General features: G+C 43.5%; 29 protein-coding genes, 4 long non-coding RNA genes and 1 other non-coding gene across 48 annotated transcripts; 16 read left to right on the top strand and 18 right to left on the bottom strand.

The window, feature by feature from the left end:
* Window positions 4,205-6,964, top strand: LOC8083954 (L-type lectin-domain containing receptor kinase IX.1). The gene is made up of 2 exons (XM_021448049.1): window positions 4,205-5,875; window positions 5,970-6,964. The coding sequence occupies exons 1-2, from the start codon at window positions 4,368-4,370 to the stop codon at window positions 6,739-6,741; spliced, it is 2,280 nt and encodes a 759-aa protein (XP_021303724.1). The 5' UTR covers window positions 4,205-4,367; the 3' UTR covers window positions 6,742-6,964.
* On the bottom strand, window positions 9,739-10,777 carry LOC8083953. The gene is made up of 2 exons (XM_002463769.1): window positions 10,319-10,777; window positions 9,739-10,236 (listed from the first exon to the last, which is right to left on the bottom strand). The coding sequence occupies exons 1-2, from the start codon at window positions 10,775-10,777 to the stop codon at window positions 9,739-9,741; spliced, it is 957 nt and encodes a 318-aa protein (XP_002463814.1).
* LOC110434895 (protein ALP1-like) lies at window positions 11,102-15,505 on the bottom strand. The gene is made up of 5 exons (XM_021459801.1): window positions 15,469-15,505; window positions 12,885-12,914; window positions 12,741-12,796; window positions 11,625-11,850; window positions 11,102-11,544 (listed from the first exon to the last, which is right to left on the bottom strand). The coding sequence occupies exons 1-5, from the start codon at window positions 15,503-15,505 to the stop codon at window positions 11,102-11,104; spliced, it is 792 nt and encodes a 263-aa protein (XP_021315476.1).
* LOC8083952 (tubulin alpha-3 chain) lies at window positions 18,099-21,109 on the top strand. Its single transcript, XM_002466331.2, has 4 exons — window positions 18,099-18,357; window positions 19,456-19,690; window positions 19,793-20,163; window positions 20,287-21,109. Exons 1-4 carry the CDS (start codon window positions 18,265-18,267, stop codon window positions 20,938-20,940), a joined length of 1,353 nt encoding a protein of 450 aa, XP_002466376.1. The 5' UTR covers window positions 18,099-18,264; the 3' UTR covers window positions 20,941-21,109.
* Window positions 23,068-23,141, bottom strand: TRNAT-AGU. Its single transcript has one exon. It is a non-coding gene; the product is annotated as a tRNA-Thr (tRNA).
* On the bottom strand, window positions 23,509-26,547 carry LOC110432016 (NADH-ubiquinone oxidoreductase subunit 8-like). Its single transcript, XM_021451941.1, has 8 exons — window positions 26,330-26,547; window positions 26,095-26,176; window positions 25,420-25,473; window positions 25,209-25,300; window positions 25,012-25,125; window positions 24,214-24,281; window positions 23,988-24,099; window positions 23,509-23,907 (listed from the first exon to the last, which is right to left on the bottom strand). The coding sequence occupies exons 1-8, from the start codon at window positions 26,381-26,383 to the stop codon at window positions 23,812-23,814; spliced, it is 672 nt and encodes a 223-aa protein (XP_021307616.1). The 5' UTR covers window positions 26,384-26,547; the 3' UTR covers window positions 23,509-23,811.
* Window positions 28,713-54,764, bottom strand: LOC8084177 (5'-nucleotidase domain-containing protein 4). Of its 4 annotated transcripts, XM_021451065.1 has the most exons (18): window positions 45,744-46,350; window positions 45,501-45,572; window positions 44,897-45,159; window positions 44,117-44,194; window positions 42,927-43,147; window positions 41,201-41,293; window positions 40,768-40,851; window positions 40,446-40,562; window positions 40,246-40,336; window positions 40,115-40,171; window positions 39,982-40,035; window positions 39,535-39,592; window positions 31,355-31,431; window positions 30,835-30,905; window positions 30,414-30,474; window positions 29,358-29,417; window positions 29,219-29,281; window positions 28,802-29,127 (listed from the first exon to the last, which is right to left on the bottom strand). In XM_021451065.1, the coding sequence occupies exons 1-18, from the start codon at window positions 45,874-45,876 to the stop codon at window positions 29,005-29,007; spliced, it is 1,776 nt and encodes a 591-aa protein (XP_021306740.1). In that variant the 5' UTR covers window positions 45,877-46,350; the 3' UTR covers window positions 28,802-29,004. The 4 variants fall into 4 exon arrangements, with proteins under 4 accessions (XP_021306739.1, XP_021306740.1, XP_002463812.1 ...); XM_021451064.1 differs by lacking the exons at window positions 45,501-45,572; window positions 45,744-46,350 and adding an exon at window positions 54,052-54,746 and having other exon boundaries at window positions 28,713-29,127; XM_002463767.2 differs by lacking the exon at window positions 45,501-45,572 and having other exon boundaries at window positions 45,744-46,349.
* Window positions 49,876-51,938, top strand: LOC8083951. Its single transcript, XM_002466330.2, has 6 exons — window positions 49,876-50,172; window positions 50,281-50,388; window positions 50,489-50,613; window positions 50,726-50,826; window positions 50,920-50,979; window positions 51,479-51,938. The coding sequence occupies exons 1-6, from the start codon at window positions 49,953-49,955 to the stop codon at window positions 51,561-51,563; spliced, it is 699 nt and encodes a 232-aa protein (XP_002466375.1). The 5' UTR covers window positions 49,876-49,952; the 3' UTR covers window positions 51,564-51,938.
* LOC8083950 lies at window positions 60,690-70,927 on the top strand. Its single transcript, XM_002466328.2, has 16 exons — window positions 60,690-61,710; window positions 61,827-61,976; window positions 62,538-62,808; window positions 62,898-62,990; window positions 63,153-63,327; window positions 63,447-63,692; window positions 63,846-64,040; window positions 64,314-64,509; window positions 65,683-66,693; window positions 67,343-67,458; window positions 67,738-67,913; window positions 69,452-69,642; window positions 69,743-69,829; window positions 69,926-70,083; window positions 70,177-70,387; window positions 70,467-70,927. The coding sequence occupies exons 1-16, from the start codon at window positions 60,835-60,837 to the stop codon at window positions 70,620-70,622; spliced, it is 4,308 nt and encodes a 1,435-aa protein (XP_002466373.2). The 5' UTR covers window positions 60,690-60,834; the 3' UTR covers window positions 70,623-70,927.
* Window positions 77,589-78,968, top strand: LOC8083949 (dolichol-phosphate mannosyltransferase subunit 3). The gene is made up of 4 exons (XM_002466327.2): window positions 77,589-77,751; window positions 77,968-78,089; window positions 78,185-78,292; window positions 78,511-78,968. The coding sequence occupies exons 2-4, from the start codon at window positions 77,988-77,990 to the stop codon at window positions 78,568-78,570; spliced, it is 270 nt and encodes an 89-aa protein (XP_002466372.1). The 5' UTR covers window positions 77,589-77,751; window positions 77,968-77,987; the 3' UTR covers window positions 78,571-78,968.
* LOC8084173 (pentatricopeptide repeat-containing protein At2g22070) lies at window positions 80,821-86,144 on the bottom strand. 3 transcript variants are annotated; one of them, XM_021455012.1, is made up of 3 exons: window positions 83,586-86,144; window positions 82,378-82,553; window positions 80,870-81,500 (listed from the first exon to the last, which is right to left on the bottom strand). In XM_021455012.1, the coding sequence occupies exon 1, from the start codon at window positions 86,112-86,114 to the stop codon at window positions 83,703-83,705; it is 2,412 nt and encodes an 803-aa protein (XP_021310687.1). In that variant the 5' UTR covers window positions 86,115-86,144; the 3' UTR covers window positions 80,870-81,500; window positions 82,378-82,553; window positions 83,586-83,702. The 3 variants fall into 3 exon arrangements, with proteins under 3 accessions (XP_002463808.2, XP_021310687.1, XP_021310686.1); XM_002463763.2 differs by lacking the exon at window positions 82,378-82,553 and having other exon boundaries at window positions 80,821-81,500; window positions 83,707-86,144; XM_021455011.1 differs by lacking the exon at window positions 82,378-82,553.
* LOC8084172 (protein AE7-like 1) lies at window positions 86,294-88,812 on the top strand. Its single transcript, XM_002466326.2, has 5 exons — window positions 86,294-86,522; window positions 86,630-86,735; window positions 87,445-87,544; window positions 87,854-87,899; window positions 88,386-88,812. Exons 1-5 carry the CDS (start codon window positions 86,420-86,422, stop codon window positions 88,493-88,495), a joined length of 465 nt encoding a protein of 154 aa, XP_002466371.1. The 5' UTR covers window positions 86,294-86,419; the 3' UTR covers window positions 88,496-88,812.
* LOC8084171 (uncharacterized protein At1g01500) lies at window positions 90,021-93,764 on the top strand. The gene is made up of 3 exons (XM_002466325.2): window positions 90,021-90,293; window positions 90,818-91,613; window positions 93,256-93,764. The coding sequence occupies exons 2-3, from the start codon at window positions 90,939-90,941 to the stop codon at window positions 93,490-93,492; spliced, it is 912 nt and encodes a 303-aa protein (XP_002466370.1). The 5' UTR covers window positions 90,021-90,293; window positions 90,818-90,938; the 3' UTR covers window positions 93,493-93,764.
* LOC8083947 lies at window positions 94,891-99,031 on the top strand. Its single transcript, XM_002466324.2, has 5 exons — window positions 94,891-95,443; window positions 95,744-95,841; window positions 95,947-97,848; window positions 97,946-98,066; window positions 98,256-99,031. Exons 1-5 carry the CDS (start codon window positions 95,329-95,331, stop codon window positions 98,891-98,893), a joined length of 2,874 nt encoding a protein of 957 aa, XP_002466369.1. The 5' UTR covers window positions 94,891-95,328; the 3' UTR covers window positions 98,894-99,031.
* On the top strand, window positions 103,192-123,090 carry LOC8084169 (THO complex subunit 2). Of its 4 annotated transcripts, none has more exons than XR_002451034.1 (34): window positions 103,194-103,476; window positions 103,568-103,696; window positions 104,813-104,854; window positions 104,976-105,035; window positions 105,117-105,179; window positions 105,448-105,528; window positions 106,788-106,862; window positions 106,952-106,999; window positions 107,087-107,155; window positions 107,306-107,439; window positions 107,884-107,959; window positions 108,739-108,929; window positions 109,211-109,291; window positions 109,383-109,578; window positions 109,953-110,141; window positions 110,218-110,298; window positions 110,384-110,503; window positions 111,495-111,554; window positions 111,703-111,830; window positions 112,041-112,137; window positions 112,218-112,346; window positions 112,426-112,529; window positions 112,868-113,045; window positions 113,181-113,332; window positions 114,256-114,862; window positions 114,979-115,083; window positions 115,970-116,125; window positions 116,194-116,274; window positions 116,373-116,448; window positions 116,526-116,794; window positions 117,523-118,527; window positions 118,821-119,113; window positions 121,432-122,336; window positions 122,484-123,090. XR_002451034.1 is itself a non-coding variant. In XM_021455922.1 (33 exons), the coding sequence occupies exons 1-33, from the start codon at window positions 103,333-103,335 to the stop codon at window positions 121,499-121,501; spliced, it is 5,289 nt and encodes a 1,762-aa protein (XP_021311597.1). In that variant the 5' UTR covers window positions 103,194-103,332; the 3' UTR covers window positions 121,502-123,090. The 4 variants fall into 4 exon arrangements, 2 of the variants coding, with proteins under 2 accessions (XP_021311605.1, XP_021311597.1); XR_002451033.1 differs by having other exon boundaries at window positions 122,459-123,090; XM_021455922.1 differs by having other exon boundaries at window positions 121,432-123,090.
* On the top strand, window positions 126,625-129,980 carry LOC8084168. Its single transcript, XM_002466322.2, has 4 exons — window positions 126,625-127,031; window positions 128,595-128,676; window positions 128,751-128,928; window positions 129,403-129,980. Exons 1-4 carry the CDS (start codon window positions 126,781-126,783, stop codon window positions 129,597-129,599), a joined length of 708 nt encoding a protein of 235 aa, XP_002466367.1. The 5' UTR covers window positions 126,625-126,780; the 3' UTR covers window positions 129,600-129,980.
* LOC110431873 lies at window positions 131,348-132,997 on the bottom strand. The gene is made up of 3 exons (XR_002449357.1): window positions 132,317-132,997; window positions 132,053-132,161; window positions 131,348-131,634 (listed from the first exon to the last, which is right to left on the bottom strand). It is a non-coding gene; the product is annotated as an uncharacterized LOC110431873 (long non-coding RNA).
* Window positions 133,628-138,540, bottom strand: LOC8155388. Its single transcript, XR_002452278.1, has 4 exons — window positions 137,784-138,540; window positions 135,620-135,758; window positions 135,334-135,521; window positions 133,628-134,015 (listed from the first exon to the last, which is right to left on the bottom strand). It is a non-coding gene; the product is annotated as an uncharacterized LOC8155388 (long non-coding RNA).
* Window positions 142,622-148,399, bottom strand: LOC8083945 (succinate dehydrogenase [ubiquinone] flavoprotein subunit, mitochondrial). Its single transcript, XM_002463761.2, has 16 exons — window positions 148,189-148,399; window positions 147,657-147,809; window positions 146,240-146,327; window positions 145,904-146,050; window positions 145,664-145,804; window positions 145,025-145,110; window positions 144,839-144,931; window positions 144,693-144,756; window positions 144,422-144,565; window positions 144,149-144,336; window positions 143,878-144,052; window positions 143,625-143,795; window positions 143,436-143,505; window positions 143,230-143,350; window positions 143,102-143,139; window positions 142,622-142,993 (listed from the first exon to the last, which is right to left on the bottom strand). Exons 1-16 carry the CDS (start codon window positions 148,267-148,269, stop codon window positions 142,891-142,893), a joined length of 1,863 nt encoding a protein of 620 aa, XP_002463806.1. The 5' UTR covers window positions 148,270-148,399; the 3' UTR covers window positions 142,622-142,890.
* LOC110430830 lies at window positions 151,252-153,528 on the bottom strand. The gene is made up of 2 exons (XR_002448217.1): window positions 153,271-153,528; window positions 151,252-153,162 (listed from the first exon to the last, which is right to left on the bottom strand). It is a non-coding gene; the product is annotated as an uncharacterized LOC110430830 (long non-coding RNA).
* On the top strand, window positions 154,246-156,869 carry LOC110430829. Its single transcript, XR_002448215.1, has 2 exons — window positions 154,246-156,042; window positions 156,512-156,869. It is a non-coding gene; the product is annotated as an uncharacterized LOC110430829 (long non-coding RNA).
* LOC110430827 (glucose-6-phosphate isomerase, cytosolic) lies at window positions 156,982-163,934 on the top strand. Of its 2 annotated transcripts, none has more exons than XM_021448861.1 (24): window positions 156,982-157,671; window positions 157,893-157,959; window positions 158,057-158,133; window positions 158,223-158,304; window positions 158,388-158,435; window positions 158,698-158,853; window positions 158,934-159,030; window positions 159,120-159,162; window positions 159,587-159,654; window positions 159,750-159,834; window positions 159,915-159,963; window positions 160,171-160,243; window positions 160,320-160,380; window positions 161,171-161,237; window positions 161,318-161,374; window positions 161,476-161,529; window positions 161,622-161,750; window positions 162,415-162,478; window positions 162,583-162,656; window positions 162,752-162,805; window positions 162,992-163,060; window positions 163,160-163,249; window positions 163,409-163,516; window positions 163,621-163,934. In XM_021448861.1, exons 2-24 carry the CDS (start codon window positions 157,909-157,911, stop codon window positions 163,666-163,668), a joined length of 1,704 nt encoding a protein of 567 aa, XP_021304536.1. In that variant the 5' UTR covers window positions 156,982-157,671; window positions 157,893-157,908; the 3' UTR covers window positions 163,669-163,934. The 2 variants fall into 2 exon arrangements, with proteins under 2 accessions (XP_021304536.1, XP_021304543.1); XM_021448868.1 differs by lacking the exon at window positions 156,982-157,671 and adding an exon at window positions 157,679-157,796.
* On the bottom strand, window positions 164,053-167,368 carry LOC8084167 (proline-rich receptor-like protein kinase PERK4). The gene is made up of 5 exons (XM_002463760.2): window positions 166,116-167,368; window positions 165,447-165,962; window positions 165,265-165,351; window positions 164,646-165,136; window positions 164,053-164,548 (listed from the first exon to the last, which is right to left on the bottom strand). Exons 1-5 carry the CDS (start codon window positions 166,555-166,557, stop codon window positions 164,273-164,275), a joined length of 1,812 nt encoding a protein of 603 aa, XP_002463805.1. The 5' UTR covers window positions 166,558-167,368; the 3' UTR covers window positions 164,053-164,272.
* LOC8083944 lies at window positions 170,151-178,465 on the top strand. Of its 2 annotated transcripts, XM_021454936.1 has the most exons (9): window positions 170,151-170,406; window positions 171,655-171,725; window positions 172,205-173,119; window positions 173,211-173,328; window positions 173,410-173,475; window positions 174,093-174,665; window positions 174,778-176,452; window positions 177,860-178,055; window positions 178,170-178,465. In XM_021454936.1, the coding sequence occupies exons 1-8, from the start codon at window positions 170,310-170,312 to the stop codon at window positions 178,035-178,037; spliced, it is 3,693 nt and encodes a 1,230-aa protein (XP_021310611.1). In that variant the 5' UTR covers window positions 170,151-170,309; the 3' UTR covers window positions 178,038-178,055; window positions 178,170-178,465. The 2 variants fall into 2 exon arrangements, with proteins under 2 accessions (XP_021310611.1, XP_002466365.2); XM_002466320.2 differs by having other exon boundaries at window positions 177,860-178,465.
* Window positions 178,809-181,901, bottom strand: LOC8083943 (serine-aspartate repeat-containing protein F). The gene has a single exon (XM_002463759.1). The coding sequence runs from the start codon at window positions 181,899-181,901 to the stop codon at window positions 178,809-178,811; it is 3,093 nt and encodes a 1,030-aa protein (XP_002463804.1).
* Window positions 183,369-193,114, bottom strand: LOC8083942 (protein HIRA). Of its 4 annotated transcripts, none has more exons than XM_021447193.1 (11): window positions 192,846-193,112; window positions 192,519-192,767; window positions 191,220-191,495; window positions 190,804-191,055; window positions 190,321-190,718; window positions 189,257-190,235; window positions 188,906-189,116; window positions 188,583-188,817; window positions 184,295-184,417; window positions 184,036-184,156; window positions 183,369-183,879 (listed from the first exon to the last, which is right to left on the bottom strand). In XM_021447193.1, the coding sequence occupies exons 2-11, from the start codon at window positions 192,624-192,626 to the stop codon at window positions 183,703-183,705; spliced, it is 2,880 nt and encodes a 959-aa protein (XP_021302868.1). In that variant the 5' UTR covers window positions 192,627-192,767; window positions 192,846-193,112; the 3' UTR covers window positions 183,369-183,702. The 4 variants fall into 4 exon arrangements, 3 of the variants coding, with proteins under 3 accessions (XP_021302868.1, XP_021302866.1, XP_002463803.1); XM_021447191.1 differs by having other exon boundaries at window positions 192,519-192,736; XR_002447408.1 differs by having other exon boundaries at window positions 184,295-184,409; window positions 192,519-193,114.
* Window positions 197,892-200,208, bottom strand: LOC8084166. The gene has a single exon (XM_002463757.2). The coding sequence runs from the start codon at window positions 199,452-199,454 to the stop codon at window positions 198,099-198,101; it is 1,356 nt and encodes a 451-aa protein (XP_002463802.1). The 5' UTR covers window positions 199,455-200,208; the 3' UTR covers window positions 197,892-198,098.
* Window positions 203,773-205,425, top strand: LOC8084164 (mitochondrial import inner membrane translocase subunit TIM14-3). Its single transcript, XM_002466318.2, has 3 exons — window positions 203,773-204,041; window positions 204,648-204,826; window positions 204,950-205,425. Exons 1-3 carry the CDS (start codon window positions 203,979-203,981, stop codon window positions 205,104-205,106), a joined length of 399 nt encoding a protein of 132 aa, XP_002466363.1. The 5' UTR covers window positions 203,773-203,978; the 3' UTR covers window positions 205,107-205,425.
* On the top strand, window positions 215,771-217,788 carry LOC8083941 (transcription factor JUNGBRUNNEN 1). Its single transcript, XM_002466317.2, has 3 exons — window positions 215,771-216,173; window positions 216,401-216,720; window positions 216,965-217,788. The coding sequence occupies exons 1-3, from the start codon at window positions 215,921-215,923 to the stop codon at window positions 217,502-217,504; spliced, it is 1,113 nt and encodes a 370-aa protein (XP_002466362.1). The 5' UTR covers window positions 215,771-215,920; the 3' UTR covers window positions 217,505-217,788.
* On the bottom strand, window positions 218,685-221,688 carry LOC8083940 (protein JASON). Its single transcript, XM_021458145.1, has 7 exons — window positions 221,369-221,688; window positions 221,165-221,231; window positions 220,929-221,017; window positions 220,235-220,449; window positions 219,452-220,067; window positions 219,292-219,374; window positions 218,685-219,191 (listed from the first exon to the last, which is right to left on the bottom strand). Exons 1-7 carry the CDS (start codon window positions 221,489-221,491, stop codon window positions 219,092-219,094), a joined length of 1,293 nt encoding a protein of 430 aa, XP_021313820.1. The 5' UTR covers window positions 221,492-221,688; the 3' UTR covers window positions 218,685-219,091.
* Window positions 222,815-225,543, bottom strand: LOC8084163. The gene is made up of 2 exons (XM_002463755.2): window positions 225,175-225,543; window positions 222,815-223,494 (listed from the first exon to the last, which is right to left on the bottom strand). The coding sequence occupies exons 1-2, from the start codon at window positions 225,377-225,379 to the stop codon at window positions 223,160-223,162; spliced, it is 540 nt and encodes a 179-aa protein (XP_002463800.1). The 5' UTR covers window positions 225,380-225,543; the 3' UTR covers window positions 222,815-223,159.
* Window positions 236,291-240,694, top strand: LOC8083939. The gene is made up of 6 exons (XM_002466315.2): window positions 236,291-236,669; window positions 237,502-237,605; window positions 238,175-238,285; window positions 238,357-238,507; window positions 239,776-240,053; window positions 240,189-240,694. The coding sequence occupies exons 1-6, from the start codon at window positions 236,382-236,384 to the stop codon at window positions 240,403-240,405; spliced, it is 1,149 nt and encodes a 382-aa protein (XP_002466360.1). The 5' UTR covers window positions 236,291-236,381; the 3' UTR covers window positions 240,406-240,694.
* Window positions 240,855-246,899, bottom strand: LOC8083938 (protein FAR-RED IMPAIRED RESPONSE 1). Of its 2 annotated transcripts, XM_021462575.1 has the most exons (8): window positions 245,617-246,894; window positions 245,391-245,468; window positions 244,613-244,678; window positions 242,119-244,171; window positions 241,920-242,044; window positions 241,764-241,835; window positions 241,605-241,679; window positions 240,855-241,317 (listed from the first exon to the last, which is right to left on the bottom strand). In XM_021462575.1, exons 1-8 carry the CDS (start codon window positions 246,688-246,690, stop codon window positions 241,207-241,209), a joined length of 3,654 nt encoding a protein of 1,217 aa, XP_021318250.1. In that variant the 5' UTR covers window positions 246,691-246,894; the 3' UTR covers window positions 240,855-241,206. The 2 variants fall into 2 exon arrangements, with proteins under 2 accessions (XP_021318250.1, XP_002463799.1); XM_002463754.2 differs by lacking the exon at window positions 241,605-241,679 and having other exon boundaries at window positions 241,081-241,317; window positions 245,617-246,899.
* Window positions 249,241-250,404, bottom strand: LOC8084161 (photosystem I reaction center subunit III, chloroplastic). The gene is made up of 2 exons (XM_002463753.2): window positions 249,550-250,404; window positions 249,241-249,446 (listed from the first exon to the last, which is right to left on the bottom strand). Exon 1 carries the CDS (start codon window positions 250,275-250,277, stop codon window positions 249,588-249,590), a length of 690 nt encoding a protein of 229 aa, XP_002463798.1. The 5' UTR covers window positions 250,278-250,404; the 3' UTR covers window positions 249,241-249,446; window positions 249,550-249,587.

The raw sequence follows: 276,108 nt of genomic DNA, 5'->3' as shown, positions 1-276,108 counted from the left end.
TGTCCGTGACGGGGACTCTAGGTTTTGGGGGTTCGGACAGCTCACCGGTGCCGTGAAGGATAGGGATGTTGGAGCGGCGTTCTCGCTTCGCGTGGTGGTTGTGGCCGTGGAGGGCGGCTCGATGATGACACAAATGGAGCAGCAGGGTGTGGTGGCCGCGGATGGTTGGCGGCGCAGAGCCCAAAGTTACGTCTGATTCAACATGGTGGTCGTGGCCGTGGAAGCTGGCTCGAGGACGAGGCAGTGCCGGACCGCAGGGTGGCTCAGGGCGGTGCGATTGCTAAGGGCGAGGAGGGAGGGAGCACTATGGCCTATGGGCGCTGCATATGTGGCCAGCAGCCACCGCATCTACTGCCTCCGAAAATCTGGATGCGCACAACCCTGACGAGGGCCGCAATGGCACAACCCTGCTCCTACTCGACCATGTGCAGAGCACCTCTCTCGGGGCGGCGTTCTTGGCCTGGGATTGGGAGAAAAAAGCAGCAGAGTTCGCCCCGGCGGCGGCAGCCGCGTTCTCCACATCTGCGATGTGAGCAGGGGATGGAGGATGAGGGAGAAAGAAAGAATGGCGTGTACCTTGGATTTTCCACGCACGGCACAAATCGGATCCGCCGGAAGCGTCGGCTTTGCACACGCGGCGTCCGGCGTCCGGCAACCAGCGGCGAAGTCTTCTACGGCGTCGAGGCAGGAGTGGAGTCGCGTCCGTCTGGCGGCAGCGGAGGAGGAGGGTTCAGGGCGGCGCTTCCGTCTGGCGGTGGCGGAGGAGGAGGGTCCGTGGCGGCGCATCCGTGTGGTGACGGATGGTAGGCAGGACCACGGTAGGGTGAGGAGTGGATGACGGGCCTTGATTTCTGGTTGGATTTTGACCACTGTGGGCGACAAAATTTGTTCAGGCTGAGTTTCTGCGGTCGCGTGTGTTGAAGAAGCCAGGCGACGCTATCTGGCAGGACGATGGTGAAGCCGGACGCGCGTGTGTTGTACAGATTACATTATGAAGTATGCTTTCAATGATAGTTTCTATACAATAATTGTTATCCAATCATATTCATTCTCTCTTCATTCTCAACCAATTATATCACTTTATGTCTTGGATTTCGCGTAGACATGGTTTCTAAGTTAGACCTAGTTTTTATGATTTTTGCTTTCTCTCTTCAATAACTACCTTGCCACATCAACAAAATGCTTAGGTAGCACCATAATTAATGTCTATAGAAACTATGGTGGTTTCTGCATTGGGAGTACCCTTAGTTCACCGTGAAAACCAAAAAGTTTTCAAGATTCCCTGTCACATCGAATCTTGTGACGCATGCATGAAACATTAAATATAAACGAAAACAAAAACTAATTACACCGTTTAGCTGTAAATCACGAGACGAATCTTTTGATCCTCGTTAGTCCATGATTGGATAATATTTGTCACAAACAAACGAAAGTGCTACAGTACCGAAAATTTTTCACTTTTCGCAACTAAACAAGGCCCTGGTTTGGACTGTGGTGAGATGGGTCGGCCCGCGGGGAGCTCTTCAATTTGTCGTGTTGTGACGAACCACTATAGTTTTTTTTATAAGAAAAAACTATAAAGTGGAGCTTGCCTTGGGCTCCGCCATTGATGGAGCTAAAAAAATCATAATAGAAAGTATTGTTCGTTAATTTATTATAAGAACAAAATACTGAATGACTGACATACATATAGGACCTACAAGCTCCCCACTCCATGGTGATCAAGTATGGTGGCACACAAAAGATGACCTTGCTTGCTACTCTCCATAAAGAATATAAAGACGTTTTTAGCTTTTCTAGGTACATAACTTTTTGTTATAAACATAGATACATGCTATGCTAGATACATAGTAAAAGTAATGTATCTAGAAAATCCAAAATATCTTATAATTTATAACATAGTGAGTAAAACATATTATACCACTCAGACCTTCTCCATGATAGCAAGCCAATAAAAGGCTCTTCCTTAGGAAGGAACATGAAAAGCTATTGGTAAGAAATATTTAACTCCTCATGTTGAAAGTTACAACGGTAAGGTGTATGGCGATGTTTCCTTTTTGATTTATTTAGAGCATAGTTTTGTTCAAGATGTGCTTTAATTAATCAAATGCATTGTTTCCCCCCTAACACGATGTCATTTCGTACAATTAAAGGAGCCATTAGATGAAATATTTATGGGATCTAATGGTCCAAAACTTGAGAGTTATAAGAGAAAAATATAAATACCTAGGTAACATGATGCAATTTCCCTAACATGTATGTTGTAGGAGCTTGGGTGCTGTGGATGCTGCTACAGTCGTCAGACATGAACAAAGGCAATGCAGACAAAGGAACGCGCAGTGCAGAGGTAATTACCTCATTCATTCTGGGCGAATCACCATCCTATAGATCGACGTTCCCCCTGAATTAAAACGATTGATTGAAGCCTCGCGGTGCTAATCTTTTGGACGATTCAGTGCGGGGTTGAGCTGGAAAGCTCTCGGCAAGCTCTTCTTCTTCGACCAATGATCATGCATGATGGCATCTGAAATGGTTAAAGCCAGTTACTAGCTCTAAGTCAACTTCTTTAATAATGTTAACTTTTAGCACATAATAGCTTTTAACATGGACAGTTTTATATAACATTCTTAAATCAATTTAAAACATGTACAAGAGTTTAGCTCTTGATTAAAAATGAGTTTTTCTCTCTCCTATTAAAATATAAGAACATATTTATAGAGTGTTTGGTTGAGGTTGTTAAAGTTTAACAGTTATTGTAACATTTTTGTTTTATTTAATAACTACTGTCTAATCATAAACTAATTAGGCTTAAAAATGTTATTTTGTAAATTATTCTCTAACCATATTTTTAGTTCTATAAATAGTCAATATTTAATACTTTATACATATGTCTAAATATTTAATATAACTAACGATAAACTTTAGCGTTCTTAACCAAAATATGCCCGTAGAGCTATTTTAAAAGACAATTGTTTGAGCTACCCGAGAACAACGAAAAAAATGTGTATGGATTTTACTAGCAGTGGGTGTTGGGGGCTGTTGGCCTTTCGGGCCTTGTTTAGTTCTCAAAAAAAAACTTTAGATTCTACGTCACATTAATTTTTTAGACGCATATAAAAAGTATTAAATATAGACAAAAATAAAAACTAATTGTACAGTTTGGTCGAAATTGACGAGACGAATCTTTTGAGCCTAGTTAGTTTAGGATTAGATAATATTTGTCAAATACAAACGAAAGTGCTACTATTCCTATTTTGTAAAAAATTTTGGAACTAAGATTTTGTTTAGATTGGAGATGAAAATTTTTTTTGTGTCACATCGGACATGTCGAAAGAATGTCGGGAGGAGTTTTTAGAAATTAATAAAAAAATAAAATACATAGCTCGTCTGGAAATTACAAGACAAATCTATTAAGTATAATTAATATATCATTAGCACATGTGGGTTACTGTAGCACTTAAGGCTAATCATGGATTAATTAAACTTAAAAGATTCGTCTCGTGATTTTCAATTAAACTGTGTAATTAGTTTATTTTTATCGACATTTAATGTTACATGCACGTGTCCAAAGATTCGATGGGATGGATCGGAAACTAAACAGGGCCTAAGGCCTTGTTTAGTTCAAAAAAATTTCAGATTTCGGCACTGTAGTATTTTCGTTTTTATTTAACAAATATTATCTAATCATAGATTAATTAGGCTCAAAAGATTCATCTCGTGATTTACAGACAAACTGTGTAATTAGTTTTCATTTTTTTTATATCTAATGCTTTATGTATGTGCTCAAAGATTTGATGTGACGTGAAATCTTAAAAAGTTTTTGGGTTAACGGTGAACTAAACAACGCCTAAACAATGGCTAGCCCGTGTCCCCATGTCACTGTAGAGTGGGCCTTGGGACCGTGCCGAGTACCGATTCCAAGACTCACAGGGCCTTGTTTAGTTCCGAAAAGTGAAAAGTTTTCGGTACTGTAGCACTTTCGTTTGTTTGTGACAAATATTATCCAATCATAGACTAACTAGGATTAAAAAATTCGTCTCATGATTTACAGCTAAACTGTGTAATTAGTTTTTATTTTCGTCTATATTTAATGTTTCATATATGTGCCATAAGATTCGATGTGACGGAAAATCTTAAAAACTTTTTGGTTTTCAGGGTGAACTAAACAAAGCCTAGCAGTGGTTTTGGTCCTTTTGAGAGGCGCAGTGGTTTTCGTCCTTTTGGAGAGGCAGCCTTCCTGCTTGAACGTGTGGCCCGCAGTAGACTCGCTGTTGCAGTCAAGCCGACGACGACGCCCTTGTTTTCAGACAGTGCACCTCCTCTAGAGTTCTGCGGAATTTGTTGGGCGGCGGTTTGGCCGGGGCGCGATGGCTGGCATCTCGACGATCACGTCGGCATCCGCTTGCACCGCCGTCGGTATCATCATCAACTTCTTCTTGTCCTCCGTGTGCTGCTGCTACTACCTCGCCGCAGCTCCAGTGGCCGCCTTGTCCTTCAACTACGACAGCTTCGGCCCTGAAGACCTCAAGGACATCAGGGTGGAAGGCGACGCCTACATCAGCAGCGGGTGGATCGAGGTGACGGCGAACAGGCTGTCCGGCATCGGCCACAGCACGGGCCGCGCGTCGTACAACGCCCAGCCGATGCGCCTCTGGGACAAGGACACCGGCGAGGTGGCCAGCTTCACCACGCGCTTCGCCTTCGTCATCGACCCGCCGGGGGAGCACGGCATCGACAACAAGGGCACCGGCATGGCCTTCTTCCTCGCCGCCGCCTACCCGTCGAGCCTGCCGTCCGGCTCCTACGCCTACAACATCGGGCTCACCAACCAGAGCGCCGACGCCGTGGCCGCCGGCGACGCCCGGTTCGTGGCCGTGGAGTTCGACACCTTCAACGACACCGTCGCGCACGACCCCAACGACACCTACGACCACGTCGGCATCGACGTCAACTCTATCAGGTCCGTGGCCACCCAGACCCTGCCCAGCTTCACCCTCATCGGGAACATGTCCGCCGAGATCAGGTACCACAACGTGTCCAGCGTCCTGGAAATGACGCTGTGGCTGGGCGATGGAAGGGACACGCCGCCGTCTTACAACATCAGCCAGAAGGTTGACCTCAAGAGCGCGTTGCCGGAGGACGTCTCTGTTGGCTTCTCTGCCTCGACGTCCACATCCATCGAGCTGCACCAGCTGCATTCTTGGTACTTCAGCTCGTCCTTGGAACCCAAGGCCGCCGCGCCAATACTACTAGCTCCGCCGCCACCGGCAGCGCAGCAGCGGCCGCCGCCGCCGCCACCAGCACCCATGGATGTGTCCGGCTCTGGACGACGTGCTGGAGTGATAGCAGGAGCCAGCGTCGGCGCTGCACTGCTGCTTGTGCTTCTCGTTGCTGTTGCTTTGGCGGCTCTACTACTCCAACGACGACGACGACGGAGGGAGCAGGCACAAGAGTTGGAGGATATATTCGGCGGCTCGGATGACGACGAGCCGATCATGGAGATTGAATTGGGGACGGGGCCGAGGCGCTTCCCGTACCACGAGCTCGCTGCTGCGACCAAGGGTTTCGCGCCGGAGGAGAAGCTCGGGCAAGGTGGCTTCGGCTCCGTGTACCGAGGACACCTGGGTGATCAGAACGGCAGCGGCATCGCTGCCGTGGCCATCAAGAGATTCGCCAAAGGATCCTCCACGCAGGGGAGGAAGGAGTACAAGTCGGAGATCAAGGTGATAAGCAGGCTCCGCCACCGGAACCTCGTGCAGCTCGTCGGCTGGTGCCATGGCCGGGACGAGCTGCTGCTCGTCTACGAGCTGGTGCCCAACCGCAGCCTCGACGTCCATCTCCACGGCAACGGCACCTTCTTGACATGGCCGATGAGGTTCCTATCCGCAGTATTTAATAACTCAATCCTGTTTTATATATGAAATTGTTAAAGAGAGCAAAAGCATGACCACGTTGGCAACAACGTACAGGATCAAGATTGTTCTTGGGCTTGGCTCCGCGCTGCTCTACCTCCACGAGGAGTGGGAGCAGTGCGTCGTGCACCGCGACGTGAAGCCCAGCAACGTCATGCTCGACGAGACCTTCAACGCCAAGCTGGGCGACTTCGGGCTCGCCAGGTTCATCGACCACGCCGTCGGGATGCAGACCATGACGGCCGTCTCGGGCACGCCAGGCTACGTCGATCCGGAATGCTTCATCACCGGCGCCGCGAGCGCCGAGTCGGACGTCTTCAGCTTCGGCGTCGTCGTGCTGGAGGTCGCCTGCGGGAGGAGGCCGATGAGCTTGATGCTGGACGGCCAGAAGCAGAACGCCGTCTTCCGGCTCGTCGAGTGGGTATGGGACCTGTACGGCAGAGGAGCCGCTCTCGCGGCGGCCGACGAGCGGCTGAAAGGGGAGTACGACGCGGCGGAGGTGGAGCGCGTCGTGGCCGTCGGGCTCTGGTGCGCGCACCCTGACCCACGCGCACGGCCGTCCATCAGAGTAGCCATGGCCGCTCTCCAGTCCAATCACGGCCCGCTGCCGGCGCTGCCTGCCAAGATGCCCGTGGCGACATACGCGGTGCCACTTGCGTCGCCGGAGAGCGGGGGGCTTTTCTCGTACAACGCTTCCTCGTCAGGGTTGACGTCTTCCAGTTTAACTCAGTCGTCGTCAACGACGGTGACCTCTCAGACATCCTGCTCCTCCGACACGCCCGCTGCAACCGGTTTCAAGGACTCGTCCTCGCTGCTCAAACATCAGTGATGATACCTTACCAGTTGCTCCGCTCAATTGACCCTACAGTGACAGAGCTGGAACCGGCCGGAGCCCTTTCCAAATGCGCTGTTTGTTTCTACTCTCTACTCCATTTGTATGCTTTGTCCTAGACCAACCTTTGATCACCAATTCTAAGAAGGCCTTGTTTAGTTCCAAAAAATTTTGCAAAATAGGTCCTGTAGCACTTTCGTTTGTTTGTGACAAATATTATCCAATTATGTACTAACTAGGCTCAAAAGATTCATCTCATCAATTCCGACCAAACTATGCAATTGGTTTTTATTTTCGTCTATATTTAATACTCCATGCATGTGTCTAAAGATTCGATGTGACGGGGAATCTGAAAAATTTTGCAAAATTTTTTGGGAACTAAACAAGGCCGAAATCGATGTTGTTTCACATGTACATTATATATAATGAAAGTATTTGTCCTAGTGAACCTTAAAATATAAATCTCATATTGTCAACAAGTATAGATTTGATGGTTAAAGTTAGAAAAAATTTCGACGCTGGTTTTTCTTTTGAGTCGGCGGTCAAAATGATTGTCACCATTGGTTTTGGTATAAGGGCCTGTTTAGATTGTAGATAAAATTTTTTTTGATGTCACATCAGATATGTCGGAAGGATGTTGGGAAGGGTTTTTAGAAAAAAATAAAAAAATAAATTACTCCCTCCGTCCACGAAAGAATCAATTCCTAGGATCCGTGTCAGTAAAGTTTGACTAACTTTATAGAAAAGAATAACAACATCTATAATATAAAATGCACATTATATGAAAATATATTCTATGATGAATCTAATAATACTAATTTGATACTATAAATCTTAGCATTTTTTTTAGAAATTTGGTCAAAGTTAAAAAAATCTGACTTAGGACAACTCTAGAAATTGACTCTTTCGTGGACGGAGGGAGTACATAGTTTATCTGGAAACTGCACGACAAATCTATTAAGCATAATTAATCTATCATTAGCACATGTAGGTTAATGTAGCACTTAAGGCTAATCATGGACTAACTAGGCGTAAAAGATTCATCTCGCGATTTTCAGCCAAACTGTATAATTAGTTTATTTTTTTATCTATATTTAATATTTCATACATGTGTCTAAAGATTCGATGGGATGGATAAAAATTTTTTTTGGTAGGAAAGGGCGTGTTTGGTTCACTTCCCAGCGGATCCTGGGTAGCACTAGCCAGCATGGCTAGGATTGGCCAGGATGAACACATGCAACAGGCACTTGTTTGGTTACCTGCATCAGCTCAGCGTGGCCAGCATTAGCCGCTGTTTGGTTACCTGCGTCCGCATGGAAATCAAATCCTGGACATACAAGGTGGTGTTTGGTTGCTTGCATACAAGGTGGTGTTGTCACCAGTTTGCACCTTTGGTAAGGTTACCACTACCCACACACAGAAGCTGTTACAACAGCTTCCAAATTAGAAAGCCTGTTAGCAAAACTACAACTAGCAGTATTACAATTTTAAAAACTGCAAGCCACAAGGCGAGGCTCCCATCGTTTCCATCATTGTAGACATGAGGTGGATTGACAGGTTGTAGAAGAGGAGGATTGTCAAGGGAATGTCCATAGAAGGCTTGCACAGCTTGGTTTTGGTTTCTGCTGTTGTACTTCTTATAGCAGTTACCCTTGAAGCCATTCACCTGCTCATGTGCTTCTTTCTAGGTAGAATACACACCCGGTTTCTTGCCAACGTGAACCACATACCAAGCCATAGCTGTTCAAGAAAAGAGTAGCAAGAAAAATAGACAGAATCTGCTGAGTTATAAATATTATCATAAAAGTAACATCAGTGTCAAATAATAGGGGCCTCAGATATTATTTTTTCTGCACAAATTTTGTTTAAGACAATCATCCCTGGTGGCCACTTTCATGATCCCAAATAACTGTTTCATGTGTACCATGGGGCCATGAGACACTCCATCCTCAGCCATCAGGTGGTAAGTCCAAACCTGTTGCATTGGGGATGGATGTATCTCATGTCCTGATGATACCCATGAATGAAAGGTAGCCATACAATACAACACCAACTAAACATGTAAAGCCACCTCAGATTGTCATGTGCACAGATAAGGTAGTAATCATTGGTAGCTCTAATAGAAAATGCAAATAATTGTGGCACTCATGGCATCTGGAGGACCATAAACTTCTTGCCATCACCTTGAGTCATGGATCCAATTGTTGCTAAGTAAAGTTTATGGTTCCTTCAGATGTGATGAATGACACAAGAAAAACAGTATAGCCACCTCATACTTTTTTTGTCATCATAGGCCACAACAAAACCTCAGAGTATGTAATGAAACTCATACATGACATGGAAGTATGTGAAGTGAGCTGGCCACACAACAAAGTCAGAAACAACCTTGTGTAGGCCAACTCACTATCACATTCTTTGATGACAGGCATGACATAATATAACTTAGTCATACTCATCATTGGCAAACAAACAAAAAATAGACAGAAAAGTTACATCACTGGCAAGATTAGGCATGTGCTCAGACCAAATAAGAAAACATCACTGGCAAGATTAGGCATGTGCTCAGACCTAATAAGAAAACATCACAGGCAAAGATTAGGCATGTGCTCAGATCAGGGCATAATAAAAACATGCATGCATCCTGCTCAGATTAATGCATGAGCATAATAATAGTTTAAAATCTGCATGCATAGGCACATGCTCAGATCATGTTCAGAACCATCTTGGTTCTCATCAAGTACATCCAACAACTTGGTTGATCTAGGATGGAAGGGCAGGGTTACACTAGAATATGTAAGACACTAACTATAAGTTAGTGTTAGTAGGAAGAATGCAGGATCAGATCAACTGCACAAAAGAGTAGGTCAGCCCACTACACAACCACCAACTGCAGTAAGCTATGCACAAAAGAAACCACCACTGCACACCATCAAGCAGTCACCTAAAGAGGGGCATGCACTGCACAAAAGGATCAACCACCAGCTTCCAAGCACCTCAAACATAGTAGTGCTTGGCCAAGAAAGTCCTCAGCCACAAGACATGGTGGGAGTCAACCATCTTGACAAAAGCTGTGCCCAGGGCCTTGTTGTCCAACAGGTGACCATAAGCACACATCAGGGCTTCGTCAGTGAAGCCTGGCACATACATCACAGCTGCATACAACTCTGGATGAGAATCCTCCACCTTAGTAGACCTAATAGCATCTGCCATTCCAGTGAACAACACCACATCCTCATCAGCAAGCACAGATCTCTTCCTCTTGTTCCCAACAACCACCTCAGTTTTTGTAGCATCAACGGTGTCAGTTTTCCCACTAAGAAGCTCTGTTGGGTCAGGCTTGACGGAGCTCTCAGCAAAGTCAGATGGAGTACCCAGTGGTTCATTTGATCCCATGGCATACTTACCAGTTGCCTCACCATTTCCAAAGATGATCATCATCTGCTTGTAGTGTTGGATGGGTTTGTTCAGGAGCTCAGCATCTTTGGGATGTGCCTACACAAACAATGAGAAGTGGCAGTTAGCATTGAAATAAGTTTGAAGTCAGAAGTGGACACTCTGTGCTCAGATTGCTTACTTGGGTACGGCCATTGTAGTGCTCCTCCTCTAGCACAATCATGCATGCATCCTCATCCCACAAAGCACCACTTAGCTCTCTCAGTTTGGTCACTCTCACCCACCTCTGCCTCCACTTTCTCAGGTGGTTGTACACCTGGGTACCAGTGACCTCTTGCCCACTGAACTCATGCAGCGCTTTGGCTACCTGATTAAGGTGAACTTCCTTGAAACCCTTATCAGTCCTAACTCCAGTGGTTATGAGCTGGCACATGTGGCGCGGCACAAACCCAGACGTAGGGTCAGTCCACCTCAGATTTGCCCTCTGCTGAGCTAGAACCTGTGATGCAGTTGTGAAACCAGCACCAACATCCCCATGACCAACATCCCCAGCCCCAATCTCCCCAGGAACAACATCCCCAGCAACATCCTCAACTCCAGGAAACACAAGGTGGTCAGCAGGCATGCCCCCCTCAGCCATGGCCTATTTGCAGAGCCAGATGGCACTTAGAAACAGAAATAACAGAAATCATCATAGCACATGCCTACTTGCCTCAGTTTATCAGTAGTACTAACAGAAATCATCATAGCACATGCCTACTTGCCTCAGTTCATAAGAAGTAATAACAAAAAATGAAGTAATCATCATTGCATATGTACAAAGCCTCAGATGGAGTGCAGTATCTCGAGAAATAAAGAGTCATCACAACATTTGTCCATAGTCTCAGATCAAGTGCATTATCTCAAGAAATAAATAGTCATCACAACATATGTCCATAGTCTGAGCAAAACTTACAATACAGGTCTAGATGCGAGAGGAACCCTTATTAGCCCACATGTGGGTTGCCCATTCATCCCTTTTAAGAGCCCAAGCAGCATTGTCATCCATATGGACATGGGGTAAAGGGGGGTTATTATTTGGCACCCAGGAGAACTCAGCAGGAACTACTTCATCAACCCCATGAGCAAGGATCCAATTATGTAATATACAACATGCAAGTACTAACTTCACTTGTGTCTTATAGGGATGGAAGGGTTTGTTGTCAATCATGCGAAAACGATTCTTTAAAGCACCAAAGGCACGTTCAACGGTCACTCTCAAGCTAGAGTGTCTCAAATTAAATAATTCCTTATAGTTTGTTGGGTTGTTCCTAGGACCAAATTCTTTGAGATGATACCTAGTCCCTCGATAAGGAGGAAGAAACCCTGGCCGACATGCATACCCAGCATCAACTAAGTAGAACTTGCCTAAAAGAAGAATGGGCAGACATTAGGTTCATGTGTATGTAACTATATGTTTTAAAAATGTTAATAAGGGCCTTAGTTACCTGGTGCAACCCTTAACCCATCATGTCTCTCTAGTGCATCAGCTAGAATGGTTGCATCATGTGCTGATCCCTCCCAGCCAGCCAGAACATAGGTGAATTTCAAGTCAAAGTCGACTGCAGCAAGGACATTTTGTGTTGGGTGGTTCTTCCTACCCCTAAATGCAGCTTGGATCTTGGCTGGCACTTTAGCATAGATATGTGTACCATCTATTGCCCCAACACAGTCCTACATGGCATGCAAAAGCGCATAGTGAATTGACATGAACCCATGCAGCAACAACCTAAATTCTAAATGACAGATTATTTACCTTCAAATATGGATACCACCTTGGGCTGTTGCTAACCTTAAGGGGTGTCTCATTGGATGGAGGTCTAATCATATCTTGCCTAAGTTCACCAATTGCATACAACACCTCTTTGAAATGGCGATGGACAGTCTCTATAGACCGTCTCCAGTTTTGCCTAATCACTCTAAAACGTTGGTTATGCCCCACAATATGTAGAAACATAGCAACTTGCTCTTCTACACAACAATTAATGCTGTCTGCTAGCAATTTTCTCTCCCTAAGCAAGTTACACAACCTAAAGAAGGGTGCCCTTCTCATGCGAAGCATGTTCACACACTCAACATCATTGTAGTTGTAAATTAAGTCTAGATTCTTTTGCCTTTCCTCATCCCACTTACTCAAAGGACCATAACTGATCTGAGGCCTTGAGGACTGAATCATTCTAATCCTAGCAAAAAGTAGGGCATACATAGCAGCAACAAGAGCTGCAGCACAAGCAAAAAGCATGTGCCTCTTCTCTTGCAAATCCATCTAGAAGATAAAACATGGAATAAATGCTTAGACTAGGACATAAGCTCAGACTAACTAAAAATCATCATAGACTTGGACAAATGCTCAGACATAATGAACAATCATCATAGACTTCAACATATGCTCAGACATAACAATGTAATCATCGACTTGAGCAATAGCTTAGCAAAAAAGGGATCTTCATATAGCTCTTAATATTAAAAGTACTACATGCATCCAAATCAAAGAAGGCAAAACTCTGTATCACACAGTGCAGATTAGAGGGAGGGGGGGTAGGGGGAGGAGATGAACAAATTACCCACGTCAACGCACAAGACCCAGCAAAGCACAGCAGCAGTTCAGGGGACGTCGGATCTGCACGCACAGATCCACAACAAACATTTACACAAGTTAGGGTTTACAAATCGGTAACAAAAAGAGGAGAAAATGAGGGAGAACTCACCGGCTACGAAAATCGTCAGATCCACTTGCCCTGCAACAAATCCAGTGAGAAAGAAATCAATAGCATGAAACAAATCAAACCAAGAACAAAGGGGGAGAGGGAGAAGACCACGAACCCTAGGAACCAGCGGCGCAGACGCGGAGCGACGAGAAGATAGGGAGGAAGCGGGAAAGGAGATATATATAGGCGGTGAATGGCGGGAAAGAGGGAGGTAACCCTAGAAACTTCGCGCCATCTCCCCGCGCACGGAATCGCCGAGCGCGCGAGCACGCGAGAGCACGGAGCGAGCCAGGCTGAAGAAAAACGGCCGATTCGAGCGTAGCTTCGGAGCCTGGCTCTGGGGGTCCTTTTGCACGGGATAAGCCAGGCTAGAGAGAAGAAAAGGGAACCAAACACCGAAACGCTGCATCCAAAAGAGTCTGGTTCGCCCATATGCAGGCAACCAAACACGCCCAAACTAAACAGGGCCTAAGACTCGCCGATGAAAACCAGCAGTGTCACCTTGAACCCTGTGTATCTCTGTCTCTTGCGCGACCTAGCTACCCATCATTGTGTTGTGTCTTTTTTTGTTTAATGACCGGCAACCAGCACGTGGAGGCATGGAGCAACCAGCACGTGGAGGCATGGAGCAACCAGCACGTGGAGGCATGGAGCAACCAGCAAGTGGGAGGCATGGAACACGCGTGCCCACGTGACGTACTAGAATTGAGACTATTTAGGCCTTGTTTAGTTCGCAAAAATTTTGGTTTTTGCCTACTGTAGCACTTTTATTTTTATTTGATAAACATTGTCCAATCACGGAGTAACCCTAAACCCTAGGGCACAGTGGCAGACTTAGAATTCTCTCCTTGTCGGTCACCGGTGCATAGCACGACAACCCTAGGGCACAGTGGCGGACTTAGAATTTTCAGTGTATGCCGTATAAAAAAATTACGCAATTCGATAAAAATCATTTCCAATTTGATAAAACAATGTACACTAAATAACATGGTAAGCCTTCAATTGTAAGATTAGCTAAAAACTATACCAAATTATGATATAAAGAAAAGAAATATAAACAATTTGAAATAATAGCTATGAAAGAGACTTACAACAAGATGGGATGAAAAAATAGCAAAAGAAATAATGAAATATATTATTTATAGTTATAATACCTAGAGGGGATAAAAAAATAAAAATAAAGACACATAAGGTGTTATGGGATACAACAGGAGGGGATAAAAAGAATAGAAAAACTAATCCATAGTTAATTTTAAAAGCTACAAAAGAAAATAAAAAAAATTAAAATGTCATTGTACATAGCTATTGATAAGTGATAATGAAACAAGAGTAAAGTCCATCAGCGGTCCCTAAACTTATTCGGATGTGTCATCCCGGTCCTTAAACTCGCAAAATGTCCGTTTCGGTAACTAAACTTGTTCGGTTGTGTCATCCTGGTCCCTAAACTTAAAAATCTCCCATATAGGTCATCAAACTTGTTCAGTTGTGTCAACCCGGTCCCTAAACTTGTTTTTAAGTCTTATCTAGGTCAAAACAGGACGAATCTAAAAACTCTATATTGAAAAATAATTCATAACTTTTTCATATGAACTCAAATGAAGATAAACTTTATATCAAAATTGTAGGCAGCAACATGATCTACAACTTTGCAGTTGAAAAGTTTTTAAATTAAAATTGTTTAGGTTCCCAAAATATTTTTTATAAGTTTATAGATTTTAAAATTTAAAATTTAAAATTAAATTTTATAACACTAAACGACTTCAAATAAAAAACTTTTCAACTACAAAGTTGTAGATTGTGCTGAGGACTATAACTTTGGTATAAAATTTGTCTTCATTTGAGTTCATATGAAAAAGTTATGAATTATTTTTTGATATAGAGTTATTAGATCGTTTTGTTTTGACCCAGATGAGATTTAAAACCAAGCTTAGGGACCGAGATGACACAAGTGAACAACATTGAGGATCTAAACGGATAATTTCTAAGTTTAGGGACCGGGATGACACAATTGAACAAGTTTAGGGACCGAGATGACACAGATGAAAAAGTTTGAGGACCTAAACAATCGATTTGTGAGTTTAGGGACCGGGATGACACGACAGCACAAGTTTAGGGACCGGTGGTGGACTTTACTCATGAAACAATGCCGAAGTTATATTACTTTTATTCATTATTTCGTTTTCATGATGTGTCTCGTGAGAAACAATAACTTGGGATAAATAAAACTAGCAAGTAAAGGACAAAACATATTATATTAGTTATTAATATCGAGAGGGGATAAAAGACTACAAATTTTAAACTATTCGCAGATGAGGTTTTATGGGACACAATAAGATGGGTAAATATTAAAACTAAAAGAAAAAATATATTATATACAGTTAACTTTTAAAGGGGCAAAAAACAGAGAATAAAGAAATGCAAAACGGAAAAATGAAAACAAAATTGCAGTTGCAAGGGTTTGAACTAGCGACCTCTTGGTTAAAGAGCAAAAGTCTTACCATTGGGTTAGCAAGCCATGTAGATAATTAAAGTTGCAAATTCTTATATGTAGATTAATACATTGTTAATTAAGTAAAAGGCTTACCCACAGGGTATGCCGTGGCCCACCTGACATACCCCATGGGTCCGCCCCTGCTAGGGCAAGTAGGCACCTAGCGGCGCATAGGCACCGACATGTGATCCTTGCCTTGTCGTCGCTTGATGCATGATGCTCCAGCAATGGCTGCCCCCATGCGCGACCCGTTGGCGTATGACGCACGGGCTGCCACCACGTGTGTGGAGGTGAGCCCATCCTCATCCTCTTTGTTCCTTTCCCCTTTTTATTTGCATCTCTCTCTCTCTCTCACACACACATGAATCTAGTAGCGGTGTCAAGGGGGTCAAGTAGATGGCGATGGGTTGGAGAGAGGAGTCAACACCACTACTACAAAATAACCTAACCACGACCTTTTTGAAACCCCCTCGAAGGCGGGCACAATTTGGAACTGCCTTAGTTAATAACCTAAAATCCATTATCCGAGGCGTGATGTAATATAACCGCCTTGGTTAATGCCTATTAACCAAGGCGGACATTATAACGCAACCGCCTTAGTAAATCATTAACTGAGGCGGTTATATTACATTGCCCGCCTCCTAAAATCTAGCCCAACCCACTACAAATTCTCAGCCCAATATCAGAGACGAGGCCCGATATGAGCGAGTAGTACATAAACATAAGTTAGGGTTTCCTAGCTAACCGATCCCTTCACTCCCTCCCTCCCCAGCCACCTCACTCCCCAACCGAGAGCGGTTGCTCTCCTAGCCATCCTTTGGTGGCGTCGTGGGGGGTGTGGCCCTCCCCACTCCGGCGGCAGCGCATGGGAACACGACCCCCTCCTCTAGCGGTGACGTGGCGCGGGTGGTGCGGCCTCTCCTCCGATGGCGTCCTGAGACCCTACTTCGGCTCCTCACCAGCCCCATAGCCCTGGCCACCCCGACACTCTCCAGCAGCGGCGTTGCACGAGAACCGACGTGAGGCTATGAGGATGGCGGCGTCGGAGCCCGTGCGTCAGCAGCAGGGTGGCGACAATGGTGGACTGGGCTTGGTGGGCCCGTCGATGATTTAAATGGGCTCGTCGATGGGCTTTTTTTAATTATTTTTTTTCTGATTTATTTATCGAGACGGGTAAGCAATCGCCTCCGTTAATGCTTGATTAACCGTGACCTTTTGTTGGAGACATTTATCTTGCCCGTATCGGAAAATCCTTTTTGCCCGCTTCAGATAAGGATGGAGATGACCTTACGAGTGGCCCGTGGTTTTTCTCTAGTATAACTAAATGAACTAAATAAAAAAATAAGGGAAGAAGTTGTTTATTTAGTTCATTAAATTAGACTAGAGAAAAACCACACGTACTGGAGCAGCGTCCCCATAGCTTCAGAAAAAGAATTTTGTAGTAGTGCACAATGCAGATTCAAATAGCGATGGCATGAGCAACACAGATTCTCGACAAATAGCAAGAAGCACCGACACACGACTCTCTAGCATCACTCTCTGGATGTTTGATCGAATGAGAAAATAGGATCAAGATCAATGTGGTTGCAAAAGATATTCGATTTCTCACCGGTCTATAGCGGAAACAACCATCAACGATTGCAGACCTAACTTATGAGCTGTCTTGCATGGACTATCAGAAATCGAACAAAAAGAATGGAGCTGCGTGTGAGAAAGACAAGCGGAATTTAGTTATTTCACTTTGTTTTCTTTTTATCATGTCACATATGGGCAGCTAGTGATGCCTTCGCATCACAGCACTTGAAGTGAGATTCTATTTTGTTTTTGTTACCATGGGACCTGATTTTCTTTTGGCTCCCACACTCTAGGGGCTTGTTTAGTTCCTAAAATATTTTGCAAATTTTTTCACATTTCTCGTCACATCGAATCTTGTGACACATGCATGAAGCACTAAATATAGATAAAAGAAATAACTAATTACACAGTTTACTTGTAATTTGCGAGACGAATCTTTAAGCCTAGTTAGTCTATGATTAAATAGTATTTGTTAAATACAAACGAAAGTAACACTATTTATATTTTGTAATTTTTTTTAAAGTAAACAAGGCCTAGAATCAGACACTTGGCCGTTACGGTTGCAACTGACCGGCCATTCCATAGGGGCCGAGTCAGCAGGTCCAAGCGCCCAAGGGTAACCCTGTACTTTCCCGCGACGGTACGATACAAAGTTTCAAATTTCAAAATTTGAAACGGCTGGCCAACAGAACCCGCCGGCGGCCGCTCCCCTCCATTCCCCTGACGTCGTCCCATAGGCTCCCCAGCCTCACACATACTACAAATCTCACCCGCATCAATGCTCCAGGGGGCTCAAATATTTGTGCCCATCAGTTGGTCCCACATGTCCGTGTCACAACATCCACGACCGGGTAAATGTCGCCGAGACCCCGAGCGCGCCGGCTCCGCGGGACCCGCCCGCCACAGCTCATTCCCACCGTTGCCGGCCGCCGATCACGCAAGCCTCAGAGCCGTTCGAATCCAAACGGTCGTTAACCCCTCGTTGCCTCCGCCCCGCCCACCACCCAGAGACTGATCCGTGGGCCACACCATCACACCGTCAGTCCCGAACCAGACGGCGGCTAGGTCTACCGCGCCGCGCCACACCATCACGGGCCGGCCGCGGCCGCCTCTCCACTCTGCCTATAAAAGCCGCCGCGGGGCTGGGCGGCATTTATCGTTCACCTCGGCGTCTTCACAAACGCCGGCGCTTCCACTCTCGATCGATCGATCCTCGACCATTCCCCATTCCGTCCTCCCCCGATCGATCCTCGACCATTCCCCTTCCCGTCCTCCCCCGATCGACGAGCGGTTGTCTGAGAGAAGAGGAGGAAGATGAGGGAGTGCATCTCCGTCCACATCGGGCAGGCCGGCATCCAAGTCGGCAACGCGTGCTGGGAACTTTACTGCCTCGAGCACGGCATCCAGGTTCGATCGCGTCATGTTGTCCTCCTCGCTATGCATTCCCATCATCGTCTTCGATTGATTTCTGATATGTTGTCGAGGAGCTCTACGATTTGCAGTTGCAGGGCGTTAGTACTCGAATCGGGGTGAAGTGGTTAGGTTATTTTTTCGTCAGATCTGTTGGTAGTACTGGTAGCTCTAGGGTTTGAAATTTCCTGCGCGATTTAAACTGCGATCATCATGTGTTTGGGTGTATTGTGGATTTTGTTTGCGATTAATACTTTGCGGCGGAAATAACATGCTGTTCCGATCGAATTTTATATCTCGTATTCTCCCGTTTGTTGGTGGTCACGCCTATTCTCAGTCGGATTGCGATGTCGTAATTAGTCATCGGCCGTTCCGTGGTCGGTTTGGATCTGTTTTGTGCGTGGATGAACTGCACTATCTCTGTATCTGTTATTGTCGACTAGGAGTTGATTGAATTCTCATTATCATTTCGTGAATCAAGCTTTGATTCTGTAAGTTTTACTCATGTTGTTTTCATTTCTTCGATCTGATTCCAAATTGGTCTAGGGGAATGATGCTTTAGTTTGTGCTGTTTAATTGTAATAAAATAAAATTTCTCTCTGAACTGCGCGATTTCTGTATCTGTTATTGTCGATTTCTGATTCTGTAAATTTTAGTCATATTGTTTTCATTTCTGCGATCTGATTGCAAATTGGTCTAAGGGAGTGATGCTTTAGTTTGTTATGTGCAACTGTAATTTAACTGTAATGAAATTTCTTTTTCCTATGAACTGCGAAATCTCTGTTTGTCGTCTAGGAGTTGATTGAATTGTACTTTTATTTCGTGAATCAAGCTCTGATTCTGTAAAATTGCCTACGTTCTTTCCATTTCTTAGATCTGATCCCAAATGAGAATATAGGAATGCCGCTTTAGGTTGTGCTGTGCAACTATGGCGGAATTGAAATTTCCATTTCCTATTAATTTGAGTTGCCACTTTGTTCCTCTGAACTGAATCTAATACTAATTAAATCGATGGTATGCTGGACCCTTGCAACGCAACTTTGATCCTTCACGATATGATCTGAATTGCATTTAATACCTTTCTGATCTTCGCAGCCTGATGGCCAAGTGCCTGGAGACAAGACTGCGGGACACCACGATGATGCCTTCAGCACCTTCTTCAGCCAGACTGGTGCAGGGAAGCATGTGCCCCGTGCAATCTTCGTTGATCTTGAGCCCACTGTGATCGACGAGGTGCGCACTGGCACTTACCGTCAGCTCTTCCACCCTGAGCAGCTCATCAGCGGCAAGGAGGATGCTGCTAACAACTTTGCCCGTGGCCACTACACAAGTAATTGACCATCTAAAAACTTTGCCTGTTCCACAGAATTAGCTCATCTCAACTCATTTATGGTTGATTGATTACTGATGCATCATGCTCTTTTTCCTGCAGTTGGAAAGGAAATTGTTGATCTGTGCCTTGACCGCATCCGCAAGCTCGCTGACAACTGCACTGGCCTTCAGGGCTTCCTAGTCTTCAATGCTGTTGGTGGTGGCACCGGCTCTGGACTTGGTTCACTCCTCCTTGAGCGCCTGTCTGTGGAGTACGGCAAGAAATCCAAGCTGGGCTTCACTGTGTACCCATCTCCCCAGGTGTCAACCTCTGTTGTGGAGCCCTACAACAGCGTGCTCTCCACCCACTCCCTCCTGGAGCACACTGATGTCTCCATCCTGCTCGACAACGAGGCCATCTACGACATCTGTAGGCGCTCCCTGGACATTGAGAGGCCCAACTACTCCAACCTGAATCGCCTTGTGTCTCAGGTAGAACAATTGCTTTATACTGGGGGATGTGCTGGTTTTGTTCATACATATGTGCTCTGATTTTGTTCATACATCCTTGAAACCGATGCTAAAATGTATGCCTTAAACTGTTTTGGTGTGCAGGTGATCTCATCACTTACTGCTTCCCTGAGGTTCGATGGTGCCCTCAATGTGGATGTGAATGAGTTCCAGACCAACCTGGTTCCTTACCCGAGGATCCACTTCATGCTCTCCTCATACGCGCCGGTGATCTCTTCGGCGAAGGCCTTCCACGAGCAGCTGTCGGTGGCGGAGATCACAAGCAGCGCGTTCGAGCCGGCTTCCATGATGGTCAAGTGTGACCCACGGCACGGGAAGTACATGGCGTGCTGCCTGATGTACCGTGGCGACGTGGTGCCCAAGGACGTGAATGCTGCGGTGGCCATCATCAAGACGAAGCGCACCATCCAGTTCGTGGACTGGTGCCCGACGGGGTTCAAGTGCGGCATCAACTACCAGGCGCCGACGGTGGTGCCGGGGGCTGACCTCGCCAAGGTGCAGCGCGCCGTGTGCATGATCTCCAACTCCACCAGCGTCGTCGAGGTGTTCTCCCGCATCAACAGCAAGTTCGACCTCATGTATGCCAAGCGCGCGTTCGTCCACTGGTACGTCGGCGAGGGTATGGAGGAGGGGGAGTTCTCCGAGGCACGCGAGGACCTGGCTGCCCTGGAGAAGGACTACGAGGAGGTTGCTGCAGAGGGCGGTGGTGATGACGGTGAGGAAGACGAGGAGTACTGATCTGCTTGCATGAATCTCTTTGGCTGTCGAGCGAGGTTGCGGTGTCGAAAAACTTTTTCCGTTTGCGTCCTGGGTAGTGTTGTTTTTTGCTTTCATGTCACTTGCTGAACTGCTGTAGTAGTTGCATGTCATAATTGAAGTATGTCGCTTAAGCACTGTTGGTTCCGAAGATATGTGTGTACTTTTGGGGTGTGCTTGTTCGTGGTCGTGGACGGGATGGGACGATCTCCTCTTTCATGAGTTGAACTCAACAAATGGAAACGAGCGGACCTGCGACGCCCGTCGCCGCGCTGCCCTACTACTACAAGCGCACCACCAAAATCCCGCAACTCTGTCATGGGCTCATCGGAGCGAAGCGCGCGGCGACTGTACGTGCGCGGGCGCTTCGTCGAGCGGAGGAGACACCCGTGCGAGCGGAGGCTGTGGGGTTGGAGAAGCATGTGATTAAAGAGAGAGGTGGTCACCAGGACAGATGGGGCCAAAAGCTGATTTATCTTAGTTTTTCCAAAAAAAAAATGTTACCTAAAATATGGTTTATTTTAAGACCTGTTCGATACAAGAGCTAATTGCTAATAGCTAGCTAAGAATTTGCTTAAATTCTAGCGCATCTTGAAAGGAGGGCTTATAGACGGATTAATTTTTTAGATAAGTCTTCAACTAGGTGTTAGCCAAGCGTAACTAATTTAGATTAATTTTTAGCTCTAATTAGGAACTAGCCATGTGTATCAAACAAGCTTTAGTCATAATCAATGTGATTAATTAATATAAGCATAAGTGAGAGATTTACGTGAGGAGGTAACCTTAATAATTTTATGAGGTAATCACATCTAGCTATACCGTCTTCATCCTTTTATCCAAACAAAGACGGATCAATCATTCCATTCATCCCCAACCAAGCAGAAAAAAAAAGAATAATGCCATCTACCTTTGTCTCTAAAAGAATGCAACTATAGGTTGCGTGCTAGTTAGAGTGCCTCATGGCTGACCAAATTTCTAGTAAATAGTATTTATATTTATGACTCTAAGTCGATTTATTATAAGAATACATTTTGTAAAAAAAAGCAACATAGTATTGTTTGATATTATAAGTATATATATTTTTTTATCTATAATTGGTCAAACTTGATATAGTAAAACACGACACTATTTTAGATTGCATTCTTTTATGGATAGAGGGAGTACCAAATAAGAACTAAACCATCCCATTCCATGAAACTAGAGACATGATCACATCTCACGTTGTCTCCGAACCAAACACAACAATACGATGTTGCTTTTCCTTGTGAAAGGAGAATTGATGCTCGACGTATAGAACGTACTAGATTGCCGCTTGCCGGTCTGTCTTGTTAAATACCTTTTCCCTTCCGAAAACTAGCTCTATGCTTAGCGCGTAGATATCTCCCAAAATTGAATTTAAACTTAGGACTTGTTTGGTTGTAGGCAATCTAAGATTTAGCCATGCCTAAACAGGGGCACAGACAAGTGTTGTTTGATTCATAATCATGCCAAATTTTGTCCAGTATCAGCTAAAATATTTATCGCAACCATGTGTAGAGTTTGTCATTTTTTTTGTCTTCATTAGAATATAGACATGTATGGTCTTGTTTTGTAGATTAAAATCTTAATGAGAATACAATGGTGAAATCAAATTGAAAAAGAATAAGATATTTAGTTTAAATAGATATTTCTATTTAAAGTCTCATATACAATGCATATGCAACCAACTATCAACCTCAGCTTGACAAAAAGAAGAGCAATAAAGCAAAACTATTCGGCCGCACTGTTAAAAAAAGAGGGAAAAAAAATCTGAACTGAAAAAAAAAAAACAAAGTTGCAAAAACAAAGAAATTTGCTTGAGCAATAAAAAAACCCTTCTGCTGAACTGAAAAAAAGTTGCAAAGCCTGAGCAATAAAGAAAAAACCTTCTGCTAAACTAAAAAACAAAGTTGCAAAATTACTAAGTAATAAATAAACACCCTTCTGCCCATCTGAAAAAAGACAAATTTGCAAAACAAAAGCCTTTGCTGAACTAAGAAAAAACAAAGTTGCAAAAAAAAAAATGCAAAACAAAAAACTGAATTGAAAAAACAAAAAAACAGCTGGAATACAAAAAAACTAAATTGAAATTGCTTTCGTTGAGAGTCGAACTCAAGACCTCCCGCTTACTAAACGGGTGCTCTAACCAACTGAGCTACGAAAGCTTTTGTTTAAAAATTTTAAACTATATATATGTTAGACATACCTTCACTACAGTCTTTAAAAAAATACACAATGCATATACCGGTCAAAATTTGAAGGACTGAAGGACAGATAGGAAGACACGCTAGTACACAATGGATATTATAAGAGACACCACCTCTCAGATATAAAACCATACAAAAGTTCCTCACCGCTTCATGATCTGCAAGGTCATAGATACGAAGACACGTACATAGACTACCCTCCAGGACCCAACGGTATCCTGCAACATCCCAAGTTCAAAATTTTGGTACCACCTCCGTTTGTTTTTAAATAAACGACATTTACAGCAAGATAATTAGTTCAAACGTTGTTTGTTTAAAAACAGAGTGAGAAACACGCATGTGAACATTCACCAAATCACTGAGCCCTGAGCACAGTATCCTGTTTCATTGTATACAAAATAAGGTCTGACTGAAAACAGCTCAGTGCTACAGAAGGAATTTTCCCATTAAAGAACATTCGGTGCCACCTTTAGCAAGGCAATGAACAAAACAGACGGATGGTGCCGAGGTACATAAACATGGTACCTGGTATCTAAGTTATGATATATCGTTTGCTTATTCATCAGCTAGTTGACCAAAATATGGAAAATGGAAGAACCCAGTTTATCAACCACAATGGAAGACAGATTCAGCGATAAAGGCTCTCAGATCTCAAGTTCTCAGCAATCTCAGTCTCCCAGCGATCACCATTCTCAAGCAGTTTCTCCTTGTCATACAGTAGTTCCTGCATCGTTGCATGTCAAGGCTTAGCAACAAGACATCAAAAACTTGAGTTAAAACCTAAAGTGGAATCAAGCAGTTTACCTCGTGTGTCTCAGTAGCAAACTCAAAGTTAGGCCCCTCAACAATAGCATCGACTGGGCAAGCCTCTTGGCAGAACCCACAGTAAATGCATTTGGTCATGTCAATATCATATCTGTGATGAGATAAAAGCAACACAAGTTCAGATTAAAGTTTAATTGCAGAACACAGTGAATAAATCATAGTTCTATATTGGACAAAAAAGAGAGAAAGCTTTCATTTTGATTACCTTGTGGTTCGGCGACTGCCGTCTTCACGTTCTTCAGCCTCAATTGTAATTGCCTGTGCTGGGCATATCTGGACATCGTTCGTACCATGTGAGCAATGGTTTTTTTTTCTCAAATAGCCAGAGTTATGTATCAATAACTGCCACCTTAGTAACTACGAGAACCATAAAAAATCCAACAATCATAAACCAAACCTACCCCACTACACTAGTATAACAAAGGCCATTTCACTATACTAAATTAGTCAGAAACACCATATGTTGAAACAAACATATACCAAAGTGTTTGGTAAATCTAGTATGAGTTAGTGGAGACAAGGAGCCTTTCAAATTTTATTTTTATATCATGAATTGTTGGTATTCGTAACTGAATGAATAATACTGGTATTTCACAATTGAATGTAAAACACTCCCTCCAAAATTTTCACGGCCACCTTATATGAGCTTGCTCCATATACAACTGGAAGATGATAAGGAGCACCTAAAACATTGGGCAGCAATATGACAAAAATGATTTTGCTTTCAAGTGACTTGCGTTTCAAATATATTTTCATGACAATATACATTAAAATATTAAAATCACAGTAACTCTTATGAACTCAAAAGGACCCACAATCAGGGTTTGCGTTCCAGTTTAGCTAAAAATCTCAGACCCTGGCAGCACAGATACCAGTAGGTAACTGGTATTTTTGGGATTTGATTTGACAACTACTAAGGTAAGACAGGAAAACAACTGGTTCCTAGCTGTATTTGATGTTCATCATGTAAAGTAAGAAAACTTTAAACATAAGTACAACTTACAGCTTCGCATAGTTTACAAGCAATGCAACGCTCTTCCCCAGATTCGTAACGTCTGAGAGCATGCTCACCACGGAAGCGGGGACTCAGAGGACCCTTCTCAAATGGATAGTTAATCTGAGATGTGGTGAGATAAACACAGTCAATGGAACCATGCAACTACAATACAGATAACGTCATATGTCAAATTCACCACTTACTGTAACATTTCTGTCAAAGAAGTACTTGAGAGTTAGCATCAAGCCACGGACCATTTCAGTCAAAAACAATGTATTGATGCTCCTTTCAAAGACTGAAACAAGAAAGTCATAATGAGAGAGGGGGTAACAACAATATCCTGGCAGCAATAAACAAAATTGCCAATGATCATACTCTTGTCCAGTGCATAGAAAAACGTCATCAGAAACTCACCAGCATTCCAATCTTTTGCGACATCTTTTGCAAGCTGTTCTTTCTCCTCATCCTCTGGCCATTAAATAAGATTAAACACTCAGAGAACGGTAACACTGAGCAAACCCGAATTGTGTATGTAAACACATAGGAGGACATGGAGTGTGAAGAAATACAGCTCATGTAGTAATCTGCCTAATCACTCATCAACTTCAAATGAGAAGTTCAACAGACCATCCTAAAAGTAAACCAAGACAGCAAGGCACAACTTCAAATTTGAGAATTTCATGTTGCTGAAACTTGAAAGTCAAATTTAACTGGTAGCCCAAAACTCCTGAAATGTTTCATATACTGCTCTTTTCACACTGCCAGAGGTACCATAACTCATCAACAGACAACTAATTCCAAACCAGACACTCATATAGAACTGCACCGAATTATCCTCATCAATTTCTGATTTCAAGTTCAGCAGTCTGTCCTATTTGAGCATGTCATGTTGATCGAAACTTGAAAGACATACAATCAATCAATAACCTGAGACCAAACAGTTTCATACATCCCTTAATTCAGTGCTCTTGCACACTACTCTTAACATACAGGTAACCAGCGCAACACGAATCGCATTGTTTTTTGTGGTACAGATACTGGCAAACAGCCCAGCAGAAGGGGGGGGGGGGGGGGGGGGAGAGCAGTGACCTTTGAACCGCTTGGGAATCCCCGCGTTCATGTAGGTGCGGAGGTGCCCCTGCATCGCCGACGCGGCCGGCAAGAGCTGCGCCTGCAACAAACAGCAGCACCAGAGTCACACACGCATCCGCAACGGCAGCACCCAGGAATGACGAGGCTCTCGATCTGAGAATCCGCGAGCGGATAGAGGGGATCTGGACTCTGGAAGCGCCGGGCACGGGCGGAAAGGGCTAGGGATTCGTACCGTCTGCCTCGCGCGGAGCGCCTGCGCTGCCTGCCGGGCTAGCAGCGCCGCCATGGTGGTGCGACCTCGACGGCGACGAAGCGGCGGAGGCGATGGGCTCGTCGGACCGAAACGAGGGAGGTGGAGGCGTGGAGCGGCCGGTGCTGGGCTGCGGGTTAGTGGCTGCGGAGATGGCCGGATGGACGAGGAAAGGAGGAGACGCGCTGCGGGTTGCGAGTGGCCTGGGCTGGGCTGTGCTGTGGGCTGAGCTGTGTCGGAGAGAGCGGCAGGGGCCCAACGGAACGGATCAAGGCGGTCCGTTGCTGAGGTCGGTTCGGAGTGTGGACCCCGTACCCGTAGACCGTAGCCGTAGCTGATTTCTCTTTTTGGTAGGACTGACACTGGGGCCGTGTTTAGTTACTCAACCAAAACATTTCGTTACACTGTAACTTTTTCGTTTGTTTGTGGTAATTATTACCATGGACTAACTAGGCTCAAAAGATTCGTCTTGTCAATTTCGACCAAACTGTGTAATTAGTCTTTATTTTTATCTATATTTAATACTTCATGCATACGTCTAAAGATTCGATGTGACGGAGAATCTTGAAAATTTTTAGATTTTTGGGAGGAAGTAAACAAGGCCTACAGCAAGAATTCCGATTCCACGTGGGGATTTCACTGGTCATTCTAAGTTTCAGCTAGAAACTATATGATTTATATTCCATCGATTAATGTATTTTTAACTAACTAAATTGTTGATGTACATTACAGGGCTTGTTTAGCTGCAATCCCTACTTGCAACACATAAGGTCCCTTTGGTTGGATTTTTAGGAGTTGCTTTTGCTTTTATTTTTTTAAAAAAAGAAAAGCCAGCTAGAAAGAGTGCGATCGATAGGAGCTTCGAGGCAAAAGTAGGTTTTCCTCTGGTACAGAACACGCAACAGCTCTCTCCTGCTTTCTCTAGCTACGAAAACAATAACTTCAATATATATATATATATATATATATATATATATATATACCCACCACGAGTTACGAAGGTATCCATTCGTTTTTCTCTCTTTTCTTTATATCATTTGTGTGAACTGTGTTAAGAAGCATTGCAAGACGTAAAGAGAATGTTGGTGCTAGGGTTCCTCTGGCCACCGCGCTCCCCACCGGCTAGGCGATCCGTTGTAGGGCCGGTCCACCGTGGCCATGGCGCTCCACAGTCAGGCGCTCGGCCGCTCCAGGCCACTGGCCATAGTTTGGCACGCCCAGGCTGGTAGCCCTATAATCTGCCCCAGGTGGAAGAGGCCCTGCGCCTCTCTCCCTCGCCGTCGCGCTCTGCAAGACACACAATGCCTCCTCCGTGAAAACTGGCACACAATACCGTTTGGATAAATATGAGACACAAACAAGGTTTAAGAAAAATTGAATTGACATGCTTTCTGAGTTCGAAGACCAAGATAACAGACCCCCACAAATTTGAGGACCGGATATGACGAATGTTACTCTATATTTATTGGCCTATGGAGAGTAGCAGTGACCGTGACACATCATAATATACACAATTAAGCCCCTAACATTGTATCAAGCACTAAAATTCTCTCTTTTGACATTCAGTTGCAACATTTTCTCTTTTTCGTGCCCATCCATTAAGCTTCCCACGCTACTTACTGTGACTTCGTCAATCTCAAGATCAGTCGGCTTCGTTTCTTAGAAATAGTTATAAAGTAAGTTTTGTGTTCATGTAGATGAGCGTATGTGCACATGTGAGCGTATGTGCTGTTTCAAAAAAAAAACTCACATGATCGAGACATACACGGATATGCACTAGTGTGTGGAACAAACTTCTTTTTGTACAAATGTGTGAGACACACTTGTATAGTGTGTGTGTGTGCGCGTGCGCCCTTTTCTCTTCTCCGTGGCTTGGCCTTTTTTTCGATTACAAGGATACGCACACGTTTGAACACCATCACGAACACACAACACACTCCCAACCGCAGATGTCTACTACTTATCGCGCGCTTGCAAATAATATGTAGTTTACGCATCGTGTTCATGAAAATAGGCTTCCGCTCTGGACCGTTGCGCGCCTCTCCCTTTTACGTGGCTTGGTCTGTTTTCGATTACAAGGATGACGTGCACATTTGCACATGATGCCATAAGCCAACTACTTATCACGTGCCCACAAATATATGCATCACTTGAGTTTATATCAGTTACGGGGGTGAAGATTTAAATCAGTGTCTTCTCAAGCACACCAAGATCGTCGGGACAAGCACACAAGGAGGGGGTCCATTGCGTCGGGTTGAAACGCTGCCGACTTTGCATCGCTAACCTTTGAAGCTGAAAGATTAAGTCAGACGAAACAAACTGTTTTCAGAGAGACGTCAGCCTGACTTGAGCATGCTAACCATGGTTGTGGTTGGGACACTTAACAAAATGCTGAATTCTCAATGTTCAATCCAGGCATGATCGGCACTGCTTTCCTTTGCATCCTAAAACTAGTTATTATGCACATATTTATATACAGGTAATGTTACGGTTATAATGTAGAACTGTGGTTACTATAGTTATACCTTGCTCCTTCACAATGGGCGAAGCTTTCTGTCTATAAATACAGAAACTATAATGTCACAACTAAAATCACCCTCCTATCCTGCTGTAGGTCAATTACAACGGGGAACTCCGAGCAGCAGCAGAGACTGCTCCTACAGCCCAAGCACATCAAACTCATGGGGCATGTAATCTTCGCTCGGACGATAGTACTTGTTGGGGGAATACAAACCGAAGTTTGTAACCTGGCTGCTGTACAAGCATGCAAATCTCTCAACCTGCGGAAACAAGTGAAAACAAAATCTTGTGTCAGTCACACATTGCAACCCGTAACATTCTAAGCACTAAGTGTGGTTGAACATTCTGCACCTGATGAGCAAATCTGGAATTTTGGTACCCAGTCTTCATGAGCTGTCCCCACACCTTATGAAACTGAACTCGAACAGAAACCAAACAATTAGAAAAATAAAAAAAGCAAATTCTGCAGTCGTGTAACTAAGAACATTACCTTCTGATGATGTTGCCTCTGAGCCTCTTGATGAAGGCGGCGAACATGCTCTCTCTGTTTCTGCAATGAAAATAAAGTGTCCCCATCAAAGAAAAACAAACTTTTACCAACATGTACCAATTGTTTCAAGGACCATGAATCATTTTTTTAATCTAGTGTATATGTGAATGCTTTAACATTATGGAGCACACCTTTGTGTTTGTTACTTCCACTTGTTGAAACATCCAATGTTATTTGTTCAATTCGACCCTAACTTTCCCATAATGACTCCCACCAGCCCATTTGAATACAATTGCTTCTTGCATTTATCTCTTTTGGTAATCTTTGCTTTCACCTATGATTCCTTCTACACATACCCTTCACTTTCATATTGTGTTGCAGACATCTATGCCGACAATATACATAGACATTTACAAACACACACGCACACGCATAACCAATCCATGACCATCATACCTTTGAAACACATAGAGCACGTTTACTATGTTATTCGTGCACAAAGGCTTATTTTATCCTGATTGCTATGTTATTTTTCTATCTTCCGAATTCTTTGCTATTTAGCTCAAGTGAAAAAATAGCCTCCATGTTATATTCTTGACTATCCCCCGTTTGTGACATTTTTGTTGTTCTGCTAGTATAGCTTAATTGTTCCCGTCTTTGTTTGTACTAAAAAGCAGAAGCTAGATCAAAACAACTTATCATAATCGTACTTTTCCTCTGCTTGTGATTGCCCTACCAAACAGGGCCATGGTGAACCAATTATAAGCGAAAACAAACAGGCCTATAAATATTAAATTAATAGAAGATAAAAGAAATTAGACACTCTAACCGGACCTAAATCCTATTAAGATTCAAGTCAACCGCACTCTCTCAGTTTGGGCCTGAAAGCTGAGAACTCTCCTCTCTCCCTGACACACCCTCCTCCCAACTCTCTGTGGGTGGCTGGGATGTTGCCCATCAGGTAATCAAAGCCTAGAGCAGCTGGGTTATAACTTGTAATTCGACACTTTGGAATGGAGGGAATTGACAACAAAATGGATCGAAATAAGGACTAACCAGCAGATTGTCATGTTCAGAGAACAACTTCTCCTTCTGATTTTCTGTGACATCATCAAGTCTGAACAAAGAGGAGAGGACAAATAAATTAGAAAACTACAGCCATCAAGGAAAACAACACTTGTTTTATATACCACATGGCGAATAGTAGTGGATGGAACACAAAACCAAAGCATAAGAATGTGTTTGATCAGCAGCATTTTGCAGGACCATTGGAATCACAGCAAATGTGGCTGAGCAAATTTATTAGTATAAAATCTTCCTGGAAACTCTCTTTAGAAAGATCCAAGGCTACTTTGATACAAAAGTACAATTATGTTAGGAGATTCAAGTTAGTTCTTGGAAGCTAAAGAAATAGAATGTGGAGTAACTGCATAACAGTAAAAATAGAATTTAACTTAAATAAACTTTCTCAACTTACTTAAGAGACCATTCAAGATGATGGATTCTGTCTTCAATTGAATCACGCTTCATTCTAAGATGTCTAAGCTCCTGAAATAGATAGCACATAAAAAAAAGTCCACGAGCATGTTAGTGACTATTCACTATAGACTGCACATGAAGTTGGCTACATCGGGATGTCCAAGTCTGAGAACAATAGCACAAAATGAAAGGGATATGAACAAGCCGCTGATACTTTTTTGGTCAGGATAGTTTCTACTTGCATGGCCTCAAGTTGAGTAGAGGTGTGTGTGTGTCTTCTGCTACAACATTGCTATGAAATGAAAATGTAAGAGGGGTTTACCTTCAGTATAACTAATCCTAGAGAACAAATCTCAATAGAAAACAACCATGAAAATTATTGGTTCTAGGGAAGTGCAGATCATGCACAGGGCTATGTGGTAACATAGGATGCGAACCTCAAAGCCTGAGCCCAGTTGATAAATAATATCGAACTGTTAGGAATCAATTTGTTACAAGCAACTGAGCGTCATTCATACCTTCCTTGTAGACTTTGATTCTGAGAGAAGCTTCACCTCTTGTTCTAGTTCTGGAATTACTAGCATAGTCCGCCAACCTTTAAGAAATGGATGAAATATAGTGGACAAATGCAATAAGGGAAGTGCCCCACAGGAAATATAGATAATTTGTAAAACTATAACAAAAACATAACTAGTAAAAAGTGTGTGTGTGTGTTACGTTTTGATGTTTTTTTGTCTGTCTGTTACATTACATGCTTTACATGTCACGCAGTGCATGGCGTCAATGCATGCATTTGGATGGATCGGCACCGCACTAGTTGGAGGTGGTTTGGACGCGCAAAAGGAGAGGGACGCCAGCAGCAGCAGCAGCACATCAAATCCCGTGCCCGTAAAAACGAGCTTTACTATTTGTCTGTATCATATACTAGTACTGTATTGTATAAGGTGTCTTGTTGTTTATGAACTCAATTGCAATATCTGAGGATGAAGTTTGGACATGTGTTATGCAATGTATGATGGATCAAATCCTATTAAGATTCGAGCCTAACACTCACTCTCTTGGTTTGGGCCTGAAAGCTGAGAACGCTACTCTCGGAAACGTCTCTCTGGGGCTGTCCATCAGAGCCAGCTGGGGCTGCGCCGCTGTGGGGTTACACTTGTAACGGCCGCCGAACAATTCCCCATTCCCAAACCGACATTCCTTCACTAGCTCAGTCTCTCTATCCCTCACATCACAGATGGAGCAGCCCACCAGTCTGGGGCAGTCACCAGTGCCCTGGTTGTATAGCGAGACGGCCGGTGCGCTCCGTAAGGGAAAGGGAGCTGAGAAGCAAGAGGAGCTTCGGAGCAGCAGCGATCGATCCAGGTAAGCCAGCATGGTGATTGTCATCATCTAGATGGCTTGGTAGATTGCGGCACTAGGAAATCTTTGTGATTTGGGGATTTCTTATTACTCTTGGTGATTGCCATCATCTAGATGGCTTGGTGGATTGTGGTCAACTCCGCACAGTGATTGTGCGTGGCTTCGGAGAAGGATTTGTGAGGGGTGTTGTGCTCGCACTGCGGGAGACGCGAAGAACAACTCTAGTTGAGCAAGGCGTGAAGAGCGTCAAGTGGTCCGGCCAGATCGAGTGCTAGAGCTCATGGTGAGCACTCCAGGTGGGAGAGTATGACCAGTGGGTCACCACTAGCAAGAGGATCGGTGACAACCTTGACTTGCCTCAACGGGGATTACGTGGTTGGCAAACCACCAAACCTTGGGAAAAAAAATTGACCGTATCAACTTGTCTCCATCTTCCCGTTGGTTTGCAATCTCCATACACAAGAAAATGAGTGGGGTGCTGCCTATAGGATCCATATCTACCACTTGCCTCCACCCATTCACTGAAGTAGGCAGCAACTACTGCCCCACCTATGGTGGGTCGCCGCGATCACATGCTCTGCTACACCCAGCAAGAGGGACCCTACTCATTCGTTGACAAAGACTTGATCATCCTTGCCCTAGACACCAAATCAGCACATGCTACTATCATAGAACAACCACAAGAGTTGTTGGGGAGCCTTAAATCAAGGTCATCAAACCTTGCAGAGACCCTCATCGTGGCTACCACTGCTACCACAATGCAAGGGAAAAGGTGGCTAAGCTTATGGTTGCGGAGGCACTTATGATATCGATGTGGATGCTTGTGCCGACAGTTGGTGTCAACAGGAGGTGAGCCGAAGGAGGGACATTGACAGGCAGTCAATCCAGTTATGTTTATTTGGGGAGAGTGGAACTTCTGGATGGAGAGGATTGGGCTCGTCCAACTCAACCTTGGGACTGAGAAGGCCTTGGTGCTCTTAAGGAACAATGGACAACAACGTACATCACAAGCACTATTGTATGAGATTAATTTGATATATGTTCCTAGATACATATTTCAAAAAAGGGTAGTGGGAGTGTGATTGTGTGTGTGTGACACACGTTCACCTTTTGTGTTTGTGTTATTTTACATCTGACACAGTGCAATGGCATCCATGTGTGTGGATGGATCGACGCCAATCTAAGGTTTCTTTAATGATTATTTCACAAGCATCGTGATTAGACACGCCAATGCAGACACGACGGAAGCGAAAACTGTGGACAAGAAGCAAACACTCAAGGATAGGGCAGCTAGCAAGAACGCTATTCAGAAGCATTGTGGAGTGTCTAGACGGTGCTATTCGGAAGGCTGCAGTCGGTGAGAGGCGACGCCGAGGCTGGGCACGAAGCAAAAAATGGGCCTTGGCAACGTTCGAGCTAACAGGAACCATGGTCCATCCATTAGGTAGGCTGAGATGCCTCCTTGAGATTATCGAGGGAAAGCGACTGGAGCCAAGCCAGGCTAGAGAGGATCTAGGCAATGGCGGAGGCGAGAGTGTTGTTGTCTGTGAGGAAGCTAGGGAGGTCATGGAAGTCGAGGTTGAGTGAGGCAGAGCACCGATGGTGCTTCCATCATTTGGCTAGGGTCGGGACGTGACTGGCGTCCTTGGTGTGCAGGAAGGAGGTGATGTAACCGACATCGCTTAGCTAGGGTTGGGACTGCTATTACAACGCAAGGGGAAAGAAGGGTAAGCTTAGTTGTTGCAGAGGCACTTGTGATATCGACGTGGATGCTTGTGGTGATAGTTGGTGTGGAGGGACATTGACAGGCGACTTGCCAGTTTTCTCGACACATACCAGCCAATTCGGTTCTGTTTGTTTGGAGAGAGGATTAGAACTTCTGGATGGAGAGGATCGGGCTCGTCTAGCTCAACATTGGGACTAAGGACTTGGTGCTCTTGAGAAACAGTGAGCACAACAACATACATCATGGGCACTCTCCTATGAGATTAACCTGATATCTGTTCTTAGATGTATCCGATCTTCCTAAATTTGCTTGTTCCTTTTCTCATGATATCTCACTTGAGGTTTTTTTTTTGCTTGTGCTTACCTGGTTAGTTGCTATGACGATGAACCTGTTAAAGAACTTGTTGGCACATGCACCGCGTTGTGCCAGTCTTTGCAGACGCCCACAACGCTTGTGAGGTCAACGAAGCACTACAAGTACATGAAGATGAGGACGAGGATCTCTATAGGGACGCTGGACAAGGAGGCCATGGCAGAGCAAGCGCGCGGGCAATTGAGCGTGAGGTGGGTAGGGATCAGTTTCCATTTCTCCCATCCTCAGTGTGGGCAGTGGGGCTATAGATAGAGACTTGAAAAAGGGTAGTGTGAGTGTGAGTGTGATTGTGTGTGACACACATTCACCTTTTGTGTTATATCATAGATACAGACATGAACAAGGGTAGTGTGAGTGTCATTATGTGTGTGTGTGACACACTTTCACCTTTTGTGTTTGTGTTATTAGCTCAGGATCGCTCAAGGAGACCATGTTCAGGGTCATGCATGTTCCTGTTATGGATGTCATGCCACATCGTCACAACGTCCAAGCAGCCGAGCTCAACAAATTCAGGCTGCAATTCAGTGGGAATCGTGACTTGATCACATCGTTTGAGGCGCCCATGGTCGATTCGCTCAAGTTCTCGTATTTCTCCACATTGTCTCGTTTCATTGGATCTGGCTTCGATTTGCACCTTCTAAGTTTGTCCACCTCCATAGAGCAGCAAATACACATAGCTCAATAATCCTGTCGGCTTACGCATCCGTGCGCTATGCATGGTGATACTTGGCAACGGCTGTGCTGATCTACTACACAATTTAATTTCCCAACCTTAAATAATTTTGTCATGAACTTGTTAAAGTACTTGTTGGCACATGCACGCGTTGCACCAGTCTTTGTAGACGCCTGCAACGCTCGTGAGGTCAGCGAAGCACTAGAGGTAGATAAAGATGAGGACGAGGATCTCTATCGAAACGCTGGCCAACGAGGCTATGGTGGAGGGAGCGCGCAGGCAATGGAGCGTGAGGTGGGTGAGGATGAGTTTCTGGTTCTCCCTTCCTCGGTGTGGGCGGGTGCGAGTATAAATAAACTTGAAAATGGGTAGTGTGAGTGTGATTGTGTGTGTGTGTGACATGTTCACCTTTTGTGTTTTGTTATGTTACATGCTTTACATATGACACAGTGAAATGACGTCCAAGTGTCCATTTAGATGGATCGGCGCCAGAAACAGGCAGCGGCTATTGATCCAGCGCCTGAAAGAGGCAGCGACTACTGCCCAGCTATGGTGGGCCGCTACGATCACTGGCTCTGCTACACCTAGCACGAGGGGCCCTACACATTCATCGACAAAGACCAGATCATCCTTGCTCTAGACACCGAATCAGCACATGCTATTGTCATAGAACTGCCACAAGAGTTGTTGGGGAGACTTAGATCAAAGTCATCAAACTCTGCAGAGAGCCTCATCGTGGCAACCACTGCCACCACAACGCAAAGGGAAAGGCGACTAAGCTTATTGTTGCGGAGGCACTTGTGATATCGACGTGGACGCTTGTGTCGATACTTGGTGTCAAGAGGTGATCCAAAGGAGGGACGTTGACAAGTCGCTTGACAGTGTTCTCGACACATACTAGTCAATCCGATGGGGAGACAAATGGAACTTCTAGATGGAGAGGATTGCGCTCATCCAACTCAACCTTGGGACTAAGAAGGCCTTGGTGCTCTTGAGGAACAGTGAACAACAACATACATCACAGGCACTCTTGTATGAGATGAACCTAATATATGTTCTTAGATATAGACATCCAAAAGGGTAGTGTGAGTGTGATTATGTGTGTGTGACACACGTTCACCTTTTGTGTTTGTGTTATTAGCTCGGGGTCACTCAAGGAGATAATGTTGAGGGTCGTGGTTGTTCCTGTTGTGGATGTCACACCATAGTGTCTCAACGTCCTAGCAGCTGAGCTCAACAAATTTAGGCCGCAATCCAGTGGGAACCGTGATTTGATCACGTCATTTTTATTTGCACAACATATGCTAATCACATGTTTTAAGGTAAGTCTGTAGAAGCAAGATGGAGCTTTCCAAAAGAAATAATACGCCTTCTAGAAAACAATTTTTCTTTTTTTCTTCTTCATCTCCGAGTGGAGGACCGGTGTGCTTTAGCTTTTGGAACACTTTTGTTGGAGCTGCTCAAGACTGTGAATGACATATAAAAGCTCCGGCTCTTCCTTGCTCAAGTCAGTGTATATAACTTCACTTCATACACCTTAGCTAAGTTCTCTAGCTAGCTATTATTAAGTATCAGGAGCTAATGCGTTGTACTTTATTGACTCTTTTGTTGGAGCGTGGCATTGCTTGTTCCTTTTCTTTTTTTTTTTTGCGAATGCTTGTTCCTTTTCTCATGATATGTCACTTGAGTTTTTTTGCTTGTGCTTAACTGGTTAGTTGCTATGATCATGAACTTGTTAAAGTACTTGTTGGCACATGCACGACGTTGCACCAGTCTTTGCAGACGCCTCCAACGCTCGTGAGGTCAGCGAAGCACTACAAGTAGATGAAGATGAGGACGAGGATCTCTATAGGGATGCTGACCAAGGAGGCCATGGTGGAGGGAGCACGCGAGCAATGGAGCGTGAGCAGTGGCGGAACCAATGATTTTAATTAAGGGGGGGCCAAACAAATATGATTGTATTTTTAGTGTGATAAAATATACGTAATTATATGTTTGAAGAACTTTTTCAAAAAATATTACACTATTTCTTACCAAAATCATCATATTTTAACAAAAAAAGGTGAAATTCGTATTTTTTGTGCTATAAATTGGTACTTTAAGTAAATCACTGTGCTTGGGGGGGGCACTGCCCCTGCTAGCCCCCTCCCACCCCGGTTCCGGCAGTGAGCATGAGCTGGGTGGGTATTAGTTTCTAGTTTTCCCTTCCTCGGAGTGGGTGGTGCGGGTATAGATAGACTTGAAAATGGGTAGTGTGAGTGTGATTGTGTGTGTGACATGTTCACCTTTCGTGTTTGTGTTATGTTACATGCTTTACGTATGACACGGTGCAATGGCGTCCATGTGTGCATTTGGATGGATCGGTGCCTAAAACAAGCAAGTACTACTGATCTAGCGCCTGAAAGAGGTAGAGACTACTGCGCAGCTATGGTTGGCCGCCGCGATCATTGGCTCTGCTACACCCAACATGAGGGACCCTAATCATTCAACGACAGACCAGATCATCCTTGCTCTTAACACCGAATCAGTACATGCTACTATCATAGAACTGTCACAAGAATTGTTGTGAAGCCTTAGATCGAGGTCATCAAACTCTGTGGAGAGCCTCATCGTGGCTGCCACTGCTGCGGAGGCACTTGTGATATCGACGTGGACGCTTGTGCCGACAGTTGGTGTTGACAGGGGGTGTTCCGAAAGAGGGATATTGACAGGCCGTTGGCCAGTGTTCTCGACGCATATCAGCCAATCTGATTCAGTTTGTTTTGGAAGAGGAGTGGAACTTCTGGATGGAAAGGATTGGGCTCGTCCAGCTCAACCTTGGGACTAAGGAAGCCTTGCTGCTCTTGAGGAACAGTGGACAACAACATATGTCATAGTCACTCTTGTATGAGATTAACCTGATACATATGTTCTTAGATACCGACTTCAAAAAGGGTAGTGCAAGTGTGATTATGTGTGTGTGTGACACACATTCACCTTTTGTGTTTGTGTTATGTTACATGCTTTACATCTGACACAGTGCAATGGCGTCCATGTGTGTGTTTGGATGGATCAGCGCCAATCTAGGGTTTCCTTAATGATTACTCCTTCCATCCCAAATTATAAGACATTTCAAGAATCTTGGAGTCAAAGCATCTCAAATTTGACCAAAATTATATAATAAGATAATAATATTTATTATACCAACTAAGTATCATTAGATTCTTCATTGATATATTTTCATAGTGTATTTAATTAATGTCATAAATCTTTGTGATTCTCTCTATAATTTTGGTCAAACTTGAGATGCTTTGACTCTCCAAGGTTCTTGAAATGTCTTATAATTTGGAATGGAAGGAGTATTTCATAAGCATCGTGATTAGACACGCCAATGCTTCTGAGTCTAGAAGATTTGATGCAGACACGACAAAAGCCGAAATTGTGGACAAGCAGCAAGCACTCGACGATAGGGTAGCTAGCAACCACCCTGTGCAACTAGCCCTTCAAAATGCTGACAAGTTCAAGTGTGAGCTTCTTTAGCTTGGGGGAGTGGAGTGTCTGGACAGCTGTTGTCGATGAGAGAGGCGATGCCGAGGCTAGGCGCGACGCAAAAAATTGGCGCCGGCAGCGTTGTAAGTGGAAGGAACCATGGTCCATCCATTAGGTAGGCTAAGATGCCTCCTCGAGATTGTCGAGGGCAGGTGACTGGAGCCAAGCTTCCCCGGTGCCGGTGCCGGTGTCAGGATGAGAATTTAGGAGACTCGTGCTGACGAAGAAGCAACGGACGAACTAGAGAGGATTTGGGAGATGGCGGAGGCGAGAGCGTCGTCGTCTGCGAGGAGTCTGCAAGGAAGCCAGAGAGGTCATGGCAATCGAGTTGAGCGAGGCAGAGCACCATCAGTGCTTCTATCATTTGGCTAGGATTAGGACACGACTAGCGTCCTTGGTTGACAGGAGGGAGATGACGTCACCGAGAACACAGTCGGGGAGTAATCAGCGCCCTTTCCTTGTTATCGTCTCCTAGCTCCTTTACCTCCATATGGTGGTGCTTCTTGGCGACTCCAGGATTTGTGCCCTCTAAGGCCCCGAAAGGTTTGGGATCAAGCACATCTGTCGTCGCCAAGAGTGGCAAGATGCTTCCAAATCTCCTCCGATTGCTAGCCATCGGTGTCGGGTGCCTCTGACCTCCTCTTTCTGCTGGCACGAGGAGCTGCCTCCACCTCAAGCTTCATGGCCGGCAGCGAGCAGCATTAGTGGAGCTAGAGCTGCTGAACGGGCTCAGCGTCCCCGCTGCAATCGCTCGAATAGGTCAACTGCGAAGGCTGCTGCGCCGCTCTGTCTGCTCAGACAGTAGTGCCCTAACTGAGGCCAGAGGATTATTTTTTCCGGCCCTAAAGCCTCCATACAATCATCCGGCGTCCATATATGTCATATTATATGTATCTACTATTAGGTGCGGGCTCGTATGAACTTAATGAAATGGGGACACATTAAAAGTTGTCTGCACAATTAAAACTGTCATTCTTAATCACAGATTTATATCAGATCACAATACAACTAATGAGTTGAAGATAAATAAAACATACCCAGAACTTTCTTGCTCCGCAGAATATCTCCATATATGTGATCACCAACATAGAGAATCTACAAAATTGTAAGGTACGGAAATATTATGTGTGATTCATACGCTCAGATACATTCAGTGTAGAGTATTGGATTGGGTTTAGTCCAATATCCGATGGGATTTCGGCACTTCTATATGGATCCAATAGCTTTGGATTCTGTAGGATAAAAAAATGGACAATTCAAATTCTATTGGACTCATAATTGGTAGCAGGAAACTGGTCACAGTGGAGGTGGCAGCAACGGCGGTGGTGCAGCCGTGCAGGTCTTGCGGCCGGCTCTGCTAGTCCTGCGCTGTATTGGACTAAAGCCATTGTATCCAATAGCCTCTAACTGGATTTGGATGTCCGTCCATTCACATGTGCAATTTAGTGCTAGTGAATCTCTGCTAAGTGTATGTAGCCCATTACCTGTGAACTAGAAGCAACAGAAAGTAATCTGTGGAGATGACCAACATTGCCTCCCTGGAAAAGATATAGCAATAAATGGGATATAGCAATGGTAGAAAGTTGCATTTACATTATATATCAGGAAAACAAGTACCTGGTAAACTTTCTGAACTGGTGTTGAGTGTTGATGACTTGATCTTGGGCTTCCAATCTTCACGAAGGATTGCATATATTAGGGAAAAACATATGCCATTAAGATAGATTAGAATTGACAAATTTACTAGCCTGAATATCAGCATTCAGAAGCTTTCCAGAATCAGGCTCAACTTCAAAGAGGCCTGCACGGTTATCATCATGGAAGAAACTTGGCTTCGAACTGAAAGAAAGTTCATTAAGGACTGGCTACTAAGTTGAGGGAGCTGATACTTTCACTAATAATAAATAGCAACAAAAGAATCAGGAACCAGGGAACATAAGACACTAACCTGCCTGTTATTACAATATCAAAATATTGAAGCCATTTGTGGTTGAGACCAGAGCCTACATCCGAAGTGTATGGCCCACAAAGGTAGTTCATGACAACATCAGTGTAGTCCCACAAACTGCATGAAGAGTACTTGTCCAAATAGTAAATAGATTGTAACAAGAAGCTCAAAAATGCAGAATGCATCAAGATGAAAAACCTTAGTTTTAACATTGGGTTCATTTTAGGAGAAACTACAAAGGACACATTACAGAAATTGAGAAATATGTCCTCACACAAGTCTCAAGAAGCCTAAAATTATAAAGGCACCACCAACCACATACCTATTCGTCACTAAGAATGTTGAGCGTCCAGATTTCCTGATCATTTCAAGCATTGGTACAATTGCCAAGTCCTCATTGATGTACCTGCAATTTCAAATTACACAAATTAGCAGGATTTTCTATAACATAATTATAAGCACAAGTATATAGCACTGTAAAAGTGGAAATGGTAGCAGGATCCTCTAGAACGTAGAAGTGGAAATAACACAAGGCTGCCAATTTGCATGTAGACCCCAAAGTAAAAACCAAGGTCTCTATAGCAAAAGTAAGTATGTCTTTATGAATAGTACCTAGCACTGAATCGTGTCAGGTGACTGGTATTAAATAGTTAACCATGAAATAGGAAGTATGTCTTTATGAATAGTATCTAGCACTGAATCATGTCAGGTGACTGGTATTAAATAGTTAACCATGAAATATGAAACTGAGTTACCTGGCAGGATCCTTCGCCACCATGCGCTTTAAAGTTCCATCACGATGACACAAATCAACCGCAGACCTCACATCTCTGTACATAAGTGGATAGCTGTACCAACATAGTAAAGCAAGCTCAAAAAAACTCCAGTAAACTCCAGAAGTCCAGGTGGAACAATGAAAGAAAAAACTAGAGAGCAACAAGTAAACAACAAATTTGTTTTCTCTTTGTAATAGTAAGGCTCTACTGTCATGCTGCTAAAAAAAGATAGTGCTCATTTACATGCTTATGCTTTTATTGTGTAATGACACACGGTCATGTGCAGACAGGTGTGATTTTGTTGGCCATATGAGAGCAAAAATGGAAAAGTTAACCTGGCCATCCATAATAGTGTCAGCGTGCATCAAAAGATCGCAGGCAACTTAATATGAAATAATTACAACTGGAACTTACAAAAAGTCCTGGCATTTTATTGAACAATTCATTAATTGACACAAGTAAAGTTTGGTGGGACTATATGCACGAGGCGTGTGGATTTATGAAAACAGCCAGCACAACAACCTCAAATTGTCCAAATTGTATGCAAGTCCTAGTGCAAAAAAAGAGAAAAATTTAACGAGTGCCCAGAAAAACGTAAACTAAATTATCATGATTGGTGTCAAAAGACAAGGGATATATGCCATGGTACAGCGCAGAAAGGATACCAACAAGGCATGGCATAATAATAATATAGTATGACTCATTCAATCATCCCAACATATAGGTAACTTTGAACCTCACTTTTGGCAGGAACACAGGAACTGTAACCAACATGGGCGTGGGTGTCAGAATATAGCTCAGGTTTGGATGCCTGATTTAACCCAAAAAAAAATGCCTACCACTAGAACTTACAAAAAGTCCTGGCATTTTTATTGAACAATTCACTCATTGACGCAATTAAATTTGATGGGGCCTATATGCATGAGACCTGTTGATTTATGAGAACAAACACAATAACCTCAAAATTTCCAAATTGTGTGCAAGTCCTAGTTCAAAATAAGGGAAAAACATAAAACTTAACGAGTTCCCACAAAAACCTAGAATTTAAATTACCATAATTGGTGTCAAAAGTCAAGAGATAGTATATCATGGTACAGTACAGAGGGTATCAATAAGGCATGTCATGATAATTAATAACATCCAATCATCCCAACATCTGCGTGCCCTTGAACCTTATTTTTGGCAGGAACATAGGAACTGTGACTCGAACATGAACATGGTGTCAGAATCTAGACCAAGTTTGAATGTCTGATTTGACAAAGAATCGACATGGGTGTCCAAACTACAGTGAGTTAATGAATATACAAGCATGGTCCAGCGATAAAAGGTCGAAGAGGTATTGACATGGATCAAATTGCATGTAGACTAAATGTAATACTGATGAAAAACAGGCCGACATGAAATGAACAAAGGAAAAGGTGATTGCTTAGGTGATTCAAGATAGTAAATTTAAATTTATGAAGGAATAAAGAAACGAAAGAAATTTGGATTATTGTGGACTTGTGGTGATAGACAGTTGTGTAGTGTTGGCTACATATTGGTTAATTATCAAAAATAAGAATCAAGAATCATTCAGAATGGATATGCTCTTCAAAACGTAAAATAATTTCTAATAATTTGTCTCAATCAACTTATATTTAAATGATGTCCAAAAAATTTCAAGCCCCATCTGTATGGTACACATGTAAGATGGGAATAATCATACTCTGTGCCTGCAGGTACTTTTCCAGGATTCTTGTCCATGAAATCAACAAGCTGAGCAAATAGATAAGCTTCACCCAGTGAGAAAAGCGTATCTATAAGGGCATAATCAGGTTCATCAAATGAATCTCTTATCAATGTACTCCCATAAGCAGCAACTTTTTCTTCTTTCGACAGTTCCTTAAAACCATGGTATGCAACTTTTACATACTTGTGTCGATCCATCTGATAATTCAAAACCAAAATAGTTAAAAGGAGTTAATTTAGTTCAAAATTACTCCCTCCATCCACAAAAAAGGTTGCAACTATGGGGTTTGTGCAAGTCAAACTAGCTTAACTTTGACCAAGTTTATAGTGAACAATATTAACATTTATGTCTACAACTAGGTTTACTACAAAAATATATTTCTTCATTAATTTAATGTTACTTATTTTGTATCATAGATGTTTTTATATAACTTTGGTCAAACTTCAATTGTTTGACTCCTCAAAAAATGAGAATTGCATCCTTTTGTGGACAGAAGGAGTACAAGTATTGAAAATCCAGCACAAAAGTGCAATGAAACAATGAGCTATAAAACAAATTGAGAACAGGACCAAATATTTCATTTAAATTTTACAATACAGATCACATCAAAATTTATGATGAGGCCTAGACCTGTTTTTGCCATTCCCACTAACCAGTAAAACTTTTCACGTTGAAAACAAACACTTGATACTTCCAAAATGATGAAGATGCTCAGCGAGCAATTAATATTAATATTGAGGAAGTACAAATGCTAGCTCAAAAAGAGTGATTATGGTTCAAACTATAATATATAATAAATAAGAATAGGTAGAGTAATTAACAAAAAAAATGCATCAATTAGTTTGACAAGACACCTCCTACTGATTCACAATCATGTAACCACCAACATCACGTTTCAAATATGAATATGAAAAAATGTGGAGATCTGATTATTGTAAAAATATTGTGGCTAGGCACTTTGCTGATAATACTCCTACAAAAGAGCCTTTTGTTTCCAAGCAGGTTGGGCCCTTCATTGATAACAAGATAAATTCTTTTATGTTTTGGACAATTACAACAGAAAACTTCCAGCAACTTGGTCTTGTTTACTAAGTGACAGTGTAATAGTAATATATTATTTTTATTTCCAAAAAAACGAGGGGCAAATTTAAGAAATAATAACTTACCTTCAAGATATTTCCTCTCTTCTTATCAAGAACTAGTCCTCTGACCATATATTTCCAATCAAACTCCCAAGTCAGCAACTGCATGAGCAAAGAATAGTAAAATCGAAATCTGAACCTAAACAAGCCAACATGGAATATGTTTTGTTGCTTTCATAAAGGTTCAGTACATAAAGGTGAATTCTGAAATCAAGGCAAATGCACTCCAACAGAAAATATTTCTGCTCAATAAGTGGATAGCAAATTTCATTCTCCAATGTGTTTGACTTTATGAGTGCAACACTCAGTGAGGCCCCACTAAGATAAATAGCAATAACTCCAACAAGGAATTTAGTCAAGAACAGCACCAACATTATGCAGCCAAACTCCATAAAAGTAAAAACAAGTATAGAGTGTACTAATTCATCTATGCTGTCATAACCAGAAGCCAATGTGCTTCCTTGCCATCGGTATAGAAATGTTGCCACACACTATCAAATCGCATGCTAAACTCAATAAGTAGAAGCCCAGCCTCTAAAAGCATAGTATATGATAGACTAAAAGTATAAAAATGAAGCATAAGGGCTACCCTAACTTCTGGGACATCCAAACGGTACAATCATAGACACATTGGAAAACAGTTAAAGCAACTATATGGAATTTATGTCCATTAACTCTCTTTCCTGCATGCATTGAAAGGTCAATGTACAAGTAGATTCAAAACCAACACATCTAGTATGAAAGTAATCAACATGGATATTTTATCTTGGTGTATTAAGCAAATTTGCATTCCTTAGCACTAACCTCTTCAGGGTAGCGCAGATCCTTCACAAGCTTCTCTATTGTACCATAGTAAGCAAGGGCCTCGAAGGTCTCAGGCTTGTACTGTGCCAGAGTGTAGTCCATATCAAATCCCACTGCTGTAATGTTCCTCATGTTGAGTGACCTATTGCAGAATACCTCCTTCCCGACAGAAATGCTTCTCGGTTCTGCCGAAGGTGTTGACCATACTGCCCCAGTGGACGCTGTCTCCACCGCGCCACTGTCCATCCTTACAGCAGTGCAACCTGATAGGAGACCAACACATCTGTATTGTAAGAGCATACAAGCTAATAAACTTAAAAATGCTAACCGTACTTCACGATAGGTGGAGAAGCACGTCGTTTCAATCAGGAATTATGTCAGAGTTGGTTAAAACGTTAGATGATCAACGTATTACAAGGACATATGAGCAAAGTTCCAGAAGTAGAACAAGTAAAACCGAAATTCCTGCATCTCATGAGAATAAATAAAACACACTTAAGGCTGAATCACAGAACGATGATACAAAATGCAGAATCCATCAAATTCCAACAAAAATCCACAATCTCTGCATGCCATCACGACTCGCCAAAGTGATCCGAGCAACCTGATGAAATCCACAAACTCTGCTCGGGAAAGGAGTGGAGCCACGAAATCCCTTGGAAACAACCATCGAAGTCTGAGTGAAATCGGAGATATACAAGACAGTTAGATAGAACATCTCGCGACAGTCAAACCGGTCAAATAGCACAGGAACCGCACGGCGCACAAAACAGCACTAGAAGAACGGGCAAAATTCTCATCCCACCGAGAAAATCTTCACGAATGCACGGAAGAAGCGCGTACGTACCTCTGGAGCCGGAGGCCGAAGCGGCGGCGGCGGGCGAGCAGGAGGAGGACGCGGACGCGAAGAGGAGCAGCAGCGGAGGCGAGAGGGGCGCGAGGTGGAGAGCGGCGGCGAGAGGCCTCCTGGAGAAGAGCATTATCGCTGGCTCCCAGCCGGGCGCGCTTTAAATAGGCGGCGAGGAGGAGCGCCGGATGCGACGAGGGAGAGAAGACCGCGCGACGGAAGCGTGACCGCTGTCGTGCGGGGGAGGGAATAAATGCGGCGCTAGGTGGGAGGATGGGAGGAGGAATCCCGATGGGGCCGGGTGGTGGTGGTGGTGGTGGTGCGCGTGAGGGACGGGAGGCCGGGCACCGCCGCGCGGCGGCGTCATCTCATCTCATCGCGCTGGCCTGCGCCGAGCAGCGGGCATTGGCCGACGAGCGGGCGGAGGCGCGGGCCGCGATGGGGTGACGAGGCAAGTGGCGCGGGGATCGTGTGCGGATTCGGATGCGGATGCTGCGGAGCGGAACGGAGCTCGCGTGCGTTGGAAGCAGCAGCGGGCGCGGGCGCGGGCGCGGGCGGCCGGACAGGGGAGGGCTGGGCTGGTGGTGGAGGAACTCCTGCTCGCTCTGGCTGGATGCGTTTGAGTTGGCGCTTGTGGTGATGTTGCCCCGCTGGCCGCTGGTAACGGATGACGCGGCGCCGCTTTCCCTCCCGCGGCTTGGCTCCGGCCACACGCGCCCGTACCCAAAACGAAAAGTAGGGCAGGAGAGGGCATGCTACCATGGTTTGACGCAAATCGGAAAGAAAATGGAGGATGGATTTTTGCTAAGTGAATCTTTGAGCTAGTTATATATGAAAATCTTGATAAAATAGGAAATTGTGTAGTGGTATAACACATAGGGTTAGTGTGGAGAGTTTATCTCTACAAGCGATAAAGAAGACAATCATGACCATACAATATACGGAGTAGTAGCTAAAGCTTGAATAGGATAAAGACAGAAGGGGTGCCGGCGATGAAGAAGAATGAGGGAGCGCCATGCATGGTAAATTTGGAGGTGGAAGAAAGTGTCTTACATAAACCCTATGAGCTAGTTTATCAGCTAAATGATGTTGTTTTCTGACCTGCAATGCGTGAAAGATGCCAAACTACGGATATGTATTAATAGCAAAAAGATCGGTACAAACCAATGGGCAGATGGAAGAAGATGCCAAGAAATAATTAAGATGGGCATTGTCGTTGTTATCTTCAGTTTTTAGCGTGCTTTTGTACGTCTACCGCTAAAATCAATTGGTTGACAATAAATACAAAAAGGCGACAAGAGTGCATAGTCGATACAAAGGGCACTTGTTTAATTAAGCTCCGATGATAAGATGAAAAAATTGCAAGTTGAAGCCTAGACAGTGACGAAGCCAGGATTTGAATATAGAGGGATTGTTCACACCGATAACAATCACACATGACAAATACATATACAGTCAATGTATACATAACAACCAAGTACATGTTTTGTGTTATAAACTTATTATAATACAAAATAAAACAAAAAACTCAAAATATTTTAGAGAAAAAAAGAATAAAGTTAATCAGCCCAAGGTCTCTAACGCTCATATGACGAATAATCTAATTATTGGGCTAGAAAAAAGAATCAGAATAATAACAGAAAGACCAATCCCAAATAATATAGGTATTAATGGAGATCAATTGAAAAGGAGAGTAAACAATAAAGCACCAATTAAATTTAACTAGCTAATTAGATGGTTATTGTGGGAACAAAAGAGATGGACATGAATATTAGAAAAAGACTACTTGTCAATTATAGAAGCTACTATAAGAGATTAATATAGTAGAGGACAAGAAATCATAGTACAACTAACATTATTAACTAATTGATTAAAGTATCATATAGCCAAGAAATATATATGGTAAGAATTTTTATTATATATTTATTAGTATAAATATTGAGTAAAAAAATATGTTGTGCTGTTAGGAGGGCCATGGGCCGTGCTAGTGCCCCCTTGGCTCTGCCCGTAAGCCCAAACCCTATTGTTGGGCACCAAAAATTGTTGATGCTTCAAACTAACAGATGACAAATATACTCACTAATTGTCAGGTTTTTGTCTCACCAGTTGAAGCTTATCATATCGTTACAGTCACAGCCCGGGTCGTTGGTCTCTTAGATCAACCACTGCTGACATTGAAGCAATTATTAGACACGGGCAGTTTACTGTTATGAGTCTTAGCACATCGTCCACAAATGTAATTGGGGGATACTCCATCCAATCTCTATACTTTGCTTATAACGAATAAAATCCCTCCCATTTGTCAGAAAAAAATACCTGGCTACTATTGTAGTTGATTTGAAAACAATGTTTTGTCATAACACGTGGTAGTAGAAAAAAAAGTTAGGTTGCTCATATTTCAAAATGTTGTGTACCTTTTAGGTGGGCGAGTAGCAAAAATTAGTTGTTCTCAAGGCGGATAACGGGCGATAGCATGGCACGCATCTTGGCCGTGGATCTAATCCTCCCATTGCCATCCTGGGCCCCGCAGGATTCCACGTTGGCAACCGATTCGATCGATTAGGATGACGAAGAACTCATGGAGCGGAGGGCGGAGCGCTCTTAGACCTTTGGCATCCTATTGCTTTTCTCTCCTGCTCTCCCTGTCTTCCTCCTTTTGGGCCCATCAACAAGCGTGCAGTCCACAGCAGGTAGGCACAGTAGCACGACGCAGAGATCCCAGATCCCACGTTTCCATTCCGATCTGAACAGCTAGCCAAAAGACCCAAGAGTGGCAAGTGATATAACGCAGCGATCAGTTTCGTTACGCCAAACTACACCAAATGATGTGTAAAGCCGTTGCTTTCCTATACGACGACGATAGCTTTGCTTACTTAGGCCTTGTTTAGTTGGCAAAATTATGGTTTTTTGGCTACTGTAGCACTTTCGTTTTTAGTTGACAAACATTGTCCAATCACGGAGTAACTAGGCTCAAAAGATTCATCTCACAAATTTCAGATAAACTGTGTAATTGGTTTTTATTTTTATCTTTATTTAATGCTCCAAGCATATGACCAAAAGATTCGATGTGACGGAAAATCTTGAAAATTTTTGCGAACTAAACAAGGCCTTACACGTATACGTTTTCGCGTGGCCTTTGTAGTTTTGTCAATGTTCCACACGTTCGATCTTGCCCCTCGGCACAGGGTACGATGCATGCTTCTTCTTTTTTTAGTTTGATGGAAACCTGATTTTACTTGTATTGCTTGCTAGATCGAGTGACAGTAGCAACAAGAGGCAAAAGTTAACAAGCTGGGGATCGGAAGCCAAGCAAGCCTACATGCTAATGGTAGCTAGTGCTCCAGAGATCTGATCTAGAACTAGCTGTTTTGTTGCGCTTTTGTTTATGTATGCCGGGATCGATCATGACACAGCATGATTATACTAATCTATTAAGCTATTATATTAGTCAGTAATCTGATTATTGAAAGTTAGCTCGAATCTGATTCATGGCGATAACACCAGAATACGTGGAGGGAACCCAGTGTATTCGGCTTCGTGGCACACGCTCATCTCTACCGGTTAGTTCGAATTGAAAGATCGATGTTGCCATTTGGAAAAACAAGTCTTCCAACATCATCGTCACATCAGTGCAAAAGGGGAATGAATGCGATTCTATAGCTTTTTCAGTCCTAACGAGCAAGTTGGGGGTGTTATGTTTGCGAATGTGCGATATTTAAAATGCCGCTGCAAGTGTAGCTAAAGGAAGCTAAAAAGAACACCGTGCCAGTGCCATGCGGTGAGCGGTGCGATCCACGCATCGTCTGGGCTGGTTGTTGCTGCTTGTTGGCCGGTATCGTGGATTCCTATGCACAAGGCACAAGGTGCACGTAGCCACGTACCTATCGTTCTTACTTTGCATGCTTCTACCAACTCGACTAGTGGAGCGTCCTAGTGCCGGATGTCCGGCTTTCATCTTTGCATGGATTCCGCGGCGTGCTCCGATTCGGTGTCGCCGGCGACGGCTTTGTGAAGGCGCGGAACCATCACGGCACCCGTTCATCCTACTGGAAGACGTAGCACTCAAAATACGTAATCTTCTCGGTAACACGGGATGCTTCGTGTCATTGTGTGGATTTGGATTTTGGACAGCTGGACGCCCCCGTAAAGTTTGGAGGCCCACGCGCAGAGGAAGCGCAATCCCCTCGCTGTCCCCACGCGCGCCTAGCAATGAGGACCACCCACTCGCCCGCCGCGCCGCCGGCGAGGCCGCCTCTCCGGCGCAGCACGATGGCAGCAGCGTCTCCCCTCCGGAGACCCTCACAGCCGCAGCCGACGCCACCGGCGCCTCCGAGCATCGCCTCCCGTCGCGCCGCGCTCGTCGCACTCGTCCTGGCCGCAGCAGCGCCGGCACGCTCCGGCGCCGCCGCCGCCTTCTCCCTCGGCATCCGTACGTCCGCATCCCTCGCCTCGCCTACCAGCTTTCTCGGCTCCGCAGTGACTGACCGGGCCTCTCACTTGTCTTCTGTAATGTTCCTCTTCGTGTTGGCGCGCGCAGCTGGGCCCAAGGAGCTGCTGCGGGAGCAGAAGAAGAAGTCGGCGTCGTACCTCCTCGCGCCCATCGCCGCCTCCCGGGACACCCTCGTCAAATCCCAGGCTCTTCTCGGTAATTCCGTGTCCTCGGCAGCCCTCAACCTTCCCTAATCTGGTCGGATATGTATGTCCAGGAAATTCTTAGCAAACCGTGGCTGTGCAATGCAATGTAGCTTCGCCGAGTGCGTCTGCTGAGGACGCCGAGGAGGTTAGGGGGCGGATCGGTGCGGCAGGGAGGGACTGCGTGCCACGGCAGAGGAACTCGATTGTCGCGTTCCAGTCGCGGACTGGCGTTGAGGTTGGGGCTTTTCACTTTCACCTTTTTTTTTTGTGGAAAGATGCTTTTCACTTTCACTTGCATGGCTACTTTGTTTTTGATGCTCCAGGTGTTTGATGGAATTACCCTGTAGGTGTGCACATTCAGCTTGATACTGAAGAACGCCGCGTCGCTGCTCGCCAATAAGGACCCCCTCAAGGTTGAAGCTGACGCTAGGCTTGGAGAACTCATACAGTATGTTTAGAGCTAGCTAGCATCACGTGAGACTCACAGAATTATTGTTTATTGTATCGAGTAAACTTGGCTCATGGACCGTGTCTTGTGCAGGTCATTCTCTGACCTGGGAACTCTGGCGGACAACAGTAATTTTGAGCTCGCAGATGATAGGTGAGTAATGTCAATGCACGTATTTTTTTTCTTTCGTTAAACCCTGGATCTGAGAAACATGTGTGACCTATTAATATTCTGGACTCTTAATAGTAGCAACTTGATGTTTCCTGTGGCAACATTATATATGTTCATCTTTTTATTTTTGTAATGTTGTTTTGTACCTTCTGTTCTTTTGTTAGGATACCTAAAATTTCTTGAACGTACAGCCAATTCTTCTTCTGTTGTTGATTTGGTAAATAAAGAAGATATATATCTTATATCATCATCTCACCATAGGATTTTTGTTTATAACTATCATAGGAGAGTGCTACTGTACTAGCAACAAAATGCTGCAATATTGTCAGACCTCCCAGTCTGGAATGTCTTCTAAAATGAATGGATTTGTACAACTTTTATTTTGAATACTTTGTACGAAGAAACCATGATTTCTATGATATTGTTTCAAAGCATTTGAGTTTAGTAAATGCTGGCATTGATCAATTTCATTGTCCTGCAGAGAGAAGATGAATGATGGCTTGCTCAGCACTATCTCTGCCCTCGACAAATTTGAACAGAGTGTTAAAGATTGTTTAGGTGTTTAGACCTTTTTTTTGCCAGGTCGGACCACTTTTATTCAAGGTTTTCGAACTGACTTATTGTTTTTATTTTCCTTATATCTTTGAGTTAAGGTTTCATTTGCCTTTGCTCATTAGGGACTTCTGTTTTCCAAATACTTTGTTCATTTGATCTGATGTATGATATTTATGGTACAAGAGTGCTTGCCTGTAAACCAAAACTAGAGTTAAGTTACCAGAACTTATAACTTATAAGGATAGCTGTTCAAAGCGTGGTAGCTGTCCTAGCAGTCTCTATACCAAATTTTGTTTTTAGCTACTACTTTCAAGGCTCTTCTGTTGTTCTCCACAACTTATCATCTTGTTTATGAACATTATAAATTTGTTCTATTTATGTATCAATACCTTAGGCTTCTAGTTCTCTAAATCCTGCCATCCATTAGATTACACGGGACTCAAATATAATGGAGTAATTGCTTTCATTTTGGTCTTTATGTGCCATAATTTAATTATATATCAATAAGTATGCATTGATGGTTTGGGATAAAATGTAATTTCTTGAAGTTGAAATAAATGTGTGTAGAGTAGGCAAAATCTTAATAATATATTTTTCATGACAAGATTTGATGTATTATCTCAGATAAAAAATATTGTACAAAAATCATATCAGGGTTTGAATGCTAATGAATTCTGCACAGCACACGGTATCAGATGAAAAGAAAGAGGTAATTCAACTATTCCAAGTAATGATCCAGTGGACACATGATCTGGTCATCTGGTGAGGCAGAGGCTTCCACAAAATAGAGTCTGCAGCATGGCGTCCCGTCCTCTGGATTCTTTTCCATTGATCTGGGCAGTTTCCTCAGTTTATCAAATAGGTTCTCTGGGTGACTTAGCAACCCAAAATGTGCTTCCGGGTCTCCAATTTGTGTCAGTGTTACCTGGGAGAATCCAATAGAAGGCAGCAAAAGGTCAGGGCTGTCATGGTAGAAATGGTACATCGTCGGAGAGAGCAACGTTGCGTTCTTGTTCATGAAATCAGCCAGGAGCACTGTGCTGGCTGAGGAACGGCTAGATGCAATGTTTTCGAGGACTTGCATTGCATCTGCATGGTGAAGGTAATAGATGATGCCTTCAAGCACCCATATGGTGTTCCTTTCAGGAACATACCCACAGCTCTGCAGCTTTGTTATCCAGTCTCCATCTTGTATGTTGGCAGGAACCCTAATCAATGATTTTGCCATCACGGTGAGTTTCTGGTGATTTGCAGAACTCATTGCTTCGTGCAGAAGATCAGATTTCATTTCTAGGAGCTCCGGGAAATCAAGTTCAAATACCGTGCATTCCTTTAGGCAGCTCAGCCGATAGGCTCTTGCATCCATCCCTGAAAAAGAGAGAGATAGAGAGTACCTGTTTCATTCAATTGCAGAGAAGACACCACAGGTTATAGGATCTGATACTATTTATCTCACAGCATTATCAAGTCCATATGAAGCTGAAATTAGTCTGTTGTATGTACTAGTGTTGGCACCCTTAGCTGCAAGCCAAAAGTTTTTCTTGTAGTTGTAGGGTACAGGCCAAAAGTTTCCTGGTCCGCATCTTGCTAACTGCCAACCGGATTAGACCGGCTGAAGGGATCTAACATAAGACACCAGTATCATCAAGGACACAAATATCAGTGCGTTGATGTTGATGTGCTCTTTTTTTTCTGAAAGAATGTTGATGTGCAGCTGTACCATTACTAGACATGCTTCCGTCAAAATGGGCAGCGCTAGGATAGCTTTCTTCTTCTTGCTGTAATGTGGCCAGGTGTCTTCATTCCGAGCCACAATTGCTTCCTTTTCCATCTCACACACGGGACGATCGCCTCGTCTGTACACATAATCTTTTTTTCTTGTCCAACAATGGCCGCTTAGGTTTGTCGCCACAGATAAAATGGACAGCGTGGATGATGACCAGCCAAGTTATTTACAGATATATTTTTTGTGGCTAACTAGCAAACTAGGTGTAGGCGTGTAGTTCTCTCATTTATGGCTAATATATATTTATATTTATTCATTCAGTGTGATGTTAAATGTGATCCTCAACAGTAAGGTGGCTGCGGTGACGTCATCAATGTCAATGGCTGCCGCCGGCCAACTGGCCAAGCGTGTCTCAAAAGCATCGATCTACGTATAAGGATGGTGCGCGCCTACATCTATAGTATGTTTCGAAGAAAAAACTCCCCATTGTGATTTTAGTCAAGCTGTGTCAAACAAAATCTCACACACTCGTGATTCGCGAAACACAGTGGATCTTTTGTCATTTTGATACTTAAGTGTTCTTCATTCATTCATCATCCATGTGCATCGATAATACTAAGCTAAAAAGAAAAAAGAATGCGTCGAGTATCATGCGTGATGCGTCGATCATGCACGTACGGCATGCATGCAAAGATCGGCGCTGCGCATGCGCAGCATGACCTGCACCGTACCACACGGCATCATGCAGGACAGAGAGGGTAGTGTATACTAACCTGCACCGAGGATCACGACCTGCGGGTCGCCGCCGAGCGCGGCGACGGCGGCCTCGACGCGGGCGTCGAACCAGAGCGTCCTGACGGCGATCATGACGCCGTGCACCTCCCTGGCTCCGGCGCGCTCGTCGCGCCGCATCTTGTCGTGCAGGCCCCTGAGGTAGCGCTCCCCGGCCAGCACCCCGGCCGCCGGGTCGCGCACCGCGCGGCCCCACAGCGCCCGCGCCGCCGCCGTCTGGCACGCGCTCTGCAGCACGGGCCCCCACTCCGCCTCCACCCGCGCGTGCAGCGCCCGCACGCCCTCCGGCGCCAGCTGCGCCATCGCCGCCGCAAACTCGCCCTCTCCTTCTCCGACTCCGCCGTCGTTGTCGACGTCGTCCCTCCCCACGTCGCCATTCATGCACGGCACCTCCACCTCTTCGTCCTCTTTCCCCTGCTTCGACGACGACGACATGGCCAGCAGCACTAGCTACTAGCTAGGGGGCTCTCCACACCGGCAGGCACCGAGAGCGCGCTCGCGCGGCCACACAATGTGTAGCAGCTCGCTAGCTATATATGCTTGCTATGCTAGCTAGCCAACTGATGTGCTCGGGCCGGCAAGCAAATAAAGCTACTAGCAAGTTCACCATATTCTACCGTACCACCAGCGGCAGTGTCGTGAGTGTGTGATCTCCAAAAGACATGGCTAGCTGTTGCTGTACGTGATGGTTGGTTTTGTATGGTGAGTGGGAAAGGCGGGAGCCCCGGGGGAAGAGATAAGAAAAGAGGACCACACGTACGCAACCCTGGCCAGCCAGCTCCAGTTCGCGCGCTCGCGTGTGTACGATGCGCAGCGCCCGGGGGCACGGGTGGCGCGCGTTTTTCCGGCGCTTCGCTTCGTCTAGCTCCGTCCGTCTCCGTGGGCGCGCACGGGCCGAGCGGAGGACTGTAGCGCGACGGGGACGGGCGGGCGATGTGGTAAGTGGTTTGTGGCGGAGTACTACGTATTAATTAGTTGGCGCAGGGGAGGACCAGCAGACTGGAGCTGTCGTCGCGGACGGGGAGAGGAGCGCGCGGACAAGCACGTGCGGCGGTGCGCGCGCCGGGCCGCCCGTGACGACAAGGTGCCTGGCTGCCTGCGCCGGACCTTCCGACCCGACCGCAGCTCGAGCTCTGGGCTCTACGACCCCTGTTCGTCTTCAGAGGATAGGGTGGATCGAACAGAAGCGTCCCAGAGATCACCCATCCACGCTGTTGTTGGTGGCCAGTCGTGCTCGCTCACTGACTCGCCGTCGCCGGCCGTGTCCCTGACGAAACAAATGGCATGCACATCCGTTCCCCTCCTCTCTGATTACTCAACCAAACAGAAACACAGAGCAAAATTAACGACATTGCAACAAGTAGATTCCATCCTGGTTCCTGGCGGAGTGGCGGCTGTGCTTAATTCCTGCGGGCACCAAGCTCAAGTGATTTTGCCAGCAAGAAATTGATTTAATCACACAGATGAAATATTTCGCCTTTATTAAATTGAGCTATCATATGATGCAATGATTCAATTTTGTTTAGTTTATCTAAAAAATTGATGTAATTTACAATCTGTTTGGTTAGGACAGAACTGATGCCTTGATACAATTTGGATTAGGGTAAAATACATTTTTCACCCTCAAACTTATGCAGTAGCCAAATTTTCAGCCTTTTAAATTGTGAAATGAAATGTGTAACAGACACCCTCTAATTATCAATATCGGACAAATTTGGTCCCATGTTGGGTTTTCAAAGTTCTTTTCTGTTTTGTAAAAAAATAGTAAAAAAACTGATTTACCATTTAAAAATTCATAATAATTTATTAAATCAAGAAAATATGATAGTAGTACCAACTTTTTTTCTAAAAATGTTCTCTAGTTGTTGCTTTACTTATTTTTTAAAAAATTAGAAAATATATAGGTATTTAGAATTAGTTTGTTTTGAAACTAGTGCCAATTCATAATTAATTATTTTTAAATAAAAATTATATAGGTATTTAAAATTGGTTTATTTATGTACTTATTGCTTTATTGCTTGTAGTTGTACTTATTATCTATTTAAGTAAGATATAAATAACTCCATATAGAGCACGGACAGGTAGATGATATTTTTAGATGAAAAATGAAACTAGTTTCATATTTCTATGATTTAAAATAAATTAATTATAAATTTCTAGAAATCAAATCAGGTCTTTGTTATTTATTATAAAATAATAACCACTTTTGAAGCCAACCGGATGACTAAATTTGTCAACTTCAATAATTGGAGAATGTGTGTTGCCTGGTTTCATTGTTCGATCAAGATTGGAAATCGGCCTATGCTGTAAATTGGAGGTTGAAAAATATACTTTATCCTTTGGATTATGCCTAGTAAACTTTGTGAAAAGAATAGGACATATTCACTAATTTTGTAGATGTTCAAATTATTGCACAACCATTTAAAAAGAGAGACATGTTTAGAGAAGTTACTGGAGTAGAGAGCAGATCTCAAAACAGACCCTTGTTTGGAGGATCTCTCGTGAACCCACATCACCATAGTACTTAGCTGCCTAGCTGGTTTAGGCCCTATTTTGTAGGGTCGTTAGAGACTTTATTTTTAACATCTCTACTCTTCTAGATGAATAGATGAAGCTGAGTGTCGATTCTCACTGCCAAACAAGGGCATACGTTCATTGGGGACATGTCGTGGGTGTGGGGCATTACTCGGTGAAAACTAAAAGTCTAGGCATGGTCTCATGCAATGAAGATCTTATTTGGTGAGCACAAGTAGCGATTAGTAAAGTTGTTTTAAATGTGATTTTCTCTAGCTCCTATGGTGGCCAGGTGTCGATTGTCCCTGCTAAACAAGGCATTAATTCATCAAGGACATATTGCGGGGGTATTATTCAGTGAGAAACTGGGACTGGGCAAGGTTTCACACAATGAGGGCACTCCCAATGCTAAAAACTACATATAGTTTCTATACCCATTAATTTCTATAGACACTATATATAAAAACTATGGTCCCAACGGATAGTTTCTATAGAATATTTTTATATCCAATCACATTCATTCTCTCTCCATTCTTAATCAATCATATCACTTCATGTCTATTTTGTGTAGACATGGTTTCTAATTTAGACCTAGTTTCTATGATTTTTACTCTCTTTTCAATAACTACATTGCCACATCAGCAAAATGCTTAGGGCACTCCCAATGCATAAACCACCATAGTTTCTATAGACATTAATTATGGTGCCACCTAAGCATTTTGCTGATGTGGCAAGGTAGTTATTGAAGAGAGAGAGCAAAAATCATAGAAACTGGGTCTAACTTAGAAATCATGTCTACGCGAAATCCAAGACATAAAGTGATATAATTGGTTGAGAATGGAGAGAGAATAAATATGATTGGATAACAAATTAATGTATAGAAACTATCCATTGGAAGCATAGTTTCTATACATAGTGTCTATAGAAATTAATATGTATAGAAACTACATGTAGTTTCTAGCATTGGGAGTATCCTTAGGTGGCACTGCAATTAATGTCTATAGAAACCACAATAGTTTCTGCATTGAGAGTGCTCTGAAGAGCTTAGCATTGGGAGTACCCTTAGGTGACACTGTAATTAATGTCTATAGAAACCACAATAGTTTCTGCATTGGGAGTGCTCTGAAGAGCTTATTGGCGAGCACAAAGTTTTTTTTAAAGAGCATTCAACTAGAAGACCGGATGGCCTAAATATGTCCCGATTACATAAATATAGAAAATATACTACTACAAACATAGTAGGGGTGTTTAGTTCCCATAAAATGCAAAATACGAAAGCCAACTACTTCGTAATGATGGAATGCAACAATAAAATCAAGGTTGTGTTAGTTTCATCTAAAATACATAATTTATTGCCCTCACGGGGGCCTCTTGAGGCTCTTTCGGCCTAAATTCAAAACGTAGAATAGACACCTTTTTGCCAAAAAATTTATATAGTACTTCTGTAAGTGCATTCGCCCCGGTGTGGGTTTTGATAATTAATGACAATCAAATTAGGGACTAACATGTTTATCGAGCATAATCTACAGGTGTTAGTCCATTGATGGAATTGAACGAAAACATTCGGTGAATTATAGCACCCCTAAATTTCCAATGGATGAACGGTGTTTCGACTCAAGTGGCTACAAAGTTTTTATTCTTTGCTTGAGTTATAGGAAACGCCGTACTATCAAGAGGGATGCAAATTGAGTTGGTAAGATGAGGATAAGAGTGCTCAGGTCAACTTAGCTCTTGCGCTTGAGAGACACACTTGCACGCACGAAGCACTAGGAAATTTTCTTCTCTGCCAGGGTGACCCGGTAGTACCAACCCTCAGGGCCGGTGGTACCGGCAGTGCCAGCCCTTCTCCTGAGTTTTGCGAGAAAATGAACTACCGGTAGTACCGGGCTCGGGCCGGTGGTACCGGCCAACACCAGTAGTACCGGAGTGAAACGCCGATAGTACCGGCAGGCCAAATCTGCGCTGACTTTGGTTGCGGAGATTTGAACTGCCGGTGGTACCGGCCTTCCACCGGTGGTACCGGCAATGGTCGGTAGTACCGACAAAAGCCTGGTGGTACCGGTAGGCTTATTTCTCGCAAATCCTAGAGACTTCTTACCGTAAGATCTGAGGTAGCCGGTGGTACCGGTGGTTGCCCCGGTAGTACCGACAGTTGTTCAGGACCTATGTATAAATAGCTCTTCCCTCATTTCTAACCGTTAGCTCTCCCATTCCTTCAACTCTAGATCTGAGAAAATAGTCTCCAAGCTTTGACTCACCCACTCTCTCTCCCTCTTTGCTCCTAGACTTCACTCCTTGAGAGATTCGAGCTAGAGAAGTGAGATTAGAGAGTTGGGAGCTTTGATTTGTGACTTGAGCACTTGGTTTCTTCGTATTGCCGGTTTGGTTTGCATTTGTTACTCTTGGGTTCTTGGAACCCTAGCCGGCTAGGCGTTCTTCGTGGTTGCCCGTGTTGATTCATTTGTGAGGGCACCCCGAAGTGTTTGTATAACCCTTTGATTCTTAGTGGAAATCTTGAGCTAACCTGTGTGGTTGCTTGAGGGAGGAGACCTAAGTGGTCAGACCTTCGTGGTCACCTCAACAACGGGGACGTAGGAACTCCTTCGTGGGGATTGCCGAACCTCGGAAAAAATATTTTGTCTTGCTGTGGAGGTAGCATCGACTACCCTTGTTCTTGTGTTCTTCGTGTTCTTCCTCTCTACTCCCTTTCATAGGTGAACAAGGGCCGATCTACGTTTTGGAGAAGAACCGAGCCAAGGGAACTTCAACATCATCCTCTACTACATCTAGGAGAGTGGGGTAACTCTCAGATCTAAAATCAAAACTCAATCTACTCTGATTTCGTAGCTCTCATAGGGCGTCGGTAGTACCAACAGTTGCGTCGGTAGTACTGGCTGTCTTACATCGGTAGTACCGGCCCAAACTGTCGGTAGTACCGGCAGGCATTTAACTTCCGCAACTTGAGCTTTTGAGTTTTAGGTTTTTAAGATACGCCTATTCACCCCCCTCTAGGCCAATTAGATCCTTTCAACTTCCATTATGCAAAACGATAGACCACAATCCAATATTTTTAGGATAAAAGGCGAATGAAACACCCCTAACTATTAAACTTGGCTTCACATGTGATGTCATGTATTATGTTGTCATTAAATTAAATGTACATTAAGATTTGTCACAAATTTTCTAAAATGTTTTGTCCACACCAGAACTGACATAAAATTATTGCCCCTTCCCCCAATGAATCTCGGTATAGATCCAGTGTCATGTTCATAAAAGCTTACAGATAAATTTTACTTTGCCAAGTTTCAAAAAACAAATTACTCTGCCCATATTTACTGTGTTTTACCTCTCCATTCCAAATTATAATTTATTTTTTAATCTACAACTTTTGATATATATCTAGACATATACCTAAAAAGTCAAAATAATTTATAATCTAGAATGGAGTTAGTATTTAATATTTCTTTAGATTCTAGAAATTTTATAAAACTGTACAAAAATTTTATATAAATCATTTTATTTTACAAACATAGAAAATGAAAAAAATCCAATGTTTGAAAGGCTTGTGAAAAAAAATATAAAACCAGTCTAGTGAGAGTTTTATTTGTATTTAATCATATACCACACATATGTATTTTTTATGACATAAGTTTTATGGGTTTTAAATTTTCTTGGCATGACTTTAAATATCTATAAAATTATGGAGTGAAACTTTATATTAAATGAGTGTTTTATTGAAATTTTGTTCTATTCTATAGCAAAACAGTTTTAGAAACAGCTCAAATGAAACTCAACACTGAACTGACTGTCTTCAACAACCTATACCCAAAATATAAAACCTATTTCAAATTTAGGTACTGCTATAGAAGGTTCTATATCTATTTTTAGTTTCCTTCAACAGCAAGACGCAAAAGAGAGGCCTTCATATAAATGGGTTTCGATGAGAGAGAATACTTATATTTGTGTTATGTCTCTTTTAATATTTAAAATAGGTCTTTTATATAAGTAATCTGTTAAAGGTTATAGATATTGTGTTGAAGACGCTCTTAGGTTTGATAGCGAACATTAATCGGCTTGCTAAAAAAACATGGCTCGTTCTGCTGTGCAGTCTCACTCCCAACCAACTGCCGCTGCCACGCTCTGCTGCTTCTCTTCTCCCAGCCTCCACGGCTCCGCCTCCAGAGTCCACGCCAACCACTAGCACCGACAGCCTCGCCCCACCAACCCACCGGTCCACTGCCCGCCGCCGCATGACGGTGGCCCGCGGTCCGCCCGGCCGCCCCTCTTCCGGGCTTCTGGGCTGCTGGCGCCGCCGCCCGGCGCTGGGCTTCGGCGCCAAGGTCGGCATCGCCATCGCGCTTGGCCTCTCCTTCGCCATCATCTGGACCTCACTCTCCCCGACTTCCTCCTCCCAGCAGATCTCTACCGAGCGATCCTCCTTCGCAGCCGAAGTTGCCGCACCGCCAACTGCCTTCCACAATCGCACCGCCGGCGGCGGCGGCGGGCACGCTCACCGGAAGCCCCGCCCCGTCCCGCACAGCCACAAGAAGCGCCACCCTGCTCCGTCTGGATCCCATTCCCATCCCCACCGCTCCAATGCCACCGCCTCGCTGGATGCCGCCGCTGTGAAGGCCGATCACTCCGAGCCGGCTCCGGTAACCGACCCGGGGCCGAAGGAGAAGGAACCGGAGCAGGAGCAGGAGCAGGAACAGGAGCCAGACATGGAGATGGAGCCGGAACAGGAAGCGGAGCTGCCCATGCCCGAGCAGGGCGGGGACAATTCGGGGAAGGCCCCTGCAGAGGAGGATGAGGAGAAACCGCCGCAGCTGGAATTGGAAGACGAGCCTAGTGAGGATGACGGCGAGGAGGATGATCCCGAGGCGGCAAAGAGGAAGGCTCCAAGTAAGAAGAGGAAGCTCCCGCCTTTGTTCAGCCCGGGTGCGCATTACCACTGGAAGCTTTGTGGCGCCAAGAGCAGCTACCACTATATTCCTTGTGTGGATTTCGATGGGGATGGGAGCCAGAGGCACCATGAGCGCAGCTGCCCAAGGTCTCCTGTTACGTGTTTGGTGTCACTGCCCAAGGAGTATAAACAGCCTGCTGCATGGCCCGAGAGGAAGGACAAGGTCAGGAGTTTACGGTAATTCATGTTTTTAAGAAAATGAGTTGATCATAATCGGACATGAATAAATTTGATTTGATTATTGCTGATTGTTCTTGTGGCGAATTGCGATCCTTGCAGGTTTGGTATGGGAATGTTGGGCATCCTAGGTTGTCAAATTATGTTAAGGGACACAACTGGCTGAACCACAGCGGCGAGTACTTGATGTTCCCGCCAGACGAATGGGAGTTCAAAGGTAGCGCAAGACATTATGTTGAATCAATTGATGAGGTAATTGTCAAATATTCACATTTGGATCAGACATGAGCTACTTGTATTCAGAAAGAGTCAAAGAGCATTGAAATTGTTTCTGCACATTGTCTGCTGGATTGTGTAATTAAGTTGGACTTATCTTTAGTGAAGGTACGAGATTAGAAATGACAAACATGAAAATAGTTGCACAACTGAGCATGGTTAATGCTCTCTGGATTGCCCATGCCACTTGCCATGTGGTATGTGACTGATGGCTAGTTGTGACATGTTTTGATTGCCTTCATCATTTGGAGTGTCTACCTCAGAAAATCATGCTCAATTCTCTCATAATTTCTCTCCATTGATACGTGCTGATTCCTGGATGGTGATTGCTATAAGTCATACTGCACTCAGTGCGCTAGTGAAAATTGTTATGAACCCCAAGGTTTAGTTCTCCTATATAAAACAGCAAAGGCACAATGAACTTTTGGATCGAATCTTATTTGTACTTTGAGCTACACATGTGTTTAGTTTCAGTAACCATTCAGACATATTATACTAGCATTACACAATCTGCACATTACTTTGTTTGTCATTCAGATGGCTCCTGACATTGACTGGGGTAAAAATATACGCATAATATTGGATGTCGGATGCAAAAGCGCTGGCTTTGGTATCGCTCTACTCAAGAAAGATGTGATAACGCTATCTTTAGGCCTTATGAATGACCAAACAGACCTTGCGCAAGTTGCCCTTGAACGTGGTATCCCTGCAACAGTTGGCAGTCTGGGATCGCGAAGATTACCCTTCCCTAGTGGTGCATTTGATGCTATTCACTGTGGTGATTGCAATATACCATGGCATTCTAATGGTACATATGTGTTGCTTCATTCCTTTCTTTAGATCAAAATTCGAGTATCTACTTGCAAGTTGAACGACATTGTGTGTTCTATGGTTTAGGTGGAAAACTTCTCCTAGAGATAAATAGAATTCTTCGTCCAGGAGGATACTTCATCATATCAAGCAAAAGTGCTGACCTGGAGAGTGAAGAAGGTATGATAGAATAACATAAGTATTTACGCCATTGTAAATTATAGTAAGTGTTAGTTCTTGTGCTGTTCTAAATTATAAACTGCATCGAAAAAACCCTTATAAACTGGTTCATGTTTCTTTATGCCTATTCACGTTCCCCGTTTTCTGTTTTTTCCTTTTCAGGAATATCAGCTTCAATGACTGCGCTTTGTTGGAATGCAATAGCTTACAATAGTGATGATGTCAGTGAGGCTGGAGTGAAGATATTTCAGCGACCAGCCTCAAACGAGGTATATGATCTGAGAGCAAAAAAAGATCCTCCATTTTGCAAGGAAGAGCAGAACAAAGCTAGTGCATGGTGAGTTGGATCATGTGTACTTGGACTACATCACTATGCTGGTTCTAGGATTACTCCAATGTTTTCCCAGATAATTCACTTTTGGTTCATACACCAATAAGTTGACCTTGCCTTTTTAGGTATACCCATATCAAACATTGCCTGCACAAAGCACCTGTTGGTATCGAAGAAAGAGGCAGTGACTGGCCCGAGGAGTGGCCCAAGAGGCTCGAGAGTTTCCCTGAGTGGCTCGGGGATACACAAACAAGGGTGGCTTCTGATCATAACCATTGGAAGGCTGTTGTTGAGAAATCTTATCTGGATGGATTGGGCATTGACTGGTCAAATATCCGTAACGTAATGGATATGAGGGCTGTATTTGGAGGGTATTATAAATCTCCTTTTTCTAATTCTGAATACTAAATAGGATTTCTCTAAAAACCTGCATTGTACATTTGTACTTCATAATACATTTTTTTTGAAATGTTAAAATAAGTGTAATTGTGCATTGAAACAGCTGATGATTGTTTTTCTTGCAGATTTGCAGCTGCACTGGCATCTAAAAAGGTTTGGGTCATGAATGTTGTTCCTGTGCATGCTGCAGACACCCTACCCATAATCTATGAACGTGGCCTGATCGGTGTGTATCATGATTGGTGTGAACCATTTAGTACATATCCAAGGTCCTATGATCTTTTACATGCTGACCATTTATTCTCACGCCTGAAGATCAGGTATGGCATTGAAAAGACTAGCCTTGCTCTGATTTCATATATTTTGGTGTGGTTTCACACTCAAATAGGAAATTCATTGTCTTGTTCTGGTATTATGATTTTTTCTGAATCACATGTTTTTCTTGGATCACAACATCTACTTTACAATAAATTGTTTAGTACCCAGCTAAGTCACATATGGGGATTGAGGTTTATTTCTGTTACCAGAAGAAAAACAAGGCCATTGAACTATAATCAAGTGCAACTCTTGATATGTCATTTCTTGTGTTGTAGATGTAAGCAACCTGTCTCAATTGTTGTTGAGATGGACCGGATTTTGAGGCCTGGAGGTTGGGCTATCATCCGTGATAAACTCGGGATCCTTGACCCATTGGAGACAATCTTGAAATCACTGCATTGGGAAATTGTCATGACCTTCAGAAAGGACAAGGAAGGTATCATGTCTGTAAAGAAAACAACATGGCGTCCATAAGCTGACCTGAGAATCACAAGGCTCCAGCATACCAATTTTTGCACTATACTGCTGTTGATTTCCCCAGGTTGTGTGATACCAACATTTTGTGAATCTGTGGTAGATGTACAATATTTGTTCATTCGTTACTCATCACTGCTCACCACATCTCTGTCGGGTAGTTTAAGCCCAGTTCGATGGTTGGTTGTGGTTGGCGTTACATTGATCAATTCTTTTGAAGCAGCATCAAAGACGACCAGCTCTAGTTTCAGAGAAAAAGACTCTTCGATTCCACAAACAGGGTTGTATGAGATACAAGATTGCTTCTTGTTGTTTGCAAATGTAACAATATATGTAAAGATTGCCACTGAATTAACTTCTTGGTGGTGTTGTAAGTTGCAACAATCTGTAAAGATTCAACACATGAACTTTCTCATTGTAAATTGTGAGCAAACAGCAAAAGAGTTTCCAATGTGTATTTTGCTCTCATTTGAGCCGTTCTACACTTCTGATCTTAGCCGTTCTACACTTCTTCTGATCTTAAATTTATACCAGAAGAACCAAGTATTGTACCGCATGAACCTTCAGAAATGCGCGTGGCATGACCATTTAGGCCCTGTTTAGTTCCCCACCCAAAATTTTTTCATCCACCCCATCGAATCTTTGGACACATGTATAGAACATTAAATGTAGATAAAAAAATAAACTAATTACACAGTTTAGTTAAGAATCGCGAGACGAATCTTTTAAGCCTAGTTACTCCATGATTAGCCTTAAGTGCTACAGTAACCCACATATGCTAATAACAGATTAATTATGCTTAATAAATTTGTCTTGCAGTTTCCTGACGAGCTATGTAATTTGTTTTTTTATTAGTTTCTAAAAATCCCTCCCGACATCCTTCCGATACATCCGATGTGACACCCCAAAAATTTTCGTTCCCAATCTAAACAGGCCCTTAGATGCATGATGAATTGGTGATATTCAGTGGTCAGAGTAAATCCTGATTCTACAGGAATCAGGGCGACTTATGGGGAACATAGGTCCTAATGATTATTAGCTGGGATTGACGGATGACAGGATTATTACTGTAACTCAATAAATTTTTGAACAATAGTTGCGCACACAATCAAACACCCCAAGCTTCAGTTTGGCGTTTTTGAGAAATTTTTTTGGACGCCTAGGCAATAGGCATTTTTGAGGATATTTCAGTGTTTCTTTGAAGACGAGCATGGAAGCGGCCCAGCCCACCAAGGCCCAAAGCTAAGCTTCCAAGTTCCAAAACCCCCAAAACCCAAAGGCCCGAGCCGGTCGGACCAAGCACGCACCACCGCCGCGATGCCTCCCTTCCCGGCGGCGACCACCGCCTCCACCACCTCCCACCTCGCCCTCCTCGTGCTCCTCTCCTCTTCCTCCCTCTTCTTCCTCTACAAATCCCTCCGCCTCCGCCGCAAACCCTCCCCAGCTCCAGCCCTCGCCCGCACTGCCACTCCTACTCTTCTCTACGCCTCTGCCACCGGCACCTCCAAAACCCTCGCTGAGCATCTCTCCGCCCGACTGACCGCCGATGCCGGCTTCCCCGTCCGCGCCTCCGACGCTGCCACCTTCGACCCCGACGACCTTCCCTCCGTCCCGCTCCTCCTGCTCGTCATCCCCACCCACGACGGCGGCGCGCCGCCCCCTTCTGCGGCCTTCCTTTCGCGCTGGCTTGAGGAGTCCGCCGCTGACTTCCGCGCGGGAGCACTCCTCCTCTCCGGCCTCCGCTTCGCAGTCTTCGGGGTTGGGTCCCGGGCCTATGGGGAGACCTTCAACGCTGCCGCGAAGAGCTTCTCGCGGTGGTTGCGCGCGCTCGGCGCCGTTGAAGTGGTTCCTTTCGGGGAGGGCGACATGGATGGCGGGGATCTCGAAGCGGTGTTCGAGGAGTGGAGTAGGAGGGTGCTGAGAGTGGTGAAGGGCGAGGAGGTTGGTTATGGGGCTAATGAAAAAAGCAATGGGCTTGATGAGTTGGAGTTGGAAGGGGAGGATTGGGATGATGACGATGAGGAGGAGATGGTGGATGGGGAGGTTGACATGGAAGATATTGCTGGGAAAGCACCGGCAAGGAGGAAGAATGGGAATTTGGAGGGTGTTGTGGCTAATGGAGTGCAGAACGGTGTAAAGGACATGGTCACACCAATCATTAGGACGAGCTTGGAGAAGCAAGTGAGCATTTCTTACATTTTATCATGTGTGGTCTGTATTGCATATTTGAATTTGGACTGCAGGAGCTGTAAGTGTACTTGAAAGTTGAAATCTGCAGCATATATTGGAAGGCTCCTGACATATTGTACAATTTTTTCATTTGTGATCTATATGCAGTTATGTTCCTGGGACAGATCACATAAAATTTAGGGATTGGAGCAATTTGGTTTTAGCAAGTTTAAGGATTGATGAAAATTGTTAATAACAACCATAACTGCAGAAGTAGTTCCCTTTAGGAGTTCCATCGAACTATATTACTAGCACTAATGGAGAGAAATGTTTCTGTAAAGTAGTTAGTTGTCCTTAGTATAATGATATTGGAAAAAACAGGTAATTGACATTATTTCGATGCTTCTTATTAAACCTTAGGATATTTCATAGTGATGCAGGTTTTTGTTGGTGAACAATGTGTTTTTTTTTTTGTTGTGCAATTGTGTTTTCCTTACATGATGTGGGAGGCATACTTTGATAAATGTTTAGTATTTTAATTATTACCTTCAGTTGATGTATGCTTCTACTGTACTTCTTGTTTTATTACTTATTTGCCTGTGCTTCACTTTTATTATATTCTGTATATTGTGCTAATCTATCCTCTCTCTGTGTGTGGTAGGGTTACAAAATTATCGGTTCTCATAGTGGAGTGAAGATTTGTAGATGGACTAAATCGCAGCTGCGAGGCCGTGGAGGGTGTTATAAACACTCATTTTATGGCATAGAAAGTCACAGGTGAAACCTTTTGCAGTTTTGATTATACAACAGTGTATTTGCATTTTTATGGCATAGAAAGTCACAGGTGAAACCTTTTGCAGTTTTGATTATGCAACAGTGTATTTGCAGTGCTAGTAAATTGGATGGCTCGACTTTGCAATTACTCCTGTTATTGATCTCAGTTCGTAAATATTTGTTGCGTAGGAATTGTATTTTGTGAAAACATATGATGCTGCGTGGTTGGCAGCTTTGGCTGTTGCTTTCTGTTTATAACTTTATTATATGATCATTTGTCAGATGCATGGAAGCAACTCCAAGTTTGGCTTGTGCAAATAAATGTGTATTTTGTTGGAGACATCACACAAATCCTGTTGGAAAGAGTTGGAAATGGAAGATGGATGACCCTCTCGACATTGTGAATGCTGCAATTGACCAGCATACTAAGATGGTTAAGCAAATGAAAGGCGTACCAGGTGCATACATTCTCCTATACTCCCTCCGTATCTGTTTTACTGGACGTTCTGGAGCAAAGCGCAGTTGCGGAAATACTCGACGTCCTAGTTCCCGAGAGTGGTTTTTGACCCGAGTACCCTTGCGCTGCTGCTGGTTCGCTTCGAAGCCGTCCGTTCGCATCGCCAGCCATTAAACACCAACGCTTCGAAGCCGCCCGTTCGCATCGCCAGGCGTTACGACTTACGCTCGCTCGCGGTTCTCGCACGCGCTCGCTCGCAGGATGGACGCCGCTCGCTCGCCGCCCGCGGCTCGCCTGGCGTCCAGACCGAAAAAGATGGAATGCATGAGCGCCAAAACAGCGCAAACTAGCCAATCGCGCACGCACGTCGGACTCATCCGGACAGTAGCATGCAAAATCGCCATGCAATCCAAAAAACAACGCGGCTGCTAAGGATCGAACCCTTGACCTCACCCCTCAGGACATAGAGCCTTAGCCAAATGAGCTACGTTAGTTTGTTGCATAGGATGCACCCTCAGCTGTATTTAATAAGGGCAAAACAGGAAAGCTAACCCCTACTTAATGACACCTTTGTAATCACACTCATGTCCTAAACGTCATCTAAAACTGATATGGAGGGAGTATGTGTTAATACATGAGTCATGAGTGATCCCTTGCAATACACTGTGTATCATACTGCTCTGCCCAAATAATAAGTCTAGGGCAGGTTGGACCATGATCATTCCAAGTACATGTAATTTTTCCTTGCATTAACAGGATGCAGCTTACAGGAGATTATAAGAATCATAACGCGCAGCCTTTTATTATTGTTATTATTATTTTAGCTTCGCAACACTTATGTTTTACATCAACCAACCTAGGCATTGCTGTTTTTGACATGGATACTGTTCAGTTCCAGAATGATCGCCTACATGTACCTTAGGGGGTGCAAATGCACCCAAATTCTAAAAACAGTGATTATGTCTAGGCCCCCTTTGGAATAGAGGATTGGCAAAGGATTTTTGGAGGATTCACATTCCTAAGGATTTTTTCCTGAACAGCCCTTTGGTTCATAGGAAAGAATATGAAACATTCTATAGGATTGTATTCCTTTGGCTTGATTTCACAGGAATGTAAACAAGAGGTCTGACCTCTTGGAGAAATTCCTGGCGGGAAAGTTGTCTCCTCACATGTATGTCATTGTCTGTCCAGTCACTTGTGTGTTTGGCGGGAAGGTGGCCATCATGCAAGCAAGCTGTTCAAATTCAAAAGCTGAGCATCAATCCTCTATTTTTCCTGTAGTGCTACCAAAGGCCATCTCATCTTGTTTCATGTGGTTTTTATTCCTATAGGGTTAGATGAACATGCCAACTCAATTCCTGTTCCTATGTTCTCCCTACCCTGTGTTCCAACGGGCCCTAAAATTTCACCATATATGCACCACCCCCCATGAAAGATGTCTATGCACCCACAAGCTCTCCCCCCCCTCTCTAATTTGCTCTAGCTTCGCCACTGACTATAGTGTTTATTAGCTAAGAATGCTGCTTCGTGCATTTTCAGGAGTAAAGCCAGAAAAACTTGAAGAGGGTCTGTCACCTAGACATTGTGCGTTATCTCTGGTTGGTGAACCAATAATGTACCCTGAGATAAATGCTCTTGTGGATGAGCTACACCGAAGACACATATCTACGTTTCTGGTTACAAATGCTCAATTTCCTGAAAAGATTAAGGCATTGAAACCAATCACTCAGGTCATATGCTCAATCGACTGAATGGCTGCACTAAATTGTAGATCTTTGTGTTTCAAGATGCAACTTCTAAAGAATACTGACAATATCAATATGTTTGCAGCTGTATGTCAGTGTGGATGCAGCTACAAAGGAGAGCTTGAAGGCTGTTGATAGGCCACTATTTTCAGACTTCTGGGAGCGTTTCCTGGTATAGATCTAGAAGATTTCAAATGTTGACTGTCACTGTGAGATATACCAATACTAACTGTATTTCTGTTCATCGTCTGCTTTGGTGTGTCACTAGGATTCACTCAAGTCATTGCATGAAAAAGATCAAAGAACAGTTTACCGACTTACACTGGTTAAAGGCTGGAATGCAGAAGAGATAGATGCATATGCGAAACTGCTAGATCTCGGCCAGCCTGATTTCATTGAAATCAAGGGTGTAACATACTGTGGCTCGTAAGTGCCATTTTATTTTCTTGCATGCAGATTATGGCTTGGCCTTTTTGTTTGCTGGTTTGCTCATGTTACATGTTATGATGATGCATACAGGTCAGCGACTTCAAAGTTGACAATGGAAAATGTACCTTGGCACTCTGATGTAAAGGAATTCTCCGAGGTTTTGGCATCAAAAAGCGGTGGTGTATACGAAGTAGCGTGTGAGCATGCTCATTCATGCTGTGTCCTACTTGCAAAGGTAGATAAGTTCAAGATCAACGGCAAATGGCATACCTGGATAGATTATGATCGTTTCCATGAACTGGTAAGCTTCCTGAACTAGACTGTGGCACAGCGAAGCAGGTAATTCCCTCTCTGACTTAGATATTCATTTGCCAATACAGGTGACATCTGGAAAGCCTTTCAAGAGCCGAGATTACATGGCCATGACGCCCTCATGGGCTGTCTATGGAGCAGAGGAAGGTGGATTCGATCCGGATCAATCTCGTTTCAAGAAGGAAAGGCGCCATGGAACTGCTGCACACAAAAGTTTATCTTGAGAAGAAAACACTTACATATTTTACTGCTTTCTAGAGGCTAACATTTTGGAAGCAAGATTTTTGAAATGTTAGCTTCCAAACAATATATTTTCTGTTTGTCATGTGAATCAGTTTTTGAAAATTCATTTTTGATAGTTTTTATTGGAACATGCATTTTATTCTCTAGATGTAGTGACGGGGCGAGTTTACGACTGAGATTCATAAGACCAGCAAAGACTTGTTCGGTTGCTAGGGAATCATTTCCTGTAACGATTCCTAACTGGATTGCTTGGCTAATTTATATAGTCTTTGATTAGCTGGAACAATTCCTGGGGCATTCTTGTAGAACTTAGGGGCTCGTTCGTTTAGTAGGATTCCTGTTGAGGATTCATTCTACCTCATCAAAGCCTTTATAAATTAGTCTAGTATTCCTAGAGGAATCATTCTCGGGCATCAGTCCCAAACAACCGAACAATGTCTTAGGGTTTGTTCGTTTCATCAGGAATAGGGTCCATCGTTTCATCAGGAAAGGGCTCAGGAATAATTCCTAGCTGGAATATTCAATAATAATTTATAATAATCTTGAAAAGCTGGAACTGTTCCACCGAACAGCCCCTTTTAAGTGCTTGTTCCTTTAGGCCTCGTTTACTTCCACCCAAAATTTTGTTTACTTCCACCTCAAAACCCAAAATTTTTCAAGATTCTCCGTCACATCAAATCTTTAGACGCATACATGAAGTATTAAATATAAATAAAAATAAAAACTAATTGTACAGTTTGGTCGGAATTTACGAGACGAATCTTTTGAGCCTAGTTAGTCCATAGTTGGACAATAATTACCACAAACAAACGAAAGTGTTACAGTGTCGCGAAATTTTTCCCTTCACGAACTAAACACGGCCTTAGACCAGAAAGCAACCAGGAATAGTTTCAGACGATAACAGATATATGGAAAAAGTCTACTTACCTCACCGAACTATCAACGTGTGTCTAACTTAAGCTCTAGAGTACAAAACCAGGTAACCTACACTCTAAAATTTGGAAAACAGGGCAACGAACCCCCTGGGGTGGTTTTGGGGGCTGGTTTTGGTGACGTGGCAGCCAACGTGTCAGCAGTATTCCACGCTGGCGAAGGGGATGTCGCCCAGGTGTGGTGAATGTGGCTGGCAGGTGGGTCCCACATGTCAGGCAGCCCTCACCTCACGTACTCTGTCACCTCCCCTGGTTTGCTCACTCTCCGGCGCTGGCACTCCACCGAGAACAGCAGGTGCGCGCGGGGCTGCTCGTCACCGCCGCTGCCCATGCGCTAGAGGCAGGCCCACGCCAGTGTGCACGCCACCGTGAACGCCGAGCAGTGGACGCGCTCCGTGCCGCTGCTGTCCGCGAACTTGGCGGTCACGCGCTGCTTTAGTCCGTCGATGCGGTCGTGGGTGAGTGCAAACGACGCAATGACCAGCTTCAGCGGCGAGCCTGCTGGCACCGCCAGAGGCGGGCTGTTGGCCGCTAGCTACCGCATTTCGTTGAGCGTTCTGGCTACGAGGCCCTCGGGGTCGGCGACCATGCCACGGTCCAAGAAAGGCGGCGGTGGAGTCGGGACTGGCATCGCGTCCGTGTCCACGCTAGTGACAGCCACAGCGACGTGCGTGCCATGTCGACGACGACATCCGTCTCGAGGCGCGGGATGAGGACTCCCACCACGACGGTGACCACTAGGTCCCGCCAGTGCTCGTTCGCGACCACGTACTGGAACGACGTGCGCTCCCGGACGTGCCGCAGCCACAGCGCCTCAAGGTCCTCGAGCAGCGTGCAGAGCAGCGCTGGGTCATCGTCGTCGGAGGCGGCGGCGGCGGAGGAGGATGGGTTGGTGGCGTTGGCGAGGAGCCAACAGAGGGCGGGACGAGCGCAGCCACGCGGCGAGGGACACGGACGAGACATGATGGGATGTTGGGCGGAGGAAGAGCGGGGTGGGGTCCGCGTCCGGGGTAGGAGTGGTGTCGGCTAGGGGAGTTGGCGGCGTGAGTGGGCAAGCGGAGGAGAGGGGTTTGGTGAGGAGACGGTGGAGGTGGAGTGCACGAGGCTTCGAGCGGAGGAAGGCGGAGGAGGAGGAGAGGGAGAGGGCGAGCATGGCTATGGCGAAAGCGCCGCGGGCGTAGAGGGCGAGAAACAGGGGAGGGGACGAAGTATTTGAGGGAGGGCCCTTACAAGTGGGGCCCACAAGTCAGTCCGAATCAGCACACATAGAATGCATCGTCTGCGCCACCGTGTCAAACCGCTCACACGTTGGACACGTGAAAGGTCCTAATATGGCTAGAGGGGGGGTGAATAGCCTATTTAAAAATTCTACAAACTCATTAGAGCAAGAGGCTAGTAAATAACAAAGCGAAGTTTTTTGCTCTAGCTCTAATAGGGTGTTTGCAAGCCACATATCCAACAATTCTAGTTGATATAATCACTAGGCACACAAGAGCTATGTCACTACTTACACTAGAAAGCTACCTAAAGTTTCTATACAAGTAAGTAAGCTACTCTAGTTTGCGGGAATGTAAATGAGATGGTTTGAACTTTATACCGCCGCGTAGAGGGGATGAACCAATCAATAAAATGAAGTCCAATCACCGGGAGAAATCCAATGAACAATCACAATGGAGACACACAATTTTTCTCCCGAGGTTCACGTGCTTGCCGGCACGCTACGTCCCCGTTGTGTCGACCAACACTTGGTGGTTCGGTGGCTAAGAGGTGTAGCACGAACCTCGTCCTCACTAGGACACCACAAGAACCTACCCACAAGTGAGGTAGCTCAATGACACGAGCAATCCACTAATGTTGCCTTTGGCTCTCCGCCGAGGTAGGCACAAACCTCTCAAAATCACCGGAAGATGGCCACGAACAATCACCAACTCATGCCAATCCTCCTCTGCTGCTCCAAGCCGTCTAGGTGGCGGCAACCACCAAGAGTAACAAGAAAACCGCAGCTAGAACGATTCCCAAGTGCCACTAGATGCAATCACTCAAGTAAATGCACTTGGAATCACTCCCAATCTCACAAAGATGTTTAATCTATGAAGGAGATGAGTGGGAGATGTTTGCTTAGGCTCACAAGGATGTCAAGTATGCTAGAATGCCAAGAGAGTAAGCCCCAAGCCGGCCAAACACGTATTTATAGCCCCTCAAACAAATAGAGCCGTTGGCTCTTTCCCTGGGCAAAATACGGGGTCACCGGACGCTCTTAAAGGGGCACCGGACGCTCAACACCTGCGTCCGGTGCTCCAACGACAGCCGCGTGTCAGAGTCTAACGGTAACCTGCAGAGCACCGGACGCTGAGCACGCGTTCGGTGCACACCGGACTTATGCGCAGAGAGCTCCGCAAACTCGCAGGGTCACCGGACGCAAGCCACCGGACGCACCCTTAGCGTCCGGTGCACACCGGACCCATGCGCAGAGAGGGTCGCAAAACGCCCGCACACCGGACACGCACCACCGGACGCTCAAGCCAGCGTCCGGTGCCTATCGTCCGGTGCCTTACCCTAGCTGGGCCAGGCAGCCTGCACACCAGACGCTCGGACGCAGCGTCCGGTGCTCCAGAAGCCAGCGTCCGGTGAGTGTTTCTCGGCGAAAAATACTCCCGCGACTTCTCCAAATTTCCCACCGGCGCAATAGAAAATATGCACTTCATTTTCTCGAAAAGTGCCGAATCCCGCCTCGCAAGCTCGGCGGGAGGGAGAGAGGAACCCATCCTCTCTCTACCTTCCAAACTCCACCTCCTTCTCAAAGTGTGCCAACACCACAACGTGTAAACCAACATGTGCACGTGTGTTAGCATTTTCACAATCATTTTCTTCGAAGGAGTTAAGTTAGCTCACTAGGTTCTAAATGCATGCACATGAACAATGACACCTAGTGGCACTTGATAACCGCTTAGCCAAAGAATTCCCCTCTTTATAGTACGACTATCTATCCTAAATGTGATCACACCCTCTATGATGTCTTGATCACCAAAACCAAAACCCTAAGCAATACCTTTGCCTTGATCTCCATAGGGTTTTGTTTTTCTCTTTCTTCTTTTCCAAGTTGAGCACTTGATCATCTTGTGGTCATCACCATCATCACCATGATCATCACTTGCTCCGTCACTTGGCATGTACCAACCTCATTAAATCTACACACACTTAGTATAGAGGTTAGTACTAGGGTTTCATCAATTATCCAAAACCAAACTAGGGCTTTCAACACGCCACGTCAGGGAACCAGCCCTCCCAAACCGCCCTAGGGGGTTCCTTGCCTGGTTTGCCAAATTTTAGGATGTTGAATACCCGGTTTTGTAATTAGAGGCCTAGGTTAGATACAGGTCAATACTTTAGAGAGGTAAATAGACTTTTTCCACGAATATATAGTATATATAAATTAGTGAAACAATCCGGGTTGGGAATAGTTTCAGATGATAACGGATATATAAATTAGTGAAACAATCCGGGTAGGAATTGTTTAGTCTAGCAATATCTGACAACCGAACGGGTCCTTAAGCATAACAAGTACATCCTCTACCGTCTTAAAAAGAGTGTTAGTCTAAGGCCTTGTTTAGTTCTTAATTTTTTTTAAGATTTCTTGTCATATTAAATTTTTGGACGCATGCACGAAGTATTATATACATATTAAAAAATAATTAATTGTACAATTTATTTGTAATTTATAAGACAAATCTTTTGAGCCTAATTAGTTTATGGTTTGATAATAATTACTAAATACAAACGAAAGTGTTACATAGTCAAACTCAAATTTTTTTTAAACTAAATAAGGCAAAAATCAAACGAAGGTGTATAATAATGTATATGATATCTCTAACCGTCGATAAAATATGGTCGTCAGTCTACCTAGGGGTATATCCAAGATAGTAGATTATCGGCAGACATGTGCGTAACCTACGAACTAGATGATGACGCAAGACACGGACAAGGATTTTATTCAGGTTCGGCCACTGTGAAGACGTAATACTTACGTCCTGCGTCTAATTGTATTGATGATATAAGATGTAATATGTTGAGTTATCCTCCAGGAGATCCCCACCACCACCTCTGATGGTGTGGCTCATATCGAGCCATGACACTAATTTTATCTTATGATCACGTGGGGTGTTAGAGGCAGATTGATAAGATAGATGAGTTTATTGGGCATGCTCAGAGCCCTTCAGGATGAAGAACGACTGCATCTTCCTGTCTTCGCTAAATTGAGCTGGCTCTCTTAGATTTTTTTTATTATTACTCTGATTGACATCGTTTTTCTTTTAAAATGAAAATGGGCTAAAATTTGAATGATTTTTTTACTCTAGCTCGACTCGTTAGACTCAGTTTAAGATCTCTACGATATATCAACTCCCAAAAAAATTTAAAAACACACGTCCCCTCCAGGCCTCCACTCTTCCAGTACGCCGCCTCAATGCCTCATATGTGTTCTCCTTCAGGGCTTCATCACAGTGGCATGGTCCCCGTGCTCTCTCTCTCTCTCTCCGCCGCCGCCCTACGCCAGGTGCCAAGGCCTTGGTCAATTTCTTCGCCGGCTGCGAGCACCCACCACCAGCAGGTATTCCCACCTTCCCTACCTGCTGTGTGAAATTGGGCTCCCAAACTCTTAACTTAAAAGCTATTTGGCTATTTGATCCTGCACTGTTCATCTATAAAATTTGTTATTTATCATTGATATTGACAAAGCGCAGATCCCGAGTCGAGTTTATAGTAAACGATCACTCTATTCGATCCCATGAAGTTGGCAACACAAAAACCACATCTCTGTTGGGCATACTTCAATTTATTTGAAAAGTTTTCTCACATAGAAGTTTTCCATAAATAATAAGGAAAATGTGTCGCACCCCCAACATTTTTCTGCTATGTTCATATTTCTTTCCTCTTAATAAAATATTACTTTTTCTACTTTGAAAGTTATTTCTAACCCGAAAAAATATTTTACTACAAAGGGTTAAGTATAAAAAATGTTCTACCTATAGAAAAAAACCATTTGTTCCATAAAGAACAACTAGTGTTATGTAAGAGTAGCAACATTCCTAATTTATTAATTATGCAATATTGTTATTTATATATACTAATGCATAATTGTTATTATAGTCACACTATTTCTATTTCTGTCCTATCATGCCAAGCCTTTTTCCGCTCTTGTACTATGTAAATCTTTTCAATTTCAACTTGTATACTTTTTGTTTTGAGTTGCAGCTTTTCTATGGACTTAATGCCACTATGTGCCTCTACTATCTTTGTGCCTTGCGAGCCAGATTTATTTAAGGTTGATAAAATGTGATAATTCTAACACACGAAAGTATTTTGCGACATACCTATTTGTTTGGTTGAAAAAACATGGCTAAAAAAGTTTGACTGATACAGATTTTAGGAGTTGAAACTTTTAGAAACAGAAGAGTACATATAAAAAAGATACGGACAACAAGCGTGAACCATCATCACTTTCTCTATTAAGAAAAGATACTTTTGTATTAGTTCTTACTAAAGAAATGCAGTAAGAAAAAAATACTAGTAATGTCTGAAGAGAATAGTTATATAATATCTATTATGTTATTTAAAAAATACTCCCTATATCCTTTTTTAATTGTCACTATTGGTGTACCATAAGTTTGGCTCGATTTGTAGAAAATACGTGCAACATTTGTATGACCAAATAATTTTGTTAAAAAACTAGATTCAAAAATATTTCTAATGATACTAATTATGTATTATAGATATTAATGTTTTTATATATAATTACTGGCAGTTGTTTTTTGAAAAGCGCAAGCGACAATTAAAAAGGGACGGAGAAAGTATGTTTTACTAGCCATTGATATAATGTTCAACGGAGAGAATAGGTATATGAAATCAACGAGAATGAAAATTTAAAAGGGAGAGAAAGAATATTTTTTAAAAAAAACACAATTTTTCAAAAAAAAACTGAAAAAAACGAGCGTTTTATTTTATTCCGCCGTCGATGCACCCGTCTTCCCCTTCCGTCCGCCGCATCCCTGTTCCCTACTCCTCCGCCCCTCTCTCTCTCTCTCTCTCTCTCTCTCTCTCTCCAGACGACTGTGCCGCCGCCGCCCTAGGCCAGGTGCTGAGGCTTTCCTTGGTCTCTGCGCCGGCGACGAGCACCCACCAGGTACTCCCACCCCTTCTCTTCCCTTCCCTTATGCTGTGCGAAGCTGAGCACCGAAACCCTAACCTAAAGCTATTTAGCTATTTGATTGACAATCCTCCTAACTTCGAAGTTTTTGCAAAAATTATTGGGTGTACATGTCATGTCCCTTTTGCTGGATCTGCCCCTGGTGTCAGCTATGTCTTGTTTGTCATCCTTGTTATTTTTTCTTTATGACAGGGAAAGTACCTCATTCCCAAATGAAGCACATATTCAAGATTGCTGCAATACTGGTAGCAATCTCAGCTATCTGGATTGCTCTCCTTGAAACCTCAACTGTTCCTCGAAGTTATACTTGGCTGGTCAGTGTCACTGATTTTTGCTAGTAAATATCTTTTAAAAAAACAGTGCAAGGCGATTGGTAGTTTGTTTATGAATTTGGTTGTTCCTGTTTCAGCTTCCCATCTACTTGGTAGTGGCTCTTGGATGCTACGGCCTTTTTATGGTTGGATTTGGACTTATGTTCTTCCCAACTTGTCCTCAAGAAGCTGTACTACTGCAACAGGTTAGCTATTTTAGTCCTAAGGACTAAATTTCATTTCTTAATCTATCCATGACTAAACTGAGGAACCTTGGAAACTTCTTGAGCTGTCTTTGCTTCCCATGGATCTTCATACAGATCATGACAAAGAAATCCATGCCAAATGATATTCTTTTTTTGGCTGTGGAACGATACCTCTGTTTATTCTTATTCTTACTTGTCTGAGATTGACATATATGCAGGATATTGTGGAGGCAAAGGAATTCTTAGCAAAGAAGGGTGTTGATGTGGGCTCTGAGTGAGATCAATTTTGAGTGGTTGACAGTCATGACTGTCTTGAAGGATCACCATTCTGTTCCTTGGAATAGGTTGCTTTTTTGGAAACTGTAGATAGGAAACATATCATTCCACTATGTTCAGCTATTACTAACACAGTTTTAGTGAGTTGGCATGTTACAGTTATGTTTTTGTCAATGATGGGTCTCATATTGACTTGCTGGTGTTTTTCAAGTTTTAGAAAGTTTACTGTTCTAGGAATATTTGGTTTCTATCTTGATTTCCCGTCAGTGGACCCTTTACCAATTCTGCTGTTCTACGTTGCTTGTACCCTCAAGTCTCTTTGAGGATTCAGTGTTTGAAATTTGTGCAGAACTTCTACAGTTTCTTCTGTTCAATGTGGCATGTCACAAATTACAGTTAACAGATGTTCTGATCTGTTTAATGCCATAATTGCTAACAACGAGCTCATTGAGATCAGAATGTCAGGTGGGCTTAGAGCTGGTAAGATTTATATCCTAGACTAGAGTGATGTGCTATAAATGCCAAGGGAAATTCTGACCACAATCCCCTGATTTTAATTACTACAACCAAGCAACCCTAAACATCTGTACTTTTGTTTCGAGCTTGCCTAAGCACGCTGACTTTACTGGATATCACACAGCCAGTTCTGGAAGGAATGCGGAACAACTAATGAGTCTACAAAACAGCAACTACCCTCATAAAACAGAACGATAGCGCCGTTGGATATCACTATATCAGATATCACACTGCCAGAACTGGTAGGAATGTGCAACAACTATTTCTGGAGAAAATCCAGCATTCCCAGCGGATACTACCACATGCTATACAAAGCTAGTAAAATGTAATTGCCTTACATCAAACTGGAGCTTGAGCAATGTACAACTCAGGGAGATCTCACTCCTGCAAGTAGAGCTCCCCAGTATTTGCAAGTGAGCAGAAATTTGCATATAAATAATCCGCATGAACACGTTAATCCTACACAATCAATTACTGTAAGTGTTCAATAAAAACTTGCGAGTATACTTCATCTGTGGATGTGAAGTCTGGTCCCTCTCAAAGGCATATCTTCAGGATCTCATATGGACCAAAGTGGAATAGCACAGATACAGGCTCCCTGACCAGCCTGTTCGCTTGAGCTTATTAGCCGAATCTGCCAACCATTCAGCAGTGTTTTTATCTTATAACAAATCAGTCAATAGTACCCTCTTACAAATGTTCAATAAATACTTGTAAACTAACATCGCCGGTGAAAATGACTTCAGATCCCTCTGAAAGCTGTGTTTTCTGTGTCAGATGGATTCAACCGAGCGAGCAGGAACCTGGCCTGGCTACCATGCTGGTCACAATTTATGAGTTTTGGCACAGGGAAACGGTCTACCAGTAGTGCTTCTGCATCTACTTCTGATGCTTCAAGGAGCTTCCGCAAATTTCGTGGTTTGGGTCCTTATGACAGCCAGGCTTCCTCCATTGAGCAATTTTCGAGCCATAATGAATCAAATAGTAAATGACATCAGGAGAGATGGAGCTGACATCTAAGAGCAACTCCAACCATTATACAAATGGACTTGGCATTTACCAAAATACATAAAACTCCAAAAAAAAACCCTCCAATCGTTATGCATTTGGACTTTACATTTTACATAGCTATGCATTTGGAGGGGGAAACTTGACATATATGCCAAAGGAGTCCGGCTATGCAAATAGAGATCACGGGATTCTCGGTTCCACCTCGCGGGCTTTTTTCTTCCGTTCGCGCGGTTTCCCTTCGCGCCGCCACCACTTCGCGCGATAGGAGAAGCATCGCGCGTCCTCCTTCGCCAGCTTCACGCGCGCGTTTGGACGAAGCAGCGCACAATAGGACGACGCAGCGTGCGATAGGACGAATCTACGACGCCTTCCTCATCAACGCCGGCCAGGTACGCCTTCTTCATCAACGACGGCGGGCTGTTTGGCGCGGGATCGATTGGCCGCGCGGGAAGGAGTGCCGCGAAACAAAATTTCTAGAAAAAAAAAAGATGATGGACTTGGCATTTTGCATAACGGTTGGAGATCACCCGATTTTAGCCTTGCCATTTTCATTTGGGGGTTTGCAATTTGCCTAAAATGAACTTCAAATGCATAATGGTTGGAGATGCTCTAACAGCACAGGAATAGGTGGTCCATTGAATGAGTACTGGAATATTAGAGTACTCCATCTGTCCTGTGTATAGTGCATTTTAGAAATTTTAAGACAAATTAAGAGAGAACATAAAAGACACATGTAACCTCATTTTATTTCCTAATCAGACGCTATCATCAACGTGATTAATGGTGATTGATTGATAAATGGAAAATATTTAATGTAAAATTAGTTCGTGTCCTCTAAAATGCATTATATTTGAAGACAATTTTTGAATACTAGAATGCTCTATATTACAGGACGAAGGGAGTAGGCTGGATCATGATTAGAGACCCCACAACTCCCTCCCCATTCAGCATCAACCTGAAGAAAGTAGTTTCGCCGGTAGAGCTGTTGAAAACATCAACGAACTGTGATCTCCGCAAGTAGTACATGAACTGCGGATACCAGGAGAAGTTTGTTGACAGCTGAAATGTAGATGGATCTTCAGGATGAGAATTGCTTTCCCAAGATCAGTTTCCACCACACACCCTGGACCAACTGTTGCAGGGCCAGATGTAAAGACCGTAATCCGACCACTGGTACTGGGTGAGCAGCAACCCTCTAGAAGAGCAATAGCAGTGGAAATCGCTGCGTCAGTTGCTCTTAAAGGGCGATGCCCCACGCAGACATGGAGCTCAGGTCCTCTATTGCAGATGTGATGTTAAATTCACATTCAGAAACAACAGGCAGCAAAAATCGCTGCGCTTCAGTGGACCTTGGCATAGCCAACTTCTTGTGCAGTGTACGGTGGACTCCTAGAAGTTCTTGTATCTGAAATATAAAAGAAAGCATATGTGATATTCAATAACCATAATAATTTCTAAAATAGAAGCAATTGCAAAAGCGTATTACTAAACTAGAAGAAATTCAAAACATGGCATATCACCAAGCTTGATGAAATTCAAAACATGAGTGAACCAGAGTTTTATATGGCAAGTTTGGACAACAGGAACATAGCAACAAGGATTCTAAACCAAACCCGAAGTTCTAGACAAAGGGAAAAAACCTCCAGCTATGCAGTTTCCAAGTTTCCACATTTTCTCTAGCACTATATATGGACATGGGCATTTGCGAGAGTCCTATCCTACAGTGCAGAGATATCCAAGTTATAAATCCAACAACAACTACCATCTTATATTAGAAAAAAAAAGAAGTACATTGCAGGGATAAAGTGTCCAGGTCACAAAGAATTTTATAAACCAAGCTATTTCAAGATGCTATGTACAATGTAGATTTCACATTTTCACTATTTCAGTAGATGTAACAGCACTCAAAGGGCGGTGCTGTAAGTGGTTAAAATTCTTTGTTCACTTGTCTTAGAATGAGAGAATTTAGTGAAAAATGGTGCAACTGGACTGGATTAGTAAAGCTGTCAAAGGGCGGTGCTGTCAGTGGTGAAGCTTAATACCAAATTGGTCCATGGAACCTTATCCCCAATTTTGTTTAACTTTACTGCCAATTGCTTGTCTAGAATGGTTGAACATGCTTTGAGTTGAGTAACGTTTTAATTACTGGGCTGACACATAATCTAATTCCCGAAGGCATTGCTGTTTTGCAATATGCCAATGACACTATTGTATGTCTTAAAGATGACATGGAAAATTGCTAGAAACATGAAAATTGTTGCTATATGGGTATGAGATGATACCTGGACTTAAAATCAATTTCACCAAGAGTGAAGTTAACTTGATTAATGGTGATGAAGATAAATGCACCTTCTAGGGAGCTGGTTAATTGACAAATTTGTTGCTTCCCAGTCAAGTATTTGGGAGTCCAAGGGAGTCCCTGTTAGTCCTCGCAAACTCCATGTTGCTGACTGGTTGCCTCTTGAATAGAAAAACAGTAAGAATTGATTATTTGGAGGGCTGGTGCTATGTCTATTGCTGGGAGAGCCACACTTATCAACTCTAGTCTGTCTAATACCTTCATTTATCATAAATCCATTTACTTGCTTCTTATCAACAATCTTTACAAACAAGAATAACTTTTTTTGGCAAGGTGGAAGTAACAAAAAAGGAAATATCATCTTGTGAAATGGGAGAAATCATTTCTAAAAGCAAGAAAAAGGGAGGTCTGGGTATTAAGGACATTAAAAAAATGAATATTAGTCTCTTGTGCAGGTGGTGGTGGAAGCTGGAACATGAGGTTGGTATGTGGCAAGGTATTATTAATGCCAAGTATCTGAGAAATGATAATATGAAACTTGTGAAACATGAACATGATGACTCTCCTTTATGGTCTGACTTACTCTAGGTCAGTCAAACACATTTATTTAAAAGGCAGACAGGCTGAAATGAAAATTGGGAAACACCCATTCTGGCTTGACAACAAGCCTTTGTTCATGTTAGCTCCTGTACACTTTGAGCTTTGCTGTGAGAAGAATATTACTGCGAGTTGCAGAGTGAAATCACTTTTAGGAGTTGACTCCCTATTGTTCTGTATCAGTAATGGATTGCTCTGAAATATAAGTTGAGTATGGAAATTGATAGTGTGAAATGGAAATGGAATAGTAAAGAGATATTTTCTGTTTATGTTGAATTAGTATATGATCAACTGACGAGTGATGATGAAGAGCTTTCCTATAAACACCTTCTTGTGGTTACTGGAAAGGAAAGGAAATCTGTCTTAACAAAAGACAATATGCTGAAGCGCAAGTGGACAGGTTAAGTGGTGTGGATCATAGGGACCAGTCTGGGTGCATGTGATAGACCGAACAATCTTGGTAAATATTGGCTTTGAATCGAACATTGGCTTCTTGGTAACAGAACTATTCACTCTTTTGGCTTAGAGCTGTTTGCTGGGCAATCTAGAAAGCTCAAAACAATGCTTGCTTTTAGGGGGTAAAATTGAAATCACCTTTTATGCTTGTGCGTTTGTGCCATTTGTATCTGAACTTGTTGCCGTGATCTTCAGTCGGCCTTCAGTTAATAAACCTTTTTATTTAAAGAAGAAAAGGATCCCAGACCAGTTTTCCTACCAATAATCTTTACATGAGCAGTACCCATCTCTGAAATGATGAAATCTCGTTGCATCTCGCACTATGATCTCGCGATCCACGACTTTGGAGATGAACTTGATTGCCGTGTGGCAGTCATTGCACACCCGCAGGTTCTTCATGATCCGCAGTGTTGTCTTTTCTGGCGTGCTGATGAGACCGAATGCAATGGCAAGCTTCTCACTGTGGCGGCTCAGCAACTCTTCCTTCAGTTCATCATCAACGTCGTGCAGAACAGAGTTCAGGTCGGGAACAAATCCTGCCTTCTTGATCTCCTCCCACATTTCAGCAGCCTTCTTGCAGATTGCATCCCTCTGTGGATGCAGGACGTCGTCTGCTCCGAAGACGTGAACCTTGCTTTGTACATGAGTCCAGCTGAAGCCAGTCTCCTTCTTCACTGCTTTGTCCTTCCTCAGCTTCCAGATCCTTGCTGCGTCATTCCACCTCCCACAGGCAGAATAGACATTGGCAAGGGCAGAGTAGGCGCCACTGTTGTCAGGATCAATTGACAGCAACTTCTCTGCTGCGAGTTCTGCTAAATCTGCATTCTTACGCACTCTGCAAGCTGCAAGGAGCGAACCCCAGACTACTGTATCTGGTGCAACAGGCATCCGTTGGATGAATTCGTGAGCCTCTGTGAGCAGGCCGGCACGAGCAAGCAGGTCAACCATGCAAGCGTAATGGCTCATTTCTGGTACAATGCCATGCTCATTCAGCATCTGCTCGTAGTACCTCTTCCCTTTGTCTATAAAACCAGCATGCGTGCAAGCTGAAAACACACCGATGTATGTTACACGGTCTGGTTTCACACCAACACGAAGCATTTCTTCAAAAAGGACAATGGCTTGTTCTCCTAAACCATGCTGTGCGAGAGCCACAATCATTGATGTCCATGTAACTGTTTCCTTGCGCCAGCAAATCTGATCAAACACCCTTCTGGCCAGTGGCACACTGCCAGACCTTGCGTACACTGTGATAATGGCATTGCTGACTGAAACAGATTGCTCCTGCAATGATCTGATAGCCCTGCAGTGGATCTGCTTTCCATAACCAAGATATGCCAAGCTTGCACAGGCACTGAGAACAGCAGCAAGAGTATGGCTGTTGGGTTCTGGGCCACTTCTGATCATTGACCTGAAGAGCTCCATGGCTTCATCATTTTGACCATTCTGCTCATAGCCAACAATCATAGCAGTCCAGGCAATGACATCTCGATTGTTCATAACGTCGAAGACTTCCCTTGCCTGCTTCGTGTCTCCGAGCTTGACATAGCCTTCCAGGAGAGCCGTGAAGGAGATAACATTCAGATCAGCAACCACTGCCTTGTCCATGATCCTCCTTGCAGTCTCAACACTTCCAGATTTTGCATACGTTGAGATCAGAGCATTCATAATCTGACTGCTGTACGGCATTCCAGTTCTCAAGATATAAGAGTGCATCTGCTTTCCCATCTTCAGCATGCGAAGGTTAGCACAAGCTGATAGGACACTCGTTACCGTGAATTCATCTGGCTCCATGGAAGAAGCAGTCAGCATTCGTGAGAAGAACTTCAATGCCATGTCATCAAGCCCATTCTGGTTATACCCTGCTATGATGGCGTTCCAAGAGACAATGCTTCGTTCTTCCATGTTCTCGAACATGGACAAAGCAAGGTCCATCCTCCCCTGGTGGGTGTACAGCGACACCATGGCATTCCAGCTTGACTCGCTCCGCACCTTCATCCTCTCAAACACAGCCCTTGCTGTCTCAGCATCCCCACACTTGCCATACATATAGAGCACCGAGTTGGCCACGGGCACGCAGCTGCTCAAGCCCAGCTTGATGACGAAGGAGTGGACCTTTCTCCCAATTCCGCGGGCCTCCGTCGCAGCGCACGATGAAAGCACGTTCGTGAGCATGAACTGTGACGGCGCAAGCCCTTCACCGACCATGTCCAGGAACGTCTTCACAGCGTCCCAGAATCGGCCGGCGCGGTTGAGCCCGACGACCATGACGGTCCAGGAGACAGCGTCCCGCTCGGGCATTTGGGCGAACACGACGCGGGCGTCAGCTAGGCGGCCGGACTTGGCGTACATCGACAAGAGCGAGTTCCACGTGAACGCATTCCGCCGCGCGTACGGAATGTCGTCGAACAGGCGCCGCGCCTCGTGAAAGCACCCACGACCCACGCCCGCTCTGGCGTAGTAGGAGAGGAGGTTGTTGCAGAGGTAGGCGCTGACGAGGAGGCCCGCCTTGACGGCGTGCGCGTGGATGGCCCGGCCTGCGGACGGGTTGACAGCGGTCTGGCTGAGTTGCAGGAGCCGCGCGAAGTGGTCGGCGGCCGTGGCGGCCGCGGCCGCTGTCATGGCTGCCGGCCGCGCCGCCGCGGCCCCGGCTTGCCATGGCGGCATTTCGCATGGCCTGGGAAGAGCTTCGTTGTGGATCCGATGGAACGCGTTATGGGCCTCCAAAATCTAGACGGGTTGATTCATTTGGAAAAGCGTTATGGGCCGCAACATGGACTTTAAGCCCACTCGGAAAAGGGCAGCAATGATTGAGACCCGACTGAGAAGTTTTTTTTTTTTCTCGCCGAGTCGTCGACTCGTCGTCTTCTCTTCTCTTCTCTCCTCTTCCATTCCATTCCGCAGCTGTGTCCTCTGCTCTCCCAAATCAATTCACTACCGCCAGCGCCGGATCCAAGAGGAGTTGGAGGAAGATGACTGTGGGCATGATCAACGCAAACCCGGTGGTGCACGAGCGGCCGGAGCGCGCCGCGCACCCCCACGCCGCCGACGCGCTCGACCCGCTCGATGTCTTTGGTAGAGTACTTCAGTCCTCTCCTAGCGAGTCCATCTCGCTCGGTTCCTTCTCTTCCGCTTTTGCTTAGCTGATGGATGGGTGCGCTTTCGTGGTGCGGGTGCCTCAGATACGGTGCGGGATATCAAGGACCCGGAGCACCCGTACTCCTTGGAGCAGCTCAGCGTGCTGTCGCAGGAGTCCGTCTCCGTTGACGAGAAGCTCGGACGCATCCAGTACGTATGCTGTATACTGTCTTCATATCCTCCACGTCATTCTTTCGCTTGTACTGTCCTAAACAATTTGTTGTTGACTAGGGTATGTTATCAATTAGGGGTTGTATCCTGTGTGGCAATTAGGGGTTGAGCATAAGGAGGTTATGTCATATTCGTGATATACTTTATTTCGATTTCTCTGGATTTTCAGAATCCTTGTGGGTTTCTGGTTGGATTGTGGAACACGTGCACAATCTTAGCTTGCTGGATCTGGAATTGCTTCTTGACTAGAGAAATAAGACTAGGCACCTAGATTTATGCTTTCTTTACGCTCCTTATCCTTCTTGAGATTGGAGTGTGAATGTACTATCAGTCGAGCAGGTTATGTCGGAATTGCCTATGCCTGCTAGTGGTTACTCTGTATGTGAGAAGGTATGTAGTCCTGAGCTGTTTTGCCTGTTTATTTTAGCATTTTTGCACTTTCAGGGGTATATGCATGCTTTTACCAGTTTCCCTGACCATGCTCTCAGCTGATCATATTCATTCATGGGACGCATGCTCTCAGGGTGTGAGGTTGCATTTGCTTATTTGGGAGTATCATGTGTTAAACCCCAAAAATACAAAAGAAAAAACCCTGAACTGACTGTAGAAATGCGGAGAACTACGTCTAGACAAGTAGACATCTAGCTTCGCTTTTCTGTGGTTCCTTAAATGTTCGAATTTCTTGCAGGATAACCTTCACCCCAACCGTGCAGCACTGCAGTATGGCCACAGTCATTGGTCTGTGCCTCCGACTTAAGTTGATGCAGAACTTCCCTCCACATTTCAAGGTGCTTATATGTTCTGTATTTATGAAATTCTTGTTATGACGACCAGTTGAGACCCAATATGTTCAGCTCAACGTTCTCTGTTGACCTTCTATATTATTAGATATAATAGGTGCAGCCTTATTTTGAGAGCATTGGTTGTTACAGAATATAGCAGACCCCACTTTGCAATTTTTCATGATACTGGTTTACTGGAATTGTTATACCACCACTAATTCAGCATATCACCCCATTTGCATGATTATTCTAATTTATTGTTAATTCAGCTATTCAAGCATAATTGCAATCCTTTACCATCGCACTAATTGGCAGGTTGACATCAAAGTTGCTCCAGGATCTCTTGCTAATGAAGAATCAGGTGTGTACATTGGCAAGTTTCTAAGGCTAATATCTAAGAAGTAATATTATGTGGCCCAGTCACTATTTGCAGGCCCACATAATTACTTTCATATAATATTGTTTTCTTTTTCATAAATCTTCTTTTGATATATCAAATGATAGCTGCTTTTTGTTCCTATTCTTGGAAAGCAAAGTAAGCATTATTCATGGACATATTTGAAAGAGTATAGATGGCACCTTTAAGAGATGATACATTTCTATCATGCAACTTGTAGATTCTTAAGGTACCGGATTATCAAAGTACCAGATTGATTTGAGTAAAATTATAGCATGTCCGTGCATATATTTTTTTGTAGTTTGCACAAGAATATATTGCTGAATATTTTCAAAGCATGTTACGCTCTACTGCCACAAGACTTTTACATCAGTAGAATATCAACATCATAGAATACAATTGCAACTATGGCATTTTAAATTTGTCATTTGACTTTGGATGAAATGACAGTAAACAAGCAACTGAACGACAAGGAGAGAGTTGCAGCAGCTTTGGAGAACCCCAACCTACGCCAGTTGGTTGATGAATGCTTATGCTTCAATGATCCATACTCACGTTAACTTGTTCCATGCTGCTTCACTAGTCACAACCTGCCTGCTGTGCTGTACAGTTGTAACCATGCATGCTGTAGTTTGCCCAATATGTTGAAACTGTTGTTATACCTAGCAACATATATAATTAACTGCCCAAGACATCCTTTTTTGTCTTTAAAAATGTATGAATCCCAGAGTATGACCAGAGTTGCCTGCTTATGTGACATTAACATCCAAAAGCAAGTGCTATTTATTGTAAAATCTTGATCTTTGTGGATCATCTGTACCGGAAGTCAATTCTTATCTTGTTATGTTCGGCCCGGAAGTGGACCTGTTATACTGTATTTGCTTTTGGTCAGCGGCTCTATCATTTGCCACCATCTTCTGATTGTAAACTCACAAGAAGACCAACCGTGTGGTGCTCTCAGTAGCCTCCAAAGTCCATAGTCGGTAAGAGATTGTGTTATGATGTTTTGTGATTGGCTATTGATGCCTATTTTCCAATATATAGCCTGTGCCCTTGCTCCTAAGTCAAAGCATTACCAAAACCCACCCATCTGGAACTTGCTCTCTGTATTGACTTGCTGGTCATCTCTTCCTCTTCAGATGGAAAATTCGCATCAAACACTCGTGTTAATTACAGCAAACAATTGAAGGTCGGAGTAGCCATCATATATACCTATTCCTAGCAGATACCGCCGGTACATAATGACATCTCTTTCTCTGAGATTTTGGAAATCTGATGAAAGAAAATAAAATGATGTCACAAGGCATTTAAAAAAAAAGGTCCTCGTGTCTGCAAAGGGGTCATATTTTGATTAGATAATTTTCCTTTTGGAAAGTCTCGAACATTCACCAAGACCACGCCTTTCGGCATTTTCTCACCACTCTATCCCCTGGTGGGTCACTTGGCAAACTGAATCCAAACAAGCAATCTCTTGTGGATATGAGTTTTGGAAGAAGAAGAAGAAGAAAGGTATAAAAAAAAAATCCTGCCTCGGTTAATCAAATTCTCGGACTGATGGCGAGAGAGATATTTTGGAATTTGGAGGATTGAGGCGTGAACTGGCAGTGGCAGGTGCCGACGTGCCGCACCCCGGTCCACGTGTGTTGGCAACGAATTTCGCCAAAAAAATCGGTCCATTGGATCTGTGGGCACGGATGGCGAAAGCCATTCTGTTGTCACCGGCAAATTTATATAGTGGCAGGGGGAAATGTTAATTTTAGGCCTTGTTTAGTTCCTTCCCGAAATTTTTTTGGGACATTGTAGCATTTTCATTTGTTTGTGATAATTATTGTCCAATCATGGACTAACTAGACTCAAAAGATTCGTCTCGTAAATTTTGACCAAACTGTGTAGTTAATTTTTATTTTCGTTTATATTTAATACTTTATACATGCGTCTAAAGATTCGATGTGATGGGAAATCTTGAAAAGTTTTTAGATTTTGGGTGAAAGTAAACAAGGCCTTAATTAAATTTATCCCCTTCGTCTTCGCAAAAAACAAAAAGCATTACAAATAAAATTATTTAGTTTTTTTTTTAAAAAAAATCCCCATCATCCATTGCCGTCCCGAACTCCCGGCGTCCCCCGGACTCGTTCCTACCCCGTCCGCTTGCGCCTCCCTCTGCCCTCGCGCATCCTGGCCAGAACCCGTGCCCCTGACCGCGCCGCCGCACGCATCCCCCGAGCCTCCTTCCGCTTGTCGACTCTGCGCTCTGCTGCGTCCTGGACTGGGTTGCGCCCGAGCTGGTCGGTTCTGCGCTCCGCTGCTGGACCGGGGTGCGCCGATCCATTTGGACTTCGGGTTGATCCATCCGTTGTGGTAAGGGACCCCTCGTGCTTGGATCGATCGTTCTAAGATGAGCTCGGTCCTTGTCTTCGTTTTCTTGGCTTTGGAGCAATCGAATCCAAATCGTTCTCTAATTTCTGGAATGGTGCTCCAATCCAATTTGGCGACCGCTAAATCCTGTTTGTGTTCTGAATTTCGTTGGAGGTTCACCCCCACGTCATCTCCGCCCCTTTTGGGATTCGATTCGGAGAATTAATCTTTTTTTTTTGGTTCAGAGTCCTGTGTGCGCGGTAGCAATTAGTCTTTGGATCATTTGGCTATTTTTCTGTTACGTTCACTTCTAGTTTTGGAACTAGAGTTCTGTATGTTACATGTGAGTGCATCTATGGCCGATTGATCCTGTTTTCAATGCAAGTCTAGCAAATTTTTAGCATCTTGGATAGCTTGTGAGTAAATTTGTGGCCAGTTAGCATGCTTTATGTTTGTGTCGCTTTAATCTAACAAAGTAAATTCTGTTGATACTCTGGTGCTAAACCTTTTCAGCTTTCTTTTTGCAGTTAGTGGAATCGAAGTATTTTTGAGGCTGCAGAAAGAGTTCCTTATAGAGTAATCTATGTACACATATTGATGCCTGTGCCAATGCGATAAGGAATTGTGTTGATTTGATATTATTGCAAGATGGGCGATGGGGTGGCTTTTGAGGCTGCAAGGAAGATTATCATGCACCCGCTTTATGCGCCAAGGTCTTCACCGTGGCTTGACTTGAAGGTGTTCTATATTAGGGTAAGCAACTGTGTGGTGGATGAGTCTGCGCCAGACCATCTCACACTGAACCACATCCCTCTGTCACCTGATACAGTTATTGAGGTGAATGGCCAGCGGAGCAGCATGCATACTGAGTTCATATCCTCCTCACTGAGGAGGGACAGGGTTGACAAAAGGACAGAGGAAGCTACTTTTGTGAGCACGGATAATATACGGATGACAGGGAGTGTGAGGTTCCAAGTGTTTGATAAGAATGATCTCTTGCTCACCGGAGATCTAGATTTATGCAATGCCAATGGAGTAGTTGGGGAATCAAAGAGCAGCAGCAAGAAATGGAATATGAAGTGTCAGTCATCCACATCATGCAATGGCTTCTTGAAGGGAAAGCTGTCCAATGGCTCGGAATATGTACAACCTATGATCGAGGTTTATGTTGCTGGAACTTTCTCTGGCACACCTATCATATTAACAAAGACAATTCAGCTGATATCACGAAGGAAGTCTGAAATGAAACTCAAGCTTGATTCCATCCCTGAGAATGAAGCAACTGAACAACAGAAGGAAGAGTCAGCTGAGGACACTTCGAAGGTACTTACCATCTGTACAGTGACGGTGACCATTCTCAAATGCTTTTATCCAACTACAATCTCACATGTGGACCTTTTTTTTTTGTCTCTAGCATACGAATTCTGTCTTGTGCTTGATACTCACTTGGGAGCTCTGAGCTATTTTGGCTTTAAGGGACTCCTCCACCTGCAGTTATGACTTATGAAACAACTGTGAATCATTCACAATAAGAAACAACAATGAAATGTAACTTGTTTGCTGACTACTTGTTGGTTTAGTCACTGTGACCATGCTCGTCCAACATGTGACAAAAAGGATTATTTCTGCAAACATGATCAATTAGCTTTCTTTCCTATGTATATATGTGTTGTTGCATTGCTATTGCAGGACATATCACCATATTTATATCATTTCTCATGTTAATGCTCACTTTATTCATGGCTTCCATATGAAAACCACTGCAAACTTATTCTCATTTATAGAATCTGAAAGAAAGTTTACCTCATATTGGTATCATGGTTCATGGTTGATCGGTCGGAAATTGCATTTGCTTCTAGAACTAGAAAAGCTGACTTATGCATGGTTACTCTTTTGTGAAGATGACTAGGAGATAGTAATGAACCTCATAGCAGTCATTACATGAGCTCAACACCTATCTCCCAATAAAACTTTTGTTGTGGTGCCAAACATGAACAAGTAGGTACTTCGATCAATCTGTGTTTGGTGAGTTCATGTACATGTACGTCAGATTGCTGGTGTACATGGCCATCAGATAAATAGACTGTAGAAGGGTTGAATATTCAAAGGTGCTCATGTCTCCTGTGTTGATAGGTTATGGCCTTGTTTAGTTCATCCAAAAACCAAAAAGTTTTCAAGATTCCCCGTCACATCGAATCTTGCGGCACATGCATGAAGTATTAAATATAGACGAAAACAAAAACTAATTGCACAGTTTGTCTGTAAATCGTGAGACGAATCTTTTGACCCTAGTTAGTTTATAATTGGACAATATTTGCCAAAAACAAACGAAAGTGCTACAGTACCGAAATCTAAAAAAAAATTCACATCTAAACAAGGCCTATGCCCATTGAAACTGGGAGCTTAGGTAGCTGATTTCTACTGTACCATAGGGTATAGTGTTCTATTTCTATGGCACACTCAGGGCTACGATTGATGAATTTTAACCTTCAACAGTGGAAATATGTTTTCAAATTTGCTGCGATATGATTTTGTCTACTGCAACTATACAAATGAGATTAATGGTAAATGCATAAGGATAGAAGGTGTGAAGGGAGATTGTTTGCTTTGCTAAGAAGTTGTCTGATTACTTGAAAGACCAGGTTTACTGCTTACTGATTCAACCAAAAACAAAACTTCATTGTATAGTGCTAATTTTTTTAATAGAAGATGATTTCTCGATGGAAATTTACCTGTGAATTTGGATAGTACTCTGGATATTAATGTCCTAATGAAGGTTTTCGAGCTCTCCTGTACAACATTGCAAAAGTGTTCACTTTATTCATGGATACAACATTCACCACATTAGGTTACACTTAGTTGTAGGCCACTTCAGGAACGTATTCTATAAAGCATGGAGTTCACATTTATGATTTATGTCACTGACATATGATACTATCCTTATCTTTCCTGTTACTTGTTTCAGGTATCAGAATTCCAGGATTCCAAATCTGAGACGGATGTTGATGTTGACTATAACAGCTTGTACTCAAGGCAGGACTTTCTAGAGGGTGAGGATGGTGAGCTTTCATGGTTTAATGCTGGTGTCCGTGTTGGAGTTGGAATTGGCCTTGGCGTGTGTGTGGGTATCGGTTTGGGTGTCGGCCTGCTGGTTCGTACATACCAAAGCACCAGTAGGAACTTCAGGAGGCGACTGCCCTGATCAGCAAATGGTCCCCATGAATGTAGATGTGTACTTACCTTGGTCTTGTAGGAATCTAACTGTCCACCTTTCCTGTCCATGCTATAGTCACAGATGAGTGTGGTTTTCTGTCCTTCCCTTTCCGCAGTCACTCTGAGTATCTGGTGCTTTCTTCTTTGCAATGCAAATCATTTTTGACCCTTGCCATGTAAATATGAGTCTGGTTAAAATAATATTGGATGATGTGGTCTGGAATTAAATGTGTTGGTGAAGGAACTTTAAGTGACCGGCAATTGTTGTGTTTGTGTGGTGTGAGGGGGATGTTGCACCTACAAATTTGTTGAAAGTCATGTGTCATCTTGTACATGGAACTCAATTAGGTGACCAGTTATTTGAGTCATAGTCTTTTTTGGAGCTTTTTCTAGATTTTGCGCCATGCATCCCTTGTGGTTGCACCTGTAGTGTGATCTGTGATCGCCTTTTAGGTTTAGTCTGTCTTGATATATCTCGTGCTGTTTCCATCCACCCTCCCCACCCCGCCTCCTCCCTTTTCTCTACATCTTTTAAAATGGCATTTGCTGTTTATTGGCCTGGAGGTTCTTATGTTGCTTTGCAACTACAATCTAAACCAATGTGCATCCAGAACTGTGCAGAGAGAATTTTGTGGATTGACACTTAAAAGTGATCCTTGTAGGACCCTTGGTACTGAAGCTGTTACAACAGCTCCTAGCCATCCTGTGTTAGCATGACCAAACATCAATACATAAATCTTTGTACCACAAAACGTAAGCATCTTTCCAATATTTTCCCGTACTGAGGAATGCTTGTCAATCACAGCATCTTTTCACCACCCGTTGATTAGTTTTGTACAATAACCCTTTTCTTTAAAGTTCTTTAAAAAAAATAAAAAAAGAAAAGCAAAATCTCAACACATCCACCATAAAAGTCATAGCAAGATCGTATATATTATAAATAAAATAAAGGTAAAGTCACACCAAAATCATTCACGTTTTGCACATATCCACATCATGGTCAAATGCGATCACTCCCCACCACACTGGCCACTACCACCTACCTAACCAAAAGCTACAAGCCTAGAGAGAATCCAAACGCAAATGCCATGGCCTTGTTTAGTTCACTCCAAAAAGCAAAAAGTTTTCAAGATTCTCCGTCACATCGAATCTTGCGGCACATGCATGAAGCATTAAATATAGACAAAAGCAAAAACTAATTACACAGTTTAACTGGAAATCGTGAGACGAATCTTTTGATCCTAGTTAGTCCATAATTGGATAATATTTATCACAAACAAACGAAAGTGCTACAGTACCGAAATCCGAAATCTTTTCGGAACTAAACAAGACCCATGTCTCCATTTCCCGGCTTTGCTTGCGAATGGGGTGAACTGGGGACGCAACGCGGTGCAAGTGCAGCTAGAGGCAGGCCCCTGTCGGTCACCATGGACGTGTGACTTCCAAGGCAATCCTCCCACTCACCCCTAACCGAAAGCATCTACTACTTCTACTACTACTAGCGCAAGCGAGGTTGACATGGCTGCTCTCCCCCCTCCTCTCCGGACGAGACACCTCACCCTCTCTCCCTCCCTCGCCGCACGGCTCCGTGCGCGGTGAGGCATAGCAAGCAAGCAAGGAGGAGGTTGAAGACAACGAAAGCCCCGGAACGCTCACGCGCACCAACCCGAGCAGAGGAGACGCCGCGCTCTTTCACTTCATTCGGGCACCTAACTGACTAGCTGACGAGAGTCGACAGGTGAGGGTTCATGGTGCAGTGGAGCAGCGGGCGGCAGCGTGCGGAGCCTCGACGACCCCTCCTCCCCCGCCCCGCGGGCGCCGAGAGATGGCCAAGGTGCCCGATCTCGGCTCCGACTTCGCCCAGAAGCTGCTCAGGGACCTCCGCCGCCGCCGGGAGCGGCTCGGCTTCGAGTCCTCCGCCGCCGCGCCTCGGGCGAAAGGTAAGCTTCCTTCCTCGATCGGCGACCGCCGCCGGTGCTCGCTTTCAAGTTTCAACTGGCATTGCGTTCTTCTCTTCGCTCTGCCCTCGTTCTTTTTCCATTTTCCGGAAAAAAGGTGAGCGGCACTGCGCACTGTTCCTCATTTCATTTTCGGATGGTTGTTGCCGTCGAGATAAATAAATTCACCATAAATTTGCATCTGTTCTTGACAAGAACAAAAGGAGGACAATAAGTTCAGATGATAATACGTCGTACTCCGTAGTAAATAGATTTATTCAATATGTCTGGCATGCTCTGCAGATGCTTATTCGAATGCTCCGAAACCACCTCAAGTTCAGAAGCCACAACAAGCAGCTCCTCGGGTAGCATCAAGACCACAAGCAGCAACGAGCATATCAGTAAGTTGCAAAGACCCAAACGATCATCCACACACTTACTGAGTTAATGTGACTGCTGAATTTTACCTCTCGTTTACAATCTTTACGTTTGCTCTGCACTTGCAGCGCCGGCAAGGCAACAGCAGCTCCATTGCCAGACCAGGGACGCCGCGCCGCCATGACGCGCCGGCCGTCGCCCATTCGCACGCCATCGTGCCGTTCCAAGGAGAAGGAGGAGGAGGCAAGCAGACGGCGCCAACGGCCAGCGCCGGCGGCGTGGACGTGCAGATGGCGCTGGCCCTCGCGCTCAGCAACAGCGGCAAGCTCCAGAACGTCCATCTCGTGGCGCGCCAGGGCGGCGGCGGCGGCTCCGTGTTCTTCGGCGAGCCGGGCAGGACGGGGACGGCGTCGCAGGCGCGCCACCACCTCCTGGCTCCCGGTGCGCACGTCGGCAAGGTGGCGATCGGCGTCCAGAAGCTGAACGACATTCTCGTGGCGTACTCCTCCGGCGGTGCTGCCGGCGCGAGGAGGAGGGGCTCGGTTGAGATCGGGAAGCAACTGCTCAGAGGCGCCATGGACCTCGAGGAGTCGCTCAGCATGCTCATGATGCTCCAGGACGCCTCGGACTACATGGAAATGGGGAACTCAGGGAACGGCGGCAAGATGCTGCTGTTGGAGGGCAAGGAGAGCTGGAAGAGCTCTGCTGCGCCGCGTTCGACGACCTCTGCCTCTGCAAGGCTGGTAGAGATCGTCGACGGTGATTCAGAAGAGGCCGAGCAGGCCGACGATGCAAAGAGCCCGTCAGATGCGTTCTTGCAGATTGTTCCTCACGGCATGTCACAGAGTTACAGACCGAACCACATCTCATCTTTGCAGTTCGCCGGTGCTGCAAACAATCGCAAGAGCAATGCTACAAGTGGCGAGAAGGATGGTTCAAAGGTGAGGATGCCCAGTCTGATTGCCAAGTTGATGGGGCTGGAAAATCTTCCATCAGCGAAGACGGTTGCAGAGCGCAAGGGGACAGAGAGGTTTGTGAAACCTGAGGCGGTGCCAAGAAAATCAACAGCGACAAATGCGATGGCTGGCACATTACCCATACGAATTGTAGCTTCAGAAAGGATGCCATCCAGAGGGCAGATCAAGAATTTTCAGACAAGTGAGTGGAATATTAGCCTGACAAAGTCTGACGAACCTGTACTGTCAAGTAGATTTTCACATCTCACAGTTGACAAGCAAACAAGGCAGACCATGAGGCAGATGTTAAGCAAACAGGAAGGTACAGACAGAAGAGTCAGTGTAAACCAAGTAGCTGATGAGAAAATCGTTCATCAGGACACGAAGCTGACTGAAGACAGCAGCCAGCAAAAGACAACAGTCAGTGCAGGAAGGAAGATGAATTTCCTCCAAAGGTTTACGAAGAATGGAAAGAACAAACCAGCCACAGAAGAGAAAACAATTGTTGAAGAAAATAAACAGAAGCTCGGAAAGAAGCAAACCACAGGCATAAAACAGAGAGACAGTGAGGTGAAGCCAAGGAAGACGAGAGAGAAGTTTAACAAGGAGAACCTTGCCAATCCTGGAAACAAGGCTCAAGGAAAGAATGGCAAGGCTGCCAAGACAGATCAAATGAGAAAGCAAGCACAAAGTAAGCCGTCAGATAAACAGACCATGGAAAAGAAGGTGCAGAATTATCGTCGAGTGCAGAATGAAACAGCCATTCAGAAACTAGAACAGAAGAGGTCACTGAAATCAGAACCAACTCCTACAAAAGAGAAGCTAGAATCTGTTACACTGACAGAACTGCAGAATGGAGAGGCCACAAAAGTAGATGATACCAGAAGTCACAAACCATCAGACAGCACGCCCGGTGATGATGGTGTATGCGAAAAATCTGCAATGGAGATGGAAGATAGTAGCACAACTAGAGGTGCTTCCTCATACCAATCCGAAAAGGAACCAACTGAAGAAATCAATGATCCAACAACTGCTGTAGCACAGACTACTCCTGAATCAATTGCTGAGACAAATGTAAGTTTAAATAACAGAGCATTCTGCATCAGTTATTATGAAAGTATTACATTGCATTGGTCTGATGGCATTTTTTTTTGCTGGTCCAAACATGCAGGATGACAGAGTTAATCATACAGTCAGTGAGACAATACAGACACTGGAAACATTTTCTGAGGAAGAACAGCAGCACCAGCAGCAGCAACAAATGAAAGAAGTGAACGATGAATCAACAAATGGTACACATACTTGATTCACTGTTGGCCTCTGCACACTAAACCAGTTTGTTTACTTATAGTAATTCTTTTAGGAATATGGTTATTTTTTCCAGAAGCTGTAGTCTCATAGCAACCTACTCTACATGCCAGATGAACTAGTATAATCGTCACTGTTGTTACTGAATGAATAACCTTATGCTTATGTTGCAGGTTTGGATCATATCATGAAGCCCGGTAACCCGAATGTTATGAAAAACCACAAGATGGATGTTGTTTCATGTGATTCCTTCACAGAGAATCAACTCTTGCTTGCAGAAATGTTGCTGAAGGATCCCTACTTACTTGAAACCGCAAAGGCGATTACCGGATTCAATGTCCCAGTCAGCGTGGTTCAGGTTAACACAGGGAAGTGGTTAGACAAAGGCAACAAGGTTCTTTCAGACATCGGACGCGAATTGATCAGAAGGAAAGGTAAACGAACAGAGGCGATGGTCGATGTTAGCGTGACACGCGCCGCTAACCTGAAACTACAGACTCTAGATGATCTCATCAGAGAACTGGATAGCGATATTCAGTCTCTGCACATCCCCAAGAAAATTCAGCAACATAGTGACCACAGCACAGCTGAAAACCTGAAGATGGTACTCCGCAGCGACATGGAGAACACGCATTCGGATGCTAACTCGGTGTGGGACTTCGGTTGGAACCGCGTTTGGGACCTGCCGATCGAGAAGAATGAAGTCGTCAAGGATTTGGAGAAGAACATATTGGGTGGTATCATCACTGATGTAGCAAGGGAGCTTATTGATGTATCCTTGCGCCATGGGTGCTGTGCCTGTGAGTCTTGACTAACTTGGATATGTTGTAATCTTCAGGATGATAGGGTATTTTCAGCTTGGGTATGTACGAAGGTTTTCCAGTGGAAACCATTCATATGATTTTTGTGTATATATATATATATATAAAGGGAGGGGAGTGTGCATGCATGTGTGATTTGGTCTTTTTTTTAAAAAAAAAAAAGAGCAAATCTTCAGAGCTTATGCTTCAGTTAGGACATCACGGTTAAAATTCATCAACCACGATACAGTAAATACTAGTTGCAATGAATGAACAGAGCAGAGTTGCGAAAATAGCAGCGTAATCGAGACAGTTGTTGAAGAGAGACGAGGAGGCAACGAGCACAGTGCATGATAAATTCATTCACTGCGAATGCGATGATGCAGAAAGTAATTGAAACGAACAAAGCAGAGTTGCAGCCAGCTAGTAGTGCACCGCCTTGTCTGGTCCACCTCGCCGCCGCCGGCAAGCTAGAGTTGTCACCTTCTGACGCACCCGACAGCGTCCACATCGATATCACACAGATCTCCGCGGCCAGAACGCTCAGCCTCCTGTCCGGCAACGGTGCCAGCATCAGCGCGTCCAAGACGTTCTGGACGAACATCAGCCTGTCAAGGCATCCCGTCGGCAGCTCGATGCGCGAAGCCTGCGACGAGCCGGCGTCCAGAGAGACGAGGCATGGAGCATGGTGGGTTAGGGGGCGGAGGCTGTCCACGCGGTCCAGCCACTAGACGGTGGGTCCGACGACCGTGGCGCGAGAGGCATATCTTGGAGCAGTGGCGCGAGAGGCAACTTTACAGGATCGGAGGGGTCAATTTATCTTATGAAGCTAAACGAGGACATAAATATTAGATCAATTAGTTATTAACCCTGAACTTTAGGCTAATTAAGACCTCAAATACACAACAAATAGTATCAAGTAAACTCTATTAAATACAAATTTTCATTTCTGTAGTGACTGTATAAACTATATAGAGAATAACTCTGCAGATTAGTATGGAAATGAAAAGAAAAGTTGCAACTAGATATTGATTATTAACCTAAAAGTACTACTTTGGCTTTGGCAAAGGGGGAGGGCAAGGCCCAGGTTGGCCTGGCCTTAGCTCCGCCAGTGTCTCGGAGGGATGTATGGGAGGTGCACCCCGTGGCGGGGGGATTCGACGACAGCACCCCGCCTGCCATCCTCCAACGTGAAGGTCTGCGTCTGCAGGTCCAAGTCGACGGCGAGCAACTGGAACGAGCCGCCGGCACCACCAACGGCGAGCAAGGCGTGTGGGTAGGCTTCATGCACATCCGCCAGAGGGAGGCAGGACGTTTGGCCGGTGAGGCTCTTGTAGACGCGCAAGTCATCTCAGGAAAGGGCACCGCCCCAACGTTCTTTGATGTTTGTCAGTTGCCGGAAGAGGACGACGAGGCCGTCGCGCGAGGCCGCGGGGTCGAACGAGTCCAAGAGGATGGCGTCAAAACGGAGGAGGTGTTGCCATCGCGTCGACATCGTCTGGGCAACAAGATCTCCCGCGGTTGCTGCGCGCACCGACAGTTGGTAGGAGAAGGCCCCGAGAAAGAGGGCGGGGTCAAAGCCACGGTTGGCCTCGGCGCGGAGGGCGAGGCTGAGGCGGAAGTCCTGGCTGAGGATGTCGCGGTGGGTAGACTTGGAGGCAGTGACGTACCACAGGAGGCTCGCAATGTCCAAGCGCAAAGAGGACATCAAGGCGGAGGTCGAACAGGATGTGCAGTGGCTGTGGTTTGGTTGCACTCCTGTTGTATGCGCAAACGCGTGGGCGCTTCTTCAACGACATGCATAGAGATTGTAGGCTTGAGATTTTCCGCCGAATCTGTCAGTTATTCAACAGTGTTTTTCTCTCACAATAAATCTACAAACGGTACTTTTAGCCAAGCTCCACCTACCTTTGTCCTTCTGAATATAGTAGATCAGATCTACACGCGGCAAGCCGACAACTCAGACCAAGTCCAACGGTAGAGTAAGTAAAAATGGAAGTAGACAGGCAGAGTAAAAGAACAAGCCACCACCTACCAATACTATTCAAGAAAACAATGAACAAATCATAACAAGGGCTACAAAAAGTACAAAGCACATGAATCTAAACAAACAAAATTGGATCTAGTCATAGATAAATCTAGGAGGATGAGATAGAGAGAAATTTAGGAGGCTTGTCTCACCTGCAATCACCTAAGGACGGGCGACAACGTTCTCCTATAAGCCCTACTCCCTCCCCCACGGGAACCTCAATGGTGATGAGAGAGAAGTGAGAGAGAGAGAGAGCAGCAGGAGAAAAGAGCGCGAGAGAGCGGAGGGAGAGAAGAGTGCGAGAGCGCGACGTCTAGTCAACAATAGCAGTAATCCTAGCGAGGTCGAGTGGCTCTCTCTGTTTATATTTGTTGGCTTAGGTGAGCCAAACCAGAAGAGCGCATGTGGCCAAGCCAAATATGGCTCCGCAAGAACAGCTGATTCGAGCGTTCTCCGCAAGCCATTAAAATTATACCAAATAAGCTTGCGATAGCCTATCTAATAGACCAAATAGAGAACCAAACAGACCCAATATATATTATGAAAACCTAACTAAAGACTAACACGGTGAACCAAATAGGCCCATAGAGCCAAGAAGCTTGGCTATTATATTTTTTAAGACTTGGCTATTAGCTAAGCTATAAATAAAAGCAAAAAAACTATATATAATATTTGTCTATAAGATTTTTTTCTACTTTTAACTAATGTTTCACATTCTCTTTTTTTTAATCCTAGTCACATGTACCTGATGTCTAAGTCGATAGCTATATAGGCCTTCCTACTCAGCTTGTTGATTGTACGAGAGCCAAGTCTTCCTCTCTCTCATCTTTTCTTTTATCCATATCAGCATTTGTTTGGGTCTAAGATTGTTATTGTATCTGCTCTTATCACATGATAATGACAGATATAGGTAATATTTGAGAATGGTATAAGCCATTAAAATTTAGACCATTTTAAGTCTTAAGATTTTAAACAAAGGTATCAAATGTTGTCTAAAATTTAGTCAACTACTTTAAAAAGAAATAGTCCACTCAACTCAATTAAAATGATCTAAAATTTTAATCCTTAGTTTTGGCTAATCTAAGTTTAAACGGAAGAATTTAAACACACCCATAGTCATTGCATTGTCATTGCTGCAGAAGTGGAGCATCAAGCTTAAAGAGAATGTTCAAAATCAAGTTAGCAAAATGAAAGAGACGATCACCAGGTGGCTCAAGGACTTCAAGCCAAGCACGACCGCTTCCGATGTAGTGGAGATTTAACCTTGTAATAGGCGCTAGATGGTTTTAGTTCTTGTTTGATACTGTTTTCTTTGAACTGGTATCCCCAGGTTGTTACTCTGTACTTTTGCTTTCTAAAAAGCAGAGAAATTCTCCTCCTTTAAAAAATAAACACACCAATAGTCGCAGGGGGGAGATGAATCAAGGTGCTCTGTTTTCTCAGCTGAACCTTTATAATAAGCATTTATTTAAATAAATATATATAACTAAGTTATACATAATTCAATAAGTATAATTTTTTTACTACTTTTCATACATATAATAATTAGCCCACCATAAAAAATTCACCACAATTGAACAATAAAAATTTAGCTATAAATTAATTATAGAAAAACACAAATCTAAAGCTGCAACAAAAAAATTATACTAAAATATATCATATTATATATTCACTATGTATATCTACTTATATAGAGTTCAAGAAAATTGCATTCTATTTTACAATATTTTGTGATTTACTATATTTTTTTAAAAGACTTAGCCAAATAAATAAAAAAGACAAACCATTTTTAAGGCTGTTTATAATCTGTTAGAGAGGTAAAATGAACGTTTTTAAAGTTTTAAAAGGTAGCTTACTCAATTTTAAAGTTAAAAATAGACTTTCGTAAAAATTATGAGAGATACTCCCTCCATCCCAAATTGTAAGTCATTCCAAGAATCTTGGTGAGTTAAAGTATTTTCGCGTTTGACCAAAATTATAGAGAGAAATACTAAAATTTGTAACGTAAAGTGAATATACTATGGAAATATAATTAAGGAAGAATTTAATGATATTTAGCTGGTATCATAATAATTATTATTTTATCATATAAATTTGGTCAAACTTAGAAAAGTTTGACTCTCCAAGATTTTTGGAATGACTTACAATTTGGGATGGAGAGAGTATTATAGATTTTAGTCCACCCTAAGCCAGACACAGGCCCAGCCCCGCTCCTGGGCTCCTGGCCCAACCTCGCGTCTTCGCCGTGGCCCAAGTAGCACACCGCGCCTCCGCCGTCCCCGTCTTCCTCCCTCGGTCCTCCCTTCCCCAATATCTCATCGCCACCACCCCGGTCATGCTCCTCCTCTTCTGACCTCGGCAGCTCCCATGAAATCTTAATCCCCCAAAACCCTCACTCAAACCAACACTGCCGCCGCCGGCATGTCGCCCCCTCTGCAGGCGCCCGACTACAAGCACATCACGGAGGAGTGCCTTCGCGAATGGAAGGGCCAGTCCGCCGGCGCCTTCCGCCTTCCTGATCCGGTCCCCATGGCGCGCTTCCTCTACGAGCTCTGCTGGGCGATCGTAAGCTTGCGACAGTTCTGGCTGCTGCGTGATTAGGTTTTCCTCCGTTCGCTGTTCCTCCTGTGCTGACCGCGTGGGTTGGGCTGCGCAGGTGCTGGGCGACTTGCCGCCGCAGAAGAGCCGGGTGGCGCTGGAGTCGGTGTTGTTCGTGGAGGAGGCACGGAGGGAGGAGGAGCTCGGCTCCGTGCTCGCTGATATCATCGCTCACCTAGGGCAGGATGTAAGTATAAGCAATTGGTTCAGATGCCAGTGTTGTGGCTAGCGAGTTTGTTCCGTGGTGTCTGGCGTGTATTTGATTAGTTAACTTTCACAGTCTGGGATTATATCTGGTGTTTTGTTGGCACTAGCTATATGTATTTATGAACTGAATTGGCACTTCGTAATGTGTGTATTGCTTGCTATGGTAGCTGGATCGACAATATAGCTGAATTGTTTGGTGCTTTGAACAGTGCAGTGGGATTGGATGGGATGTATTAGCTCTGGGCAGATGTTAGGCTACCACTTTTACTATTCTTTCATGTACTAGTACTATGAGTGTTGTTGCGATAAAAAAGTTTCAGCTGAAGTTGTAACAAACAAATTCAATCAATGCTGTTTTAGGTTAGTACTTAGGTACCACTTTTTGGTAGACCAGAAATGAACCAGATAATTTTCAGGCAAATCTAAAATGACACGATCTAGTCAGCAGCCTTGTACACATGGATGTTCATTTTACTAGCAGTAGATAAGTTTTTTGCAAAGCAATCATGTGCAGACCTTTGATGAGCTTCTATGGTAACTGGAGAAAGCTTGTTCAGATAATGAAGCTTATTAAGGGTCAAAAGTTGATGCATATCTTTTTGTTTCTGCTTACGTGATTAAAAACTGAACACATGTGGCGCTAGATGTTCTTTTTGGCATGATTTATCCAAAATTGAACTGTTCTCTTTGGCACGATTGATCCAAAATTGAACTGTTTACTGTTCTGGGTGCATACCAATTACCAAAAAAAATAGATTAGCCTTGAGGTGTCTGTGTCTCTAATAAGTTCTGTTTCGATGCATTTCTTTGAACTAAAAGGCGGACAATAGAGATGGCTCTGTATAAATGCAAATGCTATTACTCACTGTTCCGTTTACCATTTCCCATCATATGATTTAAATATATTCTTGCCTCTGTTGCTTTGTTATTGATCTGCTGTAATTGAGTCATTAGACTTTGACCCATGATTCACTGCTTTTATCTGACATGAACTTTGGTACCTGTGCTTTTTTTGGATAAGTTTTTCTCCTTGTGTTTAGGTTTAGTGGCATTCCTCTAATAGTGTTTAGTTAGGCTAACTTACTTCAACATGCAGATTACAATCTCGGGGGAATATCGCAACCGTCTTGTTAAAATGGTAATAAGCTAGGCATTACTTCTAAAGCAAATAAAACAATTCGTACTCCTCAATGTCTACTTTCCTTTTGATTTAAAAATGGGACTGCTCATTGATTTCTATTTGAATACTCATCTTGCAGACTAAGTCATTTGTGGAATCCTTGATTACTGCGCCTAGGCTTCTGCAAGAGCGATGTGATGTGAGTTTTTTATTCCTGCTGGCATCAATTTAAGATACAGCTGATACATGCTTTCTATTTCCTCCACCCATGGACTTGAAGGAAGATTTCCTTTGGGAGGTTGAACAAAGTAAGCTGAAAGGCCAGGATTTAAAATCTAAGGAGGTATGTATGATGTGCTGATTTTTCAATCTGTCATATGCGTTGAGTCATGGTGTTTTATGCTGACATCTTATTGTGGGCACACATTTACCATGATATATTCATAGTATACTTATTCTTTTTCTCAATCACATTCACCTCCTTACCTTCCCCCCATTATCATGTTCCTCGAGTGATTTACTTTTGCCTCATGTTATTTGGTGATTTGTTTTTTTTTCTTCAACATTAACTAGATGATCCATTGATGATTGGTTTAAATAACTGGTGACAGGTTAGGGTCAACACACGTCTTCTTTACCAGCAAACTAAATTCAACCTCTTACGGGAGGAAAGTGAGGGCTATGCCAAATTGGTATGTATATCTACTTGTCCTGATTTTGTGTTCCTTTTTTTTTTCTTCTTGTAGTGATTTTAGAGCGGCAGCATTAATTGTGCCATCCCTATAAAACATTGAATGACACCCTTCTTAACCACCATGTTGACTAATCTCTTACGAAAAAATGGATCGTATCTTGCGGTTCTTTTTTTTTGCAGTACCTCAACGTGACATGACACATGAGCGTGAAAGAGGTTCAAGAAACTATTTTCTTTCTATAAGGGCTAAAATATACACTGGGATGCTTTAGTTGACTAGTTTAATACTTGAATGCCCATGGTTATTAATAAAAATGTCCACAATCCTGTTCCTTGAATGGTAGTTGATGGTTTGTCTGCCACATACTGCCTTGTCCATGTCTGAAAGTGCATACTTGGCTCTTGTACTAGCCTGATTGAACTCTGCCACAGCACATGTTGCACCTTGAATGTCGTGACTGGTACTATCACTCTTGTAGCCTCTGCTGTTGCGCCTTGTCACAACCATAGGGTGAGGAGGGAAATTGAGAAGCTGCGACAATCCTTATGCTGGAGTAAGAAGTAGTTTCTTAGGATGAGGTCAAAATTTGGTAAAGTATGAGTTCTTACAGCACCCCCCTAGAGTTTCTTAGAGATGCCAGAGGGTTATGAACCTACCAACGACCTGAACATTTAGATTAGTACTCCCTCCGTTCCAAATTATAAGATGTTTTGGCTTTTTTAGATGCATTGGTTGCTTTTCCTATGTATCTAGATGTAGTGTATATATCTTCCTCGCAAAAAAAAAAAGATAGTGTATATCTACGTGCATAACAAAAGCTATGTACATAGTAAAGCTAAAACGTCTTATAATTTAGAATAGAGGGAGTAGCAAACAAGTGCACTGTTCAATGTGTGTCCATTAAAGTAATAAGCGCATATTGATGCTAAGATTGGAAGTTAGAATCAATATAGTAGGAAGCTATGAGTTTATAATTCCCAAAGCAACTGTTAGAAATGCATTAGCTTTATTCTAGATGGCATATTCTCCAATTTAATCACTTTGGAAAGAAATGCTAGGTGTGCTGTGCTTAGGAATACCATGTCCTCTATCTGTATAGATTTGTACTTTGAAAATTACCTAAATGATTATACCTCGCCATTGTCTGCGATTTCTGCTAATCATGTTCTTCCTATAGTTTTGTAAGGTTCTTTTGTGATGCTTATTGAAGTTTAGCGGTTTCTTACCCTACCCATCTGTGCGTGTGGATCATTTAGGTGACACTCCTTTGTCAAGTTGGTTCAGATCTAGCTTGCCAGAATTCTTCTTCGGTTACGATCAGCATTATAAAGGTTGTCTGTAGGCCTTAATTCTCTCTGGCGCTATATTTTTAGCTTTTTTCCCAGTAATGTGTAATAACAAATTGTTTATTTTGTGGCAGTCATTGATTGGCCATTTTGATCTGGACCCAAATCGTGTATTTGATATTGTGAGTCTTCGTTTGCTATGCCACTGTTATTAAATGTCGGAGAGTGTGGTGTTGAATTTTTGTAATTCTGTTATTCTTGTCTGCCAGGTGTTGGAATGCTTTGAACTCTATCAAGATAGTAGCATCTTTCATCAGCTCATACCTCTTTTTCCAAAGGTATTTCAGTATTTGTTCTATTAGAACCGGCATCCAATAATAGTAGTCTCATAAATTATGCAGATCTTCAGTTTTTTTACCACATCTTACATGATTTTGTCATAATTAATGCGGCGTTTTCTCAATATCTTACGATTTCCTGTATTACAGTCCCATGCTGCTCAAATTTTGGGGTTCAAATTCCAGTATTATCAACGATTGGATGTCAACAGCCCTGTTCCATCTGGCCTTTTCAGAACAGCAGCTTTATTGATCAAATCTGGATTCATTGACCTTGATAATGTGTATGTTTCCTAATAGCCCACTCATCTATGGAAAATTCATGATGGCTAACATTCATATTGAAGATCATTATTAACCTTTAATTTAAACAATTGTCAGATCTTTTATTTTTTATTTTATGCCGTGAGGTTTTCTAGCTCTGGTTTTCCTAAGGTGTAACCAACAAAAAACATTGTTCTTTTTTCAATCTTTTATCTGTACTGTGGTGGCCATTTCCTAGTTTCCCTATTTTATCACTGTTTTCATTATTATTAGATTTCTATCAGTTCATTTTCCTCAAGCTGTGAAATTTAGGTGTTACAGAACCAAAGGGAACTTGTATGAATATATGATTTCACTGATCGCAGTCTCTTTATGTTCTTTTTTATGTTCTATATATAGTTTGATTGGCGCTGGATCTATTTGTTTCTCAAATGGGATGTGTCATGACCAATTTTTTTCTCCAGCTATTCTCACTTGCTTCCAAATGACGACGAGGCGTTTGAGCATTTTGATTCTTTCATTTCAAGAAGAATCGATGAGGTTGGTATTCCTTAATCCTTATAAGTTTGTAACTGGCCAAGGAGAGTAGCATGAAAGGGAGTGGCAACAAGGAAAGAAGGTTGATGGATGGAAAAGTTTAGAAGTTTCTTGCACTAAATGCCTTATGTACAGCCATCCCTTCATGTGACATATACTTGTCCGGAATAATTTCTACCTCCACATGTGAATTTGATCTTACATTAACAATATGGTCATATTGATTTCTCTTTGGGCCCGTTTGGATCCTTGGAATCGAATTCATTATAATAATTATAATTTAGGCATAGATTAATTAAGCTAATATAGTTGTATATGGAATATATTTGTATATTTATTGTTAGGCATACAAGGGACATACTTATATGTTGCATTTCTATTGTAGGAAAGTGAGTTGAAGAATGTGCTATAAGTTGGACAGTAGAATTATAGTATAGTGATCTATAAAATCCATTTCCATCTCCCACTCTATGTGTTAGAATTTCTGATTCCCTTAATTAGGCTAACCCTAGGAGGGTAGCAATATAGTATAGCATACATGGGCCTCATGGGCCTAGCCACATGGGCCAATACTCACTCCTATACTCCAACACTATGAATTTGAGATGAGCTTATTTGTGAGCTTGGAAAAGTTATGGAATGTCAAATTCCAAGCCAAATAGCCTAATCCATTATGTAGATTTCAATTCCTCCAAAATGAAGGGATCCAAACGGCCTCTTTAAGTAATATAGGACATTGAAGCTATGACTAACAAACTTACTCCTCTTTTTCTTGACTTTAGGCTAATAAAATTGGCAAAATCAACCTTGCTGCTACTGGGAAGGACCTTATGGATGATGAGAAACAAGAAATTACTATCGATATGTATACAGCATTGGAGATGGAAACTGATATAGTTGGGGAGCGAGCCCCCGAGATGGAGAAGAACCAGAAACTTGGGCTGCTTCTTGGTTTTCTCTCTGTGCATGACTGGTAATATAATATGCATATGTTCCATTCTTTTTACTTGACCTATAATTAAATTATAAATAAATTCGAATGTATTTTAATTGTTTTATTCATAGGTGGCAATCACATTTCTGTAGGAGATGCACCAGTATTTTTGCGCATTTTGTAAACATAATAGTTGTATATTAATATTGTGAAGATAATAAGATATTTAAAATCACTTTTTAGTCTAAACTGAGTTGGTTGGGACAAAAATGCTTTATCGTTGTAAATATTACTGATTGATTCCCTCTGTTCTTTCCTAGGTATCATGCACAACTACTCTTTGAGCGCCTTGCGCACCTAAATCCTGTTGAGCACATTGAAATCTGTTATGGATTATTTAGGTTTGTTGCATTTCTTTTGATCCTATGATTATATTTCTTATGTTTATGCAGTTTAACTTATATTCGCCTCTATTCTTTTTCCTTTATGCAGAATGATTGAAAAGACAATGTCTTCAGCCTATCATATAGTTTGTCACCTGTACTATTACTTGCCTCCTAGAAATGATTCTGACCAGACAGGCACATCTGCTGTGTCTGTAAGTTCATTTGATCTGCCAAAGGAGTTTTTCCAAATGCTCACCGCTTGTGGACCATATCTTCATCGTGATACTCAATTACTTCAAAAGGTGACTTAAATCTTTTACCACTGCTCGCTATCATGCATACTTGCCGCTGCCAAACTGATGGCTTAGTTTAGCGTGCAGATGCTACATTATTGATTACGGCATTGGAATTCTTACAGAAGCACCACACTAACCTTTGCGTTGCATCCAGTCATAGTCATGACTAGAATTTCCTCCATTCGTTGCGATAAACCAAAATGTCACTGTTGTTGCCTATTTATAACAAATCAATAACCAAGTTTTGCAGCCTTGCAGTTGCAGTGCAAAATGTTTCTTTGCTTGGAATTTGCAAGTATCTAGTTTCACATGAATACTCTACTAGTGAAAATGTTGAACATCATGTACTTAGTGATCCTTCGTCCATGTTTACTTTTTAGGTTTGCAGAGTATTAAAAGCGTACTACCACTCATCAAAAGAGTCAACCCGTGCAGCAAATGTAGTTTCACCAGAATCTCGAATTGAGGAAGCACTTGGGTCGTGCTTGTTTCCTTCGTTGCAGCTTATCCCTGCTAATCCTGCTGTTGATATGGAGATATGGGGGGTTCTTTCCCTTCTTCCATATGAGGTTTATATTATATAATTTTGTAGTGCTCTATTCATGTTTTTAGCAATTTAGTACCTTGACTATCCTTAGTCTCCAGGCCCGCTATCGTCTATATGGTGAATGGGAGAAGGAGACCGAACAGAACCCAATTGTCCTTGCTGCAAGGCAAACTGCAAAGGTTACCTTTCTATTCTGTTTAACATTTTTTTAATCTATCACTTCATGTCAAGTTTTGAATTCACACCATCGTTTTTTTTAATCAGCTGGACACCAGAAGGCTTCTAAAACGGTTGGCTAAGGAAAACCTGAAGCCACTTGGACGCATGGTGGCTAAACTTGCCCATGCGAATCCTATGACCGTGCTTCAGACAATTGTCCAACAGGTATGTGGAACAGAAGTTGTGTGTGCTTATCTATTTAATGTGAACTCACCTCTAGGTAACTGTTCTTGTTTAGAATTGGTCCGACTGACAATGGGATGATTATTGTCCTCAGAAAAACAAGATATGGCAAGAAGGGTATTGGAACTGGTGTGAATGGAATGAAAAGTTTAGAAGAGATTTTAAGACATTCACTATTTGTAACTAACTCGTTATGGACAGCATTTGGGAACATGGTTATCTCTTTTGTAGGGATGTCTGAACATGATCCCAAGGAGATAATATCTGACTTTTGGAAACTTATCTCTAGTTCATTGAATCCAGACAAAACTGACAAATAAATTAGCTACTGTTACCCCTAATTTTCAATTAACCTTGCACTTGTGGGCACTGCAAATTAATCATTTTTGGTCATGTTAGGGTAATTGCGGTGCAGGGACACAGTTTGTCAGAGGATCTCTAGATTCACCTCTCCAGACCAGTTTCTTAGGCATTAGTGGGTTTTGGGGTGTTTATACAGTGTACATGGGTACTGAAGAGTCCAAAGGGTGCAGTATTAATCAATCTCACAGAAGCCTAAGCGGTTGTATGCATGCTGTAGTTAGGGTGTTGTTCATATTCCTTCGCTTGTTGCATGTGGTCCTTCCTGTGCTAGTTGGTATGCTGTGCATGCATCCATGCAAAACACAGAACTCTAGCCATTTATGCGGCTAGACGTCAGCCCATGAGCACTGTTGCAGTCGGGGGAGTTACTAGTGCAACGATCGACACTCTGTCTTGGTATACGTTTTTCTACTTCTCACACCTAAGAGAGCGGACTGGAGGGAGTAATATTTATTATCACACTTTTTCTTTAGTGTTGAAATCAATACTTACAATTCAGTGATCCTGGAACAAAATTTATAGTCATACCTTCGGTTGTTTGCACTATACTATGCCTTAAATTCTTGTGTATTTTTCAGATTTATTTACAGTTGCACGCCAAAATTTGCAGGTTGAAGCATACAGGGATATGATTACACCAGTTGTGGATGCTTTTAAGTACTTGACTCAGGTAGCTGTTATTTTATCTGTGTATTGTGCATATTTTTTATGTTCAATTGTGATTATAGCATGATTTATGAATCTAGCACTACCCCTTTTACTGTATCAGCTACAATTATTTTAACATGCCTTTGGATTGAAATCTGTTTTATTTACAGCTGGAGTATGACATCTTGCAATATATTGTCATTGAACGCTTGGCACAAGGTGGTCGTGCGAAACTTAAAGATGATGGACTTAATCTCTCAGATTGGCTTCAGTGTCTTGCATCCTTTTGGGGGCACCTGTATGTACGTTTTGACTCCGAAACTGTTATTACATTCTGGTGTCCTACATTTATATTACTTCGTTGCACTTGATTACTCTTTGCAAATTCATTACATGTATTAAGGGTTCTCGTATTCAGTTTTCAGATTTTTAATTGCCATGCTCCCAATCATTAATGATAAAGTATATTCTGCTGCTGACTCTGTTTTGATCCAATTCATTTTTACAGGTGCAAGAAGCATAATGCTGTGGAACTGAGAAGCCTTTTGCAGTATCTTGTTAATCAATTGAAGAAGGGCGTGGGCATTGAACTTGTTGTCCTAGAGGTCTCTTGGCTGCTCTTTTTAAGCTTTCTTTCTTCCTTCAAATTGTATGAGTCTGATGCCTAACATAATTAGCCATGCAGGAGCTCATTCAGCAAATGGCGAATGTGCAGTATACTGAGAACATGACAGAGGAACAGGTCGATGCTATGGCAGGAAGTGAGACTTTGCGGCAGCAAGCTTCACTGTTTGGAGCAACAAGAAACTATAAGGTTGAGGGGACATTCATCTATCTCAGCAGCATATTAAGATCAAACTATTTCCTTACTGGAAAATGTAATTCTTTTGCAGGTGTTGAGTAAGTCCACAAATAGGCTAAGGGATTCATTGCTTCCAAAAGAAGAGCCCAAACTTGCACTTCCTATGTTACTGCTGCTTGCTCAGCATCGGTCCAAGTAAGATTTTTGATTAATTTGGTGGAGCCACTATCAGGCATCTTGTCTTTGTTTCATGTGTTTGTTCCAGACCATGCAAATGGCGATGCAGAGATATGAATGGCATGATTGCTAATGATTTTTTACCAAAGGAAATAAGCACGAGTAGTGGAGTAGGGTAGGAGTCAAGCATCGGCTGAGATTATTTGTTAAATTATATTTTTATCTGGCAAATTGGCCCTTAATTTGGCCTATGCCCTCCCTACAGAAAATTCATGTGTTGGCAATAGATCCTGTCATATTTAATTTTAGCTTTATGCACCAATTTCAAATCTTGACAAAACTGTTTCTGTTCCCAGGATCATAATAAATGCTGATGCCACATATATCAAAATGGTCAGTGAGCAGTTTGATAGATGCCATGGAATACTTCTTCAGTATGTTGAGTTTCTTTCAAACGCCGTAACTCCAACTGCCTATGCTCAACTAATACCTTCTTTGCAAGATCTGGTCCATAAATACCACATTGAGCCAGAGGTAGTAAATTTTGGTTTGTAGCGCCGCTTTTTGCTCACCTTTGTTGTTGCCTTGTGTGCGGGTGTTGGTGGTGCTACTTGTTTCAGTACTGTTCTTCATTATGGGTAACATAGTGGTCTTTATCTTTAAATCCAGGTTGCTTTCCTTATATATCGCCCAGTGATGCGGCTTTTTAAGAGCAATAATGGAGGTGACACTTGTTGGCCTCTTGATGATAACGAGGAAGGAGAATCTGTATCATCTGATGATCTTATCTTACATCTTGATTCGTCTCAGGAACCAATCATGTAAGTCTTCCATGATTAATTTGACTGTCTTTGACGAGTATGCATGTTTCTCATTACATTTGTTTTGGTTTGATGGAGATGATTTGGTCCAGTATTGTTTAATCCCTGAACACCCTATAACTTATATTAATTCGTATTATTATTTTAGTAACTTGAGCCATTCGAATCTGTACGATGCATGCTTCAGATTCTATTTCTTCACTTCGATTATCTATTCTGTTGTATGGATTATGAATGCTATATTGTCAATTTCCATATTTTTACCCTCAAAATTGTAGGGGAATTGCCATTCTATGTTTATTCAATACTGAGGTACGAAGGTGGCTAATAGTTCCTGTGTCCCTCCACCGTTATCTAATATTCACAACTGTTGGGCTTCTCAAATGATGTCTTACACTGGTGTTCTATCATGGTATTGGTGAAGTACAAATACAGAAGTTAAATACTCCCTCCACTACAAATCATAAGTTGTTCTAGCTTTTTCTATGTCTAGAGACATAATAAAAATTATGTATCTAGAAAAGCCAGAACAACCTATAGTTTCGAATAGGGGGAGTAGCAAATAAAGGATTGTTTGGAAAGAAATATATACTTCTTCCAAAATGTCAAAGCACAAATACAGAATTTTTTTCCTCATATTTTCTCGTTCAAAATATCTTTTCATTTTTTCCGTGGTGAGAGGTCTCTTTATCATATCTGATGGCTTGTGGAAACTAGCAATTTCTTAAATGCTTGAATGTTGAATTATTATACTCATTCCTTCTTTTTGGCTTAATAATCAGCTGGGATTTACATAACTTTCAGATTTAGTGATAATTAACTTTCATACATGTTTATTGAAGATCTGCAATGCATGATTACCGGACTATTAGCCCATGGCAATTTAAGTTACCAACTCACACGAATATTTTGTTTTGCTACAGGTGGTCAGCTCTTCTTAACACAGTCCAGTCAATTTTGCCAGCAAAAGCTTGGAACAGTCTTTCACCAGATTTATATGCTACTTTCTGGGGCTTAACACTCTATGATCTTCACTTTCCAAAAGACCGTTATGATACAGAAATCAAGAAGCTGCATGAGAATCTCAAACAATTGGAGGACAACTCAGATAATTCTAGCATTGCAATTTCAAGACGTAAGAAGGACAAGGAGAGAATCCAAGATTTACTCGACAAACTGAACAGTGAATCTCAGAAGCACCAGCAGCACATTGCATCTGTAGTCCAAAGGTTAGCCCGTGAAAAGGATAAGTGGTTGAGCTCCAGTCCAGATACAATGAAAATCAACATGGAGTTCTTACAGCGCTGCATATTCCCACGATGTGTTTTTAGTATGCAAGATGCAGTGTATTGTGCTACATTTGTCCAAACACTACACTCCCTTGGGACTCCTTTCTTTAACACAGTCAATCATATCGATGTTCTCGTCTGTAAAACCCTACAGCCAATGATATGCTGTTGCACGGAATTTGAAGCTGGCAGGCTTGGAAGATTTTTTCATGATACGTTGAAGATGGCCTACTATTGGAAGGTATTTTCCCCCTCAACTGTTACCGCACATTTATCATTGCTGTATTCATGGTAAAGAATGGGAGTCTCGGTTATTGTTTTAGTGCTTCTTAACTGTTTACTTCCAACACGCTGCAGAGTGATGAATCTGTTTATGAGCGTGAATGTGCAAACAAACCAGGCTTTGCATTGTACTTCAGATACCCAAACAGCCAGCGTGTATCCTATAGTACATTTGTTCGGGTAGGTTTTATCTGTTCTTAAAGTTATATTTACTGCTGCTTCAAATTCTTTCCCTGTACATTATATCATTTCTCATGTAATAAATGAAGAAAAGATCATGGCAGACCTTTGCTGCTTTGAACACAATAATTTTTATAAAGTGGCTTTGGAACCGTGCATACTCATCCAGTAATACTGATAGTTTACTGAATCTGAGGTGTGAGGTATGGAGTAGAAGGGGAACCTGCTCACCTGATCTAACCCCTCGGTGGTTCTGGTCTGTGGTTTTGCCTCGCTTGCACAACTGAGGCCCACATGTCAGCACCACTATGGCTGAAGCCTGTTTGCTTTACAGATCTAATCCTGTACTTTCAGCTTTTCATGAGCACTGTTTACCATAAAAGCCACAGTGGCAAAACCACCAATTGAAACCCCTAGGGGCTTGATTACATGGTTTTGGATAGGTGAGGGGGTAGAATACTTTGTTTTGTAGGTTAGGGGTCGAAGTAGACCAACAAAGATAGTTCAGGGGGTTATATAGACTTCTGAGGAATTAGTATGTTTTGGTAGCTGCTATTTTCCTATGTACAATTGGCCATGCTTAACTCCACTTTTTCTAAGTGGAGCTTCTGTTATACTAATCCAGTAATCCATGCTATTAATTCTATGTATATTAGTATATGTCTTAGTAATTCTATGTACTAATCCATGATATACTAATATAATCTTTAGTATTAGTATATTAGTATATGTCTTAGTATCTTGCTATTCCCTCTATATGTTTGGTCATGTTGATCTGAAAAATCTGGAAGTATATGATACTTATGTGATTGTGTTATTCACTTAGTTCTCTGTATTGAATGGTTTTCATCATATTTATTAATTTGTAATTTTCTATTTTCTAAAGGTTCATTGGAAGTGGAATTTAAAAATCACCAAAGCTCTTAACCAATGCATGGAATCAAAAGAATACATGGAAATTCGAAATGCTCTTATTGTGCTTACAAAGATTTCTAGTGTCTTTCCGGTGATTCGTAAAAGTGGTATCAATCTTGAGAAACGGGTGAGTCCCTTGCCATGTATTCCTTATGTTATGCTTCTGGTATATTTCTCACCAACCCTTTTGACCAGGTGACTAAACTAAAAGGGGATGAGAGAGAAGATCTTAAAGTACTAGCCACTGGTGTAGCTGCTGCTTTAGCTGCTCGCAAGGTTAGTTCTACAATAATTCCAATTATGTTTTCCCCTCTCCAGTAGGAGACATCTATTTGTGTACAGTATGTACAAGCGCAATGCTCTCTATTGTGCAGAGTTCTTGGCTATCTGAAGAAGAGTTTGGCATGGGCCACATTGATCTGAAGCCAGCAAAAGCAAGATCTGTGCTTGGTAAATGGAATCTTTAGAAGTTTTTGTGTAAGTTTTGTCATTAGCTGGAGCATCACTAATCTTTGGATCTCCTACAGGAAACCAGTCAGCAGATCCCTTGATGGCAAAAGATCAAAATGCCCGTGCAAAGTCTGTAGAGAATAGGCATGAAAGGTCAGAGGGTGCTATGAAGCCTGATATTCAGCAAAAGAAGAGCTCTGTGCCTGCAAATGGATCTGATAGTCAAATACCATCTTCCTCCGTACAAGGGAAATCTTCAGTGGTTGTACATGCAGTGGATGAACCTCCGAAACCTGTGTCTGATGAGGGGGTTAAAGTTTCTGCAAAACCTACTAAAGAATCTGAGGTATCTGTCAGTTCATGTCTTTAGCTTATATTTTGTTATTTTGCATGGTTATCACTTATCATACATTATTACTTGAATTCAAGGGAAAAGAGAACACAAGAACACTTAGCCAACACACTCCTATCACCAAATATATGCCTATTTTCTCTTGGACTATGCGTGTTTATCATTATTTCAGTCTGCTCAATCTGTTGTCTTTCTTTCAGTAGTACCGAGTTTTAAAAGTCTGCCTGCCTGAATCCATGCCAATTTATATTTAGTGAAACTATATTAATTGATTGAATAGTAATTTCTTCTCTCCATTTTTTGTCACGATTTCAATTATTTGTTTGAAAGTCTGGTTATTAGTGCCTACTTTTGACCTCTACATTTTCATGGGCACTGTTTGATGCCAAAGTCTTGTGCTATTTGGATTTTGTCAGGTTGTACTCGATGTTTGATATCATTAATTACAAAGCTAATTTAATATGTATAGCATGGAAAGAGTCTAGGTTCTCATTGTTTTAGACAACACCTAGCTACGGCTAAACAGGAGGGGGGGGGGGGGAGGGAGGTAGCTTCTTGGCTCATTATTTAATTATTATTGAATTCCTCGTGGGCGTAGCTTGTCCTAAAGGTGTCTTATAATCAATAAATATCATTAATCACTATGCTTTTATGCATATCAGCGAGCACTGTTGTGCGGAACATGAGCTTTTGGAATTTATTTCAGTTCTTTTATGCAACAGACAAGAGCAGCACAAAAGCGTGCTGGCAATGCTGGGAAGGTAATGAAGCATGATGTTGCAAAGGAAGATGCAAAAGCTGGGAGATCTACCAGCTGGAATGTAAATCAACAAGTCTCTACTGTTGATAGAGAAGCATTGTCTCATTCAGCTGATGCTGCCCAAGAAACCAGTACCACTATTACCAATGGTAACTTGCATTCGTCATCTTCTCAAAGAAATGCAGTTACACATAATGGAGCAGCTAATCCCTCTGGTGAGTCTACTGATCTGATTGACTCTACTGTGAGACAGCAAAAAAGACCTCCGATTGAGGAGCAAGATAGATCAGGTAAACGGAGGAAAGGTGCAAATGAACCTGATTTGAGTGAACATCATGTAGACAAGGAAAAGAGTTTGGACTCACGTGGCGGAGATAAGTTTCGTTCAGTGGATTATGAGAAGATTGCTAATGAGGAACAAAACTTAAGTAGGGCAGGCAAAATGAAAGAGAAATCTGATGATAAATACGACAGAGATCCTAGGGAAAAATTAGATCGAGGTGAAAGGCGTCGTGGGGAAGATGCCATTGAGAGATCAACAGTTAGATTGTCAGAGAGGAGAGAACGTTCTATTGAAAGGATGCAAGAGAGAGTTACAGATAAAGCCATTGAAAAAGGTAGGGAGGACAGAAATAAGGATGAGAGGAATAAAGTTAGATATGCTGAACCTTCGGTGGACCGGACACATTCTTCTGATGAACGATTCCGAGGGCAAAGTTTGCCACCGCCCCCACCTCTTCCCGCAAGTTTTGTACCCCAATCAGTTGGTGCTAACCGACGTGAAGAAGATGCTGACCGAAGGGGTGGGAGCTCCAGGCATGTTCAAAGGCCATCTCCCAGGCGTGATGAGAGAGAAAAGAGGCAGTCAGAGGAGAATACTTCGTCATTTCAGGATGATGGGAAGCACAGAAGAGAGGAAGATATTCGTGATAGAAAGCGTGAGGATAGGGATACTTTATCAAACAAGGTAAAAGATGTCTTTACCAATTTATGTCTTCCATCTGGTTTTTTTAAAAATTAAATACAGCATGGGAGGCCCCCACTGTAGAGATTTTCTGCATCTGGTTTGTGACCACTGTGTACTCTTCTTTTTTGCTGTATCAGTACAATTTTACATTTGTTCTGTATTCCATGATTGTTAGCTTGCCATTTGACAGCAGAAGAATCCTATAGCTGTAATTTCACATATGCTGCCTTGTAAGGTGGCTTTAACTTCAAGAACCACATATTTGACTTACAGATCCTTTGTTGACTGTATAGGTAGATGACAGGGATAGGGAAAAGGGGACTTCTTTGAAAGAGGACAGTGACCCTAGTAATGTTTCTAAACGGAGAAAGATCAAGCGAGACCAGACTTCTTTAGAAGCTGGGGAATATGCACCTTCTGCTCCACAGCCTCCCTCCCATGGATCTGGCAGCTCACAATTGTCTGACATACGAGAAAGAGAAAGGAAAGGGGTAATTTCACAGCATCGTAACTTACACGCTGATGACTTTCCTAGGACGCATGGCAAGGACACGACAAGCAAGTCAAGTCGTCGAGATTCTGACCAGTGAGTTTGATAAAGAATAATTACTTGGTTCAAATATGCATTGCACAGTTTCTAACAAAGATCTTCTTTTCCGCTTTGCGATTTACTCTTTGTTTACGTTATGGGACCTCGAATGCACAGCATCATTATGTTACTATGTTAGGGAGAGAAAAGGAGGAGCTTAAGGGCAGTCCCAACCCATAGTTTCTTTGAGCAGTTTCTAGAGAGGGAAGGAATTTAATGACTACATGCATACATCACAAAAAAGGAGTTGATCAGTAACAAGCATCCATGATCCATGTAGCCATTATATATTTTACTGTTAGGTGATGCTCAACTATACACATGAGACAAATCCAAGTGACCAAGTACCAACTATGCACATGATACTCTGCAGGTACATGCACTGATGTACACTTCTGCAAATAATCAACTGCAGATAATAATAAGGTGAACAATTATACCCAGAACCATACCATTCTGAGCCATTGGGCGGTACATCACCATCATTCACTAGCTGCAGTAGCACTTTATGCTTGGAGACTGGGCCAGAAGAGAGAAGATCATAAGAGCACCGACGAAGGCAACAGAGGTAGGAGCACCTGCTGCTTGCACTAGTGCGTCGTCTGGAGCTAGAAGACTTCTTTGATCTTTTGTCTCATTCCACACCTCCCTTTCCCTATTGATCCATCCTTGCAGAGATTAAGGATGAGAAGTACGGAGCAGGAGTCGGTTGGGGATGAGTATAGCACATCTAGGTCAAGGGGTAGAGCTGGGCATCGGTTGGGGATCAGTTGGGCAGAAGAGGGTCTATTGGAGCCGGTTCTCTCTGCCCAGGATAGTGGCGCAGAAGAGGATCGATGGGAGGACGATGGTGCATGCTCACGGATGGCTCGGGTGGGGGGGGGGGGGAGGGGGGGCGGCCAGGAGAAAAGTGCATGGGATCCTGCTGTGGTGCGAAATGAAGCCGATGGAAATGACATGGGTGCTCCAACGCAGGATGGTGTTTTCTTGGCCTGTTGCATCCCAAGAAATGTTCTCTCAGGGGAGAAACAATTTCTACCTCTCTTCTTTAATTGTTCTTCCACGTCAGCAAAACGTCTACATGGCAAGATAATCAATGCCATAGAAATTAGAAATTACCATGGACGCTGTGTTGGGGCTGCCCTAAGAAGCCTCAAACAAGGCCAATAGGGCAAGTTCTTGTACATTAGAGTCGCAAAGAAAGAATAAAACTACGGCCAACGATCCATATCCAACTCATATGGCCAAATGCACTTGAGACCTTTGGCCCTTGCCATACACCATAAAAGGCCTCATCTCTAGTGTTCTTTAGGTGTTAAGACTAGATGAGCCCCCCCCCCCCCCCCCCCTCTCTCAAAAACACAACAATTTCTATGTTTTCAAATCCACCAAGCAACTAACTCAACTTGAGAGTTGAAGCCCCTGCGATATCGCTTAGCCACAGCCTAGCCTGGCGCCACCATTGAGTAAAAATAGTGTCATTTGGCCCTGGTGCTTGCTGTTGCAGACCAACCTAGCAAACCACACTTGCATCACTTCATCCAAAATCTTGCATACACAGCATGTATGTCCCCATCTTCGTCAATCAAACTGTATCTAATCTGGATCCTGTAGAATTACATGTACATGTTCTAATGCTAACTAGTTGGCTTGACATTGCCCTGCTGAAAAGCCGCTACAGTCCGATGGCTGAAGATGGAAATGATTTCTTGGGCTGTGATGAGACCTTGATGAACTTCCGACTAAAATGATGTATCTTTAGCCAAATGTTTGGTTGTTGTAGTAGTTTTGGTATATAATCGATCACCAAATGATTAACATATAGGAAATTGCCCAATGTTCCATCTACCATGACAATGATGAGTGGGGCCTTGTCTGGTGGTAACTGCATGCCGTGTATGGTTGGTGGTGTTTTGGCAAGCCCTGTCTTTGTCGTTACTAGGTTTGAAAGCAAATCCCCCCTTAACAGAATGGTTTACGTATTCGTTAAGTTTTCTTAAATTGTGGCGATCCTTTGTAACGAAAGGAAAATATTAATCATATACAACCTCATATTTTTGGATCGTTTTCAATAAATGTGTTGTTTATGCAACTGAGGCAAATATAACAGCAAATCAGTAAGTCACATTTTTTCGCCTATACTTTTGTAGTCATAAAATAATTACTTTTGTAGTATTATGATTTCTGGTGCTACTCACTTGCACATGTTTACATCATTTACTATTTAGCAACATTTGAATTTTTTTTTAGAGCAATTCAATTTATTATGCTTGTAGTTCTGTTTCTCGAACGAACCTAACTTGGTTTAACTGCAGAATGCACGAGAGGGAATGGGAAGAGGAAAAGCGACCAAGAACTGAAACAAAAAGGAAGCATCGGAAATAGCTGATCAATGTTGACATGAATTCAGTTGAGCCTCTTAAATTTTCTCCAAGCGCAGTAGTGGAAGCACTTGAATTTCATGTTTTTGTGTAGTGATAAAACATGTTTCAGCATAGCTAAGCAGATCGTTTCTTAGTGTACTGCGCCAGTTAGGGGATGTGGAGCTTAAGATGATGGTAAAGCCTTTCCTGTCGAGCTCACCAGTGTGCATTTAACAGATGGAGATGAGCCACGTTTAGCTTCATACATTTTGTGCTGTAAACAATGTGGAATGTGGCATAGTGATTTGTACTGTGAACAGATGGTGGCTCACCATCCGGGTATTTTGTATTTCATTACTAACTGCTAACATGTTTGGTGTAGGAAGCATCACCATTTTTTGCTTTGTGTAGGAGTAATATTAGGGGTGCAGCATAGTTGAAATGTTGGAAGCACCAGTTTGCTCAGGAGTTGGTTGTGCTGGTGTTCTGGTTATTGTTCTTGTCGGGGTTGTGAGCATGTTCCATGTTGCCATTGTTGGGACTAATCGTGCAAGGAGGACAAGCTCGCCTTCGATCCTGGCCTACTACTTGCTGTTTGTATAACTTTTCAGGCAAACTTTAACAGACTGAAAATTGTGAGACAGATCACTTCCGGCCCTTTCTTCTTCTGCTGTTTAGCTGTTGGTCGTCACGGTTGCATGGCGACACCAAGAAAATCAACCCGTTTGACGAAGAGACAGAAAGAACGAAAGCATCGTACAGAGAGACAATCAGAGACGAGTGGTGGAATTACCAGTCTCCTCTTGGCCTCGGACTCGGCGAAGAACGCCGCCCACTCGTCCGTAATAAGCTGTATTGTAAGCAACCATGCATGAGTTTGAGTTCCGCGTTCACGCTTGGTTTCGATTCAGATCTGGTTCGGTTTTATTATATTGTAATAAGCAACCATTCAGACTCACGTAGACGCGGGTGCACGGAGGCTGCACCCAATTTTTTTTTTTCAGGCAGCGAGATGGCAACGACCGAGTCAGCGCCGCCGTACATCCCGATCGATCTCCTCCTCGACATCCTGGCACGCACGGACGTGGCAACGGTCCCGGGCTTCCGAGAGCGCTCCGACGACCCAGTTCGTATCGTGCAGGCGCCGCCGCAAAACCTCCCTCCGCTTCGACGCGAGCCTCCTGGAGACGTTCGACCCCGTGGCCGTACGCGGCGGCCTCGTCGTCCTCCGCCAGCGGCCGGAGCCCGGCCAGCAGCTCCAGAGCGGCGTCTCTGACCTGCGTGTCTGTCTGCAACAACCTCACCGGCGACATGGTCCGCCTTCCTCCTGCGGCCGTCGTCGTCTGGGAGACGGAGTTCAAGCTTGGCAGCCTGGACCTCTTCCGTCTGTGCTTGCACGAGACGGACTTGTCATCGTTACTCGAGGCCATGAAACCATTCTGATTATGGATTTGTTTTTTTTTTGGCGCAAAGTATGAATGGTTGTTAGTATTTTATTTCTTTTTGTTTTATTTGTCAATGGCGCGTAGTACAGAGATTCATATGCCACAACCACAAAGATATTTTTAATGTTGTTTCATGCCGAAGAAAGAAGAGCACAAGATTTTCCTCTGGATTTGAGTATGTTTCCTGTACAAGAACCCTTCTCGGCTCGCAATAACTAGTGCAACAAAATAACAATCACCGGGTGTTGGCCTCAACCATGCATCCGTAACCGCTATCTCCTTAATAAAATCAATTGATGACGCACCCTTTGATAACTGAAAAATGATGCTTTAAACTCTAGTAACAACTAAACGCCTGTGTAGCTGTAGTGCAACAAATATACAATCACCAAGCATTGGTTTTCTCAAACCATGCATCCTTAACCGCTCCGTCCCCAAAATAGGCGTTTCGACCGGCCGGCGTGGAGAGGCCGCCCCGCGGTTACCGTGGAACGTCTCTTCTCTAACACTAACACACCAGGTCGTTGACCTCTTGCATAAATCTGCGCCTCCTGTACATGCCGCTCGCTCTCGGTCTGCCAAGAGAGTGTCAGAAGCTTAATCGCCTTGCCTGAGATCAGGTTTTCCTTCCATCTTTGCAGGGAGCTACTAAGATCAGATCAGAAAAGGGCAAAGGCCATGGTGGAGCCAATGGCGATCGTGACGGTGACCGGGGGCGTGCTAGGCCCGGTGATCGTGCTCCTGTCGCGCATCCAGCCCGTCGTCGACTTCTTCCGCCGCCTCTGCAACTGCATCCGCCACCCTCAGCGTCGCCCTGCCAGGCCGCTCAGGGCGCCATGGTATAAGGGTCCAAAGGCAGAGGAGTAGAGCATATCACCATCACCGAAGTGCCCTTCCTGTACCGCCGGCACTCTAGTATTTTTTTTTAAAAAAAAAGATTTATCGATCTAATCTTTCTGTAAATAGGCGCCTGTTGTGGCAGCAATTAATTAATCATCGCCTCAACATACAAGGACCATGGCTCGCAGTGGTTGATTTTCAAACTATCAGATTCAGAACCGTCGGTTAAAAGATAGGAGGCAGGGTTCCTTTTTTTTCATAGGAGCTCAACCTTTTTTTTTTCTTGACTGTCTACAGAATGCAAACCCAACCGATCTTCCTTCCTCAGGCCACATATCTATTGCAGCAATTGGACCTTGATATTTCGTCGAACTCGTACCTCAAAGGTCACAAAATATATGACAATACAGTAGCTGGCCCCGGCCTTCTTCGCTGTCGTCGCTGCGAACGCAGATCTACTCTAAGGACGACGGCAGGTGGGGCCCCGTCACCGAGATCAGATCGCCGACCTCCCGCGGGAGCTGAAGCTCACACGGGGACGAACCCATCCGTCGCCCGGAACCGGAAGCTCTGGTCCTCGGAGCGGAGGAGGCACCGCCATCCATTGGCTCTGCATATAATTAATTACTCCGGCTGTTGCTGGTGCATCGTCCGTCTAGACGTCGACGAGGCGAAGGCCATATTGATCACGCTGCTGCCGGAATGCGTCCACCGGTCGGCGGACGAACTTCAGCTGGGCAGCGTCGACGGACGGGAAGCTGAGCCTGGTCGTCGCGGAGCATTGCGAGATATCCATGTGGTGATGTGGACGCTGTCGGCGGCCACAACCAGGGGAGGGAGCTTCGGCGAGGTGGAGTGGAGATCATGTATTTTGGGGTTTTTTTTTTTGGGTCCTTCTAGTCTTTTACTACATACTGTCTCTTGACACAAGGACCACGTTCTAGTATAGGCACAGTTGGTATTACTTATCCGTTCAATTTATACATAATTTTTTGACCGAAGTCAGCAAAGAAAATCTCAACCTATTTTTTTAATTTTTTTATAATGCGCATTCGTTTAAATTTGCTTCCACGGAGAATCAAATCTAGATCTGGTGGTGCTACTCAGGTACTCTAACCACTAGGCTAGAGGTCCATTCGCATTTATACACATTGTTTACTAGACATACACCATGTATAATACGTAGTATATAATGATATATGTAGAGAAGTTAGAACGACACATAATTTGAAACGAAGAAAGCAGTTGTGTGTATGATAAGCTCAAGCGAACATGCCGATGTTTTTTTCTAGTGTTCTTCTAACTTTCCTTCTTAGAGCTATTTAGTCAATGTCCATGTTCCTGACCAATCCCGTGGTATATTTCATTTCACGGTTTCCAAGCATACCACGTCGGCTATTTTCTCTCAAATCTGAACAAACACAAATCACACAAATTTAGGCACACTAGATCAATAAGCAGAATAATCTATCGCTGAGGCCAGATCAAGATTCAAGAGACAACTGTGCTATCAGTGCTTGTCCCAATTACACCGACACCCCGTTTTGGGTGTAGATATTGGTCCTCGGGATTTGGAATTGGTATTATGAAGCTGCCAATTCCATGGTTTGGATGGCTAAGAATTCGAAATGGAATTCGAACCCAACACCAATTGGTATTGGCTATACTTGCGCCTCCTCATCTCTAATATAGAGCTAAGGCTAGTCTTAATGCATGTTTTATGAGAGTGTCATACACATTAAATAGGGTGCCACATAAACAAAATTGCTGACTTGGCAGGGTCATTAAATGAAGAAGTTTCATCAGATGAGAGAGGAGTTTCATCCCCATGAAACTCATTTGGCTCGATTAACTAGTTTATAGTTTTGGTAATTGTGCCATAAAACTATGCATTGAGACTGACCTAACCCATTGTATTCTGCGACATTCATCCCTTCGCCCCTTAATTACATCTTCCCTGACGCCCAATGATGCACGAAGCTTCGAAGCGGAGGGCACCCTAACCGTGTCACTTCTTCCCCGGCGCTCCCAATGCAAACACGGATGTCGCCCACACAACGCCGCTTCTCCCCCGATGCCACGTGACCCTTCTTCTCCATGGCTGGCGCACATCTTCTTCTCCATGGTCGTCGTCGTGCCCCTTCTTCTCTATGGTCGGCGCACCCTTCTTCTCCATGGTTGGCACAGCCCTCCTGTGCCCCGTCGAGATCTGCCCACCATGGCCGTGGTCGAGCTCGCCTTGCCGTGGCCTACCGTGGTGGGCGCTGCCAACCTCCGTCCACCATGGTTAGTGTGTAGCTTTATGTAGCATTTCAATTCCATGCTTTTGCATCCAAACAGGAAATGAATTTGAGCTACTTGCTAGGTTCCAAAACCTAATTCTATGGTCGTCCGAACAATAATATTCGAATTGTGATCATTTCAATACCATCTCTACTTTGATATTGAATCCAATTTAATTCCAAGTTCTCCAATATCTACATCAACTAGAGTTTGACTGATACAGATTTTAGGAGTTGAAGTTTTTAGAGACAGATAGAGTACACCAACTAAAGCTCTTTTTTCTCTTCTTTTTTTTTGAAATTCCGTGTTTTTTTTAGCAAAACCATCTGGAGCTGCTACAACATCTCGTACGGATACTGGGCCTCGTCGTGGCAATCAGAATCGTCAGCCTAACACGAAGACAATTGGCCCAGAATGGACCCGGGCCGAGTGAGCACTCACCTGCGGCCTGCGTGCGTGAGTCTGCCGACCCAAAAGCTGGCGGCGTTAGATGCACGCATAGTTTTGCTCAAAAGAGAAATAAAAAAGGAAAACCAAAATTGACGCATATAGTCCAAAACTCCGAAGGAGTCCCGGGCTCCCGGCAGCGATCCGTCTCATCGTCAATATAAAATCCCTTCTCCCTGCCTCCCTTTCCGGAGACATCCGATAAAATCCCTTCTCCCCGTGACAAACGTTCTCGACTTCCCACCTCCTTCGACGAGACGAGGGGGGAGAGAGAGGTGCCGTTGAGATGGCCGGGCCCCGTGACAAGGGCAAGGCCAAGGCGCCTCGGACAGGCGATGCTCCCGACCAAGCCAAGCGGCGGCGGTGCGGCGGTGCGGCGGCCGCTCCACCGCTCGGTCTCGAGGTTGCTGCGCGGAGCGGGGGATCCGTGCACACGAAGGAAATCATGGCGTTCGATGTCGCCCACAACCTCCGCAGCGGCCGCAGGGTCTTGGTCCCGAACACGAACAAACCTGGCCCTCTGCGCTTCAGGAAAGGGTAAACATCGAACTCGCCTCTGCCCTAGATTTGTCTTGTCCCCCTCCCCGCACCAAACTCGGGTTTTATACCTCCTGTTCTGCAATTTTACTTTGTGTTATGCAATTTTTGGGTTGCACGCCCCCACCTCTCCTTGCGCTGTGTTTCAGTGTTGAGATGGACTGTGTGTATTTCTCCGTCGTCTGAACTTTGGTTATCTGACCCATACTACATCTTCAATACCGAATGGGCATTAAACTGATTAAGATTTCTACGAAATTGACGTCCTATTCAATAATTCTAGGAAGTTATTTATGTTTTTCTTGAGTATACTATGACGTCCATTGAATTTTAGGAAGGACAACCAATTAAACTATATGATGCTGAGTTAGGCCTAAATTATTGCCAGTGCGTTGCAATGGGAGCATCATAATTTTTCCGAGCATTATGTCATTTTCTCACATGTCATTTGAGCACTCACATGGCTTAAAATAATAATAATAAAAACCTAGAAAATGCTAGTTTTAGATTATAAACAAACTCTGAACTATCTGAACATGAGTGCCTCAACATTGTTCATTTATATTCCACCAACGTTGTGCATTTACAAAGTCACCTGACAGTTTGTTTCCTCTATTGGATGCCTACAAGGAAGTTTGAGCGACTAATAATAATGAAAATTTACAGAGAAAAAAGTTAAGCCGTTTAATAAGCTGATGTGTATTATTTCTATAAAGCTTTACCTGGATCATAATTCATACGTGGTGTTCAAACAAAAATGAAACCTGACAGTCTGTGTGAATTAAATGTAAAAATTATAAAAGGTCTCGTGGGATATGGTTGCGTAATCATGTCTCTATGGATTTATAGTGGCTCCAATCAGTTAACCCAAAATTATGATAGATTCATTAGTTATCAACACCAAATGTCGGGCACAGAACTATTTACATATTGCAATCAAGACAGCTTGCGTATTCCCATGTTTATTGTTTTTTTTTAAGAATTGCCATGTTTTTTTTTGGAATTCCCATGTTTATTGTTAATAGAGCATGATGATTAATAGAGGCAGTTAAGGTTAGACATGATCCAGAGTTGCAAGGAAGCCTTGGGAAATAATTTTTTTTTGGCAAATCATGAACACGACAGAAACATATCTTTGCACATTTTTTTTCTCGAACTACACAGGAGATCTCCATGTCATTCCATTAAGGTAGAGGAATACAAGACATGCTGGATTTAGAAAGAAACCCAGCAAGCCGAAATAAAACAAACATCACAGACCCACCCTAACCGAAAAAGAAGGGGTGGGAGTGGCTCTATACATGACCAGGACCAGAACAAACAAGCTAGTCTAGGTATTAGACTATCTCTTTGCACAATTGCACATCTCAATGAGAAATTTGCATTTTTCTTGCTATTTTGTGCGTGGGACTCTAAACCATAGCAAAAGTTCTTCAACTCCTAGTACTGATCCCTCCCAAACAGCATCCTAATGTACATGTTCTTTCATCTTCACTCCTGACTAGAAAGTATAATGAGGTTGCACAATTGATATAATGAGGTTGTATCTGTTGTTATATGCAGGGAGAAACCAGTGTATGATGTATCATGGAAGATCCCTGCATGTGTGAAAGTTGCTCTGGAACACTACAACCGATTGAATGAGGTGTGCTCTTTTTTTAAACCTTCCATGTTCATCAGTTTCTCTCAGCGTTGTCTTAATCCCCATTGCGTTAACAGGATGTGCATGAACTGGTAAAAGCAGTTGATGGTTATGTCTTTTTATACAATGGCGAGTGGATGCATGTAAACTTCCTTGCAAAATCCAAACAGGGGACTCCCAAAGCCTTCTTTGCTGAACTGAAAATAGAAGGAATGAAGAAAATATCATGTACCATGTGCACTGAGATGGATCCAGGTGTGTTGATTTTGAAGCACATTCATTCTTTTTTTGTATTTCTGTGCTATATATGGTATTCTTTCTTTGGTGACTACAAATAGGTCTGTTGTTTGTTCATTGACAAAGGTTCTTTTACTGTTTCATCACCTGTGTATCTGTAGAAGAGTCACAAAGGGATGTTTTTTTTTTTGAACTTAACACAAAGGGATGTTTGTGGATTTGTTTTCTTGTTACGTATGTTGATGATGTGCCGGAGTGTTGAGCCTTCTTGGTGGCTAATGATCAGTGCTGTTTTTGCATCATTTTCTGCTTGTTTTCATAACTCTCGTGTAGTTCAGGTTCCTTTGAACTGATTGTTGCATTGGACATAGCTTGCCCTATATAACTATCTCAATACCAGATTCGTTGTGCTACAAAACTATAACTGTAATAATTCTCGGTTGGTGCAAATTAATAACTTGTGTGGCAATTGATGGCATTCTGTTGTTGCAGATGATCCCCAAACAGCACCTTTTCGTGGTGGATGTGGAGGTTGCCCAAGTCGAATCTTCCATCCTGCTGCTGGAGGACACACAGGAGCCCAACCTGGTGTTGGAGGTGCTCGAGCAGAAGATCTAGGGGCCGCCCCTGGAGGGGCCTGTGAAGAATTTGCTTCGCTTTTCAATGTTGACGCAATGGCCTTTGCATGATTATTGTGCAGAAAGACCAAATGCCAATGCTCTTAGAGCAAGGATAAATAGTTCCGCCGGCAGCGGGCTGCAAGCCAGCTGCATACGAGTGCCAACTACACTTGTATACTGGGTAGGCTAATGAGTTGGCTGTAAGCAGTAAAATACTAGCAGCAAAAGAACGCAGGCGATTGGGAGAGAGAGAAACAAAAGCATCTTTATCTCGGTCCATCTGCTTGCAGCCGGCTGTTAACTAGCAGCCCGCTTTCTTCTCTCTCTTCAGTTCTCTCACCTCCACATAAGATTTTGATGACATGGATAGTTTTGCAGCCTGCTGAGTATTATACTTGCTTTTATGTGTGTTCATGTTCGAAACCTAGTCAATAGAAAACGCTCTCTATACTTGTGTGTTCATGTTCTGAAGGTGACTTAGGCCTTGTAACTGAAAATTTTTGGATTTAGCTACTGTAACACTTTTATTTATATTTGACAATTGTTGTTTAACTATAAACTAACTAGACTTACTTAAAAAATTCGTTTCATAAATTATAGATAAACTATGTAATTAACTTTTTTTATTTATATTTAATGTTTTATGTATGCGTTAAAGATTTGATGTGACGAAACAAGGCCATAGCTGCTATACTTCATTCGCTCGTCGGCTTGCTGCAGCAGTGACATGTTAGGCAGGCACGCCCATCGTCAGTAATCTTTTTTAAATAATATTTTAATATTAGTTACTCCCAAAAAGTTATTGCATCCATAGTCTTTTTAGGTCAGTCTCATTGCATAGTCTCATGACACAGTTAACAAGACTATAAACTATAATCGAGCTACATGAGTTTTATAGGGATGAAACTCCTCTCTCATCTAATGAAACTCTTTAATTTAATGACTCTGCCAAGTCAGCAATTTTGCTTATGTGGCATCATATTTAATGTACATGTCACTTTCATAAAACATGTATTGACGTCTAGCGTGATATGTGACTTACCACCAATGTTTTCAAGATGTCCGATTAATCGCGACTAATCGTCCTGGACGGTTGGAGGTACTCGACCAGGCCTCCGACTTGGCCAGAACGACCAGGAAACTGGTCGTCCGATTAGTCGTCGTCCAGTCGCGATTAATCATCCGTCCAGGTTGTCTGGCGTCCAGTCAGGAGATGGTCTAGGCAGTAGATGGGCTGCATCTCAGAGTTAGGCCTAGCTAGCTGCCTTATATTTTGGCCTAAGCCCATTAGGGTTTATGTTGTCTACCCCTCACTCATTTCAGCACAACACATTTACTCCTCTCCTCTCTCGTCCAGCAACAGCAACCACCTCCATTGCCGCCCTCCTCTCCTCCCTTCAGTCTCCCAGCTGCCCCTCCTCCTCCCTTCCGTCTCCCAGCTTCTCCTCCCTCCCTTCCTCCCTTCCAGCTGCCCTCCCTCTCTGTGCACAAGGGAGGAGGACTGCACGACGAAGATGCTCCCTTCAAGCGTGCAACGTGCAGCAGCGAGCAAGACAAGAAAGGGCTCTGCAGCAGTCAGGTAAGTAAACTTTTTATATATATATATACTAGGTTCATGCCCGTGCGTTGCTACGGGATAACTAAACTTTTTATACTAAAAATATATGAATCTCATGATAGATAACAAATACTGTGAAATTAAATATCAATATTACAACGTCATTTAATCCAAAAGGCAAAGTTCATGAATTAGAAAAACATGAACTTAAAACAAACATGAATGATATAACATTAGTTTCCATGAGTATCAATCAAAATAAAAATAAAACATGAATTGTTAAATAGGTTGAGAAGCAATGTTATGCTTACATTCATATTTACTTTCTTACAAAATCTAAATTTCCATTGCTACTATTTGTTCATGCCTTCCAATATTTGTTCACCCCAACAACATTTGCAGATAGATGAAGCCTAAAAATCTAAGTTCCTAAGGATTGGATGTAGGATCCCCTTGTTGATGGCATCCATTGTCTCATAGGTGCAGCAACTGTCCTCCACCATCCCTATGTACTTCCTCGCAGCATGAAACGGATCACACCACAACCTTAGAAGTCAGAACCACGTCAACCAAATCATCCCTCCCCACCACCACCACTAAAAAACAACCAATCTCTTTTCTAATGGAAAAGTACACTACGACCTAAACAAACGTGCACTGTCAAAATTGTAACAATGTATGTGACAAATATGATAAAGCCACCTAACCTTAGTTTCTAGAAAATGACAGGATCTTTGTTTTCAGAATCCAAAAAAATAACCACAAACTCCTTTGTAACAGATACAAGATCGTAAAGACAAATGTATGTCCTTCTCAACTGCATGTGCAGTAAAAGAATATATATATATATATATATATATATATATATATATATATATATATATATATATATAAGCAGGCTATGGGAACTGCTGTTTACAAGCAATGGAATTAAACCATTAGTAGGTAGTTAATATGGTCAAACCTGGGTTCTCTATGATTAAGGAATTGAAGTCCATCAGCAGATTAAGGAATTAAAGTCCACCAGCAGTTCGCACGCAATGATGCATTCAAAGCTCTTAGATTCTTGTCACCTACGGTACAAAGTTTCCAATCATGAATCATCAGTTGCCATAATTCCATTTCAGCTGAAGCAGCACATCGCTTTTTTATAGCATGCTCATAGATCACTAATTGGTAAATTCAACAAGTTTGATTCTCCTGAAAAATTCAAGGCATTGACCCGTACCTGTTGATGCGTGCCTTCTCATGCCATTTACAAGTGCAGATATATCTGACAAGCACCGACCGCAAATGAAAATATAGCAGCAAGCACTGGCGTCCTCAGTGCCGAAGTGAGCGCAGCTCAGAGAAGACTCAGCCGGGATATATGAGCGGGTGGAGACGACTAAGCAGAGGGATGTGAGTGCTAGTGGCCGATTCGTCATCTCGAGTGCCAAGCGGGCGAGGGCGGATCTGAGAGAGGTGCACCCAGGCTGCTGCCGCTAAGTATAGCAGGGCCCATGCCAGTGTACCAACCGCCGTCGCTGACACAGGGGGAGGAAGAGGCGAGGGAGAGGCATCCGCCGTTTCGCGTCTCCACATCCGCGTCTCGGCTGCAGCGGCAACAACACTTGGCTGCGGCGGCGGCTCCAGTGACGGTGGCTCTAGCAACGGTGGCTGCAGCGACGGCGGCTTCGGTGGACGGAGGGAGTCCCGGTAGGGGAGGGTAGCAGAGCCGAGCGGCGGTCTGGCGGCGCGTATGGGATGGCGGCGGCGGCACGGAGGAAGTCATGGAGCCGGCGTTTTTGTATTTCACGGGCAAGAGTCGAGAGTGGATGGGTCGGGTCCACGCGAGGCCGGGCCTACCACACGGGGAGAGAGAGCTAGGGAGCACCAGGGGAGCCATCGAGCAGGCGGACGAAGCAGCATGTGGACGATTGGTCTAGGAATGTTTTAGTTGTATATATATATATATATATATATATATATATATATATATATATATACGGTAAATGCCCGTGCGTTGCAACGGGTAAGCATGTGTTATGTAATACATGTATAAACAAGTATTCTACAAACCACAGGCCGCTCTTTGCAAGAGGTGAAGAGGTGACAATATCATGCTTCCCTCTATCCGTTCGGTAGATGGGGCCGAGCGCTGAAGACAAACAGAGAGTGATTAAAGAAGTGATGGTGGACAAGTAACAAAGGTCACTTGGGATCAGTCACAAGGACAAGTAACAAAGGTCATTTGGCAATAGCTTAGGACTTGGGATCAGTCACAAGGACAATAGCCTGATACACATAAACTACTGAAACAAAAGATATCTTTGGGATATGGATGCATCTCGTTTTTTTCTACATCAAAATACATTTTGTATAGGTTCTCATGGTTAGAACTACATATTCCCTCCACCCGCTTCTGCAGACATTGTAGACAGAAGTCACACTCAAGCTTGAGGCATAGCCATTAGTATCTGCCTAGTTGTGAACTTCAGTTATATAATTCAATCATGAAAACTATAGTTCTTGTTGAATTTAACAGGTACTTTGTCAATAAGAATAATATATGCTATAGAAAACACTCATAATGAGTCCATCCTTGGGTATAGCCCAATTGACTTCACTTTATCTCATAGCAGTACACATTTTGATTGTCACTTTCACATATTGTATGTATCAGAGTCACTGAACAATATAGGAAAAGATAGAACAAACAAGATAGCCCAAAGCTATTCCTTTGCACAATATTTGCCTTCAATTACATGTTTCCACCAGTATGATCATAGTGATGATGGGTGTTCAGTATATAGGTCAAGTTCTGGATTCTCTTTTCCAATGTATTTATAATAGGCATAGCCTCAGAAAGATCCACGACTCTAATTGTTCCAGTATCAACATCATGCAGAATATATGCATAGTTAAATATCTCCAAGGCAAGGTACCTGCATATAAACCAGGATAGTAACTGATGAATATTTTAGGACACTTAGTAATATGATTGAATAGAAGAAACATCTACAAATAGGACACCAGCTCTTTCATACTAAAATGGCCTTGATTATGACCTTGTATTTTCTTTTCTACAAAGCAATGGCATCTAATTGTAAGAAACTCATCACAACTAATTTTAAGGCTAGTCTCAATGGGCATTTCATGGGCGTTTCATGCGTATTTAATATAGGGACACATCAGCACAGAAGGAATATTTGCATGAAACAGGAAGGAGAGACAATGCAATCGTTTCATCCCGGTGAAACGCAGGCGCGCTGTTTCCAAAGTATCGGGAACCGGGTGAAACGAAGTGAAACCAGCGCTGTGGCATTTCATTTCATCCCTGATCCCGTGCGGGCGGGATCCGCGCCGTCCTCGTCGTCTTCGCGCAGGGTGCCATTATCAATTACTTTGGTTTCTGCAGGGTGCCATTATCAATTACTTTGGTTTCTGCAGGGTGCCATTATCAATTACTTTGGTTTCTGCAGGGTGCCATTGTGGAAGTGATCTCTGGTTTCTGCAGGGTGCGGAGCAAGGTTAGTGCTGGGAACCTGATCACTGTCAATGAACCTGATAGCACTATGGTTGGTTTCTGAAGGGTGCTCGATCATGTCAATGAACAAACTATTTTTTTGTCTGTACAGGATGAAGCAACGATGTCCATCCAATGTGTTCTAGTTTATGGGTTCAACTGAAGGCTATCGGCTGCACTACTATCGTTGCTTTTTTTTATTTCGAACTGCTCTATGTATCGGTTACCTGAACTGCTCTACGCCTCTACTATGTTTTAGTGACCTGAACTACTATCGGCTGCACTACTATCTTGGTTATCTATGTTTCGGTGACCTGAACTGCTATATATGAATATGGGTTCCTGTCAAAACTCTTTATTTTATCATTGTTCCTATACCGTTTCTGCTGCAGTGATTAACATGCAACGTTTGGGTACAAATGGCTACATGGCCAACGGAGCATATGATCTGATCGTTTGACAGCAATTAAATGCTTTAGTTTGTTTTGGAAATGATGAGATGAAACACTGCATTGTGGAGTATAGTTTCATCAATTATTTCATCCTGTGAAAGCTGATGTGGCGTTTTGGAAACCGTGAAGTGAAACAAGCACTGAGATTAGTCTAAAAGAGCACCACCATGTAGATACAGAAACATGGTGCTTACATCAATAAGCATTAAGCAAATATTAATAAGCATTAAGCCTTAAGTACTCAATAGCTAGCTAGAAGTCACACAGGTATTTCAGACCACTTACAAGCTTAATTTGCAACGACGACGAGACGCTGGTCATGTTGGAGAGGAACCACTCAGCACCAAAAACACGACCCACACCATACAGTGTCTTTAGTGGCATGACCAACAGAATGCCGATTCCATACAACAGTGGGCTTTTCGGGCTAATGCTTTCACACGCTTGGCAGCAAGGACGGTTGCCCCCCTCATCTGCAAATTAACAGAAGCAGACCAAAATTTGTCACAATCAAGAATTCACAGAGAACTACTTACGCAACAATGATTGACCACAAAACCCATCTCCATACCTCGGCTGACTCCCTCCAGTGCCAAAGTAGAAGGTACAGCTTGTCCGCATCCATTTTCGCCACCACCACCGCTGCGATCCATAGCAGTCCTTGCAATATTACCTCTTCCACAAGTTGTACGATGTTCAAACCAGGCAATCTACGTTGTCATAAACACACCAATTTAATATGAAATAAGAGACCGAAAAGTTCCACTAATTTTATTTTGACAGCAAATGAGACTATTTTCATTATTCAGAGATTTCACATAGATGTGATACAAATATATATATAGCCCACACACTAAGCAACACCCTGCAGTAAGAAGACAAAATAAGGACATTCTATAACTATATATGAACTAAATAACTGGAAAACTTAGCAAAACTGTGCCTTAATTATGAACCTGCACTTCTTTCTTAAAAAGGAAATAATGAAACTAACAGTGATACATAACCGCGGTTTTTTTTGGCCCAACCTGGCCCGCAAAATGCTCAGGTAACCATGGGAGGCTACAGAAAAATGAAGCATTGGTGTCATCATTCACAAACTATCAATAAATGATGAGCTGACATTTTTTTGCACTGACCCCTAAAGAATTAAAGACAGGAAGGATAACATCTGCTCTCAGTGGAAAACCAGAGCTGCACTAAGGCATACACAAACAACCCATATATTATCTGCTCTCAAGACTTGCAAGTAACAGATCAAGAACAGAGCTTGTAAATGGTAGCAAATTTATTTACAGTGGTTAACATTAGACCATGTAGTTTGTTTTTACCATGGAATGCATCCTATAATGACAAATTACAATAATCCAGAATTGGTCTTGAGCAAACCAGAAAGCCCAAATTTGATATTCTCTAGGTTAGAAATATCACATATATTCTATGGGGTAGATATCAAATTACAGCAATGTTGTACTATCCCAACCCAGATCATCAACAAACAAATATTCTAGATTCATCATACTTTACAGATGTTTTATATGCGAAATATATTAATTCCAAATACAATTATTCTAGATCAACAAACAAATATTACCCTCCATGAGCAGCAAGAAATTCAGTCAATGGCCTATACAATGCTATGGACACAATCTCAGATGAACCATGGTACCATGACTCCATGACCTCTAGCAAACAAACTTACATTCTATATTCAGGTGAATAAGCTATGTGGTAGTTCTAAGTCAGGAGACAATATGGTGTCCTAAGAGGCCAATGAACAATTGATGATTGTGCTATCTTCAAATTACATGATGCTAGCCTTAGCATATTGTCACAATTTTTTCTCATGTTCCCTTCTATCTCCTCACCTTTGGATGTTGTGTTGTTTGGGGGCATAGTTGATCCTTGGATAGAAAAAGGACCAACTATTGCTGTTATTTCAGCTATGTATTCTTATCCTGTGATGGACCAACTATGTATTCTATATCCAAAGAAGCAATATAGAAATTGTAATATTCTAAAGCTATATAATATGAATTGTTTGGTTGCACAGCCATCAGCATTTGGATCCCATTGCTGCTAACAAGAGGTAAGTACTAACTCCTAGGAGTTGATTAGAACCAAGTAGCAAGACATATAAGTTCAGATATCCAAGATTATAACTGTTGTTGCAACCAACTTTTTATTCTGTTTGCAATTTAAAATCGTGAAATTCGCATTTGTGTTCCCTATTCCCTAGCATATGCTCATTACTTTAATTGAATAAATTAAGTCATGAGGCCAGGTGGTCGACTCTAATTCAAGTGATGACGTCAAGTAAAGATGACAGCTAAACTCTGAATACTTTCAACAACAGTACATTTCCCTCTTTCGCTGTCCTTCCAAGATACACACAAAAGGTACTCTACTTAACAGGTCTGCGATTGTACAAATTAACGTGCAATAGTTGTTATTGCAGTGACTCATTAGTTGGATTGTCCAACACTAACCTACAATCCACAATAATATAGCAGCAGTTGTTCAAATAAAAATAGCATCCTAAATAAGCAGTTGCAGGCAGACAATAGGAGCAGCAAGCTAAACATCCTAAATCAGAGAAGCACGCAATTTCACTACTGCAACAACATATATACACAACTAATGGACCCAAAAGGACAACTCAAGAACGCTATCCTTCTTCTACTGTTGTCCATTGTAAATCAAAACACTATGAAGGAATTGGCAAGCTGCTATACCTCAAAAAGGTCTCAGACCACCTCCCTTCCTCCAAGCACCCTAGGGGGGGACTTGGACTGCATTAGTGAGGTGGTAGATGCTGAGGTAGGTGCTGAGCTGCGGCATACACCGAGATGTGTTGCGGATCGAGCCCGCAACTGCTGATTGGGGGAGCACGATGCGGACTCATAGCGGCTGGGCAAGATGCGGGAAGTCAGGCGAACTGCGGTAGTCAGGGCAGGGTGTTTGGATCGAGGACGGGATGACCAAGATGCGGATGGCGAGGCGGACTCGCGGAAGCCGGACTGGATTGGACGCATCGCCGCGAACTGCAGTCATCGTACGACGCTCCATGGGCAGCACGGAGGGGGGTGGTCGGGCTTCTCTCGGGCTGCGTGAAGGGCGGCGGGCGCGCATCGCTGCTGGAGTCGCAGTTTAGGGTGGCGGCCGCACGACTCTGTGGGTAGTGGCTGGAGGCGTCCGGGCGGCGCGGTGGTGAAAGGGAGCGGTGGCGGCTTGGTTGGTGGAGCGGTGGCGGCCGGGTGAGAGCTGGAAGGCGAAAGGGAGGAGAGCTCGCTGCCACCCCGGGTATAGAACCGGCGCCGTTGGTGCCGGCAGTAAGAAGAAGAACAAGATGGGGATGGGGACAGGGCTAGCGGCGAGCGCACTCGGAGGGTTGGTGAGGGTGGAGGAGAACCTGGAGAGGGAGGACTCGTACGACAGCGGCGGCGGCTACGGGGAGTCGCTGAACGTTTTGAATGGGGGCGAGGCGAGGGGAGTGGATGTGGACGATTGCCTTCAGTATGTTTTAGTTATATATATATATATATATATATATATATATATATATGGTATAATGTGTATTGTATATAGCTACATAATATATATGCTATATATTAGTCCCCATATGTAGGGGACGACCAGATCTGGACCGATCCCCTAGCGTCCAGACACGACCAGCCGTCTTGAAAACATTGCTTACCACTCTGTCACGCCACATGCAGTGGCGCAACAAGCCCAGCCACGGTGGCAACTGGCAATGAGGGTTAACGGTGTGGCGGATGATGGGTCCCACGACGAGCATATAAAGCCCGCAACCTAGTTCTTTTTCCTCCCTCCTCTCTGCCTTCACTGTGGCCGAGCTCGAGGTAAAGTCATGGATGTGTGTTCTCTCTCTTCTCTTCCCCCCATCCTCTATTTGGCTTATCTTGTTTCTCCTAGCTGGCCAGCACTGCTGGTTTTTGGTTATTTAATTGATGTGTATATACTGCTCTGGTTTACACTGTTATGTGCAATACTAGTATCCATTTGGTTGAATGAAACTTGCTTTGGCTAATCACGTTTAATATATTATATGATTGTATGTTGTGATTTTTGTACCCGTTGAACTTGTATGATTTTTTTTTTATTCAACTGACTTGCCAGTGCATTAGGGTTTCAGTGCACTGGTTCAGACAAAGCCGGCCCCTGCGTTTCCCCTGATCAGTCTCGAGTTCGGACTCGTTGCACTGTCACGTTACCGACCGAGTCCCAAGAGGCTCCAGAGCTCAACAAGCACACGCGAAGCCCAACCCTGATTCCTGGAAGCTAGCTAGGCAAGCTAGCAATGAGATGCGCGCGAGTTTCCACGAGCGGAAAAGCCTGAGCAATCTCGACATGTCGTCGTCCACCAAGCGCCGCCGCATCGCAGGAAGACGACGGCGAGGGTGGGCGTATCGCCGGCGCCATCCGTCCCGTCGATTTTTCTCATAGCGATCCTTGCACGCACGGGCGACCTCTCATGACGTCGTGTGCTGCGCCGCCACGTCAGACGCCATCCTCGATGATCTGGACTTCGGCCTCTTTTCAGGTGTGTTTGCAAGTGGCGGATTTGTCAAAACCATGGAACCTTTCTAATACTAATTCTGTAGTGCCTATATATATCTCGAATTTGTAGTACCTATGTGTAGTGTTTGGTTGGGTGAAAAATTTTAATCGGCTGGTTTCATACTTGGATGTACTAGACTAGAGTATTTACATATGATTTTGTATAGTTTTCTACAGAATATATTATTAGCATCTCTTAAATTGTATATAGTTTTGCAAGTATTTTGCAACAATACATACAATTTAAATGTTCTCAAACTACATAATAATTTGAAGATCGTTGATGTCTGCTAGTAAGTACTCCCTCCGTTCCTGAAAGCTGCAATTTCTAGAGTTGTCTTAAGTCAATTTTTTAAAACTTTGACCAAATTTATAGAAAAAAACACTAAGATTTATAGTACCAAATCAATACCATTAGATTTATCATTGAATATATTTTCATAAGATACTCATTTTATGTTATACATATTGATGCTCTTTTCTATAAAGTTGGTCAAAGTTAAACAAGTTTGACCGGCACGGATTCTAGGAATTGAAGCTTTCAAGGACGGAGGTAGTAATAACTAAATCTTATATACCCAAAAAAACATGTTATGAGTAGGGACAGCATCTGATGGTATGAAACATATTTTTTTAAGCCATGTATAGCTATTGTGTTAAAAAAATATTCCAACAATTTATCTATATTGTTTTCTATTTTCTCCAACTCACTATCCCGCCATCCTCACTGGCCATATTTCCCGAGCCGAGTTCTGCTTGCTCCTATTCGCTGGTTAGAAAAGTCATGAATGAAAGTACTGTTCGCTGGTTTATTGTGAGAGAAAAACACTGTTGACTGGCAGAAAAAATACGGCTTATAAGACAAACGAACAGGCTATCATGAAAAAAGCTAATGATGTGGCTGTTTTAAATATATATGGACAAAGAAATTTAGCTAGTCTATTGTAAAACCCTACTTTTTAAATGGACTTTCTATTTTATATATTGGCTAAATCTTACAATTTAGCATCTAATTTTATCTAGCCTCTTGGAGTTGCACAATTAGTACTGTTCCCTTGTACAAACATGGACATATAGGGGTAGGGGGGATATTAGGGTTTAATAAAATTTATCACATGTTTCCTTAAATTTGATTATATTACTATTAAACACTTTGATTAGACTCTTCCCCCCCCCCCCCCCCCCCGAAGACATATGCTTCAATCAGCAGTACGTGAGTCTTTATTATATATATATATCCTCTTATTATAAATTTCAAAAATATTTAGATTTGAGCACAACTAATTTCGAACAGGGACGGGATGAGATCGAGTTCTTCTACCTCGACTCGATCCACGCGAGCGCGGAGGCCAGGACCTCGCGCTTGCATATAATATTTTGCGACCCCGAGGCCGCTAAACCCGTATAAAACCTCGGCGGGGTTACAGCTTCTACAAGACATCCTCGGCGAAGCGCCGACGAGTCAGCACATAGCGGGCTTACAGCTTCGACAAGCCATCATCCAGAGGCAGTAGCCGCCATGTCCTCGGCGAAACAGCGCCGACGCGTCGGCACATGCGGGCTTACAGCTTGGACAAGCCATCCAGAGGCAGCAGCCATGTCCTGGGCGAAACGGCGCCGACGCATCGGCACATGCCACGGGACGACGACGGGCGTCGAATCAGAGCCGCCGCACATCCCCGACGATATCCTCATCGAGATCTTCGCGCGCTCGGACGCCAAAACCATCATCCGCGCCGCCGCAACCTCCAAGCCCATCCGCCGGGCCATCCTCAGCCCGGACTTCCGCCGCCACGCGGCCAGCGCCACCGCCACCGGCGTCGGCGGCGGCTTCGACCCTGACCTCCTCCTCGGCGCTTCCTGCGTGTTGGACAAGGACTCATGCTCTCGCGATGTGTTTTTCCAGAAGCAACGCCTTCCCTTCACCTTCGAAACCAAATGTCTGGGCCGGATGGAGCCCATGACCTCGCGCGGCTGTCTCGTCGTCCTCCACCGACGCACTGCCCTGTCCGCTGAGCTGCACGTCGTCAACACCCTTACCGGCCGCGTGTCCCGCGTCTGCTCCCCCGGCATCTCTGCTATGTACCCACGAACCTTGCTCGCCGTCGGCGACGCCGGCCGCTCCTTCGAGATCCTCGTCGCCGAAACGAACCTCGTGACGAGGGTCTTCTCGTCGGAGCGCGGAGATTGGGGCGACGTCGTCCACACCCGCCTCCCGCCCAACTTCATCAGAACCCTCCCTAACCGTTGCTCCCCGCCGCTTGTCCTCGGAGGCACCACCGTCCACTGGCTGTGCAAGGAACAGTGCATCGTCGCCCTGGACGTCAGCACGGCGACTGCCACCGTCATCGAACTGCCACCCCAATGCTTCAGCCAGGTGGCGAGGTGCCCCAAACACACGGACAATGGGCTCCTGGCTTCCTCCGCGGATGGAAGGCTGAGCCTGCTCGTCGCCCGGTCAGGTGCCATAAGCATGTGGTCGCTGTCGGCGTCCGCGCCGGCGGCGAGGTGGACCCTGCAGGTGGTGATCCAGAGGCACGCCATCGCCAGGAAGCGTCCGGGCTGCGCGGTTCGGTTCTTGCAGTTCGGCGAGCGGAGCGGCGCCGTGATGCTGCAGGTGGGGGGAGTGGGGCTTGTCCAGATTGACCTGGGATCGAGAGAGGCACACGTCCTCAGCGACGAGTTCAAGAAAATCGGCGAAAGCCTAATCAAGAACTCGACCGGGCTGCAGCTGTGCTTGCATGAGACAGACCAACCCACTCTGTTCGAAAGCGCAATCAAGAACATGAAACGTTTCTGATCATGAGCTTCTAGAGCTGTCTGATTCAGCATCTTAAGGGCTGGATTGGTTATTTAGGAACGAGTGCCTAGAACGATTCCTAGTTAAAATGGTTCACTAACTTGTATAATGTTAAGCTGAAAGAGTTCCTGGCTCCGTTCCATACTAAACAAACGTCAATTCCATAATTGTTTGTGCAACTCATTGAGAACATTTGTGAAAAGGCTGCACGACTAATATTTTACTGGTGTAAAAAAACAACATTGTGACCCGTGACCAAATATATGCAGCAGGGAGATTGGGAAAACCTCTCCAGTGTTGGCAATTTAGCTACAGTTCTTACAATCGGAGAGGACACAACCATACAGGGTCCCCGGTTTATTAGATTTTTAACCCCGAAAGAAGATACACCATCAGCTGTGAGTAGTGTGGTATATCTTTCTGGGACGAGCCAGAACATTAGCAGGCATGTTCCGATTAGATTAGTAAACACGTGCTTTCGGTGGGAAAGATTGAACTTCATCGTCCAAGGTATTCATGTGAACTGGCCTGTAGGCTAGTCTAACCTTCTCGTTCTCCCAATACCTATAAGAGTATAATTTTGTCAAATTCCATATTCATTCATTAGATAAATCAACCACCCAATAATAACTCAAACTAGAATTGAAGGGATAACAAAGAGAAGACACTAACCCTAGGGTGTGCTTCATCCAGCTCTCATCATCTCTTGTCTGCACCAACAAGGGGAAAGGGAACATTACCATAAATGATCATATGATGTGCAAGTAAGAGAGCACAAGGCAATAAAAAGGGAAACAAACCGAAAAATCTTCACGGGCATGAGCTCCTCTGCTCTCTTTGCGAGCCTCTGCTGAATACATGGTTATGCATGCATTTATTAGCAGGTTTTCCAATTCTATGGTCTCAATCAAGTCTGAATTCCTGTGGAAATCAAAGAGAAAAATGACCAGCATGTGAAAAACATATAGACTGAAGATGACACACTCTTTACTGGTGAAGAGTCTACCATATGAGACTTCTGTCACTGATCTTGACATCATGGAAACTCTCCCATGCTTTGCTAATCAGTTCACAGCCTAATAAGACAAAATAGTCATAGGTTATGCATACAGTCTTCTAATTTCTAGCATGAAATCTGGCATGCTTGCTCCCTACTACTGAGCAAATTTGAGGGCAACTCTACATATATTCATACCTTCCTCAAGAGTTTCTTGTGTGCGGAAAACTGCAGCATTGTTTTGCATAACCCGTTGCATGTTGAGACGAATCTTTGAAGTAGGTAAAGATCCATTTGCATTCCTCAACTTATCCAACCAAGCAATAGTATTTTCTCCAACACCTTTTCCAAGAGGCTTCTGCTTCTCTCCTAGAATGTGGTGCAACAAGGAAATAAGGTACAAATAGTAAAGTCAATAACAAAAACACTACTCAGCAAGACATGAACTTGCCTGGTTTGGATATCTCAGCAACCCTGTTTGCACAAGCCCTGCCAAATACAACTATATCAAGAAGTGAATTTGCACCAAGCCTGTTAGCGCCGTGAACAGATGCACAAGCAGCTTCCCCAGCAGCCATCAGACCAGGAACAACTGCATCTGGATCATCACCCTTGATATGCAGCACCTAATGTGCAAAACAGCAAGGCAGACATAAGACATAAACAAGTATTTGTTCAAGTCAGATGTCCATAGTAATGCTAGTATTGTCTATCAAGCTTACCTCCCCATGATAGTTTGTTGGGATACCACCCATGTTATAGTGCACAGTAGGCAAAACAGGAATCGGCTCTTTGGTGACATCAACACCAGCAAAAATCGCAGCAGTTTCAGATATACCAGGAAGCCTTTCCTTGAGAACTTCTGGAGGAAGATGGTTGAGGTGCAGATAGATATGGTCCTTCAGTGGTCCTGAGACAAAGTGAACATCAAGAAACTATGAGAAACAAAAAATCAGGTTGCTGGCTCAAGCCTAGAAATGAGAATATAGTCATACCTACACCACGGCCCTCCCTAATTTCCATTGTCATCGATCTCGAAACAACATCACGAGATGCAAGATCTTTAGCAGTTGGAGCATATCGTTCCATAAATCTCTCACCTTCACTGTTCCGAAGAATACCACCTTCACCTCGGGAACCTGAACAAAAGAAATATCAATGCCATAGGAAATTATGAATCCAATTAAGGACATGTGATTTATGAAAATAGTGCAAACACAAGAGCTTTCAAGAATGTGATTTATGTGTCCAAACAAATAACAGAACCTTCTGTTATCAGGCATCCAGCACCATAAATGCCTGTAGGATGGAACTGCACAAACTCAAGATCCTGTAGTACAAATTGGACAAGTATAGTCAGAACATACAGTAAAGTAGTTAAAACAACCAGGTTTCGGCCACAAAAGACTGACCTGAAGGGGTAATCCGGCACGTGCAACCATAGCGTTGCCATCACCAGTACATGTGTGAGCTGAAGTTGCTGAAAAGTAGGCTCTACCATAACCCTGTTGACATGAAAACAAAGAAATGGCTATAGATATTCAGTAAATCAAAATCAAACAATCAGTACTTACTACTTAACACAGAGAGGTTCATACTCCAGTGGCTAGAATTGTATTTGCAGCACGAAAACGATGAAGGGTACCATCCTCCATGTTTAGCGCAATTACACCTTGGCAGATGCCTGAAAAATGAGTCTGCATTGATCAATAGAGTTGTTTGTAATAGGAAGCCATATTATCACTACTGAAAAGCAGCAGCAAAGAGCAGCCCTCCCCTCACCCCAAAAAAGGGATCCTTAACCAATCATTTCCAATATTATAAAGTTATACATTTAATAAGGGCAAGCAACCAAATAAACCATATTAGCAGTTAGCGCCACTTGAAAAAAAATTGTGTAAGCTGTTGAACAATTGAACAGCCACAAAAAGAACAACAAAAGGAAGGAATAATTAAATAATGAATCCAGAAGAAAGTTTAACATAAAACAGAATTACTATGGTACCAATGGCAGTATTCGAAGACAGTAAACATGAATACTGAGTTTCGTGAACAAAGCCAGCATCAAGTTGCGACCATATGAACAAAATGCAAATACAATAGCAAGGAAAATGAACAATGTATCACAACTTCAAAACCCTTTTTCTGTTCATCCAAACGTATTGGATCTTCCATGACACCAGAACACAACAAACTAAAAAGAATGTAGCAACGAAAAATAAATCATAATTATATACCTTCATTGTCCATGAGAAGGTCCAGTGCAAAATATTCAACAAAAAACTGAGTATTATGCTTCATTGCTTGACCATATAGTGTGTGTAGCATAGCATGCCCTGTTCTATCGGCTGCACATGCACACCGATAGGCTTGCCCACCTGAAGATTACATATAGGCACAAGAAAAAATGGGAGAAAAGTAAGAAAGCGCAACAGATCCATACTTAAAGTATAAAGATAAAAATGGAACACAATAACCTTTTCCAAAATCTAAGCTTTGTCCACCAAAGGCGCGTTGATAAATTTTTCCATCTTCGGTTCTGGAAAATGGTAAGCCATAGTTCTCAAGTTCTATAACAGCTTTTGGTGCCTCTCTGCACATATACTGAATAGAATCTTGGTCGCCTAGATGAATATGAATAATATGCAAAAGGGGTCAAGGAAAGAAAATACCAAAGTGGATAAGATACTTAGATATGACGAGAATATGATAGGGTTTCCAAAATCTTATAAAAGTAGACTAAAGATCCAAGTTCTTGAAACTTCACCATGATTCATGAGTGCCTTGAAAAATGTCTTTCTATAGTAACTTACCCAACCAGTCACTTCCTTTGACTGTATCATACATATGCCATCTCCAGTCATCTTCACTCATGTTGCCAAGAGCAGCATTTATGCCTCCCTGCCATTGTATGTGTTAATGGCACACAAGTAAAACTCTCAAGCATTCTCCAGCAATACACAACAAAAAACATATTGCACTAAGTATAGATTCTTGGCTGAGATTTAGGAAAGGCCATTAGCTTCATGCATCTCCTACAAGGCTACAAAATTTTCTTTACATGATCAGTAGCTTTTGCATTTTTTTATGATTTGATTTGAAAAGCAAACCATGGGGCAAACTAGGTATAGAACATGACAGCAAGGCAAACAACACAATATATGCATCATATAGGCGTGAGTCTTGCAATCATGCTGCAGATTGTGAGCAGTATTCGTGAATTATGTGTCTTGCACAATGCTGAGTGAAAAAAAAAAACTGGCCCTCCGAACTGAATATATAATTCAGATTAAATAGCAATCTAAAAGTAGCCCGACTTATGCACTTCCAGTTTTAGGCTCAATTCATATTTTAGATACCATACAGATATACCGAACCACAATAAAAATCTACCAGAATTTAATCTACAGGGCATACGAGGGTCCTTTCTAAATGAATACCAATTCAAGACCTTGTGTCATTCTTCCTCGCATGGGAAGCTATTGCATCAAAATGTCAAACTAAGCATCTCGTTTTAATTAGTAACAACACAACTTAAAGCTTAATATGTTACTTAGTTGGGCATACCAAGCACACATTGCATTTCAAATAGGGATTACATCATTAGACACATTATTGCCCATTCATGTCACAGTCAATTAACTTATCGCAGAAAGAAAAACATTCTACTTAGTTTATTTCTCCACTAATGTCTGACATTTAACTTATTAGCAGCATTATTTTACATGTCATCATAAAATTCCCTCCTAATACACTACTAACATGGTTATACACCGGCAATGAGGACATGCATGGCATTTTACTAGATCTGATTGAACTCTTACAGACTCTAAGCATGCCTTCTAATTAAAACCATTCTACTTTAACTTGCACGGCATTCTTGTAAAATATAACATTATAACCCATCACACTCAATTACCTTTTGCATACACAATTAACTTGTCACAGAAAGAAAAGCATTCTACTTAGTTTGTTTCTCCAATGAAGTCTGAAATTTAACTTATTAGCAGCATTGTGTTACATGTATCATCATAAAACCCCCTCACTTACATGTTATACACCAACATTACCACATCAATGAGAACATGAATGGCATTTTACTAGATCTGATTGAACTCTTGCAAAATCTAAGCATGCCTCCTGATCAAAATCATTCAGAATTTCAGCCAGGACTGCATATCAAGTGCACAAACAGTGGCAACGAAAAGCAGATGTTCCGAACTCCCATACCTGAGCAGCCACTGTATGTGATCGTGTGGGGAAGAGCTTGGTGATGCAGGCAGTGTTGAACCCATGCTCCGAGAGGCCAATCGCTGCCCTGAGCCCCGCACCTCCGGCTCCCACGACAACAGCATCATAGGTGTGATCCACCACCGTGTAGGACTGAAATTACAGGTGTAAACCCAAATCAATAAATTAGAGCATTGCACAGTCGGAACTGAATACCCGTTATTAAATGAACCATCGTAAAAAAAAAAGCATCGTCGCAAAGCTTATATATATTAGAAGGTGTGAAACTGGACGAGCTACGGCACATCTGATCTGCGGCTGTGTAGTCCAATTCACTCCACAAAAACCGGCATTCACTGTAAGAACCTAGAGTAGTGTTAAAGTCGCGCTAATAAACTACGACAACACCATTGTCATCACGATCATCACAATAAAAAAAGTTCAAAAAATCTGGAAAAGAAAAGGCCGTGGGGTCGGGACGCGACGAATCGACGCGGGGTGGTGGCGTGGTGGAGACGGGAAGATACCGTACCGAGCTCGTAGAGAAGAGCCTGGAGGCCGAGGCGGCGGCCTTGACCTTCCGGAGGCCCCGCGACACGCAGCCGCGCCACATCTCGCAGATCGGGAAGGACCACTCCTCGGCGCTCGCGCGCGCGTGGAGGTTTTGGCTCTGGCGTGTGGGGAGGAAGCAGCAGACAGTGGAGAGGGAGGGAGGGAGGCGGCTCCGGCCAGGTGGGGCGGAGAGGCGAGACCACCAGAGGGTGGTGGGCCGGTCGGGTAGTCAGGTGGGCCACTTGGCCCTTTCTGTGCGCTTTTTTGGGTTGGGACAGGGGAGCGCGTCGCAAGCCAACGACCGGACGGTTGGGCCTCCCGAGTTTTACGATCTGGTACACCGTCGTGCTGGATTTTCCTCTTTTTTTTAATTAGAAAATATGCCGCGCGTTACGGCAGGAACTTTAATCATTCCTGGCTCCATGGATCAATCGTTGGCCTGTTATTTCTTGATTCCTTGATCCATAGAGTGAATTGTTGGATCAGGTATTGTTTCAACCATACTTGCTTATGGCTTTATAGAAGCAGCACGTGCCACATGCATGGCCATTGAGATAGAGAGGTTTCCATCAAATTTATAAAGCTGAATAGTTTGTATTGTTAATTATAGTCATGTCTTCTAAGTTCTAAGTGCATTGGTGCAAATATAATTTAATAGTAATTTGGTGGGGGTTTGTGTATCAATGGGGATCGTTGTGGGATATGAGAAAGAATGTATAGTCAAAATTGGAGATACAGATATAAATAGATAGATACGTATTAAATTTAATGTTTAGAGCATCTCCAAGGGACTTTGCAAATGAATTTTGCATTTGGTGTTGTTTGCAAAGTCTCAAACTCATTTGCAAAGTCTAAAATAGTCCAACTCCAAGGGACTTTGCATTTAGATTTGGCAAACCCAAAGTATGGACTCCACCTCCGATTTTTTTTTTCACCGATCGCGCCAGCGCGTTTTTTTTCCTTCGCGCCATTTTGACGTACGTCGTGCGTGCCAGTCGCCGCCCAGGCCAGGTCCGCGCCAGTTGCCGCCCAGCCCAGGTCTTCGCGCCAGTCACCGCCCAGGCCAGGCCACATTCGTCGTTCGTCACCGTCGTCGTTGGCGTCAGTTTGGCTCCATCCACCTACGGCAGCTGGAGGGACGGCGGGCACGCACGGCAGCTGGAGGGCGGGCGCGCGTGGTAGGGAGGGCGGACGGGCGTAGAGAAAATCGCGCAGGGTGGGGGGCGGGGGGACAGAGTCCGACGTGGAAGGCCAAAATTGTAGATGCAAAGTGGTGGAAAGGTTTGCATATATGCAAAGCCCAACCTCTATTTGCGAAGTTAACCAAATTGCAAACCTTATTTGCAAAACCATTGGAGAGGTATTTTCTACTCTTTTTTGCAAATAGAGCAATGCAAAGTTTGTTTGTAAAGCCCTTGGAGATGCTCTTAAGTTTTCTATTTTGGGGAGATCTTTGTAATGACGTGATCACTTTGGGATGAGACAGAATCTGTAGAGAGAATTATAGCTTTTATTAAAAAAAAAGTAAATATAAATATAGATTCATATGTGTACACTAATTTTACCAGAATCCTAAGAGACTTTTGTTACTCCTCCCACATGGCCACATTGCTCTACTCCGAAGGTTACATCACGCCGTATCCACTCATTTCATCGGCATCAAAGGGCTCGGCCTTGTTAGTTTGGCTGATAAAGTCATGGCAGAAAGTATTGTTGGCTAATTTATTATAAAAAAACATTATTGAATAGCTGACAGATTTGGCTGATAAACTCAAATGATATCACCCGCTTAATAAAATGTATGTACATTATATATACACACGTGAGTGTCCTACACGTGCTGCAATAATCGTGTGCGTTATTTAGGCCTTGTTTAGATGTGAAAACTTTCTGGATTTCACCACTGTAGCACTTTCGTTTGTTTGTGGTAAATATTGTCCAATCATAGACTAACTAGGGTCAAAAGATTCGTCTCGCGATTTACAAGCAAACTATGTAATTAGTTTTTGTTTTTATCTATATTTAATACTTTATACATGTGACGCAAGATTCGATGTGACGGAAAATCTTGAAAACTTTTTAATTTTTGAGTGAACTAAACAAGGCCTTACCTTATAAACACATGCAAATGCAACTGGGAAAAGATCGAAGCAAACTCTAACCTACAACTTGCACGGCACACCATTTTTCAATCCTTAACTCATCCTCCAACTTTTGAAAATGGACAATCATAAAGCTAATTTTAAAAGAATTGTCTATTGTCTAAAAACAAACTGATTTAATATTGAAAAATCATAATTAATTTATTTAAACCAGATAAATGCAGAAGTAGTATCATATTTTTCTAGAAATGGTGCCTATCGGCATGAATGGATTTAGATTTACTTGGGAGTTATTTATTTTTGTTCCTATGTTTTAATGCTCATATTGAGACACTAAGAACATGAATAAATAAGATTCAAATAACTTTAAACATAGCCCCATAGATGAATAGCATTTTTAGAAAATAAAAGGGACGGTACTTGTTTTTCAAATTATTTAAATTTAAGATAAAAGACTTACGAATTTTTATATAATAGAGTAGTTTTTTGTTCTTTTGGAAAGAAATAGAAAACCACCTTTGCAACTGGCTATAGTACAAAACATGTCTACTTTCAATAGTTTTGTAGTTAAGGATTGAAAAGTGGAATGATATGCAAGTTGAAGGTTAAAAATGGACATTACCCAATTCTAGTGCTCTCGTAGGAACAAGGCACAATAATTGCTACAAAAATATTGTATTGTTGTGCACCCATGATATACTAGTATATTGCCCGTGCTAACGCCACGGTGACGTCAAGAAAAAGTAAATCATCTTACATGGATATACTTAGAAAAAAGAATAAAATATAAATTAAAACAAATCATGCTTTGTGGAGGCCTCAACAACTGCAATCAGCAGGGAAGGCCTTGTCGATGGCTGATTTCTACTAAATTTTGATTACTCATCCATGACTGCAAAGATGATCATCGAGGTAGTCATTTGGTCATGAAACAACAATGCTTAGATTGCCAAACATAGATTTTCTTGTCAAATATAAATCATATTGTTGTACACTGAATTACAAGTGCTAAGTCTGACAAGAAAAGTGATAAGAAAAATCTCACAATGCCTAAAATTCATATAGATAAGGTACACTATGCATTTTGCCAGAATTAGGCAACAAAAGCCTCCAACCTTCTTCAATGTTTTGATGTGACGATGGAAACCATGACCAGTTATCTGTGACTTATCAAGAAATTAAGTTAAAGTGCTAGAAGCCCCAAATGCTCCATTTGACCAAATACCAGCAACCCAACAAGGAATTAAGTTAAAGTGTCCACAACAAATCCCAAGTATACTTGTCAACTAAAAAATCAAATTGATCTATGATTTTTTCTTTTGTCCAAATTAAAAGTCAAATCAATAGCCATATTATTCAGAAAAGTAATACATGTAACCCTGTTTGGATGTAAAGCATTTTTAAGTATTGGAGAAATACTTTGGTTTTACAAAATTCTTTTGTTTTTCAAAAGCCACTGAAATCAATCTTCATTTTAGAACGCAAAGGTGCACTCTAAAAAAGGCTATACAGGAAATCAAAAAAATTGGCTTTACCTAAAGAGGCTATGTAGTAGAAGACAAGGAAATAAAATCAAATTTACAACATACAAGCACCACACAGGTCAGACCTTTTCAGCCAATTCTCTCTTTCGATTGCCTCAGTGTAAGTTGCAGCACAACGGGCATGCACCTTGATGTGGCTTGCTATTCGCTGTATTTTGAAGTTGCACTTAGTCTCTCAGCTGCTAGAATAGAAAAGTTGTAGAAAGAATTTTATCTTTGACGATTAAGATTAGATCAAATCTAGAAAGAATGTTCGTCTGAAGATCAATATTATCTTGTGCAGTCTGATAAGCAACAAAAGAAAAACTGTCAAACTAATTGTCTCGCCTGCAATAACATTTACCCACCATCTAACTAATTCCTTCTAATATTCCTACAAGAACATTTAAATAAAAAATTATATATTAGTTGATGCCAAGATACTATAATAGCATCCAGCAGGTATCAGGTACCAGCCTAACAGAAAGATTCAATAAGATGAATTTTACATCGCATTCATAATCCATGTCTATAATGGTTCTTCGGTTTATCCTATTCAAAGTAGCAAAGAACAGATTTAGCCAACCTGAAGGCTACTCAAGGGTTATTTTATTACTTGTGTATTTGCTTTGTCTACTTAGCTTGCTCTTAAAAGGACTACTACGTATGTGCAATAGGAAGCAAATTCTGATGAGCAACCTCATTCAGCAAGAACGTATTCAAGCGAAGAAAACGATCGCTACTGGGCTTGACACTATTCAGAAAAGAAACGGTCCCCAAAGAAACACTGCCAAAACAATGACACATAGTCTATAAAAATGAAGGAAACACACTCTGGCAAGAAGTACCACCTGCTAGGCAATAAATTGAACACCTTGGTCGCGGACAGGTGGCCATACTCTGGCCACCAAGCACAGACGGGAAAGTCATTAGCTCTTGGGAAAGAACAGAAGCCTAGCAAGACAAGATCGATGAGGGCTGGAGGGGTGATAGGTGGAGGAGAACAAACGTGAAGCGGCGGTGGCCCCGCGTGACCTCCCACGGCGCCGCCCCTCGCAACTTGGAGATGCGGAACATGGCCCCCTGGTGCCCTGCTCCTCCTGCTCCATGAGCATCTCCTCCACAAACATCATGCCAAGGCACATGTCCTCCTCCACGGCCTGTCCTCGCCATCGTCGCCGTGTGTTACAGGTCCCAGCTCTGGCCCTCGCCTCCGCCTCCATCTCCGCCGGCCTCGGACCCAGAACGCTACTCCACCTTGTAGTCATCTGGGCAGCCTGATGGGCCGCCGCACGGGCTGAAGATGGACGGCGAGCAGCAGCGGGGAACCTTAGCAGCAGGAAAGAGTCGTGAATCGCAGCACGGGGAGTCGAGGAGGGGAGAGGATGATGTCTCGATCATTTTTTTCTAGGAAAAAGGAGACAACTGGAGTCGAACCGTGGTGGATAGGCGCGGTCTTGACTCTCGAGGCTTCAACGCGAGGGAGGCTTCAACGCAAGCATAGGATGATCCAAATAACACTGACCACCAGATCACGTTGAAGCGTCTACGAAAGGTCTAATAGCCATTGATTTTAACGGTGTTACATTTCTGGGTACACGTTTTGGAGTGTATATAGAAAAAGTTATGACTGTGTGGATAGAAGTCGGGAGTAGACCTAGTATAATTTTAATTGGTCCCTTATAGTATAGATAGTGGCTGACATTGGCATTGAATCATTGATGATTATTGAAATGTTGAAAAAAACTTCGACTTCGCTTTTGGAAGTAAGTAAAACTACAGGAAAAACTAAGCATAGTATGATAGGTTAGCATTTTTAAGCATCTAGAAAAGTCTTTCTAAATTTACTATCTATATCTTTGTATCATCTAACAATTTCTTTTTATATCTTGTGCACATTTTAGAGAGCTATTTTCATTCTCCATTTTTCGTTAGCAAGAAATATGGAATGAAGGATGTTTATATTTGGAGACCCAATTACATAGGGTATTAGAGAAGTTTTTATGTCAAAACTTCTGTTCATATAAATTAGGAAGGATCTAAAGGATTCGTTGAAGTTGCTTTACGTGGAATCTATCTGTATTTATGTTTATTTTTTTAACTTAGTGCGAGTACTTGTATTATTTTCTAAATTTATTATAGTATTTAGTGGTGTTATTTTTTAGCAGTAAGTGATGTGTTCATTGATAATGAAACGTTTGTGATGACCTCATTAACTTCAACATTTTTTTGAGGAAACAATGGCTCTTTTTTAGGTGCTTGTATAGGGTTAAAAATTTTTGTGTTTGTTACGTTCATGGGTGACTGTTTATACCTTAGGCCTCGTTTGGGAGCACAGAATCCCTCCGGGTTCCCTGTAAATTCCCAGGGAGAGGAAACCTCGGGGCAAGCTCCCCTAGGCTAATCCACCGCACCCTTTGGAAGCACATTGGACGCGGGATTGCAGCCCACATCCCGTTGTTTTCCACGAGGCAGAAAGCCACGAGTCATCTGGCCGGGAGCGCATCCCCTCCCTATCGACTTGCGACGCATCGCGCATCTATCTCCTCGCCGACTCCGCGTCGAGCGAGATTGCCCCTTCCGCCGTCGCCACCATGGATGCCCTCCTCTGTCCTCGCCTCCATTGCGTACCAGCACCTCAGCCTCCGCACAGTGAATCCCGCATGGGCGCATCTCCCTGCCTCCTCTAGGGTTTCTTCTCTCTTTGTTCCTCTCACTAATCCTTGTAGATCTTGGGGAAGAAGATCCGAGGCCGCCCAGGATCCCCGGCGAGACAACGACGGCGAGACTAGTTCTCTCTGCAACCACACGTCCACAGCTCTATGTCTCAGCCGGCCGCGGAACGTCCGCCCCTTGTACAGCCTTACTTGGCCTGTCAGTTGGTAAAGGAACGAAAATTAGCAGTAGGTTATGCCTCTCTCTTCTCTATGTGCAAGATGGCAATAGTAGAAGAATTCAGACTTGAGATTATGTTCTAGAAATGTGAACAAATGATCTAGATGCTTTGGTGCAGCAGGTATTTTGATCAGTCAAATCAAATGAAAAATCATGTTCATTTGCTTAATTCAATAGTCCACTAGAAGTTCTGTGATTTTGTGTCAAGCTGCTTCTTGAACCTGAAGTGTTTGCACATTATCTATGGACCATAATGGTTCCATTTTTACAATTTTCTAAAATGCCAACTAATTTTTCATTCTAATAAAAATCACTTCAATTTCTCACGGTTTAACTATAATGAAACTGTATGCAGTCCTAAGCTAGTTTAGATGTGTGTTTGTTGATCTATGCATCTGTTCATCTATTTTCTAAGTGTGTTGATGCTTTGTTATTTTATTTCTTCACTTTATGATGGCTCACACTGTTTCCAGTTTGGAAATGCTGCTTTCTTCTAGTCATTACTCGGTAGCAACCTTTGCTATCTTCCGCTGCTCCTGTTGTTCTGAATGTATATTCAATCAGCTCTAGGAATTTGTCATTCTAGGTCAGGTAGTCAGTCTTTATTGAGTACTCGTGATAGATGAATATGTTGTATTTAGGCTCATATTGTTTTCGACGAGCAGTTTAGTGGGTACAAGTTTAGAGGTAGAACAAGCTGAAAGTTCTATTCCTGTAGAAAAGGAAAAGTTCACCATTCTACTTTGTCTAATATTTCAAAATCAATTTTGTTCACCATTCTGGAAGACAAGGGTTAAAGTTTGTTGTCCAGCTATAGATTATTCTGCTTGATTTGTAAATGTCTCTAAATCCAAATTCCTTTGTTGGCCTTGGTGAGACAAATTATGGCTCACACTAGCAGAGGTTCTCTGTCGCACAATCGCATTTTGTTTCTCCTTCATTCACTATCTGTCTTATCCTGTTACCTCCTATACTTTGCAAATGCATGAACGTTAGAAATAGTACACTATTAATTGTTGTCGCTGCACAGGGCCCCTTCACTCATGGAGTCCCTGTTGGCGATTCAAGCATGGAATTCAGCTTTAACAACCATATGGAAGTGCATATGGGTTTGTCAGATTAATGCTTTTTGTGCACATGGAAATCTCAGTAATCTGCATTATTCAGTTTCTTGAGCTCCAATTACATAGATATTATGGCAATCTCATCCTCCCCTGCGTCTCCTGCCATGTGATTCACCTGCACCTTCTTGTGATGTGCGTTGTCCGCTTGTTCTACAGCCACGAACATAGACAGGTGCCCTACAGGCTGCAGGTAAGTTTATTTTGATTCCCATCTTCCTATTGTCTTTGGTACTTCAGATGTATCCCCAGATCAAGCAGTTAATTGTTTTATGCTTACTGTACTGTCAGGAGATAGTGGTGTTAGAGATTAGTGATTAGTTGGGTTGCATAAGAATAGTATTTTTGCTCATGTGATCTAGTGGAGTTAACACATTGGAGAGGTGTAGTTGTAGAGGTTTCAGGTTCCTCTTGATTTTCCTTTCCATGGTGCATTACTGCATTTCTTCTTAGTTACTTCGCAGCTCTGCTCATATCACCCACTTGTTCAATCGAGTAAGGTTATTCTAGTGATAATTAGTAGCAGCCCATGTTAGATTAACCAATCGTATTCCAGTTCTAGCCTGTTTTTAAAACAAAAAGGTGATACAGTTCATGCATTTTTTTTCTGAAAATGTTTATGCATTGATGTAGTTCATCTATATGCCCCTCTGACACTGCAGGCCATGCGTATGTGGCATCAGTGGTAGCTATGAGCAGTGAGGTGTGTAGTTAGTGATCAGTTCTTCAAAGGTGGATATGCTTGCCTTGAAGATAAACTAGCAAGATGGCGAATAGCAGTGTAGAAGCTCAATCCTTCTACCATGTGGATATTTACGGAACAATACTTGAAGTCAAGTTTACCTTTTGGATGCAACTTGCAAGGCTGATGGAGAGGCGAATGAAAGCTTGTATCATATTATTTGACGACATATATGTGTTATAAGAAGCTTTTTTTTCTCGAGTCTTTTTCATGATTATTTGAGTCATCTAGATATATGTAATAGCTTTATTATATTATATTATTTGATTTTCTAGACATCTCTCTTTCTTTCTCAATTTTTGAGACTATTTTTGTTCATAGAGATTTCTACCTCTTGCTTTCCAAACAGCAGCAGGGAACTAAGACCTCCGGAGGAAAGTGGGCACGTGAAACGATTGTCAAAAAAAATTCCGCGTCGGGGGTTTTGCTCCCTGGGATAGGCTCCGCTAACTTCCAAAGTTACTGAGGTAAGTAGGTAAGTAGTGTGCATACATGTTTGTGGATCATAGGTAAGTAGGTAGTGTACGTAAAAACTTCTAGAATTTCGTATGGATACATTATCAGTCGATCGCACATGGGTACGAATGATCAGCGTTAAAGAAGTACAGTACCTATCCAGATGTTCGTTATGGTCATGTCATGTGCTATATGATTTGATGTGTTCTTCACGGAAGGGAGGACTGGGAAAGCATATATGAAAATGCAATTTGGTAAGGGGGGAGGACGAGGCCCAGATGCCAAAAAAAGTTACGAGTACAAACTCGAGGGTGGCCCGACCTCGGCGGCTATCGACTGTCGGCCGCCCTTCCCGCACCGCGGTCTGCGGTTTGGCCGCCCCTGCGGGTCCCCGTCAACCATATCAACCGAATATCCAATTCAAAGGGCGGGGAGCGTACGTGTACCACCACCGCCGCCCGTCCACCGCCCGTCCACCGTTTCCCGTCTCCAGCCCACGGGTAAAGGCAAGCAAACGAGCGGCGAGGCGGCTAGCCGCAGTACAAAATCCGGAGGGAACTCGCAGGAGGCGAAAAGCAAAGCAGATCCGCCTCCCCGACCTCGACCGGCGATCGCCCCTTATTGGTAGGTGTTATTAATCCGTCCCCCAATCCGCCCTCGCCACCCTCAATTTTTTTTCTCTCTCTCTCGGTTTGGTCGCTTCGATCCGCAGCCTGTTGGTACCATAGCTCGATCCGGTGGTTGCTTGGGTTCGTGTTTCGGAAGGAATTGTTTGTGATTATTAGCGATTCCGTTGTTTCCGCGGTTGTTGATTGATTTGGTGCGTCGCCTCTTCGTTGTCGCAGACTTGTAGCGGAAGCCATGGCGTCGCCGGCGCTAATCTCCGACACGGAGCAGTGGAAGGCCCTCCAGGTGCGTGAACCCGTCGCCGATCGCATTGCGGCGAGTCCTATGCTCTGATTAGCTCACTGTTTTTTTTTTCCTTCTGCTTTCACTCGTGCGGATGCAGGCGCATGTCGGCGCGATTCAGAAGACGCACCTGCGGGACCTGATGGCCGACGCCGATCGATGCAAGGCAATGACGGCGTAGGGACTCACGCCTGTGCTCGTGGAATTTCGTTTTCTTGCGTGTGCGTGGATTCTGTTTGCTTTACCTGAACGGTGTCTGGTTGCAGTGAGTATGAAGGGATCTTTCTGGATTACTCGAGGCAGCAGGCGACTGGTGAAACCATCGAGAAGCTGCTTAAATTGGCTGAGGTGTCGACTCTGTCACCTTTTCATTTTGGAGGTGGGGATTTCACTTTCCTGTGGTAATTTGGGATCTGTTTGGTTTGTTATAGGTTGCCAAGCTCAAGGAGAAGATTGAGAAGATGTTTAAAGGTGAAAAGGTATATATGATGATCTGAAATTGCTATTCAATTGTTCCATCACAAATATTCATTCAGTATACATTTCTATGTAAAATGTGCTAGCCATGGAGCATTGGGTACTTTTAATTTCCTTATATTTTATTTGTCAGTTACCTTGTATATAGTTACTTTATAAATCTTGCCATTTTTTCTGATGCATGATTTTGCATAAAAAGTCAACATGTTTTATTTGTCCAGTTAAATTACTAAATTACTAACATAAGTTGATTGGTTCTGTCAGATAAATAGCACGGAGAACAGGTCAGTGCTTCATGTAGCTCTGAGGGCTCCAAGAGATGCAGTTATAAACAGTGATGGGGTGAATGTGGTCCCTGAGGTTTGGTCTGTTAAAGATAAAATCAAGGAGTTTTCGGACACTTTCAGAAGTGGATCATGGGTAAACTTTCAATCAATATTTGAACTAGTTAAATGTGGCATGAACTTCAAGATTGACCGCTGGAACTGCTTGTACTGCAGGTTGGAGCAACTGGAAAACCATTGACCAATGTTGTGTCAGTTGGAATAGGTGGTAGCTTTCTTGGCCCTCTATTTGTGCATACTGCGCTCCAGACTGGTAAATTATTGAGCTCTTCAGTTCTAGTTTCCCTAGAAACTTCTATGCCTTTTAAACTGACATGCCTAGAAAATATTGCTGATCTTCAGATCCAGAAGCAGCAGAATGTGCGAAAGGCCGACAACTGAGATTGTAAGTGTGTATTTTGAAGCAAGCTCATTATCATGTTTTAAGTGAGCATGGATCTATTGATTATTTGTAACATCTCTTGTATTGAGCATTAGTTTGATGAAAGGTGAATGGTTATCTTGTTTCTGTCTGTTGTACACGTGTACCTGATGTGTTGACACCTATGCTTCCATGGTCTTCACATACTATTGCGTTGATATTAATAAACTTAAGTGAGTCTTAATTCAGTCATCATTAATATCTCCTATACTTTTTAAGAGCTCCTTGCACTTGTTCTGGAAACTTATATTTGTGGACCTCTTTTAGATAGTGGAATAAAACAGAGGTCCCAGCCTCTATGCATTGTGTTGTTTTATTGTTGTGTCTATGTACATACATGCAATCTTTATGCTATTCATCCAGTAATTCATGTTCTATTTTTTATCAGCCTTGCAAATGTTGATCCAGTTGATGTTGCACGAAGCATTAAAGATTTAGATCCAGAAACCACTCTGGGTAATCACCTACCCTCACTTCAAAATAGATTCTTTGTATGTTACTGATGAATGTCCCACTGAAGATTTTTATATTTCTTGTCTAACAACTTGCAGTGGTGGTTGTATCAAAGACATTCACAACAGCTGAAACAATGTTAAATGCTCGAACTCTTAAGGAGTGGATCGTTTCTTCTCTTGGGTTAGTTTGGTACCTGAAAATATTTTTTGACACATCATCTCAACTTATTGTGATTTGAGTTATAAAAATTGTTCATTCAGGCCACAGGCTGTTGCAAAACATATGATTGCTGTCAGTACTAATCTTAAGGTACTTCTGAACCTTCTTTCCACCAAAAGTTTACTGAATCTCTTCTGTGTGAAGATGGATCATATTTAGATTTGAGTTGAGATACATGGAGTATTTCATATTTACCACATTATCTAATCTATTAGAATATTTCAAATTTCATATTATCCCTCAAATGTTTTGATTCTGACATATCAATTTCCTACTGTGCCATTTCTGTTTACAAAGCTTGTGAAGGAGTTTGGAATTGACCCAAACAATGCTTTTGCCTTTTGGGACTGGGTTGGTGGCCGTTATAGTGGTGAGTTATATTTCTGCATATGAAAATTACTGGCATAGCTAGTGTTCTATTTCATAACCATAGTTCAATTATGCAGTTTGCAGTGCTGTTGGTGTTCTGCCATTATCTCTTCAGTATGGTTTTCCAATTGTCCAGAAGTATGCTCTCTGAACTTATATTTAGTTATTACACCCTACTTCGGTAAATTATAGTACGATGCCACTCAATTTGAATTGGTAATTCTTTTATGCTTTTGAGATAAGAACACGGATCTTAAATTTGAAGTAGAGTGATAGCGTTATTAAATATTATTGCCAGTTTGCCACCTCTAAACAAAACTAGAAGAAATATTGAGGTAAAAATGCTGTGGTCAATGTCTATCAGAGTCGACTGCAAGTTAAAAATAAGATGAGTAGACATTTGTGACAAGCAAATACGAGAATACTTTGGGAAATGCGTTCAAAAGGATCTTGCTCTTTGATTCCTCAAAACAAAGGAACATGCTCTTTCTGTAACTTCTATGATGGTAGATGAAGATCTGATCTCATTCCATGTGGCAAAATGCTAAATATGTTGGCGTAGCGCAGTATTGTTTCAGGATGTGGGAATTAATGTAGGGTCTGAAATCAATGTTTGGTGTTGGATTTATTTTTGTGTTTGTAACAACTAAACCCTCGAACCAAACCATCCGAAAGGTGTGGTTTGGACAGCTGGTCCTTAAATTTGACCTCAAGTGGACCATATCTTCTTTAAATTTTCTTTAGTGTTTTAAGGATAATTTAAGAACCCCAAATAGGGCCTGGACTAAATCATCAAATACCACAAAGTCTAATAACTATGTCTTATTTGAAGTATTGATGAAAATGTTGGAAGCCAGAAAAAAACATTTCCATAGTAAGATCAGAGATTACCAGTACTCTCTTGACATTTCTTGTTTACCGTTTGAAGATTTTTGGAGGGAGCTTCCAGCATTGACAACCACTTCAACTCATCTTCATTTGAGAAAAATATACCTGTAAGTGGGTTTCATACAGTAGTCAATGATTTTAGATACTCAGAAAAATCAGTGTCACATGTTCTATCGATTATGTGCAGGTACTCCTTGGTTTGTTGAGTGTGTGGAATGTTTCATTTCTTGGTTATCCAGCTAGAGTAAGCAACTATTCCGTTGCTGTGTTATTTGCAGTTACAGATTAGTTGTTATTATGCATCCTGAGTAATTACTTTTTTTTTCTGTTGAATGTGTATTCTAGGCAATATTGCCATATTCCCAGGCACTTGAGAAATTGGCACCACATATACAACAGGTAACTATGTTTTTGTTTTAGTACCATCTGGACATTCTCTTTTGGTTATTTTTTAGTCATGACATGCTGACATTTGATTATTATATATAAAGCTTAGCATGGAGAGCAACGGGAAGGGTGTTTCCATTGATGGCATTCCACTCCCCTTCGAGACGGGTGAAATTGATTTTGGTGAACCTGGAACTAATGGCCAGCACAGCTTCTATCAATTAATCCATCAGGTAATAATATTTCTCCCATTTATTTGGCAATGTTATCAAGTTGTTGCAGTTTTTAGTTAACTAGTTTGTACTGCTTGATGTACATTATGATAGAGAGTCTCCCTAAGATGAATTGGCCAACCAGTGTTTGATTTTCACCTTCTACCTATTAAAATGCTAGGGGTGGATACCTCTCGCACGGTCCCGCCTAGTCGAGTTTTTTTTAATCTACATTATGCTGTGGCAGACAGTCTTTACTTATATCATATATGATGAGAGTATGCCATAGGAAAATTTTACTTCATGTTCATAGCCTCAGAACTGCTGAAATGAACTGTCAGTTAGATCTTGATGACATTCAACAATAACCTTCATTTCCTGATTTGTCATATGTTTGACTTATTGTGTTACCATCCTGTCTATATATATTGATATTTTTGTAACTTTTGCTTGCTTGCACTTCACATGTGTCTGTGCTAGGATTCTTGATTACTTTTAAGTTAGCCAGCATGTTTTTTTCAACCAGTATTGCTGTCTTGTTGATAATGATAATTTCTCGGAGTAATGTTGAAGACTGCCAAATTTGTTCAGGCTTCTAAAACATGTGAAACAAAATTTGAGGATAGGTCTTTCCATGTATTGTCAATATGTATATTTATTGACTATTATGTGTTGAAACATACAGGGAAGGGTCATCCCTTGCGATTTTATTGGTGTTGTTAAAAGTCAGCAGCCTGTTTACTTGAAAGGTATGCCCCTAGTACATCTGTAACTTTCGATGTTCTTGTTGGCATTGTAATAATGTAACTCTACAAATTTCTTTTAAAACACTTACCATATACATCTCTTATAGGGGAAACTGTGAGTAATCATGATGAGCTTATGTCCAATTTCTTTGCCCAGCCTGATGCACTTGCTTATGGAAAGGTACAATATTGAATGGCTAGAACAAAAGTTTTGTGCATGCATGTGTTTCATACAGTTTCTTGCTTTCTTTACCGAAACTAACTACTTCTTTTCAGACTCCTGAACAATTGCACAGTGAGAAAGTTCCGGAAAATCTTATCCCTCATAAGGTGATGACAGTTCACTCATTACTTAAATTAAACTGATGCATAAGTATTACACTTAGAGATATGTTTATGTATAGAGGCTGGGACCTTTTTCATTCACTTAATGAATTTTTCCCTTGTTCTAAAAAAAAGAGAGATATGTATATGTGTGTTTTCTGATTGAACCCTCTGGGCTATCCTTTTTAACAGACTTTTAAGGGCAACCGGCCATCACTAAGTTTGCTTTTGCCTACACTATCCGCATATGAGGTTGGACAGGTTAGTCACAAGAACATCATCAATACATTAATCCAGTTGTTCAATCTTCAATAGGATTTTGTGCTCATTTGTGGAATTAACAATTCCCATACTGTTCAGCTTTTATCCATCTATGAGCACCGGGTTGCAGTTCAGGGCTTCATATGGGGAATTAACTCGTTTGATCAGTGGGGAGTGGAGCTAGGGAAGGTATGTGCATGATGTTCATCTTTCTCCCATATTTTTCTTTTATTCAAATGTCCAGTTTGTTTTGGGAGTGCCACATAATTTTCTTCCTGTGCTCACATGTTTGAACGTGTTCTTGAGTCCTGATTTAATTTATTTTGTCTCTGGAATTTGATGTTTCAGTCGCTTGCTTCCCAAGTGAGGAAACAGCTGCATGAATCCCGAATGGAAGGAAAGCCTGTTGATGGCTTTAACCACAGTACTTCAAGTTTGCTTGCACGATATCTTGCTGTACGCTCCACTTTGGTCATTTCATAATAAAATCCTTAAAACTTTTAACATGACCGTATCTAAAGTAAAATTGGGAACACTTAAACTCCCTTTCCTTTTTGTAGGTCAAGCCACCCACTCCATATGACACTACCGTGCTACCGAAGGTGTAATGTCTCAGATGTTTGACATGCTAATTGCTGAGTTCTGACTTGGCAAGGTTGAGCATTAAGTCTTCCTTTTGGGAGTTGTTACAGCCATTTTGGCAGTGCTTTAGTTTTGAGGTTTTGTATACTCCTTGTAAAAGAAGAGAAACAAATTTTTGGGTGCTTTACCACATACCCGTGGAATAAAACGGATGTTAAACTCAACTGCAGTTACAACACCCTAATTTGGCTTTTGTCTGTAGTTGGATAGCATTATGCTGTCGCTGCCGTGATTTATGTGCTTGGTGGCCCGAGTACCAACCTCGGTTCTTACTCTGTATGCAATTCGCATCATGTACAACTGATCCGCGTGCTCAGATGTGCTTTGCAATACACAAACGTATGGGTATCTGTTCATCTACAGATTTTCCGTGTGGTTGATGTCGATGTCGATATGTACAGGTACAGCAGCTCGCAGGCTGCGTTACAAGCAACAGCTGGGATAAGCAGCTCACGGACGCCAAAGCAGGACTGTCGCGCAATCAACAACGGCGCGGCGAGCATGAACTGCAACTGCCCAGCATCACAGACGTACACGGCGTAGCAACTCACAGCTCACAGCTGCTGCCTGCTACCGGTGCGGCTGACCCTTCACCGGACTCAAATCGTCGGAGAAGGACCCCTCGCTGGCGATCGTAGAAGGACGGCCGAACTCGATGGCCGCGCCGCTGTACACCGGGCTCGCCATGGGCGCCTGCCTGATCCGCTCCATGTCGGACGTGTACGGCCCTGGAGCCTTGGCCTTGTACGAGGCCGCCACCGCCGTGCCGAACGCCATGCTCTGCCCGGGCCGCACCCCCTCGTTGAGGTCCTCCAGCGAGATGTCCCCCTCCAGCGCCCTCACGATCTGCACCAAAAACACCATCGCCATTCAGGGCTGCAGCACCGCTGGTGTGGTGGAAAGGAAAGAAGAGGTGAGCGGAGCGGTGGGCGACGTCGAGTACCTGGCTCATCTTGGGGCGCTTCTTGGCGGAGTGGCGCACGGCGGCCGCGGCGCTGGCGACCATGCGCGCCATCTCCACGGGGTCGTAGTTGCCCCGCAGCCTCGGGTCCGCGACGGCGTCGTAGTCGCCGTCGGCCAGCGCGCGCGATAGCGCCGGCCTCGCCCAGTCGACGAGGCTGTCGTCGAGGAACGGGTGCGCCTGCGCGCTGCCGCTGCCGCTGCCGCTGCCAGCGTCGTCGATGGGGCGCCGCCCCGTCAGGAGCTCCAGCAGCATCACGCCGTAGGAGAAGACGTCCGACTTGTCCGTCAGCTTCCCGCTCGACGCGTACTCCGGCGCCAGGTACCCGAACGTCCCCATCACACGGGTCGACACGTGCGTGTTGTTGTCAGACGTCAGCTTGGCCAGCCCGAAGTCGGCGACCTTGGCTTCGAAGTTGTTGTCGAGAAGAATGTTGGCTGACTTGATGTCGCGGTGAATGATCCGAGGATGGCCTTCAAGTTCAAGGTCACATGACATGGCAAATGTAAGCTTCAGTCAGACGTGACATGGTCGCATCACAAACCAAGAAAGAAACCAAGCTGCTGACTGCTGATGACAATTCGGAGGGTGGGTGGCTCACAGTCTTCGTGCAGGTAGGCGAGGCCCTTGGCCGATCCGAGCGCGATGCGCAGCCTCGTCGACCACTCCATCACCGGCTGCCCTTTCCCTGCGATCCACCCAAAGACGTACGTCGTCAAGCTACGGCATTTTGGAGATGCACATGCTGCAATGCATTGCTACGAGGCCATCCGTGTCACTGACCGTGGAGGTGGAACTCGAGGGTCTTGTTGGGCACGAACTGGTAGACGAGCACGCGGCGCGCGCCGGCGATGCAGTGGCCGACGAGGGACACGAGGTGGCGGTGGTGCACCCGGCTGATGATATCCACCTCGGCCTGGAACTCGCGCTCCCCCTGCCCGCTGTCGGACTTGAGCTGCTTCACGGCCACCACCATGCCGCCGGGGAGCACCCCCTTGTGCACGTACCCGAACCCGCCCTGCCCCAGCAGATTCGCCGCCGAGAAGTTGCCCGTGGCCACCGCCAGCTCCTCGTAGCTGAAGGTGCCCTTGCCGAGCCCCAGCGCCTCGTGCGGGGGAGGGGGCGGCGGCGCGCCGTGCGGGCTGGAGTACGCGCCGGAGGTCATGGCGGGCGGCGGCGCTGCATGCCACTGCCAGCCACCCCCAGGCGGGTCAAAGGAGCTCACCGTCGCCGCCGCCGCGCCGGTGTCGCTCTGCCACTGCGGCTGCGGCCCGGACGGGTAGTACGTGCTGCTATTACCTGTGGTTGCCACGGCATTTGAGTGGGTGTCCATTAACGCCAAACAAGTCTAGTCGCTCCTCAGATTTGTTGCTTCCCCTCTCTTCTCTCATGGAGGACATCAAGATTCAAAAGGAAGCAACCAAGAACCACGAGAGTAGATGCGTGCTTTACCTTTGCACACCGACGACGACGAATCCGCGTAGTAATGCATGGGATTGTGAGGCCTCTTCCTCCTCCTCGGCGCCGTCTTCCTCGAGCAGCACACGCAGGCGGCGATAAGGATGACGAGGAGCGCCGCGGCGCCGGCCGCGGCGAAAACGATTTCCAGCATGGTGGGGCCGCCACGGTGCGCAGGAGCCGCCGGTGGAGAGTGGGGCTTGGCCGGTGAGGAGGACTGAGCGCCATGGGACCTGGACGCCGCTGGTGGCGGCGAGGAGTCGCTGGGCCGTGATGGAGCCGGAGACGAGGAAGCCCTCGGCGGCGGCTGCGGTGGGGACGTCGAGTCCGCGGACGGCGGCGGCGCGGTTGAATGAGAAGGAGAAGAAGAGCTGCTTTTTGGCGGCGGCGATGGAGCCGGCCGCGGCGGCGAGGCTGTCGAAGAATTAGACGACATGACGTACCACGAGACGATGAAGTCTTGCACAAGCTGTCAATGTCCGGCCGCGACGGATGCGCTCGGTCACGTCCGCGCTTCCCCTACCGGCGCCGCGGCCCGTCCGGGGGAACGGGGGTGAGGAGGAAGCCGCGACCGCGACGGGCGGCGTCGCGGCTCCGCCCCTCACGCTGCCGGACACGACACCGAGGTGTAGCAGCCGTCACCGTTCCCCGGGCATGTCCACGCACGCAACGCAGGTCAAGGGCATTTCACCCCGCCATCTCACGAGCGGCCAAAAATAGCAATGCCGCCCGGGAGGGAGAGGATCCCCATTCCCTGCATTCCTCTGCTTTGCTCCCCTGACCTGTGTGATGTTCTGTTTCTGTTGCCTTGTGCTGCGCTGTTGATCTTGGCGGGTGGTTGGTGTTGGCCTCATCATCTGTAGCTCGTCGGTTGTGGGGCTGCAGGATGCATGGCAGCTGTGGGGACGCGTGACACGTAGGATGGATGGCTAGCCAACTGTTTCAAAAATTCTTCTCGGTTTTTTTTTTAAGAATATTCTCGGTCTTTTTCGTCAACTAGCCACGGCCTCCTTGTAAAGAAAAAGAAAAGAAATATTTTTGCCCTCATCATGTTGGCCCAATTTTGCCCACTCGTATAAAACTAGATTTCCATTCTCTCCCAACTTTTAAAACCCTTTATTTTTCACCACAAATGATTTTATCCAATGTGACTCGACATTAGTCGCGATGGGTAAGTCACACTATCTTAATAATTTAGATACATATAAATATGACTACAGATACTTTTTCCAAAAAAAGATAATCAAATATTTTGTTGTTGAAAAAGATGCGGTTAAAGAAACTAAAATTTAATCTAGCTCGAACAAAAAGATAAAGCTAATTTTAATTTTTTCCTATAACCCAGTGTCTACTATGTCTAGCTAGCTTGGAGTTATTTGAAACTTATGTTGGACTTCTTTGGGTATTTAATCGCTAGTATATGCATTCTTTATTTATTATAATTATAATTATTAGTATTAGTAGTTGATGGTCCAAACTATGTAAAAGTTCAAATTACTTTGGCTACAACACAAATCTCATGTAACCACCTTATACTTCATTTTATTTATTTTGATCGTGTTATTGTCACTTGATCCTATATATGACTGTGTTTGTGTAGAAAAAAAAACATGGAGTGTTATCATGCAAGTCACGTGACCTTTATTACACAGTCTGGGTTGTAAAATGTTAAAATGAGAAAATGTCTTCGTATGCTAACGAGACGTGATCTTCTAGGTGTAACCTAAAATGAAATAGTTTTAAAAAAAGAGTTGAGGAAGTTTTTATAGATGAGAGAGAAAATACGATAGCCGCGAAAGCTAAGGGGTCAAAGGACCTTTTCTTAAAATAAATTAAAGACTAGTCAGCCCATTTGACATCAAGAAAAAAGAGGTTCAAATGAAGCGAGTTCCAAAAGGAAATAGTTCACGGCAGCGGGCCTACAGTTTATGACACGCGAAGATAGAGGTAAGTGAGAAAAAGAAACTGTTTTGTGAAGTGATGGTTTAAAAGCTAAATTTTGTGACTACGAGATTATTTTTTTCCCGAAGTACTATCAATCATGCATTGCTATATCCTCGCGCTACACGTCTTCCTCTTCACTAGCGATGCTATCAAGTATCCTTGATATAGCCGACAATCGACGCCTCCCATTCCTTATATCTTTATATAGTTAGAAAGGTAATCATCACACTGTACTTTGCAATTTCGCTACAAGTTGATTGCTCAATATGTCTTGTTCTACCTTATTGCCATTCTCGTCTCATATCATCCTCATCTCACCTTTATGACCATCCCATGCTTTTTGCTCGTATAGATGCTGACATTGGCCTAAGCAGTCCTGATTATTATTCTCTTCTTCGCCCTTGTTACTTCTCCCTAATAACCATTTGATCAGCACGCTTATAGTTTTTACTATCATACTGCGTACGCTAGCAGTGTCTTTACATCGCTATATATATAGCTATCACATTCTAACACACAATATCCGCAAATAAGCTACCACATTAAAACACGGAGAGTGATTAGGTTTGATTACGATTGCAAATTTGCAGCCAATTAATATGAATGCTACCGGCAGGATCTATGCGCGAGCATAAACCAATTTTAAGTGACTTGCATTCGTGGCATTGCCATATACCCCCCACTGCATGTGGGGCTAGGATTGGATGTTTGGCTCACAAATATCATACCATAAGCACATCAATGAAAAAGCAGGTACGGGGCACGAACATGAGTTCGGTTTCTTACGTACGGTGAACCTACCAGCTCATTATTGAGTGTTCGACTCATTACGTGTCATTATATTCAATGGCAGCAGACGTCCTTGTCGATAGAAATGTCCCTTAAATCATAAGGTCTGCTACTTCAGTCTTTTCTAGGTGTTTATAAATTAAGATAGAATAGAATAGAATGTGTGCCCATGTGTTCATAAAGGTTGAATGATTGATGCACTTCATTGGCTAAATTAACATGTATCTAGATTTGTGCAAAGCATCCTATTAATGTTTGTTTGTTTTTTTTTCCTAAGAAATTCTTATGCAGATTTGCACAATACTCACAATTTAATATTGCATTAGCTAGTACGAATTTAATGATATTAGACACACTGCACACTTCCACAAGCCGAGCCATAAAAATATTTTTTTAATATTTATTTATTTATTTATTTATTGCCTCGTTCACCTCTATTATAACATGGGATATGACATACATCACATATTCACATTGTAAGCAATCAAGCATAGTTTACTAAATACAGTCTGCATGAGCAGAACAACAAAATATATTATGTTGGCATGTGAATTGAGCATTTCTCGGCTTATGAGCTGCTCATATTTTTCTGTATTCATTCCGGGCTATATATTCTTTAGATGGTGGGTAAGGTGCCCATCGGCAGTGAAACAATTGTAATGATTTCATCAATTTCTAGATCTACCAACTCATTCATTTAGAAGCGCTCATAAAGATATGGTGTATGTATGCCTATTGACAAGGAGACATAATAATGTCGAGATTTCTCATCGGAGTCTTTTAGCGATGCTCATAGAAACACGGTAAATTACGCTGTGTAAATGTGTGCTTATAGCGAGTATGAAGTGATTCAAAAAGAAAAATAATGTTAATTTCAGCTGTGCTATATAAGGGCACTCACAATGCAGACTCTATCATAGAGTCTAAAGTTATTTATTACCTCGAACAATGTGGACATGGAGTCTAAATAAGACTTGGAGTCTTAGTTTTTCTACCTCTTTCTTCAATAAATATAGTGCCACATCAGCAAAATACCATAAATAATATATAATTAATTGTATTGGACTCTGTGATAGAGTCTTGCATTGTGAGTGCCCTAAGGTTAATGCGAAAGCTGCCAACAGACCCTAATCAAGGCATAAGTGTGTTGCTTTGTGCCGTGTGGTTAGGTGTAAAAGCTTTTACATCGACAGTACAAAATTACAGATTAAGTTAAGGGTCCATATGCAAAATGCGTCCGTCACACTACCATTTGTCACGAGAAAGCAAGCAGGTTGTTGTACGCGATCCCACGTCTCCTCAGCCCGCCTCTCTCGTTCATTAGCTCGTAAAACCCCACTCACTTCTTCCTTCTCTTCGTCTCTCCTCTTCCTCCGCCCAAACCCCAGTTTGCTCCTCCGCCCGCTCGAAAACCCCAAGTCCCCAACCACTTCTAGGGCCACCGCGGCGGCGTCCATGGCCGCCGAAGACGACGAGACCGGAGACCGCGAGAATGCAGACCCCAACCGCTGCTCCACCGCAGACGCGCCTCTATCGCCCGAGAACACCGAAGGTGATTCCCCGTCCCCAATCTCCACCCTCACTTTTCCCAACTTCTGCGTCCTCTCGATCAGGTGCTCGATTCGAGGCCCCGGCGCTAGCCCTAGGCCTAGCTTGGTGGGTTGGCTTGATTTCCCGTTGGTGGCGTGGCGTGGCGTGGTTGATCGATCTCTCGGTGCCTGCGTTTGCGTGTGTTAGTGTGTACGAGCCGGTGCGCGTGCGTGGTTCCGTGTGCTCGGGTTTGCGCGCCGTCTGGGGCTTGTGGTGTTTGGGTGCGGTGGGTGTGAAGCAAATTGGTGAGCTTGCGAGGCCTTTTGTTTTTCCGGTTGTTTTATGAACGATCGCTTGTGGTCTCTCTCAGACTGAAAGTGATTAATTAGTAGAGTGAGTTGTATTTGGGTGTGTGTTCTGGTTTAGTATGTCGAACATGTGGACTACAGTATGGACTTCGGATCGGTTAGATTTGATTGCAGCACTGCTCGTTACATGCTGTTTTTAAGTATTTTACACAATTGTTTTTTGGTCAGTAACATCACAAATATGTTAGATCTCGTTGCTGCACGCTCTCAGGTCCTTTTTTTTTGGCTGGATTTACTATTAACAATTCTGCAGGGGATGCTGGTTTCAGGGGTGATTTTGAAATCCACTCTACCAAAACACTGCTAATCATGATAACTTACGTTCTGGTAACTGATTTTAAGTGCATGACTTACCATGAACTACTTTAATAAATTAACTTCTTTCCCTTTTTTAAAAAAATGATATAATTGGTAAAATTCTTGTTTTACTTGCTAGCTTTGAGCTTGATCTTTTCTGTATAAGCAAATTTGGATTTTTTTATTTATTTGCCACCCTTAAGTGTGCCAACCCTGTGTGTGTCAATGACATGTGGGACCACATGAGTCAATGACATGTGGGCCAGGAACTTGATAAGTTATCTTTTTTTCTTTTTTTGAAATGATATAATTGGTAAATGCTTGTTTTACTTGCTACATTTGAGCTTGATCTTTTCTGTATAAGCAAATTCACACTATTGCATTAAACATAGCATAACCAGTATCCCCTGTTGCAGTTGTACAAATGTTTAAATTCTGTCGAGTTTCCCCCCTTCTCTTTTGATATTGATGTGTCGCTAATCACTATTGAGTGTCTTTATTCGTACACATAAGCAAAGTATTTGCTGGTTATAAGTGGAGACCTATTCTTTGTTTCTGAGCACAATGATTTTGCGCTTGCTTACAGTATCATTTTGTCTCTGCAGATAAATTGGACCTGGACACCAAGAGCACACTATCTATTCAGTTACTTCAGCCAAAACCGGGGGAAAACAAGGTGACAAGTGTTTATGTGTCCCTTGACTTCCAATCTGTATCATCTTGGTATCCAACTTTACGAGAAGTATTAGCTAGAGTAGAAAAGCATGGTCCTTAGACTCATGTGCCCTTGGGTACAAGATCTGGATACATCACATTTTCTCTTAATAATCAAGCCCCCCTTTGGAATGCGGATTTTTTTTCCTGTTTCCTGCATTTTCATGTGAAAATGAACTAATTCCTAAGAAATTCCTGAGGGGCCTGAAACCAGTTTTTCTAGTTGCATTTTCTCTCCCTTTCTCAGAAAGATCTGATGAAACTCAAACTTGTTAAATTTCTATTGGGTAGAACAGTTCTTTTTGCTAGTCTGGCCATGTTATGTAAAATGATATCAACATAGAGTGCTGAATAATAGAATTTCTTTTAGATTGCTATTACCCTCAGATTGCTCTTTCTGTATTACTGATGTATTCTAATATATTCATTTATTTGTTGCAGGAGCCTGGTTCACATGATATCCACTTTAATTCTGCAAACACGCTGGGAAACAGTGAAGAAAGGAACAATACTGGAATGAAAAGAGATGTTTTCAGGCCTTCTGTGTTTGATAGAATATCTGGCCACCGAAATGAAGACACCAGACTGAATTCAGATTCCCATCGAAATCAATTTAGGGAAATGGTAAAAGGACATAGTGATATGAACAAAGTGGAACGGCACTGTGATGGCCCCAGGCAGTATGTTGATAGCCACCTGAGTCCAAAAGAGCACTGGGTGAGGCCACCTAGTAACGAGAGAAACTATGACCAACGCCGTGATAATAACTGCAATTCTCGCTGGGGTCCCAGTAGTAAAGATTCTGAAAATTGGCGTGAAAGGTCAACAGAGTCAGATAGAAAAGATGATGCTCCCTGTGAAAAGGTGTTTTCTCACAGTACAGGTCATGGGAAAGAAAAAGATGGTAGCAATCATGAGAAGGTTAATGAAAGGGGTAATATTTCTCGATCGTGGAACTCCAGCTATTTTGCAAGCCGTGGTGCAGGAGGTACATCTGATCATCTTTCCCTGGATCCACAGAAGTTATCTGCTTCATTTAGACACAGTAGCTACAGGCAGGAAAGTGATAACCCAAACTCTGCAAGTTCTCGCAGAAGGTTTACATCTGTTACAAGCAGAGTCAATAGTCAATCTTCACGCCCATTCCATCTTGGTGTGCGTTCTGACAGGCCTGGTGGTCCATCTAGAAACTCTGTGAGATATAGCAGGATAAAATTGTTTGAAATATACAGAACAACTGATGTTAGAAACTTTGTAATGCCGATAGATGATATTGATAACGATGAGATATCTTCATTGTGGCAAGAAGAACCTATGGATCCTTTAGCTCTCATTGCACCTAATGCTGAAGAAATGGTAATTTTCACTTTTATGTTGTCTTTACTGGCATAGGAAGATCTTATGATAATATGATGCCCTAATCTTTTAGTTTTGCTTGTGTTCATAGGTGATTTTGAAAGGAATTGAAAAAGGAGATATCACAAACAGTTTGGCACAAGCTTGCAAAGACGGTTCTGATGACAAAAGTAATCCAGATGTGGTGGCATTGGAACAAACGAAATTAAGTGAGAAGCAGCTCCTGACTTTTGTTATCAATCTGCAGAAGTTCTTGAATTATGTGTCAATTTTTCCCTCTCTTTATGCAGGTGGAAGAGAAGATCAGACAGGAAGCAGTGAATATTTCAATGGTGAAATGACCATTGGTACCAGAGGTATGCGATAGATCTCATGCGTATATTGTGAATTCAATATATTTGGTTAGTATCAGCCTCATGTGTCAAGTTTTCCCAGAATTGCATAACACTATTTATTTTATGCACTTTAAATACAGTCATTTCTTGGAACTTAGATGTATTCGTATTAACAGACATGCTCATGCTTGAGAGTGGTTATCTCCTGCAGATTTACTAACAAAAATACCTCTCTGAATGTATCCAGCAGAATATTTTTGAGGTTCCTTTTCTGTGACAACCATTTAAAACTCATAGCTTATAACTACATGTTTCCTTATAGGATAATGTTTGCAGTCTTTGATATACTTAAGATTGTTGCACCCTAGCAAATGTTCTGTGCATATTAACAAAATCTGGTGAACTTATTCAATCTGTTTCCTTCCAATTTATTTCATCTGAAATTACAGATTTCCAGTAAAAACTGTGTATATAATATTTATAGATGCCCCATCTTGATGCATTTTTCCTGCATCTGGGACCCTTGGCCTTTGAAATTGTAATCATGATGTTATGCATTACTGCTTTATATTCCCACATAATTTTGTATACCTTATATTTACTAAAATTGTATTATCTATGATATCCGTCTTTCCTAGGAATTCTTGGGGCTGCACATTTGAGCGAACACTTGAAGTCTGTGAAATCTCCTCCAAAAGAATCTGAGTCTATTGGTGATGGTATCCATGGGCCATGTGCTGAATTTGGACATCAGCGCAATGTCTTGGACCAAGGAACTAAAGTTGATGAAATGGCTGGTGTAGGTGAAAATGTTAATCCAGAAAACCTCTCTCTGTACTACAAGGACCCAAAAGGGTGCACCCAAGGTCCTTTTCCTGGATATGACATCATTGGTTGGTTTGAGGCTGGGTTTTTTGGTATTGATTTGCTAGTTCGTGTTGCAAGTGCTCCCTGTGATTCTCCTTTCTTATTACTTGGGGATGTCATGCCACACTTACGGGCAAAGGTAAGGGCGCCTCCAGGCTTCAGCAATACCAAACCAAGAAGTATGACAGAGGCCTCACATCTAGGATCAGCGTATCTTGGAACTTCTGATTATGGATCCATAAACAAGAATGGCTGTGTAACTGAAGCTGAAAATCACTCTCTGGAGTCTCCAATGTCTAGTAAAACCCAGAATCCCAGAGCAGAAACTAATGTTGTTACTGGAGGTTTGTTTCTCATCAATGCCATTCTTTATGCCTTTTTTTTTGACATTTTCTTATCTTCGTCTGTTTATGTTGTGCCAGACATGATGTGATTGCTATTTTATTTTGATTTCAGGTATGAATGAATGCAGCTGCAGTACATTTGGCAACCGTTTTGTTTCCGGTGATGAGAAAGTGAGTAGCGTAAATCATCTTGAAGTACAGAAGGGGCTGTTAGAGAGAGAAAACACCTTTCAAATAGACGGTGATGTCATATCAGTTGCAGAGTCACAAAAAAAGGATTCAGTCCAGTCAACTTCGCACTCAACATTCTTCCAGCAAATGGTTGGCCCATCAAATGAAGCTCTCCAACCTCAGAATATTAACCTGCTCTCAATGCTGCTTCCTACAGAAAAAGGTCAAGCACCGGCTGTGAATTCTGGATTCTCACTTTGGTCAAATAATGCTGACTCTGGAAATCTGCAAGCTGTTATGTGTGGTATAGATCTTGCTCAAGAGGTACTAAATATGCGCCAAAATCTACACAATTCTCAGCAAATAGGTATCGAATCTATTGATGTTCAACAACATTACTCTTTAACACAGAATCAACCAACTTTGGGTTGTTTGAACCCACAAATCACACAGCCAGAAAAGTTTCTCAGTGAAATATCTCCTGATCCTCAGCTGCTAAACAACAATCAACAACAGTATCTGCCATCAGAGCTACACTTGCAACCCCTGATGCCTGGAGTACCTCAACCTCAATACTCTCTATTGAACAACATGCTACAGCCCAGGCAGCAGGAGCAACAGCAACAACAGCAGCAACACATTTCTCAGGCTTTACCTCATGATTGTTCCATGCAGCAGCTTTATGATCCTTCCCATGGGACAAGACATACTTCATTGTCATCTAGTGACCGTATGAAGCTTTGTCTTCAAAGAACACAAGAGATTCTTGAACTTGCTCAGAAGTTACCTGGTCATGGTATGCATGATCTACAACCACCTAATCATGCAAATGTGAAATTGAGAGACATGGGAATTATTGGTTTGTCGGAAAGTTGGGCTCCTGCTCTAGCTCTACCACTGCCCCATGAAATGATGGGTCATGCAGCTTGGAAAGAATGTTCAGCTAGTCTCACACAGGGCTCTGCAGTTGTTGGTGCTCCTTCACGGAAAGAAAGTATTGTAGACTTGCCATCTGAGAAAACTCTGAGTTCTGGGTCTAACGAGTATAGCAAGGTGACTGTTTTTGAAGCTAAAGATTTTCCTCAATCATGTCAAGGTCTTGCAAAATCGGAAAGTGTAGCATCTCATATCTCCAATGAAGTTCATGAAATGGAAATTTCTTCTACCCATCCTCATTCATGGAAACCTACTCCAGGTGTTAGAACTAAATCAGTGTTGGAAATTCAAGCAGAGGAACAATTGGAAAGACAGAGGGAAATAGCCTTGGAAAAGACTAAAGTAACTACAACAGCAGCTTCAGCGTTATCTATTCCTTGGGGTGGTTTGGCTGAAACTTCTGGGCAACAGTTTGGAGATGAGACTAGACCTATGTGTGATAAAAAAAATGTCAATATATCAAAGAGTAAGAGAAGTCAGTTACATGATTTATTGGCAGGGGAGGAACTGGTAAAGTCGAATGATAAAGATGCTGTTATCATAAATAGTGCTGATGATACTTCTTTTCCTCCTCTGGCACCTTCTGTTACTCAGTCTGATGCTCATCTTTCCAGTCACTCCACTCCTAATTCTGAACAGGGTCTGTTTTGGGAGCCTTGTGAGCATGCAAAGCAAGATAAGTATGTTCTTAACTACGTTGTCAGCTTTTCTTCATTCTTTTTATTGAAAAAATGGACCTTTTTGCCAAGCTTATACCCTTTGCAAGCAAACTTCGACTGATATACATTAAATTGCACTGTAGCCATTTCTGTTTAAGTTGATCTGCAACTAAATCTCACGAGTTTTGTTCTTATTTTCTTGCTTGGCGTGACAAAAGTTAGTTTAATAGACTTAGTCCATCGTGTGCATGGACTTGTTAGTACTACAATTTGTTATTCACATCCATTACATATCCTCTCTGATTTTGAGTATGTTTTATCTGTTATATAAACTTGCTATAATGGATGCAATAACATGCATGATGTGTCCCTGCACCTGTACTGACTTACGAAAACATTGTTCAAGATTGAGGTGTATGCGAATTTGATCTTTCAACAACACAATTTCTTTGGCCTGACACAAACTGTTGGCAATTCCCCGGTCCTTACAAATAAAATGTCATTCAGATATCCAAAAATGGTATTTGTAACTTCTTACTTTCACAATACTGTATTTTGTATATTTCCCAAATATATGGTAATAAAAATATAATGGCTAAAAGTAAATGTTCACCTAAATGCAATCAGTCAGTCACCTGTTGTTTAGACCATTACTGAGCAAAGTGGCCATTTAATCAGGCTAAATGTCCGTTTAAACAGTTAATTGGACACGGCTGGCCACCTTGTAGCATTTAAAAATGGTGTTTGAACTTTGAATGGGCTAAACAGTCGTTTAGGTGAACAATGGGTAAGGTGCAATATTCTGCTCTGAATAAAGGGTAAAAGGGGTACCTTCATTTGTTTTACCAGGTAGAACAAAATAGGGACACTTTGATGTAACATGTTTAACTTTAGAATATCAAACTGTTCAAGTCCTTGTTATGCATAGATTATGGGTTGCTTAGGCTGATTAGCTTTGTCAGTTCGATATACACAAGGTATAGCTGTCATTAACTCATTACTGTTTGTGAAGTAGCCTGTGTATATTTTGATATTTGTATGCTACTCCATCCGTTTGAAAGTCGTTTTAGTTTTTGTCCCGAGTGAAGCTTAAAAATATATTAACATCTACAATATCAAATAAATGCAATATCAAAATATATTGCATGGTGAATCGAATGAATCTTGTTTGATGTTTTAGCATTTTTCTACAAATTTGGTCCAACCTAGAGAAGTTTGACTTGGGACAAAGCTACAAGGACGAAATATGTTAGCTTGGTTTCCAGCACTAAATTAGACGAATTCTCAGGTTATATTACTGCATATAATTTTGTATTGTTAATCTCATACATGGATTTGGTTATTGATAAAAACAAGTTGGATTTACCGATGCTCATGCATTCTTTGATCCGCTGAAAGATATTTATGTTGTGTATAATGCATAACCAGGCTGGGACTCCAATCACCTCCGAGCAGGGCCAGAGCTTCCATGGTCAATACACGAACTGCTGCATTGGACATTCAGAAGAAGGGGAAGAAAGGTAAAAAGCTGAACACGTCAGCTTTGGGGTTCAAGGTTGAGAGCACCCGCATCATGATGGGTGAGATCGTGCATGCTGATGAGTAGATGGCATATAGCAGACTGGTATATACCAATTCGTTTACTGATGCACATAGCTTACACTTCGCATCACCGTTTTAGCACGGAATTTTCCTCGTAGTGGACGAGCTTCCTGAAGATGGTTATTTTACATTGTAGTAGAGCAGATGATTCCCTGTCACAGTTTGGCGGCTGAAGTGACGAGAATTCAAATTGAGCAACTGGCAAAGGATTTGGTCTTCAGTAGACTTGGTTGTATATTATATTATAACTCAAAAATCGTATAATGTTTGTTGCTGGGTGGATTTTATGCGAAACTGGAGCCTGGAGGTACCAGAGTCAGTGGAAACTACGTGATTCAGGTTGTATGGAATATTGCAGTGTTTGGTTCTGACCATTCTGGAAACAGTTTTTTGGTGTATAGTTAGTTTCCTGGAATCTGAAGTTTCTGATGTGATCGTTTTCGCCATTCAATTGCACAACAGCGTGATAACACATGAAAGCATACGAATGATATTGTTATGACCAAATGTTAGCGGTAGTCTGTCGTATCCAAGCCACGACGCTACCTGTCGTCCCCGTTTTATACCTAGACTAGATTGTGCCTGATATTAGTCTCCCGCGGAAACAGGGTAATAAGAGAGAAAAAAAAATATACGTGCAGACCAACAATTAACATTGCCCAGAATAGAATAGAATTAAAATTGACCAAACATAGTTTACCATCCAGTTATTACACCACTGCTAATCCGTCTGACTTTGGCAGCACCGCATCTAAAGAACAAGTTACTTGAACACTTACAACCCAATAGACAAGAAAAAAACCATAAGAAACACCCACACATAAACGCCGACGATGAAGGTGAGGTCGGCCGGGACATCACGCTCCGCCACGGCGGGCCGCGTGACGTCGCCAGTAGCCTGCTCCTCGGCGGTGGCGCAGTCCTCCAGCGCCGACTCCAACGCCTCGGCAGCCGCCGCCGCCTCTCTCGCCAGCGCGCGGTCCAACTCCTGCTGCGCGGCCTTCCGTCGCCTCACCTCCTCCATCGCCAGCGCACGCTCCGTGCCCCGCTCCGCCCGCGCCGTGAACTGGGCTTCCGGCGTCCGCGCGCAGGCGCAGCTCCCCGCCGGATCACCACCCGGGGCCGGGGCCGGGGCCGCTGTGCCGGGCAAGTCGCAAGTGTCGTCAACGTCGTCGTAGCTCCGCTGCTGCTGCTGCTGCTGCCCCGACGACTCGAACGCCTCCGCCGCGAGTTGCCGCCGCAGGTCGTCCAGCACCCGCCACAGGTCCTCCCAGAACGCTTGCCTCTCCGTCTGACTTTGCCAAGCAAATCCCCTTTCGATGCCGTCGCCCTCTTCCATGTCAGAATCAGTATCAACGTCGTCGTAGCCGCGAGCAGCGCGAGCAGCAAACTCCGGCCGCCGGATTCCGTGGCTCGGCTCAGCGCTGTGACCACATGCCGCAGTCGCAGTAGCAGTAGCAGCCTCGTCTTCCCCATCGGAACTGTCAATGTCGTCGTCGATGGCACAGTCCCTGGGCAACAGCATGTCAAACAAGGACTTGTCTTCCTCCTCCACCACCTCCTCATAGTCGATGTAGTACTCGCTCTCGTCCTCATAGTCGTCCATGTTGGCGCCGCATGTCTTTTCTTTGGGAAACAGCATGGCAAAGATGTCTTTGTTGATGTTCTCTGCGACATCAGCAATGTCGTCTTCCTCATCAGACTCCAAGCAACTATCTTCCATGTCAGAACTGTCAGTATCAGTGTCGTCGTTGATGGCATGGTCCCTGGGCAACAGCATGTCAAACAAGGACTCGTCTTCCTCCTCATAGTCGATGTACTCGCTCTCGTCCTCATAGTCGTCCATGTCGGCGCCGCATGCCTTAGATTTGGGAAACAGCATGGCAAAGATGTCTTGGTTGCCGTTCTCTGCTACATCAGCAATGTCGTCTTCCTCATCAGACTCCAAGCAACTATCTTCCATGCCAGAACTGTCAGTATCAATGTCGTCGTTGATGGCATGGTCCTTGGGCAACAGCATGTCAAACAAGGACCCGTCTTCCTCCTCTTCGTAGTCGTCGATGTTGCCGTACTCGCTCTCGTCCTCATAGTCGTCAATGTCGGCGCCGCATGCCTTAGATTTGGGAAACAGCATGGCAAAGATGTCTTGGTTGCCGTTCTCTGCTACATAAGCAATGTCATCTTCATCATCAGATTCCAAGCAATCGTCATCTTCCATGTCAGAACTGTCGGTATCCATTTCCTCGTCCTCGTCCTCCTCTGCCTCATAGTCGATGTAGCCGTGCTCGCTCTCGTCCTCATAATCATCCATGTTGGCGCCGCATGCCTTAGCTTTGGGAAACAGCATATCAAAGATGGATTGGTTGCCGTTCTCTGCTACATTAACAATGTCGTCATCCTCATCAGACTCCAAGCAATCGTCATCTTCCATGTCAGAGTTATCGGTATCCATGTCAGAACCAGAACCAGAGCTGTCGGTATCCATGTCAGAACCAGTACCGTCGGTGTCTATGTCATCGTACTTGCTAGGAAAGGACTCCGAGCGCTCCTTCACTGCCCCGTTGGCGTTGGCTGCACCCTGCTCTGCGTTGGTCTTTTTTGTCCTGGGCAACAGCATGTCAAAGATGTCTTTTGTGCCGTTCTCCGTTACATGAACGACGTGACTGCTCTCCTCCTCCTCCTCCTCCTCCTCGCTAGCGCTCACCGTGTCCTCCTCCTCTTCTTCTTCTTTTTCCTCCGCGTAAGTGTTCTCTGCGTCTTCTTCTTCGTCGTCGTCCTCCTCCTCGCCGTAGCTCTCGGCGTCGTCATCCGAGTCCGCGCAAGAGCTCTCAGGATCGTCCGATTCATCGCCATAATTCTCTACGTCATCCTCCTCGCCTGAGCACTCCGCGTCACTCTCCTCCTCCTCGCCAGTGTTGTCCGCGTCATGCGACTCCTCGCCAATGCTCTCCACGTCATCCACCTCGCCGGAGCACTCCGAGCCATCTTCCTCTTCTTCCTCGCCAGAGGACTCTGCGTAATCGTCGTCGTCGTCCTCCTCCTCGTCACTATAGATCTCCGCCGTGTACTCCTCCTCACTAAAGCTCTCTGTGTACTCCTCGTCGCCTGAGCTGAACGCGTCCTCGTCTTCCTCGTCGCCTGAGCTGAACGTGTCCTCTTCTTCGTCGCTAGAACTGAACATGTCCTCGTCTTCGTCCTCGCCAGAGCTGTCCGTGTCCTCCTCGCTAGAGCTGTCCGTGTCCTCCTCCTCGTCATCCTCTTCGTCACAGCTCACAGAGTCTTCATCCTCCACCTCCTCAGCACCGCCATGGTCCACGTCCATCCCGCTCGCCAACTCCGAGTCCGAGTGCGCCTCGGCGCCGTGCAAGACAGGAGCAGCTGTCTCCGGACAGTTCACCGTCGGCGCGGCCGCTACGGCGACCGAAGGCACCTCCACAGAGCTCCCCGTGCCATCGTGCTCGCCAACCTCACCAGACTCGCATCCCTCCTTGCACGTCACGGTGCACTCGTCTGTGCTTCCAGTTCCAGCCGCGTCGTCGTCGATGCCAGCGCCTTGGATGACGGCTTCCCCGGCGCGCTGCTCGCGGCCACCGCCGCCGTCCTCGGAAGAAGAAGAGACGAACGCCTCGCTGTAAGACACCAACTTGAAGGAGAGCCCGGGTGGCATCGGTTGCGGTGGCACGGCCACCGCCGCCACGCGCGGCGCCGGCGCCGGCGCGTCGTCGCTGGCGACGACGCTGCGCTGATCACCGCCTTTGCGGCCCCGCCGCACGATCGTGAACCCGCTGTCGTCGTCGGAGGCGGAGGCGCTGTCGCTGTCGCCCCCGCTGCCGGTGCCGTCACCAAGAAAGATCCAGTCGTCCTCCATGGCCGGCTTTTTACTATGTGTCAACAACTCGACCGGTGAGCGATTTGTACGTTCGAACTTGGAAAACAGCAGGCCGGCGAACTAGATCGATCGATCTCAAGGAGCTGCGATCGAGAGCTGTTAGTTGATGTATCGTCGTGCCTTGTGCGTGCGTATGTATATATTGTGTAGTGGTAGCGGGGGGATATATGCATATGCATGAATCGAACTCGAATTCGAAGTAGGTCTGGAACCCGGGTTGGAGGCTTTGGAGCCGACTCCGATCCGTCATCGATCAACAAATTAACAGAGATATATGATTTGATCCGCAAACCGCCTGCTGCTCGTTCTCGGTTTCGTGGGTGGTGGCGCCGTCTCGCACCCGCTCTCATCCGAAGAATCGGACGATCGGTGTACATGATAATGATACATCGTGCACCAATATCGAGCAGACAACGCCCACGCATGCCGCATTGCCGCCGTGCACAAGAGCCACAGCTAGCCGGCTGTAATTTTTTTTATCGGATACAACGCACGCAAAAAAGAAATTGGAAGGTGTCGCCACCGGTGCATGGGAAATGCGTAGAAGAGATTAGAAGGCATCCCCTTCAGTATAAGGGAAACGCGCACACATGCATATGCCCTGAAATTTCTAAAAAAAAAAAATAGAAAAAGATACGATCATCTGCAGGATTGAACTTTGGTGAGCCCAGCAGCACAAGCGTGAGTTACTACTATACAAACAACAATTGCGTGCCATATAAATATCTGAAGCTGACACTTGCAATGGCACGCAGGCCGCGATCGCGTACGTCCCGACTCCCGACGGTGGTGGGTGAGCTCGGCGGGGTTGGGGAGCAGCTCCACGACGTCGGGATGCGTGGTCACCAACCTGCACCCGCTGGGGTGCACGCTGCTGTGCGACCCGCCGGCCAACGCAGGCGCGCGGCGCAGCACAACGGGAGGAGGCAGAGGCAGTACGCGCTGTGCGACGACCCAAGCAAACACTTCTAAACTGGGACAAACGTCCACCCCACGCAGGCCGCAGTCGGCGAGACTTTCAGGCCCAATAAGATCCGCGAGTTCCTCTCCAATTCTTTTTTTTTTTGCGAGCATAGTTCCTCTCCAATTCATTCAACCCTTTTCAGTTTCTGTTGACACACAAATTAAAAGTTGCTCTAAAGAATAACCCAAATTAAAGCTAACTTGGCATAGCACTATACTTTGGCAGCAACTTTCCATTAGACTTCGTGAATCTCGAGATCCACCAGCTCGGTCCATCAGAGTTTTTCATAAGAGTAAGGCTGTGACGTCTACATTGTATGTAATTCTCAAAAGAAAAAAAAAGTTTATGGTTTGCCCGCCCGATAATAATTACTGAAATGATCATGTAAAAAATGTCCGTGTCAGTTGTTCTTGAAACAACGTAAGGCAGACAAAGAGTCATGACGACGCAAACCTCCGCAAAAAATACACACGGACAGGACAGCACTGCATACTGAACCATCAAAGACCAACATTGCTTGGGAACAAAAAGGGCATGAGTTTATCCGACCTTCTACATTTTTTACTGTTACAAAATAATCACCAGCCAGGCGACCTCAGCTTCCTTTTTCTACTGTTACACAGCGTTACAGCTAATGGGTTCAAAATCAGTGTTTGCCTGAGGTCGCCTCCCTCGCTAAACAATCTACCAGTTACAAGCACAACTAATTGATTGGTTCATATAAGGACTTATCAAGATTGCTATCCTATCATACTTACCGAGAGGTCAGTAAGTCCCCAGCAACCAGACTGGAGCAGCTACGAGGTGACCACGTTGTCATTGACTTGCTGCTGGTTGTGGCGCCCGTGTGACATCCATTGGGTCAACTTTGCTCTTAGCAGCTTCATACTCTGATAGGAGATCCATAAACTCGTTGAGCAGCCGCTGGACTTTCCGGTTCGATGCCATCGATGGAAGTATGTCTTCCCTGAGAAGTTTGTGCTTCTTCATCCCCTGTCCAATTGGCATCAGTTACTTTACAAACTGGAGATCATGTACGCTAAGAACATGAGAACTGGGCCGTCATCTATTTACAGTTCATGAACCCTCATGGTTATCTAGAAAGAGGATGGATCTAGTATGCACATGGTGAATGAAAGAGAGACTTACGAGAACATCAGGATCCCACGATGGATTTTTGGAATCCATAGATGATGCAGATCCAAGCATACCCATCGGAGGACCTAGGAAGTTCTCACAAACCTCACGTAAACGAGATTCATCTGCCTCTCTGCATATAAAGAAAAATAAATAAAATAAAATAAATGTGTCAGTAAAAATCGTTGCCAACTAATTTCCATCGGACAAAGATATTGACATATTTTGTCAGTCAGTTCAACAGACACAGCTGAGCACACACATAACTAACCTTGCCAGAAACCGTACGTAGGATAGAAGGCATTGGCGATACTCCTGTGGTGACTTCAAAGCCAAAGAAGCAGCCAACTGGGTCTCTAAATGGGCACGTGTCTGCAAACCATCATCTGTAACCCTGAAACAGAAACTCTCTGTAACACTCTCGTGTTAAGCGAACTAAAAATGGGACATATCATCATGAGCATTGCATCAAAAATATGTTAAGCACACACTAATGCATTAACCTAAAATAAGTTTATTTTGGATGAATGTGTTTAGGAATTTAAGTGTGTTTATTTTATGTATGGATGCTTGTTTTGGAGTTTAAAAACGTTGGGTGAGAGTTTTCCGAGAAGCTTAAGGGGGGAAACCCTAGTTTCCAAAACCCTAAATTTGCCCCCTTTTGTGCAATTCAAAAACCAAGCAGAATTTGAAGTTGAGTTTAAAAGCAAAGTTGTAGATCTTATCAAGATGTACAACTTTGGTGTTTTGAGTTTTTGAAGTTTCAGTGCAAAATCCAAAGTAATTTTGAAAATACAGATTTCCGGAAAATGTCCCCTTTTCAAACTTAAATCCCAAATTCAAAATCTGTTTGGAATTTTAAAAAATGGTCAACATGAAAGTTGTAGGGCTTGAAAAGTTGAACAACTTTCATGTTGGGAGTTTTTCAAGTTGTTATACAAAATCAAAAGTAATTTTGGAAATTCTGTTTTGCCCCAATTCAAAAATTTGGGATTAAACTTGAATTTCAAACTGTTTGGCCAATTTAGCTATATTTCCATTCAGAATTAGTTCTGGTCATCAAAACATGTTTTGTAGCCTGCAAAATTTTGCACAAGTTTCTTTTTGGTGAAAATTTGACTTCAGTTCAACTTTTGGTCGATTTTTGCAAAAAGACAGAAAGGGGTAAATGGGGCAAGGGGGGGATAAGCTTTGGCTCCTGTTCATGGCGGTGTACCGCCGAGCGTCGATCGGTGTTGCCGACTCGTGAACTGCCGTTTCACCCTGTCCTAGCGCGTGTCCGCGTCCGTGGCAAGGTGAAGCACCTGCTGGCGAAGTGGAGCGCGACGTGCCTTTCCATCCCGCGCTCACCGACGACATTTTCGCCACCGAAGCACCGACGAGCAGTGAACCATTCCAATCCAAAATTCACCGCCACGGTTGATCCTTGTCCAAATTCACCGCGGGCATATCTTCATCACTTCCTTGCGCATCTCCAGAACCCACCCTTCTTCCCTCTTTCACACCAGAGCACCGGAATTCACTATTCTCCTTTCCGCCGGCGACAGAGCGCCACCGTGGTCAAGCTCGTCGTGGTCAGCCCATCCGGGCAACTTTCTGCTCTCTCTTTTTCTCGTCTTTGCTTCGCCATGACCTTGTGATGCTCATCGGCTCGCTCTTTTCTTCTTTGCTTCACAGCTGTCGCCGGAACATCGTCTTCTTCGTCGGAGCTCGCCGCCGGAGTCACTGGTCGCGTGGACGAGCAACACCCGACTGTTCTTCACTCCTTCTCTCTGCGTCAGCACACTCAGGGTGAGATGCCGATGCTTCCTGACCTCTCCATTCTTTCTCTACCGGTCCAGAGTCACCGGCGTAAGCACCGCCGCGGCCATGTCCGCCGTCGCTCGTGGCCAGAGTTCGTTAGAGCAGTAGAGTGCGGGTTTGATAGCTTGTTCGGTTGCGGGTTGTTTGCTGGTGCTCGTGCTCGTCTCAGTTTGGCTCGGGGTGACCGGAGTTGGCCGGCGTAACCCACGCCACCGCGCTCTGCCGCGCTCTGGACGGCCGGGTGCATCGGGGACCTCACAGTTGTAAAGACGAGAAGAGGGAGGGGTTTGTTTGCAAAGCCGTAGACTCATGTGAACAGTAGTCTGGTCTGCGGGTTGGTTTCTAAGAAAGCCGAGGGCTTTTCTGCAGAACTGCCAGCGCGCGCGGGGGAAGGCCGGCTGGGCCAAGTTCACGCGAGCTGGGCCGAGCTTCTGGGCCGCAGTGGCACAGTAGCAGTTTTCTTTTTCTTTTTCTGCAGTTTTTGATTTATATTTGAAATTGTGTAGTAAATTTTGTGCTAACCCAAAAATTATGAAAATTTTTGTATGGCTTTCTTAAAATGAGTAGAACACATGAAAAATATTAGATTCCATTTTCTGGCAGTTTGTATATATATGAAAATTTGCCCTGTTTAATAATAAATAAATCTTCCATGATTTTTAACAATTTATAGGTATATCCAAAAATCATGAAATTTAATATGTGATTTTGTGTAACTGATATCTAGCTTCATGATTAATTTCAGCTCTGTTTGATTAAATATGCTCTGTTTCTTGATAAAGCTATTTAAAATGCTTATAAAAGAAATAGAAATAATTAATCCCTTTAGGGTTTGGGTGATATTTTGGATTTTTTTTGACAACCATGGTCACTTAGCATGATATGCTCCCTGGTTATGGTTTATTTTCGTATAAATAATCTTTATGATTTGATAGATTCACAATATTGCTTAATAAAGATGATAAAATTTGTTTAGAAATAATCTATGTTTTTGGGTAGCTAAGTTAGTTGTTTCTATACCGTGAAGGTAAATTGTACTCAAGATAATCATAGTTTGTTGTTGTCATTCAAGAACATGTAACCTGTCTTTATCATACCTTGAGTATATCATAATCATGCATATGCACTTTTACGTATAGAATACGCTCCGGAAGAATCTGATCCCCAGTGGGTTTCTTCCGAGTTTGTGGATCCTTCGAGAGTAGTTGAGTTTCCGAACGTCCCTTCCGGTCAAGGCAAGCCCCGGACATTAAACCCTATCCTTGTATTTTCATAAAGTTATTTATATCACTTGAGTTAATATGATACATTAGGTGAATAGGAGTTGAGTGAATCCTATTTGCTGCATTATCTACCTTGATGATTTCCATATTAACCTTGATACCTGCTTTATGAAAATGCTTAGTATGCTTAGCCCTGCTTATTAGATAAGTTTTCAAATGAGAACGTTTGAAGGGTCGTTGTGGAATACTGTTATGGTTAATAATGTTTAAACTTGAGACCGGTCGGTGGACTTGCTTTAAGAATGGAGTCTTAAAGTAGTGTCTCCAACTGTGTCGATTAAGGACCGTACCGTTGATTGGCCTGTTGTGATTGAGAACTTTGAGTACAGCCCACATGCGGCGGTAAGCCTTACCTATAGCTATTCCGATACTTGAGAACGGCTAACCGCGTACTGGGAGTGGAAAGATGGCGAGAGTAGCGTGTACCCACCTTACGGATCTGAGATGACCGGAAAACATCTAGATTGGCTGTAGGATGGTGGTGTACTGTACTCTCGGGTGACGCTGGACCCGTTCTTGTATGGGAGGATCTATAGAAAAGGTTGACATATGCAAGATTAAGTTCTACATATGTCGTGTGGTACTGAATCCCCAGCTGGGTTTAATCGATTCGAATCGCCGTGTTTCCTCGGATATGGAGCCTCAATCCTCGTACCATCATCGTAGTAAGAAGTGAATCTTTGGTATAAGAAAGAGATGATTTGTTTATGCAAGTTGGATAATGATCTTGGCTAGTTATAAGTGATAATCTTGAGTTAAAACTTGAAAGTAGGCTTTAATCTTAGTAAGCTTTTATGCAAAAGAAATACTTGATCTTGTTAAAGCTTTACCTTGAATCCCTATAGCCTGCATACCTGAGTCTTCACCTCTTTTATAGTCGGTTAAGTCTTGTTGAGTACTTTCGTACTCAGGGTTTTATTAACCCATGTTGCAGGTGAATCTCTTGATTATCATTTCGATGGTCATGGTTACTTTACTTTTGTGGAGGAAAGTGACGATGAGGTTTCTGATGTGTGACCTTGGGCAAGTAAAAGTCGTTGTGTGAATCTATGGTTTATGTAATAATAAAGTTCCGAAGTCTTTATGTATCAAATACTTATGGTTTGTAAACTATGAACTTAAGTTTCAATCTATGTTATGTAACCTTTCCGCTTTTACTCTGATTTCTCTTATCTATGAAATGTTGTAATACTGTGATGCTTGATGAGGGAATTCCTGAAAAGATTGTTACGTGGATGATTCGGGTTTCCCGAGGACACCCGACAGACTTCTTGAGTCATTTGGAACTCGTGCACGTCGATCAGAAGTCTTTGGGACAATGATGTGTGCATGTGGGCCATTTAATTCAGGAGGTTCTGCCACACTCTCACATCAGTACGTTTAGAGCAAACTCTGATATGTAGTACATTAGCATGGCACAGACATAATTTCAAGTGTTCATAAATACTAAAGCAATCAAAGTGGCATGCTGACCTGTTCCATATAGGCTTTCTAGCCATGAACTTGCCTAGATCAATCTGCAACTTGCCTAGCTCTCCACCTTGGGGGGAACTAAATGAGCTAGCAAAATTTGATGCTGGAAAACAATCATCGGCAATCCTTAACCAGCACTTCATGCTCATGTCAAAAAGAAAAGTATGGCGACTGGCAAGAACAACTAAGGGAAAACCACATCTTGAGAATTTAGCGGATATAACCTTTACTGCACCTGTCAACAAGGCAAAGATGACTACTAAGCACAGAATAGCCATGTCAGGCTGTATGTGGAACTGAAGACTAGATGCACAAACAGTTACCAGCATGATTAGCTGACGACTCATCTGGAGATGCAACCAAAGAAGCCAATGAGTCCTGCAAAATGCAGGTCCTGTTATAGAGGTCCCATATGTACATTACACCTCTTCTTGTGACAAGAAGCAATTTCCAGCAGTCGTCACAGTCTATAAAAATGGCTGCAGACCCCATCATCATTGCCGGCATTGCTCGCCTTCCACATTTTGTGTAAACCTAGTTAATTAAGAGCAGTCGATTGTGAGAACACAGAAGCCTATTCCAATAATAATTGACTGGGGTTACATAGTACTCATTTTCAAAATGGAAGGAGCAGTTTGACCTGGCATGATCTCAGATAAGAAAATATTGCTCACCTGCAGGTAACCATCTTCACAGCCAACAGCCCAGAAATTTGCATTTCCTGCCAAGACAGTAACCTTTGCAGATATGCGATCCAACCAAAGAGTTTCTGTTCCTCTTGTACACCTTATCTCAGTTTCTTTTGTTGAAAAGGCACCACCAACACCAATCATATCACCTGCAGCGCGTTCTACAGGCTTTGCTTCAAGGCAGACTGGCAAGGAATCCTCATTGTCTTTCTTATCTAACACATGTATAGAAAGTGAGGCGCAGGTCAAAGAGCCTGGAACAACAGATCCAATGCGTTCTACACTCAACATTCCATCACTCCCAGCACTGGCTGAAGCTTTTTGAATAACAAGACTCTCCGTAATGTTCGCCCTTGCTGTAACACCAGAGCGATCCTTAACTCCAGAGTTGTTACTGTTACTGTTACTACCATAAGATGGTCCTATCCCATTCATTCGCTGATCTAGGGATGAAAAATCCACAACCTGGTTCTGAGAACGGCTGGGTATGTTATCCTGGTTGGAAGGAAATCCAACAGCCTCTGGGATTATTCTTTTCCGGCCATCAGGACGCCGGTATTCCCTCTGCTTCACTGGACTAGATAACCGAGTAACTTTATTCATATCTTCAGCAGTAGGACCTGATGTTTTCTTCTCAGCTTCAGGCAAAGCAGGTTTCTTACTTTGCACAACAGGAGCTGGGTTAGGCACATCTGAAGAAACTTTTGGGGGTGCTTGAAATTGCTGGACAATGGAAGTCCCCTTTTTGCTAGCTGATTGCTTTGCTGATGCTTCTTCTAGCAGTAACTGTGCAGGGCTTTCAGCCAGATTTGATTGTCGTCCTCTGACATCACCATATCTACTCCTCTTCAATTCATCCAGTTCAGAATCACTTAACTTGTATCCAAGCTCCTTTGCTTCAAAGTGAAAGTTGGCAACAGATCCATCCAAGGAACATGCAAAAAGTGAATAACCATCAGGGCTCCTGTCAGTGAAAAGCACATTATCACCATGAGCTTGGGTATATGGGTAATAATAACTATATAGAGGAACAAATGGAGATGCCTTACCAAGATAAATCAACCACACTTTGAGAGAAAAAATGCTTAGCAACAAACAATGGCCGCGCACTCGCTGTTGTCCAAACAGTAATTGTTCTGTCCTGACTTCCAATAGCAATAACATTATATGGTAGCTGTTCTTTTGATAATGTCTTTGATGTTCCATTGGCCCAACCAGCTGGTGCAGCTTTTGTGTCTTGACCATTTGAGAAATTCTTACGAAACATTGAGTTATTAAACTTAACGACCACGATAGGTGCGTTATGCCCTAGAAAGTCAAAGGTAGCAGACCACTCGCCTCTTTCAAGCACAGGGGCTGAATGCCTAGGTTTCTGGAAGCCGTGAGTCGTAGTAATGAAGTGGCCACAAGGTGACCATGCAAGTCGCCTAAAAAATGTTGAACCAAGCTGCAGGAAGAAGGAAAGTAAGAAAGGATTGCATTGAGGGCATGTTGATCATAGTAAATTATAAAATTCAGGAAACATAACATACAGATTTTTCCCAATGGCCTTCTGTCTTGTGAGCAAGACTCCAGTCGCTTGTACGCCATATTATAACAGACTTATCATCTGATTGGCTTGCAATGAAAGAGCCAATAGGATCCCAGGTAACACCTTTGACCAAGCTGGAATGCCCTCTCAAGACGGCAGTGCACATACCATTGGTCATGTTCCATATGTGAACAGTATTATCCAAGCTGCCACTAGCCAATGTTGAATCATCGGGGGACCAATTAAGATCTACCTACTTTAGGCATAGGAAAAAAAAAAAAGGGTGTTCAACAGTTAGACAGTTACAATAACAAAATAATAAGAGCTAAAGAAAGAGTAACAGCACAAATTCTACAAATGCTTATTTAAGAAAAACTAGGCAAGATATACAGCATGGGTGCAATGGAAGATAATTACCACGTCTGCAGTATGCCCTCTTAAGGTCATAACAACCTTCCAATTCTCTACATCTGGAGGTTCCCCACTACCAAACTCAGATGTTCCAGAACCAGCTTTTCGTTCATGAATTAGGATAACCTGATCATCTGATCCAGAAGCCAGATAGCGACCATGCCTTGCCCATCTCACACAATTTACTGATCCAAAATGATCACGCATTGTAGCTAGCAACCCTTGGCTGGAATCATTGTTGGCATTATTCTTATCCACAGATTTCATGCTCCATATTCGAACCTATTGCAACACCACAGCAAATAAAAGGAACTTAGAAAGGAGGTCACTTATGAATGATAAAAGGAAAATATGAAACAGTGGTTACATCTCAGTATCACGTAACAAGTTACAGACAGATATGTGTTAACATGACAAGAAACCACAACCAACTAAATCTTAAATTTTTCAATTATCACTCAACAACGAAATTACCAATATTCTCAATACAGAATCACATCAATGTCAAACCTTAAGTATGAAGAACACTCAGTAAGCTATATAAATGAAAATGCAACATTCTACCTAATATGAACTAAAAACAACATAGTGAACCCCATGAGATTAAAATTTGGGACGATGAATAGTGACTTCACAATAAATGCCAGTTGAAAATCCAGTCACTAAATCGCTAATTCTACAATTAGATCAGACATACTGCTAATGGCAAGGTTATGTAGCCAACCCAGGAATATCATCCTGACCTAGGTACACAGGGGTCATTTTCGACCCCACCATGTAAAAACCTCTCACAAGTAGCATATCACATTCCACAACATGTCGACAAGGGAACTTTGTGACTATGCCCAAATTAATACCTTAACCAAACAAGCTGGACCCAAGAATGCAAGGGAATGCTCATAAGGTACTAGTAGTGGAGGACTCAAGAGAGTTCTAGAGCCTAGGCAGAGTATGATGAATGTTTGATATAAAATAATCTGTTTTCAAGCCTTAAGATAAAACTAAAATTCAATTGTGTGTTCGCCAAGGAGTCCGGCGGCCGGTCAGCCAGGGTCACCTAGCGGCGAGTCCGCTCTGGTTACATGCAATCCTTAACCTCCAAATACTTTCAGCTGGGGATATCACTGAAGCACAATTAGCACGCAAGTGTTAACCTATTATATAGCACTGAAAAAGGCCAAGACAGGGCAAGTCAGCAGGAAAAAAATGAAAAAGATAAAAGAGAAAGGGAAAATTACAGTGCTGAGCTCGGACTAAACAAGAAGCAAGTAAAGGAAAAACAACAAAAACAAAAACACAAGATACCTTCTGGTCGCCGCCGCCAGTGGCGAAGCGGAGGCCGCCGGGCTGGATGTCGATGGAGAAGATCTGCAGGCCCTCGTGGCGAATCCAGCTTGGCTTCTCCGTAATCATCTCCTCAAGCCCTAGATTCCTCCGTAATCATCTCATGACACCTCTATATGAGATTACACGCTGCTCGTGCATTACAGTCCCAAACCGACGAGACCATGATGCCCAAAACCCTAGAATTCGGCAGCAGCGAGCAGGGGACGACTGATAAAGGGAATACGTTGGGCAAATCGGACAAGACTAAAGGTTTAAAGCTTGGAGGAGTAGGGATCCGGAGGTTACTCGGCGGCGGCGGGCGGATTCGATCGGCGCGGCGGCGGCGGAGCGAAGAACACGGCGATGGGGACGAACGTGTTCGTCCTGTTCTGGTGAGAAAGGAACAAAAACCAAAACGAACGGAAAACGAAAACGAATTCGAATGAAAATTGAACTGAATTGGAAAGTGTGAAGGAAAGGCAGAGATGTGTCGACAAATTAATTTGCTTTTTGGTCCGTTTTTTTTTCTCTCTCTCTCTCTCTTATACATACCGTACAGTGAAGTTGCATGCTTTAAGATTAGTACTTTGGAGAAGGAACATTGGATGGCAGTAATTGTAATGTAGAGCACGTGTATTCTTTGCTTGACCTCTAGTACTGTCTTTCCTAAATGTAAAGTTGGTTGATGTTTTGTTGATTCAATTATTTATTTATTATATCATACCAGAGCTTGAATTCACAAGCTTTGCAATTGGCACTGTCAGATACATTGTTCACACGTAAGAAATTGAAAGGCAATATGCTTGCTCAAAGGATTATCAAGCATAAGAGGCATCCACCGTATTCTCCATGACGTCTCTTCCACCCCCCCCCCCCCCCCCCCCTTTTCTAATGTGAATGAATAAATAAATTAGTAATATTAAGGCCTGAGACATATACTGTACCTACATGCTGAGAAAATAAATATTATGCATAATTACGAGAATGAAAATAAATAAGACAAACAAAATCTCTTGGATCGGACTAGATAGCCAACAGTCGCTGCTGATTTCTTCACCAACGGTGGCAGGCAAAACAGAATTAGGGCTCGCTATCCTCCGACTATTAGTGCAAGTGTGGAACGTGTGAGAGCAGAGAAGGTTGTACTGGGCCTTGTGCCATTGCTGGGCCTCTTTCAGTTTTCTCCATGTCTTTTGCCACGCTGACACGCTATAGCAGTCCAAGCATAAAAGGATTTGACACACAATTCAACCCAAAAATACTAGCCAAGATCTTTAAACTTAAAAAAAACAAATCGAGTAGCAGAGCTACCGATTTTAAAAGGACATCCTTTTGTAAGAGAAAAAGCAACAAAATATCACACCACGTGGTAAACACAAGTTCTAAGACAACAACTCACACCTCAACAAATAAGAAGACCCAAACAACACGGCCAATTGGGCACCACACGCACCACACAACAAAACAAAACAACCAAGATCTCCATCGCTAATTTATCTTCATTGATTGCTAGCCGATAAACAGTTACACCACCATTAATTGTTTAAATCCTCTATGAGTCTTGACACCTTCAATGGCCTCACAACTCCACCAGCTCATGAGTTTTTTTACCCGTCTGCATCAAGGCTTTTCTTTGTATCTACTAATATAATCTGATAGTATACTCTGATGCGTGCCGGCGGCTAATAGAGACAGAGATCTCAAGCATGTCGCATGCATGGACCATCATCACGGAAGCATCTGTGGATTAGAAAGAGGCCAAGTGTAATCTGCAATCTATCGCTGCTTGTCCATGGGAAAGCAGAGCACAGAGGTAGTGCAAGATCAGCCAGGGATTACTCGGGAGTCAAAGAGTCAAGAGATGTTTTCTTTTTTTTGTTCAGGAACTTCTTGTTAATTAATTACAGTAGTACCAACTAGGGCCTTGTTTAGTTTAAAAAAATTGTAAAAAAAATTCAGATTTTCCATTACATCAAATCTTGTGGCGTATTAAATATAGATAAAAACAATAATCAACTACACAGATTGTCTGTAATTTACGAGACGAATCTTTTGAATGTAGTTAATCTATGATTAGACAATATTTATCAAATACAAACAACAGTGCTATAATATCTATTTTTTTTTAAAAAAAATGGAACTAAACAAGACCTAGCTAAATATTCTGCGCTCGGATCGTTCTTGGCTTGTTGTCACCCAAGCGGGGCATTAAAAGCATCTTCAAGAAATAGCCAAATTATTTTTTTAAAGATAAATTTAGTTATTGTTGAAAAAAAAAACATCTCCAGTAGACTCTATAAACGACTCTTCAAATTTAGTAGCTCTTCATTCCACCTTATTTGCTCTTTACTTTTGATAACCTTCCTCACTAACCATCTTTTATAGAGTTTGTTGGAGTACTCTAATATTTTTTTTGTTAAATTTATTTTAAAGAGTATCTAAATCAGTAAATTTAACTAGTGTTTTTTGCTAATTTCTTGGGAATGCACTGATGTGGTCTGGATGCCTCTTCTTTTGTGGCTCTTTTGGGACCTGGGCCTGTGGTTGCTTTCACTGCCTACTCCTTCTAGGTTAGTTTAGTTTCTAAAAAATCTTGTAAAAATTTTCAGATTTTTTATCACATCGAATCTTGCGGCACATATATGGAGCACTAAATATAGATAAAAAACTAATTGTATAATTTGACTGTAATTTGCGAGACAAATCTTTTTTAAGCCTAGTTAGTTTATGATTAGGTAATATTTGTCAAATATAAACAAAACTATTACAATGTCTATTTTGAAAAAAAAATGAACTAAACAAGAGTAGTGGCGTCGCAGTCTTGAGCACCTTTGGATAGTAGTGGAGAACAATGCGTGAGTCAGTGCAGCAGGGTGCATCAAAATTGCCGTAACCGTCCACTTACTCTAACTTTGGAAGGATAATAATGCTGGGCCACTGCACCGCAGGCCCATTCTGGCCTTGCCAGACCACCACCTTATTTGTTTCCTTTTTATGTTGAGCCACTGCATCGCAGGGCCATTTAGGCCTTTGGCAGACTACCATTTTCTTTGTTTCCTGTCCCTTTTTAGATTTTCATTGTTTCTGTCATTTTTCGTGCGTCAATATAAAAATGAATTACAGACAAAAAAAATAATTATATTGATTTCAAATTAACAGTATTACATATATTTATATTGGAGTATTGGAGCCAGCGCATCGGTTGTTGCAGTGTTGGAAACAATGCTTGCACATTCCCTCTCCTAATTGAAGCATTGGTTTTTTTTTGCAAGCGTTGAGGCGGATGCCATAAAAAACTGGTGTCCACAATCTACACAATAAGATGGGAACCGAACTTTTTTTTGTTATAGGGTTAGAGCACTCACAATACAAAACTCTATCACAGAGTGCAAGACAATTAATTACATATTATTTATAGTATTTTGTTAATGTGGCAGTATATTTATTGGAGAAAGATGTAGAAAAAATAAGACTTCAAGTCTTATTTAGACTATAAGTCTATATTGTTCGAGGTAATAAATAACTTTATACTCTCTATAATAAAGTCTGCATTGTGAGTGCCCTTAAGGCATCGCTTGTGGGGACATGGATGAATAGATTGTTGTAGTGTTGTGGCTGCCGCTTCTGGAGATGGCGACCAGCACGGTGTCAAGCACGTTTGGCACGCCAGAAATGTTAACCAGAATCGCTCACAATAATTCTCGTTTTTGCACAAACTTGGTTTATGCACTAGCTCCTGCACTTTACACCACCCCCACCCATCCACCACCACCACACTCCTTATCCCCCCAATCGTGTAGGAGCTCGTGCTCGTTCTCAACACCTCCTCGCACCCATTTGCCACCTCCTAGCCTTCCATGCTTCTCTCAGGTCGTTACAGCATGGCAGGGCAAGTGTAGCGCATGGCATGGCAGTGCAAGGCGAGCATGATAAAATCTAACATGGCAACGCGTGGGTGTAGCACCACATCAACGGTGTGACATAGGCAGGGAAGCATGCGTGGTAAGGCGAGCACGATGAAGTGGCTATGCAGGTGAGGGGGGAATGTCCCTTGTCGCTGGAGCGAGGACCAAGGGCGGATCCACGGGGTGGGCTACCCGGGCTGCAGTCCCCCCTGAAGTCTGATTTATGCCTTAAAATTAATAGTACTTAGCTTCAAATTACCATTAATCTCTAGCTTTAGGGGGTGTTTGGGACTGTTCTGCTTCACGTTTTCACCTCCGCTTCACGTTTTTTAGCCAAACAGTTTCAGCTCCACGCACTCAATTCGAGAAAAAATGGTAGAGTTGTGAGAGCACCTAAAGAGATACTCCACGAACTCTAGTTTTTTGTGGAGCTGCTCCATGATGGAGTTAGTAGAGCATAGTTCGTGGAGCTGTGCCAAACACCCTCTTAGTCCTAAATCTTCACTATTTAACCCTTCCTTTGCCCCAATTCTGAATCTACCCCTGGCGAGGACAATGCGGTCTGAGGGTGCATGGACTGAAATGGTACGATAATGTAACTTTAGAGAGTTGAGTGTGAAAATTACAAATGCCAGGACCATAATAAGAACTTGCGACAAGTTGCCAAATTTTGCTATTTGCAAGTAACAATACTCGGATGAGAACTTATGACAAAGTTTAGAGAGCCAAACGTATAATTTTCAAACAAGTACGGAGACCTATATGAGAACTCTCGGGAAAAATTAAAGGATTGATAGTGAAATTTGCTCTTTCAATATATATATATATATATATATATATATATATATATATAAGTTAATATGATGTTGCAAAAACCTTCAGTTTCCTCTTGTAACACCGTGGTAAAAATAGCTGCTAGGTTTCTGAGAAAAGCTGCATTCTTTTTTTTCAGTAATATATATGTCAAATTTTTTTTTTTAATATTTATATCTGCAATAGGCCTAAATGATTGTAGCTAAAAAATCGAACTTATATCAGCCAATATGTCAATATATGTTCGATCCTATTGGGCGCCAGCTGAAAGAACAAGCTGCCCATACAGAAGTTAACACTTAACAGTGAACTCATCCTAATGCGGCCAATGAATGGTTGTTTCGTGTTAGAAACAACTATTCCTGCCTTTACTTTTATTAGCACCATCGCAGTTCGCTTTATTCCCTTTGCCACTCTCTTTTCACAGCGAGTGATACAGCTTTAGTACTAGTTTAATTTAATGGACTTTCGTAACACTCATCAGTCATATCGATGTAATAAAAAAATAGTCACATCTGTCTTATCTCATTGAACATAGGAACCGACGAACATCCACATCCTAGAGTGTCTGATTTGTTAGTTTGTTACCATCTAGATTAGTCATAAAAATCAACTGTAGAATTCAACTTCAGTGTGAAGAATTTGCCCAGCAATGAATATAGGAGTATATATATAGGAGTATAACTGATGAAGCAAGTTGGGATTAATTATGTACAACAAACAGCTCGGAAAAATTACGTTAATTTCTCCACACGAAATCATGCACAAGCACAAGCTCGATTATTCTGTACGTAGATCTAAGCAGCGAAGCAAGGGCGCGCGAGCCACCGAAAAAATTCGCTCAAGATGCCACCACCTCTTCCTGATCGTCTGGAGGCTCCATGAACACCACGGGCGCGACCAGCGCGAGCGTGTTGGTGTGCGCGGCGTACTCCACGGCGCTCCAATCCTTGCCGGCCGGCTGATCCGGCAGGACGGCCTCACGCCGCCGCCGCGTCACCGTCTCTAACGCCACCACTCTCCTGCCGGCCAGCAGCACCACCTCCGCCTCGGCGCCCTGGAACGGCAGCAGCCTCACGACGTCGCTCGGCACCCGTACCATGCTGTACCTGTTCGCCACGGCAAGGACAGCCCCCGCGCGCTCCACCTCTGCCTGACCCGCCGCCTCCTCCTCCTCGTCGTCCTCGGAGTCGGACAGCTCGTAAGCGAGCTCCGGTTGCCAAGGCCGCTGCAGTATCTCGGCAACAGAGACCGCGGCGGCCACCTCCCAGCCACCGTGCCTGTCGAGCCGGAACACCATGACGTCGCCGCCGTCGCGCACGGCGCAGTGCAGCGTGCCCGCGGCCGAGCCGATCTCCCACTGGGCGCTGTCCCCAGGGCACAGCGCGAGGTCGACACGGCCCGTGACAGGGTTGTACCCGACGGCGGTGCCGATGGCCGTCCGCCACCACGCCGTCCCGCCGGCATCGACGCCCGAGGAAGGGACGAGCCCCTCGGCGGGCGCGACCGCGTCGGCGACCCACCACACGCCAGTCCCAGACGCGAACACCGCGAAGCAGTAGATGCCGGAGCCCGGCTCCGACTCGAAGGCGCAGACGAGCGCGTAGTCTCCGCGGAAGTTGTAGACGCCGGCGTCGAAGAGGACGACGACCGCGGGGCGCGGCCAGGTGATCCGGCACGGAGGGCACGGCACGCCGTGCCAGGACCCCGTCGCCGGGTTGCACACGAAGTAGGCGTCGTCGGCCGGGGAGAAGCAGCACGCGAGGCCGTGCGAGGACGACAGCACGGTGGGCGGCGATGAGGCCGGGAGGAAGGCCAAGGCCGGGGACGGCACGGTGTCGGCGGCGTCGAGCGGGAGGAAGTAGCCCGCGGTCGTTGGTGCGGGCGCGACGAAGAGGCCTGAGGCCCTGCGCGGGGTGGCGGCGTGCGCGACGGCGAAGAGCGGGGACGCGAGCGCCCGCGCCCACGACGGGTGCACCAGGCGGAGGCGCGCCGCTGCGGCCGGCGGGAGGTGCACGAGCGCGTGGTCGCGGACCACGGTGGCCAGCGGCGCCCGGATGGCGCGCGCGATCGCGAGCTCGCGCTCCAGCCGCAGCCGCCGACGCGCCGCGTCCCGGTCCCGGAACGCGCGCTGCTGGTGCTGGTGCTGGCCCCCGTCGTCGCTCGACGGCGCTGTGTCCGCGCCGGCGCCGGACATGGCCGGCGGTGCAGCGGTGGCGGATCGGCGATACGTATGGCTGGGTCCCGGGCGGCCGAGGCCTGAGAGGCAGCAACCGTCTTGGAAGTCGGCCGATCGCTGCTCGTCTAGTGCAGTGCACTTGCAAAGCCAGTCGACGGGGGTAGTGGAAGCGGACGTGGGCGGCGGAGTCGTGGAAATTGCACGGGCGTTTCGTTTTCGTTGCGGCGAAGGAATCGCGCGGGCCCTGCGTTGACGCGTGCCGAGGGGTCAGGTCAGGTCAAGCAACAGGAGCAGAGGGTTTGGGGGGTTTGCTTTTGTCGTGCACTGGCCGCCGGCGCGCGTCTTCGTCTCGGCCTCGACGGTACCGGAGCATGAGCCGACCGCGGGACTGGCGGAGGGTGCGACGACGGCACAGGCTGGTTCCGGCGGACTTGTCAACGTCAACGACGGCAGACACGTTTCCGCGAACCTCCAATCCAATCCCCAAATGTGCCGGCAAATTCGCCCTTGCACCCGCGATATTTATTTTACCAGGTTTAATGATGCATCATAATTGCCGTTGTGGTGGACCGAGTGGAACAACCCGACACTGCGTGGTTACACCAGCGGTTGGTTGAAAATCGCCATTCTAGACTTCTACTCCCTCCATTTTCGTTATAATAAGTCAAACTTTCTTACTTTGATCATCAATTTCAAAAACGTATGTAATAATGCTTTTTTACATGTCGAATTTAACTTTGTCGTAAATCAAATATTTTTTTTTTATTTTTACCAAAAACAATTGTTCTATCTATGACATTTTGGTTAAGAATATTTAATTATTCTAAGTTCGAATGTGTTTTATGTTATTCATTTACAATTGTATTTTTTTTACTTTTATAGTAGAACATCCATTGCTCTATGTTACATTATGAACTATTCCATAAAATTGTTCCACGGTTCTCAACTTTTTTTTTTGTAATACAAGTACATGTGTTTTTATTCAAAAGTTAATGGTTGATAGTACAAGTCAATTGCTCTATAAAAGGCTGGCCACGCCGCTCACAATCCTTTCTCTCTCTCTCTCTCTCTCTCTCTCTCTCTCTCTCTCTCTCTCTGTTCGGGCCGCTGGAGCCCAAAAATTTCCTGTCGCAGAACCGGCTTGGATCGCAGCCATCATCTCAGCTTAATTTGGGGTTATTATTGAAAACGAAAACATATGGCAGACTCGTAAATAGCTTACTAGAAACATATAAAGGTACGGTAATTACTATCTATAAATACAAGAAAGAACTTTTAGACGTCTAACCGAGCTGAAATCTTATATATTCAAATTCTAGTCTGAGCCGATCTCTTCCGACGTGGTCGACGATGACGCCACCCTAATATATAATAATAATCCCCAGCATGCCAAATCGATCCTTCGTGAACCCCAACCCCCCTGATCTGATCAGGAAACCCCACGTCACCTGCAGTGCGTAGAAAAGCAGCTCGACGATATGGGTTCACGGCTACCGGCGACCCTTCCTATGGATCTCCTGCTCGAGATCATCGCGTGCTCCGACGACGTCACGACCGTCGTTCGCTGCGCCATGAGTTCCAAGACCCTGCTCCGTGCCATGCTCGCCTTCCTCGGCGACCGCGCCAAGGCCAACGGCGGATTCGACCCGAGCCTCCTTTTGGCGGTGTCCTACCGGCTGGCTGCCTGCAGGCACATCAACAGCAATGAAGGAACGGTCATCAGCCGCCGCACCGACGACGTCGACTCCATCGTCGTCCAGCCAACCGGTGGCCTCCGTCGTTTCAGCACCGATCTGCTGCTTATGGGGTCGTCGGAACCCATGTCCTCCCGCGACGGCCTTGTCGTTCTGTTCCAGAATAAACGGCGGGTAGCCTCAGTCGGCGACCTCGTTCTCTGCGACGGGATACTCGTCGCCAACACCATCACCGGCCGTGTGACCTCGCTTCCTAGCATGGGGATGGGGCAGCGAGATACCGGAGGCATGTACCGGCCTGCCTTGCTCTCCATCGATGGTGCCGGCCGCTCCTTCGAGCTGCTTGTCATGTACCAGCACGACGACGACTGGAGCCTGGGAACCCAGATCTTCTCGTCACGGGAGCACGAGTGGGGTGGTGCCCGCATGATCCATGTCCACAACATGCCTCCACTCATTCAGCGCTTCAAGGAGGCAACACCTACTGCCCCGGTTGTCATGGGGCGCAGTGTTCACTGGCTCTGCTACACCCAGCAATTGATCCGACAACCCAACTGGTTCGCCGACAGAGACCTGGTCATCCTTGCCGTCCATGCCGAATCAGCACAGGCCACTGTGATCAAGCTGCCACAAGAGTTGCTTACAAGGATAGGGAGGCCTAGCAGCTGCAACGGCCCAAACCCTGCGAAGAGACTCATCCTGGCTACCACTGCCATAGCGCAAGGAGAAAGGCGATTGAGCTTAGTTGTTGCAGAGGCACTTGTGATATCAACGTGGACACTTGTCACCGACGAGGGCTCAAGCATCAGCTGGAGTCGGCAGGTGGTGATCCGGAGGCAGGAGATTGACAAGCCACTCGCCTATGTTCTTGATGCATACCAGCCAATCTCGTTTAGTACGTTTGGGGAGAGAAGTGGCACCGTGCTCTTCTGGATGTGGAGGATTGGGCTGGTCCAGCTCAACCTTAGTACTAAGAAGGCCCTGGTGCTCTGTAGGGACAATGACCAGCCCATAAATGGTATATCACAGCCACTATTGCATGAGATTAACCTTGTATCTATCCTGAAGTGTATGAAATCTTTCTGAATTAATTTGCTTATTTCTTTTCTCATGACATGTCACTCAAATGTTAATAATTAGTTGATGTTTTTGTGCATGGAAACCCACACGTAGTAGAATATTTGACCACTCCTGAATTTTAAAATAATTTCAGACAACACTCTTGTACAATCAAGTAAATTGTTATTTTTTGTGATTTGTGATTTGTGTCTTTGTATCATAACATATCCAATTTTTGTCCTTGTCTGACATTTTCCATTATTTCGACACTGATCTGCTTGGGGTCGTCTGTCCTCCCGCGACGGCCTACTCGTTTTTCTTTGCCACTGGATATACTACTCGTCTACACCACCACCACCGCCCATGTGACCTCTCTTCCTAGCATGGGGCAGCGAGTAGTACCGTAGGCATGTACTCATCACCGTAGTACAAGCCTGCCATGGTGTCTGTCGCTCCTTCGAGCTGCTTGTCATCATGTACTAGAACCCTGACCAGTTGGGATTGAGAACCATGGGCCCGTTGAGAACCCCCATGATGCACTTCAACTGAAAACTCTTCTTCATCGCTGGACCCTAAATATCGAAAATGAATTCTAACATTAAGCACAAAACTAGAGTGTATCCACGAAATCATTTTCCTGCCCCTACTACGGCCCCAAGATGACTGCAATACATCTCATTCACTAGAGCGATAGAGGTCCGGGCCAACTTACCATAGGTTGGTGCCGCTCCCCCTTTAGGTCGTCGCTGGCCTGCCATGGTGCCGCCGCGCCGCAATCTGGGTGCCCGGGCGACACCTAAAGAGGAACCTGCTACTGCCGATGAAATCCCGAGCGCCTTCGTGCTCGGTCCTCCCTGCCCACGAGTTCGCCACCACCCCGCTCCCAACTCGTCTTCTATCCGGGTTCACAAAGATATGGGGAGAGAGCGAGTGGAGTTGGGAGTGAGATAGACAACTTTCAAGGGGGGTTTTGATAAAAATGCAATGGGCTAAGCTTTCATCAGCCCAGGTGGCATGGACACATCGACAGCTACGGCTGGCGTGGCTGACTTTGGACCATCAATGCACTACGAGAAAAGATGAGGGACCTGGATAGTCGAAATGAAAGTTGGAGGAGGAAGGTGACAAAAAAAATCTCAATTCAACTTTTCGTTGCTCTTTTTTTTACAGCATTCTTTTTTTGTTACAACATTCATATACGTGCAAGACATATATTTGTTTAAATATAAAGACATATATATAGATAACATAAAAGCATTATTTTTGTAAACCCTATTTTTTGAGTTGATTTTATAAACCCTATATGAGACACCGTAGTTTTTTTTAGGGTATTCTACGGGCCACTGAATAGAGTCTAGCTGAGTTTCTTTCTGACCCAAGCGAAGCCCATCATGGGCTTACTATAGCCCCAACTGGGCCGTGCCGACCCGCAGACAGAATCGACCCAGCCCGTCTTCTCCGGAACCATCGAGAGGCCACCGGCGGAGAAGCGAAATTCCTCTTCGTCTTGGAATCCTACTTGGGCCCCTCTTCTTCTCTCCCCTTTCTTCTTCTTCTTCTTCTTCGGCAAGAAGACCGACCCCAACTTGCAGCCGGGACAGGTGACCGCCTCGCTCTCCACTCCTCCTCTTTCTTGCCGCGCAAGAACGCGCGCCGCTTTTATCTACCGCGGCCGCCCGCCCCGCAGCCCCCAGTCCGTTCACGCTCCTGCTTGCCCCTGTCGTCCTGCGGTTTTGGCCTGACTGCCCCCGGCATCCCTCCCGGCGGCATCGAGACGACCAGTCAGTCGATGCTTCGCGAGCTGGAACTGGACGCCGGCCGACCCGCTGCTCAACCCGTCGAGTTCGACATGGTACGTGCTAGCTCTCCTGTCCCGCGCCGTTCTCGTTCGATTTTGCGGGCTGCCCGGTCGTTCTGCTTGTACCAGCGTGTTGGATTGCGGTGTGTCTGCGGTCGGAAGAGCGCAATCCGATCCGAGGTAGGAAACCGGCGTGTTGGATTGCGCTTGCTCTTCTCCGGTAGATGATCCATGATCCGTATCTCTCTGCTTGGTCCCGTCCCCTGATTGTAGTCTGTTCCTCACTCAGGATAGCCATGTGTGGTTGGATAGAGTGATACCATAACAAGCATGGGATTTTACTTGCTGTTTGGATCCAATGATGCTTATAACCTGGAGCGGGAATAATTCACGCACACAATTGCTCAAATGTGTTGTTCCTAGTGTCTGAACTCCGAAAGTTGTAATATCAGTAGCAGGGCTTGTTTCCCTGTCAGACAGACTCTGGGAAGCAGAGCTGAATAATTGCAGTTTTAAGCGTTAGGGGCTTGATCATTTACTTAATTTCTTCGCAGGAGTCTCTGACACTGCGTTCCTCTGTGAACCGTCATTGAACTCTGATAATTTTATGATTGTCATCTGACCCTTTGCTGGGACAATAACATTATCTTGTACCAACAGGCTACTCCCCTGATTGCTGGGTTGTCAGTGGCTGCTGCTGCATTGGGTGGACGATCCATGATTAGAGCATGGCAAGCCTTCCAGACCCGGGCAGCAATGCCACGGGTGCGCCGGTTCTATCCTGGTGGATTTCAGGGGGAAATGAATCGAAGGGAGGCTGCATTAATCCTTGGTGTAAGGTGATTGTTTTTATAATACCTGTGTTTGTAAACTGAGTCATTCCTGTGGAGAAGAAGGGAGAGAACTGCTGCAGCTTGTTATTGTTGTCGCTAATTCTGTATACTATTTCCTGGTTGTTTCAGAGAACGCGCTACACTGGATAAGATCAAGGAGGCTCACAGGAGGGTCATGGTAGCTAACCACCCTGATGCTGGTGGCAGTCATTACGTCGCCTCAAAGATCAACGAGGCAAAGGACATCCTAATGGGAAAGGGGAAGCCCGGGTCTTCGATGTTTTAGTTGACACAAATGAAACGATGCCCGTTTTGCTGTGACATGGATATGGATGATGCTGTAGCTTTTTCTTCCAGAGGGAATGACAGTTGCACGTTGCACATTTTTTAACAATGGTGTGCTGCCTGTACCATATATCTAAACAAGGACTTATTGTCTGGATCATAAGTTATTTGTTTGACCTGATTGACAAGAGTAACCATGTACATATCTCAGAGGCTCCAATTCTTGTCTAGATGTCTTGCACCTTTGTTTCTTGAACCTCTCTGATGCATAGTTGTCACAATTGGATTCGCCCCTTCTAAGAAGATAATATTGGAGTTTTTGACTCACTGTTCTGCATCAATGCTGTCATCAGTGAGGGCAGATGATGATTAATTGGTAATAACTATTCAATTCGTGACATGTGGACACGTGTGTAGACATGCAGCTTGTTTGGTTGAGCTTATCGGTCGAATCTGCCAGTGAGCAGAAAATTTGTGTGAAACTTCATATAATACTATGTCAACTACTCTATATCCTTGATGATTATTATGTTTGTTAAAGATCAGTCATCATTCCATAATAAAATTGCACTGTATTGAAAACTTCTCAACAGACCATTAGGTCGGTCCTGGAGGAACAGAAGATCCCTAGATGACCATTGAGCTTCCAATTCGACTTGTTCTCCTTGTTCTGGTGTCAAAGCTTCCGTTAGACTTCTGTTGTCGAGGAGCTTGTATTAATTATCTTTGGTAATAATTTACTCTGAAATTTTGAAAGAACCATGAAAGACTGCGGGAAGTCAGCAACCAGGACTGTCAAAGCTTAGCAGGGGCAAGCAATTCTTTGATAAACTTTTTTTATCGAACTGAAATTATAAATTAGCAGGTGAATCTTGGAATGATATACCTTTTGTAACGAAAATCTTATATAGAATGATAAAGCAAGTTCCATCCGGGGTTTTTTGGGTTAAGTCACTGCATCTTTTTCATCTTGGTTCCACACATGATAATTGTCAGTGTCTAGGCCGCATGTGACTCATTCAACTTTGCCCTAAGGCCTTGTTTAGTTCCGAAAAGATTTCGGATTTTGGTAATGTAGTATTTTCGTTTGTTTGTGACAAATATTGTCCAATCATAAACTAATTAGGCTCAAAAGATTCGTCTCGTAAATTATAGACAAAATGTGTAATTAGTTTTTGTTTTCTTCTATATTTAGTGCTTTATGCATGTGCCACAAGATTTGATGTGACGGGGAATCTTGAAAAGTTTTTGAATTTTGGGTGAACTAAACAAGGCCTAAGTGCATAGAAGCACTATATATCTAAGGCCGTGTTTAGTTGATGGAGTGAAAAATTTCGCGACACTGTAGCACTTTCGTTTGTTTGTGGTAATTATTGTCCAATCATGAACTAACTAGGCTCAAAAGCTTCGTCTTATAAATTTCGATCAAACTGTGCAATTAGTTTTTATTTTTGTTTATATTTAATACTTCATGCATATGTCTAAAGATTCGATGTGACGTGGAATATTGAAAAATTTTGGGTTTTTAGGTGGAAGTAAACAAGGCCTAAGATATAGAGCGATATCAAGTGGGTTGATTAAATTCTTTGCTAATCCTTTCAGTACGAATTTGCACAAATCGTTAAGCCGATATCAGTTTCGTATAGCGTAGCCCATCCCAGGACCAATTCATGACATGTTTGACACAAACCTAAGAAACAGACTTTCCATATAGGTTAATCTGAAGACAGAATCACTGCAGTTTGCCTCCGGTCAAACAGTCAATCGATACAGTATTCGCCGTTTCACCACATCAAAGTAGCCTACCCTCAGAAAGATGTTGTTTACCTTTAATCATCTTCTCCTTGAAGTCCAAAATTGACAACACAAAGGCCTTGTTTAGGCCTTGTTTAGTTCCGAAAAGATTTCGGATTTCGGTACTGTAGCACTTTCGTTTGTTTGTGACAAATATTATCCAATTATGGACTAACTAAGATCACAAGATTCGTCTCGCGATTTCCAGCTAAACTATGTAATTAGTTTTTGCTTTCGTCTATATTTAATACTTCATGCATGTGCCGCAAGATTCGATGTGACGGAGAATCTTGAAAACTTTTTGCTTTTTGGGTGAACTAAACAAGGCCTTAGTTTCGAAAAGTGAAAAGTTTTCGGTACTGTAGCACTTTCGTTTGTTTGTGACAAATATTATCTAATCATAGACTAACTAGGATCAAAAGATTCGTCTCGTAATTTACAGCTAAACTGTGTAATTAGTTTTTATTTTTGTCTATATTTAATGTTTCATGCATATGCCACAAAATTTGATGTGACGAGGAATCTTGAAAATTTTTTGGTTTTGAGGGTGAACTAAACCAGACCAGAGTCCTATCTCCTATGGTGCAAGGATTCAACTCTTGCCAATTCCAGTCAAAGGTTGAACTATTTTAATGTCAGCTGCAATTGCAGATCCCAAGTACTAGCAACCATCTTGTCCCTGGACCAGCAGGAAAAAAAGTTTCCAAGAGTGGTCCTTCCTCTTGGACTGCATTTCTTCCAGCTACTGTACTTGGGATGGCTGCGCAGCCCTGCGATAAATAAGGACGCAACATTGCTGCACAACTCTATACCAATATTCAGAACTGAGCTAAAGCAGAGACCTGAAAACAGTCAATGGAGTAATGTGATGTTTCCTTGGGGCTCTGTCGTTGCAAGAACTAAAGACTGAAAGGCACAGGCCAACTTGAAAGGAACAATCCTTCTCTGAACCATGAACAGCAGATGCTTCTTCCTCTGTACTGCGAATGTGATGGTTCAATAAAACTATGGCTGCTTGACTTTCATAATATCAAACTGTGGCCAAGATATATTTCCTGTACATGATTAAGTTCGGATGGTGTTGTCTCTGTAGCATTTGTTTCTGCTGACCTAATAATAATACTAAGATTCTAGAATTCTGGTTAGAAGCAGCAAACATGATGTATAACTGAATATTTTGAACCATTCCAAGTCCGCTTGTCAATGTTCATCTTGACAATGTTAAGAGTACTGTTGCATAGGCTGACATCTTCCAGGAATTATATATTTGGTACAAAAAGTCGACACTTGTTGCCGCCTGTGTTCTGAATTTCGAGAGTTCCTTTTAGCTTGTTTGTTGTATGTTGGTTGGACAGAAAGGTTTTAAAGGTTAATATACTACGTAGTGGTAAGACTGACTCAAGAATTGTGTACCTTTGATTCGGAGCTCAAACGTTAGCTGATAATAAGTTAATAACAGGCTGCATGGAATTCTACAGGCAATAGAATATTTGTCATGCCTGATTGCACCCAAAAAATGCCAGGTATATTTATTTATTGATTCTACTATCCGGAGGATGGCGTTTGAATAGTAATAGGCTAAGATTCTTTTCCTGCAACCAAATCTCAGGACTTCTGTAACTATTTATCATTTTGTGCTGACAAATCTCGTCCTCAAATCACTCGAATATAGATTTCAAATATTACTAGACACGTGAAGGTACAATGGTGGATAAAAATCGACACCCAAAAAAAAAAATTCTTTCAACTATTTTGGAGCACTTGAATTGTAGTCGGAGTCAAGTTTTCGTGATCCACCATGATCCCAAACCTCTGAATAGTCCAGACTCCAGAAGTGCCTGCTACTTGGTAAAAGGAAATAAAATCGCTTCAAACATGACATTTTTTTTCCACTTGGAAATTGGAATGAATCTCTGATACGTTTGTCGGAATGTATAGCTCGTGCGGTTGCAGGCGTACTTGTAGACCTTCCTGGATAGACAACTGAAGAATATGGAGCATTTTTTTAAGGCCTTGTTTACTTCCAAAATAATTTGCAAAATAGGAATAGTATTACTTTTATTTGTATTTGACAAATATTGTCTAATCATGGACTAACTAGCCTCAAAAGATTCGTCTCGTCAATTTCGACCAAACTGTGTAATTAGTTTTTATTTTCGTCTATATTTAATACTTCATGCATACGTCTAAAGATTCGATGTGACGGAGAATCTGAAAAATTTTGCAAAATTTTTTGGGAACTAAACAAGACCTAAGTTACTCAAGTCCTAAGAGAATGCACTTTTTAGAAATGGGACCCTTCTTAAGAGTGCCAGCGAGAGTTTACACTTTGTTTATCGTTAGTCAAGTACGCATGAATGATCTCTTCGTTTTTAATTACTGCAGACTTTCATATGTTTTATTCTTCATCTATTCTTCGTGTAGCGAAGGAATAACGTCATATGCTACCCTTCGTTGTATGATTATTCACAGTTACAACATACTATACAGAAATAAAAATCAATAATATTGTGATCGTTTTCCAATTGTTAGAATCAAGTACAGCACAACGTAAATCACAGGGTTGAAACGATACGGCTTTCATAAAAAAAATCACAGGGTTGAAACAATACGCTTCTGTCATTGAAAAATTAAACGATCTCAATGTGTTTATTTTCTTTTGTCCAGCGTGCCAACTTTCTCTTGAGATGAAGAGGTTCCAATGTCCTCCCCTTGACTAGTGAGCCGTTCAAAGTCTCTGGCAGGTACCATTTTTTCTCGAAAGTTTCAAAGGAGCCGGATGAGGCTCCTGAAAACAGAAAGCTGAAAGATCTGATCTGAAGAAAAGGCTTGAGTCAGTGCTGCTACGAGTAGCATTTTGCAGATAGGGACATGAAACCGTGGAGCTAGTACTAGTAGTGTTCATGGGAACGGTAGAGATTCCAAGTCCCCATTTGGCTGCCCAATTGTCTTAAAGAAAAGGGTTGCCCATTCCAAGAAGCAAACGGATATTATCATGTAGCTGTCGGCTAGCAAGCTAGCAAGAATAACCTCACGCAGCTTGCATATAAGTCAATTAGATTTACCTTTTTTTTTGTTTTAACAGCTCAATTTCATGTGTCACTTTCTATACTTAATAACAAAGCCTTTTTTACTTTAATTTTTTTATAGAAGTACTTTTGAAGGTGAATCTAATAATGCCATTTCCACCTAATGTGACAGACCAAAAAAATTGATGTATATAATATTAGCAAAAGCTTTGGTAGTTTTTCTTTTTTGAAAGATCAAAGCTTTGGAAGTTTGACCCCACATTTAAGTATCATGGGCGGAGCTGTATTTAAAATGTTGGGTGCCATCGTACCCACGGAAAATTAAAAACACAGTAGAAAGAGACAAATTTTCATCATATTTATATTTATATATCATAGATCATTGCACCCACAAGGCAAAATGCACCCTCTTATATTTTTTGCTCTAGCTCGGCCCCTGTTTAGAATTACATTTGGTTTAGGATTGAAGGCAGTACTTTACCCTATACTCTGAAGGCCATATGTTTGTTGATCATCACAGAATAGTATATAGCCATAAAAAGTTGATAGTAACATAACACTCAGAAAAGACGTGCAGGCTATTGCCACACTTGAGAATTTGTTTGCTTACGTACACCGACTGTACCAAGGACATAAAACATTTCGCAGTCAATAGACATTCCATGGAATATATGATGAAAATGTGAACAAGCTTGGAGCTGTCAGCTGATACAGCTTCTCTGTTTACACTTTAGGCTAAGTAGCAATGCAAAACTTTACGTAGAATATAAAAGTATATCACGCGCCATAAACCTTTAAAGGTTAATTTATAAGACGATGTAAATGAAATTTACGAGAATACTTTTGTCTCTGAACCGAATCTGTTAAGATTTCTTTTGGACAAAAATCTAGTAAGATTTTTCTTGCTTGACTTGTGTACTTTTTTCTCTCAACAGCCATGAGAGAGAGAGAGAGAGACGTAACTCATTTAGCTACTAGGTGCAATGGTAAAGTTTATTTTGTTTTCGAAGGCATGTGCCCTCACTCTACCATCTATTGGATTCACTTTGAGAAGTGTGCAAATACATATTTCAATGCGAAAAAGTAAATCCAATGGATAGGAGAGTGAGGACATGTGCCTTAAGAGCAAAAAAAAAAAAAAAACTCTACAGTACAATACAAAGAAAATGTGTGTATCATCAGAGTTCTGAATGCTCAACTGTAACAAAAAAAAATGATAAAATGCAGCCGGTAGGTGTTAACTTTCTTAATCCAGCAGTTTAATTAGCTTCAAAAATCTAGAGACGAGTAGTAGACTAGCTTAGGGTTTCTGCGGCTGCGTGGCAGTCTTCTGCACGTGCATTGACAGCTGGACCATGCAGTATCCCTACGTGGCAGTGGGACCCACTGCTGGGAGGAGACAAGATAGAGCCGCTGCTGACCTTGTCCCTTGTGGGTCATAGAAGGTGCTGGCTCTCGTTGTTTGGACTTCATCCTTTTTCAAAGGTCTATTTTTTTTTTCGAATATAATCTTGCTTGGTCCTCCCGATTATCTACTCTCGAAGACGTACAGAACCTCTTTCTTTACTGACAAGTGGGCCCAGTATATTAACCGCAATAAGGATCAAATCCCTCCATCCTTAAAAAAAACAATTTTAGCTATGAACTGGACAAGTGCTTATCTAGATTCATAATTAGAAGTATATATTTTTTAGAATAAAGGGAGTAATAGTTCAAAGTGATATTATATAAGAATAAAAGTGAAGTATATATTGACGTGCGAACACAAAGTTAAAATGTGCCCTTGTGGTTTGATTTGTGATGAGTGATTGTTAACGTGATCCACGATCTAGGTTGAGTTGGTGACTAACCATTGGCGTGAGTTGGGTCGTGCGACATGTCTCTTGGCTTGTGGTGTGCAGGTGTGGAGCTTGAAGGCGGTGGTCGACGACGAGAAGAAGGTCAAGTAGAGACGTTTCGTGTCGATGGACCTGGAGCGGTGAAGGGCGGACATGAGGCTTGAACTGACGGACCAGGAGGCCGGGTGTCCAGCCACAGTGGCTGACATCTGGGACATCGACAAGTGCAAGTATAGATGGGAGTGACCATGTTGACCAAGTCAAGACAACGGACGTGCGAGTCGAGCGAGACTTAGGAGGACTCGGTGGGCCGGTTGGTCGAGGACGGCGATGACACGTGTCGAGTGGCGGGAGAAGTGTATGAAATATGCTACTCGTGGCGGGTTTTGCGGGTTTGGGCCTCAAAACCTAGGCAGAAGTTCCGAGGAACGGACGACACGTGGCGGCATCGAGGAGTTGACGTCGAGGCTAAACTACCTCATGAAGGACACGGTGGTCGTCGGATCTAGGTTATATCGATTTGGACTAGAATGCCCCTATAGCTAGCTAGTTCGCTGAAAAATATTCAAAGGTAATTGGAGAATGTGTAATAAGCCTATAAATAAAAAAATGTTTGTCCCCAACCCATCTCACCTCCTTCATTTTCATTTTCTGTCATCCTTTCTAGGATTTTCCCCTACCCTTAGTCTTCTATGTGAGAGAGAGGTCCACAAATCCAAGAATTTGTGTATGCACTGAGATTCATTTTAGGAATGGAGGCCTTAACCTCCTTGTGTTCTCCGGAATTCGATTTGTGAGATGCTTTTGTGAAACGTATTTGTGTTCTTCGCGTTCTTGCTCTTTCTCTCTTCTCGTTCTAGCCTTGATTCGTTGTTTTGAGACTGATTTGATTTGTTCTTTTTGCGTTGGCTTAAGCTATGACGTGAGTTGAGCGTTTCCACCGAAGAAAATCAACCAATTCCTCACGAGCTCATAGATAAGGTTGATTTTGTGGCTAGGTTTCAAGAAACCCATTTTTTCTCTTTCTTTCGATTTCTCGTGGATTGGCTTTAAATTGGGCGATGATCTCCTAAAGGGACCTCACCTATTGACTTGTGACCATGTGGTTAGTAGCAATTGGTTCTGATTTGATAGCTCAACAATTGGATTTTTGGTTGGAGGCAATTTTCGGAGCTCCCTGTTCTTGCTGATTCGCGACTCGCGGACAGTCCGCCAGTGAACCGCGGACAGTCCGAGTGTCGAGGACAGTTCTGCGTGGTTTCGGGTGTTTCTGGTTTTTTGAACTGTGGACAGTCCAAGAATTATTCGTGAACAGTCTGCCGTTCATTTTTTCGCCAAGACTCAGAACTGGTCCAGCAAGGTCGCGTTTCTGATTTTTGAAATGCGGACAGTCCGGGGTACTGTAGCGGACAGTTGCCACATCCAATTTTGTGCAGTTCGATCCGTTTCTTTGAGAGTTTGTTTCTATCGGTGCTCGAGTACTTTTTGGTGTGCCTAATACTTCATGTGTGGTATCTTGCTACCAATTAGCACGCGTATGTCATGTTCTTGTGCTTTCCTCAAGTGTGTGTTGTTTTGGAGGTTTGAACTTGGACAGTGGCTAAATATTTCGAAAGAAATTTGAGGCTCTCATAAACCCTCTTCTAGTCGCCATTTCTGGTCCTTCATGATGCACCATTAGTACAGACAAACCAGAATATCCATCAATTAATATCTCGTGCAGTCGTGCTAACTGCCAAAGGTATTCCAAATTAGAATTTGTTTTATAAGACTAGTCACAATGGGATTTTCAATTGAGTTTTATTTGCAATAAAAAAGTTACCACATAGACATTTTTTATGACATGATAGTGCATTTAAGAAGAGAGAGAAGAAATGAGTTTCATCTCTTAGAATAGTTACCAACTCTCTATGAATCTTAAAATTAAATGCTTTTGAAATTATAGACTGAAACTCCCCATTGAAAGTGAGTGTCTCATCCTAATTTTATTTTATTTCGCATGATATGGTAGTCTTAGAAAAAACGCTATGAAATCACCACTAAGACTGGCTAAAGAATAATTACAGAACTAGGTTTTGTTGTTATAGCCAAACTGCAAGAATATGTGTCCTACGGACAGCAGAACAGCCAACATGCCATTAATGGGCATTTTGGTTGTTGATACTTTATTGCTATTTCAGTTAGTTTCCATTGGAGTTTAGAGGCTCTGTTGGAGACCTCCAATATTGATAATATGTACTCCTAAGTCCTAAGTTTTCATCATAATCAAGTGTACTATATGTAAATGTTTTTGTAGAAAACTGCCTAAGAAATTAAAGGCCGCTAGCGATATGATAAACGTCAACTCTCTCTATTTATTTCCATTTGATCTATCCAATCAACTTATGTACTACTACCTAGTAATAGAAACATGTCATTTAGAATAAGTTTTAGACACATTTAAAACTACAAACATTGAGACCTTATAATTGTTTTGTTTGAGAATATACAATTTAGATGTGTAAATTGCATTAAAATATTTGCTACTTCTAATAGTTTTGAAGGGTGAATATTTTTTTAAAAAAATAGCAGCAAAGATATCCACTACTACAAAATCAATTTTAGGACACAAGGTGTTTGATTAACAAAGGCAGAGTTGTTGTCTACACTAATAAAACATAGGTAGGTTTTTGCATTAAATTTCTCTAAAAATTATATGCTCTCTATTAAATTTTAAGAAATTCGATCTAGAGCCAATCATTTGTTTGGATCTATACTAGCAAGGATTATATTGAATCTAGATTATCATAATAGTGATGATTGTAGAAGGAGGATTCTTGTTTAAAAAAATTTAGGTTTTGGTTGGATCTATTCCTTCCGTTCCAAATTATAGGACGATTTGACTTTCTTTTATATATATATATATATATTGCTTTAACCATGTAGATATAAATATAGATATAGTGTATATCTAAGTACTAGCAAAATCTATTTATCTAGAAATGCAAAAAATCTTACAGTTTGGAATAGAGCGAACGAAATAGCTAAAGATTAATTATTATAGGTAGTTGAAGGTATTTTACACCCATTATCTCTAAATAGTAGGGTGAAAGTGGAAGTTGGATTCTCGTAATGTGGTTACAGTGATAGTGATAGGATTATAAGAATTTATCCCTACAACATCTGTGTGTTTGAATCTCATTCTCATAATATAGTGATATGGATGAAATCAATAGACCCTAGTGTATGTAATGCGTAAGGCCCCTCCTTCCGTTATTACGCACCTTCTAGAAGATGCGTGCCTGCAACCGTACGCGTTATTATTGTGCTCTAATTTCTTCAACCATGACTTTCAGTACCAAAATGATTCTCTAATCGTGTCACAATGACTAGCGTGCAACAATGTCGTCCTGATGTTTCTTTGTCCACCTGTCAGTGTTGCAGCTTGTGATCAGATTCAGTTCAGTTTTAACTCGTTAAACTGAATAAGATACAGTACGGATCATCCTTAACATTATATTGATACATTAACTAATCTCTAATGTTCAGCCTAACTTTGTACAGTCCCTTTGCGTTGTAATATGTAAGATATTCATTAATTCTTTTCCCTTCAATAGGGGACCGAGTCAAACACTATGAGATCAGCCCCTTTTGATTTCTCAGCAAACTTACACCCAGTGACTTGGACGTGGCAGTCACGAGCTAGTACTAGTGCTGCATGGCTGGCTGCCCTTCCCAGGCGCCAAGTTGCACGTACCTTTAATTTCTCACACAATGACACAAAACCAGATCGAAGCAGCATTCGTTGAGCTCAGAAGGGGGGAAAAAACCCACAACCAACCTGTGCAAAGTAACAGAGACTATAGTAACAAAGTGTCATCAGTAGTTGCTGCCTCTCAAGATTCGTCAAGATGGTAAGTAGTACAATTCAAACATAGTGACTTGGACCAAATGAATGACGTCTTTTAAGACCATGTCGCCACCCTTTATAAATATAAGACATGGGAGGAGCATGAGCAACTACTGACTCCTCCCCCCTTATCTCCTTGAGTAACCATCTAGAAGACTGCTAGCTGCATCAGGAATATATACATATATACAAACATATATGATCGAACTACTACTCCTGGCGGAAAATATATTGTACGTACACAAGTAGAAAAGATCGATCGATCATGGTTGCCAAGGAGTTTGGAAGAGAAGCAGTAATAAGCATGGAGAAAGTTAAGAGAGACGGAGAGGCGCTCATCGCTGCCAGAGCCGGAGACGAAGAGGAAGATGATGTGGTGCTCCCGGGGTTCCGGTTCCACCCGACCGACGAGGAGCTCGTCACGTTCTACCTCCGCCGGAAGGTGGCGAGGAAGCCGCTCAGCATGGAGATCATCAAGGAGATGGACATCTACAAGCATGATCCATGGGACCTCCCTAGTAAGTGTTCTAGCTTGACTACTCATGCATATAAACATGCTGAATTTCTTCATCTTTTTATTTTTTTTATTAGTATGTGATGTCCAATTCAGATCCTTAGCACGCAATCCATCATATATCTCGTACTGTAAATGATTAAGGAACCGGAGAGTAAATTTTATTGATGCATGCATGTGTAGAAGTTAAACTGAAATTGCTTTGTAAATAAACTGATCATTGATCTTCAGAGGCAAGCACGGTTGGTGGAGAGAAGGAATGGTACTTCTTCTGTCTGAGAGGAAGGAAGTACCGGAACAGCATCAGGCCCAACAGGGTCACCGGCTCCGGCTTCTGGAAGGCCACCGGCATCGACCGCCCGATCTACTCTGCCGCTGCCGCTGGTGCCGCCACTGCAAACTCCGGCGAGTCCATCGGGCTCAAGAAGTCCCTCGTGTACTACCGCGGCAGCGCCGGCAAGGGCACCAAGACCGACTGGATGATGCACGAGTTCCGCCTCCCGCCGGCCGCCGCCGCCGCCACCGATGCCTCCCAGAGCATGCAAGAAGCTGTAGGTTCCATTAATTCTAATTCCACCAATTCAATTAACACGGCATTTTCATATATGGATGCATGCAATTGCAATTGCAATTCCACCAAGCGACTAGTTTTAGTTTTGATTTCCCACGCGTCACGTGTGTGTGAAATCACAATATCATCACGATGCACTCCCACACATAGATTATTCCAAAGCACGTGAAAACACGCTGCACTACTGTCAACTCTGACATGGTTATGGTGCTCTGAAAACGCAGGAGGTGTGGACCATCTGCAGGATCTTCAAGAGGAACATCGCCTACAAGAGGCAGCCGCAGCAGCACCAGCAGCAGGCGTGGCGGCAGCAGCCGGCGGGCAGCAACGGTCCGCCGCCGCTGCTGGCAGAGTCCAGCTCCAACACCGGGAGCTTCGAGTCCGACGGCGGTGGCGACGAGTACATGAACTGCCTGGCAGTGCCGGCCACCGCTCCGGGCGTGCCCCGGCAGCATCAGATCGGCAGCATACTGAACGGAGGAGGTGTCAGTGTCACTGGCAGCAGCTTCTTCAGAGAGAGCGTGCATGGCCAGCAGTTCCAGGGTCAATGGCTGAACCGCTTCCCTGCGCCAGCAGCAATAGAGCAGAAACCGCAGCTCCTGGACTCGTCAGCGATGACCATTGCGTTCCATCAGAACGATCAGAGCGTCGCTGCCGCCGCCATGACGAATGATCAGTGCTACAAGGACGGGTACTGGGACGAGATTGCAAAGTTCATGGAGGTCAATGATCCAACAGTACTTTACGACTGTAGATACGCTTGATCAATAGAAAGTTCAGAGCTCAGAGTTCAGAATTTCAGAGTAGAGAGACCCAGGTACCAAGGGTGCATGAGAGACTGGCATGCAGGGCCTGCTCCTCCAGTGAGGCCGCTAGTCAGTTAGATTTTGCCCGGCAATGTGCCCAAAAACCCCCCCACCCTTTTGTGTTCATTATTCTGATCGGATGTATACAGGACGTGTTGTGACCAATGTATGATTTGTGTGTGCACTGGCTAGATTAGTACCAAAATAAACATATGTTTCAGCCACGAATCATGACTTTGACACATATTGAGCTCTCTCTGAAACCTTCTTTGTCTCTAACGCAGCAAAGCAAGCAATCGAAAGGCAAACCATTTTGCTCATACAAGTAGCACACCTGTATTATTATTTTCACTCCTAGTCACTTTCAGATATGAGTGAGCCGAAGATACAGACAACCTAGACATCCATGTTGCCACTCCTAGATTGATCTCATGCCCACAAGTCACTCAAAGCTGCGCACGTGATGCATCAGCAATGGACCATTCATGCTTGCGTCCACAGTTTAGATATTCTGATGAGATACAGGTTTGTCATTTGCGGACAAATAAAACACCTGTGATTTGGATGGCATAAACAAAGGATGAATCAGTTTCGACATTTCTTGTGCTGACCCTCTACTTTGACCCTTGCACCCAAAAGGGGGGTAAGGCCAATGAATTGATCCAAGCTGATTCAAATGTTTCGTAACCACTAGAAGCATGAAAGCGGACACAAATTTACTTTTTTCATACATCTTATCTGAACAAGTGAATGCCTAGCCTAAGTCACTAGCATGAATGGGTGTAGACACCATTCTGGAGGCTGAAGTGATTTCCTAGATGACAAAACAACCGTCTTTAAATTCAATACACAGTACCAGCAATAACACATACAGGAGACATTCAACCAAATGAAGCATTTTCCATGATACAGTACCATCAGGAGGGACTATAGTATTGATGTGTTCTTATCAATGTGTTTGGATAATGAAGAAGACAGACAACCTGATTTTACGGCCTCTCTGACCAAAGAAGCCAGACATTTTTTGTTCAGTGTCAGAACACAAAGATAATAAAATGACCAAGCTAGAGGTGTTAGACCAGAACTACAGAATCAATCCCAAGACAAGGGCAAAAAGGTATATTTTCAAGTGTAAAGGTGACAATCAAGAAACAATATTTTCCGCCACGTGGAGTTCACGAGAATTTGTTTGCAACTTGTTAAAGTAAACTGGAAATATGTGCTCATTTCCAGTATGTGGGCTAAGGTGCTGTGGGGGACAACTAGAATTGTAGAATGAAGCGTGCCTTTCAGTCAGGAATCCGATAAATAACAGATACCGGTGCAAACAAAACTGAACAACAATATTTGTGAACTGCAGCAGCAACAATACTAATGTTATTATATCTTAAACAATTGAGTTACGCACAAACTGAAACACCACATCCGGATGCTACCTACTAAAGGACAGAGGGAAATAGGGCTGTGCAAATGCCATCAATCAGGAGGGTGATAGCAGAAAACCATTATACTGAAAGCTTGTGTGACTCATGGCAAGAAGAATTGTCATGCATAAGCAGTAGCATATAGACGATTAGATCCAGCTGTATCACTCTCCTCACCTTCCACTCCTAAAAACTGAGATGTCTTTCCACTCGAACAACTCCTGTTACAGCAAAGGATGAAAAAAATTGTGTCATTAGAGATATACATAATTTGAAGATAATGAAATATAATGCAAAGTTCAAAGAAAAAAACTTACATACCTTTCAGAGAGCAACTTCTCTTCAGATAAAGCCTTCTCAAGCCTCTCTTCAAATGGTGTTGCATGCCAACTGACCTTTTGATCCTGCCCATATTATAAATTATTTTAGGTAAGTCCATTTTACTTGAATGTAACTATAAAGAAAGAGAAGCAGACTTTACTTCTTTGTACTTATTCGTTGAATTGGGAATGCCATTTCCATCCCACCATTTAGAGTTAAAATTTTCTGGCTCTTTATCTTTCCAGTGTGCTGCAACCATTCCAATAATAGGTCTATCCTCATTTGAACTCTTAGCTGAATGAGATCTATCTCCTATCACAGCATCATCTCTGAATGCTTTCTTAGGATTTGGAGGCTTCAACCATTGGGCTAAGCTTGGGAGCTCCAGTTCTGAAGTATTGCTCTTCAGTAACTTCTTTCCGGTGACAGTTTTCGGGGACTTCTCCACAGATGTTGTATTCATGCTCACTCTTATCTTGTTAGAAGGTGATACAGAACCCTCAGAGCTCTGGAAAAGTGAACATTCATCGGATATTGAAATTTCCACAGAGACCACATGATCACTCTTTGCACACTTTAGTTCCTCTGATTTTTCAGGATGAATAAAATCTTCTTTTGAAACCCCACACTCTTTGAAATCCTCAGCAAAATCTAGAGGTTGGTGTTGTTCTTCACCCTGCAAACAAGCCTCGGTATTGTTCTCATTTGTTGACTCTTCCACGTTATTTGCAAGGGAAGTAGCGGAAGTCTGCAACTCATCATTTGTTTTTGAAGAACTGCAATGATGGCGCACAGACATCCAAGTGTTAAGCTAGTTAAGGTACTACTTACTACAGTAGAGAAACTGAGATAGAGAGTAGTGTAACATCTTCAAAAGCAGGAATGTTAAGTTTATTCTTGAGTCATCCTACTAGTAGTAGGAAAAGGAACAGAGTTTGCATACCTCATTGCATCTGGTACAGTGGAGCTCTGATGAGACCTTGAAGGAGTTTCACATTTCTCTACCTTCGGTGCTTCCATGATATGTAGATCATCAGACATAACAGGAAGACATCCTGAATGTGTTTCCTTCTTATGAACACAATCTGCATCTTTGAGTGCTGTTTGGATGTCATTTGTAGTTTGCAGCAATGCACCACAGCTTTTTTGGATAATGGCCTGTTATCATGGAGGTAAATCAGTCTGCAGCACCCAAGACCATGTGGTGTATGCTATGAGCTAACAAATGGAACTCACTGCTATGCTGCTACTATTGCTTAACTCGACTGCACATAACAATACATATGAGAAAATGACGTGGTTATCTACGACTTTGAGAAAGCCACAATTAAAAACCGCATGGCAGAAAATAAATTAGCATGTCCGTGTAACACCACAAGCATTCCATGTGTGTAAACACTTTGAAGGAACATGTTACATATAATGAGGAATTGAAGCAACAAACGGAAGTCAGCAGGACCCATAATTAACCAAGGATTCTCTACTGCACATGCTGGTCCTAGTCAAGTAAACTCAGCTGAACTGGAACCATGAGATACATCGGTAACCAGGCGCTTTGAGAAACGAACAACAATCAGTGAATCACAAACGATAAAGGGGTAAATCAGCGTCGCTCCAGATTTTGAGAATGACCGTACCTGGGACTCAAGCTCCTGATCCATCCCCTTCCTCTCACCACTCTGGTCTGGGCATGAGCTCGCCGTCTTGGCCACTCTCGATCCCTCATCTGAACCAAAACAATACGAGGCAGCAACACCAATAAATAAATAAATAAATAAATAAAAACAGAAACAATCACTACCATTCAACTCAACAAATGAGCAAAGGACAGTACGGAACGGCAGATAACAGACTGAAAAAAAAAATCGGGCACCTTCTCGCTGGAACACGGCGGAGAGCGCGTTCCTCGACGGCGGCCTGGTCCTCCTACCCGCGCCATCCTGACGAACAGCCACACAATCCGGCAGCGTTAACCAACCGCGGCTCGCATTCCACCCCCACTGACACACAAATCCGGGCCTCGTCCACGGCGACGAAGGCGCGGCAGATTCCGCTAGCACGGCGCAAGCAGACCAACCTGGTGGCTCGTCGTCGCCGTCGTCGCGGGGGCCAGGGACGGATGCGCGAGCTGGCCACCGGCTCCCTTCGCCTCGCCATCGCCGCCGGACGCTCGGAAGCAGCCGAAGAGGCACCCCATCATCCCCCGCTCCTCCTCCTCCTCCACCGCCCCGCCGCCGCGCGGCCTGGATTCCGCTCGCTTCGACTTCGAGGAGGAGGAGCTGAGCCGCGCCTCGTGGCAGCAGCAGAGAGGAGGAGGTTTTAGGGGGAGGAGGAGGAAGCAGGTGGGAGTGGGAGGGGTTTGAAATTTAAAATGGAGGCAGGGGAAAGACGGTGGCGAAGACGGAGGCCGAGGGAACAGCCGAACAGGGAAGGAGAGAAAGCCAGGGCGGAGTCAGCGGAGTGGGGGTGGGACCGTGGGAGGACGGCCCGACCCGGGTACCCGACCGGGCCCATGTCCCGCTCTCTGCCTGCGCGACTGACTGTGCCGCATGAGTGTCTTTTATTTTTTATAAAAAAATGATAATTTTAAAAATTAATTTTATTAATTCAGTGGGAAAGGTTCCAAAAAAAAAAAAAAACAGTGGGAAGGCTGGGGCCTGGCCTGGACGCCTGGGTGTGGCCGCTGGGATCTATTGGCTATGGAAGGGAAAAATTTTAGGAGGCCATAAATTGTTGCTGCTGGAAATGGAGTAATGCAGCAGTGTGTTAATGCTGGTGGATACGCTGACCTTATATTCTTCTTCAAATCTTCATTTTTGACAAGATATCTTCTGCTTGGGATTGAATTTCACAAGAAATTGTTCGATTGCATCGATTCACAGAAATTTTCTAGCTAAAAGCATCTCAAGAGCATCTTTATATCCTTTATTTATATTTGATACGAATAGATATTTTGATGATAAATTACTCTTTAACAGTTTTATTTAATTAGATCTTCAGATATAGTCGTCATCTATTTTGGATTTTTCTCGTTAGCCAAAGATAGAGAACAGAGTTGACTCTCTAGATTACATACAAGATATAGAGAAGTTGTAAGAAGGATGAAAAGATATAGAGAACATCTTTTATTCAAATAGCTCTATTAAAAAAAGTGAGTTTAAGAGAGACATAGAGATGCTCAGCTGCCAGGTCAATACAATATGGACGAGACAGCAAGAACTATGATGATGGGAGTTTTTTTTTTCCCCATGCTTTGGGCCTGTTTCGTGCACGGATGCATGGACTGAGGACAGGCACATTGATCAGCAGGCCTTTTCTGCGTGGGTGTTGAGCTTCATTATTTGCATTGCACAGACTAGCATAATAGGCCCTGATATCAAAGTATCAGACCATATCACACTCAGTCCTCACAAATGGCAGTTTCAAATCACAACAAAACCCCAACTGCATTATCAATAGGAGGACGGTGAAACCATGTGAACCAAAACGGCAATTATCTACAGAAGGGCTAATGCCAGCAAGATGAAAGAACTTAAGAACATCAGACAATTTCTTCTTTATTGCCACCACCCCCAGACAATAACTTTTCTCCTTTTAGAACATCTAGACAATAATGAACAGTGTCATCCTATGACCATCCCAACACACATCAGTGTTCACAAACAGCAACGAAAGTAAACTACAAACTGAATACAAATTTACTATGGACAAGGAGGCCCTTGGCTTGTAAAGAGAGTCAAGTGCTAGAGTCCGCTCAAACAGAAACCCATTTGTTTCCACATCATCTCGAGCTCTTAGTGGGTTGTATTTGCAATGTGATCTATGGTACACATAGTATACAACCCCATCCACAAGGGTATTTGATTTACTATAGGTGTGCCTTGGTATTCTCGGGTTTCCATCCTAGTTCCCGAGCCCTTTGCTCCCACAAAGAAGTCAGTTTCTTCTGTTGGACCAATGCTACAGCTGACTTCTCCCTAGCTTCTTCACAGGTATCCATGCCTGAGCTGCATTTGTCAGCCTCCTTCTGATACTGTGAAGCTAATTTTTTGGCCTCGAGCAACTTAACATCAGCCTCTTGCTGAGCTTGTGTTGCCTCCTCTTCTCTCTGCTTTAGTTCTTCCACAAGCAGCTCTGTGAAACTTTTTTCTGTCTCTTCACCAGATGCTCGACTCTTGACCCCCTTGAAGTGTTTAGCACAATCTGAAAACATGAAAAGGCACCAGTTTCAGTTAAAGCACAGTAATCAGAAATTGAATAGTATGGTTAATTAAGGACACAAAATGTTCAAAATAACTCCACTTTGTCATGTATGTCTCAATCAAAGACATAATCAGTCCCTTACGTTTATTGAGAAGATAATTCAAATATATCATGGCATAACGATGAAGATCTACTTTGAGATATGGTATTATTGTTATGTCTAGCTATCAGCACTGCTTCGATATGTTAGTTGTGCATAACATTAAAATGCACATAGAACAAAAAGGAACAAAGGACACATCACTTGTCAGCTGAAACTATTCTGCAAGATAGTGACATATAACATGAGTACATACTAAACAAAGAAGACAACGAAAAAGGCGGTAAAAGATTTTTTATGTTCCATGGCTAGCATCTAGATAGTGACATATAACATGAGTACATCAAGGTAATGATTAAACCAATTTTTTTTTCTTTTGGAGGACGCTTGAACCTCTTATTCAAGTTGCAAGATATGTAGGCCAGTTTGACACTTAAGTGTTGGGATCAACTAACAAGTTACAATAGCACAAACAAATGAAGTCCACAACAGGTAGATTCTAATTTTAATACTGATGAACTCATGGTATACGTATCTAACAGTAATTATTAACAATACAACATGGGCCTCATCCGTAATGGAAAGCCTGGGCAAAATACCCGATACCCATTACCTATACCCGAATTACCCGGACCTGGACCCAAATTACCCGAACCCGAGGTACCCAATCCTAAATTCAGATAGCGATTTTGATTACCTGAAATTAGTTTGGGTAATTCGGGTAATATCCCCTGGTACCCAAACTACCCGAATTACCCAAACATTTTGTCTGTCTTTGTATTTATCATGTGTTGTTAGTTAAACATTAGAACTTATCAATTTATTAGAATATAATTCTTTTTGTTTGAACAAGTGACCGTAATATATTATTCTCTACAAAGTGCTATTGAAATTCTATACAGATTGCTGCTGAAATTATATATAAATTGCAGTTTTGTGTAGTTTGTTGTTTTCTGAAAATTCGGGTAAACCGAAAATACCCAAACCCGAATTATTGGGTACCGAAATTATGGGTAGTGTTTTTTGAGACTAATATCAGGTAGCAGTTTTCATTACCCGAATTTTAAATTACCAGAATTACCCAACCCGAAAAAATCGGGTAACCCGAAAGCCCAGGCTTTTATGGAAGTACATGATGCAATCTTTTCAGCTCCATCCATCTTGTTTGTCTAACTGTCCCTACAAACTGAGTTTCACTAAAAGAAGATGTTGTTTTCCCTCAATTTAGTTCTGTCTTGAGTATTGGGTGAAAGAAATCGAATCTAATCTTAGCATGTGGGTTGGAAATTTGAGCAAGCAAGCTTATCTTTGCTTGTGAAACAAAAAAAAAGGGGCACGGATAGGCCTAGAGATAGCCGGCTAATTTATAATATCATTACTCAGTTGCCGAGCCGAAGTATCATCCACTGACCGTAAAATGTGTTGGGATAGTAACTCGCTGCTGCTAAGTACTGCTCGCACGCGGTGCAAGGACAACAACAAAAAAGCAAAGGAAAGGACAATCAAATCGTGCCGGTCGGATCTAAGAAGAGCGGCGGCGCCAAGATCTGAGGAGGCAACGAGGGGGGACGGAGGCGCACCTTCCGGGAGGTCGAGGAGCGGGCGCGCGTCGCAGTTGCAGTCGCAGGCGGGGCACGCGGCCGCCGCCGTGAGCGCCTCCGCGGCGTGCCAGTAGAGCTGCGGGCCGACGATGTAGGCGGCGAGGCCGAGGCCGAGCAGAGCCACCAGCGCGGTCACCAGAGCCGGGCTCGGGCCCCACGCCGACGACGCCCCGCCTCCCGCCATTGAGCAACCGCGCGAGCGGGTGTGGGGGAATGGAGTTGGAGCAGTGGAGAGGCAAGTCGCCGGTGCGGCGCGGTGACGGGGGTTAAAGGAGTCGGGGGGGGTGGGGACTGGGAAAGCGGGGAGGAGTGCATGTGCATCAGTGAAGTGGAAGTGGAGGCGGAACGGACGCGCGAGGGGAGAGTGGAAACGGGCCCGAACCTGTGGTGGTGGTGGCTGGCGGCCTGGTGGGTTTGGCGGAACCCAGGCTGACCGACACTGCCGCTTCTTTGGGATAGATCTTCACGGCTTTGGCTCTACAAGCCTGTTGACCGCTCTGGACACAAGAAACAACCTTAACTAATCTGTACGCCGAACGTACCGAGTAAATTCCATTCCTTTCAAAAGCCCAGCCAACATACCATTCTCCAAACAAGGCGCCCTGGAATCCAATTATCTTCCCAGCCACTGATGTCCAATGCAATTAACAAGTCACGTTTCAGCACATCCCGTCTATACAGGATTGATCTCTACGTCACCGATCTTCGCCTTTTTTTTTATAGTTGCTGTAAGGAAATCACATGATGGATAACACAAGGTTGTTTCTTGTGCAGCTGCAGCAGGTGGTTCCGAACAAGGCGTCAAGGAATAAGAGTTTCTTTTTAGCCAATGGCGTAAGTTTTTATTTATTTATTTTTTTTTACGAAAATCAGAATTTAGCAAGTTTGTATATGAGTCTATTTATATGGGCCTATGCAAACGCCGAATGGATTGTTGATTGTCTTTTACCAGATCAGCACTCGTTAATCCTTATGCTCGGTGGGCCCTCACGGCTGGCCCAATCCCAAAGTCCAGAAAAGGGGGGAAAAAAATGCTGCGCCGGCCGTGCCACGGAACTCCGAGCCCAAAAGTGAAATTTTTGCAATTTGGCTCTTTTCTGAAACTTTTTTTGCGAAAAGACCCCTAGCGAAACAATTTTCAAAAATAGACCGTTTCTCGGCGTTTTATGACCTTACGCCGAGGATTCGCGTCTCGGCGTTGTGTCAGTTAACGCCTAGGTTATGCCACGTCATCGACGACCTTGGTCGTCCAAAACATGTGGATGGGACCTCGGCGTCATCTCAATTGATGCCGAGCCGCGGATGTCGGCGTTAGCTCTCGGCACGCCGAGGTCGGGGGCGCGGGGTGGACGGCCCATTTTGGCCTTGCGGCCCAAACAGCTCGGCGTTCTGCCATTTAGCGCCGAGCCACTGACCTCGGCGTCAGACGACTCAACGCCGAGGTCTGGGCTATACAGAGCCGCGCGCGGCCTTCTTCCTCCTCTCTCCATTCAGTCTTTCCTCTTCCCACCTCTCTCTCTCTCCTTACCCCGCCGCCCCCTCAAACCCTAGCCATTAGGGAGTGGCTAGGGGCCCAAATCAGCCCCTTCAAGTTGGTCCCGAGGTAATACTCCTTCCCCTCTTCCATTCTATCCGTGTAGATTTTGCTGCATTGCTTGTTTTCATTGGAAATCCTAGGATGAAGGTGGTGGTTGTTCATTTGGTCATTGTGTTAGGGTTTGTATGAGTTTGATTGAAATGTACATGCTTTGGTGTTGTGGAGAACGTTAATTAGTATGTTGTTATGTTCAAACCTTAATAGGTATTGCTTTTATCATTGTGTTAGGGTTTCTTAGTCATTGTTATTTGTTTTTAATGAAGTAAATATTTATATGATGATATATATATATATGATAATATTTCAATGTGTGATGGTTGTAGATGGATAAATTAGTGAGGTTGCATCATGGAGGCCGTGTTGTTAGGACAAGAGATGATAGTGTCAAATTTGAGAAAATGAGTGAGCAATTGTTGATTTTTGGTGAATCGCCCACATTGGCCCAATTGTTAGAGGAAGTGAAATTAAAGTTAGGTAGGAATGATGTGGATTTTGTTCAGATTCAAGGCGTGATAGATGTTGGGTCGGCAAATGGTCCACGTATCAAGCGTTTGTTGCCAATATCAAGTGACTTAGAATGGACTCATTACAAGGCGGTTGTTTTGGCCTCTGAAGTCCGTTCTTTGGATTTAGTTGTTAGCAAGGAGTCATCTGTAAGAGTAGAATGCCGACCGTCCCCCGCTCGCGTAGATGTCGGTCCTTCTTTGGAAGAAGAAATAATTGTCACACAACCATGGTATGGTGATAGCCAAGTGGTAGTATCACAGGAGCATGATGAATATGGTGGTGCTGAAGGGGTAGGTTTTCCCGAGCATGGTGTTGGATGGGCTGAGGACGATAGATATGCTGAAGACAATACAATGGAGCATAGAGATGTCCAGGACAACACTGACAATGAGGACAATGATGACTCATATCTAATAGGTGACTCAGAAAAGGGTTTAGATGACGCTAGTGGTGATGATTCCATTGATGATGACCTTAGTGATGAGGATGATCTTAGTGGTGAAGAAGAATTTGGCGATGCTCGGACCACCAATCGATTAGATATCGAAGTAGATGGAGATGATGAGATATTTGAGGATGTGGCGGATGTTGACTCCGATGACGATCGCCCCGTTCGTCGTCTCACTGAAAGGGAAATAGAGATTTTGAGGAGGGTGTTGCCTGATAGAGAGCCTTCAATTTGTGATTTCGAGGACCTTAGCCATGGTCATAGGGCTTTTGCTGATGGTGGGCTAAACGAGAGCAGCATCCCTGATGTTAGTGTTTGTCCCATCATACGCAAGGGTTTATTGTTTGCCACAATGGATGAGTTGAAATCATGGTTGCAAGAGTACTCAATTCTCCACCACCGTCCATTTCGGGTGATCAATTCATATAAGGAGAAGAGGTACACCGTGGCTTGTGAGGAACAATTGTGTCAATGGAGAGTATGTGCTAGGAAAACAAGGGCAGACAAATGGAAGATTACCTCAGTTAATCAACCACATACTTGTGCTAGTGCTGACGCAGAAGACACTCATTTGCAGCTCAACTCTAGGTTCATTGCAAGGCAATTGTGCCCTATTGTGAAGCATATGCCAACCATAACGGTGTCCGCGTTGGTTGAGACAATCTTCCAACTATACAACTACTACGTGAAGTATGGAAAAGCATGGAGAGCAAAGCAGCGTGCATTGGAAATAATATTTGGTAATTGGGAAGAAGCGTATGAGCGCCTACCGGTAATGTTGAACGCAATGAAAGCGGCAAATCCCGAGACGCACTTTGAGTACGTGCCTAAGGAAGGTGAATCAAGGAACGGCCGGGAGGTGTTTGGTAGGGCTTTCTGGGTTTTCGGTCAGAGCATTGAAGCATTCAAGCATTGTAGGCCCGTTGTATCAATTGATGGCACATTTCTTACAGGAAAGTTCGAGGGCACAATGCTTATATGTATTGGGACAGATGCCGAAGACCAGCTTGTGCCGTTAGCCTTTGCCATTGTTCGGAAGGAGGACACCGATAGTCGGTGTTGGTTCCTTAGACTCGTTAGACAAGTTGTAATCGGCCCTGGACGTGATGTTTGTGTGATATCCGACAGACATGCTGGGATTCTGAATGCTGTAGAGGAGGTGATCCCTGGTTATGGGCAAATACATCATCGTTGGTGCACAAGACACCTTGCTCAGAATCTTATACGACGTGACCACACAAAAGACAACTTCAAGTTATTCGAGGAGGTTTGTAGGCAGCAAGAGGTTAAGCTATTCAATGAGAAGCTAGAAGCTCTTAAGTTAGCTACAAATGATGATGGTAGACAGTTTTTGAGTGACTTGATGCCTTCAAAGGAGAAATGGACCTTAGCATACGACACATGTGGTTCGAGATGGGGTTTCATGACAAGTAACATGGCAGAGATGTTTAATAGTCTTCTTAGAGGTTGTCGTGGGCTGCCTGTTACCGCTATTGCCTCATTCACTTTCTACAAGCTCAACTCTTGGTTCGTTGCGCGGAAGAAACATGCTAGATCCCTATGGTTGCAAGGGAAAACTTGGCCACTTCTAGCCACCGAGCAACTAGCTTTCTCTAAGAGAAAATCAAAGCGACAGAAGGGTTCATGTTTTGATCCAATAAGACATGGCTATGAGATTCTTGAGGGAGGAGGAACCAACATTGGTGGAGAGGATCGAGGCGCCCGAAAACATAAGGTCATAATCAATGAAAATAGATGCACCTGTGGGAAACCAAGAATATACCACAGGCCTTGCTCTCATATGATCACAGCTTGTCGTCTTAGGCGTGTCGACGCTGAGATTCCTCCCCGTATGGCCGTGGAGTTCTCATTGACAAATCTAAGAAGTACATGGCACCCTCAATTTGAGCCATTTCTAGACGAGAGCCAATGGCCCACTTATGATGGACCCAAGTACGTGGCTGATTTAGGGTTACTATGGAAGAGTAGAGGCCCGAGGAGACGGAAGCGGTTTAAGATGGACATGGACCGAGCTACCAAAGGTCGGTCCACTAGTAGCAAGGTTGGCACTCATTTTGTAGAAGACATTGAAAAATCTCGTTGCTCTAAGTGCCACAAGCCGGGTCATAATAGAAGGAAATGTCCACAATTGATAAGAGAGGAGGTACTTTTACGTAGTTTTTACATGTGTTATAATTTCCACAATTGTTAAAATTTCACTACTTTTACATGTGTTATACAATTGTTTAGGTTTCCTTTTTTAATTTACATAATATGTCTTATTTATGTAATGTTACTTTCATACTAACTTTTTGTTCTCACTTATGTTACAGTATGGATCGAACCTTGCTTGACCCGAGGTTCGATGAGAAACATCGAGCTCGGAGGATCGAGGATGGAGAGGTACCCTTCTTTTACGACTTGTATTACTTGTATTACTTATTACTTCTTTTCATCCATTTTTCTTTCGAATAACTTTTGTTTGTTTCTCTTTGTTGTTTTCATTGCAGGTGCTCCACTGTTTGAGACCCATGACCCACGAGGCTGCTACAAGCATGGTGTACGATGAGAGGTACACGCCCCTATTGAAGAGGGCCAACCTTGCTGCAGTCGCTCGTGTGTGCCGTCGCGGTACTCCACCTTTCAACCCAGCGGCGTTGACAGCTTTGATCGATAGGTGGCGTCCTGAGACACACACCTTCCACCTTCCTTGTGGAGAGATGACCGTCACTCTAGAGGACACAGCCATGATCCTTGGAGTGAGAATCAGAGGTTTTCCAGTGACCGGAGACACCGAGTCCGAAGGGTGGGAGAACCGAGTGCATAACTTCTTGGGACGTGCACTACCAGAGCTTGAGGCAGGGAAGAAGAGAAGGAGCAGCGGGGTACCACTTAGGTGGCTTCGAGAGCAGTGGCATCAGTGTCCACCAGACGCTGATGAAGCCACAGTGAACTACTACTGCAGAGCATATGTTCTTCACATGTTCGGTACGGTTCTCTTCCCGGATGGCACTGGAGACACGGCTTCCTGGATGTACATCCCGTGCTTGCAAAATTGGGATGACGCTGGGAATAGAAGCTGGGGCTCAGCCATCTTGGCTTTCTTGTACCGCCAGCTGTGCGAGGCTTGTCAGAGGGCTGGAGGTACACATTCTACTATGTCTGGGTGCATGACACTTCTACAGGTACATAATTTGAGTCTTTCCTTTCACTTGCAAGGCATTAATTTCATGATAGACCTATGATACTCAGTTCTTCTTCCTTTTGAATGCAGATTTGGATGTGGGAGAGGCTTCCTGTTGGAAGACCACATAGGATGCAACAGCCACCTGCTTGGTTCCCGGAAGGGGACACAATCGTTGCTCCTACGGTGGCTCACCTCTACGAGCGTACGAGCGGGGTGTACCACGTGTCCCGTCACGCTTACATTAGCTACACCAATGAGATGGACACCCTTCAACCACAGCACGTAAGTCTACCAGCAATTTATTTGACTTGTAGCAATCTATATGGACATAGTACTCAATGCAGTCGTTGTTTTCAAGTTGAGTGGAGACCGTACAGGAGGGAAAGGATCCTTGGCTTGGCACTTAGCACAGTGTGCAGGGCGGATGAGGATTTGTGGACTATGAGGTGCCCCCTCATATGTTTCTACGCGGTCGAGTACCACCTCCCGCACCGTGTCGCCCGGCAATTTGGTAGGCTCCAACCTTGTCCACCGGAGGACTTCTCCACGAGTTGGCAGCTACATAGGTACCTCGCTTAAATTCTCAAAGTTGACTCTTCCATTTCGTTAATTCTAATGGTCCTTGTACTAACCATTTCCTGATTTGACAGGTTGAATCGTCAGCGACAGAAGAAGATTACGAACTGGCAGGCCGAACACCAGAGATACATTGATGAGTGGCTACGTTATGAGCAGAATAACATGAGAATTCATGCCGTGCACCGCGACAATGCGTTCAATGAGTACCTCGCGTGGCTAGGGCCAAGGACAAGGTTGTGCTTGAGGCCTGCATGGACGGAGCAAGACATCGCTGACATTGCTAGTGAAGATGAGGGCGACAACCCCTACGATGAAGCCACCAGGACAGGCCGACAAGTTGAGATTGCTCCTGTGCTGTCTAGAGCGGTTAGTCCTAATGTATTTGTATTTTGTTGACAGTTGTCTATTGTCAAATGATTTATACTCATAGTATTTGTGAGCAGGGTACCGAAATCATGAGGACAGTCGCTGAACAAGGAAGGACATTGATGATCCCTCCAGGTGCTCCAGATGAAGCTAACGAATTACGAGCAGCCCTACAGGTAATCCAATATCGAGCTCGTATATATTTGTTCGCCCGTATATATTTGTTACCCAATTATATTATGTATTCCATGCAGCGTGCAATGCATCGCCTGCGCAAGGTAGCCGCCCGCCTTGGTTGTCGACAACCCACCGGCGTAGTGGAGCCCCAACAGTTTGGTGGAGCAGGCGGCTCTGAAGGAGCTGGCCCGTCTACCACGCATGGAGCTGGGGCTTCTATAGAAGTTGAAGAGGAACAAGGACAAGGAGAAGGCGAGGGTTATGGGGTTGATGACCAAGAAGAGATTGGCATGTCACAGCTGGGTGATGCTCCACAAGGTACGCAGGGTGCCTCTACCTCTGGACGTCCACAAAGGGCGACCCGACCTATCGAGAGGTACACTCCTGGTTCCCACGCGCTGCCAAGGGAAAGGCGTGGTGGTCAGCGTCCACGTTAGGGTAAAAACTTAAACCTTTCATCCTACATGTTCCTTCGTTGTCCCATATATGTGTTCCTAAGGTGCCCCCTACATCTTGTTCACAGGTCACAATATGGATCAGCGGCTTATTTTGTCTTCAACAACTTTGTGGATGGCTAGACAATGTCAAATGAACTATGTGCAAACTCTATGTGTGAACGCCAATTAACAATGTGTAATTAACTCATGTATGGACTATGTGTGAACGACTATGTTATGTGTGAGCTACTCTAATATCCAATCAAGTATGGACTATGATTGAACTTGTGCGTTCATGCATGGAATATGTGTCGTTTATTTATTTACATATGTGCGTATATAATTTGTATTACTATGTGACTATGGTTTTCTATTAACAATTTGTATTACTTTGTCAATGGCTAAAATATTTGGCAAAAATATATAAAATGCTGAGCCAAGACCTCGGCGTTTATTCATTTAACGCCGAGGTAGGGTTTAGGGGGCCAAACCTGGCCCTCTCTGAGTTGGATGTGCTCGACACGCCGAGGTAGCCAACCTCGGCGTGCACCTAGGCCACGCCGAGCATGAGAACTCGGCGTTTATTCGTTTCACGCCGAGGTAGGGGCCAGCCCTGGACCTTCCTGGGTGCGCGGTGGTGGCCACGCCGAGGTTGCCAACCTCGGCGTGCAGCTATATCACGCCGAGCCTGATGACTTTTTTTAACTTCGCTTTACATTAATTTTTTAGTTACCTTTTCTAACATATGGTAATTGGACTCATTTTTAGTTACTACTATTTAGTAAATTTTAATTTTACTTAAGTATTTACAAATTATAATATATACAGATTGTTTAATTAGGTTTTACTTTTTCATTTGTTTGGAGACCAAACTATTAAATTTTCCTTTATAAATTAACTTATTTAATAACTTCAAATTGGACTCATTTCCCCTCAACATGTACCACTAATGGGAGAAGCAATCCATGGCGTCGCACAAAAGTCCTCAACATACATAGACATGTACCACTAGTTCGGACTAGCACATAAAGAATCCATTACATCCTCAAATATTATGGACCTCTAACCAGAAACGTAGCCAGGTAGCAAATCGTCGTCGTCGGACTCACAAGCCTCCACCACCACTCCTTTTGCCTTTTCCGCCTTTTGCCTGTAGTAAGCAGCCTCAATTTCATCCACGGCTTGTGTTAACCATTCATCGTCCTCCTCCTGCTCTACCACCAAATTCTTTTGGCTATAGTAAGCAGCCTCCGCCTCATCCACGGCTTGTGTATACCATTCCTCCTCCTCATCCTCCTCCACCTGCAACAAAAAGTCCATAGCGCGGCTGGTTTCACCTGCATTGTGCACATGTACATTATGCTCTTGTTGAGCCATCTTAGAAGCATCATGCTCAAGCACAAGTTTGGCGAGAGCGTCCAATTTTGAGTTGTCCTCCTCATCCATGTTGTCGTCCGCCTCTTTGACTTCATCCTCCTTCATCTTCTCCATAGCTATCTTCTCCAAATAACTTGAACGAGCCACATCAGCGGCCCAATCTCCGGTGCATCCAATCTCTTTAACAATGAAGTAGCAATTGTTAGAAAAACAAAAGACATGAAACAGACATTAAAATTATTATTACTTACTAGCACACAATCTTTTCTCTAAACCCTTCATTTCGTCATACTCTTGAAGTACAACTCTCCAAGAGTTCTCCTCTTCTTTTTGCTTGATACCTTCAAGCCTCCATTTCTCCCACATTACTTTTGCGGGGCTGTTGTGACGGCCCTCTCTTGCTTCACGACGTGCGTCTTCTTTGTAGTACTTCACATAGTTGTCCAACAGCTGGTTCCCGCAACGAAGCTTAATGCCTAGTGCTTTCTTTTGCTCGCAGGTTTGGTAGAAGTCTCTTTTCCCATGCCAATACTCCCAGTCACATTTCCTAGTGCTCTAATGTTGAATAAGAAATGATAATTAGTAAGAACACATATTGTTGTTCTAACACTATTGAAAAAACAACAAGAGCTCACCTCATCGTAGTCTACCATATGACCACAAAAATAGCCAACTCCTAGTTCGGAAGGAACTAGGCCGTAGCTAGCCTCAACACCACACTTGCACTTAACCGGAGGCGCTGGGGTAATAATCCTGTCCTTCTTTTTCTTCTTTTCCTCCGGCCAATGAGACTTCGGACCATATAGCCACTCTCTAAAACGACACTTTTCCATAGAATAATCCTACCACAATTGAAAATCAATGGACTTCGAGCATACTATATAAATTACTTGTAAGAAACCAAAAGTGGTATACTAGGAAAAGTGACTTACTGGATGCTTGTTGGGACACACAAACTCAGGACCGCGCGTCTGCTCTACCATAGCTCTGTCACCACAAAAGCACTTAGGAGGGTCATCAAGGCGTCTTGCCGTAGCTACTTCCTTCTCCTCACAAGTCATCGGTGGGGGGTTTGGTGGTGGCGGCACCCAACGTTTGAAGCGATCACGTGGAAACTTCCCGTGGCAAATACCCGCAAAAAGCAAGAACCGTGGGTCAAACTTGTCGGGGCCGTCGATCCACTGGAAGAAGAAGCACTTCTCATGGTCCTAGAAAAACAAACAAATAAATCATGCAAAGCGTTGGTGCAACCATAACCTACATTTTGAAAATTCAAACACAATTTCATAAACTTACATTGAATTGGCCACATGTGTAGAAACACCGTGCAGCGGTGTCAGGATGCCTAGATTGCATCACTTCTGCCGGCTTATGACAATCACAATTTGGAACCGGGAGGTCCGGAGGTACCGGGGCATCCACACAAGAGGCGTCCGCATATAGCTCCCTCGGTCGACCGCGTTTTTTCCAATACTCTACTCGATACAGGTTCATCATCTACATAAACAAGTGTTACTATAACTAATGCCACATCTAATAGCACCAAGACATACAACACTAAGAGAGGACATGAACCGTACTTACTAAAAAGTTAACAAAGTGGCCCAATGCACTAAAGAGTAGCAAAACCCTAAAGAGTAGCAAACCCTAAACCATAATCCACAACATACAACACTAAATGAGGACATGAATCGTACATACTATACCATAGTAAACACGCATTTGAGTCAAATACTCATTGGATAAATGACATTTCACAAATGACATGAACCAAACCATTAATGACATATTCTATAAAAAACCACCACTAAAAACAAGATCCCAATGGATAAAATGGAAGAGGGGAAGGAGTAGTACCTTAGGAAACCGTTATAAGCCTCGATCCGACACCTCTATGCTTGGTTTTAGGATTTAGGGTTCGTGGGAAGAGAGAGGAAGAGAAAAAAGGGGATGGGCACAAAGGCAGAATGAAGAGAGGAAGAAGAAGGGGCCTTGGCTCGGGCTGGTTGGCCAGAGCTCGGCGTCGAGTCGTGTCACGCCGAGCTATGAGGCTAGGCGACAAAGGGCAAAACGCCGAGGTATGTGGGCCGCCGTGCGAATTGGGCCTCGCTGTTTCCAACCGCTAACCTCGGCGCTAGGTCATTAAACGCCGAGGTATGTGGCTCGGCGCTATTGTATTTCACGCCGTGCTCCGGCCACGTGTTTTCAACGGCCATGGTCGTCGATGACGTGGCACCACCTCGGCGTTGCATCATACGACGCCGAGCCACATACCACGGCGTATTGTATGAGAACGCCGAAATACGGTCTATTTTTAGAAATTGTTTCACGAGGGGTCTAATTGTAAAAATTGTTTTGAAAAAGGGCTAAATTGCAAAAAAAACTACAGCCCAAAACCCCGCATCGCCTAGAAACCCACGTCGACGGCGACGACTTCTTCGAGCCATTCATCGCTATTCCCCCTCCCTCCTCCCGCCTCCCGCCAGGACCAGGAGCCGGATCCACCACCCCATGGACCCCGCAAGGGAGCCACTTGCCGGAGGCGGTGGCCTCCAACGCCGCGCCGCGGCCGCCGCGAGGAGCGGAGGGGGGCCACAGGAGCCGCCTCCACGCGGGCAGCGCGCCACCATCCACGCCGACGTCGACCCGCCGCCGCGGCCGTGGCCCTGGATGCAGAAGCTGGCCATCGTCGCCATCGTCGTGCTCGGGTGCCTCCAGTTCCTCCCGGCCACGCACTTCCGGGACCCCAACGACCCCCAGCGCAACTGGATCCCCATTGACGGCTCGGGGAATCCAACGGTACGGTACTGTGCGCCACGCTTTGTCTCACTCTCTGTGCGACTGCTTTGCTTCTTGGATTAGGAATTGCCGGGGCTGTGTGCAGTGTACATTAATTTCTAGATAGTTCACCAGAATGCTAGTGTTTTTTTTTGTCTATGAAATTTAAAAACCTGCAAAATTTTGGCACAATTACTGTAGAATTACAACCTTTTGGACACATACCATTGTTTGCTGCAAAACTAGAACTATCTGTTCTTGCAAAAAACTAGAGCTTTTCAGGGAAAATTGAAAATTGTAGTTGTACAGCACAAGTGAGTATATTTGTTTTGTGTCATGTTTCCAAAAGCTGTAGTTCTGTGGCGCTTTTGTTAATAGTTACAAGTGAAATTTACTTGCATATTCTCAAAGTTTGGACACTGGCGAAAGGGCCTCTAGCCTAGTGGTTAGAGCACCTGAGTAGCATCCAGTAGGCCTGGGTTGGACTCCCCGTGGGAGCGAATTAAACAGGTCTAGAATAAAAAAAAATATAAAAAAATAGGTTGGGGTTTCCCCTGGACCCCTGCTGACTTCGGTCAAAAAAGTTTGGACACTGGAGATGACATCTGGAAATAAAATAGCATTTTGATGTTAGTATTGGATTATTCAAGGTCTACAGTCATGAATGTTTGGTGTTAGGTTGCATTTCTCTATTGGGTTGACTCTTTTCTACATGGCATGACTTCACGGGGACTGTAATTTTACTTGGCGTTTAGCTTGCGTGTTAGTCTGGGTTGATATGGACTGTTGAAAAAGGGCTTGAATTGACATTAGGAAAAACAAATTTCTTAACAAACTACTGATTCTGCTGCAGGGTTCTCTAAACTATGTTGGAAGTGTAGATGTCTTCTCTTGGATAAGCTGTCTGGATCTTCGCACTCTTGCTGTGATGACAAATTCCACTCTTTCCAGCTCAAGGTTCTGCATTTTGTGTATTTCAGTGTTATTAGAAAAGTGATCTTAGTACAATGATTTGATTATATAAAATCTTAGCAGTTAATGTACAATTAGCTAACAGGTTATCATGTGCAAGCCACTAGGGTTCATGAGATGGAGCAGCCCTGGGTCATGCACAGCAGCATAGTTATTTGCAAATTACTAGCAATGCCATGGTCTGTTCTTGCACTTCTGCTGTTCATGGTTGCCCTAGGATTAGATATGATATTCATAAAAAGATTAGATTGAGTGGGTTCCTTGATTCTACAGGTTGGTCTGTTAGAGTCAAATCACCCCATTGACATGAAGATAGGATTATAACTCTTTTTGTTAAAACAGAACTAGATCAAGAGTTCCTAATTCCTATCACCTTCCTATGCCCTTGTGGTGTGGCCGTCGGGCTTTGGCATGGTCGTGCACTCGTGCTGCTTGAGTTCATTGGCATCTGTTGGATAGTTTTTCATCTATGTTTTGCCAATAATGATATAGAAGTAAAATTCGATGAATAAATCCTGTCACCAGCATAACTTTTTACCCTTTTTGTTTGACAGTGATCCACAAAATATATCTTTCCATTTCTTAATACCTGAAGGCGGCAACGATAAATCGTCCTACCACAAGCTAAAAGCCTTGCTACCTGATTCAGATCTCACTGTTACTAGGTGAGCACACATATTGGCATGACCTTTATATGTTGTCATTGTGGCCATTCTCATATTTGTGCCCCTTGCAGTCAGAAGCAAATCAAGGACAAGCTAAATGTTGCCACTCCAGAAGGAAACTTTCTTTGGTTATTCCACATGGAATTGTCACCCTTTCTTATTGCAAAATCTCAGTTGTCCAAAAAGAGATATGTTTATATCGCTGCAGACTCCATCATAAAGGTACCAGGCATCCACTCTATCTATTTAGTGAAACCTATCACTGAACTCTTTTGGTCTCCACCTTTCTCTTTTAACAAAGCACCCATGGATATGAACAGTAACTCAAGATAATTGAAAAGAAACTACTGAGCTGTATGATCAAGAGTTTCTGGCAGACAATGGTTCTCACTAAGGATGTAAGTTGGGGCGGGCTATGGCATCAACCCGCTGGGCTGCCGGCGCCCGCTAACCCGCTGGGCTACTTAGGATAGCCCACTTAGATAGAGTGGGTTGAAGTGCCCAACCCACAAGTACCCAGCGGCAACCCACATACATTCCGCTGTCGTCGTGGCATCGTCCGCCTCGTACGGTAGCGTTGCCGAGGGCACGGGTGCAGCCTAGGCGACTGACATGGACGACATGGGTGCTGCCGTGTGAGCCATGGGCAGCATGCTGCTGCAATTGTGAGGCGTCGGCGGCGGTGGCGAGCTGGATGGCGGGGCGTCGGAGGTCAGCGGCGCTGTTGCCACTGCAGGCTCGTGAAGTCCCTAAAGTTGAGGTAGGAGGCGCAACCGTGGAGGGCGAGCATGGCGATGTCGGTTGCGTAGTTGTGTTGAATCGGAGTCCAAAGGCAGCCATCCAATCAACGGCACACCCGCACGTGCATCGGCGCCCAGCAGCCAGTGCTGCAAAGGGACTGGAACCGGATGACGGTCGCCGGCCTGTCTACTCCTGCTGGCTACCATCACTCCATCAGCAATCAGCACGCACGTACGACTCGCGTCTTGCACAGAGCATTGCATCGATTGAACGGTGTTGAGTACATGCGTCCAGCCATGGCCATTCGCCCATTCCAGAACATCCATTAACCATTGACCGAGAGATGAGAGTCTGTCCATGGAGGAGGCTAGCAGATAGCAGCGGACATGCGTTGCGGCACTTTGCGGGCTGCTGCTACTACCCACAACGAGATAGCGGCGAGACGTGGGCTGCCGCATGAGCCCACGTAATGCTCGCAGTTGATGCGGACTCGCGGTGGGCTACCCACCGCCGCCCCACTTGCATCCTTAGTTCTCACTGGCATGAGTGGTACTGTCATATGATCAAACGTTTTCATTCATATCTTTAAAATAATGAGCGAAGTTGTTGAAAACCTTCAATTCATGCACTCAAAAGCAAAATTCCAACGATATTTGGAACTTGGAAGTGAAAAAGTGTGCAAAACTAAGCATTTTATCAACACCTTTGGATTACCTGCTGTGAAATGTTGATTTTTTTCCCCCGTGCAGGGTAAAGTAGAAGATCTTGGTCGCATGGATTTAGGCAGTTATGCCATCGGTGCTGTCTTAGATTGCAGCAAGCGTCTCAATGATTATATCAGTATGGATGTTCTTAGTGCCATACAAAGAGCTGGAGCTGCACAAAGTTGGGTGTCTAAAGAACCTTATAACAAGGATGCATGCCTACTTGATTTTGATGTGCTTTTGATAGAGCCTCGCAAGCTGGATAAAAACCTGGTTGCTTCCATCATGTGGTGGATTAATGCCATTAATTTAGCCAATCAAAGGTAAGTTAAACTCATGATTTCTATTTCATGTGTAATACGCTAATATCCAACACAAATGCACATCTTTGAATCATGCCAAAGTTTAGCCACTATATACTCACAACCGTCTTGGTGATGTTAAAATTCTATTTACAGGGACCAGATTAGGTTGGCTGTAACTCTGGCCTTCAATGATAAGTATATGAAGCTCCCTTCAAACTGGAAGCGCAAAGATGGTGACACTGATATCCTCAACTTTGATGGACCCAAGATTGTTTGTTCTGAAGATGGACGTCAGCATGAGCAATCAGGCTACGGTGCAACCTGGCAGCAATACCTAAACCAGAAATCTGAAGCCATACTGAACATCTAAATAACGGCAGTTCAGTGCACACAATTTTTCCGTTGTCATCAAGTGGAAGCTGACTTGGGACATTGATATTAACCTGTAAACCCTACATAGAATGCATATTGTACTCCAATTACTCCATTTCCGCATAACATTCAGGATACTAGAGGAAATTGTTTTTGCAGCTGACGCCGAAAACTTTTCCTCAGGGCATGTTTAGTTCGTCAACTATTTTGGAATGATGAAATGTAAAATACAAAAAATTTTAGAGTTATGTTTAATTCCATCCAAAATACATAATTTATTGCCCTCATTATGGCTTTTTGAGGCTCATCTAGCCTTTTTTTTTGCTGCTTCTTGAGGTCAAAATACAAATGGAGAATAGTCATCTTTTTACCAAAAAATTTATATGGTGTTTAGTTCTATTATGTAAAATGATGGACTAAATCCTAATTTTTTTTTGGGATGAAAAGGGAACTAAACACCCTTTATTCCAGTTCAGTTTAGTTCTCTCCCCTACAGGTGGCCCAATTACCACGCCCAAAGGGCAGATATCGTATGATAATTGTGCCGAACCATGACATCTTGCCAACGCCCACTGGATCCTTGCTATGCCTGGATCCAACACCAGCAGTCTCCATTCCTGGTTGGCTTTGACAAGTGCGTTTGAATTGCGTCCACCTCCAAAAATCCATCCAATGTACCATGCTAAAAGATTTCATTGACATGAACCTGCCGGGCAAGGCAGTGTTTCTACATCATTGGTCATTACATAATTTATTTACAACTACATTGCTACTTCTCGCATGCATCACATATTGTACATCACAGGAAATCCCAGACTGGAATGGTGTACTGGCCTTGATCTGTGGTCTGGTGGCCCAATTGAGGATTGCTGCTAAGAAACTGCAGTGATTGAATGTCTGGAGGTGGAGCCTGCAGTAAGAAAGATTTGACTTGTCAGGAAATTCAATAGCGCAACCCACTTGTTACAAGTTACAACTAGTATTTAATTAATAAGTTCACGTGACATTTTACTGATCTCAGTGATTTAAATGACATCCAAATGCAAGTTTCCCTATATACAAACTTACTCTGAAGGGGAATGTGCTGCGGCACGATGACAACTTATAGCAATAAATTATCAATGCCAAGAAATATGTTAACTAGCAGAATTATAGGGCTCTCACAGACATGAAGTAGCATTGAATAGGAAATATGACCTGTGTAATTGGAGGACCACTATGAAAGGGTGGTGGTTGTAAATGAGGCTGCTGAAGATGTGTTGGTTCTTGAATCTAACGACATGTTAAATTGCAGTCCGTGAGGGAAAGAAGTATATAATTCTATTTTGCTTCAACAAGTCATGATTTCCATGTTACCTGCCCAAATGGTGACATGCCTGGGAATCCTTGTAGAGAACCAAGACCAAACTGCTGTGCAACATAAGGGGCCTATATTTGCACAAGTATAATATACATCACGTCTGTTCCTCAATACATATGGAAAAGAAAAAAGAGAAAGGGTGCCAAATTTACCTGGATCATATGGCTTGGTGCAAGAAACTGATTTGTTGGAGTTCTTAAATGATTTTGGATATCATTTGAAACTGCGGGAGGATCAACCCTGAGTGGAATTTCAATCTCCTCAGGTTCCAGCAGACCTACAACAGGTTAATCAGATAATGCACTGATCATATAAAATCGAATACCGTAGCAGTGCAGGTAATGAACAAACCTTGTCTACCCTTTTTCTTCTTGTTTGGATCAAGAGGACTTTGTTGCTGACGGCGCACCTCTATATTTTTAATCTTCTTACCAGTTGCTCTGCGATGTTCACTGCTGCTTACCTCACTATTAAGCAGATTTGGCTGATTGCCTTTCAGGACAGTACTTAAGGAAGATTTATCATGCAACTTCGCTTGCAAAAGTACCTCCACTTGTTCAACAAGCTGTTCATATTGGCTTTCCAAGAATGCATAAGCTTCAACGCTTTCTGAAGCTTTTGCTGCAATTTTATACAAATTCCGGTATAATGTGTTGTACCGTTTTGACAATGAAAACTTGGGATCTTCATCTATGGCGGCAAACCCATAGTTCTCTGGAGATTCACTCTGAGCATCTTTTCTCCATCTTTTCAGGATATAATGTGGTGGAAGTTCTTTAATATCTCTAAGATCAAGAATTTTCAATACATGGCAACAAAGAAGACCCATGAATTCAAACTTCTTACAACTACAAACAACCATACATTCTGTTGAATCAAATCTAACAAATTGACCTCGAGGCCTGTCTTTGACAGTTACCTGGTACTCAGATATTGGTCCAATCTCGCCACAGCTATAGACCATGCACTTTGAGATCTGTTCATATTCCATCCGGAACATCTCAAAAAGTGTTGGAGTATATGAATTGGCAGCTTGCCAAAGCAGATGCAGTGGTGCTACTCTTTGTGCTATTTGAGCCCCAAGGTAGTCGGCTTGTTGTTCAGCTAGGCGTTTCTCCTCCAAAAACTTATCATAATTGATGAAGAAGTTTTGAAGATCTATTTCTGGTTTAAGAAGATCTGTCAGGATGGTATCCATGTTATCACTTCTTAGTGCGGTTGCAATATCAGCACAGAACGTATCACGCCCACATGGCAAAGCCCATCTTTCTCTATCCTCATACAATTTACAGAACCACTCATTATCCTTTATACTGTATTTCTCCGAAAGGATTTCCCAGCTCGAATAGAAGTCATCCTCCTCATATTCATACAGCCACCTACTAAAATCTGATGCAAAAGTCTCCGAGCCTTGGAAGGTATCCCTGAATAACTTAGTAGCATTCAGATACAAATGCAGTAGTGAGAAGCGGTGAGTGGTACCAGGCCAAGAAGAAGAAACTGCATCACTAAGTGCATCAGACTGATCAGTCAAAACTGTTTTTGGTTTCTTTCCACTCATAGCAGATTTGAAGGTCTCAAACAACCATCTAAAGGATTGGACTGAGTCATCATAAATCAGCGCCGAGCCAAATATTATCAGCTGCTTATGATGGTTAACACCAGTAAATAACAGTAGATGTCTCCCATAGTCACTTGTGCAATATCTTGTGTCAACACACACTACATCACCAAAGTAGTTATAGTCCATTATTGATTTACCATCAGCCCAGAACACGTTTGTAAACTGATCATCTTCATCTACTTGAATGGCGTAAAAGAAAGAAGGATTCTCGCCTTTCATCCTATGTAAATATTCACAGATGGCCTGGGTATCACCTAACTGCATATCTTTCATACGTTTTGTCCTTGTGTAATTTTTATACTCATTTGGTATCAGAACAACTTTTGGTGGATCAGGAGGCTGTAGTACCTTTGCTAATAACTTTTGGGACTTCAAAATCTGAATGTCAACCAAGGGAGTTTCAAGAACGTGATTATGATCAGCCACAAACTCAGTCACTACATATTTTGCACTTGCTGTAATCTTAATAGTCATGTGTGCCTGGCAACCAGTTCTTGTTTCAGGTCTTAGTTTCTTTGATTCAATAGAAGCACTTTTTGGACGAAATCCCTCCTTGGAACAAACATATGCTCGAGATTTTATAACATTCTTTGCTGTTTTGTCCAACCAGCCTTTTCGGACATTGAACCCTGCCGTTCCAGCATAGTTGACATAGAATTCATAAGCTTTATCCTCATTCAGAAAAACCATCCCAACCTTTGGTTCTCCCCCAGGTCCAGGGACGACTTCAATTTCTGGATCTGGTTCCACTTCCATTGTTTCGTCTTCTTTGCTCTCAGCCTGGACAAGGGAAAATCCTGAGCATTTAATCAAATATAACATATGCAATTGCAGCTGTTCATAGGTTGTATTACTTTAAAAATTTATTATTCTAGACTGTTCTGTTACTAAACAAAATTTAGACACTGCAGACTTAAGAGACATCTCCTATGCAACACCTGTGGATCCTCTCTAAAAAGAAAGTTACACAACTAATGGATGCTTGGTTCAAGGAAATAACCCATCCTTGATGGGATAGTCCACCATGGAATCATCTCATGAATTTTTGTAGGATCACCTTCATCTGCACTAAGCATGTGCTTGCGAGGGATGAAGTGGTGATAGATCAACGCATGTGATTCCTTAAAGCAACCAAGTGCGTAGGTCGGAATTAGGATCAGATGATACAGCACCACTTCTTCCTCAAACAAAATAACTCTACACGTCTCTACTGGATCTTACCTTCTCCATTTTGAGATTTTGCTTCTCAAGACGTTTGGAACGCCTTTCTGAAGGCAGCTGAGAAGGCTGCAGAGCACAAGAGTACGAGAACATAAGAATAATAACAAGATAATTGTCATATGTAAATTGTTCATGTGCAGTGAAAAGTGGAAACCATAACGAATAAAAGGGAAGCAAGTTAGTGCCTACCAACTAAGAGAATTTCGATCAATTCATCAGATAACACAATAACAAAGACCTGGCAGGTTAAGTTAATTGATTACAAATATGTGAGCCTACAGCCACAGTAGCATAACCGGCAAGAAATAACACTCCAGAATTCAGATTTAGCAAGTTAAGCAATCGCACAACAAGAAGAGTTACAAGATATATACTTTTTACACACAAGAGTACACACGCACACAAAAAAAAGACTGGTAAAAGCATGTAAAGAGCCACGAAGATAACACCATTTTCTGTAGAAATGAACTGTGTATGCAAATGAGGCACATACACCCCCCCCCCCCCAAAAAAAAAGACTGGTAAAAGCATGTAAAGAGCCACAAAGTAACACCATTTTCTGTAGAAATGAACTGCCTATGCAAATGAGGTAACAGTACATATTTTCTGGCCACAAAACAATATACGGCACATTCAGTCATCATTATTTCCTTGCATGAATATCATTAGGCGTAGAGTTTGTGATATTCACTTTGGTTAATGGATAAATAAAGCATGTAACCAATGCTGTAGCAACAATGCAAAGCATTCAAAATAGGCAACATGGTCAGAAAGTTACCAGCTGTTCTTCACTTGACAGAAATCTACCTCCATCACCACGCTTACGCCTTTCAGCCAACGCTTGCCTTGAAGCAATCTAGAAGGAAAAGAGTATGCGACATCATATGGGAGTAAGTGCTTGTAGGGAAAAGAGTGTGCCAACTATTTTAGTATGTCTCTTGAACACTTTGAAGTTTCTGATACATCTTTACATGTAAATACTGATAGCAAACTAAGCTGTTGACCTTGGTAGGCCTGCTGGAGGCTGGTCTGCTCTGCCGTTTAGAGCGGTACTTATTGAGTATCTTCTTTCTCTCCTCGTTATTGTACTGCGATGCCCTTACACCAAGTTCCCTCAAGACGTGTGCCTGCAAGGCATCGTCCTCCATAACAGTCTTCCTCGGCCTCCCTCTCCCTCTCTTTTCCTTCACTTCCACCTCAACCTCCTCTTGCAGTCCTTCCTTATCCTCCTCCCCTTCACAATCTTCTCCATCACCATCAGAAGCAGGAGAAGCACCTTCAGCCACCTCCTTCTCTACCTCAAACCCAACAACAGACTCCTCATCATGCTCCACCGCGGCCTTCTTACTCCTACCCCTCCTGGAACGCCTCCCATTCTGCAGCTCTAGCCCATTCCCAGCACCAGCCAACCCAACACCTTTCTCCACTTCAATCACCTCTGTATTCTTACCGGGATTGCGGCTCCTTGTCTTATAAGGTTCCCTCTTCCTCTTCCCCGCAGCAGCAGCAGCAGAAGCACCCTCCACCACCTCCTCTGCTTCCTTCCCTGCATCCGAATTATCCTTACATTTACTCCTATTCGCACAATTGCCTTTCCAGCAGAGGAACCGCTGCAGGATCTTCTCGCCGTCGCCCACCGAGCGGCGGTTGGAGCCCATGCGCGCCTTGAACCCCACCCGCTCGCCGTAGCCATAGTAGAACCCCTTGGCGTCGTCGACAGAGTCGAATTCCATCCCCACCGCCGGCACGGTCGCCGCGACATCCCCGGTGGCGACCTGCAGCTCGTGGCTGTGCTCCACCACCAGCTTGGTCACCTTCCACTTCCCGCCCGCCCCGTCCTTGGCTACCACCTCCATCATCGCTCTGCACCGCTCGCCCGGCGGCCCCGCCGGCGAGGCCAGAGCGTCCTCCTCGTCAGCGTCGCCGGTCTGGGGCGGGGGAGGCGGGCCCGCGGCCGCCCCCGTCGAAGCGGCCTCCTGCCCATCAGCGGTGGCGGGCTGGCGGAGCCGCGGGTCGGGCTCCGGCGGTGGGTCGGAGCTCGCCGCTGCCTGTGCCCGCGCGGCGGCCCGATCGACCATGCGGGGTAGGGTTTGGGAGGGATTTGAAATGGCGCGCGTTTGCGCGGCAAGCGGGGGAGTGCGGAGGAGGTGGGGGACTGGGGGTTTACGTAGCGATCGGAGGTGGGAGGGGAGATCGGGTGTGGGGAGGAGGCGTCTTGCCTTGGCTGCGGCGGCCGGCGAGAGTGGGGTGCGGGGGGAGGGCCGGAAAGGGAGGAAGTGGCCTGTGGCCTGTGGGGATCCGATGGGCGCCGAGCCAGCGCTCCGCGCACCGGAGGTCTCTCACTGCGAGGTGGGCCTATCAACGGTGTGGCCCGCATGTCATGGGATGGTGTGTCGTTGACGATTGTGACGTTAGAGGGGGCACCGATGGGGTCGTGGCGGCCACCGGATGAAGGGCGACAGTGCGGTGCCAGTGAGTGCGCGACGCGTGTGCCGTAGGCCCCGTAGCACGACGGTGCGCGCGGGGGTCAGTGGAGCGCGGTGCGAGCAAGCGGGGCTGGAGTGTCAGTGAAAGGAAGGTGGGGTGTCTGTTCTGCACGTGCGGTTGGTGACGTGTCAAGCTGGCGGGTGGATAAGATTATACAGCGTGGCAGTCAGAGTGGTCGGTGCACCGGTTCGCTTGGTCCACGTAGGACTGTAGGATGCTTATGGCGAGCTCCTGCTCGTTTACATGTACTTAAAGTTGAGCATGCAGCCCGCGGGCCGAAGGCACGGCCCAAAGCACGGTGATTTGGCTCGGCCCGAACACGGCACGATCCGATCCTAACCAGGCCCGGACCGGTCCGAAGCACGTAACGGGCCGTGCTTAGGCCGACCCCTCGGCCCGCAGGGCGGCACGGCACGGCCCGCTTTTAACAGCAGGCACGGTGTCGGTCCGGTATTAGAGAATTTGTGAAACTTGAAGTATCGTTATGTGACTTGTCAAACTTATAATTTTTGACAAGTGAAATATGATCTTTGAGTATATTGTGTTATGTGAATTGTGAAATATTAATGTCTACGAATTGAATGTGATTTACTTATGCTTTGTTAAATTATATATTAAATTTGATGTTTTTTATATAGCGGGCCATAGGTCGGCCTGAAGCACTATTGGACTTCGTGCTTTTCGGGCCGGCCCGGCTCGAAAATCGGTCCACAGGCCGTGCCTGGTCCATCAGGCAGGCACGATAGCCTTGGAGGCACGACCCGGTGGCACGCGGGCCATACGAGCCCGTGCCCTATCGGGCCATGTCTAGCATGCCGTGCCGGGCCGAGCCGCCTGTTGATCATCTTTACATGTACTGGTAATCTGATATGGGATGGCTAGTGCACTGATTCCTCGATAAACAATTTTATCATCTCCCAGTGATCATTGCGATAGGACTTTTTTTTTCAAGAACGTGTTCAGCACATAGTATTTCATATAAAGAGGAAATTTAGAGTTTACAGAGTGACTAGCACAATATAGCGAGATGTCATTGTGCAAGGCTCGGGTGGGCATTACAAGAAGCGATTACACATAAAAACAATTTGCAACCAAAGAACAACGGGCTACCTAAGTGCCCCACACCAAGAAGACCGATATAGCCCCGAAGCCCGCACCACGACAGGATATTCTACATCAAACTATTACTAGCTCGTATTTAAAGAAAGTCGTTTAACGACATAGTCTCTAAAATCTAAGTTCAACTCTTTATTTTTATAAAAATATTCATCAAAAATGATATATGTATATTTTAATAAAAGTGTTTTTCAAGATAAATATATTCATATGGTTTTCATATTTTCAAACTCAACAACTTAAAGTTATTCATGATTTATATTCTCAATGTTTGACTTAAAACTTTGTTCAAAACAACTTTCTTTATAGGTATGGAGGGAGTATATTGCAACAAGCAACATTGCTCGAAACGTTTTCATGAGAATCATAAAGAAATTTTGTAGTTTTTTTTCACATACAAGAGAGTACACCGAAATTTTAGATGTTTTACCTTCTCATTGGTGTTTCAGCTTACTGTAGTTCTTCTATTCCAAATCGAGGAAGCTAGTCAATTTTTTTTAGAAACAATGATAGTGATTGTCAAAGGAACAATTTTAGAGAGAATATGAATTTATCACACATTACAAGGAAATATACAAAACGATTCCCGACTCCCGAACGGTTTTGACATTTGTACAATAGCTAATGTCTTCTTAATATGTTATTAATGCTGCTAGTATACACAGAAAAGAGTTTGTTTATTAGGAAATAATCAAATATAACTTTGAATGTCAAATTGGGATTCACTAAGACATTGGGTCGAACTTAGCTGAATTATATATGTGTATTAGGGAGTAGTAAGTGATGGAGTTGTTTTGTTTTTCTTTGTTGAGTGAAGGCAGTAATTTTGAGATTGTATCCAACACTCACATCAGCTTTTGTTTAAGAGCATCTCCAAAAAACTAGATAAAATTACCTTCTAAACTATAACTTGGTACTTCCCTCTAGTCGAGCACTTGAACCAATTCTGTGTTTTAATTTTGTGCTCTAACTAATTGGGAAGTTATACCTCTTCACTGACGATTAACACGCAAGTGGCAACGCAATGCAAAATGAAATTGTTCTCAAGATTATCTTTTTGAAGCATATTCTCAAGAATTTTCATGAAGGTGAATACACACAAGAGATAGAAGTCCAATTATACAAGGCTTTCATCCAGTTTCTTTTAAGTACAACAGATCACTTGGATTCCTTCCCCCTACCAGCTCCTACACCAAAAGCCATCGATCTTTCCCCACATACGCACTGCGCCCTGCACAACAAACAAGAACACAAGGCACGTTAATTAGTCTTCCATTATTAGTAATCACCAATCAAGAAACAAAACTGTTCAGCGATAATGGATCCGGTCTTGCCTCGCCAGCAGCGATGTGCAAGCAGGTGCAGCACGCAGTTAGTAGTAGCCGATGTCCTTGTCGTCGACGACGAGGTCTCCGTTGATGAGCTCGCGGTACGCCGCGACGGGCCAGATGAACCCCCTGGGGAGGAGGCGGGTGGCGAGCTCGACGTCGATGATGATCTCCCTCATGGCGGGCTTCTTCTCGCCGCTGATGGCGATGAGGTAGCTCCTGCCGACCCACCCGATCCACCCGGCGATGTAGAGGAAGAGCAGGCCGGGGGTGATGAACTCGCCCCAGTGCCGCTGGTCGCCGCTGACGATGAGGTGCGGCAGGCCGTCGGCGCCGCAGAGCAGCCCGAACTTGCCGTAGTTCTCGAACCGCTTCTTCGTCTTCTCGATGGTGGCGTTGATGGCGAGCGCGGGGGCGCTGTCGGGCGCGTACTTCTTCAGCGACGCCGTGAGCTTCTTGATCGAGTTCTTCTCCCGCTTCGCGAACGCCTTGGACTCCTTGCACGGGGTCAGCCCCGCGATGTCGGCGGCCGCGGGCGGTGGGGAGGTGGCGGCCGAGGAGAGAAGCACCGACGACAGCGCCAGCGCCGCCGAGAACGTCTTCACGGAGGACGCGAGCGACACGCTGTTGGCGTTGCCGTCGCCGGTGGCGGAGCAGGCCACGGAGAGGCGCGCGCGAGGGAGGCGCGGCTTCGCGGCGAAGGCGGCCGTGGAGGAGGCGGCGAGGGCGGCCATCGATCTCTGCTTCTGCTTCTGCTTCTGCTTCTGCTGCTGCTGCTGCGTCCGGCGTGGAGCTGGAGCTGGGGAGAAAGAGACGAGCTTATTGGCACTGTGTGCGGGGTGGAGCTTTGGGATCACGAAGAAACGCGCTCGGGATAAGGAGGCGCGGTGCGAGTGGGTGAGGCGGGGATAAGGGGGAGTGAGGTGGGCGCTGCGGATTGGCGACGGGGCATCCGGCGTGGCCGCGTCGGCGCGGGCGCTCGGATTTTGTGGGGTCGCCGCTTGCTTTTGGGCTTGTGGCTGCGGCGAGGCTGCTGCGGCAGGGATTGATTCTGGGGTTGGGTCGTGTGCTTCCCATCTATATGCATGCTCAAGAAAAGTAAAGCTTGATTCTCAAGTTAGGATGTGTTTGGTTAAAAGTGTTAAAGTTTAACATATATTATAGTATTTTTATTTTTATTTATTAATTATTGTTTAATCATAGACTAATTAGACTTAAAAGATTCGTCTCGCAAATTATTCTCTAACTGTGTTTTAGTTTTGTAAATAGTCTATATTTAGTACTCCATGCACGTGTATCCAGAGTTAAAGTTTAACTTCCCAAACCAAATAGACCCTTAGACCATGTTATCCAGTCTAGAGTTAATTAATTGTTACATGTAGGTCCTAAATTTAGTCTCATTTAATCATTTTTTTATCAAACATTATGACTAAAAGAATTAAATGACCTTTAGCCCTCTCTAATTACTTTGGAGTGACTAAAAGGAACTAAACCATTTAGGAGGGACTAAAGTTTAAGAGACGAAACTAAATAGGATTAAAAATGAACTACCTAACCCACCTTACTAATAAAAAGTTATTAATCAACTTTCCTGAGCCAAGTGCAACTAACTATTAGATAAGGATCTAATAGGGCTCAACTAATAGGTTAACTAATATCCTTGCTAATAACTATCACCATTAATATATCCAAATATGCTCTAAGAGAGTTTGAATATCTAACTCATATAGGTAGAAACTTATCCAAATATTGACAAAAGTACACTTTCTATCTTATCTCTCTTCTTGGACCCATCACTTAGCTCTCTAGTCTACTCTCCCACCGTCTTTTTTTTTATTTTTAACCTTTTTTTTCAAAAGATTTTCTCAAATATACCCCTGATGGAATGTTTTTAGAAAATAGATCATCAACTTGATGCCATCATCATTGGCGCCAAGGACGGTACGGATATTTTCTGACCATATTCAAGATCGAATTCGTTTAGAGAGGTTCTGATTTGTCCGTATCAGAGTCCGAATATTTAACATCTGATACCGTATTCGTATCCGAATACTCAAATCGTGTATTTATGATGTCGACATCCAATCGTATCTTATCCGGCGTGATTGATATTATCCGAATTCGACCAGAAATATGAAAACAAATATGATATCGGTGATATCCGTTCGTATCCGATCCGTTTTCATGGCTAGTTATATAGCATGGCGCCATTGTTATTGACGCCAAACTTGGCGCCAAACTGTTAGAACAAGTACTATTATTCCAGAAGTTGACACAACTTCATTGTAGTCCAACTAGTTAGGGCTCGATCCCCTAGTGCTACATATTTTTTTGCTTTATTTTAATAAGCTAACATCAAAAATAATTTAAACTTAGTTATTATTAATATAAGAGAACACTATTTACGATTTTATAATTTATTTTTTGCTACATTTTAATAAGCAATGAAACAAGAAACAATAACTAAGTTTGGGTATTTTTCTTGTATATAAATAGATTAATAAAATAGTGAATAATGTTCTCTCATATTAAGAATAACTAAGTTTAGATTATTTTTTCTTTTATTAAAATGAAGCACTATTTTGTAATTTATTTACTTATTTTTTGATACATTTTAATAAGCAATTTAAGTTTGAATTATTTTTCTTGTATATAAATAAATTATAAAATAGTGAATCGTGTTCTCTCATGTTAATAATAACTAAGTTTAGAGAACACAAAAGTTATTATTAACATGTAATTTATTTATATACAAGAAAAATAAACTAAACTTAAAATGCTTATTAAAATGTAGTAAAAACTAAGTAAATAAATTACAAAACCGGGCCAACAATTTTCAATCCGCAATGATCCTCACCATGTTATTATAGCTGCTTTTACTCCAAAGATATTGTGGGAAGAAGATTTCCACTTGTAGTTACTGTTTTCTTAGCATGCAGTTTGCCAATTGTTTTGTCGGTCACCAAAACCAAGATAAAAATCTTGTGAAAGTAAGTTGGACTAGTTTAGTAAAATTTTGTGGTGACATACTTCTAATGCTGGATCGGATGAGCTAAAAAATATTTCCCTTCATTCCAAAATGCAAAATGTTTTAGTTCTATCCTAAGTCAAAACATCTCTATTTTGATCTAAGTTATAGAAAAATGCATCAATATTTGTGACATGAAGATAGTACAACTAAATCTACCGTGAAATATGTTTTCATAGTGTATTATTTTGTATTATAGATGTTAATATATTTTCTAAACATTGTTAGAGCTAGCAAAGTTTGACTTGAACAAACTAAAGCATTTTACAGTTTGGAACAGATCGAAGGGTGTGGAATACAAAGAAAATGCCGCTGGTCTGAATGTTTTCCGTTCTGCCTCTCTCTTCTCTTTGCATCATTTGCATGGTTTGCTGATCTACAGAACCAGATTAGCATCTGGCAATTTTTGGTAAAAAATGTGCATCTCCTCCGAACCAACGGCGAATCCTCAGTGGCTTGTTGCTTAACTTGTTAGTGAGTTGTGCTCAGATCAGACATTAGCAACGTGTTTGGTTTCACGGATCAGGTCGTTCGGGCCAGCTCCACTCTAGACAACATGGTTTCCTGGTTTTACTTTTTTTTTTTTATAAAAAAAACCAATGTCCGATTTACCTTATTGTTGTCAACACATTTGTACATCCATCAGCTAGTAGGGGCTAGGGGTGGAAAAATAAAATCCTCCTATGGACCCATGGTGACATGAATGAATGTTTGCACAAAACTTGGAGCACAACATTACACCGTACGTGTGCATCAGCTAGTCCTTGTAGCGAAGTAGCCATGTATCATTGTGTTCCTTCTATCTAGCCATGTTTTGTTGAGTGCGTCGTGCCATGGTTTGTCAAAGAGTTCCTTTGATGAAGAATCCTCTATCCTTGATTCCTTGTTGCCAAAGCCATTGGCTCCGTGTTTGATTCCATCTGGCAAGCACCGAGGGGCGGATGATCAAGTTCCTTTGTGAGGCCCCATGGCTTGCTCAAGCTTCGATTCCATCTGGCAAGCACGGAGGGTACGTTGGATGATCAAGTTCCTTTTTGTGGCTGTTCAACGCGCAAGTGCAACCATCTGCGCTGCCAGATCGTACGTCGCCTTGTAGAGACCCTTAGGTGTCTCTTCCTGATGCCGCTCATTCTAATTAATTAAGGCAATAAGGCAAAGAATGTAATACCCCCTGATGGCCTGGAGAACGAAGATACCACTGGCACAAGCAAGCAAAGCATGTCTAGATAACTAGCTAGTATGTGCAACAACTACAGCTAATCCTTCTAGCTACCCATATATGTACGCGTTGCTCTTGACATGTGTGCATGTGTACTTACAAAAGTTATTGATGACGGAATGGAATGATAAAAAAAATAGTAGTCCACAAGACTTGCAAGGCTTCCTCTGTCTCCTTGAGGGTGGTAGTAGGGGTAGACTGAAGTGCATCCAAACAAGACTTGCATGGAGTACCATTGTAACCCCTTAATTGCAAGGCATCCAAACAAAATGTCATTCAGTAGTAGGGTACCATACTAACCATTAACCCATCTACATGTCATTTCCCCTCATGAAACGGCAAGTCTATCTATTGAATAATAAATGCAAGGACCGCCCAAAGCGTTCAACGGATAAATGGCATGCTTCTGGTGTGCTACTATTGGGTTTTGAAAATCTTTTTGTCGGCTCAGATTCTAGCCTTGAGTTTCATCCAAAGTTCTTCATTGTGAGGCAATGGTGGTCGGCAGCAGCAAGGATCGTTGGTTGGGCGCTCCTAGCGTGGATTTCTATGTAATTCTCTTTTGATAGGAGTGCCCTGTTTAAGGGACTAGATGCATGTAATAGAACTATGAATGAAATCCAACCCTTTGTCTCAAAAAAAAGTAACGTGAGATGAACAATTTGAGGAGATTAGTGTGTTAGCTCACACGGGAGGCAATCAAGCAAAGAGGTTACATATAAATATATAGAGCATACAAGTGTAAGGGTGCAGATAGAGGATGGTATATATAAATGGGCCTATTCAACTGATTGCCATAGCACTATTGGCAGTCACTATAGAGTATTTATCTCTCATAAGAGATGCAGTGGCAGCACTGCCTTAAGTTCAGGCTGCTGCATCTCTTTTAGGAGATAAATAACGTATATATAATGAGTAGCACATGGCAAAAGCTCATTCATTTAGTGATGCGAGTAGAAAGTAGTGAATAGATAATGAATAGTAGGAAGCTAAGTAGTGAGTATTTACACATATGTGTGCAATGATGCGAAATGATCATTAGCAATAGCTAATTACATGATTAACCCCTTAATTGATCACATAAAAATAACATCAACACTCTCGTTCGATCAAGTAACTTCTAAAAACTCCCCTGTTCATCTGTTGATCACTACCATTGTTATTCCTTGAAAACCCTGTTGGAGAAACTAAGAAATTCTCATTGGTATACTAGGTCCAATAGGAAAAGTCAAGGAGAAACATCATGATAATCAACTATGATAGATCCATTTAGACCCTTGAGGGAATGTAAACTTAGTCGTAGTCTAAAGAAAATTGTCATTGACTATGTAACCAAATAATATGTCCTTAATGCCATCTTCTAAAACCCCAAACGCGCAGATGGTATGACATATACTTTTGTGCTCATATTGCCACATTAGTTAAATACTTTATAGGTGAAACCCCAAATCTCTAATATTAATGGCCCGTGTAGATGTCTAGAATTGAATTGAATTAGAATCCTATTGTTTTGGCAGATTATTCTGGTATTAATTCTATTGCAACCCACAACACCTAGGTAAGATCCATGGCCTAAAAAAATGAAAAGTTAGTTCCAATATTTTTACTACTGTTTACTCGCTTGTTCTCGGGCCCATCATCCGAAGCAATGACCCTAAAAAGATATTCTAATTTAGAAGACCCAAAAGGCTATAACACATTTATGAAATGTGAAGTATGGTAAAAACCTTTGTGAATAAATCAATAAGATTATCAAAAAACTTAGTTTAATTTGTAAAGCGCTTGGTTATTTGAGAAGTTAAATATGATACAAATACTAGTCTTATGAGGTTAATACACACGCTTGGTCCAATACCAAAAAAGAACTCAAATAAAATACCAAAGATACAAATGAACCACATGATCAATAAAAACACTCCACAATATCACAATACACATTGTGGATCCAAGGCCACATGCAAGTTATTAGATGCATGACACGACGTCCACAATCTACTTGTAGTCTTTACTTGCGATGGAATATGGATCCTCCTCTATAACTAACAACAAGGGCGAGTACAAAAATACTCGGCAGAGGAGAAGGTAAGAGTACATGCACAGAGATAATCCTAATGCCAGCTCAGGACTGAGGCCGTGTGCAGACGGAGGCAACATAATTCTTGGGTAGACTACCCAACATTTGAGAAAAGAAAGACATGAGTAATATATCATACATGTAATTGGAAGTTTTTTCTTCTTTATTATAGTCCAACAACCTGATGGGCCAACCAGCAACCGAGCAATGAAGAAGCTACAGCCCAATTCGGTCCACCACACAGCAAACCTGATGGCCTGCTGCTGGTGCGCTTGTGCGACTTCAATTTTGGAAGAAACACCGTCGCGCCGTCGAGGGAACCAGCTCGTCGCATGGAATTTCTCTGCAGTCTTGGCTTAGGAATCTCTAACATTAAATTTCTCTGGCTTGATCCTCCACACTAGCCGTGTGTCTAATTTAGAATGCATGGCCTGTATCGTACATGGATGTTACTATGTTAGACAGGGTTCCTGTCTAAGAGGTTCAGTAATGTTGAACCACCAGCGGCTGGGCAGTCTGCAGCTCGTGTGCTAGTTATTCTTCGTCGCTAGTTTCTACTAAGCAGTCATTTCTTGTATCCTAATGTCTCCCATTCGAAAGAAGTTCACACTTTCATCACAATGATCCACCATCATGTGAGGGATGCACCAGCAGAAAGTTACCAAAACTACTGCAAATAATGAAAGAAGCCGGCTGGGATGAAAGATTGCAGAAGTGAAGATCACACAAGATGTTAGTGACTAGGCCACCAGACTGACCATCAATCATTTTAACTCTAGCTACACACGCGCTTTCCTCATGAAACGGCATGGCACTCAACTCTTGGGAAACGGCAAGATTGGTGGAGCTCGTGGGAGGCAACGATATGTATGTAAATAGGACAGAGAAGTGTAGCAGTGAAGAGGGCTGATCTTTAATTTGTTAGGTACTTTACTATCATGGCGATGAGAAGAGATTTCCACTGCAAACGTTACTGTTCTTTTAGCAGTTTGCCAACTATTTTGCCGGTCACCAAACCTAGATAAAAATCTTGTGAAAGTAACTTTGACAAAATTTGGGTAAAATTTATGGTCTCGATTGTACTTAATGGTATATCAGATTAACTAAGAGTTATGCCCCGCATGAGTTTTAGATTAACTAAGAATACTCTCCCTTTGTTCCAAAATGCAAAATGTTTTAGTTCTATCCTAAGTTAAAACTTCTCCACTTTCATCAAATTTATAGAAAAAAAGATATGTCATAGATATCCGTATACACTACTGAAGAGGTCTTTGAACAATTGCCAAAATCGTCAATAGTCTTGGCAGTTTTGGTCCTCGGGCTACTGCACAGAGCTATCGGAGCAGAGACCCTTTAGTCCCGGCTCGTGTTACGGCCCGGGACTAAATGAGGTACTTTAGTCCTGGTGCTAGCTGTATGTCATAACAAACTCGATGAGTGCCGGCGGCGGCGTGGCTAGATGAGAGTGCAACGGTGAGGCTGGAAAAGCCTAGCAACTTCTTTCAAGAAGAAAACGACACCAAAGTTATTAGATGCATGCCACGACTTCCACGTTCTATTCCTCCTCATCTATAACCAACAATAAGCGTGAGTATAAAAGTACTCGACAAAGCAGGGGTAGAAGTAAGCCTAGTGTTAGCTCAGGACTAGGCCGTGTGTAGGTGGAGGCAACATGCTGGTTCTTGGATACTGATCATGGATCTGTCTATATGAAACTTGAGTGATTTGACCGTTTTGATCACTCAAGCAATTTGATGGTACAGATCACACAAACATAAGACAAATAAAAAATTGTGTGATTTATGGCCTTTGCTCACACGAGTAACAGAAAGGGCCAAATCACATAAAAACAAAACAAACAAAAATCAAGTGAAACAGAGATTCATATCACACGAATTTTGGATACCCTTATAAACACAGCTACATGCACGATTTTTTTTTTACAAAAAAAATAGAATTGAAATGAGTCCATTTCAGTAAACAAAAAAATAAAAAAAAACAAAAAGAAAAAAAAATTCTATGCACTGCAAAAAACGAAAACTGTTTAAAACCATTTCAAGAAGGAAATGAATCTGATCAATTAATTAAAAAAACAAAAACAAAAACCCAAAAAATTTCTATGAATTGCAAAACACAAAAAATTGGAAACTATTTGAACAACCAAACAAAACACAAAAACGCAAAAAAAATCTACTATCATTGTAACTAATTGTGTACTACTTACTGCACCCAACATAGAAAAAAACCTAAAATTTGCAATATACATAGCTAAACCAAAATAAATATGATGGCATCCTATTAAAGACTCAACTTAGTAATAAACAAGTAATGAACTTTTAATACTTAGTACTACTTACAAAAATAGTACATATAAATTACACCTGAAGAACAACTGTAAATGAAGTTGAACTACGCTATAACTATCCAGCTATGGCACGAAGGTAAATGATGCAGCAAGCTAAACATTGCAAAACCTAGCTGGCTAGAGCCATAATGAAATAAGAATGTTGAACAAAAAAATAGCTTACCAGCGACATTTGACCAAACTACAAAGTTCACAATTGTGAAGCCATGACCAACAAAAAATATCCGGAAGGCCAACAATCCATCAACAAATGAGTAGGCATTTTCAAATTCAGAGCCTCAAAAGAAAGTGTGGGCATATTCAAACCATTAACAGCCTACAAGTTTATTAACAACAACCATTTAGAATATATAAAATTAGAAATAGTCAAGTAAATAAGAAATAGTTATATTAAAATTGAATACCAATTACAACTAATGAACAACTATAAGTGACGTTGAAGTCTACAGTAACTGATGAACAATTATAATTGTTAAATGAAAAACAAAATCCTTGCCAAGCCAAGGTAACTTTTTAAACAAAGAACTAGTTACAGTAGTGATGCCTATAAATTACACCTAATCGATAATAGTAAGTGAATATAAAATGTACTGTAAATACAAAAATATACGTAGAAGCAGAAAGCCGGTATTTACAAAATAGAGGAGTAAGACAAATTCTATAAAAATAGGAAATAGATTCAGGAATACAGAACACACAAATGACATAAATTTTGGAGTAGAGAAGTACATCACATACTAAAAAGTCTCACCTTGCAAAAACTTTGTTCAATGTCTCATCATATTCTGAAGCTATGTTGTTCAACAAACACAATATTTTTCTATGGTTTCCTTAGACTACTCAACCATAGACCAAGTCCTCAAGGGAGATGATGCAGCAAGCTAAACATTACAATGCCTAGAGCAAGAGTAGAGGAAGAATGGTGAACAAACACATAGTTTACCAGCAAGTATTGGGCTAACTATAAAAGTCATCAACAGGGAAGCCATTACCAAAAACAAATCTCCAGAAGGACAATAAATAAGCAAAAAATAAATAGAAAATCAACTCGAGAATTCAAGGATCTACAACAATCGAACGAGAAAGGGACCAAAAACTCACCAGCAACGGCAAATCGGAAGAGACGACCCAGCTCCGCCTCAAAATCGCCTCAACCACTGCCAGTGACGAGAGCGAGACGAAAAAGCACGGGGAAATGAACGGACGCGTTCAAAACAGTAAAAAAAGGCGTGTTTCCCCAAAAGATGTGGGGCACAACAGGAACCACATAAAGGAGACTCGGAATGAATGAGGGAGGGCATAGATGAGCACAGAGCAACATCAAACGGCCAGGAAATTCGAGTGAGCAGAACCAAAAAATCACACACGCAAAGTATAGCTTTTCTGCAAAGAATACACAACATTTGAGAAAATGACAAATATATCATACTTGTAACTGGGAAGTTTTATTTATTAGTCCAACAAGCTGATGGGTAAACCATCAAAACTAAGCAATGCAGAAGCTACAACCCAATTTGGTCCACATAGCAAACCTAGTGCACTTGCACAACTTCAATTCTGAGTGCCCGGTAAGAGAAGCGTCATCTCACGGCGTCAACCGAACCAGCTCATCTGCTCCACTTCCATCTTGGGGAGAGTATGAGTTAGAGCTACAGAGGCTGTGACCCTAGATCACATACTCTCATTTCTTTTGTACCATCATGTCTGCTATCCTAATGTCTTCCATTCCAAAGCAGTTCACACGTTCATCACAAGGAGTGGTGCAACGATCCGATGCACCAGAAAGTTCCCAAAAAGCTGCAAAAATAATAATGAAAGAGGCCAGCTGGGATGAAAGATTCCAGGAGTGAAGAATAGACAAGATGTAAGTGATCACTAGGCCACCAGGGTATGTATTACCGGACTAACCCATCTACGTGCTTTCCTCAATAGATGGCATGGAACTCAACTCTTGAAAAACTGTAAGTCTATCTCAACAATAATGCATGATTCATGAACAAGACAGATTGGTGGAGCTTGCGGGTGGATCGAGTATACATAAATAGGGCAGAGAGGTGTGTAGTGGTGCAAAGGCCTAATAATTTTGTTAGGTCTATGGAATCATGGTGTAGCATATTGGCAAATTTAAGTTCATTTATTAGGTCTCTGCTTTGCCATGGAACCATGGTGTGTAGTAGTGCTTTGTCATATGGCCAACAATCCGATGCAAATTAGGTCTTTGCTTTGCCTACTCTGTTGGACCGTGCTTTTTCCACCCAAACCGACGTGAACGACACATATTTAGGTTTGGGTGTCGTAATGGCTAGTCTGAGATAGTCTTAATATTTTTTCGTCCCTTGCTGTGATCTCACTGCATCTTCTAACTCCACCATATACAACGATCGAGAGCTGTTCTCCACACATGCAGGTGCTCAGTCGCACATGCAACTGTCAAGATCCAGTTCAAAGAGAATCTGAGTTGCACGTTGACACTTCGGTTTGCGTGATGGAGAATGCTCCTCCCATTGCCGTGCAGTCTGCCGCAAAATGAGCTCTTCATATGCTGCTGTGCGACCAGTACAAGCTGATCAAGGATGGTCCCTGCCTACTACCCGGAACACTCCACTGTAGGATACCCCGACCTGTATTCCTGATGCCGCTCAATCCCAACAAAATACGTACTGTCATGTGTCGCATGCATTGACCTCGTGTAATGAGCGTTAGTGGTGATATACTTGACTGAACTAGGGAGGAGGGCTAAATAGAGCAGCAGGGCATGCAAGTGAGGTCTAGAACTATATATGGACACTGTATAGATATGCAGCACCGACATATGTTTTGCTGAATCATATATACCGCGCTCAATCTCACAAGCTGGTATATATATATATATATATATATATATATATATATATATATATATATAGCGAACAGGGCTGCCCCCCGTGTTTCATTAAGACGAAAGGAGTTTGAAATTACAAAGCTGTTAGGTCCGCTACCTTCACTCGTTTGCGAGCGGCAAGCGAACAAAATAGCGGAACTAACAACCTAGAGAAACAGAAAAGTACTATACGGCGCTTATTTGCGCAACACCGGCGTTATCAGAGAACGCCCAGACAGTAGCTAAGGGGATGAAGCCGGCCTCGATCCAAAGACTTCCTTCATCGTGGATGCGCTTTGCAATGGTCGCCACCGTGGACACTTCATTTCGGAAGATCCTCGCGTTCCGTTCTTTCCAAACTTCCCATGAGACAAGCAGGACCAAGGCGTCAAAACCTTGACTCTTTTCCGAATCCAGCAACAACCTCTGCTGCAGCCACCACGCAGCGACATCTCCATCACCCAGGGTATCCATAAGCTGGTGAAGGCCAACTGGTACTAGGACCCTAAACCAAACCTCCCTGGTGACCACACATCCCGCCAATAGATGTGAGACCGTTTCGGATGCCTGGCTGATATATATATATATATATATATATATATATATATATATAGAGAGAGAGAGAGAGAGAGAGAGAGAGAGTTTCCCCACCTAATTCATTCCAAACCAAGCAAAACACTCGAGCTAACTAGTGTGTGCAGTAGCAGTACAATATAGAAGGTGTGGATACTCTAGCCATCGAGCCTGTTTACATGGTCATGTTTCAGACGCTTGCGCCAAACAACTAAATCACCACAAACACGGGAAATAATAAGTCGACTGCTGGAGGTTTTGTTCCAGAAGATTTCGCCATTTCTATCGTCCCATAGCCTAGAGAATGGTTCCTTCAAAAAAAAAAAATAGCCTAGAGAATGGTCAGCAAGACGAAGGTCCACAAGGCTGCATCAGACCAGGCGGAACATTGGCGTTGCAAATTTCAACATCAGACATGGTTGTTGTATAGTTTAGCCCAATTTTCTCCCAGATCTGAGCTGGTTAAGCAGTCAAAGAAGACGTGATGTCAACCTTCCGCCAACACAGAACATCGTTGACACTCATCGTCCACAACATGCTTTGCATGAAGATTGACTCTTGTGCTCAACAAGTATAACCGGGCGAACAGCTTAACCCTGTTCGGGACACGACATCCTAAAATAGATTGTAGAAGAGGCGAAAGAAGTCGTCTTTGAGTGGGTTCACGTAGATTCGGTCAGTGTCATATCTACTATGATTAGTCGACTTCTTCTGGTTTCGCCTTTTTCCGCCCTCCTTGAACTATTTCTACGGCTGCCCATTTGGTAATCAAGCAATTACCATCTACGGACTGTTTGTATTGTCTTGTTTTTTAATTTCTACTCCCCCACTAGTAGAAAAGAGTACAACGCCGACGTCTCCTTTTTATACTATAGGCGGTTGTAGTTATCACGCGCCTGTGGTGTAAAAAGAGCGGTGTCAAAACTACGAACCGTCTGTGAAGATGCATTTTCACAGGCGGTTTTCCTAACAGAACCGCCAGTAGAAATCATGCATTTCTACAGGCGGTTGTCCTAAGGAACCGCCACTAAAAATCATATTTCTACAGGCGGTTTTCCTAACAAAACCGTCTGTAGAAATCATGTATTTCTACAGGCGGTTCTCCTAAGAAACCGCCTGTACAAATCATATTTCTACAGGCGGTTTGTTAAGAAAACCGTCTGTAGAAATAATTTGAAATTAAATTTTTTGAGTTTTTCAAATGATCTTGTTTGAAAAAACTGTCAACATGAAAGTTGTAGATCTCGAAAAGTTATGAAATTTTGTAGTTGATAATTTTTTCATTTGACATCATCTTGTCGTCGAAAACTACGTTTGAATTTTTTAAATTTGAAATTCAAATTTTGTAAATGACCTCAGATAGAAAAACTTCCATTATAAAAGTTGTAGATCTTAAAAAGTTATGAAACTTTGTAGTTGACAACTTTTCCATTGGAATCCGTTTAGGGCCTCAAATAATCAATATATGCTCGGTTTGGGATAATATGTGGGGAACTAAACTCTAATATAGACACAAGTGAGTGATAGGTGGAGTGGTAGAGGAGGCTACGCGCAAGGGCATGGTCGCAGGTTCGAAACACGCGATTTTACACGAAAAAAAGCCAGTAGAAAGCGCGACTTGCGGGCGAATAGCCGATGGTCCTTCCTTGTATTAAAATCTTTTTTTTCCTATTTTTAAAAACCGATTTCCTATTTTTTGGAAAAATATTTCTACAGGCGGTTGGCATAACTGAACCGCCTGTAGAAATACATTTCCACAGGCGGTTCTTAGTTACCGCCTGTAGAAATATCTCATTTCTACTGGCCTCCAGCGCAGGCGGTGCTGAAAAACGCCAGTAGAAATGGGTTTTCAGCTGCCTGTACAATATGCGTCTGTACTAGTGTCCAGTGCAAACGCAAGATCACGAAAAGATCTGTATTTTTGTTATTTATTTTTTTAGATTAAGGGTAAAACTATAATTCGATATCTTAGCGGTTCAAAAAATAGTTACGTAAAAAGAATCTGAGCATACTTAAACAAAAGCGCAGTCTCCCAAAAAGAGTTGCTGACAAAATTTATTCGTGGTGCACTATACAATTGTAAGCGAGAACTCTCTCCAAAATATATACATGAAGGCTGACAACAGTTTAGCAAAATATATACTACTAGGATAGGTTTGTAGTATGTGCTAGAATTAATTAAACATTGAAAACAAACCTGCACAAATTCAGGAATACCAGTAGCTTAAGAACACACGGATTCAGAGAAATGTTCTCATCTACGCCCCCTGTCGCGAGTTCCGAGTTCGTGCGTCTCCCCCTTCCTCCTCTGGAGCTTGGTACGGTCAGCATCGAGATCGTGCTGCCGGGCTTGGAGGCGCTCGGCCTTCTCCTCGAGGTAGGCCGCGCGGCTGGTTGGGCTCATATATCTGGAGGCGGCGTTAGCTCACGGGTGGTGTCGGCGACGAGCCCGTCGCTGATGAGGAAGCACTTGCGCAGCAGAGAGAGCTCGCCGGCGACGTCGGAGTCATACTTCGGTCTGAGCCCCGAGATACTCTCCAAGAAGTTTTGCGGCGATGGGACATTAATTGGCCCCCGCCGTGCCTGAGAGGACGATGCCGTCCGGCGCCTCCCGGCACCTCCCGGCTGACGAGCGTCTGCAGTTCGAGCTGGAACGACACCCTCGCGTCTTGATCCCATACCGAGATACATATATTTCTGATACCGCTCATTCCTAGTGGACAAGATACGTCTCCCCTCAGTATATATAAGTCTGCTAAGCAGAACTAGCTTATAAAATAACATAAAGGAGAACAAACTAGAGAGATATGAAAGAGAACAAAGGAGAATACGTACGCCCAACCACAAGACGTGCGTGGAATGTTTGATGGGCTAGCTGCACGCTGAGAGATAGTTCTTTATATAGGAGTATAGCAAATAGAAGCAAGTCATTACTGTAGGCGGCTTCTTTGTCGAGTGTCTGTGGCACTCATCAAAGCCCTTTTTGCACTCGGCATAGGCTTTACCAAGTGCTGCACTTAGCAAAGAGCACTCGACAAAAAGTAGGTCGACAGAGATCTAAAAACATGGATAATCCAAAATAGATATGCAAAGATTCTGCATACCTCCATCTGTATCTATTTCGAATGGAGATACCTAACTGAGTTACGTAATTTATGACAACGATACAGGAAGTGGGGTTATACCTAGGCAATACTGGGTTTTCCCATTAGGTCACCTTGTCCTCACCCTTCTCCCATGGCAGGCGCTAGTTGGTTAACAGCTGCCAGTGTGCCACCGCCGCCCGCAACGACACCCGACAGGTGCGCTGCCACTGCAGTCGCAACACCTGTCCGTCCTGTTCCTTATAGTGATCACCGGAACCCACCTCCTTCCCACTGAGGTACGTGGAGCGACGCAGACGGATCGGTGCCTGACAGAGTGCGGTGAGAGCAGCGCCGAGGTATCATGGAGCGAAGATCAACTTTGACTTCAAAATTTCCATCAGAGATGTTGAAGTTTATCAAAGATTACAAAAATGTTGGACCAAAATTTTCTATTTTGCGAGGATTATTGAATTCGTAACTATTCTACTTCATCCACGCGCAATAGACGTTTTGACAAGGCAGTAGCATAGGGACAGTTCGAGTTCTACACTTCTACAAAGTCAGCGAGCCATGGATCCATGGTCATATCTTAAAAAAAAAATTCGTCCCCCACAGTGATCTCACTCCATCATCTAACTCCATATGCATAACGAGCTGTTCTCCTACACAAGCAAGTGCAGGATCGGTGCATCCCGTGGGACCTACTGGTTGCACAGTCGCGCATTTAACTGTCAAGATCCCAGAGCGAGAGGAGAAATCCCAAGTTGCACGTCGACACTTCATCAGCTTGTGTGATGGAGAACGCTCCTCCCACAGTCGTGTAGTCTGCCGCAAGCCAAGGTCTTCATATGGTGCTGTGCGACCCGTAATCGCTGATCAAGGGTGGTCTCTGCCTGCTACCCCGAGCAGTCCACCACATGTAGGATACAAAGGAGTCACAATATATGAATTCCTGATGCCGCTCAATCCCAACAAAATACTGTCATGTGTCGCATGCATTGACCTCGCGCGTGTAATGAGTGTTAGTAGTGGCGATAGATAACAAAAGGGAACTAGGGAGGACAAATAGAGTGGAAGAGAAGTCTAAGACTACATATGAACAGTGAGGTTCATATCGACATTATTTATAGAATGAATCATTATATTATGAGGGTTATTTACTTTGAGATAAAAGTACAGCAATACTATTTTTACACTTCTGAGGGTTACAGGTGCTTTTAAATCTCATGGGAAAACCCCGTGTTCTAGGGAGTGAAGTAATTTATATCAGGTAAGAACATCTCAAGGAGAAGACTAATAAGACTCCCAAAACTGATATTTGTGTGGTTACTGGTGAAAAGTCCCTCCAACAGCTCCTCAAGCCTTTGGCCGAAATTTATTCGCCTTGAAAAAACGAGCAAGCGCCCCACATATTTGCAAAAGAAAGATGCGCCCCCAATCTATCTCCCGCTCTCTTAGGCAGGTCATCAGATGTACCAACACAGGGACGAGCGGACAGAAAAAGTCATAAACCAACTAACTGATGACGTGGCAAGCTTAAATTAGTTTTGGGTGCAAAGATTAGGAAGCTGCTGCGGAGGAAACTAATTCTATAGAAACAATTGCTGAACAGAGGTCCCAATAAAGAGTTTTGAGGGTTATTTTTTGGGGAGCTCTTGGAGTTGCTCTAACAACCTGAAATCACAGCAACTCTTTCAAAACAGTTTTAATTCTGAGGATTGGTCATGTGGGGGCAGTGGTTTGGTGCCTCTTTGGACCAGCTTGTCCTAGTGAGCCACACAATGGCAGCCAACACACATGCACACTTCTTTTTTTATTAACCACCTATGTTTTTTTTTGAGAAAACAGGAGAGGCCCTCTACTGAAAAATTATTTAATCAAAGAGTAACCAAGTAGATTACAAACAAAGGAAAAAGAGAACTTGGCTGTGTACATCCACGGATGTAGAGGCCGGATACTTTATATCCATTATCTAAAAAAACAAAAACTACTGCCAGAACCTAAGGGAAACATGTTCAAGAAACAAAGAAAGATAAAAAGAAAATCAAGACTATTACACAGCGAGCTCTAACCATGATTCAATATCTAGGAAGTACTTCTTCTTGGCTCTCCAAAGAAGTTGCCTGAGGACTAACTTGAAAAGGTCCAGCCCACGCAGACAGCAAGCAGGGACACCTCTGTAGATGGCGTCATTCTTGTGGTCAAGATGCACCAACACATGATGAGTATGATTTTCATGAAAAAAGGAGTTTTGATCTGAATCTTGAAGCTTTTGAATCTGTGCAAGACGTCTGGAGAACTGATTACCGTAAGACCAATGAGACCCCAGTAGGATCTAGCCATGTCACATTCTAGAAAAAGATGTTGAACTGTCTCTTCTGTGTTTAGGTCGCATAGAACACAATTATATGAGAGTAGATGCATGTTTTTTGCGCTTAAGAATATTTCTAGTTTTTAATCTGTCCTGGACTAGCAACCAGAAAAAAACCTTGCGCTTGGGTTGACAAGAAGATTTCCAGATCAACCTGAAGATTATATTTGATCAGCCTTAATGTTACCTATGAGGTGGCAATAGGCTTTTTTTGAAGTAAAGATAGAGCTGCCCCAGACATAGTACCAATTGCCATGTTCCTCAGTCCGAGGAGAGGATATGAAGATGAGATCAAGCTATTCAAATTGGTTGAAGGCTTCAACAGAAAGTGGAAGGTTTGAACAAAGTTGAGGTAGGGCTAGCCAGCGAAGCCATGTAGCCGACCATATATAGATGCATCTCATGCATCATAGCTACAGCCATCATCGTCTTCGCCACTACTCCACCACCGTCATCGTCTTCTCCACTAATTAATGTTGCATTGGCGGTGATAAAAATAGCATATAAATTAAAGAACAGAAGACCGAATGAGGATGCATATGTCAATCGATAGTGTACTTAAGCATGCATTTCTTTGTATAAGGATTGCAGAGAGCGCACACATGCATCCTGCGCGCCAGTTGCTGTTGCCACTCTTCTCCTGTAGTAAGTCCTATATACCAGGCCACAGTGTAACTCTACTGATCAAAGCCATGGTATATATCACAACACTCTCCACTCTGGTTGCACCAAGCTTTCTTAATGCAGCAACCGTTTCTCTCCTATTTCTGCACAAATTGAAGCTTGAGAAAAATTAGCTGCTCTTCTCGGATGCAGATCTGGGAAAATTCACAACACAGATCATAGTGGTAAATTAAACTGTCGTAGCAACCATAGCCACCACATATGTTATGCTGATGCTGCTCATTCCCAACAATGAGGCCAAAGGTCACCTTCTGCAACTTGTTCAATCGTTCTATGAGGCAGAAGTACGCCTATAAAAGACCATGCTCAGCTGGTGCCTCCAGCAGCCGGGTATATATATATGTTTCAGGGTTTTTTGATGAAAGGTATATATATGTTTCAGTTCGGTGGGTGTTTGTTCACCATTATATTCTACATATGTGTGTCGCAGCAGCATTGGCGGACTCGGGCCCCCTCTTGGGTTAAAAAAATGTTTAACAGATTTTCTTTTTAGTAAAAGATTTTATGTATTTGGTATTTTTCTATGTTTATTTTATAAAAATTTTTGCATTTGAGCACTTTGAATCAATATTGAATTATTAATCTTAGCTACATCTATTAGTGTACTAGATTGAACGAGAAAAAAAATTAGCTATATTATTTAGCCCCCCTCTTGGTCCATTTCTGGATCCGCCACTGCGCAGCAGCATGATTTATGTTGGGTGTGTAACTCACCATATGGCCTGGAGACATACCATTGCTGCGCTGGCTATATTTTGTCGACCACTCACGAGTTCCTGAACTAAATTAAGTTACACCTACAACGTGTGGTGAATTGGCTTAAAACAACATTTGCATATATACAATAAGATACCTCTTATTGTCATAAATATACTTGTACTGTAGGCTGTTTATATTTTCAACTACCCACATTGCCTTGCTTTATTTGTCCTTGGAAGATAAAGTTTCATATTCACTCAGAGCACCACTATAAATACCATCAGATGATCTATGTAGTACTCACTTCCTCTGGTAATCAAGCCGGTGATTCTTGCGATGCCTTGTGTGTGTGTTCATGCACCTCCTCAATTCTTTTACCTATTTTCTTTCATAAAGTACTAAGTCGTTGAGTTCAACGTGTCGTGCGCGTTTGAATATCACTTTGGAATGAGTTGCATCCGGAAGGGATATTCATATTTGAATATGAGAGGAATTCCGAGTAGAAGGTATATAGCTGCGCTACAAACTGGAGCAACGGTGCTAGGACAACAGTGTGAAGGTGTGAATCCTTCATAGACATTCTCTCAACTGCTAGTAAGGCAGCACCAATCACCTAAAGAGCACCGACATACCGTGCTGCATCAAGTCGTTGATCAAGAAATTTTGACCCGCGCACTGGACGAAAGAGACAATGGGTGAAATTTGGAGCGCATGATGAGTCGAGGAGGTGACCTGCAAGCATCGGCGTGAATGTGATGAGCTTGAGTTCCTAGGATCGATCAACTCATCATGCACATCATGAGATGGGATGATCCGATCCTGTCCCGTTTGACTCTAAACTGAGAACTCTTAAAACTGGCCCATATGTCCGGTCCCTTTCCATCCCAATAACCAAACACCACCTAGTGCTTGAACACTACCTGTACGTACTCATTGGAGGAGGACAACTAGAGATGTTCTTTGGCATGTCACTAATTTGTTTGTTGAGATCGAGCGGCATCATGTCAGCAAATCATAGTCTGCAGCTGCATGTGCACATTGCACTGTTCCTCCACAGATCAAGTATTCAAGTATGTTTTATGTATTGAGAAATATTAATCATAGAACGCGAGCTAGGAGCACACACAAGAGATCCCCAAGCCCAAGAACTCAAGGAGGAAGTAGCTTTTGTTTTCTTTTTTTCGGAAGCATGGGAAATTGGGAAGAGAACATATTAGTGATATATGCATGGATGCCTGCCTGTCACAAATTCTGTAGAAGTCAGAATTTAATTTACTATAGTTTCAAGAGATTGTGCGTCATGACTACATCTTCTGCGATCATGCATGCCTGCACTTTTTCAATCAGACAATCAAGTTGCGTGTGGTACATGGTTACCGCCCTAGCTAGATTAGCAAAATAAATATTTATGTAGAGCATATACGCAGTTCATTTTTGTGTTCATGTGACGAGGCACAGGAGCAAACAATAGCTAATGAGGACTACAACGCGCACCATCTGCATCTGACACACAAAACCAGCAGCCTTCGCATGTAAGAACTCTCATCACGACGTTCGTTTGAGTTCACGAGAAACAACCTCTACCTGGTGGTTTGGTTTACTGCTACATATGATTTTCAATGGGGTGACGGTTTTCCTATAAAACACAAATATTGTTAGAAATTTAGACATTTTACTGTTTGATTTAATTCAGAAAATTACGCATAATATTGTGGTGGCATATATGTGCACGTGTGCAATTTTATCACTACTCAGATTAGAGACAAACATTGCAAATACTACTGTAACAACAGCAGACATACTGAAAACGAAAAACAATCGTTTAAGATTGTACCCAGAGGAGGGACCAGTGCCGAAGGCACCGGCGGCTCCATTCGCACTAGTCGACATAGTGCGTTGCTCGAAGTAGCGGACCACAGTCGGTGCAGGAAGATGTTCGCAGTGCAGTCCCGCGAACGTCCACCAGGAAGAAGACGAAGTAGTCGATCTCGATCCGCGCGAACGTCCACCAGGAAGAAGACCCGCCGGAATGGAAGAAGACGATCTCGCCGGTGAGCAGTTGCGGAAGACGCTCCCCAAAAACCTGATTGCCCGCAACACCCGAGCAGGTGTCTCGATGCAAGGCGTCGGGTTCCGGAGGCCTGCTCTCCCGATCTCTGTGCGCGCAGAGGTTCGGGACGGGAATGGACAGAGAGCAACTCGACAGGAAGAGAGAAGACTGAATGTGTTCTCGCAGGTATGGAAGGAGTGGGTGCGTATGGTATATATAGGCCTCAGGAGGAAACATCTGAATGATGACCATTAATCTCTTTTAATTGCCATAAACCGAGTCAATCAATTAGCAATTAATTACCATTAATTACACAACGGTCAGATCCCGTTTTTCCTCCCTTTTCTTTTCCACCACACATGCGCCACGTCACGTCTGGTCTGGTCCTCATGTGCCACGTCACGCTCGCTCGTCTCGACAAGACAAGGCGGCGGCGGCGCGCGCGTGTGGCACCCCTTCATCCTCCCTCAACTTCTCCATAGGGGCTAACAAAGGCCACCTATTTAAGTTGAGTTAACACATGGTCAATCATCAATATGGTACTAAACCATTTTCATTATAGCATTAATTATGAGCCCTTGAATTAATCATCAAATATAAATATGGGCTAATGGCCCATTATATTCAACAATCCCCACCTATTTCTAGGGCACATAAGAAAAGCTCTCGAGTTTCCATGTCATTTCATATACCAGTCGTTTCAGTGGAGACTGTTAAGTTGAACTTCCACCTAGAGTACAGACTACACTTAGCCACAACTTGAACAATGGACTAAGCCTTGAATTGCAAGTTTTGTGTGATATAAGTTTCATCTACACTCATAACTGATACCGGGTTGCATGAACATCCCCTCTGGTTGAAGCATATAAGTCATACTTCTGGCCCATTCATGAGTATCTAGAGATCACCCAAAGTCTCATAGACTGTGACTAGCAGTCAAACTCATATAGGTGTATTCCTTAAAGATGTTCTGTAGGACAACATCTATCGCTTCACAAGCCGCTTTGGAATACATTAAGGTATATAACCAGCCTTCCTTACAGACTTAGGAAAGAAGTGCAATGGAGATGAGTTAAGTAAAGAATCTTTCCTCACAATCTACTTCTGGCTTGTTTCACCATTCTACTTCACGGGATCTCCGATCACATAGAACAGGTTGCCACCATGGTAGACCTCACGTGGGTCTCAAACCCATCTCACTCGATGCACTATCTATCACATTACGTGATAGTCCCTTTGTGAATTGATCTGCCAGATTCTTGGACGTATGAACATAGTCCAATGCTATAACTCCGGAGTTTCTCAACTTTCTGACAGTCTTCAAACGCCGTTTGACATGCCTAGTAGACTTCATGTTGTCCTTAGAACTGTTGACTTTAGTGATCACTGTTTGATTGTCACAGTTCATGGAAATAGCCGGCACAGGTTTTTCAACCACCGGTAGATCCATCAGGAGTTCACGAAGCCACTCGGCCTCAGCACCGGCGGTGTCTAATGCTGTGAGTTCTGCTTCCATGGTTGACTTCGTTAAGATAGTCTGCTTGCAAGACTTCCATGAAACAGCGCCACCTCCAAGCAGAAACACATATCCACTTGTGGCCTTTAACACATCAGCATCAGATATCCAGTTTGCATCACAATAACCCTCTAATACCTTCGGGTATCCGGTATAGTGAATGCCATAGCTCACAGTACCTTTCAAATAGCGCATCACTCTCTCAAGAGCTTGCCAATGAATATCTCTCGGATTTGACACAAACCGGCTAAGTTTGCTCACTGCAAACGAGATATCAGGCCTCGTGGCACTAGCAAGGTACATCAATGAGCCTATAATTTGGGAGAATCTTAGTTGATCCCTTGCTATTCTTCGATTTTTCCTCAATAGCACACTAGGATCATAAGGCGTAGGAGCAGATTGACAGTCACTGTACCCAAAGCGACTTAAAATCTTTTTCACATAGTGGGACTGCACAAGTGTTATCCCACCATTGCCTTCTCTTGAAAGCTTAATGTTTAGAATAACATCAGCTTCTCCCAAATCTTTCACCTCAAAGTTATTAGACAAAAAGTCTTTAACTTCCTTGATCACAACAAGGCTTGTCCCAAAGATCAGTATGTCATCCACGTACAGACAAAGGATCACACCTTCACCCCCACCAAACCGATAGTACACACATCTGTCAGCTTCATTAACAGCAAAGCCGGCAGAAGTTAAGGTTCTGTCAAACTTCTCATGCCATTGTTTTGGAGCTTGTTTTAGGCCATAAAGGGATTTTAATAACTTACACACCTTGCCCTTTTCACCACTTGTTACAAATCCATCAGGCTGATCCATATAGATTTCTTCCTCTAACTCTCCATTTAGGAAAGCTGTCTTCACATCCATCTGATGAATGAGAAGACCATGAGAGGCAGCCAAAGACAATAACACTCGAATTGTGGTCAAACGGGCAACAGGTGAATTGTGATCAAAGAAATCTTCCCCTTCTCTTTGGGTATAACCCTTAGCCACAAGTCTACCCTTGTACCTCTCAATTGTACCATCAGGCCTAAGCTTTTTCTTAAACACCCATTTGCACCCTATAGGTTTACACCCATAAGGTTGTTCAACCACTTCCCAAGTTCCATTAGACATTATAGAATCCATCTCATTCCTTATTGCTTCCTTCCACAAGTCAGCATCAGGAGAGGAAAATGCCTCTTTAATGGTTGTTGGGGTATCATCCACGAGGTACACAATATAGTCATCTCCAAAAGACTTCACTTTTCTTTGTCTTTTGCTCGTTCGAGTGACTACATTATCATCCTCCTCAGGATAGTGAATATGGGGTTCCTCAGATTGTTCTATCGGAATAAATTGCTCATGTGAGTTTATAGACTCATGACTAGAAATATTAGGTGTACTTTTCATAGGAAACTCACTTTCAAAGAATGTTGCATCTCTAGATTCCATTATAGTACCAACATGCATATCTGGTACTCCAGAGTTTATGATTAAGAACCTATACCCTATGCTGTGAGTAGCATAACCAAGGAAAATACAGTCAACTGTCTTAGGTCCGAGTTTGCGTTTCTTGTTTATTGGCACATTCACTTTAGCCAAACAACCCCAAGTACGCAAATAAGAGACATTTACTCTTTTCTTTTCCCATTCCTCAAATGGTATGATTTCTTTATTCTTTGTAGGAACTCTATTCAGGACATGACTCGCTGTCAATATCGCCTCACCCCACCATTCCTTAGATCGACCCGAAGTCTCTAACATGGCGTTAACCATCTCAGTTAGAGTACGATTCTTTCTTTCGGCAATCCCATTGGACTGTGGTGAGTATGGCGGTGTCCTCTCATGAATAATTCCATGTTCTACGCAGAAGTCAGAAAAATCACTTGAAAAATATTCTCCACCATGATCGGACCTTAAACGTTTAATTTTCCTCTCAAGTTGATTTTCTACTTCAGCTTTATAGGCTTTAAAATATTGTAATGCTTCATCCTTTGTTTTAAGCAAGTACACATGACAAAATCTAGTACAATCGTCTATAAAAGTGATGAAGTATCGTTTACCACCTTTAGTCAACTCACCATTCATCTCGCATAGATCGGAATGGATTAATTCTAATGGTGCCAAGTTCCTCGCCTCCGCAGCCTTGTGAGTCTTGCGAGGTTGCTTGGATTGCACGCATACATGGCACTTAGAACCTTTGACTAAATTAAATTTCGGGATTAAATTCATATTTGCTAGCCGCGTTAAACAACCATAATTAACATGACAAAATCGCGAATGCCAAATATTCGACTCATTCGAAATCACAGTATGGTTCACGATTTTATTACACACATCATGCATGGATAAGCGGAACAAGCCTCCGCAATCATAACCTTTACCAATAAAAGTTCCAAACTTTGAAAGTATAACTTTATTGGCCTCAAAGACTATTTTGTAGCCATCTCTACAAAGCTGTGAGCCGCTAACTAGATTCTTTTTGATGGAGGGGACATGCTGCACGTTCTTCATCAGCACCATCTTTCCCGAAGTGAACTTCAGAATGACCGTACCAATACCAAGAACACGCGCATGAGATCCGTTCCCCATCAGTAAGGCTCCAGTGTTGCCGGCCTGATAAGAAGAAAACAAAGAGATGTCAGCACACACATGAACATTAGCCCCAGTATCCATCCACCACTCAGGTGAATGACAGACTGAAAGAACAGTAGGTAAATAATTACCATACCCAGATGTTCCTCATTTAGCCTCGCCAATGACCATGTTTACTGACTTTTTCTCTTCTCGTTTAAATTTGCGGTCTGGACAACCACTCGCCCAGTGGTCATCGCTACCGCAAACAAAGCAGCCTCCTTCTGCCTTTTTCTTCTTAAAAGTTGCAGTTTGTTTTGGCTTCGGGTTTGCTCCTTGCTTGTTCTCTTGCTTGTTCTTTTTCTTATTACGGAATGCGAATTGCTTTTTCTTCTGCACCACATTGGCACTAGAAGACTCAACGCCTTTCCCATGTGTATCTTTTGCTCTCGCCTTCTCCTCAACATCAAGAGTTCCCATGAGTTCAGCAAGACCAAACTCTTTCCTCTGATGTTTTAGAGAAGTAGCAAAATCCTTCCAAGAAGGTGGCAGCTTAGCGATTATACCGCCGGCCACAAACTTTTCAGGCAACACACAAGGAAATTGTTCTAGTTCCTTAGCTAGTGCCTGCATCTCATGTGCTTGTTCAATCACAGAACGGCTATCCACCATCTTGTAATCAAACAATTGTTCCATGAGGTACAGCTCGCTACCAGCATCAGAAACCCCGAACTTGGCCTCAAGCGCATCCCATAATTCTTTAGCAGTGGTGCAAATAATATAGTTGTCGACATACTTTTTATCGAGCGCACTTACGACGGCGCCTCTGAAGAGGTTATCAGCAGCCATGAACGTTTTCTCCTCCTCAGGAGTAAACTGTTCTGGCTTCCCCTTCGCGACGTCATAGCAACTCATAGCAGTCAACCACAATATCATTCTCGCGCGCCACCGCTTATAGTTTGAACCATCGAACGCATCCGGTTTTAATGCAGCAGCAAAACCACTAACTGAAAAATGCCTAATATTAGGTTTTTGGATTGTTAGAAATTTAGACATTTTACTGTTTGATTTAATCCAGAAAATTACGCATAATATTGTGGTGGCATATATGTGCACGTGTGCAATTTTATCACTACTCAGATTAGAGACAAACATTGCAAATACTACTGTAACAACAGCAGACATACTGAAAACGAAAAACAATCGTGTAAGATTGTACCCAGAGGAGGGACCAGTGCCGAAGGCACCGGCGGCTCCATTCGCACTAGTCGACATAGTGCGTTGCTCGAAGTAGCGGACCACAGTCGGTGCAGGAAGATGTTCGCAGTGCAGTCCCGCGAACGTCCACCAGGAAGAAGACGAAGTAGTCGATCTCGATCCGCGCGAACGTCCACCAGGAAGAAGACCCGCCGGAGTGGAAGAAGACGATCTCGCCGGTGAGCAGTCGCGGAAGACGCTCCCAAAAACCTGATTGCCCGCAA

The sequence above is a fragment of the Sorghum bicolor genome, chromosome 1, assembly GCF_000003195.3.
Source record: "Sorghum bicolor cultivar BTx623 chromosome 1, Sorghum_bicolor_NCBIv3, whole genome shotgun sequence".
Taxonomy (NCBI): Eukaryota; Viridiplantae; Streptophyta; class Magnoliopsida; order Poales; family Poaceae; genus Sorghum; species Sorghum bicolor.
The sequence above is the reverse complement of the archived record's forward strand: the minus strand, read 5'-3'. Positions and strand labels throughout refer to the sequence as shown.

What these genes read in the sequence shown, in the direction of transcription:
- LOC8083950 (XM_002466328.2), top strand. Translation starts at nt 60,835, where the DNA reads ATGACGGTGGCCCGCGGTCCGCCCGGCCGCCCCTCTTCCGGGCTTCTG. An exon ending in AGAAAACAACATGGCGTCCA is followed by an intron (nt 64,510 to 65,682) that starts TAAGCTGACCTG and finishes CCTAGGCAATAG; the next exon opens with GCATTTTTGAGGATATTTCA. An exon ending in GCAAATGAAAGGCGTACCAG is followed by an intron (nt 67,914 to 69,451) that starts GTGCATACATTC and finishes GTGCATTTTCAG; the next exon opens with GAGTAAAGCCAGAAAAACTT.
- LOC110432016 (XM_021451941.1), bottom strand. Translation starts at nt 26,383, where the DNA reads ATGGCGGCGCTGCTAGCCCGGCAGGCAGCGCAGGCGCTCCGCGCGAGG. An exon ending in CGCAAAAGATTGGAATGCTG is followed by an intron (nt 25,301 to 25,419) that starts GTGAGTTTCTGA and finishes TTCTTGTTTCAG; the next exon opens with TCTTTGAAAGGAGCATCAAT. An exon ending in GGCAGTCGCCGAACCACAAG is followed by an intron (nt 24,100 to 24,213) that starts GTAATCAAAATG and finishes ATCTCATCACAG; the next exon opens with ATATGATATTGACATGACCA.
- LOC8083944 (XM_021454936.1), top strand. Translation starts at nt 170,310, where the DNA reads ATGGCCGCCGAAGACGACGAGACCGGAGACCGCGAGAATGCAGACCCC. An exon ending in CACCTAATGCTGAAGAAATG is followed by an intron (nt 173,120 to 173,210) that starts GTAATTTTCACT and finishes TTGTGTTCATAG; the next exon opens with GTGATTTTGAAAGGAATTGA. An exon ending in GAGCATGCAAAGCAAGATAA is followed by an intron (nt 176,453 to 177,859) that starts GTATGTTCTTAA and finishes ATGCATAACCAG; the next exon opens with GCTGGGACTCCAATCACCTC.
- LOC8084164 (XM_002466318.2), top strand. Translation starts at nt 203,979, where the DNA reads ATGCTTCGCGAGCTGGAACTGGACGCCGGCCGACCCGCTGCTCAACCC. An exon ending in AACCCGTCGAGTTCGACATG is followed by an intron (nt 204,042 to 204,647) that starts GTACGTGCTAGC and finishes TTGTACCAACAG; the next exon opens with GCTACTCCCCTGATTGCTGG. An exon ending in GCATTAATCCTTGGTGTAAG is followed by an intron (nt 204,827 to 204,949) that starts GTGATTGTTTTT and finishes TGGTTGTTTCAG; the next exon opens with AGAACGCGCTACACTGGATA.
- LOC110434895 (XM_021459801.1), bottom strand. Translation starts at nt 15,505, where the DNA reads ATGGGGTATGTCAGGTGGGCCACGGCATACCCTGTGG. An exon ending in GGCCACGGCATACCCTGTGG is followed by an intron (nt 12,915 to 15,468) that starts GTAAGCCTTTTA and finishes GATTTGTTGCAG; the next exon opens with GGCAAGTGGATCTGACGATT. An exon ending in TCTGACGATTTTCGTAGCCG is followed by an intron (nt 12,797 to 12,884) that starts GTGAGTTCTCCC and finishes CTGTGCGTGCAG; the next exon opens with ATCCGACGTCCCCTGAACTG.
- LOC8084166 (XM_002463757.2), bottom strand. Translation starts at nt 199,454, where the DNA reads ATGTCCGGCGCCGGCGCGGACACAGCGCCGTCGAGCGACGACGGGGGC.
- LOC8084169 (XM_021455922.1), top strand. Translation starts at nt 103,333, where the DNA reads ATGTCGCCCCCTCTGCAGGCGCCCGACTACAAGCACATCACGGAGGAG. An exon ending in TTTCAAGAAGAATCGATGAG is followed by an intron (nt 107,960 to 108,738) that starts GTTGGTATTCCT and finishes TCTTGACTTTAG; the next exon opens with GCTAATAAAATTGGCAAAAT. An exon ending in CTGCTTTAGCTGCTCGCAAG is followed by an intron (nt 116,275 to 116,372) that starts GTTAGTTCTACA and finishes TCTATTGTGCAG; the next exon opens with AGTTCTTGGCTATCTGAAGA.
- LOC8083945 (XM_002463761.2), bottom strand. Translation starts at nt 148,269, where the DNA reads ATGTGGCGCGGCTGCGTGTCGCGGGGCCTCCGGAAGGTCAAGGCCGCC. An exon ending in ATACAATTCTAGCCACTGGA is followed by an intron (nt 144,932 to 145,024) that starts GTATGAACCTCT and finishes TCATGTCAACAG; the next exon opens with GGTTATGGTAGAGCCTACTT. An exon ending in TGGATGCCTGATAACAGAAG is followed by an intron (nt 144,566 to 144,692) that starts GTTCTGTTATTT and finishes TCTTTTGTTCAG; the next exon opens with GTTCCCGAGGTGAAGGTGGT.
- LOC110430827 (XM_021448861.1), top strand. Translation starts at nt 157,909, where the DNA reads ATGGCGTCGCCGGCGCTAATCTCCGACACGGAGCAGTGGAAGGCCCTC. An exon ending in CATTTGAGAAAAATATACCT is followed by an intron (nt 161,238 to 161,317) that starts GTAAGTGGGTTT and finishes GATTATGTGCAG; the next exon opens with GTACTCCTTGGTTTGTTGAG. An exon ending in TTCTTGGTTATCCAGCTAGA is followed by an intron (nt 161,375 to 161,475) that starts GTAAGCAACTAT and finishes TGTGTATTCTAG; the next exon opens with GCAATATTGCCATATTCCCA.
- LOC8083952 (XM_002466331.2), top strand. Translation starts at nt 18,265, where the DNA reads ATGAGGGAGTGCATCTCCGTCCACATCGGGCAGGCCGGCATCCAAGTC. An exon ending in TGCCCGTGGCCACTACACAA is followed by an intron (nt 19,691 to 19,792) that starts GTAATTGACCAT and finishes TTTTTCCTGCAG; the next exon opens with TTGGAAAGGAAATTGTTGAT. An exon ending in TGAATCGCCTTGTGTCTCAG is followed by an intron (nt 20,164 to 20,286) that starts GTAGAACAATTG and finishes TTTGGTGTGCAG; the next exon opens with GTGATCTCATCACTTACTGC.
- LOC8083953 (XM_002463769.1), bottom strand. Translation starts at nt 10,777, where the DNA reads ATGGCTGAGGGGGGCATGCCTGCTGACCACCTTGTGTTTCCTGGAGTT. An exon ending in ACTACAATGGCCGTACCCAA is followed by an intron (nt 10,237 to 10,318) that starts GTAAGCAATCTG and finishes TTGTTTGTGTAG; the next exon opens with GCACATCCCAAAGATGCTGA.
- LOC8084173 (XM_021455012.1), bottom strand. Translation starts at nt 86,114, where the DNA reads ATGCCGCCATGGCAAGCCGGGGCCGCGGCGGCGCGGCCGGCAGCCATG.
- LOC8084161 (XM_002463753.2), bottom strand. Translation starts at nt 250,277, where the DNA reads ATGGCCGCCCTCGCCGCCTCCTCCACGGCCGCCTTCGCCGCGAAGCCG.
- LOC8083951 (XM_002466330.2), top strand. Translation starts at nt 49,953, where the DNA reads ATGAGGACCACCCACTCGCCCGCCGCGCCGCCGGCGAGGCCGCCTCTC. An exon ending in CGCCTTCTCCCTCGGCATCC is followed by an intron (nt 50,173 to 50,280) that starts GTACGTCCGCAT and finishes TGGCGCGCGCAG; the next exon opens with CTGGGCCCAAGGAGCTGCTG. An exon ending in AGTCGCGGACTGGCGTTGAG is followed by an intron (nt 50,614 to 50,725) that starts GTTGGGGCTTTT and finishes ATTACCCTGTAG; the next exon opens with GTGTGCACATTCAGCTTGAT.
- LOC8083941 (XM_002466317.2), top strand. Translation starts at nt 215,921, where the DNA reads ATGGTTGCCAAGGAGTTTGGAAGAGAAGCAGTAATAAGCATGGAGAAA. An exon ending in TGATCCATGGGACCTCCCTA is followed by an intron (nt 216,174 to 216,400) that starts GTAAGTGTTCTA and finishes ATTGATCTTCAG; the next exon opens with AGGCAAGCACGGTTGGTGGA. An exon ending in CCCAGAGCATGCAAGAAGCT is followed by an intron (nt 216,721 to 216,964) that starts GTAGGTTCCATT and finishes CTGAAAACGCAG; the next exon opens with GAGGTGTGGACCATCTGCAG.
- LOC8083939 (XM_002466315.2), top strand. Translation starts at nt 236,382, where the DNA reads ATGGACCCCGCAAGGGAGCCACTTGCCGGAGGCGGTGGCCTCCAACGC. An exon ending in TCAGATCTCACTGTTACTAG is followed by an intron (nt 238,286 to 238,356) that starts GTGAGCACACAT and finishes TGCCCCTTGCAG; the next exon opens with TCAGAAGCAAATCAAGGACA. An exon ending in CTGCAGACTCCATCATAAAG is followed by an intron (nt 238,508 to 239,775) that starts GTACCAGGCATC and finishes TCCCCCGTGCAG; the next exon opens with GGTAAAGTAGAAGATCTTGG.
- LOC8084163 (XM_002463755.2), bottom strand. Translation starts at nt 225,379, where the DNA reads ATGGCGGGAGGCGGGGCGTCGTCGGCGTGGGGCCCGAGCCCGGCTCTG. An exon ending in GCTCCTCGACCTCCCGGAAG is followed by an intron (nt 223,495 to 225,174) that starts GTGCGCCTCCGT and finishes TCATGTTTTCAG; the next exon opens with ATTGTGCTAAACACTTCAAG.
- LOC8084177 (XM_021451064.1), bottom strand. Translation starts at nt 54,505, where the DNA reads ATGTCGTCGTCGTCGAAGCAGGGGAAAGAGGACGAAGAGGTGGAGGTG. An exon ending in GGTCGTGATCCTCGGTGCAG is followed by an intron (nt 45,160 to 54,051) that starts GTTAGTATACAC and finishes GTCTCCTATCAG; the next exon opens with GTTGCACTGCTGTAAGGATG. An exon ending in CAGTTCAGAAAGTTTACCAG is followed by an intron (nt 40,036 to 40,114) that starts GTACTTGTTTTC and finishes TATCTTTTCCAG; the next exon opens with GGAGGCAATGTTGGTCATCT.
- LOC8084171 (XM_002466325.2), top strand. Translation starts at nt 90,939, where the DNA reads ATGGGCGATGGGGTGGCTTTTGAGGCTGCAAGGAAGATTATCATGCAC. An exon ending in CAGCTGAGGACACTTCGAAG is followed by an intron (nt 91,614 to 93,255) that starts GTACTTACCATC and finishes TACTTGTTTCAG; the next exon opens with GTATCAGAATTCCAGGATTC.
- LOC8084167 (XM_002463760.2), bottom strand. Translation starts at nt 166,557, where the DNA reads ATGTCGTCTAATTCTTCGACAGCCTCGCCGCCGCGGCCGGCTCCATCG. An exon ending in CCTCGAGTTCCACCTCCACG is followed by an intron (nt 165,352 to 165,446) that starts GTCAGTGACACG and finishes GGTGGATCGCAG; the next exon opens with GGAAAGGGCAGCCGGTGATG. An exon ending in CGCCTACCTGCACGAAGACT is followed by an intron (nt 165,137 to 165,264) that starts GTGAGCCACCCA and finishes TTGAACTTGAAG; the next exon opens with GCCATCCTCGGATCATTCAC.
- LOC8084172 (XM_002466326.2), top strand. Translation starts at nt 86,420, where the DNA reads ATGACTGTGGGCATGATCAACGCAAACCCGGTGGTGCACGAGCGGCCG. An exon ending in CGACCCGCTCGATGTCTTTG is followed by an intron (nt 86,523 to 86,629) that starts GTAGAGTACTTC and finishes CGGGTGCCTCAG; the next exon opens with ATACGGTGCGGGATATCAAG. An exon ending in ACTTCCCTCCACATTTCAAG is followed by an intron (nt 87,545 to 87,853) that starts GTGCTTATATGT and finishes ACTAATTGGCAG; the next exon opens with GTTGACATCAAAGTTGCTCC.
- LOC8083949 (XM_002466327.2), top strand. Translation starts at nt 77,988, where the DNA reads ATGAAGCACATATTCAAGATTGCTGCAATACTGGTAGCAATCTCAGCT. An exon ending in CTCGAAGTTATACTTGGCTG is followed by an intron (nt 78,090 to 78,184) that starts GTCAGTGTCACT and finishes TTCCTGTTTCAG; the next exon opens with CTTCCCATCTACTTGGTAGT. An exon ending in AAGCTGTACTACTGCAACAG is followed by an intron (nt 78,293 to 78,510) that starts GTTAGCTATTTT and finishes ACATATATGCAG; the next exon opens with GATATTGTGGAGGCAAAGGA.
- LOC8083943 (XM_002463759.1), bottom strand. Translation starts at nt 181,901, where the DNA reads ATGGAGGACGACTGGATCTTTCTTGGTGACGGCACCGGCAGCGGGGGC.
- LOC8083954 (XM_021448049.1), top strand. Translation starts at nt 4,368, where the DNA reads ATGGCTGGCATCTCGACGATCACGTCGGCATCCGCTTGCACCGCCGTC. An exon ending in TTCTTGACATGGCCGATGAG is followed by an intron (nt 5,876 to 5,969) that starts GTTCCTATCCGC and finishes AACAACGTACAG; the next exon opens with GATCAAGATTGTTCTTGGGC.
- LOC8084168 (XM_002466322.2), top strand. Translation starts at nt 126,781, where the DNA reads ATGGCCGGGCCCCGTGACAAGGGCAAGGCCAAGGCGCCTCGGACAGGC. An exon ending in ACTACAACCGATTGAATGAG is followed by an intron (nt 128,677 to 128,750) that starts GTGTGCTCTTTT and finishes TTGCGTTAACAG; the next exon opens with GATGTGCATGAACTGGTAAA. An exon ending in GTGCACTGAGATGGATCCAG is followed by an intron (nt 128,929 to 129,402) that starts GTGTGTTGATTT and finishes CTGTTGTTGCAG; the next exon opens with ATGATCCCCAAACAGCACCT.
- LOC8083947 (XM_002466324.2), top strand. Translation starts at nt 95,329, where the DNA reads ATGGCCAAGGTGCCCGATCTCGGCTCCGACTTCGCCCAGAAGCTGCTC. An exon ending in CGCCGCGCCTCGGGCGAAAG is followed by an intron (nt 95,444 to 95,743) that starts GTAAGCTTCCTT and finishes CATGCTCTGCAG; the next exon opens with ATGCTTATTCGAATGCTCCG. An exon ending in GAACGATGAATCAACAAATG is followed by an intron (nt 98,067 to 98,255) that starts GTACACATACTT and finishes CTTATGTTGCAG; the next exon opens with GTTTGGATCATATCATGAAG.
- LOC8083938 (XM_021462575.1), bottom strand. Translation starts at nt 246,690, where the DNA reads ATGGTCGATCGGGCCGCCGCGCGGGCACAGGCAGCGGCGAGCTCCGAC. An exon ending in TGTCAAGTGAAGAACAGCTG is followed by an intron (nt 244,679 to 245,390) that starts GTAACTTTCTGA and finishes TGTGCTCTGCAG; the next exon opens with CCTTCTCAGCTGCCTTCAGA. An exon ending in GTGGTCCTCCAATTACACAG is followed by an intron (nt 241,318 to 241,604) that starts GTCATATTTCCT and finishes TTCTTACTGCAG; the next exon opens with GCTCCACCTCCAGACATTCA.
- LOC8083940 (XM_021458145.1), bottom strand. Translation starts at nt 221,491, where the DNA reads ATGATGGGGTGCCTCTTCGGCTGCTTCCGAGCGTCCGGCGGCGATGGC. An exon ending in CGGCGACGACGAGCCACCAG is followed by an intron (nt 221,232 to 221,368) that starts GTTGGTCTGCTT and finishes GCTGTTCGTCAG; the next exon opens with GATGGCGCGGGTAGGAGGAC. An exon ending in ACTGTACCAGATGCAATGAG is followed by an intron (nt 220,068 to 220,234) that starts GTATGCAAACTC and finishes CCATCATTGCAG; the next exon opens with TTCTTCAAAAACAAATGATG.
- LOC8083942 (XM_002463758.2), bottom strand. Translation starts at nt 192,626, where the DNA reads ATGATTACGGAGAAGCCAAGCTGGATTCGCCACGAGGGCCTGCAGATC. An exon ending in GTGAAGATGGTTACCTGCAG is followed by an intron (nt 189,117 to 189,256) that starts GTGAGCAATATT and finishes TTAATTAACTAG; the next exon opens with GTTTACACAAAATGTGGAAG. An exon ending in CGTGGGATCCTGATGTTCTC is followed by an intron (nt 183,880 to 184,035) that starts GTAAGTCTCTCT and finishes CCAATTGGACAG; the next exon opens with GGGATGAAGAAGCACAAACT.